At 41.0% G+C, this 288,358-nt stretch overlaps 4 protein-coding genes and 2 long non-coding RNA genes across 16 annotated transcripts; all 6 read left to right on the top strand.

Moving 5' to 3' along the window:
* The first annotated feature begins 21,530 nt into the window (after positions 1–21,530).
* On the top strand, positions 21,531–42,847 carry LOC123331216. The gene is made up of 3 exons (XR_006547750.2): positions 21,531–22,006; positions 40,581–40,832; positions 41,405–42,847. It is a non-coding gene; the product is annotated as an uncharacterized LOC123331216 (long non-coding RNA).
* Positions 42,848–54,066: 11,219 nt separating this feature from the next.
* NDUFV2 (NADH:ubiquinone oxidoreductase core subunit V2) lies at positions 54,067–71,872 on the top strand. Its single transcript, XM_006066270.4, is given in 9 exon segments — positions 54,067–54,351; positions 58,404–58,469; positions 59,865–59,927; positions 60,015–60,131; positions 62,500–62,668; positions 63,949–64,058; positions 66,076–66,152; positions 71,554–71,606; positions 71,609–71,872. Coding segments are annotated over 9 exon segments (963 nt in total). The 5' UTR covers positions 54,067–54,081; the 3' UTR covers positions 71,647–71,872.
* Positions 71,873–75,836: 3,964 nt separating this feature from the next.
* ANKRD12 (ankyrin repeat domain 12) lies at positions 75,837–177,106 on the top strand. 7 transcript variants are annotated; one of them, XM_044934644.2, is made up of 13 exons: positions 75,837–75,859; positions 110,590–110,727; positions 122,827–122,974; positions 130,950–131,018; positions 134,855–135,001; positions 138,353–138,553; positions 139,751–139,893; positions 148,619–148,766; positions 159,261–163,954; positions 168,737–168,835; positions 171,029–171,172; positions 173,543–173,638; positions 174,247–177,106. In XM_044934644.2, exons 2-13 carry the CDS (start codon positions 110,641–110,643, stop codon positions 174,430–174,432), a joined length of 6,162 nt encoding a protein of 2,053 aa, XP_044790579.2. In that variant the 5' UTR covers positions 75,837–75,859; positions 110,590–110,640; the 3' UTR covers positions 174,433–177,106. The 7 variants fall into 7 exon arrangements, with proteins under 7 accessions (XP_044790579.2, XP_025129407.3, XP_044790580.2 ...); XM_025273622.3 differs by lacking the exon at positions 75,837–75,859 and adding an exon at positions 76,049–76,337; XM_044934643.2 differs by lacking the exon at positions 75,837–75,859 and adding an exon at positions 76,594–76,787.
* Positions 177,107–185,511: 8,405 nt separating this feature from the next.
* On the top strand, positions 185,512–205,894 carry TWSG1 (twisted gastrulation BMP signaling modulator 1). Of its 2 annotated transcripts, none has more exons than XM_025273659.3 (5): positions 185,512–185,763; positions 187,228–187,384; positions 197,641–197,740; positions 201,036–201,302; positions 202,783–205,894. In XM_025273659.3, exons 2-5 carry the CDS (start codon positions 187,262–187,264, stop codon positions 202,962–202,964), a joined length of 672 nt encoding a protein of 223 aa, XP_025129444.1. In that variant the 5' UTR covers positions 185,512–185,763; positions 187,228–187,261; the 3' UTR covers positions 202,965–205,894. The 2 variants fall into 2 exon arrangements, with proteins under 2 accessions (XP_025129444.1, XP_025129445.1); XM_025273660.3 differs by lacking the exon at positions 185,512–185,763 and adding an exon at positions 186,570–186,588.
* A 9,538-nt stretch (positions 205,895–215,432) lies between these two features.
* On the top strand, positions 215,433–221,951 carry LOC102390029. The gene is made up of 3 exons (XR_328233.4): positions 215,433–216,079; positions 216,390–216,442; positions 221,422–221,951. It is a non-coding gene; the product is annotated as an uncharacterized LOC102390029 (long non-coding RNA).
* Positions 221,952–236,318: 14,367 nt separating this feature from the next.
* Positions 236,319–277,471, top strand: RALBP1 (ralA binding protein 1). 4 transcript variants are annotated; one of them, XM_006066265.3, is made up of 10 exons: positions 236,319–236,451; positions 258,310–258,606; positions 259,930–260,388; positions 263,583–263,932; positions 265,330–265,491; positions 266,486–266,617; positions 271,426–271,533; positions 275,172–275,293; positions 275,528–275,651; positions 276,047–277,471. In XM_006066265.3, the coding sequence occupies exons 2-10, from the start codon at positions 258,363–258,365 to the stop codon at positions 276,251–276,253; spliced, it is 1,908 nt and encodes a 635-aa protein (XP_006066327.1). In that variant the 5' UTR covers positions 236,319–236,451; positions 258,310–258,362; the 3' UTR covers positions 276,254–277,471. The 4 variants fall into 4 exon arrangements, with proteins under 4 accessions (XP_006066327.1, XP_025129140.1, XP_044790577.1 ...); XM_025273355.3 differs by lacking the exon at positions 236,319–236,451 and adding an exon at positions 236,814–236,952; XM_044934642.1 differs by lacking the exon at positions 236,319–236,451 and adding an exon at positions 237,205–237,337.
* The last annotated feature ends 10,887 nt before the right edge of the window (positions 277,472–288,358 follow it).

Below are 288,358 nucleotides of genomic sequence, written 5' to 3'. Positions count from 1 at the left end.
TGAAAATGTTCCAGATGGTGGTGATGATTCCACAACAGTGTGAATGTACTTAATATCACAGAACTGTATGCTTAAAAATGGTGAACTTTATGCCTTGTATATTTTACCTCAGTAAAAAATCAATGAAATAGAATAAGGTACAGGTTACTTGGATGGATTCACTGTGTGAAAAGTTAACAATTTGGAGTGTGTGTGTGTATGTGTGTATGTGCATGTGTGTAACACATTTCTGATTGTGGTTTTTTAAAAATTGAGAAAAAATGCTAGAGGCAAGTCTCTATTTCCCATTGTTGTGGTTCTTTACGTTTTGAATTTGATATACTTTTCCCAATGGAAGTGATTTAATTTTGACATTTAGTTATTGAAGCAGAAAAATCCTTTCCCTTGGGCCTTCTCTTCATCATAATCATTTTTCTCCATCTGACTGCTCATGGTAACTAGATTTCACATGCTAGATTAGCCAGGAAATTCACGTACAGACATTCTGTCATCTTGCTCTGTGGACTGGTCATGAAAGCATTGGCATACATTGTGCCGAGTGATTATGACATGGGATTTATGCTTCAGTGCAGAAAAACTAGAATTTCCCTAAATCTTAGAGTATAAGTTTTAATTTAAAAATTCCTTGGTGGTTATGGTCTATAAACCTCTCTTACTTGTAGGCATCTTCTCAGTAACATCCAAAACAGTGGGTTGTTCATCTCATGCATGAATGCTTCAGAGACAGTGAAGGACCCCAGTTCATTGCTAAGTAGCTTCAATTGTAGAAAGAGTATAAGAACAGTTACATCATGCACTCAGGGAGATAAACCCTTGTCAAAAAGAAGGCATGATAGAGAAAGATTTGTAATCATGTAAAAAAATTGCATGATTATTGTGTAATCATAATACAGAAAAAGAAACTTAGAGTCAAAATATTGACCTTTAATGTATGAAGACGTGGATTTTTCAGTGATTTCCTACAATATACTTGAACTGGAATATTATGCACAGCACCCTAGACACTGCCCTTGGCCAGTACTCCACTGGAGCCTTAGATGTCTCCAAATTCCAAGAAATTAAAACACTTTAAAGGGTTATGTTAAATGAAATAAACCAGATAAAGACAAAGTATGTTATCACATATGTGGAATCTAAAATATACAGCAAATGAATATAACAAAACAAAAATAGACTCACAGAGAACAAATAAGAGGTTACCAGAGGGGAGAGGGAAGCAGTGAGAGGCAAGTTAGAGGTGGGTAGGTAAGAGGTACAGGCTACTATGTACAAAATAAATAAGCTACAAGGATATATTGTACCGCACAGAGAATAGCCAATATATTATGATAACTATAAATGGAGTATAACCTTTAATAATTGAATCATTTTTAAGAAAAACAGGATATTGATTTACACCAAGTCTTGGAGTATGATTTACAATATGCAGCTTTGGAAATACATACTAAATCATATGCTAAATATATTCAAATTTATGGTTACCACTATAATATTTAAATGTGATAAAAATAAGCTAACTCAAATTCTTTGTGGAATTAAGTGGGATTATTAAATTACAGATATATTTAAGTTCTGGAAGAATAAAACTTACCTGGAACCACATACATACAAATCTCCCTAATATATCTCAAAACTCTTAACAAACTAATTCATCTACTTTTTGCTGGGGAAAGGTCTGGGAAATACCATTCTACCATTATTAGGAGTAAGACTATGTATTTCAGAGAGTTCTATTTTTCCCATCTTTGTAACCTAACAGAGATATAAACTCTGGAATTATGCCTTTGTTTCTCTGACTTCCTCTTCCCAGTCTCAAGAAAGGATCCTTAGGTTGAGATACAGGCTTTATTTTACTAAACAAATTTATAGAAATTTATTAGGAAAATTGTCTTTGATAAAGCAGCTATGATTCTGCTTTGAGGGATAAGCTGTTATGCCTCAGAAATGTGAGGAATAATGATAAAAACTGAAAGCTTTTCCCCAAAGATTAGGAACAAGGTAAGGATACTTGGTTTTGCTACTTCTATTCAATAATACATTGGAAATTTTATCCAGAAGAAATTAAAGAAGACTTAAGCAATATAAAGACATCCCATGTTTATGCATAAGAAGACTTCATATTATTAAGGTGGCTATTGGACTGCAAGGAGATCCAATTAGTCCATCCTAAAGGAGATCAGTCCTGGGTGTTCATTGGAAGGACTCATGCTAAAGCTGAAACTCCAATACTTGGGCCACCTTATGCAGAGTTGACTCATTGGAAAAGACCCTGATGCTGGGAGGGATTGGGGGCAGGAGGCGAAGGGGATGACAGAGGATAAGATGGCTGGATGGCATCACCAACTCGATGGACATGAGTTTGGGTAAGCTCTGGGAGTTGGGGATGGACAGGGAGGCCTGGCGCGCTGCGATTCATGGGGTCACAAAGAGTTGGACACGACTGACCGACTGAATTGAACTGATACTCTATAAAGCAATCTACAGATTCCATGCAATTTATGTCAAAATTCCTGCTACCTTTCTTTGCAGAAATGGAAAAGCTGGTTCTAAATTCATACATAATTGCAAGAGACACAGAATAGGCAAAACGTCTTAAAAAGTTGAAGGACTCACACATCTCAATTTCAGAACTTACTACAAATCTACCGCAATCAAGACCATGTGGTACCGACAAGGATAGACATAAGGATCAATAAACTATAATCAAGAGTCCAGAAATAAACCTATATCTCTGTGACCAATCTGTTTTCAACAAGAGTGTCAAGATCATTCAATATGGAAATAATAGTTTGTCAGCAAATGGTCCTAGAACAACTGGATAAACTACATACAAAAGAATGAAGTTTGACACTTCTCACACCATCCACAAAAATTAATTCAAAATGGGTCAAAGACATGAATACAGAAGCTAAGACTATAAAACTCTTAGAATAAAACATAGTAAATTTTCATATTCTTGAATTTGACAATAGATTGTTAGATGCGACACCAAAATCACAAACAACAAAAGAAAAAATACATTTAAGTTCATCAAGATTAATAACTTGTGTGCATCAGAAGACAGTATCAATAAAGTGAAAGTGTGACCCACAAAATGGGAGAAAAATTTGCCGTTTATATACATGATAAGGACCTAGTGTCTAGAAGTAAAGAACTGCTATTACTTGAGGACAAAAAGACAATCAATCTAGAAACAACAAAAAACAAGGGGTGAATAGATGTTTTATCAAAGAAGACATAAAATGATGAATAAGTACATGAAAAATGTCATCCAGGAAATCAAAATCACAAGATGCCATTTCACACACTATGGGATGACTAAAATCAAATAATATCAAGTGTTGGTGAAGATATGGAAAAATTTAAACCCTTGGACATTGCTGGTGAGAATGTGAAATGAAACAGTCACTATGGAAAACAATTTGGCAGTTCCTCAAGAAATTAAATGTAGCATTACCATATGATGCAGCAATTCCAGTCCTAGGTATATTCCCCAAAGAATTGAAAGAGAAGTGGACATAAAAACTTGAACACAAAATGTTCATAGCAGCAGTCTTCATTATAGCCAATAAATGGAAACAGCCCAAACATCCTTCGATAAGCAGTTTGGTACATCGACACAATGAAATGAAGCTATAAAAAGAAATGAAGCACTGTACATGGTATAGCACTGAACCTGGAAAACAGTGCTAAGTAAAAGAAACCAATCACAAAAGATTACACATTGTATGATTCTACGCATGTGAAGTATACAAAAGAGGGCAATCTTCAGAGACAGAAAGCAGGTTAGTGGTTGCCAGAGGCTGGAGGAAGGGGACTGCTTAATGGATATGGGGTTTCTTTTAGTGAGGTGAGAAAAATGTTCTGGAGCCAGTTAGTGTTGATGGTCACACAACATTGTGAGTGTACTAAAATCCACTATTTGTTACACTTTAATGGTTAAGTGATGAATTTTATTCTATGTGAATCTCACCTTAATTTTTTTAAGTGTGATTAAACCTGGAAAACTGTAATTTGGGGGTATGCTAATTTTGATATCTAATAGTCATAAATAATAATTCTGAGTGTTTGGTTTTGTTTCAAAATTATTCACTATTTTTATATCTTTTAAATATCCCAGCACTGTTAGAACATATTACATTTTGTACCAAATGGTAAACCCTGAAGTTGGCTATCTATATTTGTGTCAAAAAATTAAAAACATGAACAGCAAAGAGGATTTCTTCAGTTTAAGACAGGACTAGGCTAACTACAGTCTGCTGCCTATTTTCATACAGCCCACCCTCCAAAAATTTTTTTACATGTCTTAATACGGATAAAAGCAACAAAACAAATATTTCTTGACATAAATAAATTACAAAAAATTAAGATTTCAATTTTATTAAAACATAGTCATGTTCATTTGGTTATGGATTGTCAGTAACTTTTCCTGCTGCATCAGCAGATTTCAATAGTTAAAGATATGAAACAGCACATAAAACACTGACCTGCTTAAACTAGCTTTCCTTCCTTAAGTAGGTTGTTGATTTGGTCTGGAGCCAAACATGTATGTCTCTAAGGTAGGCCTGTTTGTTGTCCAGTCATCAGGTTGTGTCTGACCCTTTGTGACTCCATGGACTGCAGCACACCAGGCCTTCCTGTCCCTTGCCATCTCCCAGAATTTTCCCAAGTTCATGCCCATTGAACTGAGGATGCCATCCAACCATCTCATCCTCTGTTGCCCTCTTCTCCTGCCTTCAATCTTTCCCAGCATCAGGGTCTTTTCAAATGAGTTGGATATTTGCATCAGGTGGCCAGAGTATTGGAGCTTCAGCTTCAGCATCAGTCCTCCCAATGAATATTCAGGGTTGATTTCCTTTAGGGTTGAGTAGTTTGAGCTCCTTGCTGTTCAGGGAACTCTCAAGTGTCTTTTCCAGCATTACAGTTCAAAACAATCAGTTCTTTGGCACTCAGCCTTCCTTATGGTCCAGCTCTGACATGCAAGACTCATGTGGAACTTACCTTACTTGATTTCAAGACTGTAACTCTAATAATGAAGACAGTGTGGTACTATTGTCATAGGATAGAAATAGGAATCGACAGACCTGGAGATCTGTGGAGAAGAATATATGGTCCAGAAACAGATGCACATTTATTTGGCAAGTTGATTTTTTTTTTTTTTTTTACTTTACAATATTGTATTGGTTTTGCCATACATCCACATGCATCTGCCATGGGTGTACATGTGTTCCCAATCCTGAACCCACCCCCCCACACTTGCCTCCCCATACCATCCCTCTGGGTCATCCCAGAACACCACCCCCAAGTTGATTTTCTTAAGATACTAAGGTAGTTCAGTGGGGAAAGAATAAAGTTTTCAACAATTGTTGACTATCCACTTGGATAAAAATTAACCTTCACCCTTACCTCATACTATGTATTAAACTTAAAATGAGTGATAGATCTAAAAGTCAACACTGTAAGATTTCTAGAAAAAAATGTAAGAAAATTTTTGCAACCTTGTGGTAGGCAGAGATTTATTAAAACACCAAAAACTGGTTATTAAAGAAGAAAGTGACAAATTAGACTTCAACAAAAATTAAAATCTTCTGCTCTTCAAAATAAAAAAGAAAATGCAAAGATATGTTAGCAGAAGGAAATTTTTACAGAAAATAATTCTTAACAACTCAGTAATAAGACACATAGTCCAGTTTAACATGGGTAAGATATTTAAATGAAAACTTCACCAAAGAACATACACAAATGCCAAGTGAGCCCGGGAAGTGCTGCTCCATGTCAACAGTCCTCTGAAAGCACAGGAGATGCCTCTGCATACCAGTGGGGATGTCTAATTAAAAGCTTAAAAATATCAAGGGTTGGGGTGGTTATGAGGCAACCAAAACTCCCGTTAATTGTTGGTGAATAAATAAAATAGTATAACCATGTAGGAAGACAGCTTGGCAGTTTCTTACAAAGTCAGATATACCCTTACCATGTGACCCAGTTATTCTACTTCCAGTATTTTCTCCAAGGGAAAAATAACCTGTGTTCAAAGACGTATACGGTAATGTTCACAGCAATTTCACCCATCACAGCCCAAAACAGAAAACAACTAAAGTGTCATTGGAAAACAATCCGGTAATCTCTTACCAAACTAAATTTATTCTTACCATGTGATCCAGTGCTATGCTCCTTGGTATTTACCCAAAGGAGTTGAAAACTTATGTCCACATAGAAACCTGCATATGGATGTTTATAGTACCTTTATTCTAACTCTAGCTCCAATACTTTGGCTACCTGTTGCAAAGAACTGACTCATTTGAAAAGACCCTGATGCTGGGAAAGATTGAAGGTGGGAGGAAAAGGGGACAACAGAGGATGAGATGGTTGGATGACATCACCGACTCAATGGACATGAGTTTGGGTAAACTCCAGGAGTTGGTGATGGACAGGGAGGCCTGGCGTGATTCAATCCATAGGGTCACAAAGAGTCAGACATGACTAAGCAACTGAAATGAACTGAATTCATAATTGCCAAATCTAGGGAGTAATAAGATGTCCATCCTGGATGGATTAATGCACTGTGGCCCATCCAGACACTGGAATATGATTCAGCACCAAAAAGAAATGAGCTATGAAACCACAAAGAGATGTGGAGGAATCTTAAGGGTATATTACTAACTGAAAGATGACAGTCTGAAAAGGTTACATACTATATGCTTCCAATTATATGATGATCAAGAAAAGGCAAAACTGTGGAGACACTGGAAAGGAGATGAGTGGAAGGAGCACAGAGGATTTTTAGGGCAGTGAAAGTGCTCTGTAGGATGTTATAATGGGTACAGGTCATGTTTGTTCAAATCCATAGAATATACAATACCAGGAGTACATCCTAATGTAAACAGCGAACTTTGGATAATTATGATGTGTCGATGAAAAGGACATCTTTTTTGGGTGTTAGTTCTAAAAGGTCTTGTAGGTCTTCATAGAACCGTTCAGCTTCTTCAGTGTTACCGGTTGGGGCATAGGCTTGGATTACCGTGATATTGAATGGTTTGCCTTGGAAACGAACAGAGATCATTCTGTCGTTTTTGGAATTGCATCCAAGTACTGCATTTTGGACTCTTTTGTTGACCATGATGGCTACTCCATTTCTTCTGAGGGATTCCTGCCCGCAGTAGTAGATATAATGGTCATCTGAGTTAAATTCACCCATTCCCGTCCATTTTAGTTCGCTGATTGCTAAAATATCCATGTTCACTCTTGCCATCTCCTGTTTGACCACTTCCAATTTGCCTTGATTCATGGACCTGACATTCCAGGTTCCTATGTAGTATTGCTCTTTTACAGCATCAGACCTTGCTTCTATCACCAGTCACATCCACAACTGGGTATTGTTTTTGCTTTGGCTCCATCCCTTCATTCTTTCTGGAGTTATTTCTCCACTGATCTCCAGTAGCATATTGGGCACTTACTGACCTGGGGAGTTCCTCTTTCAGTATCCTATCATTTTGCGTTTTCATACTGTTCATGGGGTTCTCAAGGCAAGAATACTGAAGTGGTTTGCCATCCCCTTTTCCAGTGGACCACATTCTATCAGACCTCTCAAGTATAGAAGAACTATACAAAAAAGAGCTTCACGACCCAGATAATCACGATGGTGTGATCACTGACCTAGAGCCAGACATCTTGGAATGTGAAGTCAAGTGGGCCTTAAAAAGCATCACTACACACAAAGGTCGTGGAGATGATGGAATTCCAGTTGAGCTATTTCAAACCCTAAAAGATGATGCTGTGAAAGTGCTGCACTCAATATGCCAGCAAATTTGGAAAACTCAGCAGTGGCCACAGGACTTTAAAAGGTCAGTTTTCATTCCAATCCCAAAGAAAGGCAATGCCAAAGAATGCTCAAACTACTACACAGTTGCACTCATCTCACACACTAGTAAAGTAATGCTCAAAATTCTCCAAGCCCAGCTTCAGCAATACATGAACTGTGAACTTCCAGATGTTCAAGCTGGATTTAGAAAAGGTAGAGGAACCAGAGATCAAATTGGAAACATCCGCTGGATCATGGAAAAAGCAAGAGCGTTCCAGAAAAACATCTATTTCTCCTTTATTGACTATGCCAAAGCCTTTGACTGTGTGGATCACAATAAACTGCGGGAAATTCTGAAAGAGATGGGAATACCAGACCACCTGACCTGCCTCTTGAGAAACCTGTATGCAGGTCAGGAAGCAATAGTTAGAACTGGACATGGGACAACAGACTGGTTCCAAATAGGAAAATGAGTACGTCAAGGCTGTATATTGTCACCCTGCTTATTTAACTTCTGTGCAGAGTACATCATGAGAAATGCTGGACTGGAAGAAGCACAAGCTGGAATCAAGATTGCCGGGAGAAATATCAGTAACCTCAGATATGCAGATGACACCACCCTTATGGCAGAAAGTGAAGAGGAATTAAAGAGTCTCTTGATGAAAGTGAAAGAGGAGAGTGAAAAGTTGGCATAAAGCTCAACATTCAGAAAACGAAGATCATGGCATCTGGTCCCATCACTTCATGGGAAATATATGGGGAAACAGTGTCAGACTTTATTTTGGGGGGCTCCAAAATCACTGCAGATGGTTGATTGCAGCCATGAAATTAAAAGATACTTATTCCTTGGAAGGAAAGTTATGACCAACCTAGATAGCATATTCAAAAGCAGAGACATTACTTTGCCAACAAAGGTCCATCTAGTCAAGGCTATGGTTTTTCCAGTGGTCATGTATGGATGTGAGAGTTGTACTGTGAAGAAAGCTGAGCACTGAAGAACTGATGGTTTTGAACTGTGGTGTTGGAGAAGACTCTTGAGAGTCCCTTGGACTACAAGGAGATCCAACCAGTCCATTCTAAAGGAGATCAGTCCTGGGTGTTCACTGGAAGGGCTCATGCTAAAGCTGAAACTCCAATACTTTGGCCACCCCATGCAAAGATCTGACTCATTGGAAAAGACCCTGATGCTGGGAGGGATTGGGGTCAGGAGGAGAAGGGGACGACAGAGGATGAGATGGCTGGATGGCATCACTGACTCGATGGACATGAGTTTGAGTGAACTCTGGGAGTTGGTGATGGACAGGGAGGCCTGGCGTGCTGCGATTCATGGGGTCACAAAGAGTCGGACACGACTGAGCGACTGAACTGAACTGAATTGAACTCATGTGTCAATGCAATCAATTGTCACACATGTACCATCTGGTGGGGGGTGTTGGAAGTGGGAGTGGTGTGAATTGGTAGTGGGGGTAGAAAGTATATTGGGAAACCTGTGTACCTTAATTTTGCTGTAAACCTAAAACTTCTCTTAATAAAGCTGCACCGTGTTCTTGTAGAGCAGACCAAGAATTATACTGGTTATGTTTTCTTGTAGTGGCTGTATTGGTCTGCACCACAGAATACCACAAACTGGGGGACTTGAGCCATGGAAATTCATTTTCTTACAGATTTAGAGGCATAATGTCCAAGATCAGGTGTTCTCAGGGTTGGTTTCTGGCATGGGTCTCTCCTCTGCTTACAGAAGGCCCCTTCTCTGTGTCCTTATGCGGCCTTCCCATTGAGAACACACATAAAGAAAGATGCTACAGCTGCCAAATTTGCATCTGCAAAACGTGGACTTAACATCCATCTCACAAAGTTAAGAGAATTAAATGAAATTATGTATGAAAGGGATTGGCAAAGTACCTTGAACAGAGTAAGTCCTCAATAAATGGGCATTACAAATATTGTCCCCTACAAGGAAACTCTTCAAGACATCTTTGTTTATGAATCCGAGATCTTAACAAGAACTAGGTATAAAATTGTATTGATTTATAGTCACTTCAATTTTTTCTGCTTTCTGATTAGAAATGATTTATTTAAACACAGTAGTTAACACAGTTCATTTATTTTAAATTTGCTAATGGAGAAATAAGACATGTAACACTTCAGTAAACAAATTAATTTCTTTTGATTGAAGTACAAAAATGAATCTAATTCTGCATTATCTAGACAGCTAAGGAGCTGTTCAATACATGTCACTTAGTCTTGCTCACCTAACTGCGTGGTCACAGCTGCATAAAACCTTTTTAAAATTCTATGCAAATCACAAGTTTAAAAGCATCGGTTATATGTATGCAGAAAGGCTACAAGAGAAAAAGGACTTTGCTTTACTGTACCCCAAAGAAGACTACCAGCTCTGAATATTTTACTTCAAAAGCTTCTTTCAAAATACTAAAGAAAAAAGAGTGAAAGTCAGAGGAGTGTTTTTTACTTGGAGTCTGCAGTCAAGGGCTACTCCTGCTGCCATAGCAACCGGACTGCTAGGTGGCTTTGCAAAGGAAGCATCTCACCAGACCAGCTGCCTGTGGCAGCTGCCCTCATTTGCATCTTTCTCAGTCAAGTTGCTTCCAAAATGTTTCTAGAACATCGATCTCAATTTCATGAAACCTCAGTTATAACCCCCTCTCTGTTCCTCTCTAGCACACAGCCAGTTCCGCTCAACAAAATTCAAACCTTGCTCAGCTCTCCCCCTCCCTTCCTGCCCTGGTAGAAGATAGTGATTTATCATGTGATGAACCAAAGATTGCCAGTGACCTAGGAGATGGCCCTCTTGCATCTTAAAATGGAATGATGGGCAGAGACCTGTTCAGAGTTTTCATTTTGAGGCACTGCTCCCAATTATTTTAACTAAGACTGGTACTTGGAGAATGGAAGTAGGAAGGAATAGTGGTTGGGGCCTTGCGCTGTGGTTATATACACCTGTTTCCAAAGGTGCTCCCTGTCCCCTCCTCTCACCCCCGACCCCACCATGGAAAAAAAACTCTGAGGCAGAGATTTCTATACAGGAGTTTATCAGGGAGCACCACCTGTGCAGGACAGGGAAGCAGGTTGGGGCAGAAGGAGAAGTTCAGCTGCAGTTCACTTGCATTAGGGGCTCAGCTGACCCTGCCAGGTGCTACGGAGCTGCTATGGCCCTTCAGGGTCAGCCTCCCTCTGTCAGGAATTTAAGTGGGCAAAATCAGTGTGTCACTGAGACCTACAGCTCAAGGTCATTAGGATTGTAGGAACTCAGAGGTCCCACAGTTTTGCTGGCACCTGGAGAACAAACCACCTGGTGGTGCAGACGGTGCTGGGCTGTGAGGGTGCAGGCAAACAGAGAACGGCGCACTCAGACGGGGCTAGGTGTGCAGTACAGTGAGGACTCCTGTTCTTGCAGGTTGCTCCAGAAGCAACTCCAGACTTCTGTCCAGCACTTTGGAGCTTGATGCTGAAGTTGTAAAGAATTACTCAAAGGTGTTCTTCCAGACAGGAAAGCCCTAGGGCCTGGGTGTTTCTATACCTACTTCCTGATCGGGAATTCCAGTTATTAATGGATAAAGCTCTGGTTTTTGTGTGCCATTCACAGTGGTCTTTTTAACATTGCTTTGAGCTTACTGTTGAATTTATTATACTGGGGATTTTTTTTTTTTCCAAAAATGAGTGCAGTTTTCCCTAAATTCATGTATACAAAAACAAGGGAAGTTGCTTGAGGGCTGACTCAAATGGTTCTACTTAAAAACACTCTTAAAAATATATAGCAAAGTTATGCTAGTACCATAGTTTTATTTTTCTTTTTTGTTTTTGAAAGTTCAAGACAAGTCCTTTATAAAGACCATAACAGTGAAGACTGGTGCACTTCAAAAAAATCACTATAAATTCAATTTTTTAATTGTATTTCACATATACAGACATAAAGTTTGGAGAAATACAACAATGAGAACTAAATTCTGTGGGTATTCACTACACTTCACACTGTTTCACTGCCACTGTGCATTGTACAAAAGAAAATGTTTTCATAACTTAGTTGATTCAAAAGTAGATGCCAATGTTTCATGTTTTTGTTTAAAAAAGTAATTTTATATAATTAAAATTTTTATACAAAAAACAAAGGTTGCTGGGTAACTTTTGATGCATCAAGTTGGTTCAGGCCCCACTTGAAGGCTGCTAATTACTGGGATAGTTTTCCATTGCAGCCAAACAAATTCTCACAAACTCAGGACCAGGTCCTCTTCTTGAATTCACTTCTGAACTCTTTTCTGGCTTGTTCAGTTGTAGGATTGAGGTTCCTTGCTGACTGGTGGCCAGGTGTTACTCAGTCCCAGAGGTCAGTCTAATCCCTGTACATTGTCCTCTTCATCTTCAAGGCCAGCAAATGGTGTTGAATCTTCTCCTGCTTCTCTTTCTAACATCCTCTTCTGCTACCAGATGATGAAAACTCACTGAGGGCTCTTGTTAGGTTAAGTCTACCCAGATAATGTGAAATGCCGGGCTGGATGAAACACAAGCTGGAATCAAGATTGCCAGGAAAAATATTAATAACCTCAGATATGCAGATAACACCACCCTTATAGCAGAAAGTGAAGAACTGAAGAGCTGCTTCATGAAAGTGAAAGAGGAGAGTGAAAAAATTGGCTTAAAACTCAACATTCAGAAAACTAAGATCATGACATCCAGTCCCATCACTTCATGGCAATTAGATGGGAAAACAATGGAAACAGTGACAGGCTTTATTTTCCTCCTCTCTAAAATCACTGCAGGTGGTGACTGCAGCCATGAAATTAAAAGACACTTGCTCCTTGGAAGAAAAGCTATGACCAACCTAGACAGCATATTAAAAAGCAGAGACATTACTTTGCCAACAAAGGTCCGTCTAGTCAAAGGTCCGTCTAGTCAAAGCCATGGTTTTCCCATTAGTCATGTAAGGATGTGAGAGTTGGGCCATAAAGAAGATTTGATGCTTTCAAATTGTGGTGCTGGAGAAGACTCTTCAGAGTCCCTTGGACTTGCAAGGAGATCAAACCAGTCAATCCTAAAGGAAATCAACCCTGAATATTCATTGGAAGGGCTGATGCTGAAGCTGAAACTCCAATATTTTGGTCACCTGATGCAAAGAACTGACTCATTGGAATTGAGACTGATGCTGAGAAAGATTGAAGGTGGGAGGAGAAGGGGTAGAGGATAAGATGGTTGGATGGTATCACCAACTCGATGGACATGAGTTTGAGCAAGCTCTGGGAGTTGGTGATGGACAGGGAAGCCTGGCATGCTGCAGTCCATGGGGTTACAAAGAGTCGGACACAACTGAGCAACTGAACTGAACTGAACCCAGATAATCTCCCTTCATTAAGTACAGTTATCAACCTTAATTACATCCACAAGATCGTGTCTACCATGAAACGTAAGGTAGTCATGACAGTAAAACCAGGAATGGAAGGTCCTGGGGCCATCCTGGGACTCTGCCCTTCAGGCCCATGTAAAGGACTGAGCAGAATGTTGGAGTGACATGTGCTGTCTCCCACCCACTGGCTTCCTTTTTGAGGCTTGGAGACCAACTAAAAGCAATTTTCCTTGATTCCTGGAGGGACTGATCATGAATCTATCTACATAGGCCCAAGAAACTTTGCTTAGTGAGCAGACCCTGCATTTGTGGGGGGTTATCAGATCCTCCTGCAGACAAATTTGAGGATATGGCAGTCAGGGCCTTTGAAATGAAGACCCCCACCCCCACCTGTCAACCTGCAGGACATCATCTGCTGAGTGAACACTTTGAACACCAGTGGGTAGAGGCACTTGTACCAAACCTTGACCGGTTGTTGGTGCCAAATGGAAGGGAAATCTGCCTCTGCAGCACTTCCTCCCCAGTGCTCTTCCTGATAGGGAGTCCCTATGACCTTGTGGGATGGGGAAGTACAAGCATATAACACATTGGTTCCTCCCAGATACTCAAGTGCAGATGCAGCAGCAGCACAGCGACTTGGCCCGGACGCCATGCAGCCGAGTTTGTGTTAGCTTCCCCTTCCCTGCGAGGTCCCTGCCCAAACCCCGTCAGTTGAATTCAAGTGCCCTTCTCCCTCCAGGGCCAGGTATGATGGTCATGTGGGTGCCTGTATGCAACACAGCCAGGACAGTCTGAGGCACTCCCCAGCCTCCCACTGAAGTTCCCCAGCATGTTAGACGATTGTACTTGATGACACCCATCCCATCTCTAATCATTGCTTTCCTTAAAGCAGCTGAGGGCTGGGGGGATCAGAGGAGAGAGCTGCTGTGGGCCGGTAAGCAACCACATTTATTTTCAGTTTCAAGTGGCTCCTGTTCAGACTCAAGCAAGCTTCCTTTGATTTCAGCTCACCCCAAATTCTATGTCCTCATTGCTGGCACCATTTATGTTTGCTCTGGGAACCCTTTGACTCGGCAGCCAAGCCCCATTGCCTTCTGGCTGGGTTTATAGGGCCTGATAATCCTCCCTTCCTTTCCTGCCTGGGGGAGAGTGGGCAGTGGCCAGTGCACCAGTTGGAAGGCTTCTTCAGTTCTTGCCTCTCAGCCTCTAAACAATCATTAAGAGCTAACACAGTGAGAGGCGCTTACGCCCCACCAGCCACTACCTTGCAAGAACATTCATGTCCTAATCCCAGAAAGTCTTCATATCCCAACCCTCAGAACTTTGTTCCTCTTCCAGAAAGCCATGAGAATCCTGTCTTCTCTCCAAAACTGTCAAGATCTGTGGAGGGTCTGAGATTTTACCCTGCTGACAAGCCAATAAGTTAGCGTGTAACGGTACAACATTGTACTTACAGGTGACAATACTGTGTCGTACACTTAAAAACTCCTGAGTGTAGATCTCATGTTGTGTTCCTACCACAATAAAATAAAAACTGTAAAGAACCCAAAGAAAAGAAGGAAGAGGAGAAGGATGAGACAAAAAAAAAATCCTTCCCAAGGTGTCTATCCTCTTCATTTTTTTAATCAGGGAAATAGAGGCATAATGGTTATGAAGGTGGGCTCTAGAGACACACCTCCTGGGTTTGGATCCTAGGTTTTTTCATCTTGCCTAGCTGTGTGACCTTGGTTACTTAACCAAGTTAAGTAACCAAGTTACTTAACAGCTCTGACTCCATTTCCCCAGCTATAAAGTGGGGGTAATAGTATTTTATAGGGCTGCTATGAAGATTAAAGATGCCAACCCATGTAAAGACACTTAGACCCTGGCACTCAATAAATTATTACTGCATGAGATGCTGAATAAATTGTTAAAACAATGACCCATACAGAACATGTAAACTAATTAATCTTTGTTCCTAAAGGAACAGAATATCTGTACAAGATTTTTTCTCTCATTTATTTTCATCTACTGACCAAACGGCAGTAATGGTGGATGTCCATGTTCTTTTTGACAAGAAGGAATGGGCTTGGATTGATTGATGCCTGCTGTCTGCTCGGCACAGTGTCAACAGTTTTACATAAATTGATTGTTTTATCCTGCTCTCACAACAAGGCGGCAAATTGGGCATTTTGCCCCCGTTTTTCCTAAGAATGAAATTTGGCCCAAGGTTGAGTACTTTGTTCCAAATCACAGCGCCCAGCAGGTCTGGCTATGAATTCAGGTCTGTCTGATGGCAGCACACAGTGTATTGATGCAGGTGTCCACAGCTGCTCTGGAGGCAGCCACCTCATTTCCTGGAGCCACCGGAGAGAACAGAGATCATTATATATAGTTGAAGGGGTGCAGTGCTAGGAAGGGGTGCAGTGCCAGTTGAAGGAGTTACTCATCAACTGTCCCAGACTTTGTGGGTGTTTGTCTAGGTGTAATACTCCAGGTGGCCAAATCTTTGCTTTGATCGTTAACTGACCTGTCCTACAAGAAAGTAAATTAGAAAAAAATAAATGTGTTGGGACTTGAAGGATAAATTAATATAGATGCCTCGGAAAAGATGGGATAGGGCAATTAAGTTTGTAACTTGGGGACACATAATGACCAAAAAAGGCACTATCGCTAGTGCTGAACTTTATTCACATGTTGAATAAACTACCATTTAGTGAAACCCACCTGTTCTCAAAAAGATAGGTCACTGAAAGATGAACTCCCCAGGTTGGTAAGTGCCCAATATGAATCTGGAGATCAGTGGAGCACGAACTCCAGAAAGAATGAAGAGATGGAGTCAAAGCAAAAAGAACACCCAGTTATGGATGTGACTGGTGATGGAAGTAAAATCTAATGCTGTAAAGACCAAACTGCATAGGAACCTGGAATGTTAGGTCCATGAATCAAGGCAAATTGGAAGTGGTCAAACAGGAGATGGCAACAGTGAGCATCGACATTCTAGGAATCCGTGAACTAAAATGGACTGGAATGGGTGAATTTAACTCAGACCATTATATCTACTACTGTGGGCAGGAATCCCGTAGAAGAAATGGAATAGCCATCACGGTCCACAAGAGTTTGAAATGTAGTACTTTGGTGCAATCTCAGAAACGACAGAATGCTCTCTGTTTCCAAGGCAAATCGTTCTGTGTCACAGTAATCCAAGTCTATGCCCCAACCAGTAATGCTCAAGAAGCTGAAGTTGACCAGTTCTATGAAGACCTAGAAGGCCTTCTAGAACTAACACCAAAAAAAAAGATGTCCTTTTCATTATAGGGAACTGGAATGCAAAAGTAGGAAGTCAAGAAAAACCTGAAGTAACCGGCAAATTTGGCCTTGAAGTACAGAATGAAGCACGGCAAAGGCTAACAGAGTTTTCCCAAGAGAACGCACTGGTCATAGCAAACACCCTCTTCCAACAACACAAGAGAAGACTCTACACATGGACATCACTAAATGGTCAATACCAAAATCAGATTGATTATATTCTTTGCAGCCAAAGATAGAGAAGCTCTATACAGTCAACAAAAACAAGACCAGGAGCTGACTGTGACTCAGATCATGAACTCCTTATTGCCAAATTTTGACTTAAATTGAAAAAAGTAGGGAAAACCACTAAACCATTCAGGTATGACCTAAATCAAATCCCTTACGACTATACAGTGAAAGAGACAAGTCGATTCAAGGGATTAGATCTGATAGGCAGAGTGCCTGAAGAACTATGGACAGAGATTCACGACATTGTACAGGAGGCAGGGATCAAGACCATCCCCAAGAAAAAGAAATGTAAAAAGGCAAAATGGTTTTCTGATGAGGCCTTACAAACAGCTATGAACTGGGATAACCCAGAGGGATGGTATGGGGAGGGAGGTGGGAGAGGGGTTCAGGATGGGGAACATGTGTATACCCATGGTGGATTCATGCTGATGTATGGAAAAACCAATACAGTGTTGCAAAGTAACCAGCCTCCAATTAAATAAATTCATATTTTAAAAAAACAGCTATGAAAAGAGAAGTGAAAGGCAAAAGAGAAAAGGAAAGATATACCTATTTGAATGCAGAGTTCCAAAGAATAGCAAGGAGAGATAAGAAAGCCTTCTTCAGTGATCAATGCAAAGAAATAGAGGAAAACAATAGAATCAGAAAGACCTAGAGATCTCTGCAAGAAAATTAGAGATACCAAGGGAACATTTCATGCAAAGATGGGCTCGATAAAGGACAGAAATGGTATGCACCTAACAGAAGCAGAAGATGTTAAGAAGAGATGGCAAGAATACACAGAAGAACTATACAAAAAAGAGCTTCACAACCCAGATAATCACGATGGTGTGATCACTGACCTAGAGCCAGACATCCTGGAATGTGAAGTCAAGTGGGCCTTAGGAAGCATCACTACGAACAAAGCTAGTGGAGATGATGGAATTCCAGTTGAGCTATTTCAAACCCTAAAAGATGATGCTATGAAAGTGCTGCACTCAATATGCCAGCAAATTTGGAAAGCTCAGCAGTGGCCACAGGACTGGAAAAGGTCAGTTTTCATTCCAATCCCAAAGAAAGGCAATACCAAAGAATGCTCAAACTATCGCACAATTGCATTCATCTCACATGCTAGCAAAGTAATGCTCAAAATTCTCCAAGTCAGGCTTTAGCAATGCATGAACCGTGAACTTCCAGATGTTCAAGCTGGATTTAGAAAAGGCAGAGGAACCAGAGATGAAATGGCCAATATCCGCTGGATCATGGAAAAAGCAAGAGAGTTCCAAAAAAACATCTACTTCTGCTTTATTGACTATGCCAAAGCCTTTGACTGTGTGGTTCACAACAAACAGTGGAAAATTCTTCAAGAGATGGGAATACCAGACCACCTGACCTGCATCCTGAGAAATCTGTATGCAGGTCAAGAAGCAACGGTTAGAACTGGACATGGATGAATAGACTGGTTCCAAATCGGGAAAGGACTATGTCAAGGCTGTATATTGTCACCCTGCTTATTTAACTTCTATGCAGAGTACATCATGAGAAATGCTGGACTGGATGAAGCACAAGCTGGAATCAAGATTGCTGGGAGAAATATCAATATTTCTCAGATATGCAGATGACACCACTCTTATGGCAGAAAGTGAAGAACTAAAGAGCCTCTTGATGAAAGGGAAAAAGGAGAGTGAAAAAGTTGACTTAAAACTCAACATTCAGAAAACGAAGATCATGGCATCTGGTCCATCACTTCATGGCAAATAGATGGGAAAACAGTGGAAACAGTGACAGACTTTATTTTGGGGGGCTTCCAAATCACTGCAGATGGTGACTGCATCATGAAATTAAAAGACACTTGCTCCTTGGAGAAAAAGTTATGACCAATCTAGACAGCTTAATAAAAAGCAGAGAGATTACTTTACCAACAGAGGTCCGTCTAGTCAAAGCTATGGCTTTTCCAGTAGTCATGTATGGATGCGAGAGTTGGACCATAAAGAAAGCTGAGCGCCGAAGAATTGATGCTTTTGAACTGTGGTGTAGGAGAAGACTCTTGAGAGTCCCTTGGACAGCAAGGAGATCCAACCAGTCCATCCTAAAGGAAATCAGTCCTGAAGGACTGATGCTGAAGCTGAAACTCCAATACTTCGGCCACCTGATGTGAAGAACTGACTCACCGGAAAAGATCCTGATGCTGGGAAAGACTGAAGGTGAGAGGAGAAGGGGACGACAGAGGATGAGATGGTTGGATGGCATTACCAACTCAAATGGACATGAGTTTGATTAAATTCCATGAGTTGGTAATGGACAGGGAGACCTGGTGTGCTGCAGTCCATGGGGTCGCAAAGAGTCGGAGACGACTTAGGGACTGAACTGAACTGAACTGAACCTATACTCTGCCATTTGGGACATATAATGGAGGTTTTATGGAGACACTGTTTTAAATGTTCAGTAATAAAAGCAACCATCCACAGTTAGAAAAGTAAATCAAAAGAAAAAGTCTTCTTTTGCTGTAGAACTATCTGTTATACTAAGGGATTCAGGATATATTTCATTTATTAGCTTCTGTAACCTTTACACGCTATTTTCACTTTGTGGTAAGGGAAAAATGGGACAAGAACAAGATGATCTTTCCATTTTGTCCTAAAAGAGAAAACAGGGAGAATGAGCACTGCCTTCTTTTGGTTACACAATACAGTAATCTTACATTGTTAACAGTGAACATCTGGCAGAATGTGTTGTCATCACCAGATGAGCAGAGACAACATACCTGGCCTGAGTCAAGTTCTAGACTTCTTCCTCATAATATCTTTCTCCTGCAAAGTAATCACAGGGGTTCCAAACTCAGATCTGTCTTTTAATCATAGAGATACAGTGCTGGTGGGTTGTTCAGGTTCTTTTGCAGACAGCTGACAGCGCTGATCATATTTAATCATTCTAAAGCATTCAGAGCGGATGAAAATGAAAGAGACTCAAGAGAATTTTGTGTTTAGTCATTAGAGCCAATTTCACAATTGCCCCAGGGCCGAGAACTTGAGAGAGAGGCTGGGCTTCCTTAGATGAAGAATGCTGTGGCCGGAGGAGGCGAGGCGGGATGGGGCCCATGTCCACCTGCATGGCTTCATCTACACCAAGCAAAGGAGGAAGAATAGGAGGTCTGGGCTCAAAATTGGCACATTCTGGGAGTGTCCTGTGTTCTAGGGAAATTGTGCTACATTAGAAGGAAGCCTTGAGACGTTTACCAGTAAGTCCTGCCTGGGCCGGCCTCTCTGCATTAGCTGCAGGAACACCATGGTCACCAGTTGGGTATGATGTGTGTTGCATTAACAATGGTCCTGAAGAAAAGACTCAGTGAGTAGGTGGAGGGTATATATATATATATATATATTTTTTTTTTTAATTGAAGTATAGTTGATTTACATGTTGTGAACATTGTAAGCAAAGTACAAACAAAGAACAAAGAACAGCAAAGTGATTCAGTTATATATATGTTGCTGTTTAGTTACTAAGTCTTGTCTGACCCTGTGGACTGTAGCCTGCTAGGCTTCTGTGTCCATGGGATTTCCCAGGTAAGAATACTGGAATGGGTTGCCATTTCCTTCTCCAGGGGATCTTCCCAACCCAAGGATTGAACCTGGGTCTCCTGCTTGGCAGACAGATTCTTTGCCACTGAGCCACCTGGGAAGTCCTATATATATATATAAATTCAGGTTATGTATATATTCAGGTTTATGTATATATTCTTTTTCAGATTCTTTTCCAGTATGGTTTGTTGCAAGATATTGAGACTAGTTCCGTTTGCTATATAGTAGGCCCTGTTCATCTTATTTTATATTTAGTAGTATATATCTGTTATTTCCAAACTCCTGGTTCATCCCTCCCACCTTCCCCTTTGTAATCATAAGTTTGTTTTCTATGTCTGTGCGTCTTGTTTCTGTTTTGTAAATAAGTTCATTTGTATAATTTTTTAGATTCCATATATAAGTGGTATCATATGATATTTATCTCTATCTTACTGTTTAAGTAATCTTAAACGTAAGATTTGGAGAAGGCAATGGCACCCTACTCCAGTACTCTTGCCTGGAAAATCCCATGGACGGAGGAGCCTGGTAGGCTGCAGTCCATGGGGTCGCTAGGAGTCAGACACGACTGAGCGATTTCACTTTGAATTTTCACTTTCATGCATTGGAGGAGGAAATGGCAACCCACTCCAGTGTTCTTGCCTGGAGAATCCCATGGACAGAGGAGCCTGGTGGGCTGCCGTCTATAGGGTCGCACAGAGTCAGACATGACTGAAGTGACTTAGCAGCAGCAGCAGCAGCAAACATAAGATTACTGGTAATCTCTAGGTCCATCCATGTTGCTGCAAATGGATGACATTATTCCATTCTTTCTATGACTGAGTAATATTCCTTTGTATGAATACACCACATCTTATCATCCATTCATATGTTATTGGGCGCTTAAGTTGTTTCCATGTCTTGGCAATTGTAAATAATGCTGCTGTGAACATTGGGGTGCATGGATCTTTCCAAATTAGAGTTTTCATCTTTTCCATATATGTGTCCAGGAGTGGGATTGCTGGATCATATGGCAACTCTATTTTAAATTTTTAAAGGAAATCCCATACTGTTCTCCATAGTGGCTGCACCAGTTAACATTCCCACCAAGAGCATAGGAGCGTTCCCTCTTCTCCATACCCTCTCTAGCATTTGTTAGTTTTAGACTTTTTGGTAAACTTTTTAATGATGGCTATTCTGATTGGTGTGAGATGAGTCAGTCAGTCAGTCCAGTTTAGTTGCTCAGTCGTGTCCGACTCTGCAACCCCACGGACTGCAGCATACCAGGCTTCTCTGACCATCACCAACTCCCAGACCTTGCTCATACTCATGTCCATTGAGTCGGGGATGCCATCCAACCATCTGATCCTCTGTCATCCCCTTCTGCTCCCACCTTCAGTCTTTTCCAAGGAGATGAGTAGAAAGTACATATCTTTAAGAAGAGACTTGGATTTGAAGAAGAAAGATGTTTGGAAAGGAAATATCCCCTTAGATTGTGTGTGGATCCAGACAGGAAAAGTTCATCTGGGAAGCAGGAAACAGAATGTAAAACCCAGATGAGAATTTTAGGGATATTTGGAATAAAAAGGTATTTGGCAGCTTCCATGGTTTAACCACCTCTTTTGCAGGAGATCTGATTCAACGGCTGTTTGCAATTACTGTGTTTTTTTGTTGTATGACATGATAGCAAGAGAAGATGGAAATAATTAGAACTTAATTTGGATGCCAGAGTTCCAGATTTCAGATTGGAACGTCATGCCTGTCCTTCAGTATGAACACCTGGAAGAGTGCATAAGAGGGGTAAGTAAGAAATGTTGAAAGCCGTGTGTGGGAGGAGACATTTTTCTAACTAGGCTGATGCCAAATGAGCAACGGAAGCACCCACGTTGTAGAAGTCAGAGCTCCCTACTTCGTGTCAAAGTGGCTGCTGAGATCTCCACATTTCATCATGTGTCCATTTTCTTATCTTTGGGATGGCAGCATGTTCAGAGGGATAAAGATAAGCACTGGATTTAATATTTCCTTCTTTCTTGGGGGAAATAACACGAGACCAGATAACCCAGATCACCATTGGCCTACTTCCATATCATTTGTCATGGCGCCATTCCGACCCACCCCTTCATTCCTCTAAGAACAGATTTTGACCAGCAGGAGACCCAGGACAGACACCTGAGGAAATCCCTGGGGGGAAAGGACTTTTCCCCTCCTTCCCTCCCACAAGTTGTTATGATGTTGATTCATCCGTGAGCTCTTTGTGTTGATGGTTCTAGAAGCACTGGCATGCTTGCCCTCCCTTTTCAACGTTGAAATCAACTTAAAAGGATGCACTCCAATAGGGGACAAAAGATTGCACTGCACAGAGTATAAAGGTTAGAGTTGCAGTTCCACAGGAATTTGGTGTGTTTCTAAATTAATGCTCTGCATCTTTGAGAGACTGACCTGTGTTCCCTTAGCTGCTCAGCGGCTTTCCAGGGCCCTGTGCTCCCTAGCGCCTGCTGTGGGTGTCTTCTGGCCAGGGCCTCTGAGCCAGATCCACAGAGGGAGGGGGGCTCCCCAGTAATGATGCGAGTGTGGAGGCTCAGCACTCCAGCAGCCTCACCAGTCTTCAATTTCTTAAAAATAAGTGCAAATGGATTTTGTTTGTAAAAGTAAAGGTCTCGCGTTTTTCATGGCCTGGTGACTCATCCCTCCCTAGACAAAAGGGAACAAGGATTCCCTTGGTTTTCAGCAGCCATTATCTGCCACCTTTATTCTGAAAATGATATTTCCGCCTGTCCTTTCATTTACTCAGTCCTGAGAACTGTAGAGTGGGCTCCCGTTTACAACATGAGGGAGGAAAGGAACACCGTGTAGATGAACTAAACACTCGCCCAAGCCCTTCCACTCCTCGGGATCAGTTTTGTTCACTTGCCCCATCAAGTGTTCCATTCAGGAGCAGGTCTCCACAAGGAGACTGGTCCCTCCCTGCCAGCCGGTCCACCTACCCTGACAGCTTTCCTGCTTCACCCCGTGCTACCCCTCCACCTGAGTGGGGCTCCCATAGCCCCTCTGAGAGGCACAGTCTGCCCACAGGTGTGAAAGACTGAGACTTCACCCAGCTCAGACTCTGACTGGCTGCCCTGCTCCTGTTTCCTAGAGGCTGGCAAAAGACAAGACTCTGGGGTCAGAGACCATGGACTTTGGTGCTGACAGCCCAGCACACAACATCCCCCCTTTGCATGAGTTCCATTTGCCCCCATGTAGCACAGAGATGACACCAGCACGTGCAGGAGAGGGATGGAGTCGAGTGCCCTGCACGTGACCAGGCAGCAAGCAGTTCCTGCCCCCTCGCAGTGACCTGCTTCATTCAGGGGACAGATCTGCCTGTCAGGCGCCCTCAGCACAAGCTTGCCGGGTGTCCAGGGCCCACAACGGGCTGCCTGTCCCAGCAGGGCCTGAGGACATGTCATGCCGGCTTCCCTCCAGAATGACGTCATGCTAAAGCCTGCAGCACCAAGTGCTGGAAGCCCGGCTGGCTCATGAAGGCCCATGGCATGTTGAGTTCTTACTGAAGGAAGATGGGACGGTGGGACGTCCATCTGTCTCCCTATGTTTAAACAGAAGCACTCCAAACTCCACCCCGTCAACCCTGCCCTGGTTTCAGTTCCCACCAGACTGTTACATAAACCCTCAGTTCCTGTTCAATGGTAATACTAAAAGAGAAACAGCACCTCCTCTCCAACTTGGATGGAGAATTCAGCATGAGAAAAGGAAGATATGTACAGTATAAAACTCGACCCCAGTATGCCTGAAACCAGACTTCTTGGTTGTGTTCACAGCCAGGGTTGCTCTCCATCCTACCCCCTCTTCCCTTCTGGCCTTACCGCCCCAAGGGACAGGTGGAAGCCTGCCCACATGCCTTCCCCTGGAGCCCTGGTGCTTCTTGCTGGGTGATTAAGTGGCCTACTCCATGTTCTGTGGCTACAGCCTTTACCTTCTCACACTGATTCTCAATCCAGCAGCTGGAGGGGTCCTTGCTGAAAAAGGATGAAAAGTCAGATCCTATCACTTTTCTGCTCAAAACCTCCCACTAACTCTGAACGCAGACAGACTAAAAGGACCAGCCTGGTTCCACACAGCCTGCCTCTCTGATCTGACCCTGACCCCCTCCTCACTGCCTCCACTCCCACTTCCATCACTCTGGCTTCCTGCCCACCTGCCCCTGGACCCACCGCCCAGGGCCCTCGAGCTACTGCTGCTCTGCCTGGTACTCCCTGACCCCAGATGCCAAAGGGTTCCCCTCTGCTTCCTTTCAGGCCACCCTGACCCCAGCCCCCTGCTGCATGTTCATCTGTGGCACTTGTCACCATTAGACACGCAACAGCCATTTCCTTCCCTCCTTCCTCTGTTCCAGGAGCCCAGGAACTGCAGCCACACAGTGACTCCCAGTGAATATTGATAGAGTCATTAACTCAGCAGTGCTTTGTGTACTTAATTGAAGTTAAGCATCTTTTAAACTTTATTGAATATCTTCTCATTATGCCAAACTCTCCTCTAATTATTACCATTGGGAATATATTTCACAGAATTGTATGTACCTACACACCTTTTAAAAATTGCTACCTTTTCATGGACTTTTCATCGTTTCATCTGCGCGTACCTCTCTGGTGCCCAGTCTATATATGACTTTCTCACCCTCCTTTGTTCACCCTGTTTCTCTGCTTTTTCTGGTGATTTGTCTTCCTTCATACAGCAGAGGTTCAAATAAGCCATCAAATATGGAGGCTTTCCCTGCAGACCTGGGGTCAGAGTCAGTTTTTCTCATCATTTTCCCTCGGTATCTCTCAAGGCTCCCTCTGCCTCCTCTTGTCTTCCGTTCCCAGAGGTTGCGTGTTTCTGTTAGTTTTGAGTTGGCAGGACGGGGAACATAGGTGATGTGGGCAGCTTACGATTTCTTTTCCCAAAGGTCACAGAACTCCGCCCACGTGCCTCTTCCACTGTTACCATCACTTTCGTCGACCTTCCTTCTCCCTCCTCTCCCCACAGATCATGGGAGGCAGGACTCTTAAAAGAAAAACCTGCTTCAGGTTTACAAAAAACAAGAGCTAATAACTACTACGCGTTGAGTCCTGACCATGTGGCAAGCTTTCTGCACACACGCATCTTGTCTCCGCCACACACCATGGGCTTGGTCCCAAGGCCACCTCTGGCTGGGCAGGCTGAGCGCCTTGTCTGAGGGACCTGAGTACTGGGTGGAGGAACAATTTTTTTTCTTCCTTTCAAGAGTAAAAATTTTGCTTTTGAAGAACTTCATATGGACATTTTAAAGAGAGTCCCATACGAAAGCAAAAACATCACCCTCTTCTCATCCCAGGAATAAATTTAAAAGGCAAGATATTTCTTTTTAAAACAGCATTTGAATGTTTGGCACTAGCATTAAAAATCTAAGAAGGGGAAAAAAGCATTTTTATATTTTAGGTTTCTTTGGTTGTGGTTCTCCCCATGGGGTCGTGATAATAATATTTCATCTTTCAACTCGTATTACCAAAACAGTCAAAATCAGGGGAAAAGTACCACCTAGCAGTTTTTGGAACCAAAGAAGTCCCTAACGTCTTCCTTCCAGGCATCCCAGGATCTCAGCTTGTGAGAAAACTAGCTGACATGTTCCTTCTGTAGTTGACTATTCATAAGGAATAATCATAAATGCTGTAAAGTCAATGATGTGGACAGTTATTCTTCCACTTTACTGTTTGGATGTTTCTTTGGCATTGCTAAGCTCATGGTCTGCTCTGTGCCTTGTTTTAGTTTTTGGAACCATCCTAACATTCTTTAGGGCTCCTGCTGATGGTGGAGATGCCTGGGGGCCTGGTGTTACTGAACCCTGGTCCAACCACCCTGTGACTCTGGACAGGGAAGCTGATGGCAGCTGCCTGAGAAACCCTGTGTTGAGACTGGCCGTGTTTGGTCCTTGTCCTCAAAGGAAGGTGCCTTTCCTAGTCCCCAGGGTTTTGCTCTCAGGGGACCCCACTGTATCTGGTTCGGGTTGAACGTTGGGAAAGCTCCTCAGACATGGTCCCAGGAAGGTCAGATGGGCTCACCCATGAGCCCAGTGGTGAGACAGGCCATGTAGGACCTGCCTCCCTCTACCCTCCACTCAGCCCGGGAGTTAGCTTTCTAGCATCCCAGCAGGCCCCTGAGGACAGCAGGTGTACCGGCTCCTGCTCTGGTGCCTGGGCTGTCCACCAGAGCAAGGCCTCAAGGCTCCTCTCCTGGGAATCAAGCCGGCTGGAGCCTGAACTGACTGCGACACATCCTCCTCCCTTAACCAACCCTTCCCAGATGTGGCTGCACCTCTGGCTCTTGGAAAGCATAGGCTGCCCTGTCTTCTCCCTCTGCCCTTCCAGTTTGTCCAGAACATTCATCCCAGGCCTCTGAATCTCGGCTCCTCTTTGCCACATTGTCTGCTGGCATCTGGGGCCATGAGGGCCTAGTGACCACGGTGGCAGGTGCTGCTATTGGGGAACCCGCCTGCCTTGCACGTGAGCACCAGCAGCAGCTGCTACTTCCTGTGTGAAAGCTCAGCCCTGAGGAGACTCTCCACCAAGTCAGAGAATCCAGCCAGGGGACTTTTCTAGCTGTGAGCTCATCTGCACAACAAAGATGACTAGACCAGGGGCGCCCGGACCCCTCCCAGCCCAGTGATGGGTTCTGCCCCGGCTCTCTCTGAGAATTCATCTGTGGGCCCCACAGAAGAGACTCCACCAGAACCAACAGAGTTTCACACTCAAGTCTTTCATATCCTGTGCTCACAATTTTGTCAATGTTGAGTACACCCTATATTACTGTGTTTTTTCTTTGAATCAGCTCAGCTTTTCACTTTTAATATTTCTCTGTTGTCTCAAACACTGTCATTTCCATGATTAATGATCTGAGGTGCTAGTTATATCTTTTCAAATACACTCTTAACTAAACACCTAATTCTGAGAACTGGAGTCCATCTGTGTCAATATAATGTTGTTCAGCTGCTCAGTTGTGTACAACTCTGCGACCCCGTGGACTACAGCACACCAGGCTTCCCTGTCCTTCACAATCTCTCAGAGTTTGCTCAAACTCATGTTCATTGAGTCAGTGATACCATCTAACCATCTCATCCCCTGTCGTCCCATTTCCCTTCTGCCTTCAATCTTTCCCAGCATCAAGGTCTTCCAATGAGTCAGCCCTTTGCATCAGGTGGCCAGAGTATTGGCGCTTCAGCTTCAGCATCAGTCCTTCCAATGAATATTAAGGGTTGATTTCCTTTAGGATTGACTGGTTTGATCTCCTTGCAGTCCAAGGGTCTCTCAAGAGTCTTCTCCAGCACCACAATTTGAAAGCATCAGTTCTTTGGTGTCCAGCCTTCTTTATGGCCCAACTCTCACATCCTTACGTGACTACTGGGAAAACCATAGCATTGACTATAGAGACCTTTGTTTAGACTGGGGGCTTAAACAACAAGCATTTATTCTCACAATTCTGGAGACTAGAGTCCACAAGCAGGTTGCTGGCAGATCTGTATCTGCTGAGGGTCCTCTTCCTGGTTTGCAGATGGCAATCTTCTCGTAGTGCCCCGAACATGGTGCGGGGAGATCTTTGTCTTTTCTAATAAGAGCACCAGTCCCATTCGTGGGGACTCCACCCTCATGACAAAAATCAAAGTCCCCACCTCCAAATACCATCACTCCAGGGTGTAGGCTCCCATTTGTGAATGTGGGGGGATAGAAACATTCAGTCGGTAGTCAGCACTTAGAGTGGCTGGGATCTATTTCAGCACATCTACCCTCATTACTCGCTTAATTCTCAAATCTACTGTGAATGGGAAGTACTGCTTTCTGCGATTTAGAGCCAAGGAAACTGAGGCTCCACAAGGTCTGCTAACTTGCCAAGGCTGCACCACCGGTGAGCGGCAGGCCCCGGTGCCCTCGCCGCCCGCCTGTGTTGCTAACGTTCCCGAGTTGGATTCATGACATGAAAACATGACACTGGTGCAACCCCACTGTCCTCACAGCTTCTTTGCTCATTTTCTCATCAGGACACTCTCAGCTCCCCACAACCAAGAGGCAAGACAGGTGCTATTTTTAGCAACACTCTGTCCATTCAGGTTCTCCTGGGGTTGGAGGAGCAAAGAGGAGGGAGCAGAGGGATGAGGAGAGACTGAAGGGAAGGGCGTGAGTGCCACTGGACTCACAGATTCAGAGAGTGGCCCGGTGCTGCCAAGAGTCGGAGCGGGTGGGTGAGGGTGAGGGGGTCGAAGGTCAGACTTCTAGTTATCGATGAGTCCTGAGGATGGAAAGGCGGCGTGTGATTACAGCTAACAATAGTGTGCTATATGTTTGGAAGTTACTAAGAGAATGGATCTTTCAGAGTCCTCATCACAAGAAGAAAGATGTGTGATTTCGTGTGGTGGATGTTAACGACTCACTAGACTCACCGTGGTGATGGTCTCACATATTTACAACTGCGAGTCACCGTGGTGCACACCAGACACTGATGCAAAGTTCCGTGTCAGTTCCCCCTCAGTTTAAAGCAAATAAAGAAGATGGGTCCTCATCTTCTCCCCGGGCCTGCTCTGCTCACAGGAGACACCGTGGTTCCATTTGGGTGGTCACTCCCTCCAGGATGGTATCCCACTTTGAGAAGAAAAACCATGAGAGACCCATGTTCTCTGGTAAAATAAAGAAGGCCCTGCAGAAACAAGGAAAACACTCCCACTGAGACTTATAATAAACACAATCATAAACAGAGAATGCAGAGTTCAGGCTCTCACTGGACTGCTCTGGAGAAGCAATCCTGACTGGGAGTCAGGTTTTTAATTCTTACAGGGATATTTGCAGTTCTAAGCTGTAGAAATCTGGAGCCATAAGAAAGACAAGAACTGTTTGAAAAGATGCCAGCACAACAACACTGGCTGTTTCTACCAAAGATCTGCTGGAGAAGGGATAGGCTACCCACTCCAGTATTCCTGGGTTTCCCTTGTGGCTCAGCTGGTAAAAAATCCGCCTGCAATGCGGGAGACCTGAATTTGATCCCTGGGTTGTGAAGATCCCCTGGAGAAGGGAAAGACTACCCACTTCAGTATTCTGGCCTAGAGAATTCCACAGACTGTGTAGTCCATTGGGTCAAAAAGAGTCAAACACGACTGACTTTCAGTTGCATGTGCTGGGCACACTGGTCTGCATCAGCCATGTGCTTCTCACGACAGCTCCACGCAGTAAGCATGTACAGTTTCACGTTCAGATTAGGACACTGAGACCGCAGAGGCTGACATACAGTGAGAATCATCTGCTTCGGAATTCAAAACCATGGTTGCCCGGCTCCAGAGGCTGGGCCCCATCACCAAGGCTCCCAGACCACCTGGCACGTCCTCACATCAAAGACAAAGGGTAGACGGCTGGCAGAGTTCCACTTCTGTGCTCTGGGTGCCGGTGGTTACCTGCCTCAGGGCATCTTAAACCGCCTATTTCAGAAACAGTGAAGCTGTTTACATACAAGGAACCCTAATCAATTTGCAATATAACAGAGATTTTTATCTGAAATTTGGGTGTTTTTTAAGAACAATAGAGCAGAGCCTTTTGAACTTTCTTGAACTTGTCCCACAGGATGAAAAGCCCTTTACTTCACGCCGGAAGACGTATAACACATATGCGTGTAACAGGTTTCAAAGAATTACATTCACCATACATGTGGGAGGCTGGTTGACATTTTAGATTCCAAGCTAGTCTGCTTTTCTTTCTTTTTTTTTTTTTTTGTTGTTCATAGTCCTCCTGAATGATCCCTTTTTTATTGTGATAACACTTAACATGACATCTATCCTCTTAAAATGCTCAGTGCACAATATGGTGTGGTTAACTACAAACACAGTGTTGGTCAGCAGATCTCTGGAACTTCTTCATCTCCTGTAACTGAAACTTGACCTCCACCTCACCCCTCCTGCTTCTGGGAGTCCAACTGTCTTGGATTGTTTCTCATAGAAGTGTGGTCGTGTCATGGAAAACAGTGTGGAGACTCCTCAAAAATGAATATTTTATTTTTTAATGCTGAACAAGACCCCCTGTATTGATGTCAGGATCCACTCATGTGTTGCTCCCACAGTTTGAAATACTTTGCAAGGGAACCTGAATTGTTTTTGCTATAAAACAAACGGTTGAGTTGTTGCAGCTGGTATCAAAGACTTATGAAATAGGTAGCAAGGGCTGGAGAAGGAGGACAAAAAGAGATTTTTAAAAGTTAATGGCAACTCAGTGGAGATATCAATACCTTTATGCATTTTTTAATTGCTTGAAAAGAGGAAAAGATGCAGCTTATAAATGCTGCTTATTCTTTCCTATTGGCTGGTCAAAGATGATGAAATACCACATTTGCTTCACTAACCAGACATTTTGAAATTTGAAGTCCAAACCGAAACTAAAACTCAGGGCAATTCGTCTTCTTTGTCCCTTTGTAAGGAACAGCATTCATCAGTTCCTTACCTAACCCGGGCGAGCAATGCGCCGGAGCGTGGGTGTCGTTGTCCACTAGGTGGAGGTACAGAACAGGAGTAGCCCTTTCTTATTCTTCCTGACACGTAGGCTGCAAAAGAATTTAGAAACCCGGGGTTGTCCAGTGATTCACATGAATTCAGCCTGAAAGTTTACTCAGTGCTCCAGGCATGTTTCTGCCTTTTCTTGGAACATCGCTGGATTTCAGCTTCATTCTTGCTGACAGCCTGGCATTTAAAATTAGTAATATCTTAGTTGTTTCCTTGTGGCAATACAGATGCGGCATAATGTCTGTATTTGTTAACAATTTGCAAAGTTAGCATGTGCTGGGAAACTTTATTTCTGCCCCTTCAATGTAGCACTTAAGAAATACTGTGGATCCTTGTGCCATTTCCCTTTGCTAACAATATCTATATCTTAGTTGTGCTATATATTATAAAGTTACTAAGATATCTAATGGACATTTTAGTTCTAATTTTTCAGCCAAAAAGAATGATCTTCTCTATATTTGGCAAAACTAATACAATTATGTAAAGTTTAAAAATAAAATTAAAAAAAAAAAAGAATGATCTTCTCAAATACACATCAGCAAAAAGAATTAACAGCTGATAAGTTAAATGTCTCTTAAACAAAAATGTATGCTTTTGCAATGTGAAAAGTCTTTTGAAGTAATCCCATGTATGGGAGATTTTAAAATTCTCAAGTGATGCCTGTTATGAGACATATTTATAATTATTTGCAAATCTTGCCTATTTTTACAATATTTTTTGATGTAGGTAAAGAAAAGATATTGAATAATTTTCTCTTGCTTACTATATTTGTATATCGTTTGAATTTTTATGAATGCATATTACTTTTACAAATGGGAAAATAAAGCTGGTTTGTCATAAAAGTAGCATGAGAAAAAAATATAGATTTTAGTGTGACATAACCTGGAAAGTTATTCGTTGCAGGTCAGTTGAATGCTTACACAATTTAAGTGCTGTGTAGGGTAATGGTGATCATAAATTGCTGACATAGGAAGTAATATTTCTAAATTTAAGTCATTTCTATCATGTTTCTATCTATGTTTAATATCTTCCTTAAAGTGGAAAGAATATCAAGTTCTTCATTATTCTCACAGTAATATAATATTAAGAAAGCTGGTATTAACACCGTTCGTTGTTAAACAGCAAAATCCGTATATCTAAAATTTTACTATTCTTCAGTCTGCAGGTATCCCACCTCTATATGGTGATCGTAGGTTTATGGCGTAAGAAGCACTTTCGCTTACTTTAGCTCATTTTGTCTCCTAATAGGGGTGCAGCTTATGCAGGGCCCATGAAGGTTCTAAGACACAAAACCGTCCGTGTCAGGTCCTAATCTAGTGGGCTATGAGCCGGGGGCACTGACCGTGTGATTCTGAGTTCAGGCCCTTTTCTTTTCATTCCTGTGGGCTTGTAGGCTGCCCAAAGTGCCCTGTGAGTCCATGAGGAAGAAGTCCTTTTAGCAGGCACTTAAAATATTGGATGCTCTTTCTCCCTTTCCCTTTTCCTGCAAGTGGGGAGTGTGCAGGCTTGAGGGGTGAGGGGAAGGACAGGAATGATTCTGCAAATGCCTGTCATGCTCACACTCGAGGTGGGGTAGCTACACAGGTCTTCACGGTGCCATGTTGATTTGGACTCTGTCCATCACCTTTCAAACTGCCTCTCCCTGAGGCATAGTTGAATTTTCACTCAACAGATACGTGTGTCAGTTGACCCCTCCTGGGTGCTGGGGACTTGTGTCAGGGCTGTGTCCCCAGACACAGGGTTGAGCACAGCACACGGGCTCCCTGCCCACAGGGAGTTTGAATTCTAGCAGGAGAAACAGACAAACTATATCACTAATTCTACTGTAGGAGAAAGTAAAGGGAGAAAGTAACAGTGAGACATAGCTTAGATGGCGGAGGGTATGTCAGGAAGTTCCTCTCAAAATGCCTTATTTAAGCTCAGACCTAAACAATGAGTCGGAGAAGGCAATGGCACCCCACTCCAGTACTCTTGCCTAGAAAATCCCATGGACAGAGGAGCCTGGTGGGCTGCCATCCATGGGGTCGCTAAAGAGTCAGACATGACTGAAGCGACTTAGCAGCAGTAGCAGCAGCAAACAATGAGTAGGGGTTTAGCAGGAAGGATGGTTGGGAATGTTCCAAGATACACAGGCCCTGGGGTAGGAAGATGCTTCTCTTGTTGGCAGAACAGAGGCTCATGTGGCCCCAGCAGAGGCTGCAAAGGGAGGTCCATGTGGCCCACACTAAGAATGTTGTATTTTGTCCCAACCACAGAGATGGGATTCCTTGGTGGTTCAGACAGTAAAGAGTATGCCTGCAACGCAGGAGACTTGGGTTCGATCCTTGGGTCAGGAAGATCCCCTGGAGAAGGAAATGGCAACCCGATCCAGTAGTCTCACCTGGAAAATCCCATGGATGGAGGAGCCTGGCGGGCTACAGTCCATGGAGTCGCAGAGTTGGACACGACTGAACAACTTCACTTTCACTGAGATAAGCCATTGATGAGTTTTAAGCACAGAAGAGATATAATCAGATGCATGTTTTTTAAAGATGAGTTGGCATTTAAAGCTTTGATTCGATTAGAGTGAAGTGAGTCTCCGTGGGAGACGCCCTGGGAGGCGCCTGTTGGTCCAGGACAGTGGATGGTCACGGGCAGGTGGCGGCAGGAGGTATAGGAGAGAGAAACCTGGGCAGTGGTTTCTCTCAGCATGTGAGGGGGTGTGCCCAGAGTTCAGACTGGCACTTACAGGGATGGAACTCAGGAAGACAGTCCACTGGAGTGTTTAAGAGTCTTCTGTATGCGAGTGGTATTACAGTAAGTGAAATAAGTCAGAAAAAGATAAATACTGTATGATATCACTTACACGTGGAATCTAAAAATTACAAAAAACTAGTGAATATAACAAAAAAGAAGATAGATTCATGGATGTAGAGAACAAACGAGTGGTTACCAGTGAGAAGATGAAAGGGGGAGAGGCAGTATAGGGGTAGAGAATTAAGAGGTACAAACGATTATGTATAAAATAAGTTACAAGAATATATTGTACAACACAGTTAATATAGCCAATATTCTATAATAACTATGGATGGAGTATAACTTTTAAAACTGTGACTCACTCTATCATACACCTGTAACATATAATGTTGTACAGCAACTACGCATCAATTTTTTTAATGAAAAAAAAAAACAAGCTTTGGGCATAAGAACATTCCACAACTAAATACTCCAACATCTATATCACTGACCAGAGTTTGGTATTTGTTTATGTTCTATTTCTTTTGAGGTAAACTTCTGAAAGAATGAAGAGCCGAAATCTTAAGTGGACCAGAGGATGCCTTTAGATAAACCCCTACCCTGGGTGCCCATCTTGTCACGTTGTAGGAAGCTGGTCACTGCCGCCGTCTCTCTCAGAAAGCACAGGTGACATCGGGGAAGAGCCTGGTCTTGGGCTCCGCTAGGAACACAGCGAGTGTAAACTCCCCTCTCCCTCTGCCGGGGGGCTCTGCTATCCGTTGTGGAGATTCACCCACATTCTTACCAAGATAGAGATAGACATTGAACTCTTCCTAAAAGTGCTGTTGTGAACATTTCACAATACACCCTTTGTGGAGAAGGACAATGGTATCCAGTGAACCAAGCACAACACGGGAAACCGTAATTCCTTCCCCAGAATCCTGTTCTGCTGGCGCTGAGCAAGCTGAAGCCTCGGTGCTCTGGTTTGTCACAGAGGAGCAGTGCCCATCTCTGTCTGCAAGTATAGAATTACCTCGCAGGTTTACTGTATGCACCAACAGAGCCCTGAGGGAAGGTAACAAGACTCTACCACCAGGCCGTGACCATTCTAACTAAGCTGCCATACTTCCCCAGGTTGCCCCTTAAGCCCCATCCCCACCTCACTGCTCAGGTGAGGTCTGTGGGTACAGGTGTGCGTCAGGGACATTCCGTGTGGAGGTCTGTACCTGCTCAGGTTTGGCACCAGCTCAGGGCTGGAGCCAGTAAGTAGGTCTTACCAATTCAAAATCTATTGTTAACCCCTGGAGAGGCTGTGGGCTTAGTGTGTTTGTCTGTCTTTATACTTTTGTCTTCTTTTGTCACTCTGGGCCTCAGGAAGGTCCCGCACGAGCTGACTTGTTGGAATGAAGCTAGGGTTTCCCAAGTCTCAAGAACCCAGAGACTTAAGTTGACATGCCAGCAACTTCTAAGATTTAATGAAAATTTGCTTGACCTTCTTCCCAAGTCAGTGAGAGTTCTCTCATGATTGCCCGGATTCACTTATTAATTCTTAAGATTTTATAGACTGGTGTTCATGTTCACCCTCAGTTACAAAAGCCTGCTCTAGCTGTGCTCACATCTCTTGTGGGGGCCAGTTCCACTATCTGATCTTTTCTCTGCTTGGACCAACCCAGACATGAAATTAGCCACTTTTCTTTGCGTTCCCCCAAGACAACCGTCCCAAGAAAGCCCTGGTGGAATCCACCTCTCTTTAATCTGCTTCCCGTCTGCTCTCTTGACTCCCAAATTCCTCTGGATGTTTAGATTCACATTGGTTTAGCTATGACTTCACTTCCTTCCAGCCCACAAGTGTATAATCAAGGTATTTTTCTAAACAAAGATGGTTGTCAAGAGGGACTCGGAGGAATTCCCTGGCAGTCCAGTCCAGTGGTTGGGTCTCCGTGCTTCCAGTGCAGGCAGCCCAGGGTCTGTCCCTGGTTGGGGGACTAAGATCCTGCCTGGTGTAGGCAAAAAATTAAAAATGAGGAACTCTTGTGCAAATTTTCTGTACTCTATGTTTGTGTGTGTGTGTGTGTGCGTGCGCGTGCGCACACGCTTAGCTGCTCAGTTGTGTCCTACTCTTTGTAACCCCATAGACTGTACCTTGCCAGGCTCCTCTGTCCATGGGATTCTCCAGGCAAGAATACTGGAGTGGGTTGCCATGCCCTCCTCTGGGGATCTTCCCCACCCAGGGATCAAACCCAGATCTCCTGCATTGCAGGTGGATTCTTTACTGTCTGAGGCACCAGGGAAGCTCAAGAATACTGGAGAGGGTAACCTATCCCTTCTCCAGGGGATCTTCCCAACCCAAGAATCAAACTGGGGTCTCTTGAATTGCAGGTGGATTCTTTACCAGCTGAGCAACCAGGGAAGCCGTAAATATGCATATATATATATATATATTCATATACATCTATACACATATAAACATATACCCATAATACATATACACTTATCCATATGTTCTATATGTATACATAATATACAGCACTTAGAAATGTAGAAATAATACATGGCTGTGTGTATAATTGCACAGATAACACATACTATCTGTGCATACACACACATGTATACCCTATGGCCTATGTCTACATAGATCTAAACCACCATCACTAAGGAACTGGTGGACACCAGCTCCTGCCTCCTCTTGTTGGAGTCCTGTGCTCATCTTTTCATTTCTGTACCACACAGATCCTGCTCTGTAATTGACCCGGATCCCACCTACTTTACACTGTTTTATGTAGAAAGCAGTGACCTGTGCAGTCACTTATTTATGCAATCACATGTTCACTTAGAAGACGATAATTGAGCACCCATGACAGCCCTGGGTTGGACCCTATAGTGAGAAGAGACGAGGAGGGAGGGGCCCACGTCTTTAGATACTTGAAATCCAGCTGCATGCAACTCTTAGCACGCAAGAAATAAAACATCCTCACACGCACAGTTCTCATCAGAGGAACAGCAGAGCCGAGCAGAAAGCCCATGCCTGGCCATGCACAGCAGCGCTGCTGTTTCAGCAGAACGCGCAGGAGGAAAAAACCGCTGTGGTCAAAAGAAACTGCTGGCTGCTGGATTTTTGTTTAATTACAATTTGCGTGCTCTTCTAACAGCGTGCGTTCTGCTTAGACGGCACAGTGGCTTTCATGAACGTATGAGCTCAGCCTTGCGTTACGCCTGCTGAAAAAAAGAGGTCAGGTAAAATGACTGTAGTGACCGCCAAGCTGGTGGAAAACCACACTGTCTTTCAGATGAAATGTAAAAAGGAAAGAAAGAAAGCAGACTGGACATTTTTTGCCTGCTAAAAAAAACCCCCTTGAAGTCATCTCAGAAACACACATAGAGGCGATTTCTTCTTTTTTCTTCTTAGCAGTGTCCTCAAGGAAAGAGCTTTCCAGATCTGAGGGACTGGACCAGTGATGCACTCATGTAGCCTGGCTTCATTCTGAATTCTGCTCCATGGCTGTATTCATTGAAGGACTTAAATCCTTAGGCAGCTCTTCCAAATCTCATACAGTTCTGCGATTTTTATCTGAACTCTACCCTGAATATTCTAATCATGTAAAATGTTTTCAAACCATCGTAGCACAGAAATTAGTAATGACCAGATACGTTTGCAGAAATCCATGCTTTGTGTATTGTAAAAGGTCTGCATGAATGCTTGCTCTCCTCCCACATACTAATAAACATGATCTGTGTACGGTTTTGATCATTTTTAAATTCAAAAATCAAATGTAATTTTAATGTACCCACGGAGGAATTTACATATGAGTTTCATAAAGAACAGCAAGTGTGAACACACTGAAGGGTGATATTCGTGTATGTAGAGGACAGATATGATGGCCTGTTTCTTGGTGGTGATGAAATTTGATAAATGACTTCTTTCCATAGAATCTCCAAAATAGAGTGATTGTAGGTCCTCACATTCCATCAAATTAGTTAGAGCTTTTCTAGGACTTGACTCTGTTTCTCTTTATGTACTTCTGTGGCAAAATTAAGATAAATTATTTGTTAGAGGCAATATCAACAGTCTTAATTTGAAAACATTCAGCAAGATGAACCTAGTGTGCTGGAGGTGACACTGGGAAAATGCATGCCTGGGTTTCGAAAGCTGGCAGTTCTTCCCAAGCCGTGGAGGACTGTCTGTTCCTGGGGAGGCCTAGCTCCTCACAGGCTTCTCCTTTCTCATTCTTCTTACTCATTTATACTGCTTAAGGAAATGAGACAATCACGTGATGTTCTCTAACATGAAGATCCTGTAGCTTGATACTTCAAATTCTATAAATTGTGTCCAGATCTAGTATTAATTCTTTTAAAAATATTTGTATATAGTTTTAAAGGGGACTCTTCCATTTACAGTAATTACGAAATTTTGAGCCCGTGTTACATCTGATACTTTTTGTCTCCCACTCCCCCAGCGCAATATTCCCTCTCCCTGTCATACCCACTGGTAACCACTAGTTTGCTCTCTATCTGTAGGCCTGCTTCTGTTTTGTTATATTCGCTAGTTTATTATATTTTTCAGATTCTACATATAAGTGGTATCATACAGCATATGTCTTTGAGCGGTTGTAGCTCAGTGGTAGAGCACGTGCTTAGCATGCACGAGGCATCTGCTTTATCCATTCCTCTGTTGATGGACACATGGGTTTTTTCCATATCATAGCAACTGTAAATAATGCTGTTATGAACATTGGGGTCTATGTATCTTTTTGAATTAGCGTTTGGTTTTTTCAGCTTTATACCCAGATGTGGAATTGCTGGGTCATATGGTACTTCTATTTTTAGTTTTTTGAGAAACCTCCACACTCTTTTCCACAGTAGCTATTCTGGTTTACATTTCCATCAACAATGTGAAAGGATTATCTTTTCTCTACATTCTTACCAACATTTGTTATTTGTGGTCTTTTTGATGGCCATTCTGACCGGTGTGAGGCGACACCTCCTTATGGCTTTGATGTGCATTTTCCTGATGAGGAATGATATTCTAGTATTAATTATTTAAGCTTGCCTGAATGCTAGTCCCCTCCTTGTGTGATAGCTGCAGGATCAAAATGGGGGTGGGGGAGAGGGGACTGCGGACAAGCGATGTTGAGAACATCAGTGGTGACTCTTGGGGCAGTAGGCTTTCGAGGAAGTTATTTGTATAGATTTCCCTGGTGGTCCAGTGGCTAACAACTTCAAGTTCCCAGTACAGGAGGCCTGCATTCCATCCTTGGTCAGGGAACTAGATCTTTATGCTGCAACTAAGACCTGGCAGAGCCAAACGAGTAAATAAAAAAATTTTTTTAAGTAAGTTATTTGTAAATATTAATATATTCAATTAGAACCTTACTGAACGCTATATGTGAAGCACAACTTATATACTATTAGAAGGAAATGTGCAGATTATCTTCATGACTTCGAGTTAAGCAGAATTTCTTAGGCTCCAAGGAGCATGAATCATAAAGGAAAAAACTTAGAAGTTTGCTTGTAATTTTTAAATGATGCCAAAATTAAAGTTGAGCTTGAAAATTTCGTTAAAAAGAAAAAACAAACCATGAACTCAGAGAAGATATTTGTTAACATGTATTGCAAAGTATCTAAGAACCACAAGGAAATAAAAAGCAACAAAACGAAACCCCCATTTTTTTTAATGGACAAAAAATTATGAACAGGAAAGAGAAAAGGCAAACAAAATCACCAAAATTCACAAAATGTTCTCCTCTTCACTGTACTTAGACAAACATGAATTGAATTAGATGTCACATGATATTCCTCTGATTGTTTACAAGATGTTGAACTGGACAAGATGAGATGTTGGAAACGACATCAAAATAGGAACTTGGATTTCTACAAATGGGAGTGAAAATGAATACAATTGTTTTGGTATCAAATTACCAGTATCCAGTAAAGCTGAAAATTTACATTCCTTGTGATCTAGATCTCCTCTAGAGAAACTTGCAAATCTGTGTGAGACAAAGTTTGTAGGTCCAAGAACGTTAAAATAGCAGTTTAAAAACAAATTAGGTCTCTATATGTTAATCTTATTAACATAGGTCACTAAAACATAGCACTCAGAAGAAAAAAAAAAAAACACAGGTTGCAGAGAATTTAAACAGTACGATACAAATGATTTAAAAATTTTAAAAAACACTATATATGATGATGTGTACGTATACGCACAATAAACAGAGCTGTGTTCTGGAGGGTATTCCTGGGGGTTGTCTCTGTGGAGAAAAGTGGAAGAAGGCAAAGGAGGAGGGGAACAAAGTGGACTTGAATTTTATTTGAATATTATGTTGCTTTTATTAAAAATGCTTATAAAGTATATTGCGAAAGATGAAAGTAATGAGCTCAGACTCTCATTCCTGCTTGTTACAGAGCTGACCACCAGACCAGAGGTTTCATAAACAGGATCTGTGGGGCCCTCGGGTCAGGGGGCGGGGGGAGTGTACCTCAGCAATGGGAATGGAGCACAGCTGCATCCTCAATTTCTTTTTTTTTTTTAATTTTAATTAAAATGTTTTTGTATTGAAGTATAGCTGATTTACAATGTTTCAGATATACAGCAAAGTGATTCAGTTATACATACATACATGTATATATTCTTTTTTCATATTCTTTTCTATTATAGGTTATTATAGTTCCCTGTGCTCTACAGTAGGTCCTTATTGTTTATCTGTTTTATGTATAGTACTGTGTATCTGTTAATCCAAAACTCCTAATTTATCCCTCTCCCCACCTTCGCCACTTGGTAACCATAAATTTGTATTCTATGTCTTTGAGTCTGTTTCTGTTTTGTAGATAAGTTCATTTGTATCTTTTTTTAGATTTCACATATATTTGTTTTTCTCTGTCTGACTTTCTTCATTTGTTATGATAATCTCTCGGTCCATCCATATTGCTGCAAATGGCATTATTTCATTCTTTTTCTATAGCTGAGTAATATTGCACTGCATATATGTACCACATCTTTTTTATCTATTCCTCTGTTGATGGACATTTAGGGTGCTGGCATGTCTTGGCTGTTGTAAATAGTGCTGCTGTGAACACTGAGGTGCATATAGCTTTTCGAATTAGAGTTTTTGTCTTTCCTAGATATGCGCCCAGGCAGGCTAAATTTCTACTTGCAGTCATGATGTGAATCAAACGCTACTGCAGGCCCAGCATGGACCCAGATTATGTCACCCCCAGAGTGCCCACTGTGTGATCCAGAAGACACTAGTAGTTTCTGGACTAGACACCACACCATTGGAGGAAAAACAGCCTTCGGCCCAAAGAAAATTATATTGAGAGAAGAAATCGAAAGCCTTTTGAAGAAAAACTCAGATTGCACATGGGATTGGTCAGGTTGGTTTGACAATGTCTCCCTGCCCCCGCAAAAGACTGCCTTTAAACATTTTTTAAACATAATCCAAAGCACATAGCCTCTCCCGGCAGGAGGAACAGGTGTGTTAGGATGAAAGGGTGCATTTTCTCAGCAGAATTTCCAAGGGGTTTCCTCCCATCTCTGCTGCCAGTGGCTTGGGGGTCATGTTGGGAAGCGCCTGGCCACCAGCACCTTTGGGTGAAGACTTGGCCTCTGGCTGTGGAACACAGGGGAGATTGTCTACTGAAGGCTGCACTGAACTCTGCTATTTATTCTTTGTGAAGCTGGAACTAGAAAACCAAGGTGCAAACCAAACTCACAGTGGAGTTTAGACGTCAAAATGTGTTAGCTTTCACAGCAAAATGGCTTAAACTTCCAGCGGTTAGGCGACAGGGACATGTCAGCTTTCTATCAGAGATATCTGCTCAGTCTGTCTCAGGGTCCCCACCAGTGTGTGTGAGCATGGCATGCTCAGTCGCTCAGTTGTGTCTGACTCTTTGTGCCCCTAAGGAAGGACTGTCACCCACCACCCTCTGTCCATTGGATTTTTCAGGCAAGAATGCTGGCGTGGCTTGTCATTTCCCCCTCCAGGGGATCTTCCTGAAGAGTGAGAGACGGAACCTGCATCTCCTGCACTGGCAGGCAGTTTCTTTACCATTGCGCCACCTGGGAGCCTTCACCAGTGTCACTTGCTGTATCTAACATTGTCCTTTGTGCTGAACTTGGGGGCTCTGAGAATCAGTGTTAATCTAAGCAAATCTGCACCTACATTTTTAAAAAAACCATAAATTGAAAACATAAATCTTTGCCAAATCCTCTAGAGATTAATGTATTACATGTGGTCTAAACTTTATAAAAGCTTTTTGATTAAACCAGCAAAAAGTAATTTATTTAAAAATAAATATCTGTACTCCCACTGTGTCACTGGGGACCTTTCAGTCCTGGTTTGGGTGATTACAGCTGGAGCCAGTTGCAGCAGTGGAAGGGACCCTTGTTTTCAGCTTTTGCTCTTCAAGACCTGGGAGGATTCGGGAGGTCAAGAAGTCAGAGCGAGACCATAACCACCTCTCCTGGGACCTTGCTTGAGGCAGAAGTGGGGCTTCTCCGGGTGACCGAAATCTCCCAGCTTTGCTGAAGGAAACCAGGCTCTGTGTTGACTTACAGGTGTTAGCAACTTATTTTTCAATATTCTAAAAATTTATTGGGACATCCAAATCATTTTGGAAAATCATCTGTCAACTCTAAGATAAGGCAAAGATGTACTGTAGATTGAACTTTTCCTCTCTAGATTTCTAGGTCAGTTTAAGGGTATTTGAAACAAGCGTCCTAAGTGTTGTGATTAAGCAGCTACATTTCTTAGAAGATTCCTCTGGTTTTTGAAATCTCCTCTCCTGTCTGAGAGGCTTAATACAAATTTAGCTTGATAAATATGTCTTGAAAATGGACCATTTCACCAGTCCTATATATTAATGGTTACTTGGGGCACAAACATGTGCTCACTGGAGCCCTTTGACAGACAGACAGATAGACACAGGGCTGACAACTAGCAGGTACCAACATCCACTCTGGGCACCACTGCAGTCTGCCTTGATCAGCTGGTACCTGGGCCTCATCCAGAGTTCAGCACTCTGTTTGTGGCCCCCCATCATGGGTCTTGGCAGATGTACTGTCTCAGCGCTGAAATCTGGTTGAGCTCTTCTTCTCCCCATTGCTGATCAACCCAGTCCTTGTTGCCAGCCTTGACCTCAGCCAGTCTCCAGGGTCAATCAGAGATGCCAGTGATGGAAGGAGAACCCAGTTTATTTTTTTTCCTCAGGCGACCTCGCTCTCATCACCCTGCCTTTGCACGAGGCCTCCATTAGGGACCCACAAGCCGGCGCCCTGACACTCTGCAGGTCTCCTTCCCCACGGCCGCTCCCCCTCGGCCTGCCTGGCGCATGCACACACAGGCACACCTGGGACGAGTTGTGACTTCAGCCCCGCTGCGTCCTCCCTGGTCTGCCTGGGAGGTATCACTTCGGCAGAAACGGTAGGCTGGTACAGGAAGCAGCGTGATCAAGAATGGACGGGATGAGTTCCTTGACCATGGGTGTTTCTGAGATCACCCTTACCTTCCTTCTCTGTTCAGAGCAAGTTCTGTCTCCAGGGGCAGCGTGGCCGCTCCCGGCTGCCCCTAGTTACTCAAGCAAAGAAGGGACACACTCACCTCCTGCCCCCACTTTACATTTCGTTGCTAAAACCTTTCCACAGCCTTCATGCTGCCAATGAGGAAACTGAGCTCAGAAAGGCCAAACAAGCCACCTTCTGGGAAGGTGGAACCTGGATCCAAACCAGAGAGCTGTGGCCCCAGGGCCCCAGGGACCCGGGCATAGATTGGCTTCTGCTTGTTCTGTAGCCTGAGTTCAGTGTTAGATCCTGGTCAGCTCCAGAGGCCCCCTAGGACCCGGTTCCTTTGTTCCAGCAGCTCCTACTCAGAGAGGGAAGCCCCTGGCCCTCACCCTGACTCAGTGCCGGAGTCCAGTCCCCCTGACCACATCCCCACCACAGCGGCTGCCTGAAGGTCCAGAGACCACCCAGACTCACACCATGGAGCTTTCCCACTGGGGTGCTGCCCTCCTGCAGGCAGGTCTCTGTAGCCCGCTGCTTACATAACTGCTGTCTCATGGCCACGGCCTTTGGCGACAGCCCTGGAGCCCAATTTTCTCTCCATTCCAGCAGCTGGATCTGAGCCCCCACGTTCATCCCACCCCAGGGAGCAAGTCAGCTTAGAAGTCCTACACCCACCCACCGCCCCAGCATTCTTCACCAGATCCCTCTTCACCAGGTTATGTCTAGTCCTTAAGGTGCTTGAGCAAGACAGCTTCAGCGGGACCAATGCATCCAGACTCTGACTTTAGTCTCCGGTCTTTGTTTATTCACTAGGGTCTTCAGTTGGGTTTCCACAGAAGTCAACTTTGAGATGAAAATTTGAGTCCAAGTAGTTGATTTGAGGGGAAGTGACTCAAGGAGTGTGGTTGGGTGGATTACCTATGGTGTGTCTGGAGCTCAGTGCTGCTGAGGAGCTGTGGATGAGAGCACAGAACACAGCTCGGAGTCCTCTCACCAAGGGACAGTGCAGAGCTTCAGGGTCCTTCCTTCTGGTCAGGTGGCCCAGGGCTGAGGGCAGCCCTGCACTTCTGGCTGAAGCCCTCACAGGGAGAGCTGTGGGTGCTTGCAGTAAGATTATTCTAAAATATACCGTGATTGTGAGTACCCTGGGGATGTGAGCAGAACACAGGCAGCATCCGCTATGGCCAGTGATTCTGGAAAGCCTCTGGAGGAAGCATGCAGCGTCACACTCAGTATGACCTGTGGAAGACTTCCAAGGTGGCTTTGTTTTACGAGTTGTCATGAGAGCCCTGTATGAGCCTGCACTGGCAGCCCCTTGTCCCTCCATCTCCATTCCAGGCCCCCAGGTCTTTCAAAAAACTCAGAGGCTTTCCGTGTCCTTTTAGCTCTTTTACTGTGAGGCTGTAGTTCATCATTCACATTTTGTGAGCCCTCTCCTCATACAAAATGGCAGGAACTAGGAGATCAGCCCTGGGATTTCTTTGGAAGGAATGATGCTAAAGCTGAAACTCCAGTACTTTGGCCACCTCATGCGAAGAGTTGACTCACTGGAAAAGACTCTGATGCTGGGAGGGATTGGGGGCTGGAGGAGAAGGGGACGACAGAGGATGAGATGGCTGGATGGCATCACTGACTCAATGGACGTGAGTCTGAGTGAACTCTGGGAGTTGGTGATGGACAGGGAGGCCTGGCGTGCTGCGATTCATGGGGTCGCGAAGAGTCGGACACGACTGAGTGATTGAACTGAAGTATAAAATACTCCCCCTACCCCCAAGTAACACATCATGAAGCAGGGCAATTCCAATATGTACTATTATTCTTCGTTTCAGGTGAGGTACAGGGCAAGCACTAAAGTGATGGGGTTGCTCAAAAGCTTTGCCAGCTGGAAAATCTATGACAGAAATCAAGTGAGCTTGAGACAAGAATTACAATACCAGACCCAGGGAATTGAGTCCTTCATTTAAACCCCTACCAAGTCATTGAAGGTGGCACTTCTTTTCACGTTGTGCTGTAGTCTGTGTTCTGTCTGACTCTGTCTGTCCTTGCAACCTCTTGAGAACAGGGGTAGTTTCCACATTACACATTATTCTACTAAAACTTACCTGCTTGTAACAAGTTACATACATTATGTCACAGTTTCTGTGAGTCAGGAATCTGGGCACAGTCGGCCAGGGCCCTCTTTCTCAGTCTCTTACAAGCTGAAGTCAAGATGCTGGCCAAGTTGGAACCTCACCTGAGGGCTTGACTGGGGAAGGATCTGCTTCCAGGTTCACAGCGTTGTTGGCAGCGTCAAGTTCCTCGGGGACTGGGAAACGGAGGGCCTCAGTTCCAAGATGGCAGTTGGCTGGAAGCCACCCTCAGGGTCTTGCCAAGTGGGCCTCTACAGTATGGTATCACCATACAGTTTGCATCACCAAAGCATGGAAGCCAAGAATACAACAGGGGAAGAAGTCATAGTCTTTCCTAACCTAGCTATAGATGTGACATCCATCACTGTTGTCATAGTCTATTGGTTAGGGCAAGTCTACACTTAGAGGAGGCGATTACTTAAGGCCATGAATACAAGGAAGGTGGATACTTGAGTCTCCTCCTATAAGTCTTCATGTCCATCATGGTGGACCCTTACCATCTGGTTATAACAGGTGCTCAATAATGTTTGTTATTTTGCATGTGTTTTATCCCCAAAACAGCAGGATAAGTTGCAAAATTACATCACAGCAAAAGAACACTAGATTTCAAAGAGAATTGACCATGTATTAATAATAGGAGAGTCTGAGATTGTACATTCCATTCCCTTCTGTGGACATATACACCTAAGAACCCAGGTGTGTGCTAGTAGCTGGAATGTGAGCTCCCTGAAGGCAGGACTGTGTCCTTAGTCTGATATTGTCAGCACCTGTGGTCCCTTCCCTGATTCATGAAAGGAACTTGGCAAACACTGAATGGATTGAGGACTGGTTCAGTGAATAAAAAAGTCTGTTCCTCTTAGAACTTTTTTCACCTGGGTTACACGTTTAACAAAATATTATGCCAATTTTGAAAGTAGTCACGAAAAGAGGAAGTTTACTATTGTTGCAATCTGAACAAATACTTGGTTGAAAGAATGTCAACCGGGCAATCCCCACATTAGCTCTGGTGACTTCATTTTTCAATACCTTTCAAAATGCTATTCTGAGAAAACCTACAATGTGTACTGGAGAAGGAAATGGCAATCCACTCCAGTATTCTTGCCTGGGAAATCCCATGGACAGAGGAGCCTAGTAGGCTACAGTCCATGGGGTCACAAAAGAGTCAGACTTAGCGACTAAACAATGTGGACTAACAGAGATGGTATCTGGTGAAATCTGCACTTGTTATTACCATCAGGTTGATCTTTGTAGCACAGTCATTGAGCAAGTACAATTTAGAACTCAGGTTCTAGAATCTAACGAGGTTCACTAGCAAGGACTGAGGTCCTGTATATGCTGTAAGGTCTGGCATCTCACAGACCTAAACTCCTGAATTGGAGTTTAGCAGAAGAGTGAATCCATGTGAAAATTATTGTAAGCCCTTTTCTGCACAATGCCAGCTGGGCATTTTGGTAAGCCCTTGGAAGTCCAGGATTGCTGTAGGTTTTCAGAATGTGCCTTTGTTTGCCTCAGATGAAACGCTGGCTAGAAAAGAAAGTTCTTTTATTCAGGGGAAATTAATCCTTGGTGTGATAGACTCTCTCCTATTTCTCTTTCTTTCTCCCCACCTCCTTCTCTCTTATCGCCATCTCTATCGTTCCCTCTGTCTCAGGGAAGAGTGGTTTCCTGATTCTATACATATCAGATATTTGTGGAAAGTCACAAACCTTACAGGACAGCTCAGCTGTCTTATTCTGTCGTGGGTGGCACACATCATGCAGAGTGATCCTCACATTCCTTAAATGCTGGTAGGTCAGTTAGAATCAGATTGTGTACTTCGTGAGAATGACACAGGGGTTCCCAAGAGCTACAAATTCTGCCAAACAAATCCCTTTAGTAAATAATGGAAAATGGTAGTTTATTTTAAGTTCTTTGAAAAGTTGAAAAGTGATGCAAAAGGAAAGGGCTCTCTGTTGTTAGTCAGCTTTTGACCTTTGACTATATAAACACAAGAAGTACATGGGGCTGCAGCTAGGAAACCGAGCATTACCATGCTACTCCCCAGATGAACAGAATGGGTCTTTTCATTAAGCTTTACAGAGTGTGCTAGAGCACCATTTCACAGAATGTGACATTTAATAACTTATTCTTAAAGGAGAGGGCAGTTGTTAACAGCTTGGCCATCTCAGTAATTTAAAAAAAAAAATATTTTTGTTAAGTGAAGAGATTGGACCAGATCTTGTCTAGTCTCTTCTGCTCTGAAATGCTGATACCAAGACTTATGAGATCAGGCTGTCTCCAAGTTCACACAGCCACTCCTGTCCTTCCACCTCCTGGAACCACAGCTCCTTCTTCTCTTAACGTTAATGCACACAGTTGGCACACAATTTGCAAATCCTGCCAAAAGCACCCCTCTTCCACGAAGGACCATGAAGGCCTAGCACTGGGATCAAGCGCCCTTGTTCAGTCAGTTCAGTTGCTCAGTCAGTTCAGTCGCTCAGTTGTGTCTGACTCTTTGCGACCCCGTGAACTGCAGCACACCAGGCTTCCCTGTCCATCACCAACTCCTGGAGTTTACTCAAACTCATGTCCATTGAGTCAGTGATGCCATCCAACCATCTCATCCTCTGTTATTACCTTCTCCTCCCACCTTTAATCTTTCCCAGCATGAGGGTCTTTTCAAATGAGTCAGGTGGCCAAAGTATTGGAGTCTCAGCTTCAGCATCAATCCTTCCAATGAATATTCAAGACTGATTTCCTTTAGGTTGGACTAGTTGGATCTCCTTGCTGTCCAAGGGACTCTCCAGAATCTTCTCCAGCATTACAGTTCAAAACAATCAGTTCTTTGGAGCTCAGCCTTCTTTATAGTCCAACTCTTATATCCATACATGACTATTGGAAAAACCATAGCTTTGACTAGAAGGAGCAGTGGGAGGGATTCCAGAGCTAATTCTTTCACCTAGAATTGTAACTCCCCAAAGAGCCTAAGAAACAGCCCATTTCCCTCTTCCCAGCCCTAAACAAAGACCTGAACAAAAATCAGTAGTAGTTAAAGGAAGCAACTCTGAAGGTTTTCATCCAGTAAAAAGAAGTGAGTATAAAAGAAAATTATTAACAAAGTTATTCATTAAAACATTTTTTTCTTATTGCTCTTTTATTTTGGGTCATGCGGAATCTTAGTACCCTGACCAAAGATGGAACCCATGCCTCCTACAGTGGAAGCACAGAGGCGTAACCTCTGGAACACTAGGAAGTCTCCCTAAAGTACTCATTTTTAACTTTTATTTTTTTCTTAGACTGTTTCTCAAAATGAACATAGTTTTCTTTTTCGTGTGATGAAAATAATACATATCAATTGAAATAAATTCAGTACAAAGGGTGTAAAGTTTTCTAACCCAGAGAGAACTCTTTTTAACATTTTGATGTGTACCTTTCTGCATTTTCTCCTATACACATACAAAAAATGTGCTCATGTTATACATAATATTCTGTAAATTTTTTAAAATTAAACTCTATTGTGGGTGTTTTTCTTTTATGATAAATACTGATCTTTATTAATTTTTAATCTGTAGCTGTTGTATGGCTGTACTGTAATTTGTTTAATCAGTTCTCTATTGATCATGATCATTTACACGGCAATCAGGATTTCAATATTATAAATAATACTGTGTGTCTGTGCTAAGTTGCCTCAGTCCTGTCCAACTCTTGTGACCCTATGGACCATATCCCACTGGACTCCCTTGTCCATGGGATTCTTCAGGCAAGAATACTGGAGTGGGTTGCCATGCCCTTCTCCAGGGGATCTTCCTGACCCAGGGATCAAACCTGCATCTCTTATGTCTCCTGCATTGGCAGGCAGGTTCTTTACCACTAGTGCCACCTCGGGAAGCCCAATAATACTGTGGGGTACATACAACTTTGTAGACTTTTCTAGTCATTTCCTTAGAATAAATTCACAGGCGTAAACTTGCGGGGTAAAGGATCTGCATATTAAGAAACAGTGCACATTGCTGATCTTATTTGCATTGCTGCCGTGATGGATGATAGGTTGCTCCACATTCTGATACCAGTGATGAGCAGTCTTAAAATTTCTCCAATCTGTTAGGCAGACATTATATTCATTGTTGTTTAAGTACTTTGATTACTTGATCAAATTGATCAAATTCTGAGTAGAAAATTTCACTTGAGCCATGGAAGCCACTAGGTTCAGTCTCACATTAGGGAAGTCACCTGAATATGTTAATGGCTTAAGTGACGTTTTGCTTATTATTATTATTTTTTTAACAGTCTACTCTGGGAGTGCGTGTAGCTAAGTTATTGACTGTTCTGATTTTCATTCCTGTTTGGTCCCACTTATCCCTGGTTAATTTGAGGAGAATCTGGAAGGACTGTGAAGAGATGATTCACTGTCCTTATCCCTACTCACCCAGGTGTGAAACAGCACAAAACAGCTGAGCGCTTCAGTGGACCACTGTGACTGGTGACTCTTCTTTGCCCTCTCAAATCTTCTGCTTGAAGAACTCCCCCACCCCCGCCCACCTCCTACATCTCGCTCTTACTCACCAGCAGTAACCTTATCCCTTTTTTTCCCTTCCTTTGAATTTTGATTTTATAACAACTGGCTCTCAGCCACATTTCTTCCCTTTAAGCAGGACTGGGCCTGCATTTCCCATTACACATTAGAAAGCCAGGCAAGGCAGGCCAGTCGGCAATGTTCGAGGCAAGGTACACAGTGATCTGCCCAAGGCTGCCTTAATAAGTAGGCCGTGACCTAGGAGATGGTCACAATTTAGAACTCCCGACTAAAGCGTCTCACAGATGGAGCAGACCCCCTCTTAGGTACTGAAAGGAACTCTGTGCCAGGAGTCACCTTTATCATTTTCCATAAACTGAACAGTTTAATGTTCCCATTATACTTTCAGAAACTGAGGACCATAGCTTCACAGAATCTAGTATGTGATGAGGTCAGAATGCAAACCCAGGTCCCTCTGATGACAAAGCTCATGATTTCCATTATTCCACATCCTTAATGTTTCCTGTTTGTGATGCTTCAGTTGGAGAAGAAAGCATAGGACTGGCAGAGCCAAAGTTCTCACAGTTGGTCATTTCCTCTCAACTGTATTCTAGCTCTCCTGACTCCCAGTGCCCCATCTCCCACCCCAAAACACATGTATTCTTAACGGGTTGACCACTATTGTTAGGGCCAACTTCTCTCGGCTTATGGCAATAGCACTAACTTAGAATAGTGGAATATATGCTATCCAGGCAGCCATAATGTCCATTACATGTATGTTGTTGTTCAGTTGTTCAGACTCTCAAGAGTCGTCTCCCAACACCACAGTTCAACAGCATAAATAATTTGGTGCTCAGCTTTCTTTACGGTCCTACTCTCACATCCATACATGACTGCTGCAAAAACCATAGCTTTGACTATATGGACCTTTGCTGGTAAAGTAATGTCTCTGCTTTTTAATATGCTATCTAGGTTTGTCATAGCTTTTCTTCCAAGGAGCGAGTGTCTTTTAATTTCATGGCTGCAGTCACCGTTCACAGTGATTTTGGAGCCTAAGAAAATAAAATATGTCACTGTTTCCGCTTTTTCCCCATGTATTTGCCATGAAGTGATGGGACCAGACGCCATGATCATAGTTTTTTGAATGTTGAGTTTTAAGCTAGCTTTTTCACTTTCCTCTTTCACCTTCATCAAGAGGATCTTTGGTTCCTCTTCGTTTTCTGCCATAAGGGTGGTATCATCTGCATATCTGAGGTTGCTGATTCTGATTCCAGCTTGTGATTCATCTAGTCTAGTGTTTTGCATGATGTACTCTGCATATAAATTAGATGAGCAGGGTGACAATATATAGCCTTGATGTACTCCTTTCCCAATTTTGAACCAGTCCATGGTTCCATGTCTAGTTCTAACTGCTGCTTCTTGATCTGCGTATAGGTTTCTTAGGAGACAGGTAAGGTGGTCTAGTATTCCCATCTCTTTCAGAATTTTGCACAGTTTGTTGTCATCTACATAGTCAAAGGCTTTAGCATAGCTGATGAAGCAGAAGTAGATGTTTTTCTGGAATTCTCTTGCTTTTTCTATGATCCAACTGAATGTTGGCAATTTGATCTCTGGTTCCCCTGCCTTTTTTAAATCCAACTTGTACATTTGGAAGTTCTCAGTTCACCTACTGCCGAATCCTAGCTTGAAGGATTTTGAGCATTACCTTGCTAGCATTTGAAATGAGCACAGTTGTATGGTAGTTCGAATATTCTTTGATATTGCCTTTCTTTGGGATTGGAATGAAATCCAAATGTATGTAATCAACCCAGCTTTAATCATGCCTACATGGTTAGGTCACTAACATTTGAAATCACTGATGTCCATGTGGATCTGTGTTCAGAAACCATGACTTTGAAAGTAGAAGGAAGGATAGGGATTTTTCAAACAGCCCCCACAATTCTAGCCTAAGGGCTCAGGGAAGAATAGTTGATTGTGCAGTGGGGTAGCTTTAGAAATAAACTCACGTTACTGGGTGTGAGAGATATCAATCCTGACATTTGCACTTGAGAATTATTTGGGTTAAGGATAAGCCAAAATCACCCTGGCCATTAACAAATCCTTTGGACTGCTGAACAAAGTGGTGTCACACTTACCAGCAGTTCAATGTTGAACTAAAAGCATTTTACTTTGGATATCATTGTTGGAAAAGTGTTAACAGGCTAGACATTCTCTTAACACTGAACTTTCATATTTTAAGCATTACTCTTTTCACTCTTTGGTTTCGCTCCTAAGTAACAGAAATTTGGGACACCTATTTTGCTAAGTCTTTGCTCACTGCTGGACGCCAATGAAATATACACTGTATCTATGGATTATCACCTCCAAAGATGCTGCTCTACCATGGAAGACCCCCTGCTGATGCTTACTTTAAACTAAGTACTTTTAAAAACATTTCACAGGTGTTTCATTTTTATAGGTGGTTTGTAACCCATCTCATTTCCAGGGTAAAGCTTTGAGGAGGGTACCATTTAAATGCAAGCTCACAGAGATAATTTGCCCAGAGTCACACCGCTACAAAGCCCTCAACCAGCTCTGATGCCAGAGCCTGTCCATTAACTACCGTAGCAGGAATGCCCATGAGACAAAGACATCTGCTGGAGGAACATCTGGGGCTCTTCCTTAAAAGGTAAGAGTTCTTCTTCTCCCTCGGAATGTTATCATTTCTATCCGGTCCTTGGAACTGCTGCAGCCATCTTGTGACCATTATAGGAGACCCAGCTGAAAATGGAAGAGGAAAAGACGGAAGGCACTCAAGTTTCTAAGGACTCCTTGAGTAACTGAATTATCTAATCTTGGAACTGCTCTACCTCTGGAATTCTTTTCGTGTGAGATCATGAACCCAGTACTGTTCAATCAACTTTACTTAGGTTTCCTGTTCCTTGTATTAGAAAAGCGTTCTCACCAGTACCTGTGCGTGTAAGCCTGGATCCAACCAGACATACAGCCCCTTTAGAGAGGCCAAATATCTGCACCATGTATGAGATTTTCATTGTCAACAAATACTGAATTCCTCTCATGACAGGTAGAGTGTAGGTTGTTGAACCGAATGAGTTGAGAAGGGCAGGAGTCTCCACCTATGTTGGTTATAACCTGGTGGTAAATGTGGTGATGAAATTGGAGGTAGGTGTATTTAGGGAAAGCAATTCAGACCAGAAGGTCAGAGAAGGCCCTCATAGAATCCAGTAAAACAGCATGCATTCCAGGTGTAAGGAACCCATGCCTTATCAATCAATATCATCCACGTATAAGTTTCTATGTATTTGTGATATGTTTTGGTCTTAGTTATGAAAGAACTATAAAAGAATTATGTGTATAATAGTGTTAATGTATTAATATTTAGGTAATGTTATAATATTATTATAAGGTGGCTCAGATGATAAGGAACCTGCTGGCAATTTGGGAGACCCGAGTTCAATCCCTGGTGAGGAAGATCCCCTGGAGAAGGGAATGGCTATCTAGTCCAGTATTCTTGCCTGGAGAATCCCATGGACAGAGGAGCCTGGTGGGCTACAGTCCACGTGGTCACAAAGAGTTGGACATGACTGAGAGACTAACACTATAATAAAACAGCTTGAATCAACACTGAGGCCCAGAATATTTTTCCCTTTTAAAGGGAAATACTTAAGCCAATTTAGAAGACGCAAACCAATATAAAAGATAAGGCAAAGGAATGGGAACCAAGGCATTTGGTGTCTATTCCTAGCTACTGGCTGGCAGCCCTCTGTGACTCGAATTCCCTCATTTGTGAAACATGACTCATAGAGTTGCAAAGGGATATTTTGGAGTTTTAAAATTAATGAAGGATATGTTTTTAAAAAGTCCCGTTTCTGATGTGAAAGTTCAGAAATCATTCACAAGTTTATTACAGCGAAGAAAATGGGCAGAAGGAAGGGAGTGGGTGCGAGACACAGGAGCAAAGCAGGCGGCGGGGTAAACCCTCCACTGCAGGAAACGAGCTCGGCACAGAACAGCTGTTACCAAGCACATATTTGCTGGAATTTCCAGAGATGACCAGACAAACAGCAAGGAGGAAGTGGCTTTTTTTCTTTATGGAAAGTTTTATTATGGAAAATTTCTAACACGTACAAAAAACCGAGAATAGCAGGGAGCACTACCACGCAGCCCGGCAGTCGTCACTCAGGGCCGTCCAGCTTGCCTTCCACCTCCCACTCTCCGCGACTCCGGAGCCAAGTCTAGACTATATTATTATTGTATTATTTCCCCCTAAACACGAAGGCTCGCACCTCAAAGCAGAAGAACGGGAGCCGAGAGCAGGCAGCCCAGTTGCCTTCAATTGTGCAATGTGTAACACACGACTGATAGGGGTTACCACGGAGCTTTTTCTAGAGAAGTACAATCAAAAGAGAGACAGCTAAATCCTCTTAAGGCTCCAGGAGAGAAACTCGCCCCATAAGCCCGGATCGGCGGAGCGCCAGATTTCTGGATACTACTTTCAAAATGTGGAGCCCAAGCTCCGCCCGCCGGATCGCTTTCCGGGCGCCAGCGGGCCCCGCCCCGCCCCGGCCCGGAAGTCCCCGCCCACTGGCCCTAGCGGCCCCCGCGCGCCCCCGCTGCCCTGGGCGCGCGGGCTGGACACGGGGGCGCGCACGCCATACGTGCCGACCTCTCGGGACCGTGCCCGGCGAGGCCCGGAGGCCCGCAGTTTGGCCAGCCATGTTCCTCTCCGTGGCGCTACGGGCCCGCGCGGCCGGCCTCGCCGCCCACTGGGTAAGGAGCCTCGAATGAACGCGGACACCGCCCTCCCCGCCTCTCTCCGCGCCTCCTGTAGCGGCGGGCACGCGGGAGCCCGGGCCCGTGACTGGTCCCGGGCGGCGGCAAGGACACCGCGGCCTTCACCGTCTTCGGGGAGGCCGGGGGGCGGCGGAGCGAGGCCTCCCCGGGACGTGAGGCTGGGGGGCGGCGCCAGGATATCCTTGCGTGGCCGGCCGCGGGTGTCCCGCCCCGCGGAGGGACGTCCCGTGGTCCCCCGGTGGCTGTGGGGAGGTTGGCCGAGTGGGTTGTCTCCGCGCCCGAGTCCGTCGGGCCGGACGCCCGTGACCTCCGAGCACGTCTCACTCGGGGAAGGACACTTGAGTCCCCGGGCGAAACGCTCGTTCGTGCTCACTGAACAGTATGCGCCCAGAGATGAGGAGGGGGACGGCCGGGCGTCCCCGGCTGGGCCTTGGGACGGTGGGGCCGGTTCCCGGGGGAAGGGGCCGGCGGGGCTCTGGGCGTGGGGGGAGCCCAGCAGCTCGCAAGTGAGTTCTGGTTTCGCCTGGTGGCCACACCGCACCTTCTCCGGACTTTGGGCCTCTACGCTTGTCCCTGGTGTCCTCGGATATTCCAGTGTGCAGACTTGGTCTCTCAATAAACGCTTGAGGATGCACTCTTACCTGCTGGGCTCCAGGTGACAAAATGGGATAATAATGGTGACAGGGAACAACGTTCTGCTACTGCTTTCCGTGTTCCAAGCATTGTTAACTCTTCACACTCGAAATCTCATTTATGAGGTTGATACTGTTATTTCCCCCATATTACAGTTAAGCTATGGATTTAGACATCCCCTATTCTTGTGGAGTTGATAGTCTTACGCAGTAGGAACTTGAGGTAGTAAATACCGTACACGTAAAGGTTCAGTTGATCCTCCAACAGATTTGTATTAAGCGGGTCCACTTTATAAACGTATTTTTTTTTCTCAACAGTAGATACTAGACTACTGCAGGATCCAGAGTATGTGGTGGTTTAGTCGTTCAGTCGAGTCCGACTCATTGCAACCCCAGGGACTGTAGCCAGCCAGGCTCCTGTCCATGGGATTCTCCAGGCAAGAATACTGGAGTCGGTTGCCATTTCCTTCTCCAGGGGATCTCAATCCTAGGGATCGAACCCTGGTCTCCCACTCTGCGTGCAGATTGTTTACCGACTGGACTGAGCCACCAGGGTATATGGAGGAACCTCATTTGGAATCTGACTGTTACGTTCGTATATTCTACTACTTAGAAGTTCCACAGAAAGTTCCCTGGTGGTCTAGTGATTAGGATTCCAGGCTTTCGCTGCCTGTGGCCCACGTTCAATCCCTGGCCAGGGAACTGAGACCCCAGCAAGCACTGACCGCCCCCATTCCCACCCCTGCCCCCAGCTCCACCAAAAAAAAAGAACCTCACAAAACCAGTTAGCATACTCCCCTAAACCCCAGTATCCTTCAGGGATCAACTGTGCAGTGTTAGAGATACTCATGAATAGAGCACCCAGTTTGGTTTGAAGGTGGTATAATTTTTCCTAGAAGCAATAGGAATAGATTAGGGGAGGGATCAGATGGACTAGGGAGAGGGTATTCTAGGTGGAAAGGACAAAATAAGAAAAGCATAATATTAGGAACAGCAAATAGATTTAAGTTCAAAAAATAAAAATCACCTGTAGTTTTATCAAACAGGAGATTACCAAAACGTGAACATTTTGACGTCTGCAGTGAAAAGACCTTACAGAATTTTAAAAAATTAGATCATACTGTTCATACTGTTTTTGTAGGCTGTTTTTTCTCATTATACATTTTGAGCAACTTTCCTGGTCAGTAAACATTCTGTCATTTTTAATGCTGCATGATACGCTATTGTGAAGATGTTCTATAATTTATATAATCAGGCCCTTCTAATCTTTTACAAATATTGGGATATCAGATGACCTAGCAAAAGTCCAGCAATATATGAGTAAAGAGGTTTCAACTAATGAAGTTCCTTTCCTAGAAGAGAAACTTTTAAAGGAATCATTTACATTTTCAAAGAAATTGCTTATTTTGTTTAATTGCAGCTTTATTAGCTAGCTGCCAATTTCTTCAGCCACAGGCTTTTTTCAGCTTGTCATTGATTTAAAAATATCCAGAATTTAGTACTGTGTCTAGTGGAGGACACCTGTGTGACTTTGAGCCATAATTTTTAATCTCCTTGAACTTTATTTTTCATTTCTGTGCAGTAATAACTTACTGAACGATTGTCAAGAATTGCCTAAAAATTATGAAATATGGAGCCCAAAGCTACTCAGAATAGACTTATTTCCATCTTTCCTTAAGTAAATTGCCCAGCGTTTTCTTTATTGTTGACATCACTTTACAACTGATGCTGCCTCACTGCCAAGCCACTAATTACTTTCATAGAGGTGAAAGGGTTGTGGCATTTTCATGGATTATGTTTTCAGTTTTAGAATTTTCATTTGGTTATTTTTTTATGGTTTCTAGTTCTGTCTTTTCATTCATTGAAGATATTTTTATGTCCTTAAGCGCTGTTGTAGTCATTTTGAAATTATTGTTTGGTAATCTCCACTGGTTGTCTTTTTTTCTTGAAAATGAGTTGTTTCCTTTTTTGTTGTGTGTTGAATAATTTTGGATTGTGTCCTGGATATTGTGAATGATGGTCATAGAGGTTATGAATTTTTAAAATTCCTCCAAAGAGTATTTTGTTGTAGTTATTGTTGCAGATAGGCTATTAACTAGACTCAGACTGCAGTCTGGCTCCCTTGTGGGCAGCAGCTCACATATCCGTTCAGCTCTTGTAGCTAGACTGGAGTCAGTCACAGAACTGGAGGCTTCTTTCTGGCTTTTTCTTTTCCTGGATTTCCCACTTGCCTATCCCCCTCCTGTGGTGGTGGTGGTTGTTCAGTCGCTAAGTTGTGTCCAACTCAGTGACCCCATGGACTACAGCATGTCAGGCTTCCCTGTCCATCACCATCTCCCGGAGCTTGCTCTAACTCATGTCTCTTGAGTTGGTGATGCCATTCAGCCATCTCATCCTGTCACCTCCTCCTCCTCCTGCCCTCAATCTTTCCTAGCATCAGGGGCTTTTCCAGTGAGTTGGCTCTGCCTCAGGTGGCTGAAGTATTGGAACTTAAGCTTCAGGATCAGTCCTTCCAGTGAATATTCAGGGTTGATTTTCTTTAGGATTGACTGGTTTGATCTCCTTGCTATCCAAGGGACTCTCAAGCGTCTTCTCCAACACTGCAGTTTAAAAACATCAATTCTTTGGTGCTCAGCCTACACTGTGGTCCAACTTTCATATCTGTACATGACTACTGGAAAAACCATAGCTTTGACTATATAGACCTTTGTTGGCAGTGATGTCTCTGCTTTTTATTATGTTGTCTAGGTTTGTTGTACCTTTTCTTCAAGCATCAGGCGTCTTTTAACTTCATGGCTGCAGTCACTGTCCACAGTGATTTTGAAGCCTAAGACATTAAGGCTGTAGTTTTTCTCTTGGAGTTTTAGCTGCCCATCATGGGATAGACTGGGACTTGCCTTCATGTTGAAAGGAAAAAAAAAAAGAGTAATCAAATGGATTCCTTCCAAAGTAATTGAGTATGGTCAATTATGAGCAGCTTTCTGAACGAATACTTTTATGGCTGGATTTTCTAAAGTAGTGAAGAATTGAAAAGAGGGTAACGTTCAATACATTTTTACAGAATGAAACATGTTTATGAAGATCCATAGCGAATAAAAATTGGCATCCAGTTTGATTCAGACATAAGTGAAAAGCAGTAAGTTAATGGTACATTAGCTCTGCAATTGCCTGCAAAAGAACGTAGGAGATATAGCTTGTGGTTCTGGCTCTTCGATTGACTATTGTGTGTTACTGTAGGCAAGCAAGGTAGAAACCTTACCTTTGAATCTGCATTTCCTTTACCACTCAGCCATGAGGGAAGTCCAACTTACTTTGTAAGTTGATTCTATTATTTTAAATTACTGATCTTAAAATTTCATAAGGCATTTGATTTACTGAACTTGCTTAAAATTTTAGGGAAAACATATAAGAAATCTGCATAAGACAGCTGTTCAGAATGGAGCTGGAGGAGCCTTATTTGTGGTAAGTAATTACTAAGATTTCTTCAGAATGAAAGGACTTGGAAGTGTGGTTAAATACAGCTATCTTAAAGAGCAACATCTTTGGTGTTTGCTGGAGTGGGAGTTTGTGGGAGTTTAAATATAGTTAATTGAATTCACTGCATTTCAAGTTAAATTGGTACCAGGGCCACCCTGGGATTAAGAATTTAGATTATTCCTTGGTGAAATAACCGTGAGCCTTAACCTGATTTCTTGTCATACTGTGGATTTTTCAAGATCATTTATGTTGGCTGACTGAAGATTCTGAGGCTGCAAATTGGGGAATCCCAAAATGGCACCAACTTGAAACTCATGTATTTCAGTAATACAGCCAATACACTGGCAGTTGTCCTTTATGTTTTTGGTTTCCAGGGTTTCACTACAGGTAGATGTTGATTGGTTGCACAATTCAGAAAGACTAAGTATGCCCTTTCTGTGACAAGGTACATTTTTCAGAAATCAATCTAGTGTTTAAGGGCAGTTTAGTGGAGTTGTGTGATGATTCAGTTGATGGTATAGTTTTGGAAAATGAATTATTTTAAGGCTGAATCTTAATAAATGAGTTAGCCATACTGTTAATAAGTAGAGTCCTGCTCTCCATTTTGTTGTCTTCCTCTGAAAATATTTGAGATAATTGTCCAAAGAAACTTTGTTTCCTTTTCCATGTCCTTGAAAAAGCAGAACTTTGAGAGTTGACAAGGGATTCAGTTCTGTTTCACCATATATACAAAACATTAATCGATGTAAGTTTTAATCTCAGTGTGACTCATTTGATTTCCTGTTGACATGCCATTTCTTGTCAGTGTTTGAAAAGGGCCTGCTCTTACTAGAGAAGAAATAAAGCTCGCTGTTGGCTAGTTTCTGTTATGGAAAACTATCTGTGGGCTAGTTTCTGTTGGTTGGGAAGAGATGGTGCTTTTGTAGTAGACAGTGGGTCCCTTTGATAATCTGGTACATTCTTTTGGAAAAATGTACATATTGTCATGCTCAAAATTTTGTGTCTTAATTTCATAAGGCTTTCCAATAATCGGTAATTTTTTGTAATTATACTACGTTAGAAGATCATATTCTCTCGTCAAGTTGCATTACACTTTTTTTGGTTTTTGATCCTAAAGCTACTTCTTATAACTTACAAAGGGTGATTTTGAAAATGTCTAAATTTTTTAATTCTGCTAATATTATTTTGGTAATCATACTTATCAGATGTGTAGTTAATAATTAGTTTAGCCATTGCTTTTGAAGCAAGGATAGATTGACATATATCATGTTTGAATCAAAGTGAAGAAATTAAATGATCAGTAGTAGTAAGGTACAAAGTTGTTCATACTTTTCAGGGAACTTTGATAATTTTGAGAAATGTTTTTTTTCTTTTGTGTAGCACAGAGATACTCCTGAGAATAACCCAGATACTCCATTTGATTTCACACCAGAAAACTATAAGGTATGACTGAATTAACATTATAATTAACTTACAGAATATTTAGTATCTTCCAGAGATATAAAAACAAGTGCTTCTTCTCTGATACAGAGGATAGAGGCCATTGTGAAAAACTACCCAGAAGGGCATAAGGCAGCAGCTGTGCTTCCAGTTCTGGATTTAGCCCAGAGACAGAATGGATGGCTGCCCATCTCTGCTATGAACAAGGTACTTCATTTTTGTGTTAGTTCAAAAAGAGGAGAGGTTGTGTATAGTAACTTCCTTATGTGGAAATTTCTCTGACGGTCATTAATGTCATAATCCAGGAATTTGAAGTTCTCCCGGATTGGGCAAACTCGGGGAGATAGTAAGGGACAAAGAGGCCTGGTGTGCTGTAGTTCATGGGGTTGCAAAGAGTTGGATACAACTTAGCAACTGAACAATAACAAATCATTTCTATATCTCATACCCTAAATTATATTTATGTTTCTGTTGGTTCCTTTAATAATGCATAAAACTGAAAGGGTGGAGCTTTTTATCCTTGCAAGAAATAGTAAGGGCATTAGAGTGAAAGAGGCTTTTTTTCTGTCTTTGAGAGGAAAAAAAGATCCCAAATATGTATAATTTGCTGTCAAGATATTCTGAAAAGGAATGTACTGTTTAAATACTAGAATTGCAGAGAAAAAGATCTGCTCACAGCTAATGTGAATCTTTTTAATACTTTGCATTTTTGGCCTCAGGCTTTAATTAAAATCCTTATTAAAAAAATCCTTATAATACATGGTATTTGTGCCATTTGATTATGGCAGCTTGGAATCAACAACCTAGGGAAATCTTTTGAGTGACCCATTTAAATACAGTTAGTATATTCACGCATATTTTAGGATTCATTTTTTCCTAATAGTGTTTTCAGCAGTAATCCAGATTTCAAGTTTATTCATATCCTTTTAATGTACTACATTTGTATGGTAGTATGTTATAGTGTATCATTTATGAATATAATATAAAGCCATATATATTATTTGATTCTTATGAGAATCACATGGCTAATAAGCCAGTGTGATTATTATTCCATTGATATAATGGAAAATATATTTTACTTTGAGCTCAGAGATCTGATTTTTCTCTGGACTTGCTCATCTGTGGTGATGATTCTAGACTAGATAGAGCTCTTCCAATTAATATGTTATTATTTCTAAGTGGTAGAGCTGGGGCTGACTCATCTCTAATTCTGTGCAGTTTGTACTTGACTGACTTCTGCAGAGATTCTGCTGTGCTTCATTCCCCTTGTCACTTTCTCATTGTGACAAGGGGAATGTCTTAAGAGTCTTTCTAAGAGTCTAGGAATATCCTCAGTTTATCTAATGGAATCCTGGATGCAAATTTTAGATAAGAGTTCATTGATCTCTTATTTACTTGGCACGGTACTCTTAACAGTGTTATGGACCCTTGTTGATTTGTTTTGATTATGAAAAATGTTATAAAGCAAGTTTGGTTAGTAATATACTTAGTAAACATAAGTGCTTTTTTATTTCAATAAATAAATGTTTGGGGGCATTTCTAAATTCCTCATTATTTTTATAACAGCCAACTTCCTTAGTGATGATTTAGGTGTGTTTCTAATCATAAATAACTTTTTTTTGAAAAATTTATGTTTTTGATAATGGTAAGCTTGTTGAAAGTCTTGCTGAGTGTCAAGCTTAGCAGAGCAAAATAAATGAGAAACCAATGTGAAAATGTTTTAAAAATATTGTCCTATTCTATGTAGAACTGGATGTGTATGTACACGAGAGGAAGAAATAGCATACAGAGAATAGAATCAAAATTCTTTCCACTTGGAGAGTTTTAATGTTACTGCCCTTTCCCCTCCAAGAAAAGCCCAACCTTACAACAAAAACAATATCCAGAGGCCCATGCATTGTTACTTAACCATCACCAAGGTATAGGGAGGTGCACAACAGCAGCTCAGGAGAACTATTTTAGTTAGACCCCAGGACCTTACAATTATCCCATTGAGTGGATGCCAGCTTGTATATTTTGAGAGAGTTCCCCAGGTTCAGAGGTGTAAGCCTGATTTAGTACCACAGAATTAGATTCAATATAGCTACTTTAATACTGCAGGAGTGAGCCCAGGGTTAGATGTCTTTTGAGAATACATTTCCTTTAGAATCCCTGATAAGAAAAAGTTTAATATATTTGTCATTATTTGAAATGCCATTTAACGAATTCTTTTTTCATGTCAAGACCTGGATATATGTGTGATTTTTAAGTGTCAGACTTGAAGGACTTAAGCCTCGCAGATATCAAATACAGATGTAGTTTCTGCTTCTAAAGAACTTTTTTAGGGAGGAGGGAGGAGGGTTCAGGATGGGGAGCACAGGTATACCTGTGGCAGATTCATTTCGATGTTTGGCAAAACTAATACAATATTGTAAAGTTTAAAAAAAAAATAAATTAACACCTTGCCATCACCAAAAAAAAAAAAAAAAAAAAGAACTTTTTTGGTTTTTACCAAATTGAAGCAATATTGAAATTGTTTTTTATGACATATCTAAAACTCAATAAACATTGTAACCGTATTATTAAAATATTTTAGGTTGCAGAAATTTTACAAGTACCTCCAATGAGAGTGTATGAAGTAGCAACTTTTTATACAATGTATAATCGAAAGCCTGTTGGAAAGTATCACATTCAAGTCTGCACTACCACACCTTGCATGCTCCGAAACTCCGACAGCATACTGGAAGCCATTCAGAAAAAACTTGGTATGGGGCACAGTATATTTATAATGTTTATAAAAAATAGATTTGTCTTTTGAAATGTGACCTCTTTCTACCTAAATTTTCCAACTTTCACTATCATACTGGATCTGTACTTAATGAGTAAATTTTTGTCTTACTATGTTTGCCCACCATTATTTCTTCCTATTCTGTATCCTTTAGTTCTCATTCTCAAAGCTGAGTTTTCACGTTTTCTTTCGTAATCATTGAGTATGTTTTAAAAGCTTCTTAAAATTTTAAAGTGTTTGTTGCTTAGAAAAGTAAGTTTCACTCATTGTGTGATAGCATGTGGCACATGAAGTGACTGTATTATCCTCATTCTTCCAAACAAGACTTGGAACAAATAAGATTTGGAACAGGAAGAATGCTTCAGGAAGGGAAGTGTGGAAGAAGATGTTACTACAGGGGCAAACTGCCATTGTCGCATTTATCACTATACTTATCAAATGAAGTAAAAGGAGGTGTTTCTTAATCTTATTGTTACTGAATATGAAGTACTTGCATGTTGTAAAAATAGCTGGACAGTATTAAAGTATATAAAACAGAGGCTGAAGTCTGCTTAAAATTCCATCCCCCGACCTCTGAGGTACAGTTTTGTGACGACAGTACCTCTGAGGTAAATTTGTGATGACAGTTGGCTATGTCAGATTTAGAGTTAATGTTGTTTTAATTATTTTCATTGTTGAATGTAATATGTCTGCTTTTTTGCACTTGATTTTGACTATGATAATATGTGTGTCTGCCTCATTTTCTATGTAAGTTAAACTAAGCTGCACTTACTTTCACGTATGCAGCTCTGTGCATACTTGTGCAAGTGCACAAAGGTGTTTCCAAAATGTAGACGTGCCAGGTCAGATTTTATCAAAATGCCTTCCCTAAAGATTTGAGAGTACTTACTATCCTCCCATTCTTAATGATCTTTGACATTAACTGTTTTCTGAGTCTTCCCCAGTCTGATTGTATAGCTACAATACAATAGTAGGTTAATTATCAATGATCAAAATTTATATGGTCTGATACACTGTTATGTAACAACAAACACTGGAGATAAGGCCCTTGAAATTTGACTGTTTGAAAAAGGAACAGGTCCACTTAAGAAATCCTTGAATGTTCTATAATAATTATACAGTTTGTTTAGTTTAAGAAATTCAGTGCTCTTAAATACTTTTTACATGCCTCTGTAATGGGTTGATTTTGTTTTTTCCTTAAACTATGTTGCAATTAAAATATTATCTGATCCTTACAGTGCTTATTTACACTTTTAGGAATAAAGGTTGGAGAGACTACACCTGACAAACTTTTCACTCTTATAGAAGTCGAATGTTTAGGGGCCTGTGTAAATGCACCAATGGTTCAAATAAATGACAACTACTATGTGAGTATTTACTTAATGTAAATTAAACTTGTATGACATTATATTTAAAATACTTGATTTCCTGTTGATATAAATATTGAAGTTTTTTTTGTGGTTTCAAAGTTTATTAAAAATCAAATAATTATTAATAAAAATATGTCAGTTTTAGCTTCCTCATTATTGTCCACCAGAACATTTTTCAAAAATTGTCATCCAAAAAAAAGTTATCATCATTAAACATTTTTGCATTTAACTCCAGGATACATTTTAAAAACTTTTAAATAACAAAAACTTAAATACAAAAAATAAACACCACAGCTTAACAGATAACATTTTGCCACATGTGCTTCAGGTATTATAATTTTTATCATTGTTATTATACATGTACTGTGCTTGACCCCATGGACTATAGCCCTCCAGGCTCCTCTGTCCATGGGATTCTCCAGGCAAGAATACTGGAGTGGGTTGCTATTACATAGAAATAGCTATACCTGAGGGTAAACCTCCCTTACCCCCATTCAAAATCCTGTTCCTTTCCTTTCATTCCCAGAGATAATCACTATCATAAATTTAGTATGTATTCTTCCTGTATGTGTTTTTTAAACTTTCAAAATCTATGTATCCAGGCATGGTAATCATACTGTGTTGTGTGTTTTAAAAATTTTACAGAGATGGTATCATACCTTTCTCTAAAAATTGCTTTAGCTGGATCTCACAAGTTTTGATAAGTAATATTTTTATCATTTAGTTCTAAATATTTTAAAATTTTGCAATTTTATTTCTTTGACCTCTTCTTTTTTTTAGAAGTGTTAATATCCAGGTGTGTGGCATTTTCTAGTTACCTTTTTTAATTGTTTGCTACCCTAATTATATCATGGTTTTCATTCATAATATTTTGTTAGCTCATAACTCTTAGAAGTTTCTTTATGGAAATTCTTTTAGGCCCATGTTGAAGGTAGATTCTTCCAGAAGTTGATGTTGCTTCTCTCTTGCTCTTGGAAATACTACTGGCCCAAAAGAAATCTCCTCTCCTTATATCCTCCCTCTTCTTCCCCTGAAGTGTAAGGTTCCAGACTAGCAGGGTGTTTTGAGGGGCAGTTTTAATTTCTGGTTTCCTTTATATTGAGAATATACCCTTTGGGTGTCTCCACTCTGTGTGGTTTGGATGCCCTCCTGTGCCCGTGACTTTGTACCTTGCCCCTGTAGGCTGTGACACCCTGAAGCCAAGTTTGTTTGGTGTTCCACTTGTCTCCCTAAAGTTTTCATTGAGTTTTGGACCTCTGAGTACTTTTTCCTTGTCCATGTCTTAATAAAATTTTAAAGTTTTTGTTTTTTATTTTATTCAGCATTTATAGTTGTTAACAGCAGGACATTCAGTCAGGATAGCTAGCCTGCCGTGCCTGAAATGGAAATCTATGATTTTATTTTAAATGAAGATGAAATTGGACTTCTTTGGCATTTTACCTTTCTAGGATACTTCTATTACCTATAGGGATTTTCTTCATTTTAATGATGGTGATTCAAATTTCTTACCCCCTCTTTCTCATATGTAAAAAAAAAATACCTTTTAAAAATATGGCAATAACTTTCCCTTTCCTACATTTCTGCCATTTACTCATAATCAGGACGATCTTAATTTAAGCAGGAATTAGACAGTCAAGGCTTTGTATGAAGCACTGTTCTATTTTATGTATTTTCACTTTTAAACCTCAAAACACTCTGAAGTCAGTTGAGAAATGAAGAAACAAATTTGGGGAAGCTGAGTAATTTCTCTAAGATTGGCTAGTAAGTGCTGGAACTTGAGCTCAAATGCAGAACTGTCCCCCTCAGAGCACTGCTCTGTGCTGCCCCTTCAGCTGCAGCTCCTACTGCGATTGCATCTGGCAGGACAGGCTATATCTAGGAGTTACTCAGGTGTGCTGCCTTGGTAAGTAACTCGTGAGCTGGGACAGACAATAATAAACTGATACTAGGGATTCACACTGATTTTAGTAGTAGGATGTAGTTTTAATATGACTGCTTTATGTTTTTTTCCTAGGAGGATCTGACACCTAAAGATATTGAAGAAATTATTGATGAACTGAAGGCTGGCAAAAGCCCAAAACCTGGGCCGAGGTATTTTTTTTTATGTCTTTTTAATAAATTTTAATGGCTTAACCTAAGTTAGTCTTTCATGTAAACTTAAAAAATTTTATACCATAAGTCTTTGGGAGTTTTCAGGAGCCTTGAATGCTGTCTAAACCAACTTGTCATTTAAAGAAATGATTTTTTTACCCTCTCTAAAACCCTGTCAGATAATCATTTGGTATATACCTGGATATTTATAAAGAAGGCAGATTTACTACAAATAGAAACCTATTTTGTTGTTTAAAAGTTCATGCTGTCAGAATTTGACTTAATGTCTGTCTTCCTCTTTTCCACATAGAGGTCCCAAGATTCTCTCCTTTGAACAATTTTTGGATAATTTTTAGACCTCTTCCAAATGACAGATCTTTAGTTACTCAAAATAGCTATATCATCTTCCTCATCTCTTTTCTCATATCTTAATATCCACAGTTGTTTTGTTGTTTTTCCTTACATGGCATAGTTTTGGTCTCCCTCCTTTGTATGTCTTCTAGTTGGCTGATGACTTTCTTAATGTGATACTTGGCCTAATCACAGTATTTGAGATACATACTCAGCATGTAGAACACTGTGGGACTGTCATCTTTATTCCAGATATCATGCTTATAATAATGCAATCTAATTACATCAATTCTTACCTCACATCATTATACCATTACATTGTGCTTACAATCAGTTAGAATATCTACATCTTTTTCAACTTAAACATTGTTTATCCAGGTTATGTTATTCTAATTATTCCTTTCTGTTTTCACCCTGAACTTTTGCTTCCAAACAAACTCCTATTCCTTATCTAAGTGTTCACATTACTTAAAATTCTCTTAATACTAGCAATGTTTGCATAGTTTAATAGTCATATTCCCTTTGTATTTTTTTTCTGCTTATGTCATAAAATTTTCCTTGTCTCAACATAGTTGTAGGTTTTAAAGGCCATATAGTATTCTGATATATTGAGACAACTATGATGTGACCTTTATGACACTGTATTAAAATATATTTTCCTACTTTTTGTTGTAAACAACAATTCTCTGAGGTTGAATTACTAGGTCAAGAGGCTATACATGGTTTTGTGGTCTGCTGGAAGTACTCCTTCAGTGTTCTGGCTCACTACTGACCCTACCTAGTAAGAAAAAGGGACTTCCCTTGTGGCTCAGATGGTAAAGAATCTGCCTGCAATGCAGAAGAACCGGGTTTGATCCCTAGGTGGGAGGATCCCCTGGAGAAGGGAATGGCAACTTACTCCAGTATTCTTGCCTGGAGAATCCCATGACAGAGGATCCTGGTGGGCTATAGTCATAGGGTCACATAGAGTTGGACATGACTAAACAACTAACATACAATGAGAAAAAGAGGTCAGTTCAGGATAACTTAAGTTTAGCAAAGGCAAGCTGGCCCCTAAAAAACACACCCTTCTTTCAACACTTGAAATGAATTTACTTAAAAGAGGCCTGGCATTCTCTTCCTGGTTCCTCACTTTCTTGGGCTACACTGAAAATATTTTGAGGAATAAAACATTTCCACTTTGAAGAATCAGTCTCCATTATGGAAGCTGCTGAAGTGCAACCTCTTGTCATTTCACATTACAGTATTTCTCTTGCTTTGTCTACTTTATTGCATTCCCTCAGCATTCGTTTCACAAATATTTCTGGATACATGCTGTGTGCCAGTCACTATCTTAGGTTGTGCGTACAAATTATGAACAAGGTAAAGTCTTCATATATTTTATATTCTAGTGATGAAGACAACTGGTGTAAAGTGAAAATTTAGTTGCTCAGTCGTGTCTGACTGTTTGCGACCCCATGGACTGTACCCCACCAGGCTCCTCTGTCCATGAGATTCTCCAGGCAAAAATACTGGAGTGGGTTGCCATTCCCTTCTCCAGGGGATCTCCCCGACCCAGGGATTGAATCCGGGAGTCCCACATTGTAGGCAGACGCCTTACCGTCTGAGCCACCAGGGAAGTCCTTTAATTGGTGTAATATCTGAGTAATAAATGCTGGGAGAATGATTGGAGGTAAATTTAGTCAGGGGAGGGCTTTCTGAGGTGGTAAGTTAATGACCTGAATAAGCCCAAAGGAATCATGTAAAAATCTGGAGGAACAATGTTTTAGAGGGGAAAGATGTGTTAAGGTCCTGGAGGAAAGGTAAGACGACATTATGGTTGAAGTGAGGTGATGAGGGAGGAAAAGGGTGGAAGAGGTCAGAGGTAGAGACCCAGGTAAGCAATTTGGGTTGAATCCTCAGTATAAAAAACTTTGAGTGTTTTCAGCAGGGAATGATAGGCATGATCTTGTTAAAAGTATCGTCCTAGTTGCTGTGTAAAAAATAGTTTAAAATTTAATGGATGTTGTGGGACAGAGGAATTATGAATGCTTCCTGACTTTTTAGTATGAGTACCTCTGATTCCTTTAACTAAAGAAGATTTGAGGTAGGGCAAATTTGGGAAAGAAAAGTCACTTTGTTTTGGATGTGCTACTTAGCATGTTTGAGATGCCTACTTAGACATTCATGGTAGAGTGACTAAAAGGTAGATACAAGCTTGGAATTTAGGGAATACATTAGGGCTGGAAATACACATTGGGGATTTGTTAGTTATTGTATTGCCGCTGCTGCTGCTAAGTCACTTCAGTCGTGTCCGACTCTGTGCGACCCCATCGACGGCGGCCCACCAGGCTCACCCGTCCCTGGGATTCTCCAGGCAAGAACACTGGAGTGGGTTGCCATTTCCTTCTCCAATGCATGAAAGGGAAAAGTGAAAGTGAAGTCACTCAGTCGTCTGCGACTCTTCGTGACCCCATGGTCTGCAGCCTACCAGGCTCCTCTGTCCATGGGATTTTCCAGGCAAGAGTACTGGAGTGGGGTGCCATTGCCTTCTCCAAGTTATTGTATTAATACATGGCATTTAAAGTTTAAGTCTGGATGAGATTGTGTGTGTTAGTTGCTCAGTTGTGTCCAACTCTGCGACCCCAGGGACTGTAGCCCACCAGACTCCTCTGTCCAGGATTGAACCTGGGTCTCCTGGACTGTAGGCAGATTCTTTATAGTCTGAGCCACCAGGGAAGCCCCTGGATGAGATTACCAGGGGTAAAATTAGAGTTTGTTTTTAATCCAGGGGGTACTGTAACATTGTATTTGAACATTAATAAACAGGAACTAAGTAGCACAGTTAAGCATTTTTGACATCTAATAATAGGGATGTTGCTTATCAGTAATTTTAAATAGTTCTTCAGTGGGAGTTTTTGACATTGTTCCAGATTTGAGCCAAAGGCTTTAGAATTACTGGTTTCTCAATCTATTTTTACTTCCTTCTTATTACCTCTTATTTAAAAAGTTGAGATAGGGAATTCCCCGGCTGTTCAGTGGTTAGGACTCTGTGCTCCCACTGCAGGGACATAGTGGGTGGGAACTAAGATCGCACATGCCACGTGGTGCAGCCCCAAATTTTTTAAGTGAATAAAATGGCAGTAATCAAAATACAGCTATAGTTATTTAAATTACCCAAATCTGGCTACTTATTAGTATTTTTATAATAAAGTGCTCTGCCTTAATATTTGACAGAGGTGCGAAACTGGTTCTGTGGTAACTGACTTTTGAGCCCTGCTATCATGTATACTCTGGCCAGAACTGGTAAAGATGACTGTCTCTCTGGTTCAGAACTGCTTTTATTTTGGTAAATGATGGCTAGAAAGAAAATGCTAAACTGATGGTAATACAATAGTCCTTCTTTTGACATTTATAAATATTTGTGTGCTAGGGATTGTTTTTAAAGTATTGAACATAACATCTAACCCTGCTTTCAAATTATTGATGAATAGAGGTTGTTTTTTAGTATGGATTATCTGAAACTGATTTTAAATCCAACTTGAATTCTTCATATTTAGTTTTAAAAAGATATTTTAAATTTTACAGAATTCTTTGGGGTACAGAAAACATCTTCCACAAGAAGGAACATAGTAAGGAGAAGAAAGAGAGGTCCCTCAAAGTGAATTAATTTATCGTTTTACTGGTAGTCAAGAGCAGCAAGTGTGCCTGCTCAGTTGTGGCTGACTCTTTGCGACTCCATAGACTGTAGCCCACCAGATTCCTCTTCTGTCGATGGAACTCTCCAGGCAAGAATACTAGAGGGGGTTGCTACCAGTTAACATTAAAAAAAAATTACAAAGCAAAATACTGTTTTTATAGCATTTTGCCACTTACCCTACAACTTGAATTTTAGGCTCTAACAGATAGTGTAGTGACTGCTTTGGTATTTGGTTTTCATAGTAAACCTATAATGCAGATATATTAACTGATTTCTGACTTTGTAGGTATTCTTTATTATACTACACTAGTTACTTGCATTATGTAATATAATATCTTGAAAGAGCTTATAAATGATTATGTGGTGTCATTTTCCTGTCCCCTCAACAAATGATTTTCTAGGGCTCTAAAAATAGACTTGTAAGATTGATGACAGAATGTGAAGGGCAAAGCCAGAGGGAATAAAAATATTTAATTGAGTAAGTTCTTCAGCTGAAATCTGTGGCAGGAACAAGGTAAATGAACAAAGCCAGGGAATAGGAGGGTGAAACAGGAGTAGGTGCTGAGCAAGGCTCTAGCAGCAGAGGTCAGACAGGACAGAGGTTGAGCCTGAAAGATCACCTGGGAAAGTATGTGTGGGGGTGAAAAGAGGACAGGTTCATCTACCTCTTGCTGCCTCTCTTCATAGAACTGTAGGAGGACCTGTTCATGTTTTCTTTGTGGCTGTGGTAGCCACCCTGATCTGGAGCCTACTGTTGAAAAATACTAATAATTTAGCCTTTAAAAACATCAATACAAATTAATTTCATCTTCACTGCTTCTAAGGGACATCCTCCCAAACCCTCAAATCTCTCAAAGAATTCAGTTTCTGTTTCCAAGTATAGTATATTAAGTATGTGTTCCCTGTGACAATGGATCTCAAGTCAAAATAAAATTCAAATATAAAAAGAATAAATGTAGTGCTCTAGTTTATTAAAACATGATTTTTGAAAACGTCTTCTGGGGTTGAGTTCTTAGCTCTCATCTCGGGGTAGACGCTGACTCACCCCAGCCTTGGTTTCTGTGTCTGTAAAACACTCTGGCCAGTGTCCCTTGTCTCTTGGCATTGTTGTAAAGATTTAATGAGCCACTGATATATGTCCACTGCTGAGTGAGAACTAGTTTTAGGATTATTTTTATATTTTTCATATTTCATATTTTATACATCAGTTTTCATATTTAGGAAGTGAAAATCTTGCAGCAGTAGTGATGTTTGGATTAAATAGTCCATGCTAGTTCTTGGGAGAGAAATAGTTTCTTATCTGGGCTGTTGTGAGGTAACAATTATAAATGGTAATCATTAGCAGTCAGCTTAATGTTACTTTTCTTTCAGGAGTGGACGCTTCTCCTGTGAGCCAGCTGGAGGTCTTACCTCTTTGACTGAACCAAAAAAGGACCTGGGTTTGGTGTGCAAGCAGGCCTTTAATTTATATTCGCTGTAAATATGTCAGTGGAGAAATAAAATATGAATCTCCTATCTACCTAAACCTTTTATATTACTTGTTCATTTCCATCTGTGTACACCTTGCTTGTAACCTAGCAACTTACAGCTATTAAGTATCATGTCAGAACTTCAGAGCACCATTTTCAACTGCCTCTTCACTTTTATCAATATTAGGGTACTGTGAAATAAAAATTCTGTCAAATTTCAAGTATATTTTGCTCTCCCATCTTTAGCCGTAGCCAAATCTTAATATGATCTCTCTATAAACCTTATTTGTTAGTATTTTCTTTAAACATTTTTATATTTGTGGCACAAAGTTACTGTAATTTCAACTGGTAAATGATACTTCAAGCAGACTGTAGGTGTAACAACGATAAGGTAGTTGTCTTTAGATGTACTGTTTATTATTTTTAAAGAAGGAAGGTACAAAACACTTTGACATTATTCTTCACTATTCTGACACTGCTGCTGCTGCTGCTAAGTCACTTCAGTCGTGTCCGACCCTGTGCGACCCCATAGATGGCAGCCCACCAGGCTCCCCTGTCCCTGGGATTCTCCAGGCAAGAACACTTGAGTGTGTTGCCATTTCCTTCTCCAATGCAGGAAAGTGAAAAGTGAAAGTGAAGTCACTCAGTCCGACTCCTAGCGACCCCATGGACTGCAGCCTACCAGGCTCCTCCGTCCATGGGATTTTCCAGGCAAGAGTACAGGAGTGGGATGCCATTACCTTCTCTGACACTGCAGGTACACAAAAACTAACTAGGGGAAGGAACTGGAAGTATAACTTAAGTTTGAAAGTTCAGTGGGAATGGGAAATATGCTCCTCAGCTGAATGCATATTACAAGCTTAGAAACCGAATGCATACTACAACTTAGAATAGAACCCTTTGTGTATAACATCCAGTTCAGGAAACTAGCTATGAGTTTTGCAAGCTGGAATAAAAAATTAATAGCCAGCTTTAATTCAGGAGTAGATCTAAATAATCCAACTGTTTCAGGATTTCTCCAAGTCACTGGTTGGCCTTAGTCATATGACAGATGAGTATATGATGCTTAAAAACATGAACATTTTACTTTTTGAGACTGCCTTTACGAATTTTCATTTTTCACCTAAGCTAACAGCAAAAGTAATTTTTCAAGAGGCACAAAAAAATAACAGTGAAAATGCTCCTTTCTGCCCCAGAGCCCTCAGACCTTCTTCCCATAGGCAATGGAATGCTTTTATTATTATTTTTATCTTTAAAAAAAAAAATAGTCTATCTTCTCTTTGTTAGCTGTTAGGCTTTTATTTGAAATTATGAAAAAATACATAAGAAAAAATTAAAAATTATGAAAAATTTAAATAAATTCCTTTAAAGTTACTATTGTAAAAATTGTCTAACATTCTTGACTTTTTTTTCCCCAAGTAGGGAAAGGTTTCAGATACTGGTTGAGAAAACAAGTTATGTATTAAGAATATTGGTTATTATGTTCTATTTTAGAAACAGAAAATTTGTTTTAGGTCTTTATAGGAGTACTGTTACACCATTATCAAAACATACTTTTAGATCATCACTTACATTGCACTACAGTAGTACGTATTAGGATTTTGAGTTGAATCTTGCTTAAATTTTTTTTGCCCATTCTTCTTGAAAATTGTACTAATTTTTTACACAAGAGCACTGGTTTTTAATAATTACACATAGGCTTTTAAAAACATCTGGCAGGTAAAATTTCATTACAGTAATCCACGATGGTTCCAAAGATATATGAACACACTGATTCAAAACTCCTTGCCAGTTTTTGGTTGCTAGAGATGACAGCTATAGCCTAGCCTGCTTCTCAAACCAATAAAGAGAAGCTGGCGTTGTTGATGTATCTAACACGACTTGCTCCCTCATTTCCTCTTCTCAGTTCCTAGCTCTATGCTGTTTTTTTCAAAAAGAGATATTTAGGGAGGAAATGTTCATATTACAAAAATAAAGCAACAAATAATTCAACTTGTCATTCTTCCTATTGGGCAAAAATTCTCATACCTGGCTTTTCTGGTGGTTTTTGGAGTGGCTGCTGAATGTTGCTAGGGAAGGCTACCAGTTCCTCAGAAGTACTTGCTGTAAGTGGACAGAGCCACTGTCCCAGTAAATCCTACAGCAAGTGACAATCATATGGGTATTCACTGCCCAAGCATTACATCTGTATAGACTGTCAATATGGTAAGCGATGACTGGGATTGTATTTTTATTAATTCACCTTCCTTAAATATGGCAGGATTTTTTGAATGATCTAACTGGACTTCATGTAGAAAACATAACAGTAATTGATTCTAACGGTAAGAAGTAAGTTGGAAAGAAAGTAAATTTTGCAGATGGCTTCTATTTCACATACCACATATGCACATTTTAAGTGTTTGGTAGTAATAATCCTAAATAAGTGTGATAAAACTTAACCTTGGCTAAGAGTGATGTTTATTGCTTGGGATCCTTGACCTGGTGCTATTAAAAAAACATTTTGCCCACTTGCTGAAGAGATTTGAGCTAATCAAAGGGCTCTACAATGAAGAGCCTTAGCAACATAGTCAACTAGCTCCAGCTTCTTTTCAGGCCTCTATCCTATTATATCCATAAGAATTACCTTCTTGATTTGTACTTCTAGTTTCACATTAAAAAGGAAAATTAGCTCCTCTTCCCTTAATAAGTTTCATTTGAACCTTTCCAATAACAAATTGTGGCTGATTTATAATGTGTCACATATAATCTTAATAGTTTAGATTAAAAATTTTTTGCAAGTTGTAGAAATTTTACAAACTTCTACAATGAACTTTGTACAGATAGTGTCCTTAGTCATAGTCAGTACAATGCCTTGGATCACAATCACCCACGTAATCTGATTTTTAAGTAACAAGGCTGTGCATGTAGTTATTGCCATAAATTATGGTTAACTGATTTCAGCAAATTCAAGATTTGCTTTCAGTTTTTAACAGGCTTGTACTGCTGTAGAAAGTTATTGCTTTTGTCATTACAGCGAGTTAAATGAGAACCAACTCAACCACTTGAGAAGTCAGACGAGTTGGTTTATAAATTTTTAGTGGATTTGTTACTTCATGCCATAAATACGCAAATTAAATGTAAGTTTTCCACTTCTAGCCACAAGGTGCACTCTTACTACTCATTGAACCTGATGTATTTAAAGATCGGAGAAATGTAGGAAAGGAAAAAATAGTGATCTTTAATGCAAGTTTATGCTTTATATAGTTAAATACTGGGATGTAGCTTTCTCTGTCTGAAATATCTCATCTGCTGATTAATGACAAACTCGTAACTTCACTAAGTCACAAACCCGTGCTGTAGTTTAGAGGCCACAACGATGAGGGCCCTCTGATGGTTAGATAAAGGCATGCACAAATTGTTGCGGATTAACCTCCTTGTAAAGAAAAAGCCACCAGAAGCAACTCAGAATAAAATGGTTTCCCTCCGATTATGTAATCCCTTCGGTGGTTAAATAAGGGCAAGTACAAACTGTCGCGGATTAACCTCCAGAGGAAGTCAGACTGCCAGCAGCGGGGCTGCCGAGGCGGTGACTTTTCCTTTGCGCAGTCCTCCAGCTGGCAGTGCCCCGAGCGGTTAGGGGAAAATGCACCGAAATTTGTCTAAAAAGGTTATCCGAACGTGTGACTGGGGGAGGGCGAACTGCACAGTGCGTGCGGGCCTGGGGGCAGGTGCACGTGGATGTGCTTTCGGGACGGGCCCGGGCCCACCTGGCGCAGGTGAGGGCGCGTCGCGGCCCCGCGGGTCCCCGGGCTCCCGCAGGTGCGGCCGGACGGCGCGCAGGCGCAGTGCGCGGAAGCGGGTGCCCGCCTCTCCGGACGCCCCGGGCCCACCGCGCGCCGCCGGCCGGGCGGACACCCGCCTCCGCCTCCAGCCGGGGGCGCAGCGTCGGTCTCCCGGGTCCCAGCTGGCAAACTCGTCCGCCCGCCCCCGCAAAAAATAACGTGTGAATACCCTACGTAGACAGAGCCTCTTCTTCCTCGTCGCCGCCGCCATTTCCAGAAGTTTCCAGTCAAGCCACGGTGGTGGCCACTGCACAAGGAGAGGCGGCGCCTGCGCTACTCCCTCGCTCTTTCAGCCCCTGCCTTCTGGGGTCGGAGCTGGCGGAGGGGAGACGGCGACGCAGGGCTCCGCCCGGTCCCCCGCCGACCCCACTGCCCCGCGTCTACTTGGTACGCCCCGACCCCCGCCCCCGGCTCGGGAAGCTTCTCCCGGCGCCTCTAGAGCGGCGGGCCGCGGGCGGGGCGGGCGGACGGAAGGGGCGGCGGGCCGGGGGCGGGGCGCTCACGCTGCCCGTCCCGTGCCCGCGCGTCACGTGCCCGCGCCGCGGCCAATCGCCGGGCGGCGCCGTCCTGGGAGCGAGCAGGCTGTGGTGAGGGACGGCGGAGACCGGAGATGTTTTCGAGCCCGGCCTCGGCGGCGTTCGCGGCGGTTGCGGCGGCGGTGGCGGAGAGCACGACAGCGACGGCGGCGCCGAGGCCTTCGTCCCGGGGGTAGACCCTCCCGCACCGGCCGTGCCTGGGGTCCGTGCGGGCGAGGGGGGCGTGGCGACAGGCGAGGAGGAAGGAGGGGCGCGGTTTCGAGCCCCGGCCCCGGCGCCCGGGAGGAGCCCCTCAGTCGCGCCCGCTCCCGTCCCCTCCCCAGAACGAGGTAAGGACGCGCCCCGCCCCGCCGCGCTGACAGGACGGGCCGCCAGCCGGGAGCGCCGGGGCCGGGGCGCGGCGGGAGCCGCCGGGCGGGGACCGAGGGGGGGCGGGGGCCGGGCGGGCGGCCGCGCCGCTCCCGGAACATGGCGGGGCCGCGGCGCGTGTGCGAGCGGGCGGGCGGGGAGCGGGTGTGCGCGGCCGGGGGCGCCGCCGGAGCGGGGCGGGGCGGGGCGGAGCGGGGGCGCGCCTAGTCTGAGCCGCGGGGACTGAGTGAGGCCGGGACGGCGGCGCGGGTGAGCGGGGCCGGCGCTCGCGGACCCGCGGGCCGCCGGGCTCTTGGAGCTCGTTCGAGGGTAACCCGCCGTGACGCATCCTCGAGGATCCCAAAGCGTTGAATAAACGGTTGTACAAAGAGGTCACCGGAGCCCGGCTGACAGCTGTTTTAATAATAACAGTAAGAAACAGTTTGGGACGGGAAGTTGACACTTGTAAACCCGTTGAAGCCGTAGAGAACGCTTCAAGCGGCGTAGTGGTCGAGTGTGTGGTGTCCCCTGGACGCCCGCGGCCAACCCGATGCCGGGGATTCAGACCCCGGCATCCGCAACGCTTCGGAAAGGCCTCTGATCCTGAAGCTGACCTGAACCTGTGTTCCCAGTCGTGTGTCCTTTTTTATTTTAAAACGGTTTATGTGAATTATGGAAGAAGGCAAACTGGTGAAATAGCTATTTTAAAATAAATTGACTGCTGATTAAAAACATATGCTCGTGTAGGCTCTTAAAAATCTTGGGCACTGATCTGTTTCAGTTTCTTCAATCGTTATACAAAGGCTTTCCTGGAGATTAGCTCAGAACTGGCAGAACATACGCTATATTGATGCCAAGAGGCTTAAAAAACAAAATGAGATAGTGTCGACTGTGTAAGATCAAGTCGTTATATTAACTAAGCTTGTTGGGGAAAGTCTTTAATTTGGGCTAAACGCAAAAACCTGTAAACATTCGAAATGTTTCCTAGGCAAGAGGGGGAAGGTTTACTAAAAAATATTTTATAGTTGACACAAGCACTAACAATTTCTAAAGGTCTGCGAACGGTTGAGTAAGTAAGGTCAAGATTAACTATTCAAGATATGTATTCTATTTTAAGGACAGACAAGGTGTTAAAATGAAGTAAAACCTAACTAAGTAGTAGTCATGAGAGGAAAAGAGAAAGAGGCCTATAATGGTCTTAAGCGCTCTGGTTTCCATAGTTGTTGTTAAGATGGTTTTATGAACAGGCAGAGCTGGGAAAGTGGAAATCCCATGGGTGTGTATTCCATGAAGACTGAGGAAGAGTAAGAAAAAAATACTTAGATGAGGAAAGAAATAGGTGGAAGTATGTTATGCAGTCTTTGACTTTAGTTTTCTGATACTGTGAAGGGGAGAAAAGCTTGAATTTTGTTTGGCGATAAGTACCTAACTGGTGGAATGAATTTAAATGGAAGATGTTTTTATCAAAATGCTTGTATGTTACTTTTTTTTTTTTCCGTATAGAAGTTGCTGAAACATAAACCTGATACTCTTTGAGGTATCAAAGAAACAGTAGGGATATTTGGAAAACTCTTCATTGGAAAAGAGGTTTTTATTCTGGGGAATAAAAATAATATTAAAAATTTTCAATTTCTTGGTACTAGTTGACTAGTGGTTAAATTTTCTTTAAACCATTCTTATGTTTTAAGAGCATCAGATCAGATCAGATCAGTCGCTCAGTCGTGTCCGACTCTGCGACCCCATGAATCGCAGCACGAGCATGGTTTCAGTCTAAAGAGAGAATGATTAGAGATATTTAATTTCCATTGTAGTCTGGAAAAGGTTTAGACAGCTTTCTGTATATAAACTTGATGCTACTGAAGCAGCATCTATCAGATGGGTGTGAAGAATTTATCCAGTAATTGCCATACGTTGCCTAATAGCTAATGACACCACTTTCTGACTTGGAACTCATTGCTGAAGCTGACATCAACATGTATTTGTAAAATGCTGGTACTCTTAAAGGGTACGGTTTAGAGATTTATCCTTAGAACTGGAAGGGACTTCAAATTTTCTAATCCTTTTGCCTCACTTTACAGATGAAAAAATAAAGGCCTGATAAGGGGAAATGACTTCCCCAACTCAGCACAGCTAATTAAATGTCTGTGGTTTGGCCTAGAGATTTCTTTTTGTGAAGGTGCTAATTTGCTTCTTTCTTTTAAGAAGTAGCTTTATGGAATAGTGGAAAGAACAGGGGAAACATAAGTGAGAGGACTGGGGTTTAAATTCTTGATTTGTCACTTCCTAACTATGGTTTTTGACAAATCATATTAATTTTCAGAGCCTTGCATTTGTAATCTGCAACAAAACAAAACCTTTTGTTACATAATTTACAGCATTTTTGATGGCCCAATATGATTATATATGGAAAGCACATTATATTGTATAAGCTTTTATGCATATAAAAAGTGATATTTTTAGAATAACAGTTTTCTACTCTATTATCTAAGGTGTCTAGATCCCTAGGTTTTTGCTTAGTCTTACCTTCATTGTTTTGAGCACCTGCTGTTTTACAGATTATAACTCCCTGTAGATACATTTTCTGATCCCTGCTTAGTTCTAATCTTAGTAAAGCCTCTTATGAACATTTTAAATATTGTGGTTGTTAGAGTCTGACTTCCTCTGGAGAATATGAAGTTTCTTCATATAGCATTTGAAAACATTCTCATATACACTCATGCATGCACAGTCTGTTTCTTTAACAGACAGTGACTTTTAAAAAGTAATAAAGTATCTTAGTAACAATGTTAATTTGTTGCTAGTTTCGAGATATACAACAACAGGAGATGTAATTTCCTTTGTAAACTCAGCTTTTGAGTAGTTCATGTTAAGGTTATCTTGTAGATCTAAAATAAAATATACCCTGTAGGAATGTTAGGACTAAGTGTTGACTTTTGCTGTTAGGTTTAGAGACCTTTACTTTTAGTGCTTTACATTGATAATACTGGGAGTCAGAACATCAGTACTGTAGTGTAGTGGCGTTACATGGATTATTTGTAACTTTGAATCTAAAGGTTATGATAAACATTGTTGAGCACTTAGAATCTTCAGTTTTTAAGTGAACTATTTTAGATAATTTTCATAACAAACCCGTAAAACAGATACTACGGCTGAGAAAAATGAGGCTTTGAACTGTTATGTGGTGTGCAGATATTCACAGACCCAAAAAAGTGACAGACTGTGCTGTCCTCATTCTTAACCATTTCTCCTTTCTACCTCTAATTAAGAGTGCTTAGCTGATTTTGAGAAGTTTTAAGGCAGTGTTTCTTAAGTTTCTGACTTTGTGAAAAATTTGTGGAGCCAGCATTCTACCTTCACAAAGAATCGTGGAAGGTAGGCCAGCAAGCCTTTTCACGAGATGTTGATATAGTTGTCGTTTTTTTTTTTTTTTTTTTTTTAACGTTAGTTGTCAGAAGCAAATTAGTCTCACCAGCTACCGAAGGACTACAGTTGTTAACAGCTTTTTAAGAACTGTTGTAACAGGCTCCACCTTGATATTAATGTTCATTGTTAAAAGGGAGTATACTTTATTTTTTTTAAGCTTTTTATTTTGTACTGGGGGTATAGCTGATTAACAATGTTGTGATGGTTTCAGGTGAACCAGGACTCAGCCATTCATATACATGTACCCATTCTCCCTCAAACTCCCCTCCCATCCAGGCTGTCACATAGCATTGAGCAGCAGTAGGTTCTTGTTGGTTATCCATTTTAAATATAGCAGTATATACATGTCCATCCCAAACTCCCTAACTGTCCCTTCCGCCCAGCAGCCATAAGTTCATGCTCTGTCTCTGTTTCGTAAGTTCGTTTGCATCATTTCTTTTTAGATTCCACGTATAAGTGCTGTCATATGGTACTCCTCCTCCTTTGACTTGCTTCAATATGACACTCTCTAGGTCCATCAGTGTTCCTGTAAATGGCATTATTTTACTCTTTTTACTCATTATTAATGAGTAATATTTCATTAAGTATATGTATCATGGCTTCTTCATCCATTCCTCTGTCAATGGGCATTTAGGTTGCTTCCATGTCTTGACTTTGTAAACAGTGTTGCAAATGAATATTGAGGTGCATGTATCCTTTCAGATCATAAAGAAACATACTTAAAACAAAAGAGTGAAGGAGAAAGATAACTAACCAGACTCATTTAGGACTTTTATAAAGGAATAGAGTCAGAAAGAGTAAATAGGAGTTCATCTAGGTTAGAAGTGGAACCCTCCACAGAAATACTTCCAAGTTGAGGTTAAAAAAAAAGATAAATTATGAAGCTAAGTTACAAAATCATTTCTTTGGCATTTAAAAATTGTGTCTCTTTGGCTGATCGCTTAATATTTGTTTATTGTACTAAAATTGTTTCGAAATATGTAGTTGCTTACACTTCTGCATATCAGTTTGTATTTGGGCCACAATTGGGGAAAATACCACAAATATTAGTGATTAAATACCATATTCTTAAATTCCCTTATTGCTTAAAAGTGTTGTGAGAGTCCTTTAGCTTCTTACATTTCAGACTGTTGTTCTTCCTAAATAGGAGTTTTGTTGGCATTCTGACTTAGAAAACTAAAACCATGTGTACGTGGGTCTTTCTTCCTAGAAATAGATATATAAATTCACGGTAAAAGATAATAGTATGTAAAAAATTATATCCTCAGTAGTTCATGAAGTATTTTTACATCAGATCTCTTGAATTTCACAACTCTTCTTGAGATCAGCAAAATGTCCGCTAATCTGATGATATTGAACCATGGATAGGATCCAGGTTAAAATTCTCTGGAGTAATGCTAGACTGCTTTATGAAAGAGAAGTATTAGCAAATCTAAAGGAAGAGGAAAGAGGCACCTACTTTTATTTTCTCTTCCACCAAAGCCACATTGTACACAGCTTTCTTTCCTTTCTGTTCTACCACTTCTGAAGCTTTAACAAACAGGGTAGAAGTAAATACTAAAAACATTCTTTATAGCAATTTACTAATCAGTGATGGTGGTTAATGATGTCAGGTAGTTGAGAATATTTTTAGTTTATAAAATATTTCCTACCATAATTTGCCCAAAAATATTGTAACGAGGAATAAAGCCTTGGTTTATATTCTTATATTGTGTACTAAACTCTTGCAACCTCTGAGTTAAAATAAGTCCTTTTTACCAGAGTTTAATTTTGACTATTTGGAAGTTACTTGTTGATCAAAGAAAAGAACTTTTATTGTGCTTTTGTACTGTTAGATACTTTCACATATGTTATTTTAATATATGATGAGAGTAATTTTATATATCTAGTTATGAAAATGGAGAAGGCAATGGCAACCCACTCCAGTACTCTTGCCTGGAAAATCCCATGGATGGAGGAGCTTGGTAGGCTGCAGTCCACGGGGTCGCTAGGAGTCGCAGAGGACTGAGTGACTTCACTTTCACTTTTCACTTTCATGCATTGGAGAAGGAAATGGCAACCCACTCCAGTGTTCTTGCCTGGAGAATCCCAGGGACGGGGGAGCCTGGTGGGCTGCCGTCTATGGTGTCGCACAGAGTCAGACACGACTGAAGCGACTTAGCAGCAGCAGTTATGAAAAAGACTTCAGAAAGTTGTCACTGGAATGTTTCCAACTCCAGACACTATTACTCAAGAACTAACTTGAAATTTATGTTATATAAATGTTCATCTATTATTTTGAGAATTATTTTTCCTTAAAGTTTGTGAAAGTGTTAGTTGCTCAGTCGTGTCCGACTCTGCAATCCCATGGACTGTAGCCTGCCAGGCTCCCCTGTCCTTGGGATTCTCCAGCAAGAATACTGCAGTGAGTTGCCATTTGCTTCTCCAGGGGATCTTCTCGACCCAGGGATCGAACCTGGGTCTCCCACATTGCAGGCAGATTCTTTACTGTCTGAGCCACTAGGGAAGCCCAATTTTTTTCTTAAAATCAATCCAATTTGTTTGTAGATTTTTATTTATTTATTTTTTAATTTTTATTATTTTTTAAAAAATAAATTTATTTATTTTAATTGGAGGCTAATTACTTTACAATATTGTATAGGTTTTGCCATACATCAGCATGAATCCGCCATGGGTGTACACGTGTTCCCCATCCTGAACCCTTCCACCTCCCTCCCCATACCATCCATCTGGGTCATCCCAGTGCACCAGCCCCGAGCATCCTGTATCATGCATCAAACCTGAACTGGTGATTCGTTTCACATACGATATTATACATGTTTCAATGCCATTCTCCCAAATCATCCCACCCTCGCCCTCTCCCACAGAGTCCGAAAGACTGTTCTATACATCTGTCTCTTTTGCTGTCTCGCATACAGGGTTATCGTTACCATCTTTCTAAATTCCATATATGCGTTAGTATACTGTATTGGTATTTTTCTTTCTGGCTTACTTCACTCTGTATAATAGGCTCCGATTTCATCCACCTCATTAGAACTGATTCAAATGTATTCTTTTTAATGACTGAGTAATACTCCATTGTGTATATTTACCACAGCTTTCTTATCCATTCATCTGCTGAAGGACATCTAGGTTGCTTCCATGTCCTGGCTATTATAAACAGTGCTGCAATGAACATTGGGGTACACGTGTCTCTTTCCCTTCTGCTTTTCTCAGTGTGTATGCCCAGCAGTGGGATTGCTGGGTCATATGGCAGTTCTATTTCCAGTTTTTTAAGGAATCTCCACACTCATCTCCATAGTGGTTATACTAGTTTGCATTCCCACCAACAGTGTAATAGGGTTCTCTTTTCTCCACACCCTCTCCAGCATTTATTGCTTGTAGACTTTTGGATAACAGCCATTCTGACTGGCGTGAAATGGTACCTCATTGTGGTTTTGATTTGCATTTCTCTGATAATGAGTGATGTTGAGCATCTTTTCATGTGTTTGTTAGCCATCTGTATGTCTTCTTTGGAGAAATGTCTATTTAGTTCTTTGGCCCATTTTTTGATTGGGTCATTTATTTTTCTGGAATTGAGCTGCAGGAGTTGCTTGTATATTTTTGAGATTAATTGTTTGTCAGTTGCTTCATTTGCTATTATTTTCTCCCATTCTGAAGGCTGTCTTTTCACCTTGCTTATAGTTTCCTTTGTTGTGCAGAAGCTTTTAATTTTAATTAGGTCCCATTTGTTTATTTTTGCTTTTATTTCCATTATTCTGGGAGGTGGGTCATAGAGGATCCTGCTGTGATGTATGTCAGAGAGTGTTTTGCCTACATTCTCCTCTAGGAGTTTTATAGTTTCTGGTCTTAACGTTTAGATCTTTAATCCATTTTGAGTTTATTTTTGTGTATGGTGTTAGAAAGTGTCCTAGTTTCATTCTTTTACAAGTGGTTGACCAGTTTTCCCAGCACCACTTGTTAAAGAGATTGTCTTTTCTCCATTGTACAGTCTTGCCTCCTTTGTCAAAGATAAGGTGTCCATAGGTGCGTGGATTTATCTCTGGGCTTTCTATTTTGTTCCATTGATCTATATTTCTGTCTTTGTGCCGGTACCATACTGTCTTGATAACTGTGGCTTTGTTGTAGAGCCTGAAGTCAGGCAGGTTGATTCCTCCAGTTCCATTCTTCTTTCTCAAGATTGTTTTGGCTATTCAGGGTTTTTGTATTTCCATACAAATTGTGAAATTATTTGTTCTAGCTCTGTGAAAAATACTGTTGGTAGCTTGATAGGGATTGCATTGAATCTATAGATTGCTTTGGGTAGTATACTCATTTTCACTATATTGATTCTTCCAATCCATGAATATGGTATATTTCTCCATCTATTAGTGTCCTCTTTGATTTCTTTCACCAATGTTTTATAGTTTTCTATATATAGGTCTTTAGTTTCTTTAGGTAGATATAGTCCTAAGTATTTTAGTCTTTTCGTGGCAATGGTGAATGAAATTGTTTCCTTAATTTTTCTCTTTTCTCATTATTAGTGTATAGGAGTGCAAGGGATTTCTGTGTGTTGATTTTATATCCTGCAGCTTTACTATATTCATTGATTAGCTCTACTAATTTTCTGGTGGAGTCTTTAGGGTTTTCTGTGTAGAGGATCATGTCATCTGTTTGCAGATTTTTAGTTGAGGTGATCACCCAGCAGTGGTTATTCACCCTTCAGAAATTATCCCTGTCTTCCAGGGTTCATAAAAACATCTCAAGAATGAACATGAGTGTTCTCTTTAGGCTGCAGTCAAACAGGACCAAAAAATACTTCTTTACCTTCTATTAGTCCTCACACTATTGAAAGTAAACAGGAATGTGTAACAGCAAAGGGGCTCACTCACTGTTCTTTTCCAGTACACTTTCCCCCTCCTTAACTCCTCCTCCCCCCTTCAGGTGCTATTGTTCAGTAGCTTTGCAATATCCAGTGAAAATAAATCTGTCCCTATCTGTTGTTGGTTAACATTAATATTTGTGTCCTTCCATTTAAATTATATAACCACTTTCTTGTTATCCAAGACTTTCATCTTTAAATGTGGTGTGAATGGATTTGGTTTTAGCTACAGAAATTTGATCATTAGCTAATAACGTGGAGAAATAATCATTTGCCCTTTCTCTTCTGTGAATTGATACTTCATATCCTTTGGTCAGAGGTATAGTTATAAACATCCTGTGACTGATAATGGGCTGTCCTCATAAATTCTCATTCACTCTATTGTTATTGAAAGTTGGTAGGTCGTGTCCAACTCTTTGTGACCCTATGGACTGCTGCACTCCATGTTCCTCTGTCCTTCACTGTTTACTAGAATTTGGTCAGAGTCATGTCCACTGAGTCTGTCTAACCATCTGACCATCTCATTCTCTGTCTCTGCCTTCTCCTTCTGCCCTCAATCTTTCCCAGCATCAGGGTCTTTCCCTATGCGTCAGTTCTTTGCATCAGGTGGCCAAAGATGCTTCAGCATCAGTCCTTCCAATGGATATTTAGTGTTGATTTCCTTTAGGATTGACTGGTGGGATCTTCTTGGAGTCCAAGGAACTCGCAAGAGTCTTCTCCAGCACCACAATTCAAAAGCATCAATTCTTCGGTGCTCAGCCCTCTTTATGGTCCGACTCTCACATCCATTCGTGACTACTGGAAAAAACATAGCTTTGAGTCTAGACCTTTGTTGGCAGAGTGATGTATTTACTTCTTAATACACTGTCTTGCTCCTTCCAAAGAGGAAGCGTCTTTTAATTTCATGGCTGCACTCACTGTCTGCAGTGATTTTGGAGCCCAAGAAAATATGTTACTGCTTCTACTTTTTTCCCTTCTATTCACTCTTTACCATGCCCTTTTGAAGTTTGTTTTCATTGTACAGATGAGTTTAAATCAGTGATTGTCTTGCTCCTTTAAAAAATTATACCTTCAAAGAAGTTGATATTAAGAGAAAAAAGAGATGAAATGATATATAAAATTTGAGCCTTTGTGGGGAAAATAATTATTTTGTATTATGAATTTTTACAAGGAAAGTTCTTGAATGATTCAGTCTGGCAGTGTAACAGACTATCTGTGGATATTGAATATGATCATAACCAGAATTTATTTTTCTGTATTTTCAAGCTTTGCCACGATGAGCAAGTATTATGGATATAATCAAGGTTTTAAACAGTGCATGCTTAATTAACACCTTTTATTTTTTATATTTGTTTGTTTTGGCTGTGTCGGGTCTTAGTTGTGGCACATGGGCTTAGTGCCCTGCCTCATGTGGGATCTTAGTTCCCCAACCAGGGATGGAACCTGCATCCCCTGCATTGGAAGGCAGATTCTAAAGCACTGGACCACCAAGGAAGACCCAGCAAATTTTAAATAAATGTTTTTATGAACAGTATTGCATTTAGCGTTGTTGAGGCAGGAATTTAATATGATCTTCGCTGATATTTTTCTGTAGTGTTTTTTTTTTAAGAATTTACACTGAATATTTTAATATGATCTTCGCTGTAGTGTTTTGTTTTGTTTTGTTTTTTAGAATTTACACTGAATATGTGAAATAGGGGACAGTGTTCTTAAATCATGCAAATGCTTTCTAGTTGGTGTAGAATGGAACACAGTGAGCCCTCAAGGACATGGATTATGTCTGTCTTGTTCACTGTTGTACCCCAGATTCCATCATATTCTAAGGGATCACCCCAGTGCTAATGTCAGGTGAATGGTCTGACTGGCGTAAGAGGATGAATTGGGACTAAGGAGAGGAAAATGGGTAGCAGATGAAAAAGCTTGTGATTGCGAGGAAGAGGGGCTTGATAAAAACAAATTTCCAATATGGGGAATAATATAACACAGGTTTTCTTGGAAAATAATTCAAGAGGTTGTATAGAATTCATATAGAAGACAAGAAGATCATTGAAAAAGTGCTTAGATATTAAGGTTTTAGGTACCATTGCTAAGCATATATCTGAAGAAGACAGTTTCTGCTTGTATGGAGCTTAAAATCTAGCTGGAAGAGATAATTACTTAAAACATGGATCCATAATTACAGAGAGGCTCTGTAAACATCTGGAAGTTACATTGCAGATTTTTTAGTGGAAGGTCTTATGGCTTTCAGGCTTTGAGATGGGTCTGTCCAAAAAAGACGAAGAATCACTGAGTTGGAAATTTAAGTTCAGTTTTTGATGTAGAACTGTTACATTCTTAAATAGTCCTAAATTTATGTTTTTAGACTTACAGGATATTTCTTCTTATAGATAAAGCTATTTAATATTGGCATCATCAGTGAGATTAGCTTTTTTACCCCTAGTTCATAATATTTACATTGTTATATTTCAGGAAATGCTTTATTTTTAAAATGAAACCAAATAGACACATACTCTTTGCCATTGAGGTTGGAGTTTCCACCATACTACCCTTTTCATGTCACATACTTAATGCTGTTAGACTGCAGGGAATTCACTATGCTTTGTTCCCTCTGTACCACATTCCTCGTTACTCTTCCTCAGCATCCTTTGACAGGAAAGCAGTGTGCGTCCTAAATTGACCTGACTAAAAAGAGCTACCAATCATGCATACTATTATCCTAAGTCAACTTAGAGCACCTTTTAAATGACTCATATGCAGTTACCCTGAATTGTTTTTTTTATTGCTGTCTAGTTGATATATAGTATCAGTCATATTAGTTTCAGGTGTATAATACAGCCATTTGGTATTTGGTATTTTTATAGGTTATACTTCCTTTAAAGTTGGCAGTTGTCCTGAATTCTTGTGGGTAGTATTGTAAGTGGATTTATGTCGGACAGTGTGCAGGACACAGAGGTGGTAGATCAGGACTAAAAGAAGGCCCAGACAATTCAGCCCTGGTGTGAAGTTGTGTGGAAGCTACAACTTTGGCTATAATTGAAGTAGTGTTAATCACCCACATTATTGTTGGGTCAGGGTGGGAATGGTGTGGTATGTAGATGAGAAATAACTTAATACTTTCATAAGTGTTGCTCTCTTGAGAGGGGTACTGACTTCAACTACCTCTAACACATAGAGAGTTTGGGCGTAGATAAAGATGATTTTCAGGATTTCAGGCTTATATTGCAGAAGCTGTGATTATCATAAAAACTATTCTGGGTTTTTATGCCATGCCTTTTATTTCAAATCTCTTTATTTTTTTATGTGCCACTATTCAAACTATATGCAATTATCTAAACAGTTAAAAGTCCTTTCCTTTCATTTAAGGCTAAAATATGTACCTATCATTTTTAAAGAAAGCTGTAAAAATGAGTTAGCGTGTATTCAGAATTAAAGGGTGAATAGTACTGAGAATGGACCAAAGGCCTGATCTCTTGAGCAGATCAAGAGTTACTTGTCTTTTGAGGGGTAAAGTTAAAATACCAAAAATGTTTTTTATTTTCACATATTTCAGATAATTTTAAAGGTACAGAAAATAGCATAGTGTGCATATGGCACCTGTCTGCAGCCTTAGGAATTAAACATTTACAAGTTTAGTTGAAGGCCCCTGTATATCTTTGCCTGAGCCATATCCTTTCTTCCCCCAGCGAAGTCCTATCTCCCTCTTTGTGCAAACTTTTTCCAGCAGTAGCTCTACCCTTTCCCTGCTGCTGCTGCTAAGTCGCTTCAGTCGTGTCCAACTCTGTGCGACCCCAGAAACGGGAGCCCACCAGGCTCCCCCGTCCCTGGGATTCTCCAGGCAAGAACACTGGAGTGGGTTGCCATTTCCTTCTCCAATGCATGAAAGTGAAAAGTGAAAGTGAAGTCACTCAGTCGTCTGCGACTCCTAGCGACCCCATGGACTACAGCCTACCAGGCTCCTCCGTCCATGGGATTTTCCAGGCAAGAGTACTGGAGTGGGGTGCCATTGCCTTCTCCGACCCTTTCCCTAGACCTGTGTAAATTTCTTTCTTTGTCCAGGGTTCACCACGGTGACATTTTCCATTTCAGCTCTGTTGTGTATTGTATATAACAGTACGGGTGGGCTGACTAGTGGAGCTGAAAATGATTACCTGTATACACGAAGTAGAAATCTACCTTTAAATGTAGGCAGAGTAAAGATTTCAACATTGTACTATATGCAGAACAGATTGGCAAAGTAGATGTGAGAGTAATCTCATGAAATCATTTTAGGAAGGTTAGTCTTGTAGCAGTAGTGTGGAGCAGTGGTCTGGAAGGAGGTGTAAATTGCTAACTCATTTTGACTGGCTTTTTTCCCTTCTAATTACCCTACATTAGTGAGATTTTGTTCTGCTTCCAAATACTTTACTATTTTGCAATAAGTGAAAGGAGCTGGTGGCAGAATGCTTAATGGTGAGTGTTGCTAGTTTTCAGGATCTGGGGGATTGGTCTTTGCCCCCTTTTAGAGTCTGTTGATAGTGGAATGAGTACATCATGGTTATTAGATCTCTACTTTCAGTATTGTAACATTTCCACCACTCAGTGCCAGAGATGCAAGCAAAGCTGCCTGACCGTTTTCTCTGGGCTGTTGCAGCCCTCTGCTGGCCTATGGAAGTCACACATTTAGAGCCCTGTCGGGCCAGAAAGAGGTCAGTAACCCCAGCAACTCACTTTTAGAATCTTAGAAGTCATTTATGTCAACTCTCCATTTGCAGATGAGTATTTTGTATATTGACCTTTACAGTTCTGGAAATAAATTTATATGTAAATATGCTTAGATATTGAGGGCAAGTAGATCATTCTAAATCCAACTGCCTGTATTACTTTTTTTAAAAAATTCTAACTGTATTGTTAGAATGTGATCCTTTATGGTCCACTGTTGACAATGCCAAAAAATATTTTTACATTCTCTTTTGTAAATATTATCTAATGCAGTAATGGGAACTTTATGTTTTAAAAAAATTGAGATATTGTTCGGTCATTTCTATTGGGAGACAAATACAATGGATAATTGTGTTTTTTTTAAGTATTTTCAAAGCATTTCTGCTGCTTGTTGCTGGTGTCATTCTAGCCTCCTTGCTCTTGTGGACTGTTATTCCCATCTCACAATCTGGTTGTCATACTTGAAGTGGTCTCCATGTCTTTCCTGTTATTCCTCCTTAGTCTTTCTTCCAGAGTTTCACCAGTGGCCCCTTTTTTCCCCTCAACAGCCCTTTTAAACACGCTACTCAAATTGTGTCACTGACTTTTTTAAAGCCTTAAGTTGCTTTTGTCATCATAAAGATCAAACGACACAGTGACGAGGTACTTCATGTCGATCCCTTCCTCCTCTGTTTAGCCTCTTTGTCTCCCCTGCTGTGCTTCAGTTCTTGCTGTCCTTCCCTGTGGCCTGCTCTCTGTGGGCGGGTGTAATTTCTTGGTCTAGAATACAATCATCATTTTCTTGTGGGAAAATGTTATGGAATAGCTGCCAGAAAACATTGTGCTAAAAATCAACCATGGCTTACTTTGGGAAGATACGATAAAGCAAGCATGAACCCTTGCTTGGTTGTTTATATTTCAAGCAATTTGCCTGTCTAAGTGCTGCTCTCTTTTATACCTCTGGTTTACCTTTGTGGAATTTTGAAGGTAATACACAGAGCTAAACTAAATTGACTATTTACAATGCATTTACTTGATACAGTCTTCTAAATTAATGTTGTGCTTTAGGGCTTCCCTGATAGCTCAGTTGGTAAAGAATCTGCCTGCAATGCAGGAGACCTGGGTTCAATCCCTGGGTTGGAAAGATCCCCTGGAGAAGGGACAGGCTACCTACTCCAGTGTTCTTGGGCTTCCCTTGTGGCTCAGCTGGTAAAGAATCCACCTGCAATTCAGGAGTCCTGGGTTCAATCCCTGGATTGGGAAGATCCCCTGGAGAAGGGAAAGGCTACCCACTCCAGTATTCTGGCCTGGAGAATTACATACACAGTCCATGGAGTCACTAAGAGTTGGACACGACTGAGCAACTTTTACTTTCACTTTTAGATTTTTGAAGGAGATAATATACAGCAGCACCAACACAAAGTGCAACCTATTTTACTGGATTGAGCTTCTGTCCCTAATCTTTTATTTGCTTTCATATTTTAATGGCTGGATTAGAAAACATAAAACGCAGAAAGTACCTCTTACTTCTTCCTCTAGCTCTGTCTGAGGTACTTCTCTCACCTGCCATCTCATCAGTCTTTCCCCTTGGGTTCTAACCAGAACACTGTAGTTCTCCAAAGCAAACCAAGTGGAAGTTGACTTATTTAAAAATTTTTCATTTGTATATTATGCAAGTAATACCTGTTTATTATAAAAATTAATATAGATAGACCATAGACATCTCTTAAGAACTGTAGAAAATATAGTCTTAAGGACAATGCTGAAGACAGTTTATTTTAAAGGATGTGGTTGTTTTGGTCTTTTTCATGCTGTTGGTTAAATTTGTGATTTTTATGATACTAATTTCTTGGTCTGAAATACAACCATCATATTCTTGTGGGGGAAATGTTATGAAATAGCTGCCAGAAACATTGTGGTGAAAATCACCCACAGCTTACTTTGGGAAGGTATGATAAAGCAGGCATGAACCCATTTCAGAGACTGAATTCTTAACTGTTTAAGTAGTTGAGATGATAGAGAGGTCCAGTTCTTATTCCAGAAATACAGCCATATTTAATATTTATCTTAAAGATTTTCTGTTAGTTTGGGAGTTAAGCTTTTGGTCTTTGTGCAAATAGGAAGTGTTTAATATTTATGTCTGATGGTTTACTTTTTTTGCATGGGTAATGGTGGTTTAGTCACTAAGTCGTGTCCGACCCTTGCAATACCATGGACTGTAGCCTGCTAGGCTCTTCTGTCCATGGGATTTTCCAGGCAGGAATACTGGAATGGATTGCCATGTCTTTTTTCCAGGGGATCTTCTAGCCCAGGGATGGAACCGAGGTCTCCTGTGCTGCAGATGGTCTACTGTATTGCAGGCAGATTCTTTATTGACTCAGCTACCAGAGAAGCCCTTTTGCATGGGGGAGCACAGCAATAAGGATGTCAAAATTGTTTAGTAGTTTAAGCTGTCATTTTTGTATTCATAGAAACGTAGAATGGAGTGAAATTGTTCTAAACCTCTGGAATCAGGATTTTGGAAGAATAGGCGTTCTTTAATGTAATCTAGCCTAACTTTACTTTCAAGAAGAAACAGAAGTACTGAGAAGTAATGAAGGTCAACCAAAAAGTCAGTGGTAGATCTCAGAATAGAATCTTGGACTAAAGTCTCCCAGATCAAATCACAGAGAAAATAATAGTCACTTTCCTAACTGAATGACTCTGTCTCTCTCTTTTAAAGGATGAGCTCCATAACTTTTATTTATTATTATTTTTTAAAGTAACCGTTTTATTTTGGCACTGCCTCACGGCATCTTAGTTCCTCAACCAGGGATGGAACCACTGCCACCTGCAGTGGAAGCATGGAGTGTTAACCACTGGACCACAGGGGTAGTCCCTACTCTTAAGGGTCATTTGAATTCTGTTGATTTCACCTTTTACTAGTTACATTTTTTTCTCAAAACAATTTTGGAGGAAGCATTTTTACTTTCAGCATAGCTGTAGCCCAGTGGAAGCTGGATCAGGAAAAAAGTTAGGAATTTCCATTCCATTCATATGGTTCCATCTTTATTTTCTTTAGTTAGAATTTAAAATTGCTGGTAAATTTAGAGGGCAGTATTTGAATATTTTATATGCACCAAAGACTGTATATGTGAAAATAACATTTTCTCATAGCTTTATTATTTGAGCGTTACCATTCCATGATGTAGATGAAGACATTAAGTGTGTGCTCTGTGGATTTCTGGACTGTGAGGCAGACTGGGGACACTCCCTTCTTTTTCAGTAATGTATATGGAAAGCTAGATAAAAATAAAATATTTAAAAAACACATCTGAGCTTGAAAGCAAAAAAGCAGAATCAGCAGGTGCTTGAAATGGGAAAAAAAACTCAAAGGCATATTGGGAAGCAGGAATTGAAGCCCTGTCCTAAAAGGAAAACTGGAACTCGAAGGCCCAGGAATGACAGGGAGCTGTCCGCAGATCAGTAAGGCTCTGAATGGTTGATGAATGACGCTGAAAGAAGAGTCTGCCAACCTGGGGTTGCATCTCCTAGTGCGTCTTCTTCCTGTCCTTTTATTGTTACCTGTTTTTGTATCCTTTTTGGGTCTCTTTTACAAAGTATATTGCTGAGTCTTATTTTTACCCAACCTCAGAGACTCTATCTTTTAATTAATGAGTTTAATCCATTTTCATTTATTGTAATTTTCCTAATATCTATTGGAAATTATTTACATTCTATTTACTATATTTTTGTTCATTTCCCACAGTTTCTTAATCTTATATTTTAAAATATATTTAAATATGTATATTTTCAAATATGTATATTTTCTTTCTTCCAAACAAGAGAAGTACTTTACCCACTTTCTCAGTTTCCTTTCGTCTCTGCCACTACACCTCCTACCCCCACAGGGTCCCAGCAGCCATGTTGATGTTTTGTAGAATTTTAGTTCTGTAGAGGTATTCTTCAGGCATCCATCCATCTGTCATTTTTCTTTTTGTGTGATATACTAGATCTGCTAGGTTATTCCTAACAAATAACCTAAGTCCCTAACAAATAATTAATTCCCATAAAAGGGCTTCCCAGGTGGCTCACTGGTACAGAATGTGCCTGCTGATGCAGGAGACATGGGTTCGATCCCTGGGTCGGGAAGATTTCTTGGAGTAGAAAATGACTACCCATTTCGGTATTCTTAACTGGAAAACTCCATGGACAAAGGAGCCTGGTGAACTACAGTCCCTGGGATCACAAAGAGTCAGACATGACTTAGTGACTGAAAAGTGAAAGTGAAGTCGCTCAGTCGTGTCCGACTCTTTGCGACCCCGTGAACTGTAGCCCACCAAGCTCCTCCGTCCATGGGCTTCTCCAGGCAAGAATACTGGAGTGGGTTGCCATTTCCTTCTCCAGGGGATCTTCCCAACCCAGGGATCGAACCCAGGTCTCCCACATTGCAGGCAGACGCTTTAACCTCTGAGCCACCAGGGAAGCCCTTAGTGACTGAACATGAACGCAATTACCATATATCACATAGTGTTCTCATAGATTTATTTCAGTTAAGAGCCTACTTAAAAAAAAACAATTTTCAAACAGGGTTTTGTATATATACATTCTAAGACCTTTTTATGCCTGAAAGTATGATTTGTTAACCCTCACTTTTAAATGATAGCTTAGTTTGATTAAAGATTTTTGGTTTGAAATTCTTTTCCCTGTACGTTTTGAAATATTTCTACATTATTTTCTCGTCTCTGCTGTTGCTTTTTGCAGGTTCTGATGTCAGCTTTATTTCTTTTCCTGTGTGTGTGACCTGCAGTTCCTCTCTAGATTTTGAAATTTTTGTTTATCTTTTTCAGTCTATAGTGTGTCTGGGTATAGTTTCTTTTCTGTCTTGTTTGCACTTGGATTCGTATTCATTCCGTCCTTCTCTCATTCAACAGTTAGCTACTTATTGGGAGTCTATGCCAGGTTGTATTCCAGACATTTTCATCCAACATCTTTGATCTTTCCTCAGTTCTGGAAAATGATTGTCATTTTCTCAAGTAGTTTGTCTTCAGTTTTTTTCTTTCTGGGAATTCTGTTAATATGGATTCTGTTGCTTCTTGTCTCTTCTCCATCTCTTAACTTTAATGTTTTTCTTAAAAAAAATTCTCTCTTGATATCTTCTGCAACTGTCCTCTACCTGATCTTCTAGCTCGCTAGCTCATTCTTTTGCTTATCCATTTACCTAATCTGTGGAGTTCTTTATTTCAATCATTGTACTTTCATACTCTGCATTTCTTATTGGTTCTGTTTAGTCCTGCTGCGTATTGGAATTTTCTCTTATTTCTTTGAGAATTTTAAATGCGTTAAAAATTTCTTCACATGTCTGTTCCATTAATTCTGTTCCATATGGTTTAGTTTGAGTTGCGATTTTTTTTCCAGTGGGAAACCAATACAAAAAAGCAACTCAGTGGTAGCATCTAATTTTTAGTTTTAAGAGGTCTGACCACTGATGGCTGCTTGTAGAAGGAATATGTGTGTGTGTGAGAGAAGGGGGGGGGTAGGTAAAGAATAGAAACAGGGAGATAATTTGCTGAGTTTTGCCCTAGCCTAAGTGGAGAAGGCAATGGCACCCCACTCCAGTACTCTTGCCTGGAAAATCCCATGGACGAAGGAGCCTGGTAGTCTGCCGTCCATGGGGTCGCTAAGAGTCGGACACAACTGAGCGACTTCACTTTCACTTTTCACTCTCATGCATTGGAGAAAGAAATGGCAACCCGCTCCAGTGTTCTTGCCCAGGGACGGTGGAGGCTGATGGGCTGCCGTCTATGGGATCACGCAGAGTCGGACACGACTGAAGCGACTTAGCAGCAGTAGCAGCAGCAAGTGGTGATACCAATTGATACGGAAAAACATGGATTTAATTTAAAATGTGCCTTAGAGATGGAGTCAATATTTCTGAGTTTTTGGCTTAAGTGATGGATGGATGGATGGTGGTGCCATTTATTAAAATGGAGAAGAAGGGTGGGGAATGTGGAGAAAGTTTGACAGAGAAAATTAAGAATTTTCTGTAGTAATTTTTTGGTTTGATAATGCCTGTTAAATACCCATGTGAAGATGACAGGTAGGCAGTTGGGTAGACAGATTTGGAATTTTAGAGGAGGACTAGAGATACAGACTTGGGATCAGGTTGTTTAGGAAGTGTGTTACGCCTACAATCCCTGAAGCAATTTTCAAGGAGAAGCGTCTGGGCTGCGTGGTGTGTGTGAGCATGCATGTCTCTGTGTGTGTGTGCAGGAGACTCAGAAGACACAGGAGAAGGCAATGGCAACCCACTCCAGTACTCTTGCCTGGAAAATCCCATGGATGGAGGAGCCTGGTAGGCTGCAGTCCATGGGGTTACTAAGAGTCAGACACGACTGAGCGTCTTCACTTTCACTTTTCACTTTTATGCATTCGAGAAGGAAATGGCAACCCATTCTGGTGTTCTTGCCTGGAGAATCCCAGGGACGGGGGAGCCTGGTGGGCTACCATCTATGGGGTCGCCCAGAGTCAGACACGACTGAAGCGACTTAGCAGCAGTAGGGATTAAAAGGGGATCCAGGATCAGGTCCTGAGTTACTCCTGACACTTCGAGTTTCTGCAGAAGAGGAGCGGTCAGGGAAATAGGAATTTTGCAAAACTTTTAGCATAAAAATATACTGTACTTCATTTAGCTAGATTTTATAAAATGAGTAGACTATTTCTCCAGCGTTTTGGATACAAGTAACATTTTAGCGAGTGCCTTTGTATATTATCTTTGCATATTTGTATAGTATACCTGTAGGGTAAATACTAAAATTGGATTATTGAGACAAAAGGCTGTGCATCTGTATTTTAATAGTTTTGCCAAATTCCTCTCCAAAGAGGTAATCCCAATTTCTTCGTCATCAGTAGTGTATGAATATTCATATGTATGATTTTCCTTAATCCTTGCCAACACAGCCTTAATTCTGTCAGTCTTAAATGAAAAGTTATCCTTTATTTTCTAGTTTTAAAATTATGAATGAATCTGAATATTTCTCTGTGTTTACTCCGTGTTTGTATTTCTTGTCATCTCAAGTCGTCTTCTGTTTTTTTTTTAATTGATTTGTTACAGCTCTTTGATCACTAGTTCTTTTTCATATGTGTTGCAAATGTTTTCACTTGTCATCTGATTCCTATTAATGATATTTGCATTTCTAGTTTAACGTTATTTGCATGCATGCTCAGTTCTTTGCAGTCCCATGGACTGTAGCCTGCCAGGCTCTTCTGTCCATGGGATTTCCCAGGCAAAAATACTGAAGTGGGTGGCCATTTCCTTTTCCAGGGGATCTTCCTGATCCAGGGATTGAACCCGTGTCTCCTGTGTTGCAGGTGGAATCTTTACCACTGAGCCACCTGTGAAGCCCCATGTAAAGGAATAAGGTTGTTATTAAAGACTGGTGTTACAGATAGATGGGAAGAGTTAAATGTGAAAAGAAATAACAGGGAATAAAAGAAAATATATTTTCAGATCTTGGAATAGAGATAGTTTGAGCCTAAAACAGAAGAAAGGATCCATAAAGAAAATAGAGGCATAAAATGTATGTTTGATTATATAGTCCATTGTGCACTCATATTCTTAGCAGAGTCTCTGTCAGTGGATAAACAAAATGTGGTTTTTACATACAATAAATGGAATGTTTTTCCACCTGTAAAAGGAGGGACACATGTTACAACGTGGATGAACCTTGAAGACATGGCCAAGTGAAATAAGCCAGTCAAGAAAGGATAAATGTTACATCATTCCATTTTTATGACGTACTTAGAGTAGTCAACTTCATAGAGACAGAGAATGACATGGTGGCTGCCAGGGACCAGGAGGAGTGGGGAATTATTGTTTAATGGGTAGAGTTTCAGTTGGGGTAGATGAAAAGGTTCTGAAGTTGGATGCTGGTAGTGGTTACACAATAGTGTGGATGAATTGAATGCCACAGACCTACACATTAAAAAAAAATAAGTGTTGGCAAGGATATGGAGAAAAGAGAACCCTTTAGCACTAGTGGTAGGAGTGTAAATTGATATAACCACTGTAGGAAGCTGTATGGAGGTTCCTCAAAATACTAAAAATATAATTCCTTATGATTTAGCAATTCCACTTCTGGGTATTTATCTGAAGAAAATGAAAGCGCTAATAGCCAAGATGTGAAAACAACTGCAGCACCCATCTATGGATAAATGGATTTAAAAAATGTGATTAAATATACAATGGTAAATTATTCAGCCATAGAAAAGAATGAAGTCTTGCCATTTGATAACATGGTGACTTTGAGGGTATTATGCTAAGTGAAATAAGTCAAACAGGAAGACAAATACCATAGGATCTCTCTTAGATAGAGGACCTTTTAAAAAAAAAGTTCATAGATACAAAGAACAGATTGGTGGTTGCTGGAAGAAGGCGAGGACAGAAATGAATGAAAGAGGTCAAAAGATTAAAAAAAAAAGTTACGGGAAAAAGGGAATGTATGGTGACTGTAGTTAACAACATTGTATTACATATTTCCAAGTTGCTAAGAGACTAAATCTCATAAAAAATTTTCAACTATGCATGGTGATGGGTGTTACTAACTTACTGTGATTGCTTTGCAATATATACAAATAAAATTATTATTGTGTTGTACACCTGAAACTAATATGTGTCATGTCAGTTATACATTAAAGAATGATTAAAAGTGGTAAATTCTATATTAAGTATATTTAACCACAGTTCATTTGTGTAGTCAAAAAAACAGCATGGTTTTTCATTTAGAAATCATAGGAAAATGATGATTGCTGAAGTAGAAATGTCAAAGGAACTCAAACCCAGATCTCCCGCATTGCAGGCAGATGCTTTACTGTCTGAGCCACCAGGGAAGCCCAAAGGAACCCTAACAAAATTCAAAAGAGGAAAAATAAGTGGCTAAAGTGGAGTGACGCTTACTCCTTGGATGGAAAGTTATGACCAATGGCAATGGCACCCCACTCCAGTACTTTTGCCTAGAAAATCCCATGGACGGAGGAGCCTGGTAGGCTGCAGTCCATGGGGTCGCTAGAGTTGGACATGACTGAGCGACTTCACTTTCACTTTTTCACTTTCATGCATTGGAGAAGGAAATGGCAACCCACTCCAGTGTTCTTGCCTGGAGAATCCCAGGGACGGGAAGCCTGGTGGGCTGCTGTCAATGGGGTCGCACAGAGTTGGACTCTACTAAAGCGACGTAGCAGCAGCAGCAGATAGCGTGTTCAAAAGCAGAGACATTACTTTGCCAACAAAGGTTCGTCTAGAAAGGCTATGGTTTTTCCAGTGGTCATGTATGGATGTGAGAGTTGGACTGTGAAGAAAGCAGAGCACTGAAAAATTGATGCTTTTGAACTGTGGTGTTGGAGAAGACTCTTGAGAGTCCCTTGGACTGCAAGGAGAGCCAACCCCTCCATCCTAAAGGAGATCAGTCCTGGGTGTTCGTTGGAAGGACTGATGCTAAAGCTGAAACTCCAGTACTTTGGCCACCTCATGCGAAGAGTTGACTCATTGGAAAAGACTCAGATGCTGGGAGGGATTGGGGGCAGGAGGAGAAGGGGACGACAGAGGATGAGATGGCTGGATGGTATCACTGACTCGATGGACGTGAGTCTGAGTGAACTCCGGGAGTTGGTGATGGACAGGGAGGCCTGGCGTGCTGCGATTCATGGGGTCGCAAAGAGTTGGACACGACTGAGCGACTGAACTGAACTGAAAGTGGAGTGAAAAGGTTTTAATATTAAGAAGTCAGATAACCTAAGGGATTGGAGCATGGGATAGAGATGAGAGAGAGACAAGAAAACCAAAATGGGCAGGATTTTGAGGCAGAGATAAAGGCTATCAATGAAGAAAAGTCAGTATGGAGTGGAGTGACTGGGGGGTAGGTATGCAGGTGCTTTCTGTGAAAAGGATCAAGGCAAATGTTGCTTTAACAGTTCTCAAACCATTAAAACTACCTGGGAAACTTATTTGTAAAATAACCTGTTTGCTTTAGAATAGGTTTAGATACACAGAAGAATTGCAGAGATAGTACAGAGTTCCTGTGTACCTCACCCCAGTGTCCTCTGTGATCAGTGTTCTCTGTATACATTTATATAATTGATACATTCTTATTAACGACAATCCATCCTGTATTCTGGTCTCTATAGTTTTTACCTACTTTCATTTCTTTGTTCCAGGATCCTGTTCATGATACCCAATTACATTTAGCCATCATGTCTCCTTAAGTGCTCATGGCTGTGATAGTTTCTCAGATTGTCATTGTTTTTGATGACCTTGAGAGTTTTATAGAGTACTGGTCAGGTGTTTTTGTAAGATGTCCCACTATTGAAATTCACCTTTTATTTTTCCTATGAAAAGCATGGGGTTATGCATTTTGAGAAGGAAGATTACAGAGGTAAAATGCCCTTTTAACCACATGTTATCAAAAAGGTACATACTGTCAACATGATTTATCACTACTGATGCTAACTTTGATCACCTTGCTGAGTTAGAATTTGTAGGGTTTTTCAACTTATCCTTCCTCCCCTTTCCATGTTGTGTTCTGTGGAAGGAAGTTACTGTGTGGCCCACACTTTCACAGAGTAGGGTGTTTTGTCCTACCACCTTGAGAGCAGAAAATCCCCATGAACTACCTGGAATTCTTCATGGAAAATTTGTTCTCTCCTGTTCTTTGTCTTAATCATTTATTTGTGTCAGTATGGACACAGATATTTATACCTTGGATTATAACCCAGTACTGTTTTACTTACTCTGTTGCTCAGATTATCGTGAATTTGCCAACGGGGACCTCCTTCAGTTGATATCTATATCCCTTTGACATATTCCCATTGTTAACTTTATATGTTTACATATTTTTTGAGCACCTCCTTACTCTGGCAGTATGAGAGTCTCCAGACTTTGTGTCCTGCCTCAGTCTTAGGATCAGCCATTTCTCTAAGGAGCCCAGAATCTTTTCATTGGAGAAAAGTAACAATAACCAAGATCTTAGGTGTGCTCCTTGTTAGTGAGGTGGTGTTGCTTCTGGGCTCACTTAGCTGACAGGAAGGAATATATGTATGTGTACTAATTCTGTATATGTATATCTATGAATACTTCTGTGTGTAACTGTAGCCATTGGGTTGGCCAATAAAGATCCTTCAGGTTTTTCTGTACCGTCTTTCATCAAACTAGACATGAATTCATACTGATGTCTCAGGCAGTAATCTGCCGCATTCCAGCCTTCTCCTGACCTGCCTGTCTGGAGCGTCCTGCTCCTGTGGGGAGAAGACCATCTCCTACCATCCACTGTCCGTTTTCTCAAATGTTTGTTTCCAGAGGACATGTGTAGTGATTTCAGAATTGTTAACGTGTACTTCCAGGGAGATTTTTTTATTGAAATAAAATTCCTATAATATAATTGTACAATTCAGTGGGTTTAAGTATATTTATATTTATATATAATTATATATAATATATAATTACATTTATAATACATATTTATAATATATATATACTATATAATATATTTATAATATGTATAATATATATAAATTATATATTTATATTATAAATTTATTATATTTATATACTTTACAACAGTCACCACTAATTCCAGAACATTTTCATCATCCAGAAAGAAACCCTGTACGCATCGAGCACCCAGTCCCTGTTTTCCCTCTTCCTCTGGCAGTGACAAAGGAGCTTTTCAAAAAGTGGTGTTTGTCTTGCCTCCCCAGGTATCGTTTCAGTGGATCTAAAGATGAAGTTAGAGTCTGTATCTTTAAAAAAAAATTCTGCTTTGCTTCTGATAAGCAAGCAAGTTTGAATGACCAGGTGGCATGAGCCTAAAAGAACAGCATATTTTGAGTAAATTGAAATGTCATAAAAGTAGTAATGTCAATCAAGGAGCACCTCATCAAACCTAAAAATACTGCCAGCACAGTTTGATCATCTTTAAATTAATATCAGCCTAGGGTTGAAATGAGGGAAAGCATTATTTTAAACTGTCACTTTGTTGCATCTGTGTTTATGTTTCAGTTGTTTTAATCTGTATAGTCTGTATTTTTCCATTACTGTGTCTTGGTGTCAGTAACTTTGTTCTACTTGTTTTCTCTTGGGGGTATTGTTTTGCTTTGTTTTTGACCTTTTTTAAACTTCTACTTACCTTAGTCCAATCATAGGAAAATTCTCTCTTCCTGTCCCCACTACTTTGGTAAAAATGCATTCTTAAAAAAGTACTCAATGCCAAGTAACTCTGGAGCTGTGCTAAAGCCAAGTATATCTGATAACTTAGTTGGGAAGACTAGCTGGCACACTTTGAGTTAGATCTCTTCTGGTTTTTTAGATGGAAGCTAAAGACAAAAGCCTAGTGGTTTGTGATTTCCCAATGAAGAATTTTTAAGTCAGACTTACAGTTGAAAGAGTGACTAAAGACAACAGAATAAAATGGTGTTTAAAGCACTGGTTCTGAGGGTCCAGTACTCAGTAAACCTGAAAGACTAGGAAGTGTCTCAAAGAGACTTTTCTTTAATTCTTAAAGGGACACTTCTGTCGATTTTTACCATAGCATACAGCTTCACAGGTTCTGTTATCTATTTCTGTTCTCCAAAATTCTCCATCTGTACTGCCAACCAAAGGTGTTTTTTCTCTCCTTCTTATCTTGCCTATAGCCCACCAGCGTCTTCTCTCTCTCCTTGGTCTTTTAACTTGCCCTCCTTTTGACATGTTGGATAGTTTTTCCCCCACAGACATGGTGCCAAAGTTTATTTGGAGTAGCTTTTCAGAGTATTGTCTCAACAAAGTTTGGACTCTTCCTGTTGGCAATTTTATACTCTCTGCTAAAAAGATAAACTTCTCCCCAAATAGTTAGCTTTAAGCTTTAGTATAACAGGCAGTTCATAAATAAAAAAGAGAAACTTAAAAATGTTTATTGAAGAGCCAGGGTAGTTATTCTGTCTGACCTGCACGCAAGACTTAGCATCATTGCAGTTACCTTGTTTCAAAAAGGATGCTTATCTGTGTGTACCATTGTTCTTGAGTTAGTTGTATTTGCTTCTGCTGTTCTTGTTACACCTGTTTGGTTAAACTTTGTGAGTAATGATATACATTTATATCAACAATAATATTTGGCAGATTTCCAATAAACTGAACTTCTGGGGGGCATGCATGCATTGTGTCCCCCGAGCATCAAGTGTGCATTGTGTCTCAGAAATGAATTGATAAGACTCCATTTGCTAAAGCAAATGTGTGTATAATCCAAGAGAATTTGTGGAATGATTTTTCCTACTAAAAAGAATTTGATAAGGTAGATAGACGATGAGATCTTTTTCACCACCTTACACAGGTCAAGAGATTTGAGATATGTAACTTTCTTCCAGTTGTGATTTTACACCTGCCCTCTCAAAAGCAGTTTCTAGAGATCTCAATGAAGGAGGCTTTGAAAAATCAGTTTAGAAAATACTGCTTAAAGTTACATTTAAATGTAAAGCACAAGCTGGAATCAGGATTGCTGGGAGAAATATCAATATCTTCAGCTATGCAGATGACCCCACCCTTACGGCAGAAAGTGAAGAGAAACTGAAGAGCCTCTTGATGAAAGTGGAGAGTGAAAGAGCTGGCTTAAAACTCAACATTCAAGAAACTAAGATCATGGCATCTGGTCCCATCATTTCATGGCAAATAGATGGGGAAACAATGGAATCAGTGACAGACTTTATCTTTTGGGGCTCTAAAATCACTGCAGATGGTGACTACAGCCATGAAATTAAAAGATGCTTGCTCCTTGGAAGAAAAGTTATGACCAGCATAGACAGCATATTAAAAAGCAGAGACATTACTTTGCTAACAAAGGTCCGTCTAGTCAAAGCTATGGTTTTTCCAGTAGTCATGTATGGATGTTAAGAGTTGGACCATAAAGAAAGCTGAGCACCGAAGAATTGATGCTTTTGAACTGTGGTGTTGGAGAAGACTCCAGAGAATCCCCTGGACTGCAAGGAAATCCAACCAGTCCATCCTAAAGGAAATCAGTCCTGAATATTCATTGGAAGGACTGATGCTGAAGCTTCACTACTTTGGCCACCTGATGCGAAGAACTGACTCATTGGAAAAGACCCGGATGCTGGGAGGACTGAAGTCAAGAGGAGAAGGGGACAACAGAGGATGAGATGGTTGGATGGCATCATCAGCTCGATGGACATGAATCTGAGCAAGCTCTGGGAGATGGTGATGGACAGGGAGGCCTGGTGTGCTGCAGTCCATGGGGTCCCAAAGAGTTGGACATGACTGAGCCGCTGAACTAAGCTGAAAGAATTGGATAGAACTTAAATCATTTTCTACTTGTAATCTAAAAGAAAGAAATGTTAACTGTGGTTTATAGGCTTCTGTTGAGACTATTTCAAACTTAAAAATACAAAAAAACAATAACTAAAACAATTTTTCTGTCTAGAGTAGAGGAAAAAATCGACTTCCAGGAAAGCCAGTATTAAATGTTATAATTAATAAGCAGTGACAAGAAACTAATGGTTGCTCTAAAATCTTCGTGTAAAAAATAGAAACAGATAAACGTAGAAGAAAGCTGTGGAGTGTTTATGGCGTAACTAACAGTCTGTAGAGGAACAAACTAAATATGATACCAGTGCTTGAATGCTCTTCAGAATCCATTTCATTGTAAGTTAAAATACTCTTCCAAAGAGTTATCATTCTGTGAAAAAAGGAAATGATAGTAAAATGATTTGTTTTTAAAGAGACTATCAGGCTGCCTAATGTGGTTATTTTTAAATTAGATAGTAACCCACACACCCACATACATACACATTGTGTTTAGTATGGTAGGGAAATCCCCTATTTTTAATTTTTCTAAGTGAATTCTTTTCTGAGATCTTTTATATGATTAAAAATAATCCATCATTTAATTTGTTTTTCAAACTTCCCTTATGATAAGAACCACTGGGATATTTATTGAAAGGACAAATTCCTGAGTCTATTTCAGACATACTAAATGTGTAGCACTTATCATCGAGGACTTCTGGGGCCACTATTGTTTATTTGCTTGATAAATTTAAGTTGTTAATGGATTCAGTTTTTTTGACTAGTAATCAAATGATGTAATGTACTAAGTACAGAGTCTGTGACTATTTAGAGAGCTGTGACATTTCTAAGTGTGTTTTTGAGAGTAGCATGCATGTAGGAAGGGGGAACAGTGGAATGTGACACCGAATATATAGATGGTTCAAGACAATGATATTAACCAACCAGAAATATTCACCCAACCATTACTCACCACTGTGTAAGAAATTTAATAAATTTTTGGTATAATTTTGACTCAGCTTAAAAAAAAAAAACCTTTGTTCTTAAAGTGCTTACAGTAAAAGAATAAATGGCATATATGCAGTTTCTTCATCCAAAGGATGTTTAGTTTATACTCAAGTTTTTGATGTATCCATATTTACTATCTTGGTACTTCTGAATAGCAACTGGAATAGTTTATTAGAAACAAAGTTAATCAGATAGCAATACTATTAAGGATAATTTTTTTTAGTGTCCCTTGAATGATCACAAACAGGAACATCATTAAAAAAACTTAAAATGCTGAATCACTTTTAGAAAAAGATATGTTTTACTACTGTGACTGAGAAGAAAAACTCTTGAATATAATAGCATACATTTATGGATTGTCAGCCCTAGAATTAAGTTGCTGTCAGATGAATACGTGGTCTCCTTGGTCTATAAGAAGCAAGAATGTATTTATTGTAAAGGAAGAAGCACCTTTGAAAAGGTAGAATCAAACCTTTTTGACTGTTTCTTTTAGCTGTTAGAGAGCAAAGGAAGTCTGTCATAGAGCTTGCAGACAGCTGGCCCTTAACAGGTATTGCTGTCTCTCTGCAGTCTTAGGGCAAGAAGGTTGAACAATAAGCAGTGTTGTAATAGTCACCAAAACTACCATACAAAGGATGGAAGTAAAGAATAACTCTTCTTAGCCTTGGGGAGATACCACCAACTATTTTCACTTGTAAAGCGCTGTACTAGTTTGCCTTTCCATCTAACCCTTGGCTGTATATATAAGAGTTCTGGTTCCCCTACATCTTCACCAATACTTGGTCTTCCTTACTGTTTAATATTAGCCGTTCTCATGGATGTATAATGGTATCTCCTTATTATGTTCCTGATGACCAATGAGGTTGAACATCTTTTTCTGTATATTCTTTGGCCTGTTTAAATCTTTTGTTCTTTTAAGGTTGGATTATCCTAATTAATCTGTTAGTTATTTATTTATATATTCTGGATATAAGTATTTTATAACGACATAGTTTGTAAGTATTTTCTCCCTGCGTGTCTTGCTCTTCATTTGCTTAACAGTGTCATTTAAAGTGCGAGAGTATCCTCTGTGAAGTCCCACTTAATCCATATATTTTCTTTTGTAATAAATTTCTGCTTTTCATAGCCTATTTAAGAAATATTGGCTAACCCAAGGTCACTAAAATATTCTCCTGTGTTTTCTGCTAGATGTTACAGATGGATGGATGCTTTTTCTGCATCTGTTGAAATGGTTATTTCTCTTAGTCTGTTAATACAGTGAATTACCTAGATCGATTGCCAATCATTAAGCTGACCTCAAATTCCTCGTGTAAATCCCACGAAGTCATGATGTATTATCTTTTTTTATATAGTTGGGTTTTTTTTTTTTTTTTTTTTTACTAATTTACCAATTTTTACAAGTTTACTAAAATTTGGTTGACAGTTTTGTTATACGATTATAAAGTATATTGCTCTGGAATTTGCTTGTAAAAGACTGATTTTGCTATCAGAGTATTGATGGACTCATAAAATATATTCTCTTTCCTTTCCAGGAGAGTTTTGTAGAATTTTGTAGAGTTTACCAGTGATGCTAGCAGTTTTTTTTTTCTAAATATGAAATTGAGTCATGTAAAAAGTATTGACCTATTGAGATTGTCTTATTCATTGAGCTTTGGTAGTGTGTGCCTTTCAAGGAATTTGTCTATTTCATTTAATTTGAATTTATTAGTATAAAGTTTGTGATGTTCCCCTATTGTCCTTTACCTATTGGTATTTTTAGTATCTGTAGTAATGCTCCCCCTTTCATTGATTATTTTGATTATATAGGTTTTCTCTCTTTTATTTCAAATCAGTTCAGTTGCTCAGTTGTGTCCAACTCTTTGCGACCCAATGGACTGCAGCACGCCAGGCTTCCCTGTCCATCACCAGCTCCCAGAGCTTACTCAAATTCATGTCCATCGAGTTGGTGATGCCATCCAACCCATCTCATCCTCTATTGTCCCCTTCTCCTCCTGCCTTCAATCTTTCCTAGCATCAGGATCTTTTGCAATGAGTCAGTTCTTCGCATCAGGTGGCCAGTATTGGAGTTTCAGCTTCAGCATCATTCCTTCCAATGAATGTTCAGGACTGTTTTCCTTTAGGATGGACTGATTGGATCTCTTTGCTGTCCAGGGGACTCTCAAGAGTCGTCTCAAACACCACAGTTTCAAAAGCATCAATTCTTCGGCGCTCAGCTTTCTTTATAGTCCAACTGTCACATCTGTACACACCTACTGGAAAAACCATAGCTTTGACTAGATGGACTTTTGTTAGCAAAGTAATGTCTCTGCTTTTTAATATGCTGTCTAGGTTGGTCATAATTTTTCTTCCAAGGAGCAAGCATCTTTTACTTTCATGACTGCAGTCACCATCTGCAGTGATTTTGGAGCACAAAAAGATGATCTGTCACTGAGTCCATTGTTTCCCCATCCATTTGCCACGAAGTGATGGGACCAGATGCCATGATCTTAGTTTTCTGAATGTTGGGTTTTAAGCCAGCTTTTTCACTCTCCTCTTTCACTTTCATCAAGAGGCTCTTTAGTTCTTCTTCACTTTCTGCCATAAAAATGGTGTCATCTGCATATCTGAGGTTATGGATATTTCTCCCAGCAGTCTTGATTGCAGCTTGTGCTTCATCCATTCCAGCATTTCTCATGATGTACTCTGCCTATAAGTTAAATAAATGGAGTGACAATATACAGCCTTGACATACCCCTTTCCCAATTTGGAACCAGTCTGTTGTTCCTTGTCCAGTTCTAAATGCCTCTTGACGTGCATACAGATTTCTCAGGAGGCAGGTCAGGTGGTCTGGTATTCCCATCTCTAAGAATTTTCCACAGTTTGTTGTGATCCACACAGTCAAAGGCTTTGGTGTAGTCAATAAAGCAGAAGCAGATGTTTTTCTGGAACTCTCTTGCTTTTCGATGATCCAGCGGATTTTGGCAATTTGATCTCTAGTTCCTCTGCCTTTTCTAAATCCAGCTTGAACATCTGGAAGTTCGCAGTTCATGTATTGTGGAAGCCTGGCTTGGAGAATTTTGAGCTTTACTTTGCTAGCGTGTGAAATGAGTGCAGTTGTTCAGTAGTTTGAACATTCTTTGACATTGCCTTTCTTTGGGATTGGAATGAAAACTGACCTTTTCCAGTCCTGTGGCCACTGCTGAGTTTTCCAAATTTGCTGGCATATTGAGTGCAGCACTTTAATAGCATCACCTTTTAGGGTTTGAAATAGCTCAACAGGAATTCCCTCACCTCCGCTAGTTTTGTTTGCAGTGATGCTTCCTAAGGCCCACTTGACTTTGCATTCCAGGATGTCTGGCTCTAGGTTGGTGATCACACCATCGTGATTATCTGGGTCATGAAGATCTTTTTTGTATAGTTCTTCTGTGTGTTCTTGCCACCTCTTCTTAATATCTTCTGCTTCTGTTAGGTCCATACCATTTCTGTCCTTTTATTGTGCCCATCTTTGCATGAAATGTTCCCTTGGTATCTAATTTTCTTACAGAAATTTTTCTATAAAATTTTCTTGAATTTTCTATAAATGTCAATTAAATCCAGTCCACATTGATGGCATTTTTTCAGTCCTTTTCTATCTTTGTTGATATTCTGTCTTACTTAGTAGTGAGCCTCTAACTATAACTATCAATTTGGTTATTTCTTCTGTCAGTTTTGTTGGTTTTTATTTCCTGCACTTTGAAGCTCTGTTGCTATTTAGATATATGTTCCGTGAACTGGTCCTTTTATCGGTATGTAATATGTAATGTCCCTCTTTGCTTTGAGATCTGTTTTGTCTGATATTAATATAGTTACTCCAGCTTTCCTTTGAGTATGCTTGCATGGCATATCTTTTTCCATTCTTTTACTTTTAATCTACTCATACCATTATATTTGAAGTGAATTTATTAGTAGTACATAGTTTGATCATTGTTTCCTTCTCTGACAATCTGTCTTTTAATTGGTGTTTTTAGTATTTGCATTTTATATAATTATTGCTATGTTTCAATTAGGTCTATCATTTTATTACTGTTTTGTGTGTTCCTTTTGTTTTTCATTCCTCAGTATTCTGTTTTTGCCTTCTGTTGGGTTATTTGTACATCTTTAAAGATTCAAGTTTTACTTACCCAATGTGATTTTGATCACCTCTTTGTGCATCAATCATTCTAATGATTACATTATATATCTGAGGCCCAGAACCTAATTATATATCAAATACTTGACTGACTAATATTTTAAAAATCCAGTTGTCAGTTTTCTTGCTGCTGAGATTTTCCAAATGCAGTTATTGAATAATCATAGCTTTTTCTAACAGTCTATTAATATAATATTTTTGCCATGTTTAATTTTAATTAAAAAAATATTCATGACATTTCTTCATTCACCAGTGACTTGTTTCACTTAATCTACAAAAGAGATACTGCTTTATCTTCATAGTCTCGCCTGGGTTAGTGCATATTGATACTATGCAGCTCAGTTTTGCTTTTGAGTCAGAATTTTTCTGTTTAGATATGACTTGTAACTCTAACTCTGTAAGCTTTGCATAGAGCTGGCTTTGAGGACAGTGCTATGTTTAAATGACTCTGTTTATATAGTAACAGTAGAAACAGTTAAATGACCCCAAGGGAAACTTTACCTCTTTGGTGTAGTATCAGTATTTTCCCTTGATTTCTTCAAGTTTGTTTCTTGCTCTATAAAATGAAAGATTTGAACTATTTAAACTCTGGAAGTTTAATGTGTTGCAGTATACTCTAATTTGGCTACATTCAGGTTAATTTAAACTAGTTTTGATAATTTACCAATTAACTCAGTTCAGTTAAGGATATTTTGGTTATGTTTCTATTGAAACCACAAATTTTAAAGCACCAGTTTGAAGAATATAGATTTTTACTAATTTTCTATTCTGAATGTCTGGATTTCAATAATTTGTATAGATCCTAGAATGTATCATACTTAGATCCAAACCCCCTTATAGGAAATTTACAGCATGAAGGAGTTAAAATTAGGGTTGTCAGTTGTTAGGCTTGTTGCTGTGGCCCAAGTTCTTCTCCCGTTGGCCGACAGCCTCAGTGTAGCCGGAGGCTGTGCAGGAGAGCTTTCTGTGGTCAAGAACAGATAACGGTGCCAACAATACAGATGTACTGTGTAGTGTGGGAGCAATTTTTAATTAATTTAACTTTCAACAACCCTATGTGGCTAACAGCAACACAGGTCTAGCCTCATGGCTACCTGTTTTGTATTGTAAAACCCACATTTTGGAATTTTTTCTGGATCTCTCAAGCAACAGCTTCCAAGAGGCTCTTTGATCTATTAAATCAGTTTGTAGAGCAGGAGACAGAAGACTGAACAAGTTGGAAAGAAAACAATACGTAGAGTGACAATTACAGTATGATAAGGATTAAATCAATGTATAGGCTATAGAGTGACTAAATACCTGGGGGTGTCTGGGAGTTCAGTGAATGAAAAGAAACCACTCTAGGGGTTTTAAGTAGTGAGGACTTTATTGAAAATAGCATTAGATGTTGTAAAATTACTCATCATACCTAGAAATAATTAGAAATAATTTCCAGACCAATGCAGAACTACCAGAGAATCTGTTAAGAGCTACAACTGCTGGAGCCATGCTGGGCGGGGTGACAGACACTTAACTTCCACTTTGACATGGCTGGTTACCCCAAAAACTAAGGTTAGATACTAGTCTAGAGAAGATGGAAAGTGATATAATAGTAGTTTTCTTCTTTTCAATGGCAAGCTGAATGGACTTAAATAGGAGATCTGTGATTAAAAGCTTAGATCGTTAAATGAAAGCTTACTTTAGGCTAAGATAACCTACCTAAGAAATGACCTTATAGAGACATAGAGGAAACCAAATTGCACTAATTGTGGTGCATAAACTTGAAGTAGGTTTTATTGCTGCCTTTACAAATAACCCTTATATATCCATTCTTTACAGATCCAGGATGAGAAGACTGACAGAAGAAGCAGCTAGCTGAACAGCTATAAGATGCCCAAATCTGGGTTCACAAAACCAGTTCAGAGTGAAAATTCTGACAGTGACAGCAATATGGTAGAAAAACCATATGGAAGAAAGGTATATGATTATGCTGAAGATTTTGTCGACTCTTTGGAAATTGTGAAAAAAACCTCCTGATTTAGTACTTTTATATACTTTTTAAAAAACTTCTCTAATTGTAGGTTTTATTTATTTAATTTTGGGCATACCTAGAAGCTTGCCGGATCTTAGTTCCCCTTCCAGGGATTGAACCTGGCCCTCCGCAGTGAAGTAGTTAGATGTCCTAAACACTGAATTAGGGTGCCAGGGAATTCCCATGATTTAGTACTTTTAATATTAATAATTATCCATCAAATAAAAAGTAGTATGGAAGGCTAATCCTGGGGGTGGGATTTTCATTCCCTAAGGTAACAAAATTACTAAGATTGCACAGTTAACTTGAGAAATAATCATGGGGTGGGGGATCCAAGACTTCACAGTCATTTTTTATTTCTTCCCCCTGACTCCTGGTAGCAGAACACACAAATACAATAGCTATTCAGTTTTCCATGTCTGTAACTTTGGATAAATCTTATGTAATTTTTCCAACTTCAGTGTAATAGAGGACAGTGGTACTTTCTAGAATTGTTGTGATAGTGAAATGACTAAAGTGTTGTATCTAATACAGTGCTTGTTACACAGTAACAAGTACTCAATAAATGTTAACTGTTTTTGTTCTTCGTTATTAGTCCTTGCCAGTGATTCTGCCCTTTTACAACTATCCTTCGCCATTCCTATTGAATTTAGGCCCTCTAAACCTCTAAACCTTTATGATTATACAGTGGAAGTGAGAAATAGATTTAAGGGACTAGATCTGATAGATAGAGTGCCTGATGAACTATGGATGGAGGTTCGTGACATTGTACAGGAGACAGGGATCAAAACCATCCCCATGGAAAAGAAATGCAAAAAAGCAAAATGGCTGTCTGGGGAGGCCTTACAAATAGCTGTGAAAAGAAGAGAAGTGAAAAGCAAAAGAGAAAAGGAAAGATATAAGCATCTGAATGCAGAGTTCCAAAGAAGAGCAAGAAGAGATAAGAAAACCTTCCTCAGCGATCAATGCAAAGAAATAGAGGAAAACAACAGAATGGGAAAGACTAGCGATCTCTTCATGAAAATTAGAGATCAAGGGAACATTTCATGCAAAGATGGGCTCGATAAAGGACAGAAATGGTATGGACCTAACAGAAGCAGAAGATATCAAGAAGAGGTGGCAAGAATACACAGAAGAACTGTACAAAAAAGATCTTCACGACCCAGATAATCACGATGGTGTGATCACCAACCTAGAGCCAGACCTTCTGGAATGTGAAGTCAAGTGAGCCTTAGAAAGCATCACTATGAACAAAGTTAGTGGAGGTGATGGAATTCCAGTTGAGGTATTTCAAATCACTCAGTATGCCAGCAAATTTGGAAAACTCAGCAATGGCCACAGGACTGGAAAAGGTCAGTTTTCATTCCAATCCCAAAGAGGCAATGCCAAAAAGAATGCTCAAACTACCGCACAATTGCACTCATCTCACACGCTAGTAAAGTAATGCTCAAAATTCTCCAAGCCAGGCTTCAGCAATACATGAACCATGAACTTCCAGATGTTCAAGCTGGTTTTAGAAAAGGCAGAGGAATCAGAGATCAAATTGGCAACATCTGCTGGATCATGGAAAAAGCAAGAGTTCCAGAAAAACATCTATTTCTGCTTTATTGACTATGCCAAAGCCTTTGACTGTGTGGATCACAATAAACTGTGGACAATTCTGAAAGAGATGGGAATACCAGACCACCTGACCTGCCTCTTGAGAAACCTATATGCAGGTCAGGAAGCAACGGTTAGAACTGGACATGAAACAACAGACTGGTTCCAAATAGGAAAAGGAGTACATCAAGGCTGTATATTGTCACCCTGCTTATTTAACTTCTATGCAGAGTACATCATGAGAAACGCTGGACTGGAAGAAACACAAGCTGGCATCAAGATTGCCGGGAGAAATATCAATAACCTCAGATATGCAGATGACACCACTCTTGTGGCAGAAAGTGAAGAGGAACTCAAAAGCCTCTTGATGAAAGTAAAAGTGGAGAGTGAAAAAGTTGGCTTAAAGCTCAACATTCAGAAAACGAAGATCATGGCATCTGGTCCCATCACTTCATGGGAAATAGATGGGAAAACAGTGGAAACAGTGTCAGACTTTATTGTTTTGGGCTCCCGAATCACTGCAGATGGTGATTGCAGCCATGAAATTAAAAGATGCTTTCTCCTTGGAAGGAAAGTTATGACCAACGTAGATAGCATATTCAAAAGCAGAGACATTACTTTGCCAACAAAGGTCCGTCTAGTCAAGGCTATGGTTTTTCCTGTGGTCATGTATGGATGTAAGAGTTGGACTGTGAAGAAAGCTGAGTGCTGAAGAATTGATGTTTTTGAACTGTGGTGTTGGAAAAGACTCTTGAGAGTCCCTTGGACTGCAGGGAGATCCAACCAGTCCATTCTAAAGGAGATCAGCCCTGGGATTTCTTTGGAAGGAATGATGATAAAGCTGAAACTCCAGTACTTTGGCCACCTCATGCAAAGAGTTGAGTCATTGGAAAAGATCTGATGCTGGGAGGGATTGGGGGCAGGAGGAGAAGGGGACGACAGAGGATGAGATGGCTGGATGGCATCACTGACTCGATGGACGTGCGTTTGAGTGAATTCTGGGAGTTGGTGATGGACAGGGAGGCCTGGTGTGCTGCAATTCATGGGGTCACAAAGAGTTGGACACGACTGAGCGACTGAACTTAACTGAAACCTTTAAACTGACTTCTGCAGTTGTCTAGTAATTGGTCTCACTGTCCCTAGTTTCTCCTTCATCTAGTTTTATACATTACCTTTGAAGTTTTTGTTTTGTTTTGTTTTGTTTTTTTCTTTCTTTTAAGTTCTTTTCTTCCCCTCAGCCATTTTATTGTTGAAGAACATCTGAAATATATCCAGTTTTTGGCTAAAATGAATAAAGATTCTCTGAACATATGTGTATAAGTCTTTTTTTAAATAGGTTTTTTGAGGTATAATTAAATGCCATAAAATTTACCCATGTCATGTGCAATTCAGTGATTTTTAGTAAGTTTATAAAATTGTGCAACTATCATCATAATGCAATTTAGACCGTTTCCATCATTGTTAAAAGATCCTTATGCCCATTTGCAGTGTGTCCCTGTTCCCACCCCAAACCCCGAGCAACCTCAAATCTGCTTTCAAAATCAAACCTGTAAGATTTCAACTTTGTTCTTCTAAAAAATTCTTTTGGCTATTTAGGTCCTTTGCAGTTCCATGTGAATTTTGGGATTAGCTTATCAGCTTCCACAAAGAAACCCTGACATTTTTATAGGTATTTTATTGAAACTGTAGATTATAGACTGCAGTAGTACTGTCATCTTAACAATATGTCTTCCAGTCCATCGCCACAGAATGTCTCTCCATTTATTTAGATTTCCAGTTTCCCTGACTAATGCTTTGTAGTTTTCAGTGTACAGATCTTGTAAATGTATTATTAAATTATTAATATTTCATTCTTTCAGATGCCACTGTAGATAATTTCATTTTGGATTTTTTTATTGTTTAGTATATAGAAATGCAGAATATTTTTGTATGCTGATCTTGTATCCTTTGACCTTAGTGAACTCATATATTGAATTGATTCTAAAAGTTTGTGAATTCCTTAGAATTTTCTGCATTTGGGATTATGTCATCTGCTTACAGAAATAATTTAACTTCTTTTCCAGTATGAATGTTTTTATTTCCTTTCTTGCTTGATTGCGCTGGCATTCTCTGGTTTTGATTGTAGTGTTTAACCCACTCACATTTAATTAATTATTGATAAGGTTGGATTTATAGTTGACACTTTGCTCTCTGTTCTTACGTTTCAGATCTTTTTCTTCTCCCCTCTCTGCCTTTTTAAAATACATATTTTTCAGTGCATTATTTAAATTTCTGTGTTTGTGACCATGTTTCTTAAATTATATTTTTAAGTGTTGATCTAGGGATTATAATGTGCATGCCAATTACTACATGTTATTACTGAGTTAAATGCAGTAAAATAAAGCAACTTTGCTCCAGTATAGCTGTATTACTGTATTAGCTGTATTCCCTTCATTTGTGTTATCTGTGTAATATAGATTATATCTACATTTGTTATTAGCCCAACAACAGAATGTTATAATTATTATTTTATACAGTTTTGTTTTTAAAGAAGAGAATTACAGAGAACTGTATATATTTATATAGTTCTTTGTTTTTACCAGAAATGTACCAGTTCTGGCACTCTTAACTTCTTCTTATGAATTCAGGGGACTGGTGTCATTTCCTTACCATCTATAAGAATTTTCCTTAGGATTTACTATAAGACAGGTTCTCAACTGTGATTTCTCTGTCTTTGTTGACCTAGGAATATCTTGATTCTGCCATTCTTAAAAAATGAATATTTTGAGATATAATTCACATACCATACAATTTACTCATTTAAAATGTAGAATTCAGTTGTGCAATCATTACCTTTATCAATTTTAATATATTTTCACCTGAAAAAAAAACCCTGTGTACCTATTAGCAGTAACTCCCCATTCTGTCCCCAAATCCCACAGCCCTAGATAGTGTGAATAAGCCTACATTGAGTCTCTATATAGACTTTCCTATTCTGGATATTTCACCTAAGTAGAGTTACACAGTTTGTGGTCATTCGTGACTATTTGCCTTTATTTTATTGGATATAGAATTCTTACTTGACTTTTTTCCCTTTTAGTATTAATAGATTGTCATCCTTTCTCGCTTCAAGTGTTTCTAATGAGAAGTCAGTTGTTAATTGTCGTGAATTTTTTTCATTGATGTTCTTTTTTTTTTCTTTAAATAGTTTGACTGTAGTGTGTTTAGGATCCCTTTGTGATTATTCTACCTGGAGTTTGTTGAGTTTCTGGGATCTGTAGATTAATATTTCATGAATTGGTGTGTTAAATTTACTGATTTTTTTTTTTTTTTTTTTTTTTTTTGCCATCTCACATCTGTTATTGAAGATACCTAGTATATTTTCAGTCACTCTAACTTTTCAAATCCGTTATTTCCATTTGGCTTTCTTTGTAATTTTCCTTCCTTCCAAATCTCTATTTGGTAAGTTGTGGTACTTTGATTCTTTAAACAATGTTTTCTTTCATTCGGATAGTTACTTTACAGTCTTTGCCAAAGCTAGTATCTTGACCCACTCAGAGAAGTTTCTGTTGAATACTTTTTCCTCGCTTTCCTATCTGTCTTCATTTTTGTTGAAAACTAAACAGTTTGGGTCATATATTACAACTCTGGTTTCTCTTTATTTTCCACCTGAAAGTTACAACTGTTGCTAGTTTTTTGTTTGCTTTTAGTAAGATGTCAGGTGTTTTGGATATTTGTTACTTTGTCACAACCAATGGGGTCTAGTTTGGGGGGTGGTGTTTGGTCTTGCTTTTTGGGGGTTGCCCCATACTTAACATGGGTTAGTCAGCAGCCATTGATTCAGACACTTTGCTGAAACGCCACGAGCCAGTAAGGCTCCTTCCACTGGTAGATTTGCATGTGTGTTGGGGAGTGTGTTCAGTGTTCAGGCATTTTCAGATCTACCTTAGCATTTACTTTCCATTGGGCTCAGCCAGGTCTTCCTTCATGCGTGCAGGGTCCTTGTCGACTCAGGGTGTTGTGGAGAGCTTGGACCCTCACACACCTCCACCACATGCGCACATAGTCTTGGTGTCATTGGGGGTATGTGCAGAGGTTAGTCATTCTCTGATCTTTCCCACTTGCTTTCCCAGCTACCCTGTCAGCCAGAGGTGAATGGCTATCTTATCTAGTGCTCCCCTGGCTCTTTGATTTCTTCAATCTCCCTGTTAAATTTCTGGCTTGTCTATCAGCTGCTGCTCCCCAACAGTGGGACCACACAGCCTTAGCAATAGAACTGTGTTTTTTGTTCCCTGCTTCCATTTGTTTCCTACCCTGTTGGCTTTTTTAACAACTATGTGACTGAGGGGTGAGGTTTGACTCTCTGGCAGCAGAGATGCTGGTTTTCACTGCCAGCTCCACCCTGGAACCTTGTCATGCAAACTAAGCATTGGCTGGGAATGAGAACAGCCCCAGGCTATCTTCTTATCCTTGGTTCAGCAGTTCTTACTGAAAATGCTTCTCAATTTGTTTGTTTTTGTTCCGTTTCTGGAGCCTTGAAATTTCTTTTTTTTTACAATTTTGTCTAGGCTTGTAGTTGTTTCTTACAGAGATGAGTTGCCAGTATCTTCATTCTACTACAGACAGAAGTTTTCTCAAATGTATTTTAATGTGCCAAATCTCAAGGAGAATGAGTTCACTGATTTACTTATTTTATCCAACAAACCTCATGTGGGATGCTTGTTTGTGTTGTGTGCCTCTCCTGTGAACCTTTGAAACAAACCAAGTGGTTAATGTTGGTCTAAATCTTTATGAAGACTCTTAAGTAACTGCCTTGTCTCTGTTTCTGAAATGTTTTGCTCTCAGGACCCCTTAATATTTTTCAGCATAACTGAGGAGGCTGAAGGGCTTTTTTATAAATGAGTATGTCTATTGACATTTATATAATCAGAAATGAAAACTGAGAAGAAATTTATGTGTATAATAATTGGTCTAAAAACTGTTACATATTAATAATATATTTTTATGAAACTGTATATTCCAAGACAGTATCAAGGAGGAGTGTCATTAGTTTTGCAAAATGTCTTTAATATGTGGCTTAACAGAAAGATATTGAAATTATTTGCTTTTGCAGTCCATGAGTTCAGCTATCTCTTGTCACATAGTCTCAAGAGTCAAATACACACTTTTTAGAGAATGGGAGACAAAGATACACTGACATCTTATGTGCTATTGTGAGCTTATTTCTGACCTTGCAGGTCCCCTGAAATAATCTAAGGGACCACACTTTGTGAACTTGTGTACCATTGTAGGAAGCATACTAATGAAAGTGTTCAAGTGTACAGTGATGGGACAGAGGAGAAAAGCAGTCAGTTTATGGGCCTTCAGGGGGTCTCACAGTGGCAAAGATATGTAATCTGGATTCTCATGGATAAGTACATATGTGACCAGCAGAAAAATGAGAGTAAATAGTAGTCTTAAGCAGGAGATGTAAAAAGACAAGAGTCTGTTAAAGTAGTGCACACAAAGTTAGTATGTAGCCTATGAAGGATGGAGGATAGGAAATAAGTTTTAGACAGGGACCAGTTCATTATGGCCTTGTGTTCCTTGCTAAAGATCTTGACATTTATCCTGTAGCCAGTGAGCCAAAGGGAAGGGCCATAGCAGAAATCAGTAGTAGTATTTAAAAATCCAAGGAGGAGGCAGTATGGGCAGTGACTTTGAGGATAAAGAAAATTGTCAGGTCTGAAAGACACTGAATTACTGAGATTTACCTGTGTATGTAGAAAAGTGGTCTGGGTCCACGCTGAGGTTGATTGGACTGTTCCCTGAGAGGGCACTCAGGAAAAGCAAGAGGTTGTTTCAGGAAGCATATTTGGTTTGTACTTGTTAAATGAAGTCGGAACATCCAATAGAAGTATCAGTAAACAAAACGAGACTAGAGCTGAGAACAGCTAAAAGAAAATTAAAAGTATGAGAATTTGTGGAAAAGTGACCTATAGGTATGATAATGTCACCCAGATAGAGTGGGGCAGGAGTGAAGGATAGTATACCCTGAGGAATTCACACATTTTAGGAGGGATCAGGAGAGGACATGGAGAAGGCAATGGCACCCCATTCCAGTACTCTTGCCTGGAAAATCCCATGAACGGAGGAGCCTGGTAGGCTGCAGTCCATGGGGTCGCTAAGGGTCGGATATGACTGAGCGACTTCACTTTCACTTTTCACTTTCATGCATTGGAGAAGGAAATGGCAACCCACTCCAGTGTTCTTGCCTGGAGAATCCCAGGGACGGGGGAGCCTGGTGGGCTGCCATCTATGGGGTCACACAGAGTCGGACACGACTGAGTGACTTAGCAGCAGCAGGAGAGGACAAGAGAGAAGCAGAGGTTGCACAGCTGAGAGTGGCCAGATGCCACAGCAGTGAATGGTAAAGATGAAGTTGTTGGGTTTTGTCAGTGGACATACCTTACCGTGATCTGGGTAGAGGAAATCTCAGAGTTGTGGGGACAGGATGCAATGTTAGGTTTGAGGAGAGAATTAGAACTTTGACTTTTAAATGCTTAAGTAGAGTGAAGGTTGCATTTGTTAAATTATATGTGAGGCTACTTGATGTCAGTTTTTTAATTGATAAGGCCAAAATTGTTGAAGCTTTTAGTCTTCTAGGTGCTTGTTTTATTTTTTGATGATTGCCACTAAATACATAGTAGTCGTGAGCATTGCCTTCATAAAAGTGTGATTTCTTAAAACTGTAGAGGCAAGCAAAAAAGCAAAAACTTTTGCTAATATCTTTTTGTTAAAAACATTCCTTAGGTAAGTTAAGAATGCTTACTAATCATTAGGTTTATAAAATAAATAGGAAGAATAAATACAAACTATTAAATTCTTTAGTTATTAACAGTTGGCTTACCCAAAGGGATATATTTAACCGTTCTCAGCCTCAGTTTAATCATTCAGTGTTTTTTCAAGAGCATACATGTGTTTGTGTAAGGGTCAGAGCCCTTCTGAAGCAGTGTGCATGGTGCTTAGTACTGCCGTGCTCCGGATCTCCGAGCAGCTTGACATGCAAAGCTGCTGTTAGAAGTAATTTTCTTTCATTTTAAATAAATATTTGACAGCTTAAGAGAGGAAGGGCTGTAATATCCATTCCCAGTTTTTTGCTTATACTATATGTTACTACTGTTTCTTATGACAGAATTAGAGGGAAGGAGAGAAGGTGACATGATTACCTTTTTTCACTTACTTATTTGCAAAGCATATTCTTAGGATTGTCTTTTCTTAGTGAGTTATTGGCCTTGAAGCCAATTTCTAACTTCTGCTGAGTTTTTCCTTCCATAAAATTTTTAGAAATGATCTGTAGTTGTTCTCTTATGTAAATAGAGACCATATTTATAGCATAATATAACACAAGACATTGCTGTTAAGAGATTTCTAAATTTAAAAATAACCTGAACCAAAACTTAATTTCTTAAATGCATTCAAATAGACCATATTTTAAATAATAATTCTGTAGCAATATACTTTTTATATAAAATGATTTTATTACCTTATTAAGTATCACAATAGTTAGGGGTTCATACCTACTCAAAATTCTTCAAATATTTTATCCTTTTACTGACAATCTGTGGGATTTTTCCACTGAAACATTTCTAGCTATAAGTTGGTGTTCATAATTTGCAAAGCAATATCTTTTATCGAATATTTTCTGATAGTCTAAATCTCAAGTTATATTCATGAAGTGTGAAAGAGTGGATGTTAATCATCTACCTTTTCATCATCAGAGAAGGTTCAGTCTTCATTATCTCCTGTCCTCTCCCCATGATAATTGAGAACTTTTTTGTTCAAATAATGTAATACATGTTCACTGTAGAAAAATTAAACATATAAGCATAATGAAAATAGAAATTGCTTTGTTTGAGATGAAGGATCTTGAGGTTTTACTCTACCCTATTTGCAGGCTAATTAGTTTCATGGGCTCTAGCAGAAGACATGAGACTCCTGGGTCAGATAGAAAGGAAAGTTTTTTTCATATAGCCATAGCAGTAGCCATATATCAGTGTTTGTGTCTGTTGTCAGAGCCCTATTTCTCACAAAGGGATGTAGTGAAGGCCAGTGACAACTACATATACAGTAGATTGTGTAACGGGAGAGGAACCCCAAATCTTTTTAATGGGAGGTAAATCGACCTGACCTTAGCCCTAAAGAGAGAAGTTATATATTGAACAGTGAACAGATCTAATCTACCCTTTGCTGCAGAGGAAGACGCTGTCTCTGTCTTCCAAGGCTGTTCTGTATACAGATAACTTTGAAAAGATAGAACAAAGGGATTTATTTAGTGCTTCTGTTTGCTAGATGTACAGAAATGCAAGAAAGCCATGGTGGATTGTCTCCCAGCACACCTGCAATGCCATTACCCACAGATAGCCATTAACATTTTGATTTGTATCCTTCAAGGGTTTATATATGTATATATATTTTAAATTATCTCCAGGTATTTTTTATACTTCTTTTTTCTATCTTCTTGAGTTGGTAAAGACTACCAGCACCTTGTTTAGTATCAGCAGTGATAGAAGGTTATTCTCGGCTAACTGTTAATACTTTCATGTTGTGTGTGATGGCTGTTGTAGGTTATTTTAAGAAAAACATTAGTGTAAATGAAAAGCATTTAACATTTTAAAATGAAAAAAATCTGTCAAGTTTATTATGTCATCGTATGGAAGAAGAATGTGCCAGTGACCCTCTCCTGAATAGACCCTCTCCTGAATACTTGATAATACAGAAATTTCAGGACAATCAGAAGTAACTATTTCTTTTGAAAGTTACTTTTCCCAGATCTGAAAATAATTTTTAGTGTTAAGATTCTCACAAAAACACTTTGGCTAACAGTTTTAAGGACAGTTTTACTTGAGAACAGAGTAAGTTTGTAGCAGGTAAGAATATTCACGCTTAAAGTGAAAGTCGCTCAGTTGTGTCCACCTGTTTGGGATACCATGGACTATAGCCTACCAGGCTCTCCAGGCAACAATACTGGAGTGGGTACCCGCTCCCTTCTCCAGGGGATCTTCCCAACCCAGGGATTGAACCTAGGTCTCCTGCATTGTGGGTGGATTCTTTACTGTCTGAGCCACCAGGGAAGCCCAAGAATACTGGAATGGGTAACCTGTCCCTTCTCTGGGGGATCTTCCTGACCTAGGAATTGAACTGGGGCCACCTGCATCGCAGGTGGATTCTTTACCAGCTGGGGTATCTTAGAAGCCCTGTATGAATATTCACACTAGTCACCAAATTATCGCATAGGAGAACATGATTGATACAGTCTTGCGAACACTTTTCATGTAACATATTAACACGTTGGTTTCTTTTAACTTGTTTATGTCACAGAACAGTATCATAATGTATATGCAAGGTAGAAGGGACTTCTTAATGTTTTTCTTAGATTCTTTTGTTAATAACAAAATATTTGTATTTTCCAAGGCAGATCTCTTGAACTTTGTTGGCTAACCTTTTTATTAATCATGCCTTTTTACTTCTGATACTTGGACATCTGGGACCTCACTGACCTTGGGCAGACTGTCCTTCCCAGGGCCACTCAGTTCCCAGAGAAAATAAATAGCTCATTTGTGACCACACCTTTCATTTGCAAACCAGCAATCCAGGGTTCATCCCTAACCACCAGCTCTAGCAACTCTCATACTCTGGACCACTGTCCCCCTGCCCTGACGGTTAGCCCAGAATAACTGTCAGGTACCAGACAACTAGAGAAGTGACATGTATACCCCAGACCCTGCACAAGTTATGCGGACTAGCCAACCCTAAACCTGCTTGCTCTCCTAGCCTTTTCCTGTGGAAGCCACACTAAAGCATCCGCTTGCCTGCCTTTCCCTCCCTCTGCCTCCCTGAACTGGCTAGGTGCTTCCCCAGGAGAAACTGCGTTGCACATGTGATATGCCCTCTTTTCTTGGGAGCTGTGAGTGACAAACTGTCTTTCCACTGGCAGTGGTCTCCTGACCTGTTGGCCTCACTGTGCCAGAATAATAATAAAATCGACCATTTAAAACAGCATTGTAAGCAAAAGGCATGCCTGTGAAGCTCCATTTCATTAGAAGTGAAAAGACAAGAGGATTTTCCTTTACACCTGGGAAATAATTTGATGGTTTTATTTTTCAGTAATCTTCACTACTCAATTCAATCTAGAATTCTTTTTCTGATTTATATATTTGTTTATTGGATAATGTCTTAGACATAGAGTTCTATTATATTCAAGATATTTTGTTTTACAGTTATTTAAAATTATATTACTAAATGATAGGGAATATGAAACAATTAAGAAAACATGTTGAAAGTGGGCCTTGAGGACATTGAATGATGGTAGTTTGTAATACCCTTTCAACTTTTGTGTATGAAAATTTCCTTCATAAAGTATTTTTTAATACTGTACTGCTTAGCTAGTATCATTATAACTTTATTCATGTTTTATTTTTTAATAGAGTAAAGACAAGATTGCATCCTATAGCAAAACTCCAAAAATTGATCGAAATGATGTGGGCAAGGAGATGAAAGAGAAATCATCCATGAAACGTAAACTTCCTTTTACCATCAGCCCATCAAGAAATGAAGAACGAGATTCAGACACAGGTGGGAAAATTTGTTGTTTTCTAGTAAAATCATTATCCTTCTTTTACTGTGATTTTATCATTCCTCTTGCACTACATTTTATAGAGAAATATTTGTATTTTGGAATTTCAGGTTTATCATTGGGGCAGAAATTCATATATTCCTTGCCCAAATATAATTTCTATCATATGTAAAAGCAGTTTTTTTCTTAGTCTCAGTGTTCATTACAGACCTCTTATCATTTTAAGAACTTGATTTCTTGGGGAGCATTTCATTGTTGAAAATTTACTCAGTTGCATGGATCTTTGATGTGGTAAATTTGAGAAAGAGTTGTTCAGTTTTTGTGGACAAAGTATTGAACCCACCAAAGGAAAAAAAGCTTAGACATTTTAGATTCAGAAACGAATCAGAAATATGTCCCTTCTAAAAAAAGAAGAAAAATATTGAGGCTGCCTCAGTCCAATTCATAGTACTTTTTTCCTCAAAACTCTCACTATATCAGGAATGATACTTGACGTCAGTCAATCCCAGTTATTCATAATAGATTAGAACCTTATGACCACTATCTATAAATACTAGGTTGTATTTTAGCCCTGAGATAGTCATTTCCTAAAACTCATATAAACTTGAATGTTTGTTGTATGTTTATCATGATCATTTTATCCCCTGAATGAAGTATTATTAACTGTTCTTAAGAATGTTTTAGTTTTTAGTTTCACTCACAGAAAAAAATCAGTATTACATTCTAAATATATGTACAGAGATTGTATCCTACTTTTATCTTTCTAGCTACCTTAGTCATCAATATCGAAATAATCTTGACTCCAGTATCTTTGAAAATACCCTAAGGACTTTTGAAATGCGTTATGCTAATATAGCTTTAGAAAATAACCTAATTTTAGTGTACACTTTTGGTAGCAGCTAGGTTTCCTTTTGTGTATTTGGCTATTTCTCTTAGCTTGAATTAGAAGTTTTTCTTAAACACTTATGACATTTTTAAACCTTAAAAATTGCTTTTTTTGTGAGTAATTAAGAAATTTTGTGCTTTGTTCATTTTAAGTTACACTGCCTTCTAAAGATTCGGATTTTTTTTTTTTTTTTTTTGAAGCCTGGCCCTCCTAATTTTTCAGCATTGTTTTCAAGGTTATGAGGTCATTTAGCTGAGAAGAAGGTACTTACGTGAATTCAGATATACAGGCTTTAATTTCTCTCAGACTTTCTCCTTGGAAGTCTTTCTGCTAGTCATTTTTAAAGTACTTACATTAACTAGGTTGTTTTCCAGTGACAGTGTTCTCCTACTAGTAGTTTGAAGAAGGGACTTAGAAAAATTCAAAGGTTGTAAACATGTTTTTCAAAATATATTAAGATTTCAAAATAACACACTTCCGAGGAGAACCTTTGTTATTAGATCAGTTGGGTTATTTGTCTTTCCTTTGGTGTGAAATAAAGGAGAAAGACTTAGAAAGACATGAACTTTAGGCACTGAATGAACATGGTCTAATTTTATTGTATTGATGGGATTAATTTTCTCTCCTACAGTCTTTCCACTATTTGAATTTAATAGGGGGCATTGTAGCTCTCTCTCAGGCTTGCATAGTATGAACATATTTTTTTTAAAGGTCACATGCTAACATTAAATAAGATTTTGATGTATTTAAATGTATATCTATAGTTTTGGTAGTCTGAGTTTATAAATTTTAGTAAGTAACAGATGAACGCCTTAGTTTTGCATGAACACACATAAACACACATCCAAAGCATTGAGAAGAATTTCCCCAGGCCCAAGGAAAAATGTCTTATTTACAGTTAAGCTGTCTTATTTTCATAATTTTAAAAAAGAGTCCAGAGTACCATTAATGGCTGTTTTAAATGTGAATGATAATTATAGCACCAAAACTCATATCTGACATTGATCTTTTTAATATTCTAAACTATACAGAATAAAGTATAGAGGGGAAAAATACAACATATATGACAGTACTTAATCTAATTAAGTTCTCTAACATGTGAAGGAAAAAACACAGAAATCGGAGAATGGACAAAAGATACAAGCAGGTAGTTCAGAACACCAGAATTTCAGTTGACAAAGAAATGTATGAAATAATAGTAGTTAAGGAAATAGAGTTTATAATGACTGAGAAAATTATCATTGGTTAAATCATACAAGGGCTTTGTTGGTGGCTCAGCTGGTAAAGAATCCACCTGCAGTGCGGGAGACCTAGGTTCTATTCCTAGATTGGGAAGATCCCCTGGAGAAGGGAAAGGCTACCCACTCCAGTATTCTGGCCTGGAGAATTCCATGGACTGTATAGTCCATGGGGTTGCAAAGAGTCACACACAACTGAGCGACTTACACTTTCATTAAATCATACAAACTGGTCACTGATTTAGAATAGGAACTTGCTTTAGTTTGTCTAAGTTACAGAACTACCTTGATATAACAACATATGTTAAAAACTAAATTTGTAAACATTTGACTTATTCTTTCTTTTGGCATTTATTCAATATAGATAATTATTGATGAGAATGAAAATTATCTTCAAGTATATTTCTCTCAACTTTTAATAGAAAAAAACGGGAAAGGAGTGTCAGGTAATAAAGGGTTTAATTGTGGTAAACACTGAGGAAATATCTTTTACTGTTAAAAATAATATTGTAGAAGAATAAGCAGTATTGAAAGATGTTCATAGTATACAAATTGAAAAAACAGGTTATGAAATAATATGTACTGTTTGATTGCATTATGTCATATTCTTTATATTTGTCTATATGCCTATGCACATAGAACAGATATTAACACACATACAGAAAGAGAAAATTGTTTAAATATAAAGACTGTTTCATTGTAGAACTAAACCTAAACCTAGTAAGTTATTAAGGGTCCTGAATAAAAATGTAAATATTATGAACCCTGAGTTAGTGAAAAGTAAAAGAACAGGGAATGGGGAAAAAGGAGAAAAAGCTGAGTGCTACTCAGCTCATCATCTTTCATGACAAAGGATTAACTGAAATTGTCTAAAACTGAAATTTTTTTTCAAAATTATTGCTTAAAACTTTTAATCTTTCCTTATTTAAAATTGTATCTGTATGTTTATAAATATGCCTGTGTTTATATTTTAGCATATGAATCTCTTGTAGAAAAGAATTGATTCCTTTAGTTCCTTTTCTTTTTATGTTGGATTAAACTAAAGTTAATCTTACAGATTTTTATTTAAAGATCGCACATGTGTATGGTATTTTCTTCCTCTTACATAAATTGATTTCTCTCTGTCTCCCCCCTGATCCCTCTGTCTTTACGTACATTTAGAAAGGTACTTTGCATGATACTCAGAAGATGTTAACATGTTGTTTCCAGGATTGAGGATGACTTGTTACTTTCTTCTTTGTATTCTTTTATATGCTTTGAATGTTTAACATGACAGACATACATTATTTTTATAAAACAACCATTATTATTTTTTTTAAAGACATTCGTATTGTCCAAGAAAGATTCCGTGGTTCTCATAATCCGCAATAATGCCATCAACCAGATGAGTCATTCCTAGTCTTCATTTTGAGATAGCCTAGTATTGCCGGGAGAAATATCAATAACCTCAGATATGCAGATGACACCACCCTTATGGCAGAAAGTGAAGAGGAACTAAAAAGCCTCTTGATGAAAGTGAAAGTGGAGAGTGAAAAAGTTGGCTTAAAGCTCAACATTCAGAAAATGAAGATCATGGCATCCGGTCCCATCACTTCATGGGAAATAGATGGGGAAACAGTGAAAACAGTATTAGACTTTATTTTTCTGGGCTCCAAAATCACTGCAGATGGTGACTGCAGCCATGAAATTAAAAGATGCTTACTCCTTGGAAGGAAAGTTATGACCAACCTAGATAGCATATTCAAAAGCAGAGGCATTACTTTGCCAACAAAGGTTCGTCTAGTCAAGGCTATGGTTTTTCCTGTGGTCATGTATGGATGTGAGAGTTGGACCGTGAAGAAGGCTGAGCGCCAAAGAATTGATGCTTTTGAACTGTGGTGTTGGAAAAGACTCTTGAGAGTCCCTTGGACTGCAAGGAGATCCAACCAGTCCATTCTGAAGAAGATCAGCCTTGGGATTTCTTTGGAAGGAATGATGCTAAAGCTGAAACTCCAGTACTTTGGCCACCTCATGCGAAGAGTTGAGTCATTGGAAAAGATCTGATGCTGGGAGGGATTGGGGGCAAGAGGAGAAGGGGACGACAGAGGATGAGATGGCTGGATGGCATCACTGACTCGATGGATGTGAGTCTGAGTGAACTCCAGGAGTTGGTGATGGACAGGGAGGCCTGGCGTGCTGCGATTCATGGGGTCGCAAAGAGTTGGACACGACTGAGCGACTGAACTGAACTGAACTGAGTGTGTCTTAAACTCTTTAAATCCTCAATTATTTCATGTTTATTAATTTTTTAAAAGATAGCACTTTCTAAAAAAGTAGTTGCTTAACTAGACAGATAAAATTTGGGGGGAAATTACAGCATAATTTGAAGTGTTAGCCATGAGTTTTTATAGCTGTATCATAATTGTCTTCATTGCAACAAATCTCCAGCATAACTACTTATATCATTCCAGTATCTATCCCACATTGTCCTATCCTATTAGAGAATTTCTATAAATTTTGTCCCATGAAATGTTAAGAGGCTTGTTTGTACAGTAACTCACTGAGCCTATGGAAGTAACTACTTCTGATCTAGAAAACAAATTGTTTCTTTACAGCTACATCATCAGCTTGCTTTATCACCATTTTTTAGCTTTTACTTTCAGTCTTTCCCAGACATCCAGAATCCAGACAAGATAAGTTATTATAGTTATAACAGAGAGAAGTCAGAGCCTAGTGTTTCTTATCAGGGGCTGTTGTGTCTGACAGACCAGTGTTGAGTTCTTGCTCTGGCCAGATTAGCTGAGTTCCTTGTAAGTCCCAGTTGTCTCATCTGTAAAAGTGCATATATAATACCAACTTCAGAAATTGTGATCTCTGAGTGATATAACATATAAAATCAGTTTGCAGTATATTAATTAAAATAGAAAACTGACTTAGAGATTTTTCATCTACTGCAGTAAGAGCAGGCATAGGCAGTGTAGCAGTTCAGTAATACCGACAAGGACTAGGTTCCTTTTGTATTTCTGCTCTGCCACCCTTAGCTTGTATATAGGCTTTGTCCTTCAGCATTTTGCCTTACACATCCTTCGTGGGCAGGAAAGACCAGTGATGCTTTTTACTTGTGAAACAACCTCCCTAGAGACTTTTGCCTGCACCTCAACTGGTTAGGCTCTGCTAGTTAGGAAAGTCTGAAAAGTTGAATATTTTTGAGCTGGATATATTATCACTCTGAGCAAAGTTGGGGTATTCCTATTAATAGGAAGAGGATAATGAATATTTAAAGTAGGCACCTTATAATACTGATATGGCTTCCCTGGTGGCTCACTGTTAGAGAATCTGCCTGCCAATGCAGGAGACATGAGTTTGATTCTTGGGTTGGGAAGACCCCTTGGAGAAGGAAATAGCAACCCACTCCAGTATTCTTGCCCGGGAAATCCCATGGACAGAGGATCCTGCCAGGCTACAGTCAGTGGGGCCACAAAAGAGTTGAACACGACTTAGCAACTAAACAACAACAAAATATTAATAACTGATAACTGCTGTTATCTTTAATAGTTGCTAATGTTTCTACTGAGTGAACTTTATTCCTACTCTATCCACCATAAAATCATACTAATTTTCTTTTCTAACCTAATGGCATTCATTGGATGCCATAACAGTTCTTTAACATAAAAGTACTGAACTTCACTGCTTGAGGCTACACATGAGTGTCTCTTCTTGGCCTCCAGCCTACATTTGAATTATTTTGTTATGAGTAATGCCGTAAGAGTGTCTTTCCAGACTGTGTTTTTGTTATACCCTGAATGTTTTCTTATTCATTCCAAAAGTAGGGTTATAGGTTAAAAGGATACAACGTTTCTGTGACATTTCTCTAAAATAATTATATGTAGTTACAAAGTCTTCCAGCAGTACATTTGTGTTCTTTAATCTCAAATAACATCAGGGGACTTGCTTTTTCTTTTTTTTTAGGTTTGCTAGATCTAATTATCTATAGTGATAAACCAGTAGTATTCATTTTAGTTTGCATGTGTAAGTAAAAAAAAAAAAAAAATACAACATTCTTTTTTAAAAAATGTTTATTTCTTCTTAATAAGCATTATCTGTTTGCTTATTGCATTTTTTCTAGTGGCATATGTAAGTAATGTGTGAATAAATGTGGAAGGAGAAGATGCAGAGAGGCACAGTATGCCCCATTCACCAAGGCCATGGTCGCAGTTGTAGAATGTGTTCACATGCTCTGAACTCAGTCTCTGCGAGCCAGCCATTAAGGCCTGCTTTCCTGAGGCTTTGATCCCACTGAAGGATCTACCCTATTTAATGACTCAACACAACTTTGAAGAGGACAGCTTTTTTAAAAAGAAAACAAATGTTGTTTTTCTGATAACTGTTAAAAGTAACAGATAAAATTAGTGTTTTGCTTAATAAGGATACTCATCTTTTAGTGATTTTCATGGAGATTGTCTATTATAGATTTATTTTTGTTCCTTCCCCCTGATAATTTTCTAGCTCCTTAATTAAATCTTTATAGAATACATATACAGATGCCCCAAATATGAGCATACTTATTTGAGTAAAAGCCGAAGGATATGTGGGGTCAGGATAGTACTTCCAAAGGAAGGTTTGGATAAACTATTAAACTGCTTCCTTATATTAATATAATTGAAAGCAAGTTTATTTTATCCACTGTTCTTTAATTGATCACAATAATATGATCTGCTTTCACTTATCCATTTAATTCAGTTTGTTGGTGCAACGTATTAGTTGCCACTTTGCTTTGCAACCTGTGGAGGCCTTTTTAAATTTTTGTTTATCTTGAAATGAAATGTCAAATATTCTTCATAGAATTCTAGTTGTTAACTTAATGGTTTTGTTAACAATTACAAAAAGCAAATGTAATTGTTTATTGAAAGGCTTGTGATTCAATCTGTTTACCCATTGGCTCTAGAATTGGTCTAAATGTTATTTTATTAATGATTTCCCTTTCAGTTGAGTGAGCTTTCTCATCACTAAACTTATAGGCTTATCTTTTTTTGCAAATATTATGTTTAGGAGTTATTTGTTCTCTAAATTCTTTTCCCCCAATATTTTTATTTTTTACTTATACCTAACTGAACTCATGAATAATGTCTATAGTAATCAGTCTGGAAAGAAAACTATGAGCCAATAAATTGATATTGTAAAGATTAGAATAATAATATTTTAAGTTATAGTAGCATTTGTTTGTAAGTAAAAATATTTGCTCTGGCCATACTGTCAAAAATCAGTTCTCCATATTCTTGTCTAATTTATTGAGGTGTTAGGCAGCATTCCATTTCTTAGCCAATAAATTTTGTTTTGCTTGAGCCTGCTTTCTTTCTAAGAGGTGGTCAGTGTAATAATTCATAGTATTTGAAATGTTTACAGTTTATAGAAATACTTGGTCTGGAATGATACTGTAGTCCAAAATGTTCTATTGTCTTCTGAGTAGTTTTGGCATTCATAGAACAAAAAGGATGATTGAAGTCTTTATTCAAGTTCTGTAAAGGCAAATTCTAAACAGAAAAGCAGTTACAGAGTACTGTCTCTTTTATCAATATTCAGAGATTGAAAAAATATTCTCAAGAAAGATTATATGTTTTAATAAGCAGCCTCAGTAATAATTGTTATTGCAACCTACTTAGTTGACTTTCTTAGCTTTAAGACCAAAGAAACTGAAATCTTAGGTATTAGCCAAACCTCTGTTTTAAATGTACTTTTGGCTTTACCTTAAAAATAATCTTTTGGAAAAACAGTGGTACATCATTGTGGTCTTTTGAAAAATGTTGGTTTGTTGAATTCTGCATTTCCCTTCGTATGCTTTTTTCTCTTCTCCTGTCTCTTCTCATTCTGTAGATTCAGACCCAGGACATACAAGTGAGAATTGGGGGGAGAGACTTATATCTTCTTACAGGACATGCTCAGGTAACTAGATTATCAGGGGTTCCTGTTAGCCAGTGGTTTCTGTCACATTTATAATTAATTCTTGTACTATAAATAACTTATTTTCAAACCAGCACATAGATGTCTGTGGTTGAATAAGTGACTATATGAGTGACATAAAATTTTCCAGCCTCATTTGAGAGCACCCATGTACCATGTCCAAGACATGTTCTGTGTGGATGCTGCAAGCAGGATCCTGCACAGCCACTCAGGCATGCAGCACAGCTGGGGGCCCATTCACGTAGAAGAGTATGAGAGGTGTACACCTTGGAGCTGTGCTGAGCAGTGACCCCTGTAGGAAGGTGCCCTGGTCCTCCATCTCTTAGCTGGACGCCCTTCACACGTTATACCACACACAGTGATTTTCATAGACAGTGTCATCTTACTCTTCAAGCATGCAGTGTTTTTTAAAACATATTAAAAATTTTTTCAGTTGACCTCTTTAGTCTGTTGACTTTTCTGCTGCCCCTGTTGAATTTAAAAATGGATTAAAACACCAAGTTTCCTGGAGAAATGCCATCAAAGAGTAAATGTATCCCCAGTATGTGAAAACTAAATTAGCTAGGTGTTTTGATTCTTTCTTTTTTTTTAACTTTTTAATTAGCTTATGTTCTTATCTCTTATTTTTAAATGTAAAATATTGTTTAGTCCCTCAGTGTCCAGTTTTTAGCATATGGCCTTTAACTGTAAAAACTAAAAATTTCTGTTGCCAGTATACTTTCTATTTATTTGATAAATTTGTTGAGTTGGTATACAGCAAAGTAATTTATTCTTAAAATTATCCTGAAAACTGTTAGTTGACCTGATAAGTCAGTAATACGTAGTTATCAAAATTTGGCAATGGCTTGTCTACAGTTAGCATTAAATTGAACAGATCTACACTTACTGTGGAGTTAGTGGTACTTTCCTAAAATGGGGCCCCTGAGTACCAAGGCACACCTAAAAGAGTGGTATGTGATGAAATTGCCTGTGGTCTGAGGGTCATGGCTGGAAATCAGAAGATATAAGCCCTCACCTGTCAGAAACTAGATATTGCAGAACCATCTGTATTTGAATTGTAGCTCCCACAGTTTCATTCCTTATACTGTGGCTGCTTTGTGGGAAAATGTCGTATTTCTGAGACACTGGTAGGCTTATGAACTAGTTCCCCAAGAAAAACATGTTTGTCTCTTCTCAGTATACTTAATTGAGATGTGACAATGTTGAGCTTTCTGTTTATTCTGATAAGACATGGGAAGAAAGCACTAATTTTCAGGATTATAAGACTGAGATATCTCTGTAATTCTAAAGGTCCTCTGAATCTTGAGGTAAATAATACTGGATTGTTGAAAAGGCTGTATCTGTTTTTCTTTAGTCTTAAGTGAACCACCTGGATTTTTCTTTAACAATCTCTTAAGGTGGTCTTCCCTGGTGGTCCAGTTGTTAAGAATCCATGCTTTCACAGAGTTTTATTGAATGGTTTCAACATGAAAAAGCACACTTAGGGACATACTAATCTAAGATTTATGATTTTTAAAAATGGTATAAAGTTATTGCTAATCTATCTTACAACAGCTACTGTTCACCTACCTTATTTTCCTATCTCATGTAAAGCATGAACTCAAGACAGATGGCTAAGGTAACTCAGAAAAAAAATAGTGTTCATATGAATGTTAGTAATGAGTTTTTGATTGAACATTTGGAATACATCCAATTTGTTTATTCTTTTCTTCTATAAACTGAGTATCACTTTAGAGTATATTCTTTTTTTAGGAGGTCATTGCAAGTATAGAGGAACATAATTGATTTTTTCTTTTTGATCTTAATCTTATTGAATTTACTTTTTAAAAATTTTTTGGAAAAAAAAAAAAAAAAATTTTTTTTTTTTGGCCCCTCCTTCATGGCACATGGGATCCTAGTCCCCTAACAGGGATCTAGCCTCCATCCCCTGCATTGGAAGTGCAGAGTCTTAACTACCGGACTGCCAGGGAAGTCCTCAAGCATATTCTTCTTAAAACATTGTGTTACTAAAATGCAGTTAAAACCAGAAATCAAGAGTTTGCAAATGAGAAAATAAAAGAAAATTTTTTTTCCAAAACTTTAAAAGTGTTTTAAGGATAGAGATGTATTTTTTATTTTGCTTCTTCTAATTACTAAACTGTACTTTTTTTTCTTAAAACAACATCTTTCTTTAAACTGTTATAAGTATTTTAAGTGAGAAGTACATTTATTATATTTAAAAATTTGGTATGCAGATCAACAACTATTAAAACAACAGTTGTGGTTCCTCATTAATTCTGAGAACCAAAGCATATAGAACATTATTAGGAAAAAGAATGTGTTTCAGGAAAAAATAGATTTCTCCAAAAGACCTATTTAGGGGTTTATAATAAATTTAGTAAGTTAGGTGTAACACTGCTAAAATGGGCTTTATACTAATTGGATCATTAATGAAATGAAAAGTAAGAAAATAATATATTAGAACTATTAATAAAGGCTGACTATAAAAATTTTGGAATTTTTTATTTCTGTTATGTAAAATTCTGCAAATATCAACAGAATGGACATTTTTGGAGCTATTGAGTTTTGGGTGATTTGTGGGCAGCAGAGAGTAATGCAGGCCCTTTGATTTTTCCAGGCCTTTAGGATTCCAGTTTGTCCTGATTAACTTAAAGTGGCATACTACAGGATTGTATGCCTCAAATAATAATACAGTAATATATAAATAGTATCAAACTTTTATTCGTTTCTTGAAAGTTACTAGATCAATAAATGCTTATCTCCTGGAGTAGTCTAACTGCTGGCCACATCTACCTGAGAAAAACGACAGTATTGACTACTAAGCCTTGTCTTCTTGCACTCATTTTGCTATTTTACATTTGTTTACAATTTTTATTAATTTATTTATAGTTTTGTAGCTCTTCTCTACACTGCAAACCTGGATCAGTAAATCCCAGATATTGATACAGGATTTTCCAGGAAATAGATGCCTAGACAGTTAACAGGCAGCTCATCTCACAGGGCCACTTGAATTAATTCCCAGAAATGTCCTTAAGGAAGGAGTAACAGGCATCTATGTTTCTTTGACCTATGGAATCCAGTTCCATCTGAATTTTCTGGCTCATAACCAGGAATATTGGCTCCATTGCCAGAGATTTGCCAAATAGCTAAATCTGAGAACTGGCTTTATGGTGGATCAAATCTCTTTGAAAAATTTTTAGACATTTTTGAATCTTTGCAGGATCTCTATTAATTCCCCTGGCCCCTTGCCACACACATATAGAATCTTTAATTTTGCTCAGTTTCAGCTTTGATTAATAGTCTTCCATGTTCAACTATCCTGTAACTACAATAGAGTGATTTGGTGTTATTTTTCAGTAATTACTCTGTGTGATGTGCTTTGTCTTAAACAGCTCCTTAGAAGATGTATAAATTATTAGTGGAATTAGGGAGATAATGTGAAGGAATATTACTATACAGGCTTAGGAATAATTGAATAAGATTAGAGTGAATGAAGGAGTTTCAGAGATGTAAAACTAAGGAATGTTTGAAGTGTTATTTAATAGAATCGATCATTAAAATACAGATCTTACTAGGACTAAATTTCCAAATGTTAATTTTCTGAAAATTATACAATTAAGATGTTTTTTCAAAGCATTCAGGGAGAAAATTGCTTATATAATAAAACTGTAGTGCTCTTTTGTCTGCCTATTGCAAGTTTCTCTGTTACTCTTGTTTCTCATAAACATGTATCATCTATTTTTAAAAAGTCTCCTTATGCTTTACTTTTGTGTGCTTAAATTTGTTTCAGATTCTTACATATTTATTAATAATTCCAGAGAAAGAAGGTCCAGAAAAGAAGAAAACAAAAAAGGAAGCTGGAAATAAGAAGTCCACTCCAGTTAGCATTCTCTTTGGTTACCCACTCTCAGAGCGAAAGCAGATGGCACTTCTTATGCAGATGACAGCACGGGACAACAGTCCAGGTGACACTCACCATCATTGAGTACCTGTGTGTTTGTGGTTTTCTTCACATTGTAGCTTTGTCTTGACAGTTATATTTAACTACTTTAAATGTTTGTCCTTTCTTGGATTTAATCAGTTTCTTATAAATTTATAATCTTAACATGTGTTTGTGTGACAGTTGTTTATTGTCTGTCTCATCTGCTAGATGAAAAGCTATACAGGAGCAGGGATCTTGGCTCTTGGCAGACATTCAGTAATGTTTGTCAACTAAAATGAGTACAGTTGACCTTTGAACAACACAGGTTTGAATTGAGTGGGTCCACATACACATGGATTTTTTTTAGTGGTAAATACTATACTGCTGCATAATCCATGGTTGATTGAATTTGAAGATACAGAATTCTGGATTTGGAGGGCCAACTGTAAGTTGCACAGGATTTTCAAATGTGAGGAGGGTGGGTACCCCTGATCCCTGAGTTGTTCAAGGGTCAACTGTAGTTTAGAATTGGATCAGTCCACATGAGAAATCTGTTGCAGAACTGTGTGTGCTTTTACCTTACTGCAGAAATTTTTACTTCAGTTTCTGTAAAGCTGCTTCTAGGTTTATAGTTTACTTTTATAGTTATACTTTACTTTTATAGTTAGCACTCTATTGTAAGCTGGTAATCTTATCACATGCTTTTAGAAGAACGAGTATAATTCATGTTTTATTGTTTAAGATCTGCTAAAATTTATTTTGGGCTTCCGTGTTGGCTCAACAATAAAGAATCTGCCTGCAATGCAGGAGACACAGGTTCGATCCCTGGTCTGGGAATATCTCCTGAAGAACGGGATGGCTACCCACTCCATTTTTCTTACCTGGGAAATCCCATGGGTAGAGGAGCCTGGCATGCTGCACTTCACAGGGTTGCAAAGAGTCGGACACAACTTGATGACTGAACAACAGCAACAACAAAATTTATTTTCAAAAGAAAAAATATCTGCAGTGTATTATGTAAATTTATTTCATGTTTCATTTCACGTTTCCATTTAAGATATTGTGCTTCTTGTGTGTGTGTGTGTGTGTGTGTTTATTCAAGTATCAATAGTTTGCCCTCCAGAAATGATTAAAGATGGTTTACCGGCAGGATAAAGACAAAGAAGGAACAAACAACCAACTTGCTCATTTATTAAAAGAGTTTGTTTAAAAGGTAGATAAGGTCCAGACCGCTGGGCTGGGATAGTTACTACATTGAGCAGTGAACTTGGTTATACATTCTGGTAGCTAAAAACAAGAGTTTTAAGTTGTATAAAGTTCTCATTGAGCAATGCAAGAAGAAAGTAAATCTCTTTGGAGAAATCTTTTTCTTTTGGAAAGAAAAGTTCCAAAAATTTGGAAGAAAAATTCTTTTCTTTAGGGCACCTTTGTATAACACTTGGGATAACATGACAGACAGACCCTGTTGAAATGCATTGACAAGAACACAATTTTTCTAGTGAACTTTTCCAGTGTTGGCTCTTTGTTATTAAAAAATGGGACAACTTGGTAAAATTCTTGGAGTTTCTATAGATCATAGTTTCCATTAAAACGTAAGTGTATCTATATCTTTCACTAACAAGAGTGTGTTAGAACTTTCTGTTTAAAGTGGGGCATGTTGTTTTGGTTATTCTTCCACCTGTCCACCCACAACTTGGGGAGACTGGCCAAATCAAAGTTATTTACAGTGTTAAACTTCAAATGTTTCTGAACATTTGAAAAGTGTTAATAACTTTGACTCAGATTTAATAGCTAGATGAGAAAAAAAAGTGTTATTTAATACTATGAACCTCTATCGTTAGAGTAAACTAAAGAATTAATGCAGTAAGGCAAGAAGCTAAAAATCTTTCCTCATTTCCAATAACCTCTCCCGTTGAGCTGCAAGCCCTATTCATAATTTCTTCTCAGTTTTTTAGATATAAACATGTAAATATATCTTTTATTGCTGTTTGTTTTTAAATATAAATAAGATTAATACTGTAATACTGTTCTGCACTTTGTTCTTTTCATTTAAGGGTATATTGGTCCTCCTTATTAATACATGTATAGAGGGGAAAGCTTTTGAAGTATCAACCTGTTTGCCAGCTGATAGATGCGGTTGTTAAGGTTCATAGTCTTATTAATTATATAACTTACTTCCCATGTTTATTCTGATTGCCATTATGGGTAGTACTACTGTTATTTTGTCTGTGTTATATTATTTTGGTATGGCTGAGAAAATTTTGTATGAGTTAATTCCTTGCAAGTTGTTTGAATTTAAAAATGCCTTTTTAAGTTCAATCACTAATTTCCTAAATAAATAATTTGACTATAAATATTATAATAATCATGTATTCACTCAACAAATGTTGTGTAAGTACACTGTGTAACAGGAAGTCTTCTAAGCAGTCGAGATACAGTGATGAGTTAGACAAGATTCATGTACTTCTGGAGTGTACGTTATAGAAATTCATAGATAAGAAACTGTTACTAACTCAATGTACTTTAAAAATCAAAAGGTAAACTTTAAACTGTTTTCTTACTGAGAGAAGAGGGATAATACTTAAACATTCCCATCGTGGCAATTTGCAAGGAAGTCATTATATGATGCTGGAAAATTATTTTCTGTAGACTTTTTTTCCCCTTAGAGCTGTTGTTTCTTTTAAATAGTTGTAAATTTTCAGAATTATTAACACTGTACATATGTCTCGAATCCTTAATTGATTAAGAAACTATTTTTCGTTTTGTTTTTTTCTTAGTTCTGAAGTGGGGAGGAGAGGACTTTAAATGTCATGCAGTTTAACTTTCTTGTTTTTGAGAGAGAAACTGGAACAAATACCAAAAGATAGAAATCAAAGCAAAGCACTTTTTTTCCCTCCTTCATCAGCCCATTTTTAAAGGCCTTTTTCTAGACTGTTCTTACTTCTTATGGATCATAAGCTTCATTTCATGCTAAAATCATCTATGACTTTAATTTGTACCTAATGTTGAAATACATACTTTGAGTCCAGTACTTTGAGTAAGAGGTGTAAACTCTAGCCTTCGATGTCATTTCATCTAGGTCTTGAAATAATATCATAACATGCCATGAAAAATGGTTTTTTTGCAGTTTATCAAATTATTCATTGAGCAAGTACTTTCAGGGTAGAGTTGACAGAGTGAAACATTTTTTTCTTAGTTGGCACATGCAGTATTTGATAACCCTAAAGGAAGATCTACTCTGAGTCATTATCAGATTATCCAAGTCAAGTGTCAGATTGTTTGGGTAAGAAGGTACTCCCTCAATCCAAGAAATTAGCACATTACCTGTAAAAACCTTTACATGAATATTACAAAATATTTAGTCTAGAACTTTAAATTTTTCTCTTTCTTACAGATTCCACACCAAATCATCCATCGCAAACACCACCAGCCCAAAAGAAAACTCCCAGTTCCTCATCTCGACAAAAAGATAAAGTTAATAAAAGAAATGAACGTGGTGAAACTCCTTTACACATGGCAGCTATTCGAGGAGATGTAAAACAAGTCAAAGAACTAATAAGTTTAGGGGCAAATGTGAATGTGAAAGATTTTGCAGGTAAGACTTGTAATTAAAGACATACTCAGGAACTAAAATTTTGAAATTATCACCTAAACAGACTCTGATTACAATTTAATCGACATTCTTTGTTCCTCTTTCTGAAATAAAAGTGTTCTAAAAGTATACTTTAATGTAAAACTATTTTGGAGTTTGTACATGAAACCCTGATCTCTACCACAATTCCACGTCAGTAATCACTCAAATTCTTAAATATTAAGCTTCTGTATTATCTGGCATATTACCATATAATTTTTTATCTAATTTAGGATAAAATTTTTATCTGTTTTTTTGAAAATCAGGCAAATAACCCTCCAAAAGAAAGATCCTTGATCCATTTACACTCCCATCAAGAGTATATGGAAGAAAGAAAAAAAAAAAGTATATGAGAGAGCCCTGGGTAGGGGAAAGAGATAAATTAGTAGGAATTTGGGATTATCAGTACTCTTGCCTGGAGAAGCCCACTGATGCAGGAGCCTGGTGGGCCACAGTCGATGGGGTTGCAAAGAGTCGGACACGACTGAGCAACTTCACTTTCACTTTTGGGATTAACATATACACACTACTGTATATAAAATATTAATAGATAAGCAAGAATCTGCTGTATACAGGGAACTCTGTTTACTATCTTGTATTATTGCAAGACCCTAACAAGCTTATTTTGCCCTTTTATACTCATATATAATCAGTTGATTATTATAAATTATAGCAAGTTTATATTCATTGGGTAAGCTTAAATGTTAGTTTAATACTTTTGTCAAATAATTTAGCTCCATGGGAAATAATGGGGCTTCCCTGGTGGCTCAGAGAGTAAAGCGTCTGCCTGCAATGTGGGAGACCTGGTTTTGATCCCTGGGTCAGGAAGCTCCCCTGGAGAAGGAAATGGCAACCCACTCCAGTATTCTTGCCTGGAGAACCCCACGGAAGGAGGAGCCTGATAGGCTACAGTCCACGAGGTCGCAAAGAGTTGGACACGACTGAATGACTTCACTTTCATGGGAAATAATATTATTGTGGATGAACCTTCTGTAAAATTAGTGGTTTTCCTAGGTACTTATTTTCAGTAGCTTGTTCATCATTCCTTTTTCCTTGTATTGTGTACATTTAGAATTACTGTATCGCACATGGGTATATTAAAAGCATATGTGTTGAATTAGTAGAAGTGAACCATATGTTCAATTAATATTGTAACTTTAGGTTGGACACCACTGCATGAAGCTTGCAACGTGGGATATTATGATGTTGCTAAGATACTGATAGCAGCTGGAGCAGATGTTAACACACAAGGATTAGATGATGACACTCCACTCCATGATTCCGCTAGTAGTGGGCACAGAGATGTGAGTATGACAGGAGGAGCAGTAATACACATCTTCAAAAGATACATTTAACCCAGAGTAATTTAACTCACTTCTTAGTTGTATAATCTGGTGTCATATTTCATTCGTTGCCTGACCAGCTCATTTGTGTTTTATTTTCCCATTTTCTACCTTCTAATTGCTAATTCCTATTATGAGTTTAGCATTATCTTTTCATAAAATCTATTTAATTTGATAACTAAGCAACTTGGCAAAATTTTTATTTGAAGGGCCGTTCTACTGTCGGATAATTAGATGTAGAGATTAAAGCATATTTTACTTATAAAAATTTTACACTGTCATACCTTTTTTAAGACATTAATATTTAATGATTCCTTTGTATATAACAACTATTCTTGAATTTTAGCTGACATTATTTACTTAAAGATATTCAGATGCTTATGTATATAACAAGACGATTTAATCAAACACGATTATATATGCTTGAAAATTTAATAGCATCTTTAAATACCATGTTTGATTTGTTTTGATGCAATATTATGACCCATGCTGGGTTTTAAATTCCATTTGCATTTTCAATCTCTGGCAAAGTCTCTACCCCATCTTTGTTGTAATGAAGCTTCTGTTTTAAGCATGTTTAATGCTTAGTTCCCGGAGAAGGCAATGGCACCCCACTCCAGTACTCTTGCCTGGAGAATCCCAGGGACGGGGGAGCCTGGTGGGCTGCTGTCTGTGGGGTTGCACAGAGTCGGACGCAACTGAAGTGACTTAGCAGCAGCAGCAGCAGCAATGCTTAGTTCCATTACTGTAACCTGCTTAAAGCTGAAGCAGATCAACCTAGGCCACTGTTAGCCGTGTCTAAAGCAAAGGATTCTGTTCATCAAAGAGGTAGTTTCTGTTTTTCACTTAATTTTGACTTTTATTGACATACTTGTGCATAGTTTAGAAAGTTGAAAAGTATTGCTTAGCTCAGAAAAATACCTAAATTCTCCCTTGTGTCCCTCCACCCTTCCCAGTACCATTAGCCAAAAGCAGCTGTTGTGTTTCTTCTCTTCATTTCTAACAAGGTGTAAGCTATTTTGCCTTATTAAATTTTAGTCTCTAGTTACTGACTCCTGCAAAGGATTTTAATATATATTGCTGCTCTGAGACTCACAGAGTGTACTCTAATTTTATTTTGCCTTGGATTTTATTTATTACCTTGGTTACTACTCAGCCTTGTTCTAATTTTTCTTATTTAGTTCTCTGTGTAAATGTATATTTTGTATTTCCTTACTCTGTCTTTCATAACTCTAAAATGCCCTGAATAAGGTCAGACACATCCATCAGTTCATTGTTTTTGAGAGTATCTTTGTATACAAAATATCTTGTATCCTGCTTCAGTAGCTGCCCTAGATCTGTGGCACAGATGCTGTCCAAGGATTTCTCTTTGCCGTGAATTTCATGTGGGATTCTCAGTCTCTGTGAGATTTCCAGTCTCTGGCTGGAGTGGTTGTGAATTTGTGAACTACATTGCATTAACTTCTCACTGCAATATTTGTGTGTTTTCACTTGGAGATAAATGTTGTAAATGATTCATATGTATTAATCACTTTAATCATCACAGTAAATGAACATCCTTTGGTGTCTGTTGTGGAAACTGTATGACCCACTACATTCCAGTACCCTTAGCTTCTCCCGGAGTTTGGCGAAACAAAGACACATGAGGTCACATTGGTCTGAGACACTCCTAAGTTTATTAAACTGATAAGAGTCCAAGTTAAGGGACTAAATAAGATAAATACCAATGTCGTCTTAAGAGAAAGTGAGGTAATGATATATTAAGCTGGAAGAGCTGTTCAATACACTGTCTCTACTCTCTGATGAAGAACACAGGACATGCTTTCTAACACCCTAGCTCAAATTTTGGTGTCATCTCATACCTTTCTGCTAGAAAAATCCCCCTTAGTTTTTTCATTAGCAGCAAACATTCTCAGCCTTATTTTCTTTTTTGACACAATAAAAATGTCAGGGTCATGCTGCCTGCCTTTTAAAAGCCGCTTTAGTTGAGAAAAAAATGAAATTTGTGAAGATAGATACAAATTCAGTTCTGGTCTGGCCGGTTTGCCAAATGTGTGGTCTCAAGTTACTTTTTTCCTCTCAACTTCCTTTTTCTCATCCATAATAAATAATATCTATTTAAAGGGGATATTTTGAAGGAAAAAAAGACACTGAGCATATAAACCTACCTTGAAATCTAAAATGTTACAGAAATTTCAGAGGTCAGAAATTAAAAGGCTACTATTGCTATTTTTCAAATACACTCAAATATTTTAGAAACTAAAATTCAGAAACTAAAAGTGCCATTTTCTCATTTAAATCTTTCTAAAAGACTTTTTCATAATTCTCAAGTTCAAATTTTGAAGAAAAATAATAATGTTATTTTTCCTAAACTGATCCTTACTGTTGTTCCAGTCTCATACATACCTATGGGATAGCACTTAACTATATTATTTTTCACTTGTGTGCTTGTCTGTTTTCTGCATTGAATATTGAGTCTCATACATATATAATTTATATTCTGGGTGTGCTGTGTTAAATACTGTATTCCCTTTTTTAAAAAAAGGATTATTGATAGTTTTTCAAACATGAATAGTTTTTCTTCAAATGTTGCATAAAAAGATCTCTTGATTGCTAAATGTAATGTTAAAGAATTATGCCTAAAAAAAAAAAAAAAAGAATTATGCCTTATGAGTAAGACATGTTTCTATGAATACAAGTTTCTAAATATGCACATTGCTGCAAAATATTTCCAGAAGCTGACCTTTGAGCTGATGTACTTACAAGGATTCAAACACTATTTCCAGTCTCCTTCCAGAGGGAGACTGGCATGCTGTTTTCAAGAGACCTTTGCTTTTCCTCCTACCAACATGCCTAGGATAGTAGGAGTCATAATTCAGAGCTGTTGAGGGCTATTTTCTCCTTATTCTTTACTTGTCCCCAAAGAGGAGGAGGGAAATGAGAGCCACCAAAAGCTCATTTGTGTTTATCTGTACCATATGATTCTCCAGCAAAGAATTAGATTTCTTCCAGTGATACTCATGATGACTACAACCATCCATAAGACATTTCTAAGGTGAAAAAAAAAACAGAAAGATAGCAGTTCTGTCCTAAATTATTTAGATTAAGAGAAGATTACTTTTCTTAACATAGCTTCAGTTCAGTCGCTCAGTCGTGTCCGACTCTTTGCGACCCCATGAATTGCAGCACACCAGGCTTCCCTATCCATCACCAACTCCCCAAGTTCACTCAGACTCACATCCATCGAGTCAGTGATGCCGTCCAGCCATCTCATCCTCTGTCGTCCCCTTCTCCTCTTGCCCCCAATCCCTCCCAGCATCAGATCTTTTCCAATGAGTCAACTCTTTGCATGAGGTGGCCAAAGTACTGGAGTTTCAGCTTTAGCATCATTCCTTCCAAAGAAATCCCAGGGCTGATCTCCTTCAGAATGGACTGGTTGGATCTCCTTGCAGTCCAAGGGACTCTCAAGAGTCTTTTCCAGCACCACAGTTCAAAAGCATCAATTCTTTGGCGCTCAGCCTTCTTCACGGTCCAACTCTCACATCCATACATGACCACAGGAAAAACCATAGCCTTGACTAGACGAACCTTTGTTGGCAAAGTAATGTCTCTGCTTTTGAATATGCTATCTAGGTTGGTCATAACTTTCCTTCCAAAGAGTAAGCGTCTTTTAATTTCATGGCTGCAGTCACCATCTGCAGTGATTTTGGAGCCCCCAAAAATAAAGTCTGCCACTGTTTCCCCATCTATTTCCCATGAAGTGATGGGTAAGAATCTAATCTTTGGCCTACCTTTTTCAAGTGTATAGTACTTCATAATATATGTTATAATAGCCCTATTCCTGGTTCTGTTTTAGATACTACCTACCATTATTTTCTTCTTGTCTCAACATTTTTACCTACTTCTAATATGCTGCCTGCTATTTTAAGCAACTTTGTTACTTTAAATTCTTTTTAGAATAAGTAATTTTTTGCATGTGAGGATGATCTGTAAAGTATTGATTATTTAGATTAGGGTTTTTGTAGTGTGCTTGATGAACTAATTTTCCCATCATAGGAATAAATATTTTAAAAATTATTTCCTAATAGGTATAGAAAGCATTCAGCAATATCAAGATCTTCTGTTTTCTCAAACTAGGACTCTAGCCTAAGGAAATAAGGCTAGAAATGTGCTGGGGAAATATTTCAATTTGTGAAGATGTTCACTATACCAATATTTATAATAACTAAAGGTTTTTGCCTTCAGTTACCTTCTCAAACCTCTCAAATGATAGTAAGGTGAGATTTTAAAGAACATGGACCCACAAGGACAAAGAACAGACAAAACAGGAAACCAGTATTTAAGGAGATAGAAATTTGAGGACTGAGTGGTGACTACATAAAACAGGGTTTGGCAATCTTTCTGTAGAGAGCCAGATAGTAAATACCTCCTCCCTTCTTCCTCTTGCTCTTTTTCCTGTGTCTTCCTCTATATTCCTTTATCAATTTTTTAAAGTATTTTATAAGAATATAATTATTCTTAATCAGCAGGCCAGATTGGGCCTACAGACCAAATTTACCAGCTCCTCCTGATTTAAAAAAAAATCCAAAAAAATTGAAGCCAAAGCCATTTCAGCACAAAATCCCAGAAAAACTAAAGCTCAGCAATTGATGGCTGGGTTCACCTGGAAATGCCTGTTGAATAAGAAAACAAGAGGATTGAATCAAACTGTTTTTGACCCTCATAGCCCTTCTTAACTGTTCACAGCCAGATGACTACACATCTCCCGGCAGATTTGATTGAAGGTTTATTTTCTAACAAGTATAAACTGTACTGTCTGGACTGACATACCACAAGAATAGTTGGAAGTAAGGATTAAATGTCAGCTTATTAACGTTAAGACCTCAGTCAGGCAGAATGATGACAGTAAGGCATGAATTGAGAGATTTCCCCATAGAAAAGTGAGCTAGCCAAGAGGGGCTCTGATGAAGTGGCCCAGTCATATCACATTAGCACAAAGTCCATCTATCAGCAAGTCCTACCTAGGCCTAGAAAACTTAGAGTAAGCCTTTTAGTTTCTTAGCCACTGATCACCTGACCTTTGAGAAAGGACTCTGATATGGACGGTAAAGACCAGAACAGGCAAATAGAAAAGTAGGAACTTGGAGGACATAGACCAAGAGAAACTTCAAAAAAAAAAAAAAATCTCATTACCTTCCCCAAAGAGAAGAGTTTCTTGTAGCCATGAAACAAAAACTGAAGGCTTGCTAAATAAGGAAAATTAGCAAATTACAAAAAAATTTTAAAAAGCTCTTAGAAGTTAATAAAATCATAACAGGATGAAAAATACAGTATTGAAGGTTAAAGATAAAGTTGAGAAAACCTCCCAGAAACCAGGAAACAGACAAAGATGGAGGAGGGGAAATGAGAAAAAAGATTAATTCAGGAGATCCAGTGTCTTAAAGGGTTCTTAGAAGACAGAACAGTGAAAACACAGGACTTTATCAGATATAAAAGCAGGAATTTTCTCAGAACTGAAAGAACAGGTGTCTTCAGATTGAAAGGGTAATTGAATGCTCAGCATGAATGTTAAAAAGACCGAGATCAAAATTCATTATCCTGGGATTTCAGAACCATAGGGGCAAAGGACGTCTTCCAGCTTACAGAGAGAAAAAGCAAGTTCCATGTAAAGTAAAAAATCAGAATGGTGTCAGACTTTTCAGTAACAGCACTAGAAGCTAAAAGGTGATGCTCATGCCTTTGAAATTGGAGGGAAAACTATTCTATGTCCAAAGTAAGTATTACTCAAGTGAGGATAGAGTAAAGGTATTTTCTGACATGTACAAAAAAACTCTCAAATTATTTAACCATTTCTCAAGAATCTCCTGGAGGTAGTGTTTCAACAAAATGAGGGCATAAACCAACAAAGAAGATACGATCTAAAGAATTCAACACAAAACTGAGGAAAGGGTGTTTCTAGGATGATAGGATGAAGGAAGATGACAGATGAGAAGCAAATTTAGACAGCAGCCAGTCCATTTTAAAATAAGTGAGAAAGCTTGGAGAAGGACTTTAACAGAAATAGTGGTTGTGTGTGAAACTGAAGGGATCTGTGCTTGTAGCTGAATGGGGGATGAGTTAAAGATAAGTATGTAGAACACTGAGCAAATGAAGAATGAAGATAGTTAACTCTGGGATAAAATGACTTGTGTAAGAATGAAAATTTAGTCATGGTATGCTACTTGGTTCAATATTTATATTAGTCATAATACACACACACAAAATAATATGACTGTTTTGGAAAGTTAGGAGGAGGGGGAATGGTTATGTATAGGAGTACAGGGGTGCAGTTGGTAAACGAGAGCTGAGTCCCTGTCTTCCATTGTAAGACAGTAGACAACACCTAAAACTGAAAAATACGGAAGCAGCGTGCTAGGTGTGATATTTAAGCATTCGAAGATAAATATCAGGGACAATTGTTTTTCACTAGCACCCTTGAAAAGCTATTTGATCTTACTAAAAAATGCAATTTGATGAAAATTAATAAATAGGAAAATTGAACATTAACAGTTGATCATGGAGAAGGAAGTGGCAACCCACTTCAGTGTTCTTGCCTGGAGAATCCCAGGGACGGGGGAGCCTGGTGGGCTGCCGTCTCTGGGGTCGCACAGAGTCGGACACGACTGAAGCGACTTAGCAGCAGCAGCAGCAATTGATCATGAGTTATTTGTTTTCTTTTTGTGTTCTTACATTTCAAATGTTCTGTTTTGATGCTTTATTCTTCCATAGCCTAGAAACAATTTTTCATTTTTATTTCACTGTGAATCATTGTTACTCTTAAATACTTTCATTTGTTAGAAATTCCTGATTTGTAGCATCTTGTTTAATGTTGTTTTTTTGAAAAAGATGTGCTATACCAGAAAACATCATAGTTGTGTATTGAGAATACAAAAACGAACAAAGATTTCACATAAAGTTTATGGTCTAGGATAAGGGCAGAAATGTGTTAATAAATTATAGTACAGATTTACCTATGACAGAACACACTCATGTCACTGGAAATAAAAGCTCAAAGCAAGAGATGTCATGGAAGCAGAATTAATAATACTTCCCACCTGTCTGATGAGGAATATGAGTGAAAAGGACTTCGCTGGTGGCGCTAGTGGTAAAGAATCCTCCTACCAATGCAGGAGATGCAGGTTCGATCCCTTGGTCAGAAAGATCCCCTGGAGAAGGGACTAGCAACCCACTCCAGGATTCTTGCCTGAATAATCCTGTGGACAGAGGAACCTGGTGGGCTACAGTCTATGGGATCACAAAAGTGAAGGACACAAATTAGTGACTAAACAGCAACAATGAATGAAAAACAAAAATCAGTGATGGCTCCCATTGTTCTGGCTTCAGTGACTGGGTATATTTTGGTGCTAGTCACTAAGAATAGAAAAGATAAAGGATAAGGGTGCAAGTTTAATGAACTCTGGGACCAATTGGTTTCAATGTTTGTATTAACATATATCGAAAGAACACTTGGATATTTGGTTCTGAAGCTGAAGAAGAGGGCTAAGAAAGAATGAGCATGAGAATGAAAATGGATGGATGGATTGCATAATTGTCATCTCATTCAGAGTGGGTGGTGAGCCCTCCAGGGAGATGATGTAGAACAGAGCGTGAATCAAGGACAGAGCCCTGGGGAAATCACCTGTGGCTTAGATATTCACAGATACTAGAAGACTCATTTCACTGGACTGATGGCAACATAATTGTAGGTGGAAGGGTGAAGGGCCAGTAAGAAAGAAGTAGTCTAAGGCTGCAAGGGTAAACACTGTCCAGGAGCTTGACTGTTAAGGAAAGAAGAGAGGTTTAGGTGGAGGAGAAGAGTATAGGCTTAAACAGTTTCTTTTTCTTTAAGTCTGTTTCTTTATTCCCATTATTGTTTTAAGGCAAAAGAGAAATGAACTAGAAAGATTGGTTTCTAGAAATAAGTCAATCAAAAAAGAGGTTTTAATATAGAAAAGAAGTGGAATAGGAAGAAAGAAAGAAACCAAAAAAATGAAATGACTAGCCAGGCACATCTTGGTTTGTGGAGCCCAAAGCTTACGTAATTTGTGGGGACGAGGTTCTTTAAGAAATGAATAAAAAGATACAGGGCCATGTAAGGGGATCATGAAAATCAGAGACATTGCATTTTAAGCTTCATTAATTTTAAGTAATCTCATATCAGTTAGTGATAGTTTACATCCCAGGGAGATGGAGAAAAGAAGATTATTAAAGAGCCTTGGTGTAGGGCTAGTTGCCTTAAACAGGGGAAATACTTCTTTTGAGATTTCCTGTAGCCTGTACATTGCAAGAGGCCAGGGAGCTTGTTACTCTTGTTCATTGATTTATCTGGAGAACTTGATGTAGTCCTTGTTAAAGGTACTCAGTAAATATTTGTCAAATGTTTGATGAAACAGGAAGAAAAATCATGAGATTCAGTGCTAAGATAGCCCAACCTCAATCTTAAGGAGCAACTTTTCTTGGTAGTAGATGCAGTCAGAAGGGGGATGGCAGTGAAAATGGAACTTGAGAGTAATTATGATTTAGAATAGATCCTGGGGAAGGAGGCGGAGTAGACGGAGCAGGAGGAGACTGTGCGTATAATCGGGAGAGTGGTTGAAATAATGCAGTCAACAAAAGGACTGAGTCTTCCTACTGTTCAATGTTGCAGATTGTGAAACTGCTGCTTCGTCATGGTGGAAACCCTTTTCAAGCTAATAAACATGGGGAGCGTCCAGTAGATGTGGCAGAAACAGAGGAGCTGGAGTTGTTGCTGAAAAGAGAGGTGCCTTTGTCTGATGATGATGAGAGTTACACAGGTTTGTTCCACATGGTCTCTGTTCACCTGTTTACATGATATTTTAGTAGAATGTCATACTTCTGCTTTGTAACACCTAGCACTCTAGCTGTTCAGAATGGTGAGTTCGGTAACCTCAGTTGAGGTCCTGTCTCCACATCCTCCGTGTAAATGGGGTCCTGATGCTCTTGCCCTATTTCTGTGATTTCTTTTCCCCACAAATTGCTGATGTCAGATTCAAGCCTGCTGCAGACTCTCTCCCCGTTAATAGTTACCAGCACTGCTGCACACTGCCACTATTAGCTGTACCTCGTCTGAATTCTTTTAATCCTTTTATCAGTTAGAGCACTACTCACCAGACCCTTCCCTGGCATTGATGAGTCACCTTTGCATTTTTATTTTTGTGTTTAGGTGGTTGAATTCTGGTCATTGTTGTAAAATTGCGGCACAATTTTACAATCACAGTTTTAAAAAAGGGAAGATCCAAGAAGAGTATTTCAGAAAACTTTTGGCATACTCAGAGTTTTTTTAAAAACCGATAAGTAAAAAACATACCTGCTCCAGGACTGGTTTCTGTCGTGGAGGGGGGAAATAGTTATAAAAGATATTATTAGATCATTTAGCAAGGAATATGGACAGTAGATTAGTGTTGTTTCAGTGTAAATTCACGAAGTTGGCAATTATGCTGTAACAAATAATATCTTTATGTCTTGCAAAAATGCCCTCTGAAGTATACAGGGTAAAGAGCCATTATATATGTAATTTACCCTCATATAGTTAAGGAAGAAAATGTATTTATACACGTATGTTATATATAGAAAGAAAGTATAATGCAAGAAGAGTAAAGTTAACAATAGGAAAACCTAGGTAAAGGATTTATAGTATTTATTATTTTTTATTTTCTAACTTTTTGTGAGTTGAAATTATTTCCAAATTAAAACTAAAATACAAATTTAGATCTGTTGAAAAGATCTAAAGCTGACAAAGACAGTAGCAGTAGTCATTCCTGGTACCCAGATTATAATTGGGAAATATTTTCTCCTAAAAGAAAGCCAAACTTTGTTGGAAAACAATGGATGATGCTAAACTAAGTCTAGGGCAGGAAATATAGAACATCTCCTTATTTCAGATTTCAGGTTTTGTCAGAAGGCCTTAGACAGCTTGGAACTGTTCCCCTCTAGCCAAAAATTGGAAAGTTTGAGCTTCAATAAGGGTGTTAATTGCAAAGATTTGAAACCCATCAAACATGTTTAAATTCATGAATTTTTCATGGTGAATTTTTAAATTAATTCATGGTCACCAAAGAACCAGTTTGTTATCTTAAAAAATAGGCAAAAAAGGGGGAAAAGTCAATCATTTATTTTGCTTCCATATTCCTGTATGAACTCTTACCACTGGGTAACCTCATTATGATGAGAAGAAATGTTTTCTTATAAGATTAATACAGCTAAAAGAATGACAAGAGAGACTGACCACTTTGCAGCCCCCTGTTAGTTGATGTCTGGGAGCATCGAGGATCAGTAGTTGCCAACATTAAATTAGAAAGAGGATGAAACCCTTGCCTGCCCTCCTGCTGAAGGAACACTCTGCTCCCCTCCTCAGTCCTCTAGGTCGGATCCTGCTGCCGTTGGCAGGAGGGGCCCAGACAGAGGAGTGTGCTGAGCTGCACCCAGCGTCTTCTCCCAGCTGGATTGTACAAAAAGAGGGAGGACCTGTAGAAAAAAAATAAAAATAACTTAAAACACCATATCAGGCTTTAAAAAATGGACAAGACTAAGATTTTAAGTGTGTACTTAATAGGTACTTCTCCAGGGGAATTTTTATAAAACTCATTTAAGGTGAATAGCACATAAAAGGTTCAGGATATTGGGTTTTTTAAATACTAAGAAATTCTCAAGAATTGTTATGTTAGGGGAAACGCCTGGTATGTTTTCAGTAGTTCTGAAAGGAGCCGGCAATAGTGATTGTTTTCGTATTCCACTAAGGAAAGGGTCAAGGCTTCTGCTTGACTATCACCCATCCAAAAGGGGGGCTGATTATAAGGAGAAGAGACATGGGGGAGGGAGGAATAGAGAGAGACAAACATGTTTTTTAAAGGGTTGACAGCAGTGTTTAGTAGCGGGAATTGTAATGATGGGAGCTAAAACTATAGGAGGAATTATAAAGGTGGCAACATTCCTTTTTGTGTATATTTTCTCTCCTTCACCCTCCAATAAATGTAGACTGAAGTGTTTGGTACAGACATTAACATTAACAAATATTTGTTTAATTGGAGGAAGGGGTAATTGGGCCTTAGGGATTATGCCAGAAGTTTCCATTACCCACAAATCCAGAGTCGCTGAACCTGTAGCCGGAGTTTGTCCATTAAGGAGACTGGGTGAGTCTGGGAACACCTGGTCCGGCAACAGCAAGGTCTCCTCTGGTGCTTCAGCACGGAGGGGCCATCTGTGAGCTCGGAGGACATAGCTGGTGAAGGAAATGGAGATACTAACATGATTATCTCCTAACCCCTGTCACTTCTTTAATTTCAAAGTATTTGTAAATCCATCTGCCAGGTGCAGGTGCAAACTGAAAGTCAGTTGAACATCTTTGTGCTGTATGAAATAAGGATTATAATAACTGAATTACATAGCTTCCATAGGAAAGTAAGAAAATAAGATTTGAAGAAGAGAAACATTTTATATGATATGTTAATTCTCCCATTTATTATGCCTATGGACTTTGTAATCCTGGTCTCTTCAGAAAACAATAGCAGTGAAAAGCAGCTTTGGTTAAAAATCTTTCTGTGAGAAAGAAGTGCTGCAATAAATTTTTCCCATGGAAGAAGTTAGGTATTTTATTTGAACTTACATGTTTCATTAGAGTAAAGCACATCTTTTAGAACCGTTTTTGATTTTCACTGATACTGTTTCATGTGTTCATCAGCTATGTATTGATTTTTCAGCATACTTATTTTCCACATGGTGAATGTGCCTGAATTATTGCTTGATCAAAATCCCTCAAGGAATGATTTAAAAATCATCAGTAAAAATCATCCGTAAGTATCATACAAAGATTTTGAAGTTGCTGAAAAAGACTGATGAAAATACCCAAATTTATTGTTTAATTTACATGAGGTCCTTGGCAGACTAAACATCATCTAATCTAAATTCAGAATGTATTAATATTTAATCGAGTATTAATTTGACTGCCCATAGACATTTGTACATGTAAAGCCTGACAGCATTGTTACCCATTTTGTATGTTACGTCATCCATGTGACAGATACACTTTAAGTGTTGCAAAGTTAGAGAGTATAACTGGCTGTGGATTTCAGAACTTAAATTTGGAGTAGATAAAAAGGCATTCTGTAGGAAGCATTTTAGAGTTTGGCTTATGCCATTAGGTGTTGTGCTTTGTGACAGTGCTGCTCAGAGGCACTGTTCTGCAGAGTGTCAGGTCCTCAGGGCACAGAGCTTATGCCAGAACATACGCCAGTGCACGGCTTCTTTCATCAGAGAGGAGGATGCTCTGACAAGAGATGTCTGTCCGGTGAGCTCAAGAGTGTGCTTGTGACGTCGCTGATTTCCTCTGAGACAAGCCTGTTACTTCATCATTTCATCACAGATTAGTAATAAACAATGTGCAGGGTGGCCCAAGTTTGTGAACCTCCTTGAGTAGTCATTTTATGTCATGCACATCAGATATTTATGATATTGTTGGAGGAATTCATGTCCTGGTCAGTACAACTGATTTGCATACAAGTATACGACACTTAAATCTGCATAATTCTGTGGTTTTTTTCCCCCTAATCTCTGCCCTTTTTCCACAGTCTTATTCCATATTACCTTCCTGACAGAAATTCTATCTGATAATAGGATTTGCTACAGATATTTACTTCTTGCTAACCTGCTGAAAGCTGAGTCATATTCAGAGAACCAGACCACGCTCCTGAACCAGAATTACGGTAACGGAGAAGTGGGTGACTCGGTGTTTCACTGCACCCCTCCCCATGCTTTCTGACACTCATTAATTGCCAAAGATTCTGCTGCAGGTTTGCAGACCCTGTTTTATTATGTAAACAAAGTGCCCAGCGGGTAAAGTTGAAAATGCCAGGCATTGTTAAAAATAATTGTTCACCCTTTCCTTACATTGCTTTGACTGCCAGTAATCCAGCCATGTTTATTACGCCACTGCTATAAACTTTGCTCACTTGCATGCTTCAGATTAAGCAAGGAAATACTCCATCATAAGTAGGCAGTCTGTGTTTAGAGTCTACCATGAGACAGATTAAGAAACTTCCAAAAAGACAGTGATACGTTGTTTCCCTCTGGTGTTTGCTGAGTGCATTTCTGTGTTATAAAATACACAAAATGACCAGTAATTCAAAGCTTTATTTTCTTAATGTTAAAAGATTGTAACTATTCTAAATATATTGTCACATTTGTTAAACTCATATCCTCAGTTTTATATTTCAGGAACTATGAAAATATGACCATTCATGCAGATATGGAATTATAACAGTTAATAAATCAAGAGATACAAAAAACAATTACATAAGTCAAAATAGACCAGAAATTTTTATTAAATGGATTATGTGATGTTAACAATTTAACTGTAAGTAGGAAGAAGACACACCTGAGGAAGTTTTAAAACAAGCTTCTTTTAAACCTTGGAAGCATAAAGACTACAGGTAGAGGTCACATAGAGTAAGCACTGTACTTGGTGTTCAGCAACTTTCATTCTTCATCCATCACTGTGGTATAGGTGCTTACAAAAAATGAAAAGGCATGTGATGTGCAGAGGGCTGAGCATACAGCATAATAGGCAATATATATTCTTTAGTGATCAGTTAAAAGAAATTCCGTCACCATGTTTTGCATACTCTGCTTTTTCTCCTCTGTTTTGTGATACATATGGTACACTTTATACACAGAGTTCTGGTTTTAATTCTTCACACATTTCTCTAAATATCACCAACTACTTCTACCTGAATCTTAAACAATCAAAACCTCTATAGTTCTCTTATTTGAAAGCCAATACTTTAAAATCAATACAGGTTTTATCATGTGTTTTATGTAGATTCATTGTATCAACCTAACTCTAAAGCTTAAGAGTTTTAAATTCAAGATTGAGTGTCTTCTTAAAATTTTATTTGTCAAATTTTGTTAAGTGGAGAAAAAGGGAAAGAAATTATTATACCTAAATTACCATTTATTATAAGCATTTGTTCTTTAGTAGTGTCTATAAAAATTGAATAGTTCTATATTTTTTACTTATATATCAAAAAAATAAATGGGAAATTGTGACTGCAGCTGGTATGTTGTTTGGATGTCTGCAAATGAATATGTCTTTAAATTTTTATGTTACATAAAATAATAATCTCAATATCTCTCTTTGAAGTTTATCTAAATATAATCAAGAAATTTTAAGTGTATTTGCCCAACATATATAAAATGGCTTATTGCAAATTCAGAATGAATCGATTTTTTGTTAAAAATATATTAGCTTGATGGTTTGTCTTATAAACTGCATTTCTACCAGTGCCTAGCAACTTAAAGTGAGTCTGTCACATTATTTTAGTCCTTGAGATATTGCTGAATATTTAAGACTAAAACTCTTTGAAGGGTACATTTGGGCAGAACTCTTAAAAAAGACCTTTGACTTAAAATATTGTATGTATACAAATAAATGAGTTTAGCCTTAGCTATATCATCCTGTTTTACCTACTCATGGTTTAAAGGACCTCCATGTAATATATATAAAAATATATATATGCATAAATATATATATATACACACACGTATTGATGGAATAGCCGAGACTGGGTGATTTTTGTCAGTTTCCTTTAGTGACATCAAATTTTTTGTAGTGATACCAGTCATATTTTCAGAGGGGGACAATCTTGATTAATTTATACTTTATAGACTTCATTTTTTTTGTGACTGATATGTTGGTAGAAAGGCCATGTATAACTAAGGGAGTGTACAGAGTGGTGTGGTACTTGGTTTTACTTTTTATGTCAATTTCGCTTTTAGACATAGTGTTTTCACCTATTGATTATACTCTCTTCTCTCCCCAGCTCACCCCTAAACTCTTTGCTGTAACTCCTTTACCTGTACCTGTTACTGTAGAAATACAGTGAAAATATATTCCCATATAGCATACTTACTTCCAAATAAATGTACTAAACATGACTACTTTTTTCCTATACAGTAAAATTAAAATAACTAACCTTTACTTAGGAAAATTGAGGTTTATTTTATTTTATTTTAAATTGAGTTTTAGAAATGGAGATTTAGAATAAGCTGTATAAAATTACCCTATATTTTATTTTCCTGTCTCTAGACTGCATTTTACAATCAATTTACGGATATGGAAGCCATAAAGATAGGTTTCCTAAAATGCAGGTGTTTTTTTCCTAATGTTACTTCCTTGACTAGAATTAGAATGTAAGTTATACTTACATAATCAGGTTCAGTATACTGGTTGTGGTTAGGAGAGTATTGCAGAGCAAAGCAACAACTCAAATATCCCTCCCAGTGGAGCCCCGGGGGCTCTGAAGTACAGAGCCAGCTTGTTGCAGGCGCGTTCTCAGCAACAGACTGCGGTTAGAGGGACCAAGGAGCACACATGCAGGGGATGCCTGCTGTAGAGGTCCTCCATTAAACTGCTGCAGAAACCAGTTTTTCCCTTTATCAGTATGAAAAGAAATCCAGAGAGTTGAGGAAAATCAACTGAAAGACAAACAAGAAGGGCCAAAATGAACAAGCACAGCAGTTGATCTGGAGAATGAAAATTACGTAGGAAGCAGAAGGGTAAGTTCTCAGTGCACTTGGAGTCGCTGGGATGATGGTGGGGGCTGTCGATCCAATAACCTTAACAGAAGGCCACCTTGAAAAAGTTGGCCAGGAAAGTCCTTGAAATTCAAAATGTTTTTCATTACTGAAAGTAAGCATTCCATATAGAGTTAAAGAATAAACTGGACATCGCTGAAGATCTAATTTAAGATCTAAGAGAAGGGCGACACATAAAACATTGAAAAATGCATTGGGAATATGAGAAAAATGGTTTAAAAAAAAAACCGTACCCAGCATATCCAATATTATTTTTACAAAGAATAATAATTGTTGGGAAGAAAATAATTTTTTTAGTTGAAGAAGATGTCTCTTAACTGAAGAAAGATATTTATAGATCAAAAGGGAATGTACAAAGCAAAAACAAGCATGGAAAGGGAAAACCCCACATCAAGTTACATCACGACTTCAAGGATAAAGATTGTTTAAAATTTACAAACTTCCAGAATCAGAGGCACAGAATCAGAGTCAGAGTGACTGATTTCTTGTTCTTAAAAGCTGTTGTGAGAAGATGGGTGCAGCTTCAGGCTCAACGTTGTATGAAAACTGTTTTGAACCTAGAATTTCATTTGCAACTAAAGTGCAAGGTTAAAAAAGTCTAAGAGGAAAATACAGACATTCAGATTTTGATGAAAAATTCCCAAGTGACAGCAACAAGCAATTGTCATATTTTAGAACAAGGTGTCAGAGATATTTGTGAAGAATTTATCAAGAAAGGAGTAGATTATAGTACACATAGTGTGTGAATTAGATTTTGAGAATTCACTGTGTCATGTAAATATCCCCTTCCGTTCTTTTGTTCTTGTAATTTTTTGTTGTTAAAAAAATCATTTGCCTGGTAATTTTTCTCAAAATCTGGATTTTGCTTATTGCATCTCCATGATTTCAGTTTCAGGAAAACTATTTTCCAAATAAGGCCTTGAGATGTACAAGAGCAACTTTCAAATGTATTGCATTTTTAATCAATTAAGTTTTGTTATTTAGCACTTTTTCACAGATAACAAAATGCTTTAATGAAAAATTTAATGCTTTAATGATTGCTTATTTCTCACTTGTCTCCCTAATTTCCCAAAGAAAATTGTTGAGATGATAAACATAATATATTTTTAAGGAGCTTTTTTATCAGAAATAATTCAGTAAACTGTTTTAAATACAAATTCAAATCTTGTAACTAAATAGATAGTAAAGACGAAAAAGTTGGAAACAAATTGAAAACGGTGTCGTATCACAATGACCATGGCCATTTTCAGTACAGGGGCTTGAGGATTCGGATTCTTAGGTGAATTTCTCAGTATCCTAAAAGAGGTGGAGCAAACATGTTTGTTTTTACTACTGCGCCAGAATTCCAAGACCAGCTTTATCCATAGTCCTGGGTAAAGTAAATCAAAAAGGTTTAAGACTCCTTAGGGAAGAAAAGAGATTAGAACCTGGTCTGCCAGCAGAATGGCATCACAGAGAAGTAGAGTCATCGCTGGGGTCCCAGACTGGCCAGCTTTAGGAGAGCTATGCAGGGTCCTGATTGGCAATACTGAGAGCCCGCATGCAGAGGAGCAAGCCTGGTGGGCGGGTGCAACTCAGTGACCAGAGCCAGGCTGCCATCCTCCTGGGGTAACTCCACACTGTCATTATGGTATATCGTGATTACATATTAACTCTGTGTAACATGCAGCCCTTAAAAACCGTAATAAATGCAACTTTAAAAGAAAATGTCTGCAACTATTGAATGAAAAAAAGCTGTATGTGAAATGGGGCATGGTGTGTTTGAGCTGCCTTTTGTTACATTAGTTGTTTTCACACCCTGAAGTCTGCCTGAAGTTCCTAATATCCTTCCCACCCCATTCGGTGCTGTTGCTGTGAGAAGCGTGCTCCCCTTTCCCAGGTACTGACTGGAGAAGGGTACCTGCACCCTTTAAACCGGGTGCCAACAGCCATCTGAGCCATCATCAGGCTGAGTCACTGTTACTCTGCAGAGCTGTGTTCTTTTCATCACATCACACCTCCCGCTGAGCACTTTGTGCCTAGAGAAGCATACTAAATGTTTACTTAAGATTGATTCTAGTGTTGACTTGAGGTGTTAAGGAATATACAAGGAAAAAAATCATTCCCAGTTTCCAGTTAAACTTACCTAATGGGAAAAATATAAATAGAATAGTTGTATACAAACCATAAAACATCAACTCCTTAAAAACTGCAAGGGGAGAAAAGTCCTCAAGAACAAATTATAAATAAGGTGCCAACAAGGAAAATAACACCTGTCATATAAGTACATATTCTTGTATTTATTTAATTGAGCAGAACAACTACTACTTCCAAAACAGCTGTTCCCTTTTTTGCATCATAAAGTTCTACAGTTTGATGCTTTGTATTGCAGTATTAAGAACTGGGAATGGAGTTACGCCTACAAGCAATTGTCATTCCAAAAATGTTCTTTTTTTTAAATTCCACATGTCAATATAACTGTCACACAGATGTCACTTAATAGTATTCGAATATTACCACATCTTCTCCACATCTCTCCAGAGCTCTTGTCCAGTGCTCAGAACCTTACAGACACTCTAAAATGCGTCTGCAATTTGAATTTCCATGTAAAGAATATTTGAGAGCTAGATCACTTTTAGGGGAAATTTGATGTATTCAAATAAATTGATTACCTTTATATTGTTATATATTTAGCCAAAAAAGTGAAGTTTGATGTTATCCTCTTTTGGTTAGAGTCTTCAGTTTTCTTTTAATTTTACAGGCCTGGGTTTTCTTTTCAGTTATAGGCTCCATGCATACAACATACATTTCAGCTAAGAAAAGATGCCCAACTAGGAAAGAAAAAAACCTATAAAAGAACTAAAGAATAAAGTAGCTTTTTTCAAATTATATATCAGTCTGTTACAATCTTGATTTTGTAATTGGGGGATATATTTCTTTTTTTCTGTGTTTGGTTTTTTTTTTTTTTTTTTTTTTTTTTTTACAGGTGGTATAGCTGACAATCATGTTTCTTGTATAGTACAACCGTTCACCTTTATTCAAGTTCTGTCCTTTTGGGAATCATTTGATCATTTATGCTTTTAGTAGTAAAAAAATTCTGAAGCATACAAACTAATTTTTATTAAACTTTTTAAGTTAGTGATTGTTAATCTTTTCTGCATCAAAGAATTTTACTTAAATATCTCTCTCCAGGAAAAATGAAAATGTACATATATATAAAATTTTATAGGGGACTTCCCTGGTGGTTCAGTGATTAAGTCTCTATCCTTCCATCTCAGGGCACCAGTTTGATCCCTGGTTGGGGAACTAAAATCCCACATGCCACATAGCGTGGCCACAAAATGATTTTTTTTAATTTTTTACATTAGTAGCCAATGTTTCCCTGAATCCAGTCCTTTTGGAGTTTTAATTATATTGTTCATACATTTTAATATTAGTTTTTATATATATATATATAGTATATCCAGTGTATTGTGTGCTTTACAGGTGTCATGAGGTATCATACTGAAGCAGAGTCTCTGAAGCTTTTCCACAAAACTGTAGCAAAGCTCTTACATATTTTTCCATTGTATTATTTACATATAAATATGAAAATTTTTCAGAATTGAAGTATTTGCTGTATATGCTGTGTTTTTCTCTCAGTATTATTTTCCTGACAGTTATCTCTTGACTAACAGGAGATTTTCTTTTTCATATTCTAGATTCTGAAGAGGCTCAATCTGTAAATCCTTCCAGTGTTGATGAAAATATTGACTCTGAGACAGAGAAAGACTCTCTCATCTGTGAAAGTAAACAGATAGTTCCCAGTAAAGCACCTCTTCCATCTGCCCTTGATGAGTATGAGTTCAAAGATGATGATGAAGAGGAAATAAATAAAATGATTGATGACAGGCATATTCTTAGGAAAGAACTGCGAAAAGAGAATGAATCTGAAGTAGAAAAGAGTAGTTTATTTGCAAAACAGGAAAAAACCTTCTATCCTAAATCATTTAAAAGTAAAAAACAAAAGCCATCTAGGGTTTTGTATTCAAGTTCTGAAAGTTCAGATGAAGAAATTCTTCAAAACAAAAAGTGTTCTGCTCCATGTTCTGTCCCTGAAACATCAAATTCTGATATTCAAGCCAAAAAGGAATATGGAGTTTCAAATGAACACAAACAGAAAGGCAAAGTTAAAAGAAAATTAAAGAACCAGAACAAAAATAAAGAGAACCAAGAGCTGAAGCAAGAAAAAGAGGGGAAAGAAAATACCAGAGTAACAAACTTGACAGTTAATACTGCACTAGATTGTTCAGATAAGACCAGAGATGAGGGGAATTTTAGGAAATCTTTTAGCCCGAAAGATGATACTTCATTACATTTATTTCATATTTCCAGTGGTAAATCTCCCAAACATTCTTGTGGACTCAGTGAAAAGCAGTCAACACCACTGAAACAAGAACATTCTAAAACCTGTTTATCACCAGGAAGTTCTGAAATGTCATTACAGCCTGATCTTGTTCGGTATGATAATATAGAATCTGAATTCTTGCCAGAAAGTTCAAGTGTAAAATCTTGTAAGCATAAGGAAAAAAACAAACATCATAAAGATTTCCACTTAGAATTTGGTGAAAAGTCAAATGCCAAAATAAAAGATGATGATCACAGTCCAACATTTGAAAATTCAGATTGCACACTGAAAAAAATGGATAAAGAGGGTAAAACATTAAAAAAACATAAGTTAAAACATAAAGAAAGGGAAAAAGAAAAGCATAAAAAAGAAATTGAAGGTGAAAAGGAAAAATACAAAAGTAGGGATGGTACTAAAGAGCTGCAACGGAGTGTGGAATTTGATAGAGAGTTTTGGAAAGAGAATTTTTTTAAAAGTGATGAAACCGAAGATCTATTTTTAAGTATGGAACATGAGTCCCTAACGTTAGAAAAAAAGTCAAAGTTGGAGAAAAACATAAGAGATGATAAATCAACCAAGGAAAAGCATATCTCCAAAGAGAGAAACTTTAAAGAAGAACGGGAAAAGATTAAAAAGGAAAGTGAGAAATCTTTTAGGGAGGAAAAAATAAAAGATTTAAAAGATGAGAGAGAGAATGTACTTATAGATAAAGAAACAGAAATCAGCTCTTTAGGTGTAAGTGCCACTGAAGAGACTATAGGGTTACAATCAGTGGAAAAGGAAATAGAAATTGAAAAGCATATGAAAGAAAGTAAGGAAAAATCTGAGAAACGATTTCAAACTAAAGATAAGGACATTGAGAGGGCTGACAGAAAAAATTCTGAAAAAGAGAAGAAGATAAAACATGAGCATAAGTCAGAGAAAGACAGATTAGATCCTAGTGAATGTGTCGACAGAATAAAAGAAAAGGACAAGCTATATTCACATCACACAGAAAAATGCCACAGAGAAGGTGAGAAGCTAAAAAACATTACTACCATTAAAAAAAACGATGACAGAGATAAAAGTAGAGAAAAGATGGATAGGAAACATGACAAAGAAAAACCTGAGAAGGAGAGACATCCAGCAGAGAGCAAAGAGAAGCACTTGATGGAAAAAAAAAACAAGCCATCAGATAGTATTGACTATACTAAATCAGAAAAAAGCAAAAATAAAGAAAAAGATAGGGAGGTAGATAAAAAGGACAAATCTAGAGACAGTGTAAATATAAGTAATTCCAAACACTTCCAGGAAGAGAGAAAGTCAAGTATAACAGACAGTAATAAAGCACAACATGAAAAAACTTTCTCTCTCAAAGAAAAAACAAAAGATGAACCTTTGAGAACTCCTGATGGAAAAGAAAAAGATAAAAAAGATAAAGATATAGATAGATATAAAGAACGAGACAAACATAAGGATAAAATTCAACTGAGTAGTTCACTCAAACTAAAATCTGAAGCAGATAAGCCTAAACCTAAGTCATCACCAGCATCAAAAGATACTCGGCCCAAAGAAAAGAGGCTTGTGAATGACGACTTAATGCAGACCAGCTTTGAACGGATGCTGAGCCTTAAAGACCTGGAAATAGAGCAGTGGCACAGAAAACACAAGGAAAAGATTAAGCAAAAAGAAAAGGAACGGTTGAGAAATCGCAATTGTTTAGAACTTAAAGTAAAAGATAAAGAAAAAACAAAGCATGCACTAGCTGAGTCCAAAAATAAAGAACTTACTAGATCAAAGAGTTCTGAGTTGACTGATACTTACACTAAGGAGAAACACTGTAAAGATGCTGTAAGTAATAGATCCCAATCTGTGGACACCAAAAATATGATGAGTTTAGGCAAGTCATCCTTTGTTTCAGATAATAGCTTGAACAGGTCTCCTAGATCGGAAAGTGAAAAGCCAGGTCTCAGCTCCAGGTCTGTCTCCTTGATTTCAGTGGCTAGCTCAGAAGATTCCTGCCTTACTACAATGACAACCCCAAGGCCTCCAGTTGAGTATGACTCAGACTTTATGTTAGAGGGTTCGGATTCCCAAATGTCCTTTTCCCAGTCACCGTTTTTGCCAGTTGCCAAATCTCCTGCCCTTCATGACAGGGAGCTGGATAGCCTGACTGACCTATCAGAGCGGATTAAAGCATCGTATGCTAGCAGGCTTCTGACCTCCCATCTCCGGGCATCTTCTGTCGAAGATGCTAAACTAGTTACAAATGAAGGGAGATCAGCTGCAGAAGCCCGAAGATGTAGCATGCCGTCTGTCATTTGTGAGCATACAAAGCAATTCCAAACAATATCAGAAGAGATCAGTCAAGATGGCTCAGCTGTGCCAAGAGAGATTTGTCCTTCTCCCAAATCTGAGATATCCTCCAACGTGCCTGAAAGAGAACTTTTGAGCGTGTCTAACATACATTCCAGTTTTGCAGCCTCTCCAACTAGATCTATAAACAGCAAATATAATTCTACTGATACAAATGTCATCAAGGGCACTGCTTCCTTGGGCGTGCTGATGGGCAGTCCTGTGCACTTAGAGTCCTCTAATCAGGTTGGTGTGATCCAGAGTAAGTCATGGGAGATGGAGTCGTTAAACACCGGAGACTTTAGCTGCCCAAATTCTGCTGCACCTGATCAAGATTCTTCTGTTCAGGGTTTTTGTAATCCTGAAAACAAAGTATTGAGAGAACAGAATATTGATTTTGTGTCCGTGCACCAGACTGAATTGCCAGCAAACACTTGTGCTCAGGATCCAGCGTCCTTTCTTCCTTCCCAGCAACCTTGCTCTTCTCATAGCCAATCACTTTCAGATGCTGAATCTATTCCCAGACATTCTTCTTTGTCCTATGTCACCACTCAAGAACCAGGTATTCTACAGCAGAAAAATGCAATTCAAATGATCAGTTCTGTTTTGGATACTGATACTGAACCTACAAAAGATATGGAAAATACTTTTGTCCTAACAAACGTTCAGAAGACAGATGCCTTTGTCCCAGTGTACTCTGAAAGCACTGTTGAAGAAGCAGCACCAAATTTTGAGAAAGCTAGTACTTTGCCAGTATTGCCATCAGAAAAGGACTTGAATGGAAGTGACGGGTCTTCCCAGCCAAATCCTCATTATGCATTTAGCAAGCTAATGTTTAAGTCTTCCAGTGGCCATGAGGCTGAAAAAAGCACTTCTGATACTCAGGATACTTCACATGAAAAAGAAAACAAACTGGAGAGTTTGGTTTTGACTCATTTAAATGATAAGTGTGATTCTGATTTATGTGAAATGAATGCAGGGGTGCCAAAAGGAAACCTGAGTGAACCAGATAATCCAAAACATTGTCCTGAAAGTGAGAAGTGTTTGCTTTCCATCGAGGATGAGGAGTCACAACAGAGTACTTTATCGAGTCTGGAGAACCATCCACAGCCATCGGCTCCACCAGAAATGCATAAATATGGACACTTAGTTAAAGTAGAACTAGAGGAAAGTGCTGAAGATGATAAACCTGAAAACCAGATCCCTCAAAGGATGACCAGAAACAAAGGAAACACAGGAGCCAGTCAAAGCAAGCAGCTTCTGGCCAGCTGTGCACTGTTGCCAGACAAAGACAGTGAGTCTGCGTCCCCTCGAGGAAGAATAAGATTAACTGAGGAGGACGACCCTCAGATTCACCACCCGAGGAAAAGGAAAGTGTCCCGGGTGCCTCAGCCGGTGCAAGTGAGTCCTTCTCTGCTGCAAGCAAAAGAGAAAACCCAGCAGTCCCTGGCTGCCATTGTAGACTCGCTGAAGCTCGATGAGATCCAGCCATACAGCTCAGAGCGCGCAAATCCCTATTTTGAATACTTGCACATAAGAAAAAAGATTGAAGAAAAGCGCAAGTTGTTATGTAGTGTGATCCCTCAGGCACCTCAGTATTATGATGAATATGTGACGTTTAATGGGTCATATCTCCTGGACGGAAACCCCTTAAGCAAGATCTGCATACCCACAGTAAGTAGCCTCGCTTGGTATACACTGAGAGCCCCATTGGTAGGAATGTGATGGAGGTCACATGTGTAGTCTTCAGTTTTCTAGTAACCGCATTTTAATGGGGACTTCCCTGATAGCTCAGTTGGTAAAGAATCCACCTGCAATGCAGGAGACCCCAGTTTGATTCCTGGGTCAGGAAGATCCGCTGGAGAAGGGCTAGGTCACCCTCTCCAGTATTCTTGGGCTTCCCTGGTGGCTCAGCTGGTAAAGAATCTGCCCGCAATGCGGGAGACGGGCGTTCATTCCCTGGGTTGGGAAGATCCCCTGGAGAAGGGAAAGGCTATCCACTCCAGTATTCTGGCCTGGAGAATTCCATGGACTGTATAGTCCATGGGGTTGCAAAGAGTCAGAGATGACCAAGTGATTTGACTTTTGACGTTTTAAAGAGTAAAAGGACATGGGTGAAATTAATATTTCACCCAATATACCCACAATTCTATGTGAAAATATAATCAGTATAGAAGAGCTTTTGAGATAGTCTACATAAGTGTTTTTTTTGGTGCTGAGTATTTGAAACCAGGCTGGCTTGCAGTACATCTCAGTTCAGACCAGCCATGCATCAGTCAGTGCTCAGGAGTCATGTGTGGTCTGTGCTGCCTTATTGAACAGCACTGGTCCTCGGTATTTTGTTCCTTTCCTGCTGCTGCTTTCAACCATAAGGAGTTAATGCTTTTATTTCTCTGAAGGGTAACTCCTTTCCTTGTCCTTTTGATTCCATTCCCTCCAGCCTTCTTTGGAACCTTCCTCTATGAGAACACTTGTTGCTACTATATTTTTACAGTTTCTCTTTTCACTGGCCATTACCCATCAACTGAACATATTTGGGTCTCCTTCATCCTAGGGAGAAAAAAGTTATCCCTTGCTTATGGCACTTGGTCATGCCTAGTGAGTGATCTCACACCGCACCTTAGAGAGTGATCTGTGCCCATTGTCCCCTCTGTGTCACTTCCTGTTCATACTCTTACTGTGTGTGCACTGGCAGAGATCCCCCATGAGCTCCAAATTGACTCATTGTTTGACCTCTCCCTTTTTCTTTCTGCTTGCCTTCTGTCATGTTCGACTTCATGACCATCTGGTTCTTTATAAACTCCTCCCCTCCCTGGTTTTTCATGATGGTGTGCTCTTACCTCACTAATTTTTTTCTGTCTTCTTATGGCTCTTGTACCAACCCCTTAAACATCAAGGTTCTCCAGGAGTTAATTCTTCAGTCAGCGAAGTCCTGTCTCTTTCAGTGGTTTCAGCAGCCTTCTATGCACAGTTAGTCCCAAAATGTCCTGTCGAGCCATGTCATCTCTAGAATCAGATGGCAGGCGCCTCCTGGGCACAGTCAGTTAAATGACCTCAGGCACATGTCCCAGGCTTGGTTTCCCAGTATGCTGACCCTGAGGGTTTTCCAAGAGAGTCGTAGGTGGGAGTTGTCAGGAGCTGTGCCTGCGTGTGTGCGGGAGGTAGAATTGAGGAGAGCAGGCAGGTGCCCTGAGGTGAGTGCAGTGATTGCCTGCACCTGTGGGAGCCTCAGGTGGGGAACCTGGGCGGGGGGGGGGGGGGGGGTGGGCGCCGGGTGGGGATGGTTATCTTGAGCTGCTGCAGAGCCTTGGCCTCCAACTCTCTGTTTCCAGAAGGCAGGTCTAATGGCACCCACTCTGACCTCAGACCTCAGAACAGGACCCCCGACCCACTCCCAGAGAAACACGTTATTTATTGGTGATAACACCACAGTAGAAACCCATCAGTTAACCTGGTTCTATCCCTTAGATCTGAGGACTCATTCCAGAATCGACGTTCTCTGCTGCCTGTCCCAGGGCCCTTGTCAGTATCTCTCACTTCAGCATTGCACCAACTTTTCCACTGCTGCTCTCTCCTAGTTTCTTTCTTTTGGCACTTTCCTTTTGTTATTATATTTATGTCTCTTTAAAAACAATAAAAAGCTGTTTCCTTGTTGAAGTATTTCAGTTGTAATTTGCTGGCTCCCCATTGGCCACACATAAAAAACCCACATCTGAGCACAGCAGCCTGACCTGTCTCCCCACTCATGCTTCATCATCTCACCACTTGTCCGAGTCACTCAGCCTTTCAGCCACACTGAGCTCCCTCTTCTGTGGAGTCTCTGCTCGCTGCCTGGGTCCTTTGGCTGTGCTCTTCGCTCTACGTGGAATGCTTCGCCAGGGCCATTTTTCTCTCCTCTTCTGTCATCGAGTGAGCTGTGTTGTCACTCTGGGCAGGATCTTGTCGGAACAGAATTGCTTATATCTTCCTTAAACCTACCCAGGATGTTATAGTTAACTGTTTACAGGCCTGCCTCTCCCTTTGAGCTGTAATCTTATGAAGGGCTTGGACACTGCAGGTCTCTTGGAGAATGATGCCTGCCTCTGTCTTCAAGCCTGAATACACTACTGACTTCCGTAACTGTGTTCTACCTGCTTCTGGATGTCTTCTGAATGTCCCACAACATAGGACAAGATGAGGAGAAAGCAGAGGGAAAGTGTCCTCAAAAAGCCTCCACATACTCCTTCTCTACAGATGGATGTATTTTGAGAATTCCCAGATTTGTATATTCTGCACAAACCTCTCTCCTTGGCTTCTTTTATACTAGCTGGTCTACTCAACATTTCAGCACTTAACTTGCCCCTAACCTGGTTCTCTCTCCTCAGGTCCCCTCTTGTGGTCTCTGTTAGCAGCCATCCAGTCCTAGTGCTGAAGGACCTGTGAGTCCTCAGCTGCTCCCTCTTTTTTATCCTCAGTCACCCACAGTTTTAGACCCCATCCCTTTCTCTGCCTCCCCCTCTCACACCAGTGCAGCAGTGACCTGCTTCCTTCATTCCTTGCTTATAGTCGCGTCCCCCAATAGCTGTTCTCCAGTACAGCTGTGAGCTTATTAAGACCTTTCCCTGGTTCCCTATTACATATAAAATTTACCCCAATGTGTTACACATAATGTGATCCACAGCGTGTTAATTAAATACCTTCTTCAGTGGGGAAAGAGGGATATCTTTCATGACCAAATAAGTTTGGGAAACATCATTAATCAAAAAATAGATTTCTTCACTGTAGGATTCCTAAAACTATTAAAATTTAATTTGTTAATTATGAGATATGTAAATAAGTATCTGTGTGTGTGTGTATATATATGTGTGTGTGTGTGTGTATCCATACACAGTGTTTCCCATCCTCACTTGTTCTCGGACCATTTCCTGTAAACCATGTTTGTGGACCCAGCGTTCTGTGAGTCACGCCTGGAGAAGCACTGTGTGCAGGGTAGACTACAACCTGTAGTACTGGGCCCTGCTGCTCTCTCCATACTGCCCTCTCTGCTCTCACACTTGACGCTCCAGGAACTCAGGCCTGCCTGTAGGTGCCTCCTGACTCCAGACTGCTTGTCTCAGGCAGGTGATTGTATTGTTCTCTCCTGTGTGAATTAGCTCCCTCCCTCCTTTCTCTTTTCCCCCACAACTAACTTTTCTGAACTCTTTACTCTGGCTCTTCCTTTAAGGTGGAGCTCAGGCATGACCCTCTCAGAAAAGCCTTCTCTGACACTCCAGTCTCAAAGGAGGAGGTGTTTTCCCTGTGCCACTTGAAGGATCACCTGTGTGACTTTTCAAAACTGAAATAATAGCACCAAACTGTACTCTTGCCTCTTACTAAATTTAAAGAAGTTTTAAGACACAAATCAAATGTATAATTAGAGACCTGAAAAATGATCAGTCCCAATAAGCTGTTTTATAGAATAGTCTGCATTGACTCAACTGATTGAATCCTAGTGGTGTTAAACTGTTTACTGTTTATAGAGTCTTGATTAGGTCCAGTTTTTTGTCTCTGGTAAGTGTTTCAGGTATAGTACTACACTGTCCCTGCAGCCACACGTCAGTATCTCCTTGTGCCCCTGCCAGAAGAGTCCCCCAAAGTTATTGCTTTGTGCCAGGATGTTCTGAGAAACCTTTGTTTCTTCACTTGAGTATGTTGACAGTTATTAAAAGCTGGGGGCAAAGGGAGAATATGCAGGGGTCACAGACAGTTGCTGCCCTCCTTGGTGTCTCTGTATTAACGCTCAAGAGTGTGCTAGAGACTGAGTCAGCTTTCTTAAGCTCCAGCATCTGTCAAAAAGCACAGTTCATGATAATAATCAAATCAGAGGTGGACTACCATAAGCTCTTTGGAGAATGGATAGACAAAGTGAGATATCACATTTGTAATGAAGTTTGAAAACCACAGCTCTGTTAGAAGACAGTTTCATCTATTTTTATAAAAGTTAATTCACTAAATATAAGACTCTGCAGTTTTGTGTTTGGATTTTATCATGTCTACAGAGAGACTTTACTTACTGTACACTCAGACTGCCATCATCTTTAGGACTGTTGTGTGGTGTTTTCGTGTGTGTGTTATTCCTTCCTCCCTTTCTGTGAACGGTCACATACTGACGCTCTAAAACGTGTCTCTGCGGCAAACAACTCCCTCCATCCTCATTTGTTCTTTGGGATTTGCTGTGGCCTCAGAAGTAAAATGTGTACGTTTTGCTTTCTTTCAGAGCATTTCAAATGTGTCATGTTTTGCTTTCTTTCAAAGAGTTGAAATTGAAAAGTAACAACCAGTTGTGAAATTGTTACTTACTGTATTATTTAATTCAAAGAACGTAAGAATTTATGTTTTCATTACGTTCTGCACTACAAAGTTTTAATTTTATAGAAATAGCTGATTATTGTAAATGAAATCTAATATTTTCAACTCTTTTTTTTTTTTTTTAATTAGATTACACCCCCACCTTCACTGTCAGATCCACTTAAAGAGCTTTTTCGACAACAGGAAGTTGTCAGGATGAAACTACGTTTGCAGCACAGTATTGAAAGGGTAAGAAATGTTTAAATTCACTTATGCAAAAAATAACTTAACAGTAGATTATGATGGCCTACAGTTTTTTATTAGTGAATCTTCCTTATTTAGAACCATTTTGGGAAATGGCTTGATTTTATCTTTGTTCTTCTGCAGTAAGATAGAGAATTTTTAAGCCTGTTTTTGGATAGCCATTCCTGTGTTACAATTTATGTTCAGTATTTATTTGATATACAGAAGCCTCTTAAAATTTCTCAGTGTCATTTGCCGGATCTGCAGGCTGGTAGCAGTGAATTCCTGTTTAGATATACGGGTTTCCAGGTTCTGAAATTGTTGCTTGGTACCAGCTGCCATGGTGCAGAATCATACTGAGGCTGCACTCCTTGGTCCTTTTGGTCTGCTTTAGTATTCCAGTTTCTGGTGGTTAGTTTTGGCATGAAATGACAAGAGAACAAACCTGTCTATTTATAGAAATCATCAAAGTAACTTGGATTGATAAAAATAATAAATTACCTTCTATATCTCTTCTGGGATGATCAGGGACTTTCTGAAAATATGATATAAGTTATGACCCTTCTTTTACAGACACATAGATTCTTATACAAGTAAAACCTTGTATGTGATTTCTTCATTCATGATTGATTCTCTAGGGTAGAGGTTCTTAACTTTTTTTGTGCCATGGATTCCTATATAAAACCTTTGCTCAGGATAATACTTGTAAATGAATGAAATAAATTTATAGTATTACAAAGAGAAAAGCAAATAAAGACGCACTCAAACAGCTTACAACTGTTCACATCAGTGAACAGTTTGTTAGCAGAAAGAAGGTAGGTCGTATAACGCACATCAGTAGCCATTTCAGCCACAAGCTTGTGGTATATTTCATCTGTGCATGTAGCCATGTTACAAATGCCTTGCTGTTACAGAAGAGAAGCAGCCACCACACCACCACAATGGAGTTACCACTTCAGAACACTTAGAATGCATATAATAAAAAGACAGATAATAACAAATGTTGGCAAGGGTTGAAAAACTGGAATCTTCTACTTTGTTGGCAAGAACATAAAATGACACAACTGCTGTTGAATCAATTCAGTTCAGTCACTCAGTCGTGTCCAACTCTTTGTGACCCCATGGACTGCAGCACACCAGGCCTCCCTGTCCATCACCAGCTCCCGGAGTTTGCTGTTGAATACATTTTGGCAATTTGTCAACAAATTAAACATAAACCTACCATATGACCCAGCAATCCCACTCATAGTTATTTACCCAAGAGAAATAAAAATACACATTCAAACAAAGAACTGAGCATGAATGTTCATAGCAGCCTTATTCTCTGTGTCCCAAAGGAGCCATCAACTGATGAACAGATAAATAAAATGTAAAAATGAATGAAAGTGTTGTGTGCTACAACACAGATGAACCTTGAAAACGTGACATGAAAGAAGCCAGTCACAAAGACCACACACTGTTTGATTCCACCTATATGAAATGTTCATAACAAGTAAATTCATAGAAACCAGAAGTAGAGTTGAGGTTGTCAGGGGCAGAAGGGAAATGCAGAGTGACTACTGGTGGGCCCAGGGTATTTCTTCCTGGGGTGACAAAAATGTCCTGGAGTTAAGTGGTGACAATTGAATATCTTGGTAAATACAGTGAGCCCGCCATATCCACAGGTTCCATATTCATGGAGTCAATCAACTGTGGATCAAAATACTCAAGAAAAAAAATTCCAGAAAGTTCTAATACGCAAAACTTGATTTTGCCACATACTGGCAAATTTGCCTAGCATTTACATTGTCTTAGGTATTGTAAGTAATCTAAACATGATTTAAAGCGTATGGGAGTATGAGTTTAGGTTATATGCAAATATGGTGCCATTTTATATAAGGGACTTGCACATCCATGAATTTTGGTATCCACAAGGGTCCTGGAACCCATCCCCCACAGATACCAGCAGATGACTGTATGTTATTAATGAAAGCCATCATTGTACATTTTCAGAAGATCATTTTTTAAAAAAGACTGCCAATTTTGGAAAGAAAATTTACTTTTAGAATTCTCAAAGTTCTCAAATTTCTCAGCCTTACTATGAAGGAAAAACTGCTCTGAGATTAAAGTTCTTTTAACATTTTAAGTGATTTTTTTTTTTTTTTTTTAAACAAGTGGTTGAAGAGTTTTTGTTTTTCTTTAAATTCTTTGTTCAACTAGGAAAAACTCATTGTATCCAATGAACAGGAGGTTCTTCGGGTTCATTACAGAGCTGCAAGGACACTGGCAAATCAGACACTGCCATTCAGCGCGTGCACGGTTCTCCTGGACGCGGAAGTGTACAGCGTGCCCCTGGATGCCCAGGTAAGGTCTCCCTGCTGCCTCAGTGCCCCCAGGACAGCAGCGCCTCTGGCAGTTGGTATCCTCAGGACAAACCTGAGTTCAGCAGTCAGTAAAGCACAGAGGCGAAAATGAGTGAAGCACTTCGAGATCACCTGGCCCTCTGAACGTCAGGTTTATATCATTAAATCAAGACAATTACAGAACAGATACGTGTGTGTTTACGATAGCCTCATTTTATAGATAACTTGTAAGTTGTTTCTGTCATGGATTTTATACCCCGATCTTGACCTTCGAGCAACTGGGAAGCTTAAAGCTGGAAGCTAAAAAAAATTGGCAGGTGGAACCCGGGTTGAGTCAGTGCTGAGAGAGGGCTAGGCTTTATTTGGATCTTGGGTGTTGTTGGGATAAATTAAAAGAACTATGGGAAACTGTAGCTGTAGTTTGAAAACATGTACTGCCACATATAAATTTCAGGAATCCAGAACCAGACATCAGTCATCAGAATTTTTTTGTGGTTCATAAACCAGAATGAAATTCACCCATCATAAGAGAATATAATAGTATAAACAAGACAATGAAGGATTATCACCAAAAAAGACTAGGAAATGCTGGGTTTTTTTTAAAAAGTTATTTATTTGGCTGCGCTGGGTCTTCATTTCTATGTACAGGCTTTCTCTAGTGTGGAGAGTGGGGGCTACTCTCTAGTTGCAGTGCACAGGCTTCTCACAGGCGGGAGCTTCTCATGTTGAAGGGCATGGGCTCTAGGCAAATAGGCTTAAATAGTTGTGGCTCGAGGGCCAAGTTACTCTGCAGCCTGTGGGATCTTCCTGGACCAGGGATCAAACCCATGTACCTTGAACTGGCAGGCAGATTCTTATCCACTGTACCACCAGGGAAGTCCCAGGAAATGCTGTTTTAAATCAGGCCAACCATAGAAACACAAAGTATACACGGTATATTACAGAGAAAATTACTTGGTTCTTTCTGGGCTTTATTTTTCTCATCTGTTTAAAAAGAAAAAAAGGAGTCCCAGACGGGTCATAAAGAGAATTTCTGAAAAGAAGTGAATTTTCCTAGTAAACCCAGAATGATCAGAGACTAAAAAGGATCATGCCACAGTCAACAGAAGAACGTAGTCATCATCTTGAGAACGACTGTGGGCCCGTTGCCTGTCCTTGTACAGCTGGCCTTACAGTTGGTAGACAGTCTCTCTCGACTGAAGAGCAGGCTTGTCCAGGTGAACAGAGCTGCAGAGGGTCTAAGGAACAAGTCCACTTGCTTAGGTAGGCTATTCTCTTATCAGACCTCTTCATTTTCCAGATAAACTTGTCATATTAAAAAGGATTGAATGATAAAATTTAAAATAGTCAACACATCTTTCCTGAAGACCAGGGCAAAAGTGGTCACAGCTCAGAATGCGGGCAGTGTGGTAGTGGGGCTGCCTGAGGCCTGGATACCCCTGTGGCGGTGCTGGTGGTCAGGTTGGGTGGGGCAGTCATGGAGGCAGCTGCCTGGTGGGCCTGGTGCTGCCTGTTGCCCGGGCATTAGAACGAGGCCTTCACAAGTCAATTCTCAAACAAGATGTAAAGAGATGCTCTTAACCCCATTTACAGAATAGAAAATTGAAGGAGTATGTAATCAATTTGAAATTACACAATATGACATTTGAATATTGCCTATCTTAAAGAAATACCAAAACTGGTATTACTAAGAGTCAGTGTAGTATTTCCTTATAAACTCTTCAAAGAATAGGTCCTAAAAAAAGGAATCAGTCCTGGGAGAAACACCAGCCCCAGAGCCCTGTCTGCCACCATGTTGTTGTTTCCTCCCAATATGTGATAAGCGAGAGTTGTTAGTAGCTCAGTTGCGTCCAACTGTTTGCGACCCCACGGACTGCAGCACTCCGGACTCCTCTGGCCATTCTTCCCAAGCAAGAATACTGGAGTGGGTTGATATTACCTTCTCCAGCGATCTTCCCCACTCAGGGATCAAACCCGAGTCTCCTGAGTTGCAGGCAGATTCTTTACCAGGTCTGAGCCAACTGTCACATTAAAATGAGTTTCATGATCAGTTATATGTTAATAAGGTCACAGGCATTTAATACATCATATGACATGCCTTTTTGAGACATTTTTGACTCACAGAGCAGTAGGGTTCTCTTTAATTACTAAACCCAACATCCTAATAATTCTAATAACTAATCAGCTCAGTATGGAAATATTTTATCAGCAGCCTGTTTAAGTACTCAGATTAGACGTTATCTTTCTTTGAAATATACTTTCATCATTCCTTTAAAAGTAGAATATACAATAAAAAGATACAATGGCATATAGATTTTTTTAAGTAGGTAATTTTATTTTGTAATATCCAACTATTTTTATACTGTTTCAGTCTGATGACAGTAAAACTTCTGTGAGGGATCGCTTTAATGCAAGACAGTTCATGTCATGGTTACAAGATGTGGATGATAAATTCGACAAATTAAAGGTATGTATGTTTAGAAGTTCACTCTAACTGGATGCTTCCCCTTCATCAATAGAAACTGTTGCTGTGTGATAGAGGAGTGGTTAGGAAACGAAAGATGGTAGGCTGTGAATCCTCATGCTGGTTGCACTTTGGAAGATAAATGAAGAAAAGGACCTCCCACCCCCCATTTTTTGAGTCCAATTTAGTATCAAAGGTGCAGCTGCCACAGAAAAAGCCTTTTCTAAAGGGGGTCTTCGTGCTTGTTAGGAGGGGGAGAACAGGGAGAGAAGAAATGTTATTTTGCCAGTAGTCTGTAAAGAAAATTATTTGGCTTGAATTATTTTTAAAAATCACTCTTCCTTAGATTTTCATAATTCTTCTGATAATTTGAAATGTTATTGCTTGAAAGAACAGTTTCAAATTGAAGTCTGTTAGATGAGTATGAAGTCACAGGCCCAGAAGGATTTGGTATATGGATACAGATATAAGACAGGGTAAACCAGAAATGGACGTAACTCAGAAACTTCACATACCCTAGTATATCCATCTTGCTCCCTAAAGAAACAATGCATGAGATTAATTTTTAAACAAAGCAGTTAAATAATCAATTCTTCTCTTCTCTTAAATAGACCTGTCTTTTAATGAGGCAACAGCATGAAGCTGCAGCTTTAAATGCCGTCCAGAGGTTAGAATGGCAGCTCAAACTCCAGGAACTTGATCCTGCCACCTATAAATCTATCAGCATCTATGAAATTCAGGAGTTTTACGTTCCGCTGGTTGATGTTAACGATGACTTTGAATTGACTCCTATATAGCAGCCGTTACTTCCTGATGGTGTCTTAAACAAATGAGGCTCAAGAGTGTTATGCTGTGGAATGCTGCCTTTTGACAAAAATACGATATTATGCCTTCACAGTTGTTGGTAAAGTTCAACTAAAGTTGGTGATGTAGTAAACACTGTCATTTTATTAAAAATGAAAAGAATTATTTTGGATCTTAGATCCAAGCAGTTTCTAACTGAAACCTACTATTTATATTGGTGGAAGGTGACTCACATTGGAGCCTGTTGGCAGATGTCATAGTTGAGTAGGGAGCAAAGGGGCTGCTAATGGCGCTGGAAGCTGTTAGCGCTCTGGGTACGAGATGACTGCGGGTGTTCAGGTTCTGTCACAGTCTGCTAAAATAGATCAACAAACTAAAAGGCGCAGTTCCTACCAAATAGTTTCTAATGTGGAAGGAAAACTTGGCACAAAATTTCTTCAGTTTATTTTATTTGTAAGTTAATTGTATAGCTTTCTTTTCGAAAGTTTTAATATTGTCTTCCTTTTTAATAACTTATTTTATACATATTGTGCAGATGTAAATCTTGTAATTAATGGTCAAAATGTATACAAAGGGATTGGTAGTCAAAACATATACAAAGAGATAATTGTAAAACTGTTTTGTCTAATGTTTTATTGGACCAAAGTTGTAGTTTGTATGGTATGGAGTGTAGTGATAGTGTGTTGAGGTAGCAGGACCTTTAAATAAGGCATGCGTGTCTGCGTTAGCTTGTTGCCATCACAGAATTGTAGAGACTGTGACTTAGCTGCATGCTCCCTGTAACTTAACCCTCTCCACAGTGATGCCTGGCGGTGGTGTAAGGTGTTCCACACCAGTCTCCCAGGGTAGGGCCTTTGGCTTACTATGTTGGACATTTTATTTAGAATTAGTCATGCAAAGAAACAGCTCTTTCTTCATCTCACGATAGAGCCTATTCTCCCTCCCCCAAAAAAATGCCTTTGAATGAAAATTCTGAAATTGTAAATGTCTATTTTAATACTCAAGTATGAAAGAATCTGTGAATATATGTAAATATGTTTAATAAATTTTATTGGTCATGTTAAATCATTGTAAAACTTTTTTACATTGCTCAAATATAATGTTTTAAGCTTAATAACCTTTGCACTTTTAAATAAAAACTGAGTACTCAAGAAAGAAATACTTGGTAGTCACAATAAGTAAAAACAATGGGCATATTCCTATTGACCTCTGCAGTGTTTATGAAAAATTAATATGTTGTATTTTTTCCTTGTATCAAGATACAAAACATATACTTTTCAGAATTTTATAATTAAAGTAAGATTTGGTATGCTGTTTTTTAGTAAAATAATTAGCAATATACGTAGAAAAAGTCCAGTTTCTCCTATAACATGATGTCAATTAAATGTTCATGAATATTTCAGATTTGAAACCTGCTGCTAAACTTATTAAACATTTTTGGAAAGAAAATTAGGTTATATGTAAAATTGATCATAAGTATATGAAATAAAATTTACAGAACTTTCCATAATACCTTCTTGAATTATAAAATAATACTGGATGTTTTTTATTCCAGTAAAAGTAAAGAGAATATATAAGGAATAAAGTGATTTAAATTCAGCTAGCAAGTTGGAAGTCCCAGCTAATGGGAAAGAATGTAAAATTGAAGTTTTTGAGTGCAAAGGTATATATTAAGCTTAGGGGTTTTGAATTTTTACTTCAGTTTATATTTTAATTCATACTGTACTTGGCATGCGCAATAAAGCAGCACATGTGAAAAATACACAGTGCAAGGACTCTATTATAAAGATTGGATGTAGTAGTCTTTAGAAATTTAGATGAAAGATTTTGGCCTTTTTTATTGGATAAATGAGGCCAAGAAAGGCAGGGTAGATTTTAAAGCACTGGTTTTGTTGAAGTTAAGTTTATTAAGGCTGGGAACATTAAAAGCTAATTTATAAAAGCAATACTTTTTAATATGAAAAAATTAATGCAAATTTTGTTTATACTTTTGCCTAAAAGTAAAAAAACCAGATTACTGAGCATTGAAGTCACAGAAAATACGAGAAGGGGAAGTTCATACAGCATTTTGTTCTGATGGTTCAACCAGAGATGGGGGACGGGGAAAAAAATAAAATCACTGTTTGGCCAAACAGAACAAGCTGCAGAAGAGAAAAACCAAGCAAGCAGAAATCTGGCATTTTTTAGTCACCCCAGCGTCTTAGTAAACTAACCACAGTTCTCTCCCTCTTCAATGGTACCTCAAGTTGCTGGAGCCTGTCTGCCATGATTCTGCCTCTGCAGATTTCCTCTGTAAAGTGACTCAAAGCTAATTGGAATAGCTTAGGAAAAAAAAAAAGTGAATGCCTTGTCCGGAGGAATTTATACTTAAGTAGTTAAGGGCTCTTGATATTAAAGATATTCTGAAGCTCTGAAATGCTAGAAAAAAACTTGGAATGAAGTCTATGCCTAAAATGATACAGGATTCTGAAAGAAATAAAAGGATGGTTAGTTTAATCAGTGATTTTTTTTTAACTATTCAAATATCATGAACAAGATAAAGATACTAAATTGTACCTAAGGATTTGTATTTCTTTAAATCTTGTTCTAAATCATATCTGTTTAATAAATGACTAGTTGATATTTGTGCATGTTATTTAATAAAGAGTTATATTTTTATAGAAAAAATAAGAGTGAAATGTGTGATAAATAATTTATTTTTAATTTTTTATTTTCCACTCCCACGTGACTCCAACACCAGTGTTTACTTGAGCAGGTGGCAAAATGGTAAATTACTCATTTGGGGGAAACAACCTTTTTCTAAGACAAAAATTAGCCTTGTCTACTCAGTAATGAGGTCTCAAAAAGTTAACAATATTTTTTATTCTATCTCTGACGCATAAAAGCCCAAAATTTTATGTAGGGGAAATTGACTTTTTAAAATTCATGAGGTAGTCTTGTCTTCTTGTATTTTTGAAAAAAAAAAAAAAAAAAAATACATTTTCACAACTTCTTAAAAAATCCTTTTCAAACCTTAAAATTTAAATAATTCCCAATTAATCAGATGGCTAAAAAGGTTAGTTTAAGCATTAGCATTTAAACAGTCAAAAAGTACATTTGGAAAGACTGACTTGTCAGTCTTCAATTTTAGCAGTTTTGACGGATATGTAGTGGTATCTTCCTGTGCCTTTAATTTGCATTTCTCTGATGACTGGGGAGTTTGAACATTGCTAATATGTTTAGTGACCATTTGTACATTTTATTGTGTGAAAAGTCCTCAAGTGTTCATTGTGTTGTCTTTTTATTACTGATTGATTTGTAGGAAGTCTTTATTCTGCACACAAATCCTTTGTCAGGTCTTTATTAATGTCCATAAGAGTTTAAGGAATGTGTGACTATCCATGCATTTAGGTTTTAGTGATAGGGATTTAAGGCAAAATATTGTATCATTGCGAACATTCTTATGTAAGCAGTTTTGCTAAAATAAATTATAGTAGTATATTTTTAACTATAACAAAATGCTTTAATTAAACTACTGTGTAACCATCCCAACTGGAATATTTGGAGAATACAAAAATTCTGTTTTCCTAAAAGGGAAAGAGAATCACAGCAACATGCTTTGTGAGAAGGGAATGATATTTTAAAATGAAAGAGATTAATGTGACGTCTGTATTTTATTTTATTTATTTTTTTTAACGTCTGTATTTTAAAGAGCTTGAAGGAAAGAAAGAAAAACCTCAGAACTTGTAAGTCTGACGGGCTTGAAGGCAAAAAGCTGAAGCCATCGTTGAAGGGCAGAGAGCAGAAAACCTTGAACGTACAGTCTAATCGGAGATACTTCAGATGGAAGCCCTGTTAAAGCCATCTGGTTCCCTGAACTAGTGACACTGCAGGCTGGATATGGTGGAGGGAGCAGTTTGTCCTCCAGAAAGCATCAAGAAGCTCTGGCTCTTAGAAGTAAGTTAGCACTGTGGTGGAAGTTTAATGAAGAAACATCTTAATTAAAAGTGTACTCTCAAAAAAAAAAAAAAGTGTACTCGCAACATGTAACCAGAAGTGGGGCCCAGCTGCTCCCTGCTCAGAAGGCAATAAAGAGGCACAAGTTTGCTTTATTTTGGATGCTGACAACTTGAGGGGAGGATAGACTTCTGTCCAAAGGCCCACTCTTTCCTGACCATTAGTGGGCTAGAGCTTGTATAGGCTGAGGGTGGGGGGCTATGTGCAGAAACAGCACAGCTCTGATAGTCACCTTGAAATTGGTCATCAGTGTGACAGCTAGTTTTCAATTCCGTGGTTAGTTTGTTCCCATTTCCTTGAGGCCAGTTCTAGGAATTGTGACAGCTGTGTCATGGTTACAGTCGGGTCATCATACAGTTTAACTTCTACCTGGTGGGGGTTTCAGTATCTATAAGACAGCTCACAGGATATAGCTCAGAATATTATCTGTAGCCCTGGAGGAGGAACCAAAGGTCCTTGACTATGCTTAATGACTAAACTATTATTATTTGGTGTCTCTTAACTGTTTTCCCTGTTTCTGCATATTCTCATTTCTCTGATTAACTTATTTTTTGGCTAGTTTTTCTACAGACAGAAGGCAGGCAGAGGACATGGGGGACAAGGACCATAGGGTCCTGCTCCATTTCAGACAAAGAAGTAGACAAAAGTCCAAAAACATCAGTAATTACAAGGGCGTGAACAAGCAGATGCTGGCAAGCAGGTAAAAGTAGGAAACCAACTGCCTTCCTGTGGGTTTTTTGGCGTGGGTTGGTTTTATTGTTGTTTTAATTATTTTGTTGTGTTTAGCCCTCCCCAGCTCAAGTCTCAAAAGAACTCTTGTCTCAGAATTGCTCTGTCTCCCCGTGGGATAAAACATCATCACAGCTGTGATACCGTCTTATGTCCCCTCTTACCTGCCTGGAACCATTCACCTCTCAGTTCATACCCATGAGTTTCAGAGTGGAAGCAAGGTTTCCAGACAATGAAGACTGCTCATACTAAGTGAAGTAAGTCAGAAAGAGAAAGACAAATACCATATCATTTATATGTGGAATCTAACATACAACACAAGTGAACTTACCTACAAAACAAAACAGACTCACAGGCTAGAGAACACACTTGTGGTTGCCAAGGCGAGGAGGGTTCGGGAGGGGTGGACTAAGTTTGGGATTAGCAGATGCAAACTATTATATATAGAATGAATAAACAACAGAGACCTACTGTAGAACACAGGGAACTAGAGTCAATATCCTGTAATAGCCTATAATAGAAAAGTCTGAAAAATATGGATATTAATAATATGTATAACTGAATCACTTTGTTGTACACCTGAAACTTACACAACATTGTAAATCAACTATACGCCAATAAAATAAACTTAGAAAAAAAAGTGGATAGGGTTTATGCAACAAGGGAAAAAGAATCCTGTGCGAAACCAAAGGAAAAATGTGCAGAATACAGGAGTGGAAAAGAATGAAGCATGCAAATAGAACACCTTGGCTTTATGGAGAGTATTTGTATAACCTCTAAAAAAGATCTACATTTAGTAGCATGAAAAGATGTTCTAGATATGCCAGGTGGGAAAAAGCATGTTGCAGTGAAGTATTCTTAGCATCATTTCATTTTTCACAAGCATGTCACTACATGTAACTTAAAAAAGAAGGAATACACATAAAATGAGGTGCAATCTCCAGAGGCTAAAATGGCCAGGGGTGAGCAAGAGGTTCCATAATTTTTAAATTTTCTGTAATCAGAAAAAAAGGAAACAGTTGAAAAAAGTATTTTAAAGAAGCTACAGAGTTTGGACCTAATCTGGTAGGCAAGAGTGAGCCATGAGTAGTGTTTACTCATGATTTGAGAGGCCTTAGGAGCTTTCCAGAATGATTTGTAAATCTCTCAATAGCCCTTGATAGTGCTGTGCAAACATCTTCTGCCAAGACAGCATTTTCTCCCAGCAGGTGGGCCGGCAGCTTCCCCAGAGGTTTGCTGGGCCCTGAGCCTTTGAAGAGCTTCCTTGGGTGTCCTGCCTGGTGGATTCACAGCCGTTCATCACAGAGGGAATTAGGATCTTAAGAACTTGAAACAAAACAGAAATAGCCTCAAGATTTTCTACATTTCTTTATGTTTAAAACAGGAAGAGTTGAGAGGCCTTTGGAACTCAGTGTTTTCTTTTGAGAGCTTTCTGGTAATTCCCATCACAAAGCAGGGAGGGAAGAACAGGGCCAGGATGGGGGAAGGAGGCTTCTCCCCAAAGGGCCTTCCCATCCCTAGATCTTACCCCCACAGGGCAACTGAGAGGCTTGTAGACTGGCTGCCTTCAGTTTAGATCCATAAATCAAATCCGCAAATTCAGCTGAGTCTCTTGGGTGCAAAGCATGAAGAGGGGAGCGGTGGATTCCAGACCGGAGTACCCAGCCTGGGGCAGTTGGCCGATTCCAGGACACAGTGGTTTTTGTGTCTCCACTGGGCTGTGTGGTGCACAGGCTGGATGCCTCCTCCAGGCAAGCCCAGCTCCTCCTCCCATGGGCTGGACTGGGCGATCTGCCCACACTCCTGTAAGGAAGCTCCAAAGTGGAGACTCCAGACCAACTGGAGTGCTTAACGGGGGCACCCAGCACTGTGCCTTGGTGACCCTTTTGCTCTCTGTCTCCTGGGGTGGATTGGTTGGAGTGAGGAGAGACCCAGAGGTAAGAAGCTACAACTGTCCTTGTTATCCCTCTATACTGGGCAGGACAACTTTCCCCTCCCCTAGCTTCACTGCCTCCACCCACCCCACCCCTTCCCCAGCCCACAAAGATGTCCACATCCTAATCCTAAGAGCTGTGCATGTAAATTTACATGGGAAGAGGAACTTTGGGAACATGATAAAGTTACAGATCTTGCAATGGGAGAGTGTCTGAGAAGGAGATGTGTAGAGGAGCTGAGAAACAGGAAGAGAGAAGCAGGGGATTGAGGGAGAGCGAGCGTGGAAGAGAAGTGGGTTTATTCACCTGAAGATGCTGTGCTGCTGGCCTTGCAGATGGAGAAAGGGACACAAGACAGGGAATGCAGGTAGCTTCTAGAAGCTAGGTCACGGGAGTCTCCCCGAGAGCCTGCAGAAGGAATACAGCTCTTCTGATCCAGCCTGAGTTTAGGACTTTCAGCACTGTAAGAAAATAGATGGGTGTTGCTTTCAGCCAGTGATTTGTTAACAGCAATAGGAAACCTCTTCACTGTGGTTGTTTGACAGTCAATTGATGCATCTACATCAGATGATTGAATGAGTCACCTTAGGTGAAGTGGTGACATTTGACCCTATCATCAAACCCTGTGCTGTACCAAGTCGCTTCAGTTGTGTCCTGCTCTTTGCGACCACAAGGACTGTAGCCTGCCAGGCTCCTCTGTCCATGGGATTCTCCAAGCAAGAATACTGCATTGGTTTGCCACACCCTCCTCCAGGGCATCTTCCCAACACAGGGATCAAACCTGAGTCTCTTAATGTCTTCTACGTTGGCAGGTGGGTTATTTACCACTAGCACCAACTGGGAAGCCTATCAACCCCTACTAAGAGGCTATTGCATTGGTCATTGGTGAAATAAAATAGCCAGTATAATACCCCTTGCAGCTCTCAATTCCGAAACAGGTCCAGAACCACCTGATAGCCACCTAGAAGCTCAACCGACGTTTGATCTTCTAGAGCATATCAAAGAGGATCTTCAAATTAAAAATAACTATCTTTTTCTTATTACCCAAGTGATGCAAGCAAAGATATGAGAAAATGCAGACAAGCACAAAGGAAAAAAAAAAAACACAAATTGCTCATAATCTCACCAAGAGACAACCACTCCTTACACCACAGTTCTCTTTCCAGGCCTTTTAAAATAATTGTATGCAGTTTTAAATATTAGTAATTTTAAATACATGCACTGCTGTAAAATGTTAACATGTTGTGAATATCTTTCCGGGCCAATGGTATTCATCTGCAGTGCTAGTTCTCCAAGTGTGAGCTAGAGATCCTGGGAATTCCAAGACTTGGAGTCCCACGACAGGTAGTTCCTGAGGTCAAAACTATCCTTAGTTTAATTCTAATACCTTATTTGCCTTTACATTCTCCTCTCACATTGTATTTTTTTTAGAGAGTACATAATATGTGAAATAAGGAAATTTCTGAAGTTTCTTGGTTTTAATTTTGAAAGTTTTGAAAGATGTAGCATACATAAGCAAAATAACTTTGGAGAACTCAATAATTTTCAAGAGTGTAAAAGGGTCCTGAGAATACAGAATTTGTAAACCTCTGATCTGTAATACTATTTTTCACAGCTGGTTTAGCCCTTTGCACTGGAGTATCATAATCATTTAACCAGTAAGTAATGCCAAGAATAAGATCCTTAAATTTGTGTACACTTAATTATTGCTTTCAGATAGTTTTCAGGAATGGTTTTTGAAATGTATACTTATTTACTTACTGCATAAAAATGGACTAATATCAATAATGTAATCCACCCCTTTAGCCAGTCTGATAGGGACAGAGTAGGTGATTAAATAGTTAATCCTACTGTGCTTAGTTGTTCAGTCGTGTCTGACTTTTTGTGACCCCATGGACTGTACCCCACCAGGCTCCTCTGCCCATGGGGATTCTCCAGGTAAGAATACTGGAGTTGGTTGCCACGCCCTCCTCCGGCTGATCTTCCCAACCCATGGATTGAACCCAGATCTCCCTCATTGCAGGCACATTCTTTACCATCTGAGCACCAGGAAGCCCAGTTAATCCCACTCAGTTCAGTTGCTCAATCGTGTCTGACTCCTTCAAATCAGGTGGCCAGAGTATTGGAGTTTCAGCTTCAGCATCAGTCCTTCCAATGAATATTCAGGACTGATTTTCTTTAGGATGGACTGGTTGGATCTCCTTGCAGTCCAAGGGACTCTCAAGAGTTCTCCAACACCACAGCTCAAAAGCATCAATTCTTCAGCACTTAGCTTTCTTTATAGTCCAACTCTCACATCCATACATGACTACTGCAAAAACCATAGCTTTGACTAGACGGACCTTTGTTGGCAAAGTAATGTCTCTGGTTTTAATATGCTAAGTGGGTCATAACTTTTCTTCCCAGGAGCAAGTGTCTTTTAATTTCATGGCTACAGTCACCATTTGCAGTGATTTTGGAGCCCAAGAAAATAAAGTCTGTCACTGTTTCCACTGTTTCCCCATCTATTAGCTGTGAAGTGGTGGGACCGGATGCCATGATCTTGGTTTTCTGAATGTTGTGTTTTAAGCCAACATTTTCACTCTCCTCTTACACTTTCATCAAGAGGCTCTTTAGTTGTTCTTCGCTTTCTGCCATAAGGGTGGTGTTATCTGCATATCTGAGGTTATTAATATTTCTCCCAGAAATCTTGATTCCAGCTTGTGCTTCATCCAGCCCTGCTTTTTGCATGATGTACTCTGCATATGAGTTAAATAAGCAGGGTGACAATATACAACCTTGATGTACTCCTTTCCCAATTTGGAACCAGTCTGTTGTTCTATGTCCAGTTCTAACTGTTGCTTCTTGACCCACATACAGATTTCTTAGGAGGCAAGTAAGGTGGTCTGGTTTTCCCATTTGTTGAAGAATTTTCCACAATTTGTTGTGATCCACACAGTCAAAAGCTTTGGTGTAGTCTCTCCCACTGATGCTGCTGCTGCTGCTGCTACTGCTGCTAAGTCGCTTCAGTCATGTCTGACTCTGTGCGACCCCATAGACAGCAGCCTACCAGGCTCCCCGTCCCTGGGATTCTCCAGGCAAGAACACTGGAGTGGGTTGCCATTTCCTTCTCCAGTGCATGAAAGTGAAAAGTGAAAGTGAAGTCACTCAGTCGTGTCCGACTCCTAGCGACCCCATGGACTGCAGCCTACCAGGCTCCTCCGTCCATGGGATTTTCCAGGCAAGAGCACTGGAGTGGGTTGCCATTGCTGTCTCCAGTCTATCCCACTAGGGGATTGTAAATAGAAAAATATGGGAGACCCCTGTAATTTAATGGTTACTCAAGAAAGCAGGTTTGCTTAACCACAAAACCAAGCAGGCGTGCTTAGCAACAAAACCATGCAACAAAAGCATGGGACATGACCCCCAAGCAATAAAACACTGGTGGAATGAGCCCCACATCCTCCCCAATGAGCTCAGTAAGTTAATGACCCCTCAGACATGCTCTCTGCACACACAAAAAAGTAATTTGTGGACCTAGCTTGACAAAACTCCCAAGTCCAATCCGAAGGAGAAACTGATGGAAGCATGATGTCTACTCAAGAAAGATAAAGAAGTTCTTCTCCCTCTCCCCACTTTTCCTTTGATTATAAAACTATGGCCTAGGGATGTGACACCCCTTTGCCCACTCTTTTGTAAGCCTTACAAGCATCCTAGTCTAATAAAACACTTCTTATTTATCACTTTGCCTCTTCGCTGAATGCTTCTGTGAAGAGAGGTAAATGATTGTGTACTGGAGCCCTTTAGAGCCCCGGAACGACGCCAAACGGTTTCACTCTTCTCTGGCCAAGCACCCTCTGGACCAACATCACGGGGCCCCCTGCCCTCTTCCAGGGCTGAGCACAGGGCCAGGGGCCCTCCAAGGGTGCAGCATCCAGTGCTCTGAAGGCTCTACTCTTGGAGACCCTTATTCAGTAGGTGAGGGCAGACCCCAGAAGCCTGCGGTTTTTATAAATCCTCCCTCTGACGTCAACCTTGGGCTCAGGTGTCAGCTGCACTGGGTACCGGCGAGTTGCCTCGATGAGTTGGGCATCCCCAAAACCAGGCGGAGACCAGCTCCCTCCCAGGATGGCCGTGAGGACTCGAGGAGCTCGTGCACATCACGTCCCAGCTCTGGGACCAGGACAAGTCGAGCCTGGAGCAAGAAGAGCCGGACAGCAGTGTCTGTGGGAAGAAGCAGCTGCCGGGCAGGGGCCGGAGATGCTAACAGGGAAGAGGGAGAAAGGACAGAGCGCGTGGGCCGGGCCGGTGTACCCGGTCGGGGGTGTGGCCTATGGTGGGCGGAGCCCTAGCGGGGCGGGACCCCAGGCGCGCTGGGGCCGCGGGCGGGGGCGGGGCCTAGTCGGGGGGCGGAGTCGGGCCGCGCACTGACAGGAGCGCGGGGGTAGTGAGAGACGCCTCCTGGCGGGAGCTGGCGGCTGCCCAGGCGGGAGCCGAGGGGGCGGAGGGAAGCGGGGTGCGGGGGTGAGGCGGCGACTCGCGGGTCTCTGCCTCTTTCGGTGCAGAGGTTTGCGGGCGCCGCGCGGAGGACGGCGTGGAGGCGCGGCCTGCCTCCCTCCACAGCCCGCGGCGCGCCCGCTCGGCCAACCCGTGGGGAACTGGGGCCCGGCGAGCTCGCTGCGCACGGTGAGCGGCGGGGGGCGGGCGGGGGCGCTGCTCAGGGTCTGGAGGCCGCGGCTGGGCCGGCGCGGCGGGAGGAGACGGGGCCCGCGCGGCCTGGGCGGCCTGCGGGGGACAAGACGGGCCGGGCGCGGGGCGTCGCTCCAATCGCGGGCCTCCAGGGCCGCTGTCAGCGCCGCCAGCGGGGCCGCGGCGCTTTGTTCCCGGGGCCCCGGAGGCAGCCGCCCCCGGCTAAGGAGCCGGCTACCTGCCTCTTGACGCCTCGTTCACCTGGACGCCCGCTAGAGGCGGCTCGGGGAGGGGCGCGGGGACAGCCGTGAGGTGGGGAAATACCCACTGTTCAGTGGTTGGGGCTGATAACTAGTTCAGGAAGCTTCCATTTTCCTACGCCTTCTTGGGCCGCCACGAGTACGGGCCGGCGGCTCCGGGTTCAGTGCGGCGGGCGGTGGGTCCGACGGTCCTGGAGGGGCCCCGCCTTGGCCCCGTCCCCGGGCTTTCTCGTCCAAAACCGAGCCGCCCGGGCACAGAGCCCCGGTTCTCTTTCTACCTTCTGTGGTTTTGCTTTATTGTTCTTCCTCACACTAAGGATAAAGGTTTACAGTGATCTGAAAGGCCCATAAATGTACCTTTTATCCGTCTCACCTCACCTATTTATTTCATTGATTCCATTTTGAGTGTGTGTTTTAAACCCTAGGAAGTTTTATTTTCTCCTTTTTGAAAATTTAATGACCGTGTTGGTTGTTTTTACCACCGTCAGAATTTGTGCTGGTCTTTCTCGTTTTGGACTGTAACATCTTTTTCAGTAACTTTGAAGAATCTCTGATAGCTAAGGTAAAGAAGTAAAAGAATATCGTCACATTTTGATAAATCAGAGTTCTTAATGCAGTCAATAATTTACTCTTCCCTTTGTTAATCGCTAAAGTATGTCAGGAACTGCCCACTCCTTCCGTTGAGCTGCTTCATTCTAGCTAATTATGTTAGACAAAATGAGGTAGTAATAAGTAACGACTAGAATAATTTGCATTTTAAAATTTTATTTTAATTGTGGAAATTAAAATATCATTAAATGTTTTTAAAAATTTATAGTGCAATATTAATAGTTTTTTGGGTTTTTTGGCTGGCTTTAAGTTGAATAGTAGGCCTGAAACTAAAGCTGAATAGTAACGGTGTAGTATTGAAACTACTTATTTGCTTTAACTTTCACAGTCACCATTTCTGGGTACTCTGAGGAATTTCAGAATTCTATACATTTGAAGATGGCTAACAAGATGTTACTATATAAAGTTGTAACTTTTTTTTTAGTGTATAAGTAATCTTTTGTTGAGAATAATCTTTATAAATGATCACTCAGAAGTCCTAACACAAACAACAAGTCTTGGTTTACTTACTTGTTTTGCATTTTTGTATTTGTTTTTACCTTAGTACTTGCCTTTGAATTAAAGTTTTTTGTTTGTTTTTTTGTTTGTTTAGCTTCCTGGGAGTTACTGATTGTCTTTGAAGAATCATGAAGTCACCCTCTGTTGTTATGCTTACTCTCACCATTCTGGTGTTCCTAACATGGGTCCCTATGTCACTGAGTTGTAACAAAGCACTCTGTGCCAGTGATGTGAGCAAATGCCTCATTCAGGTAGGACTAAGAATACTCTTTTTACTACTATTAAAATTTATTGTATAGCAGATACAGAATGCAAATACACAGAGAGTGTCTATGTAATACAGTGTAAGAACCGTAACACTAGTCTGGGGTTTTGCCCCCATACTTCACAAGCAAACTCAGACTCAAGGAGTTCAGTACAGGAAATAATATCCAGCTTTGTAAACAGGCCGTTACAAGGTGATGAGCTATCTATTCAGGTGAATTAAAGGGTTCTGTTGTACAATCTAGTTTACATAGCAAAGAGGCTCACTTACTATATTTAGAAAAAAAAATTTAGCTAGTCAAATCATAGACAGACTGTTCTCTAAATATAATGTACTAATTGTCTGTTCTGTGTAACAAGTTACCCCAAACAGAGTAGCTTAATGCAGTAAACATTTATTATTTACACAGTTCCTGAGGGTTGGGAACCTAGGAGCAGCTGAGCTGGGTGGTTTGGGGTCAGGGTTTCTCAAGGTCGCAAGTGTGGGGAGAATCTGCTTTCAAAATACTTGACAGTGATCTCTCTCTGCCGTCAAGGCAAGCTTTTCTGAAGAGAAAAGTGGGGTTAAGCGATTGGCTTAGTTCATAGAGCTAATAAGTGACTGTGGAACGTGGCCTATGTCTGAACACGAAGGCTATGGCCTTTCCATATGCATACTGATTATTACTGTCCATAAAGTTGGGTTAATTAGTGGTGAACTTCACGTCTTATATAGCTGTTCTCCCTTTTCCCATCCTGTTAGACCGTCAGCAGTCTTGTGTCTGTATTAATTAGCCTCTGTTCTAGCTGTTGGCTAAGAAATTCAGTGCACTGCTGAAACTATGTATATTTGAATTCTGTATGAAGTATGGCTGAGACAACTCTTGCCTGTACTCCTGATATGAGAGCGCTTGTGCATATGTACTAGAAGTGATCATGAGTTTTGTAGATGAGAGGTATTCTGTGCTGATTTGTGACATTTTGGTGCTCATTAATAGTTAACATTCTGGGAAGCCTGGCCTTTCTGTGAGTGTGGTTACCACCATCTCATACTCCACGTACCCTCACTTTGCATTTTAAACCAAAACTTTTAACTAGAGAGGCTGGTTGGTTGGTTGTTAATTTTTTTTTTTTTTTAACTCTGGATGTTTTTAAATAGAAGAGAGAAGAGTATAATGAACAACAGTAACCGTCAGCAGTTACAGCAGTCACTAACCCAGGGCTTCGCTTGCCTCATCTCTGTTCCCCTGCACTGTTAGGGTTCCCATCTCTGTTAGTGTCAAGCAGACCCCTGACATTATTTTATCAAATTCTAATGTCTGTCTCTGAAAGATAAGAACTCTTGAACACAGCTATCAGCAATTTAAAAATTAACAATAATTATTTAATATCATATAGTTTTATACCTGGAAGTTTTGATTTGACACACTGGCTTAATGGTGGCTGAAAATTTTGTAGTCTTCTCGTGAAGTCCAGCTTTATGCTGTGGTCATAGGGGAATCCGTGCCACTTCCCATATTGTTTCAATGTAGCTTCATTATTCTATTCACATACTATTAGAAATAGTCTCATAATAATTGCTATATTCATGTTTAGGTGGAAATCTACTTAAATCTCAAATTATTTTTTGACTCTCCAAGACTATGATTTCCATTATTCAGCTAATTAAAAATTGGATTTTATTTAAAGACCTTGCTTGGTAAGGCAGTATTTAAAGAAGAAAGCTTTTGGTTACTGTCAATAAACACTCTTAAAAGTTTTTGTTTTGTGATTTAATTTAAAAAATCTGTAATACAAAATGCTTCCAAACGTAGGTTAAAAAAAAATGTGTAAAAACTGGAAAATCAGGTGCAGCTTCTCCTATTAAATGGTGATTCTGGTAAACTCATTGGAAGAACGTAGGACTCTTTAAAAAAAAAAACAAACAAACATGGTTTCACTCATGTGAGCATTTCTGATTCCTGTTCCTTCAGAGCCAGGAATCATCTACTCCTTTTCTGGAACAGTGGAGATCGCCCTTGGTAGTACGTAGTGGCAGAGTGTGTAAGGTTAAAATGATAGAGGCCTTGAGTATTGAGGATTTTCTTAAAACCCTTTCAATTGAATTTTAAAATTTTAGCAATAACTTATTTTCTGCTTGGTAATTTTTCATATTAACACTTTTACTTGTATCGAATATGCCATTTTCTCAGATATCTCTGAGAATTACTAGAAGTTTTATTGATGGAGATGGAGATATGTCTCTCCCCTTCCCCCAGCCCATTCTGTTACCTAGGTTTCTTTTTCTTCCAAGATAATTTTTTTCTTTCAATATATATTTATTTCATGCAGGAGGCTTTCCTCAAATGTACAATATTCCTTTGATGTCTTTTATAGTTAAGAATGAAGCATAAAAGCCTGATTGGCCAGACTGTTTGTGGCAGAGCTGGCATACGTAGACTGGAGGGTATCGCTTGAGGGTCAGAGAAGTTCTCGATGCTGGATCTGCTCAGAGGCTGATCATTTTCCTGAAGTGAAGTTTTTGGTTTGTTTGTTTTGAATGGCTGATGTTTGTGCTGTGTTTGGGGTGGTAGTTGATTGGTAGATACCTGGCTCTTGTCTTTTTTGCCCTTGTGTGGAGGGTAGTCTGACTGGTCAGGTAGAAACTTGAACTTTAATGGCCTCTTCTGTTCCTCTTCTCTTCACTTGAAGAATAGATTGGCTATTGACCTTTCACGTGTTAAGAATTGTCAGCTTGGGGTCTTTGGGCCTCGTAAATGCTTCTCTTAAAGGGGATCCCCAGAATTATATTCAAATTTGCATATGTACAGCTTTCTAAGAAAAGAGTCCCTAGCATTCAGGAGGTTCTTAGAGTGGTTGATGGCCCTGAGAAGGTGAGGAAATCCTGGGGCTTTGTTTGTCATCACACATACTGAGTTATTAAAATTCCACATTTCCACTCAACATAGATCAAGGCATGTTGACATTTTAGATGGCAATGATAGCTTTTCTCCTTAAACTTGCAGAAAAACATGCACAGAAACAGAGATGGGAGATAAGAACTTTAAGGAAGGCCATGCTGTAGAAGAAACTTCCCTCCTAAGAGGGCATTTAGCTTTGCTTTTTGTTCTTTTGGTTTGGTTTGAACAACATCTGTAGTGTTGAAATGATGTACTGTGAGGATAAGTTAGAACATTTGTTTATGTTTGAGCCCTCGGCAACTCATGAAATAACTAAATATAAAACATTTTCCCTGGAAGCTCAGAGTTGTGTAAATGTGTTTTACCAACACAGTCATTCCTACCCCTCCTACAAGTTGCTGCGTAGAAGGGTGGTCCCTGTATAAGTATTTATTTTGTGCTGACAGGAAAGAAATCTAATTTTAACATCAGGAAAGCAATATTGTCATCTTGGTGTATTCCTTTGCTCATATAACGGGTGGTTGAGCTGTCCTCTTTTAGGGGAAAAATGGTAATACAAGATTTTGCTTTTAACAAAATCTTTCCTGTTTTTTTCTTCTGCCTCTTTGAAAAGAATACTTAAAATTTGGATCAATATTATACTTCTACCGCAGAAATCTCCAGACCCTGTTTGTATTAAGAACTGAAAAACCCCTTATTGACTTGTATTTTTAGCTAATATTTATGGTCATATTTAGGATGAGATAAACATTATATTTCATGAAGCTATTCAAACTTGGGTTCAGAGATCACTGATGCATTCTTTTAGCACTTTGCCAGTTGTCTGAATATTTATTTTGCACTTTTATGAACTAAATCAACAGTCTGGTTTTTTTTAATTCTAAAAAGTGATTTAACTACTCAATAAATCTTAGATTATCTGAAATAAGTTGAAATTTCAAAGTAGTTTCTCACTAATAATTCTAGCTTTTTTAAATGTATTTCAAGTTAAAATTGTAAATAGTTCAGGTATCTTCAGGGTTTTCTTAATCACAGTAAACTAGAAAATTAACTTTCTCTCCCTTGTGCCTTAACCAGTGCTAATTAAATTCCATGTTAGTTTTTTGCTACAGTTATTTTGCTTTATTACTAGATTAGTAATATTTGGTGTATAATATGCAGTGTTTTTTCTTTCCTTTTATGAACATTACTATGTTTTCCCTCTTTTTTTCCTACTTCTCTGTCTTTAAAGGTTGTGACTCTGACTTATTTTTGTCCTGTTTTGCTTCAGGGAACGCCTCCTGAAAATCTTTGAAATTAATATCCAGAAATAATAAGTCAGACCTAATGTAATTTAAGGGAAGAATAAGTCATTGTTTCCCTTCAAAGCAAAGTTGCAGGGACTTCCCTGGCAGTCCAGTGGTTAAGACTTCGTGCTTTCCTACATGCTGCATGGTGGGGCGAAAAAAAAACACCCCAAAGATGAGGATTTTATCAGGACACTTGGAAGTTTTTAAATGTAATGTTCATAGGGAGAATAGTAAAATAACTCCCCATTTACCCATCACTCAACTTCAGCAGTGGTCAGCACTGCTCCACCTCCTCCCACTTCACCTCATCTGGATGATTTTAAAGAAATGCTTTGGGGTACTTCTGAAGTAGGATTAAAGTTTTGTTATGAGATTTATATAAGAAATGGGTGTAATTTAATGTATTTTGGTAGTTCATGTATATACATGAACTTGTATGTTGATCTGTTTAACCAAAAGGATAAATTCTGTTTTCGTAATGTTAGTAGTATTTCACTTAAGTTTATATTATTTTCAAGGCAAAAGTTTGCCAGTTAGAATTTAAACATGTTGATAAGATTTGGGTTAGCTATTTCTGTCCCAAGTTTGAAAGTCTGTCTGATGTCCTCCTTAAAGAGTATTCGTATGTCAAAACAGATTTGTTGTAACTAACATAATTATAATTATGTTTATTCTTTCGAATAAAGGTTAGTTATTTGAAGGTGTGTTGTTTATATTTGGTTTTTAAACACGCGTTTGACCTAAGTCAGGGTGAAAACTGTGTCACCACAGGTACAGGCTGCCGCCGTGTCGGTTACTGGTGTTCTCACAGCGTTCATTCTCATAATTACCTTTGTTCTTACATTCCTGGGGGTTTTAAGTCATGATATTACAAATAGTTACGGTTTGTTCAGTTTAATATTTCAGGACCTCAGCTTATGTTTTTGAGTGTCTTTTTTTTTTGTACTATATGCAATTAAACTGTATCTTAAGAAGTCCTACTACCTAAATTTAAATTTATTTGCCTTGATAAAAATATTGTGTTCTCAAAGGGACGCCACAAAACACATAGAAGAAGAAAAAGGAAAGGAAGCAATTTATAGTCCTGTTTAGAATCTAAATACTGACTACTCTTAATATTTGATACAGTCCTTTTTATTCTATGTTTAGGTGATTTTTAACCCTTAAATATAGAATAAAGGTTGTTGTATATCAATACAACTTTCATATTCTGCATTTTTCACCAGCATTGTTTTATGTTTCTTTGTTTTTTAAAAAATATATGTTAGAGGAATTTAGTTTGAAATTAAAATAGAGAAATGTATTTTTAGAACTATCTTCTGCATTACTTTTTTTAATACCAGTTTATGTTTATATAATGCTTTATACTTTTCAGGTCAGATTTGTTTAATAAATTTATGGGCCTCAGTGTACTGTACTGGTCCTTCAAAGATGAGATGAGATATTCCTTAGTCTCCCAAAGCTTTTGGGGGCTAAGATTGGTCACATATGCTCATGTAACCACTATAGCAGTTGAGATAGGAAATGTTTTCATCACCCTTAAAAGTCCCTTCGTGCCCAGGGAGTCAAGACTAACCTCCTCCCCATCCTCAGTACCTTCCCAGCACTGGATGATTTTTGTTCCTGTAATTTCACCTTTTCCAGAATGTCTGCTAACAGGATCGTACAGTGTGTTCCCTTTTGTGCCTATTGGCTTCTTTCAGTTAGCAGAATGCTTCTGAGATTGACCGCGCAGCTGTGTGTGTGTCAGGGAGTCCTTTCGTGGTCTTGCTGAGTGATGTTCTGTTGTGTGAATTTCTTCATCCGTTCACTCGCTGATTGACATGGATTGTTTCTAGTTTGGGGTGGTGATGAATGAAGTTATTTACTTTCATGGATAGGTCTTTGTGTGGATGTATGTTTTCATTTCTCTCGTGTAAATACCTAGGAGTGGGACTGCTGGATCACAAAGCATCTGAGAAACTGAGACTTGGTGTGACATGCTGCCTTTTGCGGGCTAGGACTTGAATCCAGACCCTGTAAATGCAAGTCGTTTGCTGTCCACTAGACTCTAATGCTGTTTCCAGTGATGATATTTCCCTGTTTTAACAATGGTGCTAACAAATCTCAGATTTTGGCAACAGTTAAAGAGTGGAGATATCTACCAGCGAATTTACATCAGAATATAAATAAAAATTTCCCTCAAGTGACCAGTTTCTATCTCTGACCTGGAAGTATGGAAGTTTATAAAACGAACTCTTTCATAAAGAGTTTATAAAATGAAACTGTAAGTCTTGGCTTAGTCTTAGATGAATAATGCCCCCCATTTTATTTTGCATAGAGGATTAAGATCTCACCAGCACCTTAGTCATACAGAGAATAAGATTTTCCACTAAAGATTAAATAATCATATGAAATCTGTCTTTTGGCATGAAAAAATTGAAATTCTTTGTAATATTCAAGATTTTCACTGATATTAACATAGTAAAAATACATTTTAAATTAGACTTGTCCCACTACTTTTCATCCTGCCATGTTTTCATTTCATAGAGGCTTTTGAAGCAGATTTCCAAATTATCTCTAAATATTCGTGCTGGTCAATGTAGGATAGCTGAAACGTATAAATTTCTGTTTTCTATTTAGTATAAGGTTTCAGTTTTTTCCACTGTAAATGTATTGAACCGTGTGATGACCATGCATCAAGAACCCCTAACGTGGTACTTTGCACAGAGGTGGAGATGCATGTCCCCTGGCTCTGGCTCGCAGAGGCCTTGAGGCTGGAGCAGCCCTGAGGCAGAAGGACACTGGAGGCTTGGTTGGGTTGCTGACCCGCCCCCTCCAGCCTTTCATCTGGACCAGGAGCAGCACCCACACTTTCCCTGAGACTTGCAGACCAGGGAGGCAGTGATGTGATCATTAACTGGCTGAAGCAAAAACAGAATTAGGTATTAAATCCCAACTCACTGGTTTTGCAGCTCATGCCAATGATACTTATTTTACCTTTACAAACAATGATTAAACTTGGGCAGTAGCACTTGTTGTATTCAAGTACTGAGAGTGAAAGATATAATAGTGCCTTTGATTAAGCAACCTGAAGGGTTAGCTAAGTTTAATTATGGGCTTGTTCTAAGAAAGTAATAACTATAATTACTGAAATGCTAAATTAATGAGAAGCTTTATATTATTATTTATATTAATAAGCTTTATGTTTTAAAAGCAGGAATAGCGATCCAGAACCGGGGTCAGATCTCAGCCACTTACTAATTGAATGATGTACAAATTCATAACATTATATAAAAATAGAGATAATAACTTGATAAGGGCTTTATGAGCTTTAACATAATGCATACAAAACTCTTAGCACAGTGCCTATTTATGTTACATAAAACCCACTTAGGAATTCTGGGGGAGGCAGTGGCGGGATAAAAGTGGAGGCAATAGGTCAGGCTTTCTTTCCAGCTCTGTGGACGTCCAGTTTGGTTGGGATCCTACATTCAGCCTACAGAGTGGTGCCCAGGGTTGGTCACGGGGAGTTTAGTGAACTAGTAAACAACCAGTCCACACAGAAATCCCACATCTCAGCACAACTGGCTCTCTGGTTAAGATAGTGACTTTGAAGTAAAAGTGATGTAGAAGATAATAATCTTTCTGAAGCTGGTACTGGAACATGGACAGGCTGTGAAAGGGGTGAAGAATTTCAGAAGAAAAGGGAACTTTGTGCACTGTTGATGGGAATGTAAATTGGTGTAGCCACTGTTGAGAACATTTTGAAGGTTCCTCAAAAAATTAAAAGTAGAACCATCGCACATCACATGATCTACCAGTTCCACATCTGGGGATATATTTGAAGGAAGCAAAAACCCAACTCCAAGAGGTATCTGCACCCCCATGTTCATAGCAGCATTACATACAACTGCCAAGATAGGGAAACAACCTCAGTTTCCACTGATGAATAAATGGATAAACAAGTTGTGGTGTGTGTGTGTATTTGCATATATTTGTATACATATATATGAATACACACACACACACACACACATATGTGGAATATTATGCAGCCATAAAAAATGAGGAAATCCTACCATTTGCAACAACATGGATGGACCTTAAAGGCATTGTGCTAAGTGAAATAAGTGCAAAAAAAAAACCCCAACAAACTCATAGAAAAGGAGGTCGTATTTGTGGTTACCAGAAGTGGGTTCACTGGGAGGGGAAATTGGAGGAAGATCAAAAGGTACCAACTTGCAGTTGTAAGTAAGTCTTAGGGCTGTAATGTCCCACGTGGCGACTGTAGTTACTGCTGCTATATGACGTACAGGAAAGCTGTTAAGAGAGTAGATCCTGAGAGTTTTCATCGTAAAGAGAAATCTTTTTTTTTTTTTTCATTTTATCTATATGAGATGATGGATGTTAGCTAAACCTACTGCAGGGATCATTTCACAATAAATGTAAATCAAACCATCATGCTGTACACCTTAAATGTGAAAGTTTAATGTGTGTCAGTGTTAATTACAGTGAGTGATGTATGTCAGTTACCTCTCACCAAAACTGGAAATATCATCTTGCAAAAAAGTATGTCATATAAGAATGATGGATTGACTCTAATGGTCTAGAAACATAGTAAGATTAATAGGGATGAATATTGTGCTATGTTTATATATGTATATTATATATATATATAAAATGTCACCAACTGGAGAAAGCCAAGTAAGCCATGTGTTCACGGAGTTTCCCTTAGGTTGGGTTTGTTTAGCAGTGGCTCTGGTGGCCAGAGGAGGGGTAGCTGCTGCTGCTGCTAAGTCTCTTCAGTTGTGTCCAACTCTGTGTGACCCCATAGATGGCAGCCCACCAGGCTCCGCCGTCCCTGGGATTCTCCAGGCAAGAGCACTGGAGTGGGTTGCCATTTCCTTCTCTAATGCATGAAAGTGAAAAGTGAAAGTGAAGTTGCTCAGTCGTATCCAACTTTTAGTGAGCCCATGGACTGCAGCCTACCAGGCTCCTCCATCCATGGGATTTTCCAGGCAAGAGTACTGGAGTGAGGTGCCATTGCCTTCTCCAGAGGAGGGGTAGAGGAGAGGCTAAAGGAATTACCTTGAAGCTTCATGTACAAAGCAAGCTGCGTTAATTAGTTTCCTGCAGTAGCAAACCATCCCAAAGCTTTGTGACTTGAAACAATAACCATTTATTTTGCTTTTCTTTCTATGGATCAGCAGCTTGGGCCTTTATCAGCTGAGTAGGTTTTCTGGGCTTATTCTTGTGGCTCTTGTCAGCTGCTGGTTGATTGGAGGATGGCTGAGCAGGGGTGGCTTTGGATGGACTGACTTGTCCATGTGGCCCTCTCTGGGGCTTCACATGGCAGCTGGGCAAAATTCTAAGAGAAGGAGAGGAAACATCCCAGGTCTATTCAGGCCCACACTCAGAACTGACACTAAATCACTTCCACCAAATTCTGTTGATCAGAGCAAGTTTCAAGATGACTTCCATTCAAGAGGTCTGGAAATAGACCCTTGTCTCTTGATCAGAGGAGCTGCAAAGAGGGTGACATGGGGAGGGGAAGGATTGCTGCCCATTTTGTAAACAGTCAGCCACGCCAGGCATGCTTAGATCAATGAAAATAGCTGTTAAAAGATGCTGTTATTTACACTTTACGTATTGAGGAGCCACAGCTCCCACTACAAGTCAACTGGCCATGCATTTGACAGTGAATCTAATAGCTGGAAAGTGGATTCTGTTCTTGTACTGAGTGTGTTGCATTCATATGGGAGATGAAGTTATAGGTTATGAAGTAAAATCTCTTTATTTTGTTTCAAAATAAGATAAAAGGATCCAAAATGCATTCATTGAATGTGTCCAAAAGAAAATCTAAATCTCCTGAGATCTAAGTAGTACTTGAATCTAATTCCAAGTCTGAATATCTACTTTGTAGATATTTATTTCCTACAAATAGTTAATGATGTTAAATTAAAAAAAAATAATGTGCCAAGAGTAAATTACTATAAATGCAGTTATTATGGAGTGCTTTTTTGCTGCAAACAAGTAGCAGTTTTAAATGTAGTTATTTGGAATTTTAAGTCTGAAAGTCTGCTTCATTTCTAGGAGCTCTGCCAGTGCCGCCCTGGAGAAGGAAACTGCTCCTGCTGTAAGGAGTGCATGCTGTGTCTTGGGACCCTCTGGGATGAGTGCTGTGACTGTGTTGGTAAGTTGATGTTATGTTTCTTAATATTTCCTATCACAGAATCCTTGACTTTAAGAGACTTTAAATAGTATAAATGTATTTTATGTGCATAGACTAGGGTGTGTATAAGATATTGTAGGTGTATAGAACATCATTGCATTTGCTTGTATCGAATAGTATTTACATATATATGTGTTTGTATTTTTATAGAAAAGGTGTGGGAAGAATGTGAAATAAGAGTGGAGGAACAAGTGGAAGTTTTTTTTTTACCCTTTATTTTTAATTTTTGTACTGTTTATACATATATATATATTTTTAAGTCATGCAAATTTTATTTTACTTTTAAAATTTATTTATTATTTTAAATGAGATAGGTCAGGAATAGGTGCCTGGGGGCCAGGGGTGGGGGTGGGTCAGTCTTGGCAGAGAGCAGAGTTGTTTGTTGGTTCTTCTTTTGGCTACACTGTGCGGCATGCAGGATCTTACTTGCCCGATCAGGGATCAAACCTGTGGCCCCTGCAGTAGAAGTGGAGAGTCCTAACCACTGAATTGCCAGGGAATTCCACTGGCTTTCATTTTTAATTTCCAAGTGCCCTCTTCTGATTGTCCTTGTAAGGGGGCATGCAGTTCTTGTTTTATAGATAAAATAGGTCTTCTGCTCCTGAATCTTCCCAGAGTTCCATGGTGACATGGGCCTGAGGGAGACTGTAGCGGAGACATTCAGCTCTTGGACTCCCAAATAGGAGTTCATGTTTCAGTGTCTTGTTCTCTTTTGCGCTGTACTGAGTTGAGACAGCCGCAGCCAATGTGCCTTCTCCTGCCCCTATATCTCAGAATCTAAGATAGTACCTGGTACAGTATCTGGCACACAGAAGGCATGCCAGTGTTTTGTGACTGTCAAATAAATGAGTTCTTACTGCATTGTCCTCCCAAAATGGACAGTTTATTCTCTGCCCTTGATGGGTGTAGTTTTGTGAGTGAGTGTTTGATGTTAACTGAAATAAAAGAAGTTTGAATTGTTTTCGAGCATTAAATATAAGTTAATTTAGTATGTGTAATGAAAGCAAAAAAGAGACAGTGGTATTAACCCCTGATAAACATGGAGAAGGCAATGGCACCCCACTCCAGTACTCTCGCCTAGAAAATCCCACGGACGGAGGAGCCTGGTAGGCTGCAGTTCATGGGGTCGCTAAGAGTCAGACACGACTGAGCAACTTCACTTTCACTTTTCACTTTCATGCATTGGAGAAGGACATGGCAACCCACTCCAGTGTTTCTTACCTGGAGAATCCCAGGGACAGGTGAGCCTGGTGGGCTGCCGTCTATGGGGTCGCACAGAGTCAGACATGACTGAAGCGACTTAGCAGCAGCAGCAGCAAACACATAAAAGCATTTATCATAAACATGGAGGCCATATACACGAATGTACTTTTATCATTACCTAAAATACTGTGTGAGTGAGAGTGTGTGTGTATGTGAGAGTGTGTGTGTGAGAGAAAGAGGTTGTGTGTGTGTGAGAGAGGGAGTGTGTGTCTTTTAACCATCACACAATAGTGCCATTAGGCTTTTTCTAGGAAGAGTTCTTCCACTGAGAAAGATTAATTATACATGTTCATATCTCTACAATTTTAGAAGTAACTGGTGTGCTTCTTAGCTAGTTGCCCCGTCCAAAATATTATTTACCTTTAAGGATTTAATGACTGGTTTTCAACTTTGAGTTAATTCATTACATAACTTCATCTCTCATTTTAACTTCAGCTGCTGTTTCTAGCATAAGGTTTAGATATTCCAGTTCTTTTTGTGCAGCAGTGCTCTCCTCCTTGTAGGCAGCTCTCCTCCAAGTTGGGCTCCCTTGGTGTCCTTTGGAGACCTATGGCTGCACCTCCCTTCTAAGTGGAAACACGTCCCATACTTTCTGTGGGTGGGGTCCAGACTTCTGAGGGGACCCAGATTAGAGGGCAGGCAGGCTTCCTGTCCCGTCTCCTACTGTGGACTTGAACCATGCACTTTGTCCGGCAAGCTTTCTCCTCCAACTCCTTGTGTAAGAGCATCTGTTCCTCTTTTCTTATTTTCTCTTAAGAGGAACTGCCATAGCTTATTTCATCTTTGCTGTTCAACGTGCTCCTCAGATGCTGTGGTGTTTAATCCTGGATCTCTACCCACAGGCTTTGTTTTGGGTATGTGTATGTTTGTTTTGTTTTTACTTTTCCAAATATACACAGAAATAGAGAGCACGGTGAACTGCTGTTTAATGGTCCCCAGTGCCATCAGCCACACCTGCTCCCCCATCGTCTGTCTGTGTGTCTGTCCCCGCCTTGTTTGTTTGGACTGTTAGAAAGTAAATACTTAGTTTTACTGTACCTCCAAACTGCTTTAGTTATCCATCTGAAGAAAGACTGAGCTTCCTGACATAACATGGTATCGGTGCCACAGCAGCGTGTTTCTCGGCACTTCTCCATGTGGGACCCCCAGCCCTGCTCAGGCTGCCCTAGTTGCCTAAGGGCTGTTTACTGTTGTTTAGTCAAAGCAAGATCCATCAGAGTCCACTTAGTATATTCCATTGTTATGTTTCTTCAGTTTCTTTTGTTCTAAAAAAGTTCCACGTCCCCTCATCACCTTTTAAAATTCCATTGACTTGATGAAGGCACTAGAGAGTTCTGGTGGAAAATATGCCACCTTCTGGGTCTGACTGAGAGCTTCTTGTGGTTATTTAACTTGTTGCTCTGTCCTCTATATTTCCTATAGACTGGAAGACTAAAAGAAATAACTTTCCCTTCTCCTCCATTTTTAAATTCATTTATTTATAATATAAAGACCCATAGATCCCTATTTTATTCATAGAGTGGTAATCCATTATTGTCAGTATTTATTTTAATGTTAAAATTGTCAGTTTGGCCAATGGGAGCCTTTTCAGGTTGCTTCCCGTGTCTTTTGGCATGTCCATCATTCATTAATCACTTCCTTACTTTCTGGCACAGAAAGGTGTCCCAGGGTCATTTTGGACATTCCCTAACCCACCCCTGGAGTCACTCTTTTCCCCAAGGAGCTTTGTTCCTCTTAGCCAAGTATAGGTATTTAGAACACAAGATCTGGGCCCTTGGTGTACTCAATGTTACTAGGGTGTCATTGCCTCTAGCCGTCTTAGCCAAAAAGCTAGGAAAGTGTCTGTGTACAATGTTAGAAGGCACCTGACTACAATTTTGCAGCTTGGGTTTCAAGTTACTACCTAATAATATCTCAACGACATTTCAATCGGTGAGAAAAAGAAATTTTATTCTCTTTGCCTTCCTTCCCATCTCCCTACCCCCACTGCCAGGTATGTGTAATCCTCGAAACTATAGTGACACGCCACCAACTTCGAAGAGCACAGTGGAGGAGCTTCACGAGCCCATCCCTTCCCTCTTCCGAGCGCTCACAGAAGGAGACACCCAGCTGAACTGGAACATTGTCTCCTTCCCTGTTGCAGAAGAGCTCTCACATCACGAGAACCTGGTTTCATTTTTAGAAACCGTGAACCAACCCCACCACCAGAACGTGTCTGTTCCCAGTAACAACGTTCACGCTCCATATTCTAGTGACAAAGGTAACTGCCAAGGTCGACTTTTTCTCTCTTGCCCCCCTTGCTTTCTGTGTGGTCTGTGAAGCCTGTTTTAACCTTTTAGAGCAGCTTTTTGGTTTTGAGTATGTATAGTGTTAAGTGAGTTATGGATTTTAATAACCCCATCCCTGAGTAAACAAGGAGTTGTTCTCACAACTCCTTCAGACTCTCAGTGATAAAGGCTACACTGAAAAATAGATAACCTGGTTCTAATTTTATTTGCATTAGGCTTTCATTGTTATTTTCATGAGACAGCAACAGGGTTGCTTACCTTATGCAGAGCTGTTCATCATCAGGTAACATCCAGAGCGTCCTAGGAGCCCAGGTTTCTGTAATAACATTGATGTCATGAATGATGCCAGGCCATCAGCTCAGTTTCATAATGAGCCAGCTGGTATTACAGACACCTGATTTCCAGGTGTAGCCTGAGCCCAGCCACTGCTCTGCAAGTGAGTGTTGTTGGTCAGCAGGGAAACTGAATGAGAGAGTGACGTGTAAGATTCAGAGAAGCGTGTTTAGGAACATGTCTTAGTGAGCAAAGTCACACCTGAACTTTGGAATGTAAGAGGGATGTAACTTTCATAAAGTCTGTGATGTTTCCAAATATAACTCTCCACACAGGTCCACTGTGGAAGGATAAGACAGGTTTGAGTATTACAGTTGTTTCTTAAAATTTGAGATGCGTTATGCACAAGCAGTATAATTTGTGCTTTTTTGTTTGCCTTTCTTGTTGTGCTCGCCATTACAAGCCTACCTGTCTGAAGTAGTATGAACTTCAGCCCTCAATAGTAAAAGCAGATCAGGTTTTGTTAATAAAGAGTAAGAATCCGCAATTCCTCTCAGGTTAAAGTGCTTTATAAGACAAATTCTGGGTCTTGGGAAACTTCAGAAATGTACGAATGTCTTACTACCACTTTCCCATTATTGGAATACAGATAATCAACATGCTAGATGTTAAATAATTCATAAGTTTTTCTCAAAGATTATTCGAATTCATGAACTAATAATAAGCACGAAGCTAATTACTAGAGACACCAACCAGGGTAATTTCTAATAACCAATGCTGAGTTGTGCCACACTGCTAACCACACTGCATCCTTTGAATTTCTTAAGTTTATTTTATTGTAAATTTTCAGTATAAATTTAGAACAGTATTTCCCAAACTTGTTTTAGCTGGAGGATCCTCTCCTTATTGGAGGTGCCCGGTGATCTCCTTCCAGGTCAAAGTGAAATTTGAGGAAGCGGTAAAGGAAGCCCTCTGTGTCTGAGCTGGAGCAGGAGACTCCCTTCTCGATGTGATTAACAGATGTGTTCTTTTCCCCACACCTCACCCACCGTCCTGGGCAGGCTCACAGCAAGAGAGCTTAGATAAATAACTTGTTAGTAGTGTTCAGCTAGGTGTTAAAGCATTTCCTGCTTTTCCTGCTCATTGCTCTGAAACCTTACTTAATCTTTGGTTTTTCAGAACACATGTGTACTGTGGTTTACTTTGATGACTGCATGTCCATACATCAGTGTAAAATATCCTGTGAGTCCATGGGTGCTTCCAAGTATCGCTGGTTCCACAATGCCTGCTGCGAGTGCATTGGTCCAGAGTGTATCGACTATGGTAGCAAAACTGTCAAATGTATGAACTGCATGTTTTAAGGAAGGAGAAGATGTACAGACAGAAGCAGTTTCGTCAGAGGGATGATATGGAAAGCTATTCAGTGATGTCTACTGGTTGCATCCAAATGCAGCAGGTTGAGAAAATGTAGAGTTTGGACCGAGTTACTTTTAAAGTCTGACAAATCGAGGATTATGCTGACTTCCAATTCTGACTGCTCTTCCTGCCTGCTGCTGGCGGGAGCCCTTTCTTCTAAACACCTACAGCCTTGGTCATGTGAGGAGCAAGTGCACAGAGAATGCCTGCAGAGAGGAGAGGCTTCTAACACAAAGCCTCTTGTCATTTTCTGCCACATTCCAGAAGCCTCTTGTGTCAAAGGTTTAGAGCATGTTAATGAGTTATGATTTCTTCATTGTACCACTCCTAGGACACTGAGTTTTTAGAGTTGTTTGCCATTTTCCACTGTGCCTGGTATTATTTACCCGTTCTGTGCATAGGGTAGATATTCATATAGATCATTCTGAGATCTCACCAAAAGATCACCATAAAATTGTATTTTACAATGTAGAACTCTCTGGTTCTGGCTCAGTCCTGCACTCCACATATGACAAAGCTGTAGGGAGAGTCTTTCCTCCTCCAACCCAGGCCCAGAGTGCTGGTGTGGGTCATATGAAGCATCTTTACAAGAATTGCCTGTCATACCTGAGGCTTTGTGAAGAGAACGGCTCGGTACACAGGAAGAGAGAGCTTTCTCTGACTTAAGGTACCAGCGTAAAGAGCTCCAGGAATGGGAAACTACTGCCACCTGGACTCCAGGAACACAGCGCCCCTTGTATGGAGATGGCAGTGCTGTGCTTGCTGGATGGGGGAATGAGCCCGCTCAGGCTTAGTGCCACGTCCTCCAGTGGACGGGTGGTCAGAGGGGACAGATCAGAGAATCCAGGTATGAATGGGGAGGGTTGAAAATGCCTGGATTCTAATAGAAACAAACTTAAAACTATTTACATTCATTATTTTGTTATTTTGTAACCTTTCCTTTAGGTTTGTATCTGAATCAAGTGTTCTCCTTAAACATAGGAAATCACACACTAGGAGGTTAAGATTATGAATTGCTGCCTGCCCCCCCCCCAACCCCCAGATATTTCTGTTCAAGATGACATTAACTCTAAATACACTACAGAACATTGTGTCAATGAAGATAAGCTTAAATAGTATGTGCCCTTCTTGGTAATAAAATCTTGATCTTCAAGGGTGAAACTGAAATGTACATGTTTATGTTCAGAGACTCGTAGCTTTACAAAATTATTAATTTCTCAAATAGTATATATTTGAATTATAAATAACTTTCTAGGAATACCTCTTTGTATATCTAAATATTTTAGTATATAAAAATAGATAATGCTTTTTGTATTCATTATCTGAACAGTAGTTACAAGATCATATGTGATATTATGATTAATTTTCATAAAATATAAAGACTTGATACCTTTTCTCTCTTTCAGATAACTCTAATGAACACTCAAGGTACTTTAGCCTTTTAAAAAATTGAAATTTAGGGGCCTCCCTGGTGGTCCGGGGGTTAAGACTTCGCCTTCCAGTGCTGGGGGCGCAGGTTCTATCCACAGGGAGCTAAGATCCCACATGTCTCAAGACCAAAACATAAAGCAGCAGCATCTGGTAACAGATTCAATAAAGAGTTTAAAAATGGTCTACATCAAAAAAAAAAATTAAAAAAAAAAAGTTGAAATTTAGCTCATAGATGTATTTTTCAGATGAGAAAACATTTGGATGTCTTCTTTTACCTAGAATGCCTCTGTTTACAAGTGCCTTGAAAACAAACATTAGCTCCCTTTCTTCACTAATAACTATAAAACCGAAGTTTTTCTTGAACTTAAGAGAGAAAATTTTAAAGAAATCTGCAGCCAGCTGCTTCATTTCCACTTTACTGTTTTTCAGAGTCACTTATACTAAGGAATAGAGGAATGCTTTTGTGTTTATTGACAACATGCTTAATTTTCCATAAATATGTCAGCAAGCTTTTTTTAAACTGCATTTATCTTCCTTTTTTGGTTTTCATTATTAAACTCTAAAATATAATATCACTTATTGGAAGAATAATTTCTTGAACCATGTTGTGTTTTAACTGATTTTTCTTATCACTATTTCTCCCAATAGAAATTATCCCTAAATATAATGGTAAGTTTTACATTCAAATTTACTTAACTTTTTGACTTATGAAGGAGTTAAAAGAAAGCATTCACCTAAACAATTCCGTTTCCAGTTCTGTAATGTATTTCAGGTTTTGAACAATAGTTTTCCAAATTAAAAGTATAGCGTTTGGGAAACTGATAGCTCTATACCATCTATTATCATTCTAAGCACAATTCACTTCTATATTGAAGCTCTGGTTTAAAAAAAAATCAAAAGTCATTTTGTTACCTTTTTTATAACTTGATCCAAAAAAATTAAATCTTAAACCAGTAGGTGTTCTAAAAGTCATATATAAAAGTTTCTGTCCTTTAGTAAGACATGTCTGTGCTTTTCTGCCCCTCCATAACATCTAATTACTACTAAGACTGTGCTCACAGCAGTAGTACCAAATCCAATGATAATCCAAGTGCAGGGAGATACATAGATGCTGTAAAAGAGTCATTCATTTAGAAATATGATTTCTAAAGTTTCAGAAAGCAAAATTGATAAAATGTTAGGATATTTGAATAACTTTATTAATAGAATAGCATCACAATAGAGAAAAGAAACCAAGGCTTCTGGAAAATGAGGTAAATGTAAAAAGCCACATATTAAAGTTTTGTTTTTAATGAAATCTTCATTGAAGATGTTTAAAATCTATTCTTTCCCAAGAGTTTATGTTTTTTGGATTTTACGTGATCTATGACATATAAAATTATGTATTTTTTCCTTTGGTTGTCCCTATGAACAAAAAAGTATTTTAATAAAAAATTGAAATGAGTGTGCAGTGTTCTTTGTTAATGTCGACGTGGCAAAGCAGAATAAGTTTGCTATTTCTGGCTGGTGCAGTTATTGTTTAAGGGGTCAGCTGAGACATGTCGCCCTCTCTCTGGATGTCCCCACAGATCTGTTGAAACAAAGGCTTTTTCACAAGTTTGCTGTCTGCTTTTTCATGGGCTTTACTCCAACATGGGAAAACCTTGGAAATGAAATACATACATTCTCCTTGCCCTGCGGGCCTTGTGAAGCCACACAGCCTCACGTGAACTTCCAAGGGTTGGTCAGTTGGTCAGCAGGAGCACTGGGAACGCCGAGGGTAGAGGCCTACCTATCAGCCCCACCCTGACTCAACAGGCAGGGCTGCTGGAGCTGAGTGCCCTAGGCTTCTCGTGCAGTGAGGTCAGGGCTGTTCCCAGACTCTGCGTTGTGACAGCCCGCTGGAGAGGAAAGGTCCAGGGGACAGGCTGTCCTTGCCCGCCTGCTTGACGTCAGGGGTGACGGACCTGAGGGGTAGAATCAATTTCAGGAAAGGTTATTCATTTGATCCAGAAAGCTGTTCTTTTGCTGATGGTGTCCAAGGCCAGCAGTCGTGAGGAGCTGACGTAGCGGGGGTTGGAGTCAGGAGGGGGACCTCTGAATTTGAGAAGTTGATGGGGCGGACCCCAGGCAGCAGGCTTCTATCGAAGACCCATCAGCTCCAGGCCACAGTGCCCACAGACAAGTCTGCAGCTGCTGGTTAGGAGTTGCGGCTCTTGAGTTCTTCGAGGTTTTTCCTAACCTCCAAAAAATAAATTCACGTCTTTTTATTTTGAAGTCATGCTGGCAGGATGGAGGCAGCTACAGCTCTGCCATCTGGCTTCTGAAATGAGAGCTCGAAGAGCAGAGATGAGGAGAGAAGGGCCCCCAGTCCTCTTGGTGCTGCTGGGACTGATGGAGGAAGCTGGAGAGTGCAGAGACTCTACCTGAAGGTAGCCTCCCTCCCCCACCCCACCCCCATTCAGACATGGTCACCCCTGCAGTGTCTTGATGGTTCCTGCCCCTGGAGCTCACTGCTTCACACTGAAGCCAGGGCAAGCCTCCGAAACTGTCTGTGTGGTCATCAGCACCTAATCCTAGCCTCAGTTCCAGGCGGAGAGCCAGGCCTCAGTGCTCCTGTGCCCCAGAGGGTTGAGGTGCCCAGGAGGAATCAGGCAGGCAGACTTCCTGCTTTTGTTTCCCAGAAGCCTCACCTGCCCCTGGGGATGCTGCTGAGGGGAGGGGAGAGAGCGCAGAGCAGGCTGCAGAAGGGGTCTGGGCCTCGCCAACCTTGGGGCCTCTGCAGGCCCTGGACAAGGCTGGAGCTCTAAGAGGGCTGCCAGCTCATGCAGAGGGCCGGGCTCCTGAGCCTGCAGATGCCTCTTTCTGGAGATTTCAGCCCTCATTGTTCAGGGCTCCCCACACTGGCCCCAGGGCTCTGTGAGACACAGGGCAGGTGACAGCCTCTCGGGCTGACGTTGGTTGCCACGGAACTCAGGGTCAGACTTGATTTAAAGAAGTAAGGAAAGGAGACATGAGGTGCCCCTGGGTCTATGGCCGTAACTCCCTAGCCCCACAGCCTGTAGCCTCAGCAACCTCGTCGCTCAAACCACCTCTCTCTGTCCACCCCTGCTGGCTCTGCCCCCAGCCCAGCAGCTTCACTCCACCCTTGGGTTTTGCAGGAGTTGTTTCCTCAGCCACTTGTGCTGTTTGTGCAGATTTTGGTTCCTTGTTCTGACTCAGACCTCAGCTGAGGCCTCTCCACCTCTGTTTCTAAAGCAGCAACCCCTCCCCGTGACCCCCCTCCAGTTCCATTGTTTTAATAGGCAGTGACAGTGCCGCCCACCCCCCCGCCAAAGTATCTACCAGTCAGTCTCTTGTTACTCATCTCTTCTCACCCGGCATTCAGAGCCCATGAAGAAGGGGCCTTGTTTTTCTGTTCTGTGGTTGCCTTAAACACAGTACCCTGCGCCCTGGTGGTTGGCCCTGACTGGGTTATGGATGAATGAACTCAGCAGATCCTATCAGATGTCCGCTTAAAACAGTGGCTCTGCAACAGCCTCAGATAAAGACCCAGCTCCTCAGCAGGCCTCTCAGGCCCCCAGTCTGATCCCACTCACCCCGCCAGGCTCGCCTCATGCCTCTTCATCTCACCATCAAACAACAGAAAATCTGCATTAAAATGTTTTCACACCTCCAGTTTTTCATTTGAGGTCTGGCAATTAATATTTTTTATTTGCCTGCTAAGTCGCTTCAGTCGTGTCTGACTCTGTGAGACCCCATAGACAGCAGCCCACCAGGCTCCCCCGTCCCCAGGATTCTCCAGGCAAGAATACTGGAGTGGGTTGCCATTTCCTTCCCCAATGCACGCGTGCAGGCTAAGTCACTTCAGTCGACTCTGTGCGACCCTATGGACAGCAGCCAACCAGGCTCCTCTGTCCATGGGACTCTCCGGGCAAGAATACTGGAATGGGTTGCCATTTCCTTCTCCTTTATTTGCTTAACATAGTAAAAATTCTTACTAATATAATTTAGTAAATCAGTCAAGAAATAGTACTTTAGCCAAAGTACGAAAAGAACTTGTCTGAAAGCCAGTTTGACTCTCAAGCACGAGACATTTTCTGAGGATTAAAAAAAAAAATGTGCTTTGAGTTTCAATAAAGGACATTCTAAACATTAATCAACAAGGATTTACTCCTCCACTGCTACATCTGTTATTTTAAGCTCATTCATAATTCACAAGAGGATAATGCAGTAATAATTTGTTATAATCTTTAATTTTATACTTTAGTAGGTGCTAACTCTGGGGCTTTCCTGGTGGCTTAGATGGTAAAAAACCTGCCTGCAATGCAGGAGACCTGGGTTCAATCCCTAGGTCAAGAAGATCCCCTGGAGAAGGAAATGGCAACCCAGTCTAGTATTCCTGCCTGAGAAATCCCATGGACAGAGAAACCTGGCGAGCTATAGTCCATGAAGTCACAAAGAGCTGGACATGACTTAGCAACTAAACACCCACCACAACCAGGTGGCTGACTCTTGGCAGCCAAAACATTCAAGAACTTACTTAGAGCCTATACTTGGGCCACAGGGAACTCAGGAAATACTTACTAATATTTCTACACTCTCCATGTTGAGTACAAACACCTGTGTTGAGTATTCCTTCCATCTGCCAAGTCAGATCCTGTATTCCCTGCCTTTGGACAGAGTTTGGGGTCATGTTCTATAGTTTTTGTAACGCTTTTGGCTTTGCACTTGTTTAAGTGGCTTTTCCCCCTGGATTGTTGCTGAGATTTTCTTCCAGGTACTGCTAGTAGGTTCCTCAAGTTTGGGGGGTTTTTTAAGAAAATAAATTGGAGTATTGATAATTAAACTTTTGAAACATGCCTATGGGCATTTGGGGAATAAAGCAAGTACTGGTGGAATTGATGTCTGTACTGATCTGGGCTACAGATCTCACTGACAGGAAGTGGTGGCATTTCTGAGTGTCTTTACTCTTAGGGCCCCTCAGCATACGTATGAGTTGGACAGACAAGGGGGCGGCCAGTCAGTGAGGCGCAGGCATACCACAGGTGTTTGTAGTAGGTTTTGCCTAAAGGAGCATTCCGATGCGTTTGATTCCAGTGGTTACATCTAGTCCCATTTCCACTCACATTATCCTTTTGGATCAGGAGAGCTGGGTTGCTGGGAATATTTTCAGGGGGCTGCCAACTGAGGAACCCTAAAACGTATGGTATTCTACAATGTTCACATTCGCTTGTACACGTGAAATACCTGGAAGGATTCACAGGATGAAAACCTTGGCTGCCTCCGAGCAGGCGAACGTGAGGCTGAAGGGCAGGATGGAAAGGGACCGACCCTTTTACTCCCTGAACTCTGAGCCACGAGCATGTGTTGCCTCTTCAGAAATGCATACCTAAAACTAAAATTTTCAAAAAGACACTAGCAGAATTTTTCCATAAAATATTTTTCCTTAAAAAAATCTATTCTGTCGCCCAGCAAAAACTGAGTCCCTCTCAATGACTAGCTACCTGATTTCTAATAAAGATGCCAACAACATATGACAAGGACAAAATTTTCTTTGTCAGCAGGAGTCTTGATAGTAACTGAAAACCCCCCAAACTGTTGATCTAGTCACCTTTTTGACAGACCAATGACATATATTCATTTCTCAAATTCTAATAAATAGTTTCCAAACGGGATCTAAGATTCGAGCAATAAAATTTTAGGACAGATAGTCCTATGGTCTGTGTTTTTTCTTACCTGGGATTTACTTCATTATCCTTATAAAGGACTTTAAGAATATAAAGTCAGTATTCATTTAAACAGCCACATCTCAACTTCCTTAAACTAATCAGAATAAACAAAAACCTCGTCAAGAAACTCCAAACCTTGATTTTTAAAATCCCATGAGAATGATCTTTAAGAAGAATGTACTTTGATCAAGTAAAGCATGCTGACCTAGGGCTCGCCTCTGCTGCTACGTCGACCGACCGGCTGTGGAACTGCCGCCTTCATGGCTGTACTACATCCCCTTCCCTCCCGCCCAGCAGCGGGGCCTCCGTGACATTCTTGAGCCGGAGTGTCCTTGTCCATGCCTGTTTTCTAAAGAGCCCAGCAACTTTGGCAGCTCCAGTACTCTTGCCTGGAAAATCCCATGGACGAAGGAGCCTGGTAGGCTGCAGTCCATGGGGTCGCTAAGAGTCGGATATGACTGAGTGACTTCACTTTCACTTTTCACTTTTCATGCATTGGAGAAGGAAATGGCACCCCACTCCAGTGTTCTTGCCTGGAGAATCCCAGGGACGGGGGAGCCTGGTGGGCTGCCGTCTATAGGGTCACACAGAGTCGGACACAACTGAAGTGACTTAGCAGCAGCAGCAGCAGCAGTGCCCTGGGGGGAGGAGGAAGCAGAGCCGTGTCATTGTTCCAAGGTGATTGCTAGTTTATTAAAACAAACCTTTGTCTCCCAGAGTGTTTAAAACCCTCCTTTTATGCATCCTCTGAGCCAGGGACCTTCTGACCTGAGTACAGACACAAAGAGCTCCTTCCACAAGGGCCCAGAGCACAGACTCAAGGAATCCCTGGGCTGTGGCAGGGCGCCAGGCAGGCTCCTCTCCAAGCTCCAGAAGTGGACCTGACCCCTTTAAAGAACACATACTCACTGATCAGGAATCTTGAGTGATGTTCAGGAGGTGCAGGTGTTCGGCGACTCTGGAGACGGTATTTAAACAGCAAGGCCCCGGCCTTCCCACAGCCCAGAGGTGTGGGCTTTTGCGGCCCGTCCTCCAGCACTCAGGTCTCCTAACAGCCACGGCTTTGTGAACAAGACTCTCCCATTCTTTTTCTCTCTTTGATTTCTAGATAAAAAGAAAAGCAAACATCCACTGAACATAGGGCAAAGGAGAAAACTATTTACTGCTTGGTTCTCCTGATAGTAATGGATTCACAGAATGGATTTGGGATGGGGGAGGGAATGATTAAATTATTTTTTGAATTCAGATGTTTCTCCTGGGAAATGGGGACAGACGGGTCTGGGGCTCTTCCGGATGCTTCCAATCCACACTGAGCACAGAGCAAGACAGCAGCGGGAAGCTAGCCTCGCTCCACACCCTGCAGGACAAGGCGTGCGTGAGGGGCGTCCACCTGCTGGTCTGGAGCCTGCGGGTGACGACCGCCCTCTAGGGGGCGCCACGGCACCATGCGGAACTGCGTCTTCTCCCATCATCCATGGTTAGGTCAACGTGTGTGCATGATCTGAGCGCACCTGGGGTTGCCCCGCCGGTCAGGTGACCCTGGGACCCGGGTCCCATGCCGGCTGGACCAGGGAGCAGAGGTGTCCCACCTAAAGCAGCCTGCCTTCCAGCCGCAGTCTGACAGTGAGGCGAACCCCACGATGTGGAGCCCAGCTGTTCTCTCCCTGTGTGAGGTCCAGGAGCTGCTTGCAGTGGGGCCTAGCTGAAAGAGTGACGCCAGGAGGACCAGTGCAGCCTGGCAAGTCCTGTGCACGCCAGAATCAAGGAGGAACAGAAAGGGGTGTCACAGGCTGCCCAGTCACAAGACAGAACGAAGCCCCCATGGCACGGGCTCAGGCCTGCCCAAACCCAGAATGATCTCAGCCTCATGTTTTCTGCTTTTCCTGTATCCTTGTGTGGGTGTTTTCTTGCAACAAGCCATTTTTCTTGAGAAATTTCAGTGAGTCTGTTCTTCAAAGCCCCAAAACCCAAGTAACCCAATGTTCTAGTGTTTTTCTCTACCCACATGTAACTGTGTACTTTTTCTTACAGAACCGGGCCAGTGAAATGCAGTCTTTTTTTTTTTTTAAACTTGACAATATATTGTGAGAATTCTCATAAAAATGGCTAAGGCTTTATAGAATTTCCTTGACAGGCACCCAGACTTCTGAACAGCCATTATCATAGCCCAGTCCAGTTTGCTGCCCACCTACTGGAAACCATCTGCCACAGAAACCCACCTCCCAGTTGTGTGAAGTTGTCCCCCCCAGAGTCTGTCCAGCCCCAGTCCTGGCCACCACCTTCACCCTCCCCTGGCCCTCCCAAGACATCTAGCTACAGTTCTCACTGTCTCGGACCAAAACCAGTTTTTCAAGAGCAGAAACATATTGGAACTATCAAAAGAATATGAAATGAGCCACAGAGAGGCATAAGCCTAACTTCCAGTTCTACTTGTTTTGTGACATTTTTAAAAGAACAAATCTGTCATCAAGACAAGCTGCAACAGAAGCCGTGTCTTTTGGTATCAAGTGCTGTCTGTGGTGAGGACGGGCTTGGCGGTGACCTGGGCCGAGTGCCGTCCTGACCCCTGCGTTTGTGGGACTGCCAGCATCACTAAACCCCAGGCTCCGGTGCACATCCACGTTTGTTCCTGCCCTCCAACCCTCTGCAGTCTCTCTAGGGTCATCCAGATTGGAGGAAAAAAACTGCAAGGCTGTGGTGCTGGCTTTGTCCTCTCCCGCGTGTCTTCGGGACACGGCAGGAGAAAGGGAAGGAAAAAGGTGCTCACTCCCCCACGTGTTTGCACCTGAAGTCACTAGCCAGCCACCCTCCTTCTGCCCACATGGCTCTCACAGTTGTCTGAACTGACCTGGCTGAACACTGAATACCTGTCGTTTGGCTGTGTGTTCATTATATCTTAAATTTTTTCCAATAAAAAAGTGAAACCAGGGAATAGTGCCACATATTATTCTGCCTAATAACAATAGCGTGTGTGCGTGCTAAGTCACTTCAGTTGTGTCCGAGTCTTTGTGACCCCATGGACTGTAGCCCATCAGGCTCCTCTGTCCATGGGATTCTCCAAGCAAGAATACTGGAGTGGGTTGCCATTTCCTCCTCCAGGGGATCTTCTCAAGCCAGGGATCAAACCCACGTCTCTTAGTCTCCTGCATTGGCAGGCGTGTTCTTTACCACTAGTGCCACCTGAGAAGCCCAATATCATTAGGATGCAAATAAGTCAGCATTTCCCATGGGCTCCCCTGGTTGGCCATGGGGTCTCATGTCCCGTCCTGCCCCCCGAGCCCCCCGCCCCCCGCAGCTCTCACTTGGCCCAGGAGCAGCCACAGGCTGCTCTTTCTGCCTCTGGTCCTGGCACCTTCAACCCGTCCTCCTCATAGTCACCACATGACCTTTGTAAAGGGCAAAATCTCCAAACTTGTGGCTTTAAATCCACAGTTACTTTTGCCTACTCCCTAGAGGATTAAGAGCCAAGCTCCTAATGGTGTATAGTCCACCTCCGAGAGTGACTCCTGCCCACCGCCCTAGTCTCTGCTGTCGCCCCTGCTTGGCTCCCATCCTGTGCCCCAGAAGCTCAACGACTTGTAATCCTGCACATGTCCTGCTTGCCTCCTGCTGGAAATGCCCTTTCCTGAATCAGCAAATTAGAACTGGTGCCAGAATAAACACATACTGTACTCACGGGCTTCCAAAACCATGGACAAGTTTTATATTTTCACCTTAAATCGGGACACGTGCCCAGCTTCATCTGTGAGCCAGACAAGATGTGAAGATGGTGCGCTGGGCGGGGCCTCAGGCCGTGGTTTAAGCCCCAGCATTGCCTGGATGTCCTGGGCAGGTCACAAAGAGAGTCTGAATCTCATTCTCTTTTATGTAAAACCAGGGTTACAAGCACCCGCCCAAAAAGAGGAGGAATCTGTGAACTGTTGGATGTAGAGAAACCTACAATCTTTTCAGTGCTACACAAAAGTGTTGTGAGCTTAAGGTGACCTACCTGCTGTGAGCCCAGGGACAGAAGCAGAACCCACGGGGTGCGGGGTTGGGGGGGCCTTGGTGATGTTTCGTCAGATGGGTTCTGTCGGAGAAAGTCTTGAGTCCTGGGAAGAGTTGTCTGTGGCCGATTCTGTGCATGAAACACACCATTGGCCGTTCCATCAAACGTTCAATGGCAGATGCTTAGGATTCCTCTCCAATGGCAAATTTCAGAGCCTGCAGCATCTGCCCTCAATTACAGGTCATGGCGATGCCTGTCACATGGACCGAGTGTGCTCCAGCATGGACAGGCCTGTGGGAAGAGTGTAGGACACTCGGTGGACAGAGAGCTGGACGTGGGAGAACCGGATTCTGAGCCCTCCTTTGCCATCAGCTGTACCTCAGTTTCCTCACTCGCTGGGGCTCCAGGAAACTAGTGCTGAGGCCCTTCTTGTTACAGTTATCGTGCTGCTGAGGCAGAGGTGCACAGCGTGTGCTTTAAAACTCAGTTTTCATTAGCGTCTGTCTTCAGGTGACTCCAGGATCAGTGGAGTCACAAATACTGACTGATCTGTAAGTATAGTCCAACCTGACATTCTCACCATGGGCGCCGTCATGAAATATACCAAGTTCAGTCTACTGATTCATATGTTGGTTTCTTAGGTGAAATCTCCTTTTCATGGAACGGAGAGGTCCTCCGTTTAAAAGAATTTAAAATTAGCTAGAAACGAGTTATAATCGTTGCCTCTGGGGGTGGGGCTTGACTGCAGGGAGGCAAGCGTTGTGTCGAATCTTCCTGACTTTGCTTTCTACCTTCTGAATCGAGTGCTTTCTGTTATATAAGCTGTTCCTTAAAACAATCACATGAGCAGTTACTGATGAACCGGTCCTGTATCTGAGACTTGCCAGGTGGGGGATGAAAGCGAAATGGGATTGGCCATGTATGGAGAACTCTTGGCTGGGTGATAGTTACATTGAAAGTGAGAGTGTTGGTCACTCAGTCTTGTTCGAGCCTTTATGACCCCAGGGTGCCCACCAGGCTCCTCTGTCCTTAGGATTTCCCTGGCAAGAATACTGGAGTGGGTTACCATTTCCTTCTCCAGGGGATCTTCCTGACCCAAGGATCGAACTTGAGTCTCTTGCATTGCAGGCAGATTCTTTACTGTCTGAGCCAATGGTTTTTAAAAATATTTTCAATATTTGTTTATTTTAAGTATTTGGCTGTGTGGGGTCTTCAGTCTTCGTTCTGGCATGCGGGATCTAGTTCCCTGACCAGGGATCAAACCCAGGCCCCCTGCATTGGGAGTATGGAGTCCCAGCCACTGGACCACCAGCAAAGTCCCTGGAATACGTTTGAAACGTCCTCTTTTATTCACAAGGAGGTATTGTGTAGTCTGCATTTATTTCACAAAGTTATAAAGTGCAAGCTCAGTATTTACTAAGTTCATACTTCTTATGTAATATGTTTTATTTTTTTATTCAAACGTTGCCGTGTTGTTACAGAGCAAGGACTCACTGCCCGGCTGCACAGGAGTTACTACTGCGACACCAGCCTTGAGAAGAGAAAGGTTTCCTGCCAGGTGGACTGGCGCGGAGACAGAAGGCTCTCGAATCTGTCTCCTTGCCGGCTGACCCCACAATAAAGTTCTTTCTTTTCTCAAAGGCTGGTGCCATTACGTCGGCTTCAGTGCGTCCCAGGCAGCAAGCTGTTGCCCAGGAACAATTTTGGCAGCCACAAAGGGAGTAAAGTCTTGTGACCACCTGCCCGAGGCACTGTAGCCCCCGGTGGGCATGGGCCCTCACCACTGATCCTGACCAGCCAACTCAGATCGAATTTGCCTGGACGGTGGGTGGTTGGGTTCCTGCTTCCCCATCGTGGTGCTCCAGGTTTCTCAGAGCTACTTTGCTTTTGAAAAGAACAGCTCCTGGTTCAGCCTCAGGTGTCTGTGGGGGTGAGTAACCGTGTTAAAATGTACCTCTGCCTAAATTGTCTAATAACCTCATCGGGCTTGCAGATTAGAGTCCCACCCTGGAGAGACATGGTAAGTTCCAGGCGCTGAGGTTCTCAGCGGGTCTGGTTAGGGTCCCGCGTCCCAGGTCACGGTCCCAGCCTTTAGGTTTGTGCACTTCTCTGTGTTTGCCTATGTCTGATTGTATTTGTTATGATTGGCCAATAGGCATTGCTTCTTGAATGACTTTAGCAAAACTTTTAGCAAACCTGATATTAATGAGGGTCCGCTGAGTAGAAACCTTGCTTTACAGAGGTGTCGGGCTTTCACCTAACCTAACACGATCACCTCGCGGGATTGATACAGGTGAGTATTCTTTTTTTTAATAGCTTACTTTAAATTTTTATTGTATATTATTTAGTTAGTTAGTTTGTTATGCAGCTTGCAGGATCTTAGTTCCCCCACCAGGGATTGAACCCAGGCTCTGACAGTGAAAGCATGGGGTCCTAACCACTGGACTGTCAGGGGATTCCCAGTACAGGTGTGTGTTCTTAGTGGAACCAGACCTGACTATCTTCTTGGGATGAGAGGGCAGAGGAGCAAAGAGAGCTAGGAGAAATCATCTCTCTCCGAATGGGCGGTCACTATGGATTAAAAAGCACAGCTGTGCATCTTTAGTGACTTAATGAAAGGCAGAGATTAAAGAGAAATGAAACAGGCGGGGCCATGTTATTAGATGAATAGGTATTTAAGGAAGATTAAGATTGTTAAGGCAGTAACAGAACAAACAGGGATTTTATATAATTACTTTCAGTTGAAATTAAAAATACAGTTGTCAAACTTGGCCTACATTTAGCCAAGGGTGAAACAAAAAAAATCTTCCAAACACAAACAAAATTTGTTAAGAAAAATTTTAGTGGGGTTGTTGAAAATAGCTTCTAGGAGAAGGAAATGGCAACCCACCCCAGTATTCTTGCCTGGAGGATCTCATAGACAGAAGAGCCTGGCAGGCTACAGTCTGTGGGGTTGCAAGAGTCGGACAGGACTTAGCGACTGAACCACCACCACCTGTGTACATATGCACCTGTATGGATGGATGGGTACAGGCTAAGTTGCTTTGGTCATGACTCTGTGCGGTGCTATGGACTGTAGCCCACCAGGTTCCTCTGTCCGTGGGATTCTCTAGGCAAGAAGACTGGAATGGGCTGCCATGCCTTCCTCCAAGGGATCTTCCCAACCCAGGAATCAAACCAGCGTCTTTTAAGACTCCTGCATTGGCAGGCAGGTTCTTTACCAATAGTGCCACCTGGGAAGCCACACACACACATACGCACACATTAAAAAAGAAAGCTTGCTAGGAGGAAGAAACATGACCACATGGTGCCAACAGCCACTGGCTCTATGGAGACCTTGGGCTGAGTGTACTGTACCTGGAAATTGCCCAGATGTCTAGGCCACCTTGTCTGTGACTCTGCTGAGGAGGTGAAATGTTTTGTCATCTCCCAGGAAGAGTATACCCATACAACCTCAGAAAGTAGGGGAGGGTTGAGTATCTCACCCCGTGTCCTCATGAATTCCTCTCTTGGATTAGGCTCCAAATCTAAGGCAGCCCCTCATCTGACTTTCTCTCAGGTCACACAGTCCCCTCTTTCACCCTCCTCACCCTCTGAGGTGCTGAGTGAGACCGAGCCTGGACTCCCTGACTGTGACAGGCCACCCCGCCCTCAGCACACAGGGACTGTCAGGAGAGGTGACCCACTGGCTGCAGTCTCGGAGCTGCCAGGACAGACTGGCAGCCAGGTTGCATGCATGACCTTCAAGGCACAGCTGTCGACAGTCTCCTGTGGGGAAGCTCTCCAGGGTCCCCTCTGCGAGCCCACAGCCATGCTGCTCCTCGTCCAGATCCTCTGTTCTCCTCACAGCCAAGCTGTGGACAGTCACCCCCACGTCTGCTTGCTTCTTTGCAGAAACCACACTAGCAGACGGAATTGGTTGCTAAACCCTAAGGTTCTAGTTTTGCCTCTGCTTCTGGTGGGGAGAGAGAGAAGGCCATTTTCCAGAGATCTGCAGTCCACAGAGTGTTTGGAACCTGGGCTACTGACTCAGCCTTGACTTGAGGGCTGCTTGCTTGCACACTGTCTCTCTAGTTGGCCATTTTTGGAGGGGCGGCTCAGCCCTCAGAAACAGCGCTCGAGGCGGGGGGTGTGCTAGAGGGGCAGACCCACTGTGCCCCGGTGCTCCAAGATGCCCCCTGAGCCGCGGATGAGTGCAGCTGGCGCTTCCCTCCACCGCCATCCTGAACGCTTCCCAGGTGTAGCCAACACCATGGCTCCAGGCAGGCCTCGAGTTTCTGATGAGATGCTGGCTGACTTTGGCCCGATCCACAGAGGCGGGCAGAAGGACACTGGAGCTCAGTTGTTCCAGGCTGTTCTGTGCTTTTTGCCGCCAAGAAGTGAACCGTCTGAGCACCACGGTGGGGGAACCCCGGTCGGCCTTCAGAGGATGGACTCCGGCTGGAGAAGGCAGGGCTGCCCTACTGTTGGCCAACCTTCCGGGACCAAGTGTCACAGGAACAAGTTCTGGGCTCACAAGGCTTGACCTTGGCTGGTTTTTCCAGGTGGTTTTGTACATTTTTCAGCAGCAAGTGGGGGGGAAGACCCTCAGAAAGCGCCCTTCCTGCCTGAGCCAGGGCCTAATGACCTTGACTTATGACATCTGCTCCTCCTTCAGGCCTCCCGATATCCCCCATCCCCACCATGTGAAGGGGGTACCCTGCCCCTAGAGCCCCAGGGTCCCAAGTCCTGCCCCAGACCCATACTTCCTTACCAGACAGTCAGGGGGAATTCTCCCCTCTATGAACCCACCAGGGCGCACAGGTCAGTCTAGGGGTCCTCTGCCCCAGGCGGGCCAATATCCCTGGAGACAAGCCAAAGTCACCCCTCCTCCTTTTAAAAATGAACTTCTGAGTCAAAGCCCATATTGACTTTCTCTGTGACTTGCTTTTTTTTTTTTAGTTCTACCAGTTTATTGCTACCAACCCATCTCCCTCCACCTCATGCAGGCATGCTCAGTCATGTAATCCCATGGACTGTAGCCCGCCAGGCTTCTCTGTCCATGAACTTTTCCAGGCAAGAATACTGGAGTGGGTTGCCATTTCCTTCTCCTGTGACTTGCTTTTTGCACTGAGAGTATTCCGTGTCAGCATATATGGAGCCATCTCACTCTTTTTAACAACCATGCTTTCAAAATTAGGAGGTGGCTGTTGTGTCCTTTCTGCTATTGTTTTTGCTGCTGTTGACCTTCTTTAAATGCTTTTTAAAAATGTATTAGTTTATTTATGGTTGCACTGGGTCTTCATTGCTGTGTGGGCTTTTCTCTCGTTTTGGTGAGCCTGGGCTACTCTGTCGTTGTGGCTTACAAGCTTCTCATTGCAGCTGCTTCTCTTGTTGCGGAGCACAAGCCCAGGCTTCAGCAGTGGGGGCCGGCGGGCTCAGCAGTTACAGCTCCCAGGCTCTAGAGCACAGGGTTAGGAGTTGCAGCGGCACACAGGCTTTGTTGTTCTGTGGCGTGTGGGATCCTCCCAGATCAGAGATAGAAGCCATGTCTCCTGCGCTGGCAGGCGGATTCTGAACCACTGAGCCACCAGGGAAGCTCTAGTGACGATTTAGAATTAGGAGGCAGGTGATGTGACCGGGAGACAGACTGGCGGGGCCTCCTACCTGGACTGGATGTGTGCCGACCTGTCCAGCAGGAGCATTCCTATAACCAGGCTGTGTCTTGGAGGTACAGGGGTCCCCTAATATAGAGTTGGCTTCTACGTCTCTGGAGAGCAGGGTGAGGAAAGTTGTGGTCCTCCATTTCATTCTAGGTTTTCATGGCACTAGCCTATCACCCCTTCAAAGACGTTTTTAATGATGTTAAATGGCCCTCCTTTCCCTTCCATTTCTCTTTCTCTTTTCTGAATCAAAGACGAACCTCAAATGTTTAGAGTGGCAGTTTCACCCAGTTCAATGCTTTTATAAGTTTTGGCGAGAAAGAAATTCCCAAAGCAAAACATGTCAAAGTGATCTTTGTGAAACAGGCATGGTGGAGAGTGTTTTTCAAATGCTGGTAATCAGCAGAATTCTTGAAATAGAATTACAGCCTTTGAAATCATGTCTTATAATTAATTGTCCCAAGATCACAGCTGGGCTTTTCTCTCACAGAACTTTCAAACAGCCACAAGTATAATGCTACCTGGTGCTTTGTTTTTCGTAAGAACAGCACAGACTCTCCTTCCTAGTTAGCTCGTGTACGGTTATTAACCAGACACACAGTGGTCGACTGTGGGGCTCAGGGCAGGGCCAATGTTCATCTGAGGTCCTGGCTCCCGCCTGGAACTTCTCCAGGGCCGTGCTGCTCCCCAGCCTCAGATTCCACTTGTTCTAACAACTGCTGAGCTGTCAGGGAGACCCCTGAGCCAGAGACCAAGACTCAAGGTCTGAATCTTCCTCAGGTTAGAAAGGGGTTTCACAGAGTGTAATTTTTTGGCAAATATGCCGGTATCATTTTTAAAATGATTTTATTTTTTTATTTCTGGCTGTGTTGGGTCTTTGTGGCTGCACGGGCTTTTCTCTAATTGTGGGCACCGTCCTCTCATTTCAGTGGCTTCTCTTGTGCTGGAGCACAGGCTCAATAGTTGTGACACATGCGCTTAGTTGCTCTGTGGCATTTGGGATCTTCCCGGACCAGGGATCGAACCCATGTCTCCCACATTGGAAGTTGGGTTCTTTACCTCTGAGCCACCAGAGAAGCCCTGGTGTCATCTTTAAATTCTAAAATTGTTTTTCCAAGTTCTCACCCATGTGGAGGTGACAGAGGACTCCTGTGAATGGCTTAGCTCACAGAGTCTGAGAGGGAGGAACTGATGAGGGAACAAGGAACAAGGGAAGCCTGAAAATTCTAGAGCCTCTCCCACTCTGAGGAGGCCACCCTGTGAGTCCTGGATGATGTCAAAGCAAAGACATCAAAAATCAGATTCCTTGTAGCAGGCAGTGCTTCCCAACTGAGAGTTCAAAAGATTTACTCTGTTAGAAGATAGAATGGCCACTGTTTCTATTTCAATTTTAAAAAACAGCACAGTATCTGCTTTTTTAAAATTTCAGCCTTAAAACAAGTTTGAGAGCCACCAAATGCTTAGGGGGTGCACAGACTAGCTGAGCTGGCTCTGTACCAGCTTCTAAGACGGCTCTTCGAGAGGCCTGTTAAGTCCTTCTCAGGCTTTTATCCTTACTTCTGTGTCATTTACCTTCTGGAAATGAATCCCTTATCAGATGTGTGATTTGCAAATATTCTCTCCCATTCAGGGGGTTTGCTGTTTTGTACAGGGCGACAGAAGATGAGATGGTTGGATGGCATCACTAACGCAATGGACATGAACTTAGGCAAACTCCAGATGGTGATGGACAGGAAAGCCTGGCGTGCTGCAGTCCATGGGGTCACAAAGACTCAGACACTACTTGGCGACTGAATAACAACAAAACAGGAAACCCACTGAATGGAAGCCGCCCAGAACCTATAGAGAACTCCTAAAACTTAATAACAAAAATGAAAAGCCTGGTTAAAAATGGGCAAAGGCCTTAAATGTACATTTCTCTGAAGAAAATACATGAACATTTTCCCCTAGATCTATGATGTATTTATCTGACCACAATTCTTATGCAGCAAATCAAATTATCTCTAATTCTTAAAAAATCAGTGTTAAAAGAGAGAACACAGTTTTAAAAAATCCAACTTGGCTTTTCATTTATGGAGGGAAAAAGTCTTCTATTTACAATATATGATTTCTGAAAGAATAATAACAAATAATTTGAAACTAAACAGAAAAATCATAAAAATAAACCAACTGATGTTTTCTAACCAAAAACTGAAAAAATTTAAGACAGCTGCTTTGGCCTATTTTTTAAAATTTTATCTTATGGAAGTATAGTTGGTCTTGATTTGAACTGTGGTGTTGGAGAAGACTCTTGAGAGTCCCTTGCACTGCAAGGAGATCAAATCAGTCAAAAGGAAATCAGTCCTGAATACTCATTGGAAGGACTGATGCTGAAGCTGAAGCTCCAATACTTTGAGGCCATGGGAGACAAGCAATGAAATTGCTGTTGCTATATAGCAGTCCCTATGTCAAAGTCCTCTCCATCCAGTACAATTTAATGCTCCCTACGGCTAAATGCCAACAAAGATCTATGTTGGCAAAGGTATGGTTTTCCTAGTAGTCATGTATGGATGTGAGAGCTGGACCACAAAAAAAGGCCAAAGAATTGATGCTTTTGAACTGTGGTGCTGGAGAAGACTTCTTGAGTGTCCTTTGGACAGCACAGAGATCAAACCAGTCCATCCTAAAGGAAGTCAACCCTGAATAATCATTGTAAGGACTGATGCTGAAGCTGAAGCTCCAATACTTTGGCCACCTGATGTGAAGAGCTGACTCATTGGAAAAGACCTTGATGCTGGGAAAGATTGAGGGCAAAAGGAGAAGGGGATGACAGAGGATGAGATGGTTGGATGGCATCACCCACTCAATGAACATGAGTTTGAGCAAGCTCCAGGAGATGGTGAAGGGCAGGGAGGTCTGGTGTGCTACAGTTCATGGGGTCACAAAGAGTCGGACATGACTTAGTGACTGAACAACAACAATTAACAGTTGATCTACAATGTTGTTGGTTTCAGGTATACAGCAAAGTAATTCAGTTGTACATACATATACATTGTTTTTCATATTTCTTTCCTTTATGGTTTATCACAGGATATTGAATATAGTTCCTTGTGCAATACAATAGGCCCTTGTTGTTTATCCATCCTATATATAATATATAATAGTTTGCATCTGCTAATGCCAAATTCCCAAAACTTCCCTCCCCTCCCCTCTTCCCCCTTGGCAACCACAAGTTTGTTCTCTGTGTTTTTGTTTTGTAGGTATGTCGATTTGTGTCGTATTTTAGAATCCACGTATAGTGATATCATATGGTATTTGACATTCTCTTTCTGATTTACTTCACTTAGTATGATCATCTCTAGGTCCATCCATGTTGCTGCAAATGGCATTATTTCTCTCTTTTCTATGGCTGAGTAATAGTCCATTGTGTATATGTGTGTCTATATGTATATATATAATATATATAGAGAGAGCACATCTTTATCCATTCATCTGTCGAGTGACACTTAGGTTGTCTCCATGTCTCGGCTATTGTGAATAGCGCTGCTATGAACAGAGTGGTGCATGTATCATTGAATTATGGTTTTTTCCAGGTATATGCCTAGGAGTGGGATTGCTGGATCATATGGTAATTCTATTTTTAGTTTTCTAAGGAACCTCCATGCTGTTCTTCACAGTGTCTGCACTGATTTACATTCCCACCAACAGTGTAAGAGGGTTCCCTTTTCTCTACACTCTCTCCGGTATTTGTCATTTGTAGACTTTTGAAGGATTCTGACTGGTGTGAGGTAGTACCTCATTGTAGTTTTGATTTGCATTTCTCTAATAATTAGCAATGATGATCATCTTTTCATGTACCTGTTGGTCATTTTTATGTCTTTTAGTCTATGTAGGTCTTCTGCCCATTTTTCAATTGGGTTGTTTGTTTTTTTTGTTGTTGAATTTGTATATTTTGGAAATTAAGCCCTTTTCAGTTGCATTATTTGCAAATATTTTTCCCAGTCCATACATTGTCTTTTCATTTTGTTTTCTTTGCTGTACAAAAGCTTGTAAGTTTGATTAGGTCCTATTTGTTTATCTAAGTGCTTTTCTATTCTCTTGTAAAAAAAAGAAACATACCAAAAAAAAAAAAAAAGAAACTATCTTCTTAATAGACTTCTGAGCTAGCTTCTGTTTCCTGTATCTTACATCTTCTAACTTTTTGCGGGGAGGGGAATATATGTTTAATTTTTTATTGCTTTTGTTTTTTTCCTCAAACTTTAAGCTTTTTATCTTGTATTGGGGCATAGCCGATTCTCACAACTTTTTTCTTGGCTTCCACTCATCTCTCTGAAATGTATCCTCCAGAACCTCCTAAAAAGTAATATGTGGAAGGTACATTTTAAAAAATTCTTCTATGTGTGCAAATATCTTTATTTTGCTTTCTTATTCAATGGGTAGTTTGTATATGGCATTTTTAATCGAAAATAATTTAAAATTAATGTCAAGATAGCTTGACTTACCACTGTTGCTCCAAAATACATTTTTCTGTTTATTTTGGCACTTTCTTTTTTGCTGTTTATTTTCTGACATTTCTGGGGATCCTTAAATGTTCATATTTACTCTCTGAATAACTATTATTCATGAAACTACCCCTTGTGAAGAGTTGTCATTTATTACAGGATGGCAGCAGAAACTTTCTGATAGTCAATTTTCCATTGATAAGTTTCTCTGACAGAATAGATGATTCTAAACCCAATGTACTGGAAGCTCTGCGGTCAACAGGCCATGGCTTCTTACCTCTGTAGGTCACAACGTTTTACTGAATAATAAGATAAATATAGTAACTGCTGCTGCTGCTGCTGCTAAGTCGCCTCAGTCGTGTCCGACTCTGTGTGACCCCATAGACGGCAGCCCACCAGGCTCCTCCATCCATGGGATTTTCCAAGCAAGAGTACTGGAGTGGGGTGCCAATGCCTTCTCCGTATAGTAACTGAGAATTCTGCTATTTCAAAACATTTTTAGACAAGTGAAATATTGTTTTCATGATACATTTTTCCCCCCAAGGGACAAGGAAGAAAATATATGTTAAGCAGCTTTAGGAAAATAATAAATATTAAAACAGCATAAAATGAATTTTTAAAATTTATATTGACATTGTATATCCTGATTTTTTGTATCTAGATTTGCTTCTTGAGAGCCACCTTAATTGTTAGTATGCTTGATATTAGAGATTTTAAACATTAGTTTATTAAACCATGATTTCCAGGTATTTTCCTGCTAGGCTTTCAAAAGTACATGTTTTTAACATCTAATATTTTCAAAAGTTTTTCATAATTTTACTTTATTTCTGTTTACCAATAAACAAATTCTTTAGAAATTATGCTTTAGGTTGGAGAGTCAAATATGTGTTATAATTAGGTAAGTGTCAATAGTGTGATGACTACTTGTTCCTTAATTTTTTTCATTCATACTCTTTCTAGAGCTTGACTAATCAGGCCACTTTAATCAGTCTAATCAGACTAATCAGAATATCCTATTCTAGAGAATCATACCTAACAGACATCACATTGACAGGTTGTTGTCATACATATTTCGTCCAGATAACTAAGTTTGCTGTTTGTTGAATGTTATGGACATCTTTCATGCCAAAACATAAAGATACATAGACTTTAAAAAAATACATAATATTCTACTGAAATGAATATGTCATAATTGAATTAATCAATCCATTGTTGATGGGTCTTTAGTTTTTCCAGTGTTTCATTATTAAAAACAGTAATATGTATGCATGCCACACTTGTCATCTTACAACCTTGGAATAAGTTTCCGGATCACATTTTATACACACTTTACATTTTGTTAGATGTTCTCAATTTGTCTCTCAAAAGACTGCTCCATTTACAGTTCCACCAAGAGGATGCAAGCTTTTTAGCTACTGCTTCAGCTTCTAGAAACCTGCAAAGTAGAATATTTAACAAAGGAACTCTTAAATATTCACTAGAGGGACATTTCTCATTCTTTATTTAGCAGAAAGACTCCCTGCCATTTCATTCAGACTCTATAGAGATTGTTTCAACTAATGCTTCTTTGTCGTAATTAGACCCACACATTAACTTCCCAGGGAAATGGTAACCCACCTTACTTTTTAAAAGTCTATGTAGCTCTAAAAGCTTTTCAACAGCCTTAAGAAGAAAGTCCTTTTGATGGCAAACTTCAAAGCTTTGTTTTGGTTAAGGCTCTTTTCTTTTCTGTTGCAACCTCAGTGAAAAAATGGAACTCCTTTACTTGAAAACTCGATTTTCTGTCCTTAAAGGCACGCTTCCATCAGCATCCCTGAATCAAACAGGATTGAGATGCTGCATTTATGATTAAGCCTGAGCCCTCTCCTCCTGTTTGGGAAGGTCTGCTGGCCACTGAAGGAAGGAGGAGGGGGAAGAATAGAAAGAGGCGTGTGAGGAAGAGGAGAAAGGGGGTACCGCAACCTAAAAAGTAAGCTACTAAGAGCTTCCAAAGAACTAGGAGCTAAAGTGAAGGTGTTTGGTTGAGTCACAAATGGCATATCTGTGTGGCTGGAACAAGAGCCAGAACCCCAGATGGATCAGTGAACCGGAAAGTCTAATGCACCATGAAACTACCTCGTGCAGTCCCAGCTATTCCAGGCTCTGTCCAGTCCGCCAGAGCACAGAGCAAGGAGAGGTTCAGCAACTTGCCCAAGGTCACCTGTAAGTAGGTGGTGACCGATCCCTGCTCCGGCCAGAGTCTCTCTGACTTTTGGGCCCACTGCACTGCGTGGTGCCTACTATTTTATACAAGTGCCAAAACAACCTTGTAAAGTAGTTAGCATCATGAGCATTTATGCAAATGATCTAACTGTGATAAACTAGTTCACAGAGCAGAGGTCAGCAAAGCATGGCCCAGGGGCCAAATCTAGTCCTTCATTTGTTTTTCTAAATAAAGGTTTTGGGGGGAAGAGAAGTAGCCACACTCCTTTGCTGAGATGGTGTCTCTGCACGACAGAAGGGCAGCAGGGTTGGGTAGCTCGGAGAGAGACATGTGGCACCGCCGCCCTGCACCCCCCGCCCCGGAGACCTGACAACATTCAAACTCAGTTTTATTAAATTATAAAGAACCTGTGCCCCATTAAATCATCTCATTATGCCTGCTCCTTGTGTAACAGAATTCTGCAGTTTGAGATAGTATTTCGAGTATCCTTATGGACGAGTTAGAGTCATGGACGACAGTACAATTAGTCACTAATTCAGAGTCTGTGGGGAAAGGTCATCCCAGTCAGTTACATGGAGGTCATACATATGCCATGGTCTTGGAACTAGAGGGGGTTGCTTAGGTGACTGCAGAAAACTTGATGGGAGTTCTTTTTTTAAAATATATATATATATATATTTTAATTTTATCAAAGTATAGTTGATTTATAATGTTGTATAATTTCTTCTACGCAGAAAATGATTCAGTTTTATATATTATAGTCTTTTGTATCTTCTTTTCCATTGTGGTTTGTCACAGCATAATGAATACAGTTCCCTGTGCCACACAGTACGACCGTGTTGTTTATCTATCCTGTATATACTAGTGTGCATCTGCTAATCCAAAACTCCCAAACCTCCCCCCACTTACCCTCTTCCTCCTTGGCAACCACAAATCTGTTCTCTGTCTGTGAGTCTTGTTTTTGTTTTGTAGGTAAGTTGATTGGTGTCGTAGTTTAGATTCCACAGGTAATACCATATTGTGTTTGAATTTTTCTTTGTGATTTACTTCACTTAGTAGGATAATCTTGAATTGCATGCACGTTGCTGCAAGTGGCATTACTTTCTGCTTTTTATGGCTGAATCATATTCCATTGTATATGTGCCACATCTTTTTATCCATTCCTCTGTTGATGGGCATTTAGATTGTTTTCATGTCTGGGCTATTGTGAATAATGCTTCTGTGAACATAAGGGAGCATGTATCTTTTTTAATTATAGTTTTGTCCAGATATATGTCCAGGAGTGGGATTTCTGGGTCTCTGGCAACTCTATTTTTAGTTTTTTTAGGAACCTCCATGCTGTTCTCCATAGTAGTTGTATCAATTTAATTCCCACCAACAGTATAAGAGGGTTCTCTTCTACACACCACCTCCAGCAGTGTTTATAGATTTTTTGATGATGGCCATTCTGACTGGTGTGAGGTGGTATCTCATTGTAGCTTACTTCTACACTTTGAAATGTACTTGGACAGCCAAGAATCACCAAACATTTGAGAAAAATCTCTCATATGAAAGTCAGAGACCAAAACAAACACAAACAACAGCCACAAAACTAAAAAATCACAACCTGAAGAATAGCCATAGATTATGCAAGGAATATACATACTTTCACTAGTCTCTGGAAGATCAGACAGGTTATTACATAAGAATAGAATAGATACCATATAAATAATTAAGAGAAAAACAATAACAAAAAAGGCAAAACAAAAAAGAGCCCTCGGAAATTGAAAGTATGAAACCAGAAATGAAAAGTTCAATAAACAGGTTGAAAACATAGTTGGAGAGGTTTCCCAGCATTTAAGTATAAAGACAAAGAGAAAACAAATAGGAAGTAAGACCCTAAAAGCAGAGGAGAAGTATGAAGACTCGATAGAAATGACAGGAGTTACAAAAATAAAGAATAGAACAGTGCGGGAGGAAAATCATGAAATAAATATAGAAAATGCCACACAACTGAAGTGCACAAGTCTTCAGGTTGAAAGGGCCCATTAGGCACCTCACCCACACAAAGAATAAAGCTAATCCCAGCTCAATTTATAAAAACAGGGACAAAATAGAGAATTTTAAAATATTTTTTCCTTAAAGATGGGGGAAGTTGAAGTTTTATTTTTTTTTAACAAGGCTCAGAAATCAAAAAAGCATTGGCTTTTTTCATAGTAACACTAGATGGTGGGAAGACAGCAGCTGACTTGTCAATATCTGAGGTAGACCTGGTCCAACCAAGTCAATTAATTGTCAGCACAGAAAAAAAAAGGTACTTTAAGATATGCAAGGTCTCCAAAAAGTGTATCTCCACACATCCATTCTCTAAAGTCTACTGGAAGATGTTCTCTGTGGAAAGGAAAGAGTAAACTAAGAAAGAGTAAGACCAGGAAAGAAGGGTTTGTTATGGGCTTGATTCACATGTTGACCGCCTAACCCCCAGAAGCTCAGAATATGTTTGTATCTGGAAGTAGGGCCTTTACGGAGGTAATCAAAGGAAAATGAGGTCACTTGGGTGGGACCTAATCCAGCATGATTGGTGTCCTGATTAGAAGAGGGGACAGACACATACAGAGGGACAATCACGTGAGGACACAGGGAGGAGATGGCTGTCTACACGCCTCAGGAGAACCACCCTGCCCACACCCTGATCTCCAACTTCTAGCCTTCACGACTTTGCAAAACTAATGTGCTGCTGTTCACGCCACCCCGTCTGTGGTGCTTTGTCATAGCAGCCCCAGAAACTAATGAAGGATCCAACATAGCAAGACAAAGGGAAAGCCCGGGATGCTGGTGAAGGAATGCTTGAAGAGGACGGCAGAGGCCTACAGAGAGCAAGTCACGGAGACGAGCAGCTCACAAGTTCCTGGAGAGACATCTCAGGAAGTAACAGACATCTGGGTGTTTACATACACAGAACACACAACTTGGAGGAAATTACTTGTAAGTACATTGAAAACTAAATAATCAATCAAAAGTCAAAAAGCAATCACCAATTTTCCAGAAAATAGAAGGTACAGTAAAGGCAAGGCAGTCCTGGCTCATTACATGGCACACCTGTGATTAGCCCTGAGCTAGACTCAGTCATTGGAGAAGGCAATGGCAACCCACTCCAGTACTCTTGCCTGGAAAATCCCATGGACGGAGGAGCCTGGTAGGCTGCAGTCCATGGGGTCGCTAAGAGTCGAGCACGACTGAGCGACTTCACATTCACTTTTCACTTTCATGCATTGGAGAAGGAAATGGCAACCCACTCCAGTGTTCTTGCCTGGAGAATCCCAGGGACGGGGGAGCCTGGTGGGCTGCCGTCTATGGGATCGCACAGAGTCAGACACTACTGAAGCGACTTAGCAGCAGCAGCAGACTCAGTCATATAAATACTGGATCAGACCCACATGATTGCATTAACTCTTAGAGAAATCTCAGCATCTAAAAGTATGTGAATACCTTCTGTGACATTTTCTAAAATTTCATTTTCACTTTTATAAATTATTCATACACAGAAGATATATACAGTTACAGGGTAGACACTATCCAAGAATATAAACTTAGTGGTGTGTCTGCTATCACATGGGGAGAGCCTGTCAGAAAATGAATCCAACACAAAGGAGAACCAAAAGATGGTAAGGGACAGTCCTCAAGATGCAGTTAAAGCCTAAAGCCAGCTGTGTGGAGAGTCAGTATCTTGGACTTCTTGCTTATGTGTGTGAATAAATTCTCCTTTTTTGTTTAAGCAAATCTGAATTGTATTTCTATCACTTGCTACCAAAAAGAGTTTAACAGCCTCATTGCAGAAAAATTTATTAAGCATCTATTATGTGCCAGGCACTCTACCAGTCATCAGAAGTAGAATGGTGAACATGCTTAATTTTTGCTCCTGTACTTACTTCCACAGTGTTAGCCAAACCTGAGAGGCTGGTTTAGCAAAGGTGTCAATCACAGTGACTTATCACAGATTCTTGGAAGATATAAAATCATTCCATAGGAGCCAAGGAGGTTCAAGAGTTCTTGTCATAGTTTACAAATAAATGGCACAAATTCTTCCCATTGCCTCCCATCTGGAGGTGGAGTCTATTCTCCATCCCTTGAGTCTGGGACTTGGTATGTGACTTGGTTTGGCCAGTATCCCATCAGTAGACAACATGCAAACATTTGAAAAGTGCTCGTGCACTGAGAATGCAGCCTCAGTGGGAAGCCAAGAGCCCGTAAGACAGGCTCACCATTGCAGCTGCTCCAAGCGAGCCCACCTCCACTTAACACTTACTACAGTCACAAGAAGAGCAGAAAACTTTAAAACCATTAAGCTGTGGGGCAGATTGCTGCAAAGAGCAAAAATGAACTCATACAGTTCTGACGCTTATTTTATTCAGTTCAGTTCAGTTGCTCAGTTGTGTCCAACTCTTTGCGACCCCACGGACTGCAGCACGCCAGGCTTCCCTGTCCATCACCAGCTCCCGGAGTTTACTCAGACTCATGTCCATTGAGTTGGTGATGCCATCCAGCCATCTCATCCTCTGTTGTGCCCTTCTCCTCCCACCTTCAATCTTTCCCAGCATCAGGGTCTTTTCCAATCAGTAAGTTCTTCGCATCAGGTGGCCAAAGTATTGGAGTTTCAGCTTCAACATCAGTCCTTCCAATGAACACCCAGGACTGATCTCCTTTAGGATGGACTGGTTGGATCTCCTTGCAGTCCAAGGGACTCTCAAGAGTCTTCTCCAACACCACAGTTCAAAAGCATCAATTCTACGGCGCTCAGCTTTCTTTATAGTCCACCTCTCACATCCATACATGACTACTGGAAAAACCATAGCTTTGACTAGATGGACCTTTGTTGGCAAAGTAATGTATCTGCTTTACCACACATTTTAAATATATACAAGTAGAACATTTCAATCATGTAACAGTGATATGACCCAGTGAACCATTTAGGAATCAAGACCCTAGTGCCACTCCTGAGGACACAGGCAACAGGCGCTGGATTCTTCCACTCTGTTCATTGAAAGGTATAGTTTTTCTTTAGGATATTTCATTGAACACTCATATCTTAAAAAAATATAATGGCATTATTAAGATGCAGTTCACATACCATAAAATCAATCCCTTTAAGATGTATAATTTATGAAGGATTTCCGTCTGTACTTCTGTATTTTCTTATGATGTTCTTGGTTTTGGTACCAGGGTGATTTGGCCTCCTAAAATAAACTGGGAAATGTTCCTTATTTCTCTGTTTTCTAGAAAGTTATTATTAGGATGAGATGGTTGAATGGCATCACCAACTCAATGGACATGAGTTTGGGTAGGCTCTGAGAGTTGGTGTTGGACAGGGAGGCCTGGCATGCTGCAGCTCATGGGGTCGCAGAGAGTCAGACACAGCTGAGCGACTGAACTGAACTGAACTAATTATTAGGTTGAGGGTTCCTCCCCCCTTAAAATATTGATAGAATTCATCTGTAAAGACATTTGGACCTGGGCTTTTCTTTGTGGTAGGCTTCCCTGGTGGCTCAGCAGTAAAGAACCCACCTGGGATGTAGGAGATGTGGGTTAGAACATCCCTGGGTTGGGAAGATCCCCAGGAGAAGGCCATGGCAACCCACTCCGTTATTCTTGTCTGGGAAATTCCATGGACAGAGGAGCCTGGAAGGCTACAGTCCATGGGGTCACAAAGAGGCAGACATGGCTGAGTGACTAACACTTTTGCTTTTTTTTCTTTGTGGCAATATTTGTATTTAGTGATTCAATTTTTTTACCTCAATATATAGTTGTTCAGATTTTCAATTTATTTTTTTTAAGTTTGGTAATTAGTTCTCTGTAGGAATGCCTTCATTTTCATCTACTTTAAAAATTATTGGAATTATGATGCTCATAATACTTCTTTATAATCCTTATTTTTCATTTCCATAATTTGTGTTTGTATTATCTTTTTTTTCCATCAGTGTAGCTAATGTTTAATCAGTTTGATCTTTCAAAGAATCAGCATTTGGGTCCTTTTCTCTATTTTCTTATTTTTTAAATTAATTGATTTCTATTCTGATCTTCACTATTTCCTTGCTTCTCTATAATTTAGGCTTGATTCATTCCTTTTTTGCTATTTTCTTGAGGGGGAGCTTAGTGGGAATATAAACTGGTAATTAAAGTTTTTAAAAGACTATTAATTTCCTTCTAAGCACACTTCAGCGTGCCATGTCACTTCAGTTGTATCCAACTCTTTGTGACCCTATGGACTGTAGCCCTCCAAACTCTCTGTCCATGGGATTCTCCAAAAAAGAATACTGGAGTGGGATTGCCATGCCCTCCTCCAGAGGATCTTCCCGACCCAGGGATTGAACCCCATGTCTCCTGTGACTCCTGCATTGTAGGTGGAGTCTTTACTGCTAAGCCACCAGGGAAGCCCAAACACACTTATAGAGGCAATTAAATCTGACTCCCTTAGATTTGATGTTTTTCTTTTAATTCAATTAATTAGATATTTTCTAACTAAATTAAAATTAGATGTTTTCTAATTTTCCCTGTGATTTCTTCTTTGGCCTGTATCTTATTTAGAAATATATTAATTTCTAACTATTTGGAGATTTCTCAGATTACTTTTCTGTGGCTTTCTAATTTAATTTCTCTTTGTAGATGGAGAACATATTCTGTATGTTCTTAATCTTTTTCAATTTGTTGACATGTGTTTTGTGACCAGAATATGGTCTATTCTGGAGTGTCATTTGCACTTGAAAAGAATGTGTATTCTGAGGCTGTTGGATGGTTTTCTATAGTTGTCAAGTATTACAAGTTGGTTGATGTTTGATGTTGTAAGTCAGATTTTCTATACCCTTGTTGATTTTATCTTGTCCAATCAATGGCTAAGATTAAATCTTCAACTGCAAATGAACAGTCAGTTTCTCCTTTCAGCTCTTATGATTTTTGTTTTACATTTGTTAAGCATTTCCTTCCTTTTAAAGGCTATATAGTGTTTCGCTTTATGTATGTAGCACATTTTGTTTACCCATTCATCCATTAATGGACACCTGAGTTGCTTCCACCTTTGAGTGAAGTCGCTCAGTTGTGTCCGATTCTTTGCAATCCCATGGACTGTTGCCTACCAGGCTTCTCCGTCCATGGGATCTTCCAAGAGTACTGCAAGAGTACTACAGTACTTTCCAAGAGTATTGGAGTGGGTTGCCACTTCCTTCTCCAGGGGATCTTCCTGACCCAGGGATTGAACCCAGGTCTCCCGCATTGCAGGCAGACACTTTACCCTCTGAGCCACCAGGGAAGCCCTCTACCTTTCGGCTATTGCAAATAATACCTCTAATATGGATTTACAAATCTCTCTCTCTCTGGTTTCATTTCTTTGGGGTATGTACTCAGAAGTGGAATTGCTGGATCAAGTGGTAGTTCTATGTTTAGTATTTTGAGGAACCACTGTGCTGTCTTCCATAGCAGATGCACTATTATATATTCCCTTCAGCCATCAAAGCCATGGGTTTTGACTTCCCACAGCAAATCGAGTCCATCCCCTCTGGGAGCAAAGCTGCTAGTTTTCTTGGCTAGCCCCACCTACACAGAATTTCAGTTCTGGGGCAACAGGGCAGCCTTGGGCAAGGTTACAGGTATCTACTCTTCCTACTAGAATCTTTAGCAGTTTTTTAATAGCTGATTCTCAAATTGTCTGTGTTTGATTTCCAATGCTCTGAAATGGTTGGGTTTGACAATTTTGTCCAAGTTATACTTGCTTTGTGTGCAGAGGAATTGTTGACCGTAACATATAACCATAGCTGAAAGTCTATTCCACAGTTTCTCTTCAAGTAGGAACCTGTATTAGTCAGGGCCTGTTAACATCATGTAAAAGAAATCCAACAGAATCAGTTAGGACTTTTAGAATTTTGAGTTACAGAAAACTCCCCAATGTAAACGTGTTGAATCAACACAGGACATTCTTAACAGTCTATAGGACTGTCTATAAGACAGGTCAAAGAGATGAGGTTTGACAGTGCAGCTCTAATGATGCAACAGGGCACATTTGACAGTACTGACCTCATTTTCAGGCCCGACTGTTGCCTTTTCACCTAAACCTTTTCCCTCCAGACTTTCTTTTTGTAGAAGCTAAATAGCTGCCAGCTGTCCAGACTTCACAAATGTATACCCTGCCGGAAGAGCAAGGATGCTGCAGTTTACTAGAAGCCCCAGCCCACATCCCATTGGGTCTCATCAGGATCTGATTGGGTTACCACCTCTGAAAGGCTCAGCCACCAAAGGGAATGATTACGCTGCATGGCTTAAATGGGAGGAATGACTCTCAAGAGGCAACCAACAAATATGTTCCATAACCACAGAGTAATTGCACCTAGCTAGGTTCACATACTCAAAGCACTTCAAAAGAGCTATACAAACCATGGCTTCTGAAGCTGAAGCCAGTCTGCCTAGTGCCAGATCCTGGTTCCTCTCCCCCTGTTTCCCCAACTGCCCACTGTTTTTAGCCTCTTTCATTGCTGCTGCAAAAATGCCTTTTTTTTTTAAATGTATTTACTTATGGCTGTGCTGGGTCTTCGTTGCTATGTGTGTGCTTCCTCTAGTTGCAGCAAGTGGAGACTAGTCTTCCCTGAGGTCCACAGGCTTCTCATTTCATTGGCTTCTCTTATTGCTGCGAAGCACAGGCTCTAGGCATACAGGGTGTAGTTCTGGTGCATGGGGTTGCCCCGAGGCATGTGGGATCTTTCCCAACCAGGGATTGAAACTGTGTCCCCTGCATTACCAGGCAGGTTCTTAACCACTGGACTACCAGTGAAGTTGAGAAAGACCTCTTTGTGAATAACATGACCATTAATAAGATGCTATCTTTCCTCCCTTTTGTGTGTCCATATAGCAACTTCCAACAAGGGTTCAATAGCCAACATGGTCAGTGCCCATCCCTTGGCCCAATCAATGTTGCCAGAGGCAGAGTACTGTAATTGGAAAGATAACATGCCCATCCCAGTGGACAGAGGACACCGTTCTGTTGCCAGAAGGGCAGTAAGAAAGCTTTTCTAAAAGTCAGAATACAATGGCTACCGCAGACTATCTTGGTCTGTTGTGCGCCCTTCCTGGGCGTCAAGCCAAGGGGGCGGAACTTTTGAGTTGCGAGATGCAGGGTACAAGGGAGGGATCTATCGTCAGACTTGAGGCGGGCTGATTTGTAACAGGGTAGGGTGGATCACAGAGGTCAGTCTAAACATGTAATGAAGTTGTAGGAAGAGGCGCACAGGCAGGAATCGAGGTGATAGGGAAGGGCTATCTATCCCCAATCTTGGGGCTTCCCCGGTGGCTCAGATGGTAAAGAATCTGCCTGCAATGCGGGAGACCGGGGTTGCATCCCCGGGTCGGGAAGATCCCCTGGAAAAAGGAATGACAACCCACGCCAGCATTCTTCCCTGGGGAATTCGATGGACAGGAGACATCCCCCAAGTCAACTGCCAAACTTTGTAAGACAAGAACATTTGCAGGACAATTCCTGAAGCCTTTGTGAAGGGTTTCTGGAGAAAATGCCGTTATTTCCGTCTTCGTTCAGATCTAGTTCTGTGCGCACGCCTGCCGTGCGAAGGGCAGCTAACTCAAGAGCTCCTCGGTACAAGGTGCAAGGATCGAGGGAGGCTCTAGTCGACCCCTGTTTAAGGAACGCTGAGGCCAAGGCCGACACGAAATTCTAGCAGGTTCCTCATTAGAAGCGCGGGGCGCTTCCTTTGTCCAAATCCCCAGCAAGTCCCCACCCCAAGCCAGACTCCCCACCCAGCCCGGGATGAGCCCCACCCCGCGGCTGCTGGGCCGGCCTCCGGGCCGGTTTAACTGGTTGGGACTGAAACCCGCGGTGAAGATGGTCTGAGCCTCGGGAGCTAGGGAACAGGCTGTGCCGAGCGCGGACCGGACAACTCCTGCCCTTCTCCGGAGTTCGGCCGACACTGCCCGCAGCAGTCCTCCCAGAGCCCGCGCTGGAGAGGTACGCGACCATCCGGCACCCCCACCACCGGGAACTGCGCAGGCGCCGGCAGCGCTCTGGCGCGACGCGTTTTCTGGCGCGCTCCCGGGTCTCGCCCGCGGGCCCCTGGGCCGGGCAGGCGTGATGCTTCCTGGATGTTGTAGTGCGCCTCCCGCGGAGGGCCGCCTGAGGACTGGGCATTAGGTTTCCGAAGACTACTATTCCCAGCATGCCCCGCGCGGGGGTCACGGGGCGCTTGCCCTCACGGCCCCGGCCGTCAGCGCTGGGAGGAGGAGCCGGGAAGCTGGCTGCGGCGGGCGGAGGGAGTGCGCGTGCGCGGTGGGCCGGCTCGCCCGGTTCTGTCCCAATCATTGTAAACAGGCGGAGGCTGGGGCGGGGTGGGAATGGGGCGCCCGAGGCCGGCCGGGGGCGCAGCGCAGGAGGCGGCCGCGGCGGCAGCGGCGTGAGAGCAAGGAGGCGGCGGCTGCGGCGGCTGGCGGTCGCGCGGCGGCGGCGGCGCAGGTCAGTGGCGGGCGGCGGGGCCCGGTGCCTGCAGCCGTCCGCGCGCCTCCCCGTGGCGTCTGTCAGGCAGCGGGCCGGGCCATCGCGGCCGGGCGGCGAGGCGGGGGCGTGGCTGCCGGGGCGGCTGTGCAGGGCGCTGGTCGGCGGCTCCGGCCCGCGCAGCCCGTTCCTCCGCTCGCCGGCCTTGGGTCCGGACGAGGAGGGTGGAAGCCGGGCCCTTCCCCGGGGCGCGGGCCTCGGATGGCAGAGAGGGACTCGGGCTTTTACGTAACCGCGGCCGGGATGCTGGACGGTCTCCGGCGCGGAGGGAGGCTGGTGGACGCGGGCGTGTTCCAGGGGCGCCGGCAAGTTCGAGCTGGGAATTCTTCTCAGAACTCCTCGTCAGGTGGGCTTGTGCCCACAGGCTCTTGTGGAGGTCAACTGTGGGGTGGCTTTCAGTTTTTTTGTTTGTTTCTTGTTTTAAACGTTGTGAGAGTGAAACAGGTTTCCTCTCATACCCCACACCCGAGCCTCCCTCAAGTCCTCACGCCCCTCGGGTTTGGGAGTCGTGACTCCAGAGCCTCCCCCCGAGCAAGCAGAGAATCTTATCCTAAGGCCTGGTTGAGTGCTCGAAGGTGATCGAGTGTTAACTCGAGCGGTTTTGACGGTGCGGGTGAAAGTGCTGTGGTTTGGACGCCGCGTTCACGTGGACGCGCCGGGTCTGGAGCGGGTCACCGCGGGTCTCCGCCCTGCGGCCCGGGTGGTGGTGCAGGTGCTCGGCGGAGAGGCGCTCACGTTCTCCGGAAGGCGCCGGCCACGGGCGGTTCGCTGGTCACGGAGTCTTGTCTGGAAATGAGAAAGGTAATCCATTTTCCGCCTTCCGAATTAGCTTGGCCACTTGGTAACTCCTTTCTGAGTGTCTTCCTGAGGACGAGTTAATTGCTGTCAGCTGTTTCGGCAGATGGTGCCGGCAGGAAGGAAGTTAGTTAGCAGAGGGGCTTCCACTTTTCAGAGTGACCCATAAAAGGAAGCGAGGTGGGCTAGCTGGGAAGTAATTTTTTAACAGAGTATCTCGAAGCTGCGAGAGATAATTTATTATCTCTTTAAAATAGTATTCCTCCTTTTAGGTCTTCTAGGGACCATTTCTCCCTAGATTTAGAAAAATAGAAGTGGTATCAGAAAGTGCATAATAACTGTAATTACGGTGTTTCCTTTACAAAGAGAGATTGGGCCCAAAATGTAATCCAAAAGTATGTTCTTTCGTTTTTAGAAGAAAATCTCCAATAGAAGCTTTTGTTAGTATATGTAGAGGAAATAAGTAAAAGTGCAGGTCATTTAGTTTAATTTCTGTGTAGCAGGTACTGTGAAGACTTACAGATGGATAAGGTAGTGCCCCCGCCTTCAGGATGCTAAGACTTTATCTCTTACTTGAACTTCCATGAAGACAGTGTGTTTTTTAGATTGCTTTGACTGGAGGAAGGCCAGGGGCACAGTGGGTATACAAGGGAGGTAGTGGTCAGTTTTAATGGGGCAGGGAGGAGAGTGTGGAAGGGGGCAGTGGTAGGGAAAAGTGTATGGGAAGGGCTGGGAACAGTGAGGAGACAGGCTCAGACAGGATGGGCTTTTCGGTAGGAGGATCTGTTTGAGAAAAGCCAGGAGTCCAAACTTACAGAGTGAGTGTGGGATCTGCAGGTATGGCCCACAAGGGTGGAGGGTGGTGGCAAGCTGTGAAACCCAGGAGGTAGGCATAGGTCACATTAGGAAGAGTCTTGTAGACAGGTCAAGTAATTTCAGCTTTAGCTTGAAGCAGAGGGGAGTCACTGAGACAGGATGAAGAGGCCTAAGCCTCTCTCATAGGGAATAGAGTTACAGACTTACGTTGTAACTCTCCCCTATGTGTCAGGCATTGTATTAGGTGTTTTAGACTTGATGTCCTTAAACTTGAAGGCTTTGGCATGAGGGAGGCAGAAATTGCAGAAGAGGTTAAGGCCAAGGGAAAGTTGAACCAGAGGACTGTGAGGATGGAAAGTCGTTCTCTGCAGCTGTAGCATTGGGCTTATGGGGTCAGTAGCAGAAGGTGAGGCTGCACAGATTGGTCCCCATGCCATTCTAAGGGTTCTCGAGGGCTTTTTCTCTTGGTAATAATAGAGCGTATGGATTTTAACCAGGCAAGAGTCATGATAAGGTTTTCATCTTAGGAAAATCACTCTGGTCTCATATAGATGTCAGAAGGGATGGAGGGAAGACAAGGCAGGATGTAGGAGGACAGTGAGCAGTGTTTGTAATATTTGAGGTGACACATAAGGGCCTAAAATAAGGTAGGGTCAGGGGAGATGCAGCTGCTGCTAAGTCGCTTCAGTCGTGTCCAACTCTGTGCGACCCCATAGACGGCAGCCCACCAGGCTCCCCCGTCCCTGGGATTCTCCAGGCAAGAACACTGGAGTGGGTTGCCATTTCCTTCTCCAATGCATGAAAGTGAAAAGGGAAAGTGAAGTCGCTCAGTCATGTCCGACTCTTCGCGACCCCATGGACTGCAGCCTATCAGGCTCCTCCGTCCATGGGATTTTCCAGGCAAGAGTACTGGAGTGGGGTGCCATCGCCTTCTCCAGTGGAGAGGAGTAAGTTAATAGCACAAATATTAAAAAGGTAGAATTAACAGGATTCAGTGAGAATTGGATTTGGGAAGTGAGAGAGAAATAGTAGGACGAGATAACTGGATTTTAATTTGGGTGATTGAATAGACAACATGAAAGTACACTGAGACAGGGAATTCAGGGAAATCAGCAGGTCTGGGGAGGAACAGTATTTTGGCTTTTGGATACATTGAGTAGGAGTTACCTATAGAACATGCAGGTGGAAATGCTACAGGGTCAGGTGTGTGGGTTTGGAGCACACGGGAGAGGTCTTGATGGGAGAGTCATCAGGATCTATCATAGGTGGTACCTGAAGCTTTTCATTAGGTAACACAGCATAGGAAGAGTTTCTGGATGGAGAATAGTCGCATTTGAAGCCAAATTGAAGAAGAACTGAAACAGGAAATTCCTGTGTGTTTAGAAATGTCGAGAAATTGTGAGAAAATGGTGTAGAAGCCCAGATGGGATCATTTCAGAAGGAAGCTGTACTTCACAACTGCCTCTCCAGGAAAAAAAAATAATAATAAAGGAAGCTATATGCTTCCTTTGAGAACTTGAGGAAAACTGGGTTGTTAGGAGTTGGTTGAGTTTGATAACTGAGAGCACTTTCATAGCATCCTACTTAGTGCTGTCATCTGGGGAGGGCGCTGTTCGATTGAATTGAGGTGTAAATGGAAAGTCAGAGTGGAGAAAGCCAATGTAGGTTATTTCAAGAATAAACAAATCTTCAGCTGTGAAGAGAAGACTAGGAAGAAGTGTTACCAGAGGTTAATAAAGGGATAGGAAGGAACTTTTAATTTGGCAAAGACCTGAGCCTGCTTTTTCTTTGTTGTTCAGTCGCTAAGTCATGTCTAACTCTTTGTGACCTCATGGACTGCAACACGCCATGCTTCCCTGTCCTTCACTATTTCCCAGAATTTGCTCAGATTCATGTGTGTTGAGTCAGTGACACTAACTATCTGTTCCTCTGCTGCCCTCTTCTTTTGCCTTCAATCTTTCTGAGCATCAGGGTCTTTTTGAATGAATTGGCTCTTCTCTTCAGGTGGCTAAAGTATTGGAGCTTTAGCATCAGTTCTTCCAATGAATATTCAGGATTGATTTCCTTTAGGATTGACTAGTTTGATCTCCTTGCTGTCCAGCGGACTCTCAAGAGTCTTCTCCAGCATCACAGTTCGAAAGCATCACTTCTTCAGCACTCAGCCTTCTTTGTGGTTTAACACTCACATTCGTACATGACTAATGGAAAAACTGTGGCTTTGTCTATATATGTGGACATTTGTCGGCAAAGTGTGTACGTGCTTTTTAATACTCTGTCTAGGTTTGCCACAGCTGTTCTTCCAAGGAGCAAATGTCTTTTAATTTCATGGCTGCAGTCACCATCTGCAGTGGTTTGGGAGCCCAGGAAAATAAAGTCTGCCACTGCTTCCACTTTTTCCCTTTCTATTTGCTATGAAATGATGGGACCAGATGCCATGATCTTAACTTTTCATTCCAGTCCCAAAGAAGGGCAGTGCCAAAGAGTGTTCAAACTACTATAAAAGTGTGCTCATTTCTCATGCTAGTAAGGTTGTGCTCAAAATCCTTCAAGCTAGGTAGACTTCAGCAGTACATGAATGGAGAACTTGCAGATACACAAGCTAGGTTTAGAAAAGGCAGAGGATCACATTGCCAACATTTGCTGGATATAGAGAAAGCAAGGGAATTCCAGAAAAACATCTGCTTCGACTACATGAAAGCCTTTGGTTGTGTAGATCATAAGAAACTGGAAAATTCTTAAAGAGAGATGGAAATGCCAGACCACCTTACCTGTCTCCTAAGAAACCTGTATGCAGGTCAAGAAGCAATAATTAGAACTTTACATGGAACAACTGACTGGTTTAAAATTGGGAAAGGAGTACACAAGACCGTATATTGTCATCCTGCTTATTTAACTTACATGTAGAGTACATCATGCGAAATGTCAGGCTGGATGAATCACAAGCTGGAATCAAGATTGCCGGGAGAAATATCAACAACCTCAGATATGCAGATGATTCTACTTTAATGGCAGAAAGCAAAGAGGAACTAAAGAGCCTCTTGATGAGGGTGAAAGAAGAGCGTGAAATTGTAGGCTTTTTCCTTATGCTACTTTTTTTGAGATATTCATATAACATAAAATTAATCCTTTTAAAGTGTACAATTCAAAGTGTTTTTAGTATGTGTAGGGTTGCAGTCACCCCTACAATCAATTTTAGAGTCTTTCATTTCTGCACTTCTTTGTTATCAGCCACTCACCATCCTCCCTGCTTCCACTCACTAGCAACCACTAATCTACTTCTACTCTGTGGGTTTGCCTTTTCCGGGCATTTCATGTACATGGAATCATCTATGTGATCATCTGTGACCAACTTTTACTCAGCATCATGTTTTCAAAACCTGTCCATTTTGTAGTAGGTGTCAGGACTCCATTCCTCTTCATTGCTGAGAATATTACACTGGCTGGAATATTCCACATTTTGTTTATTCATAAGTTGTTTAACATTTAAGTTGTTTCTTTGTTACAGCTATTTTGAATAGTGCTGGTGTGAATAATCATGTGCAGCGTTTTTTGTAGATACATGTTTTCATTGTTCCTGGGTACATACCTAAGAGTAGAATTGGCCAGATCATGTCCTGAGTTTTATGTTGGAACAGTTTGAGGAACTTCTAAATTGTTCCCCAAAGCAGCTGCATCACTTCCCTCTCCAATGTAAAGATTCTCATTTCTCCATATCCTCACCAACACTTGTTATTTTCTGGTTTTTGAAAATTTAAGCTATCCTGGTAGATGTAAATTGGTAACTTATTGTGGGTTTGATTTGCATTTATTTCCCTGGTGGCTGATGATGTTGAACTTCTTTTCATGTGCTTGTTGGCAATTTGTATATCTTCTTTGGAGAAATATTTATTCAGGTTCTTTTCCTAGCTTCGCATTGGGTTGTTTGTCTTTTTGTTGTTGAGTTGTGAGAGTTCCTTTGTATATTCTGGATGGTAGACCGTTATCAGTATATGCTCAGTTGTTTACTACTGTTTTGAGACCCCATGGACTGTAGCCCACCAAACTCCTGTCTATGGAGTTTTCCAGGCAAGAATATAGGAGTGGGTTGCCATTTTCTCTTACGGGGATCTTCCTAACCTAGTGATCGAACCCACATCTCCTGTGGTTCCTGCATTCCAGGAGCTGAGCCATCTGGGAAGCCCCTTATCAGTATATGTGATCTGCAAATCCTTTCTTCCATTCTCTGGGTAGTCTTTTTTACTTTCTTGATAATGCCTTCTCATCTACAGAAGTTTTAAATTTTGATGAAGTAGAATTTATCAGTTTTTTCTTTTGTTACTTGTGATTTTGGCGTCATACCTGTGAATCCATTGCCAAATCCACAGGCGTGAAATTTACACTGTGTTTTCCTCTGGGAGTTTTATAGTTTTAGTTCTTATATGTAGGTGTTGGTTCATTTTGAGTGAATTTTTGTATATGGTCTGAGATAGGGCCTGTTTTTTGTATGTGGAAATCTAATTATCCCGTTCCTATCTGTTGAAGAGACCATTTCTCCCCCATGGAGTAAAAATGGACACATTCGTTGAAAATCAGTTGACAATAGATGTTTGGGTTTATTCTGGACTCTTCAAATCGATTCTGTAGGTCTGGATGCTTATCCTGATGCCAGTGCCACATTGATTTGGTTACTCTAGTTCTGTAATTGCTTTTGATATTACGAAGTGTTGAGTCTTCCCCCTCTGTTTCTTCATTATTTTTGTGTGGGTATTCGAGGCCCATTGCGATTCCATACTGAGGATCAGATTTCCATTTCTGCAATAAAGGCTTGTTGAAATTTTGCCTGAGTCTATAGATCATTTTGAATTACAGCAATACTTTGTCATCTTAACAGTACTGAATTGTCCCATTAAAAAGGAGTTTATTTAGGTCTACTCTAACTTCTCTCAGCAGTGTTTTGTAGTTATCAGTGTATAAGTCTTTCACCTCCTTGGTTACATTTATTCCTGTTTTATTCTCTTGGCTGCTAATGTCCAGTCATTAGCAGACCAGTAAGCTACCAGGACAGCTGTGTATCTCTTGGGTGTAGCTTCAGCACTCAGCCACTTGACAGCTTTGGTCTTAGCCTTTGTTTCTGTCTGCAGATGTCAAGATCATCCAGAGGTGAGTGGGGAGGGCTTTCTTGGGTGGGATGAGCTCCATGAGATCCACCTAAGACAATTCTTAATCGACTGGTTTAAAGACAAAGACAAGGAGAGAATCTTGAAAGTAGTGAGAGAAGTGGCTTGTCACATAAACGGGATCCTCAGTGTCATCATCAGCTGACTTCTCATCAGAAACCACAGGAGCCAGAAGGCAGTGGGATGACACAGTCACACTACTGCAAGGAAAAATGATGAGCCAGGAATTCTGTGTCCTGAGCATGTGTGTGGTGCTGGGCATCCACATTTATCCTGATTTCCAGGAATTTGTTGCAGCAGTTCAAGGTCTTTGTTCCCCAGAACATCTCCCTGCTCAGCCTTTCTTCTCATGGTTTGGAGGGAGTGTTCACTTCAGCTCTTGCCTGTTGCTTCAGCGGGCAGCGCGGCTAACACCTCTCTGGCTGCCCCCTAGCGGCGTAGCCCTGGGCATGGGGGGAGTTCTGAGGTAACTACGTTTAGGTGAGATAAGGCGGGCTGCTTCTACAGGTAGGTCTTCCAGAGAGACTGGAATAATTCAGTTTGTTTGCGAATGAGGTTTGTTCTGCTGTGCCAGTGCTGGGAATGTGGGCTATTATTTTCAAGGCTGCCACTGATTTGGGAAGCCCAGGATAGGATCAGAGTGAATTAAATATCATAGAATCCTACGTTCTCACTAAGATTCAGGTGTTTTTCTTGAATAAATGCTCCCTGAATTGTTGCTACAGGCTTCTGGTTAGTTTCCAGGGTTAAAGTGGATTCTGACTGATTTTAGTTGGCTCTTCTGAGGGTAAACTTTTGGAGTTCCTTAAGCTATCATTTTTTGAGAAGGAGATGGCAACCCGCTTCAGTATTCTTGCCTGGGAAATCCCATGGACAGAGGAGCCTGGAGAGCTACAGTCCATGGAGTTGCAAAGAGTTGGACACAATTTAGCAACTGAGCACTCAGGCTATCATTTTAACCTCACTCCATCTGTTTATTTAGCACTCCATTCATTATTAGGCTGCCTCTGTTACTATAGTTTACGTGAATCTTTTGTAGACAGCATATAGTTGGGTTAGTATTTTTCTCTGTTCTTTGCTTTTTTCCTAAAGAATTTGAGGTGCTTGTAGAGATGCAGCATAATAAAGGGTTTTTGGCCATCAAAAACAGTGCTTTGCTTACTTTTGTCTATTTGGGGACAAGGTTTAACAGTGAATTTGCTAGGTCGGAGTGTTAATTTTTGGTAGATGCTGCTGAATTGCCTTCTGAATGAATCAGTTTGCACTTCTACCAGTAGCATGCGACTGGCTCATCACACCCTCCAGTGTTGGGCATCAGACTTGTTCCTCTTTAGAAAATTGGTGGGTGAAAAACAGAATCTTTTAAATTCCCTGTTTTTTCATTTTAAAAGTATTTGCTTCAGATTCAAATCCTCAATCGCTTTTTGTTTTTATTTATTAGTTTGCAAAGTAATTGTCATGTCTAGTGCCAGTACTTTTTCTCCAGGTTTCTTCTTGGCTTCTTACATTTGTTTATGACTTTTTTTTTTTAACAGTGCACTTATGATTTTCCGAACGTTATTTAAAATGGGAGTCAAGGAAAGAAAAAGCAGTAAAACTCTTCCTTTTTCACACTTTTATAGGCAGAGGATATAGTTTATAAAATCTCAAGTTTTGTCCAGGAATTTTATATTGTTGCTTTTGTGTAGATATTATTGTTGCTGCTTACTGAGTACCTGCTGTAGACCATGAATACTATTTTGTTTAATCTTGGCAGTGCTGTGGCAGGTCTGTGTCAATATTGACAGATAAGGAAACCCCATCTATGAAGAGTGATGGTACTTAGACCTGCAGCTGTGCCACATTCTCTTTCCCCATCAGGGTCTCTCCCAATTTCTTTACTGAGGACTGGGGGCCTGGGTGAGCCATTAAGGATAACACTGAAAAGATCACAACTTAATCTTTTCTGGTATATTCCTCCAGAGGTGTTTTATACACATACGAGCAAAGAATGTATAAACATGTATACCTTCTGTTCTAAACAATCATAGTGTAAATCGTGGAATGAGGCTTTTATTTATTGAGTGCTTACTCTACACCAGGTGCTAGGTCTCTTTCTTTGCAGTTGATCAGTTTGAATGAAGTCCATCAAACTGATCACCTGGAAAGATTGTATAGATATTTAAATGTAAAGCTTTTGCCTTAAAAGTAATTAAAAACAAAAATCTAGCTGAACAACAAAAATGCTAGCAGAACTTGTTTGGAGTTGCTTTCAGAGTGATACTTGATAAAATGAAGCATGATCATAATCATTTGGAGGCTAAATTAAATCAGAAGCACTGCAAATTGAGAGCCAGATTTGAAATTTGTATATATTATGAAATGATCACCACAGTAAATCTAGTTAGCATTCATCACCACACACAGTTATGAAAAAATTTTTTTAAATCTAGATTTACTTTTGTCATGTTTATTGCTGTTTTAATTTGTAATTCCCCAATGATATATGATATGGAACATCTTTTCATATGCTCATTTGTCATTTGTATCTTTTTTGGTGATGTTTCTGTTCTGGGCTTTTGCCCATTTTTAAATTGTTTTGTTTTCGTATTGTTGAGTTTTAAGAGTTCTTTGTGTATTTTGGATAGTGGTCCTATATCAGGTATGTCTTCTACAAATATTTTCTCCTAGTCTGTGGCTTGTCTTCTCATACTCAGTCTTCAGTTCAGTTCAGTCACTCAGTCGTGTCCGACTCTTTGCTACCCCTTGAACCTCAGCATGCCAGGCCTCCCTGTCCATCACCAACTCCCGGAGTCCGCCCAAACTCATGTCCATCGAGTCGGTGATGCCATCCAGCCATCTCACCCTCTGTTGTCCCCTTCTCCTCTCGGTCTTAAGTCTCTTAATTTTTATGTTCATTCTCCCACTCTTCTTCCTTCCCCTCTTTTTCTTTAGTATTAGCTAAATAAACTAAATTGTATGTCCCTATATTTTGAGACTTAATCAGAATCAGGTTTTATCAGTTTAATTTTTCCAGGCCAGTGTCTCTTTTTTTGTCTGTGATATTAACAGCCGTTGTTGCCAATATCTATTTTTAAATTGCTTATTAAGTGGTGATAGTCTTTTATTTCTTTGTTTATTACATGGAAGATTTTGATAAAAGGAAACTTGGCTGAACTATACTTGGTATAGGAGGTTCAGAATAAATGCTCCCCCCCTTATTTGCCAGTTATTCCAAACAACTACTTGGTTCTCTAGTTCTCATATCCTCCAAAGTGATCAGTGAATTTTATTTTTAAATATTTTTATGAACTCGTGGATTTAAATATACTTGATACTTCAGTTCGTGGCAGTTATTAATTTTATTGGTTCTCTTTGGCATCTTTGGCCAGTGGGAGCATCTTCTAGATGACTTCTGAGTCCTTTTGTCTTGATTCCAAGCATCTTTCATTTCTTTTATGACTTGATATTTCAGCCTCATAACATATCTCATGTATTTGACCTGGTGTCAGCCTAATGGAAATGTTTAATAGTATGTTAAATTATATTGTTAGGCTCACACAACTAAATATGTATTTATTAGCAACTTTCAGTTCAGTTCAGTCGCTCAGTTGCGTCCAACTCTTTGAGACCCCATGGACTGCAGCACACCAGGCTTCCCTGTCCATTACCAACTCCCGGAGCTTGCTCGAACTCATGTTCATCAAGTCGGTGATGCCATCCAACCATCTCATCCTCTGTCATCCCCTTCTCCTCCTGCCTTCCAACTTTCCCAGCATCAGCATCTTTTCCAATGAGTTAGTTCTTCACATCAAGTGGCCAAAGTATTGGAGCTTCAACTTCAGCAGCAGTCCTTTCAGTAAATATTCAGGGTTGATTTCCTTTAGGATTGACTGGTTTGATCTCCTTGCAGTTCAAGGGACTCTCAAAAGTCTTCTCCAATACCACAGTTTAAAAAGCATCAATTCTTTGACACTCAGCTTTCTTTGTAATTCAACTCTCACATCCATATATAACTACTGGAAAACCATAGCTTTGACTAGACAGACCTTTGCCTTTTCTAAATTCAGGTTGAACATCTGGAAGATCATGGTCCATGTACTGTTGAAGCCTGGCTTGGAGAATTTTGAGCATTACTTTGGTAGTGTGTGAGATGAATGCAATTGTGTGGTAATTTGAACATTTCTTGGCATTGCCTTTCTTTGGGATTGGAATGAAAACTGACCTTTTCCAGTCCTGTGGCCACTGCTGAGTTTTCCAAATTTCCTGGCATATTGAAAGCAGCACTTTAACAGCATTGCCTTTTAGGATTTGAAATAGCTCAAGTGGGATTGCATCACCTCCACTAGCTTTGTTCCTAGTGATGCTTACTAAGGCCCACTTGACAGGCAACTTAGTAGCCATTTGAAAAAAATAATACACATAAGCTAAAAAAGAAAATCATTTTTATCTTAATCTTAACTAAAATTAGTGGTTTCTGTGTGTCCATTAAACACTGTGCAGCTTATGATACTTTGCAATCAGATTGAACATCACCACCCTTATTTCTTGTTCCATGTTGATTTTTTAAAAACCGCTATAAAGCCCTGCTCTATGAAGGTATGCTGTTGAAGGGGATGTGCACAGTTGAGTGTTGAAGCCACCTTCTTTTCTGGTAGCTGTGCAGTGACTGACAGGTGTCGAGTAGCACTGTGCTTCCCTCAGTTTGAGCTACCTCAGACCCGTGGAGTTTGCTCACAGTGCCCTGGGTCCGTCTGCGCACTGTTGGGGAACATGGACTAGATGTTTTTACCCACTTTCTATTGTAACCAATGGTGTGCATTTTAAAAATTATTAAATGAGGTTTATTGGGCTCCCCTGTTTCCAAGCCAAGTTCTGATTTAAGATTTGCTTGAGACTGGATCATGTGATTATATGAGATGTGGCAGGAAAGATACCACCTGTCTCCCACCTGTTACTTTAAAAATGTGCTGTTTTATTGTTACATTCCAAATGATATTTATTGTTTTTTAAATTTTAATTTTTAATGCAGTATAGTTCCTTTACAGTGTTGTGTTTCTGCTGTACAGCAAAGTGAATTGGATATATGTATACACATACCCCCTCTTTTTTGGATTTCCTTCCCACTTAGGTCACAAGGTTTTTTTAATAAGAAAACTTTTTTTTGGTCCTTGGTGTTTGTGACTGCTTATGATATAGCACTTTCAGTGCTATCCTATAGCACTTATAGGATTTCATGTAAAGGCAGTGGACTTTTCTCTCCATACTTACTATACATACATGCCCTTTGATTTGGACAGCTGTGTGCAGAACTGAACTGTGTCCTCCCCAGCCTTTCAGCCCAGGCAGAGGTGGAATTATTTCTGGCTGCTAGATACTGTATGTTCTGGCTGCTCATTTCCTGACACCTGGAGTTCTGAACCTCAGAGTTTTTATGTTCACCTAAATAATGGCAATAGTCTGTGCTTTGCAGATTTCTGTTTCATCCAGAGGTTTATTTTATATTGCATTATATCAGTTTCCTAAAATGTGAATTTTTCTGTTTTCTTGTTAATAGTCATGTAATAGTTATTGTCAGCCTTAAAAAGACATTCATACGTTCGTGTTCATTATCATGAACTTTGGAATTTCACATCTTTTAAACTGATTTTGGTAACATATATCTTAGAGATGTCTTATTATTTATCTGTTTGCTTTTGGCTGTGCTGGTCTTCATCGCTGTTCACGGACTTCCTGTAGTTGCAGCAAATGGGGGCTGCCTGCCAGTGGTGCCTGGGCTTTTTGTTGCGGTGGCTTCTCCTCTTGTGGAGCACAGGTCGCGGCTCCCGGGCTCTGAGCGCAGGCTCAGGAGTTACGGCACACGGGCTTAGTTGCTCTGCAGCATGTTGAGTCTTCTGGGTCAGGGATCGAACCCGTGTCCCCTGCATTGGACCCTGGACTACCAGGGAAGCCCTCTTAGGCATATTTTAATCAACGACACTGAGAATGTTGAGAAGCTGAGTGGAAAACATAAATCACTGTGTCATTCAGTGAATTTCTCTATGGCATATGGGGCACTAATTAAAAGTTTTTTGGCTAAGTGCCTGGGGGTTGGGGAGAAATTAAAATAAAGATTAAATTTGATGATGTATAAGATGACTGCAGAAAAGAAACAGTAACTCGAGTAAAATGTCTATTAAAGTACTTGTTGTTTAGTCACTCAGTCGTGCCCGATTGTTTGCGACCCCGCCAGGCTCATCTGTCCTCACAGACCTGAACAAAAGTTGGGAGTTTTGAAAGGACCAATCAGGTAACAACCCAGAGGGCTGACAGTTGGTCTGTGGGGGTGTGCGTGGTTCTGCACCTGTGGATACTGCTGTGCGTCACGGGCATAGGCTGTGAACCTCGCGCGTGTTAGCGTGGCAGGGACTTCGCTGTGGACGATAGGAAACTCCCTAAGCCTTATCTGCTTCATCTGAAGGATTATTTGCCTCATCTCAGCTCGTAAACTTGGTTTTGTTTTTTTTTCTTGAATAGTAATGTTCATGTCTGAAGAGAAATCCTTTGATGAGTCAAGTTCCTTATGGCCTATAAAATTTTGTGTAAGTGAAAAGTGTGGTTACTGGGTCTCAGCGGTTTGTAGAATAGCCTGATTGACGCCGAGTGCCTGCCTTCTTTCTGGGAGTCTGGGACTTCAGTACCCGCTCCGCAGAGAATGCCGCTGTGACTGGGCTCCTCGGGGACCTTGGGCTGATGGAGGAGCAGGCAGAAACCCCTGGCGCTTCCTATGTGTCCCTATGTCTCCCCTGCTAGCGGGCCCTTGGGAGCATACGCCTGGTTCCTCTGGACTCGGCCCCTTGTCCTTGGCTTTTTTTGCTCTGTATCCTTTCTCTGTAATAAGTCTCAGCCTGAGCGTGACTGTGTGCTTACTGATGTGAGTCCTCCTAGCGAATCGCCGACCCCGGGGTGGCCTTGGGGACCCCAGCCCAGTGTCAAGACTCAGGCAAAATGCTGGTCCCCACCTTGCCCCAGCACCCCGCCTCCCGAGTTTTATAGCTGAAGCTTTCCTTTCAGCTATTTCTTTTGGTGTTTATTTCCTTTACCTAAGTAATACCCTTAAATTGCTGTTTTTGAAGATGGCAGTTTTGAATGTCCTCTGTTACCTGGGTGTTAGGTGGATAAGGATTTGGGTCTCTGAGATCCTCCCCGGGTTCGCTGCCCCCAGCCCTCCAGCATAGTCATGGCTTGCACAGTGCTTGGTTCCATCAGTCAGCATCCATCGTTTGCATCGTGGTTATTACAGAGGCACTGTGTAATCCTGAGCCAGGCAGAGGACTACGGTTTCATTCTCCTGTCTACCTTTTTTCTTAAAGTTAACGGTCGTCTCTTACTGTTATTTGCTTTTTACTCTGTTCTTATGACAGATTTGTCCCCAAAGCTACAGTCTTGTTCTTCTTTTCCGCACAGGCAGATGTGTTGGAACCCTTCTTCCCCGGGGTCACAGGGACTGTGTCACTAGCTGGCCACAGGCCTGCTTTTCCTGGGTTCCTTGCTGCCCGTCAGGTCGCATCTCAGGTCGTCAAGTCTCTTGGGCAAGTGTACAGGGAATACAGTCCTTGCCGCCGTGTGTCTGAAGTATCTTTATTCTACCTGTACACTTGGGTGGTTGTTGAAACTGGTTTTCTTATCAGAATTTTGAGTATGTTTGTTTATTGTCTGTAAATTTCCATGGTCCTATTGGCAAATCGATTGTGATCTTCTGTAATTTGCTTGTCCTGTTCTGCCCGCTAGGAGTCTTTCTGGATCATCTCTCTGTCCCTTGTACCCTGAGACCTCATGGTGTGCTCTGATGGGTCTCTGCATGTATGGTGTTGGGTGCTTAGTGGCCCTTTGTGAGCTGGATGCTCTTTAATTCTGAGAAAATTTGAAGAACAAGAATGTATTTTGCATGGACATATGCTTATGAAGTTGGCCATCCCTGGACAGTAGGTTATGGGGGGGGGTCAGTGCTCAGTATGTTCTAACGAGCCAGTAACTGGAGTCCCTTGTAGAGATTTAGGTTAGAGACTTTTAACTTACAGACTATTTTTTAAAACCATAAAAATAAGGAAAAGCTGCTTCCAATGACTTTTAGGCTGTATTTAATAAAAATCCATTTATAAATACTGGATGTGTTTAACTTGTGAACTAGTTAAGCAAGCTGTTGGTTTTTTGGAAGAGGCCCTTGTCTGTGTAGATATTATCAAGTTTAATGAATCATTGGAGTTATTTTCAAAACCTCATTTCAGGAGACTTCAGTTTAGCAGTCGGTCTTTCCTGCTGATACTGCTTTGTCCTTTGGCATAGTTGAGTGGCTCCTCTTCCATGTGCTGATTAACACTGGTACATGAGCAGAAGAGACTGTTGGAAACAGTGTATATCCTGGTTCTTTAGAGGAGTGAAGTTTTTTAAGTCTTTATTAAGTTTGAGTCTGATTTTGTGAAACTTATTTTTGGCTTTACCCCAGTTAAAACTGTCATAACTGTTCTTTTTACATGAAATATTTAATTTCAAAGGTATAATTTGGGGGATTCTAAAGTAAAATTCTAGATGTATGGAAATACTTTTAATAGTTTTTGTTAGTTATTACAGAAGTCACATTTTTTTCCTTAAATTCTCTCTGGAGAGAGATTTTTCCCAGGTAGCCATAGGCTTTCATTTGGGAAAAACTGGAAATAGACATTCCTCTTGCAGTGATTTTGGGTGTGGGGGGCTGGGAGGGGATGTCAACCATTAGGGTGAGAGTAGCAACATTTGAGGAGAGTTCATATTTTTAATGGCTCATGATCATCTTTGCATAACATCCATGGTTTTTTCCCTATCTGTGAGATTTTATTGAGGTGTAATGTATATTCAGTGATAGGCACAGTTTAATTTTTTTTTTTTGGTGACCCCATGGGTAGATCTAGAGGCATTTTGCTAAGTGAGATAATCTGTCAGACAGAGAAAAACAGATACCATATGATCTCACTTATGTGTAGAATCTGAAAAATAAGACAAAATGTAAATAGACTCATAGATACAGAGAACAAATACGTGGTTGCCAGAAGGGAAGGAGGTGGAGGGTTGAATAGATGAAGGGGATCAGGAGGTGCAAACCCCCAGTTATTAAAAGGAAAGCCTCGGAATGTGACGTGCAGCGTAAGGAATGTGGAATAATGTTGAAATAACTTTGTGTGGGGACAGGTGGTTACTAGGCTCACAACTGGTCATCATTTCAAAATGGACCTAAGTGTCAAACCACCAGTACCCTGAGACTAACACAATGGTGTGTGTCTGCGGTGTTTCATGAAGATGTGTTTCAGCAAATGTGTGTGTGTGTGTGTAGCCCATGTGCCTGTCAGGACATAGAACACAGCCATCAACCTGGAGAGTTCTCTCTAGCTGCTCTGTACTCTGGCCCTGCCTCTTCCCCAAACCCCAGGACCCCAGTTCTAGATTCTCCCGACGGAGATGAGCTTGCCTCTTCCAGAACTTCGTATAAATAGTCATACACTTTGTAATCTCGGGTGTCTGCAGTGCTATCTTGAAGTTCATCTGTTTTGTTGTATGGCTGACTAGTTTGTTCATTTCAAAAAATGCTAGTATTCTATTGTGTGAATATATTTCCGCTTGTTTATCCAGGCTTGTTAATGGCAATGTGTTTCTGTTTTTTATCTGTGATAAATACAGTTACTCTGATCATGTGAATATGTGTGATTATGTTTCCATTTCTCTGGGGTAGATACTCAGGAGTGGAATTGCTGGGTCATATGGTAAGAGTTTAAGTAGACACTGCCAAATAGTAATACTTTTTCAAAGTGGTTAAATGTTACATTCCCACCAGCAGTGTATTAAATTTCTAGTGCCACACATCCTCACCAGCGTTAGGAATTATAGTTCTGTTTGCACGTCAGCCATTCTGGATGGTGTCTGTTGATAGCTCATCATGGTTTTAATTTCCATTTCTTTGATGTTTGGTGATGTGGAGGTTTTTTCATGGGCTTATTGACCAGTCATAGATTTTCTTTTGTAAATTGTTTGCTTGATTTTGCCCATTTTTGTTTTGGATTGTCTATTGTTGAACTGTAGAAGTTCTGTATATATCCTGGGTTTAAGTCTTTTGTGAGACACACGTACATACACACACACTGTAAGTGTGTTCTCCACGTCTTGGCCTTGACTCTTAATTTTCTTCTTACTATCTTTTGATGAGTGAAAATTTTTGCTTTTGATAAAAAGTCTAGTTTGTGGACTTTTAATTCAGTAGTTAATTGCTTTCTGTTCCTGTCTGGGAAATTCTTCCTTCAAGGGCTCACAAATGTGTTTTGTGTAGAAGTTTTAAGTTATTAGCAGTGAAGTTTTGTGTCTGTAGTTTGTCATGCACACTCTGTGGTGATGCAATGGAGGGCTGACCTTCTCTCTTCCCCACATGGTTACTCTGCGCCACTTGCTGAAGACTTTCCTTGCCCCATGAATTCCTTTGGAACTTTTGTTGACAGACAGTTGACTGCGTATATGCGAGCCTCTGCGAAGTTTCTGTTTTGTTCACTAACCTGTCCACCCTTGCTCCAGTACCATACTGTCATGGTTACGTCTCTGGTGGAGTAGACCACGGAGTAGACTCTGTTGTCTGTCTACTGGATGGAGTAGACTGCGTTTTCTGTCTGGAAGGACCGCCCCCTTCTGGTCCTTCAGCTGAGAGGGCTGGCTTTTGTCATCGCTGGTGTTTCTGGCATGTTTTGCTGCAAGTCTGCGATGCAGAGGCAGAAAGCACCCTCTGGGATCAGTGTTGGTCCTCGTATCTCGAGGCCCCGTCCTGTCTGCCTTCTTTGCCTGTCAGTATGCGATCTTTTTCTTAGCTGTGCTGACATCTTTCTTAAATGTTGACAAGTTTACATTACTTCTCCTCTTGCCTCAGAAGTAGGAATTTCTTTTTTTCCCCCCCTCACCTTTGGCTGTTTATGCTGAAATTCACCGTGGACCCTTCAAGGCCTGTCTCTCTGCCCACTTACTCAGGACGCTGAGGTGTGTGTGTGGCTCCCTGAGCTCAGGACCGTTCCTGCACCTCTGTTCCGGCCTCGCTCCATCCTGTGCGCCGGCGGCCGCTCCTCCCAGCCATGCGAGGCTGAGTCAGGGCAGCAGCTGTTCCTCTGGAGTGGTTTTCGCAAGATCATCTCTTCAGGGTGTCAGGAACAGGACTCTTCCTTGTCAGTCCAGTGTGCAGATTGCAGAGTGGGGGGCGGTCCAGACCCACCTGCGTTCTGTGATTCGTGGTCCTGCCCTCATGCCTTGCAGCCCCAGCGTTTTGTCGCTTCTGGACTTGAACTTGGTGATGACCTCCTCAGCTCGGCACCAGCTGGCTTTCAGTTCAGAACCATCTTGTCTTTCCATGTCTTTTCTGTTGCTTCTTCATGCATCTGCTCCCATCAGACCCGTCTTCTTGCTATTCTCATAACAAGCCCCACGTTTCTGCTTGTGTCATTAATATGCTGCTCCTCCTGGCGTAAGTGTGCTCTCGTGTGTGTGTGTGTGTGTGTGTGTGTGTGTGTGTGTGTACATGTGTACACAGAGGGCACTTTAGTAGAAAGAATGTGTGTTTCCGTCAAGCACATCCTAGTTTTACCTCTTGCTGCGTGGTGTAGGATACATTACTTCACTTCTCTGAGCCTTAGTTGTACAGTTTGTAAACCTGGAAAAACACTTTTCTTACAGGACATGTCAGGTTGATGTGAAAGTTCCTGAAGCCACAGAACTCAAATGAAATGTGGGTTTCCTTTCTTTGTTTCTGTAATTAAAAGTTGAGGCTGAGGGCCAAGTCATTTCTCCTCATCTTTGTGTCATCAGCGGGACACAGCGTGTTGAGAATATGGAGAGACTTGTTAGTGGGTTTAGTTGGTTAAGGAAACGTCTGACTACTTCCCGTGCAGCCTGTGCTGTGTTAAATGTTGGGCTTGCGAATTACTGGCAAGATGGCCCCATGCACAGGTCCTTAAGGCCCAGTGCGGCGTCCAGGTGTGCTCCGTGATTCTGTAGCTCCGGAGGGGGGCACGGCTTAGCCTGGGCCACGTGAGGCATGAGCGGGGATTCCTGGAGAAAGGGGTGCTGGTACTTGATCCTTTTTTTAGCAGCTTTATTTAGGTGTAATTTGCATACCATAGGATTTCACCCACTTAAAATGTCAATTTACAGTTCGTAACCATCACCACAATCCAAATCTAGACTGTTCGCATCACTCCAGAAAGATTCCTTGTGCCCATCTGCGGGCCTGATGTGGAAAGATGAGTATGGCTGAGCAGGACTCCTGGGAGGAAGGCGGGTCCCAGCGCGGAGGAGACAGAGAGCAGGGAGGCGTGTGGCCCAGGCCGGGGCGAGCTGTGCTCCTTCCCGCACCCGTGTTTTTGTTCTCCGCTCTTCACACTTCAGTTTCCCCACCTGTGATGTATAACCGATAGGCTGGTGGCATCTTAGCTCCCTTTAAACTCTCATCCCTTAAGAAAAGAATGTATTTAAAAAAAACACCAGCCGTCAGAACCCATGAAGTAAAACCAGAGAATCAGAGTGACAGCGATGCTTACAGTCCCTTTGATGAAATTTCTCGCTTAATGTTTTTCCTGCTTAGGCAAGTAGTGAGGCATACTGTACTGGTAGGAAACTGATGAAACGTAAAAAAGTGAAAAGATCACTTATAACCTTATAATTCAGAGATAATTGTTACTAAGGTTCCCTTGTTCTTACATTTTTTTGTGTGCTTGTATATTTAAAACTTGATACTGTGCTGTAAATTGCTTTCCTCAGAATATTAAATATTGTCAAAAACAATTTTTATGAGACTAAAAAAACATGGCCTGTTCATTTGAAAAACATGATAATAGCAGTACAAGTGATAGATGGGCATGGTAAGGCTCAAAATAAAAAAAAAACAACTTTCTCTCCCTCCTCTTTTACAACTTCAGAGACTTAACAATGGTTTACTATGTCAGAGATGGCTTGTGTGTGACTTTACATTCCATTATTTGGATCAAGCCTAATTTAACGTGTCTTTTATTGATAGCCATTTAGATTTTGCTGTCTTTGCTTTCCCAGTGCTAAAATGATTATTTTCATGTGCACATCTTTGAATGCTTGTAAAAGGATGTCTGAAGGATAAGTTCCTAAAAAGAGGAATTCTTAGATCAAAGAGAGCACATTTAAAATTTTGATAGATTTTGCCAGTTGCTTTTCAGAAAAGACTGTGCTGGTTTATACTTCAGCTGTTGGTGGATATTCTCCCTTAGTGAATATTCACACCCTTACCAGCACTTAGTATGCTGGTATATTATAGACCCTTTTTTGTTCTTTGCCAGTCTGATGTTATAAAAATTCTAACTTACCGTCTTATGTTCTTAAAATTGCAATTGCACTTGAATGATATTTTCATGTGGATATTAGTCATTTTCCTGTGAACTGCTTCACATTCTTGCTATGTTGAAATTTTCATTGATTTGTGAGAACTCTGCTTTTTAGAAAAGTTCGCTATCATAATTTACACATTTTTTTTCACATTTGGTTGTCTTTTGACTTTGTTTATGGTCAGATTTATCAGTTACACTTGTGTTTGTGTGTTTTTAAAATTTCAGAATCACCTTAAGTCAGTGCAAAGAGAAGTGATTCTGGTAGTTTTTCAGATGAATATTATAAAAACATTAAAGAGGAGTAAGAACTAACACAGTTCACTTTTGAACATGGTACTTAAACTGTGTACCGTTGTCTTATGAAGAAGAAAAATGTGAACAGATCTTGAACTTTTCTTACATTTGTACTTTATTATTTCTTTAAAAAATTTTATTATTGAAATATAGCTGGATTACAAAGTTGTGTTAATTATTGCTGTCCAGCACCGTGACTCAGTTATACACATATGTACACATATATATATTCTTTTTCCTATTTTCCGTTCTGGTTTCTCACATGATATTGAGTACGGTTCCCTGAGCTGCACAGTAGAAACTTGTTGTTTATCCACATTTGTCCTTTGTAGTGTCCATTGTAGCAAAACCGTTTTGTGTATAGTTTAGGAATGAGCAAATGAGGTTCTTCCTTTGTTAGCTGTATCAGCACATGGCTTGTCTAATGCGGTATGTAACTGCAGCTAATGGCCTGTACCTGTGTGAATCGCTGCATCTGTCACTGTTCTGTAAATTTCGCTAATGATACTGAACTATTCATGTGTTAGTTATACCAAGAGTCTTCTTGTTATTCATGGTTGTTTGGTCATAACTTAAGAAAAATTAAAGTTTTCTGTTGGATAACAATCAAAATGAAACCCCTTACAGAGCGGCTGGCTCTTTTTAGGAGAAACCCTGTGTCCTGCCTTGATGTCCTATGTCCTTCCATTTGGTTAATTTTCCCCACATTTGAAGATCCAGTGCTTTCAGCTTTTTGAGAACTGATGTGCATGTGTGAGGCACGAATCAACTCAAGATGACAAAACCAGCGACGGTTCTTGAGGGGGGAGTTTGCCGAGCTGTGCGTCTATCTGCTGCCCCTGGGCGTTGGTGGCCACCAGGTGACCGTGATGCTGTGTCTCCCGCAGGTGTGATGGGTAGGTGACCAAGAAGCCCTCCTCGCTGTCATCAGGGAGGCAGCATGACCGAGTGCTTCCTGCCCCCCACCAGCAGCCCCAGTGAGCACCGCAGGGTGGAGCATGGCAGCGGGCTCACCCGCACCCCCAGCTCTGAGGAGATCAGCCCCACCAAGTTTCCCGGGCTGTACCGCACGGGCGAGCCCTCACCCCCCCACGACAGCCTCCACGAGCCTCCCGACGTAGTGTCTGACGATGAGAAGGACCATGGGAAGAAGAAAGGAAAGTTCAAGAAAAAGGAAAAAAGGAGTAAGTGCCGTTTCCTCTGTGCTGTGGTTTTATTCTAGGTAAATTTCTGCTCTAGTCACGTGTACCTGCCATCCTAGATCCAGGGACTCCTGTTTTATATTTTCTTTTCAGGGTCTCAGTTTTTGTATTTTAGGGTCTTACTATCACAAGTAAAAATACTGAATTTCCAGAAGTGGTAAAGTTTTCTGGTGGAGGTTTCTTAAGTTGGTTTTTTAAAATAATGTATGAAAAATAAATGTTGAAATTTTGTGCTTATGGAGTCTTGCTGTCTTGATGAGGTTGTAGGCTAGTTGGGGCACATGGTAAAAGATAGTGTATTTGTTTTCTTAAGCAGATGCCACGACACACCCATATGGGATTCCTGTTCTGTAGGGAGGATGATAGCTTTTTTTATTGGGTTGGCTGAAAGGTTCGGGTTTTCCTGTAAGACGTTACAGGAAAACTCAAATGAACTTTTTGGCCACCCAATGTCATGCTCTTCTTTTGCCATTCTGGTTGGTGTGGAGTTCGTGGTATTTTAACCAGAGGGAAATTTATGCAGTACCTTTAATCTCTATTTTAAAATCTCTATTATTAATTTCTATTTTAGCTTGTAAGATATTTGGCTAAAGAAAAGAACAGGAGAGTTTTAGATGTTTAAAAAAAAACCCCAAAACAAGGAAGCCAAACTAGGACAGCTCTGATATTGAGTAGCTGTTAGTGTGAAACCCAGGCTTTCTGACTCAGGGGCGTGGCCAACGCTCAAGGTTAGGGGTTTCCTGGTCGGTCCTCCCCAGAGGAGGCTCCGTCCCTGCTGCTGGCCCCAGAGAGAACTTACCAGCCAGAGACCCTGGAGCCAGGTGCGGTGGAGAGGAAAAGAGCACCTACATAGTCCTGCATCTCCAATTGTGACTGGAGCCGGCTTCAGATTCCAGGAACCAAATAGGAAAACCTAAGCTAAGAGAAGTGTAGGTTAGAGGATGTTCTTCCGACTGTGAAGGAATGTTGTGTGTGATGGTGGGATTCTTTCCAAGTAAGTTGAAATAATAAATGATTGTTTTCAGTAATTTGGTTTGTAAAAGTTCCTCTTGCACACATGTGTAAAATAAAACCAGTTGCAAGGGTAACGAGCTCTGGGCATGTTGCCCTCTTGTGGTTGAGAGATGTCACAGCAACACCTTTCAGCCGAGATGAGTGGCTGGGAGAACAGGAGGGCTGGGCCACAGGTGGAAAGCTAGGTCGCCAAGGCCAGGTGACTCTTCTTTGGACCTGTTTTAAACATAGAAAATGGACAGTGTGACATTCAGCAGACTGTGACTCACGCTTCCTGCGTTTTTTTGGCAGCTGAGGGCTATGCTGCCTTTCAGGAAGATAGTTCGGGGGATGAAGCCGAAAGTCCTTCCAAAATGAAGAGGTCCAAGGGGATCCATGTCTTCAAGAAGCCCAGCTTTTCTAAAAAGAAAGAGAAAGATTTTAAAATAAAAGAGAAACCCAAAGAGGAAAAACATAAAGAAGAAAAGCACAAAGAGGAGAAGCATAAAGAGAAGAAGTCAAAAGACTTGACAGCAGCTGACGTGGTTAAACAGTGGAAGGAGAAGAAGAAGAAGAAGAAGCCGATTCAGGAGCCAGAGGTGCCTCAGCTGGACGTCCCGAGCCTCAGGCCCATCTTCGGGATCCCGCTGGCCGACGCGGTGGAGAGGACCATGATGTACGACGGCGTGCGGCTGCCCGCGGTCTTCCGGGAGTGCGTGGACTACGTGGAGAAGCATGGCATGAAGTGCGAGGGCATCTACAGGGTGTCAGGTGAGGGCCGCGCTGCTTGCTACCGGTCGGCTTGCCTCTGTGTTTCAAAGGAAGGAGCAGAGTGCTTGTGAGCAAGGTTGTGACACGGGTCCTAAGCCTCATTCATGTCCTTGGTCCTTCCCGGTGAATGAAGGCCCCCACACTGTGTCTGTGTGTGCGCGCGCGCACGCTGCCTTTTTTACTCGATCCCCACACCCCCATTAGGCGGGCTCACCGTGGGTTCATTGTGCAGTGCCTGGCCCGTGTGGGCAGCACCCCTCACCTGGGCACCCCCGAGAGGCTGGGTGCCGGGAGGAGGTCAGCAGGGAGGGAAGGCGTCTGGCCTCTGCATCCAGAATGTGTCTTGGCCACGAGACACAGTGCTAACGCTGTCATGTGAGTTTTTCCTCAGTCCAGCTGAGGGATGGGCTGTTCTTGCTAAGTGTTTAGACCGCAGGGTGGATTCCTCTAGGTTAGATGTGGCTCTGACATAATGCTAGTGAAGTCTAGGTTCCATTTTCCTACATTCTGTGTGTGTGAAAACTAACATCTCATACTTGGCAGGAGTGTGATTCCTATTGGGTGTCTAAAGTCAAACAAGACATGTGTGGTCCAAAACTGAGACTCTCTTCTTACAAAGTGGTGTGGCTTTGGTGTTGGTGCAGGATGCAAGTCCTACCTGTGCGACATCCGTGCTGTCGCCCATCACCTTCCTATGACTAAGGCTGTACATGCGTCGTTGCTCATGCGTGTTCATGATGAGTTAGAAACATTTAGAATAAAGAGACTAGATTTAGTTTTTCTATCTAATTGGTTCATGCGCATTTCTTGAAGGTAGATTTGATATGCCCTTTCTTTGTTAAGAAAGGCAGGCATGTTTGATAACTGGGGAGACCTTTACATAGCCCACAGATAACATTTATTTAAGAGTATTTTGGCTAATATGCTGCTATTTTATAGAAAATAAGAAAATGAATTAGGCACTGAATTTTAACTTACAATTTCTTAGTTACATAAACATATTTAACTGCATGTAAAACTTGCCTTTTAAGAAAAATTAGATGGATTTTTAAAGATCTACACAGTACTAACATAGCTGCTTCTCGCTCATGATTTTGATAGGCATGAGGAAATTTCATTTTAGGTGAAAGCTTCTCTGAAGGTTCCTACAGCATTGTTCAGAGGATTCTTTGGACTTGGTCCTGATTTTTTATGTTTGTATTCTTTTGGAGCTGGAGGTGTGGAATGTCTTGTCTATTTGACACTGAGCTGCTCCCCTGGTCCTTGGCTCCTGGAGAACGAGCACCTGCTTTGATCAGTTCTGTATTTATTTGTGAGGCCCTGGCAGAACACTGCATTCAGCATTCTGGACTGCAGAACCGTGCCTGTGACTTTTCTTTTCGAATGCCAGTAGTAGCGCTTTTTCATGGAGAACTTTGATTCACACTTATTCATGTCCAAGTTCTAGTTTTAAAACTAATCTATTGTCATCTGCTCTTTCTGTACCTGGGACTTTGAAGTGTTCAGTTTTTAAAAGGAAAGCATTTTGGTAACAATTTCAGAGTAACAGACTAAACACATATTCTAATTGTTCACTTGTGCCATTTTCTAAGCAGGCACTGCTGGGGCAAAATTATGTATCTGCAAGGTGTTGATGAGAGAGAGAGGAGGGCGTCAGGAATTTTAATCAAAGTTATCACTCACCATATTTTATTCAGAAAAGTAAGAAAATAGGATTTATTTTCTAACTTTTCCACCTCAAAATGAAGATTATAGCAAAATAAAATCTATATTATTATTTTCCTATTTGGAATTGCTGGTTTTATTTTGTCAGTGCTGGATTAAGTTATTGATTTATTGTGATGCCATTAAAAAGTTTTGTAATGTTTACCATTACAATGTCAGCCTCAGTTCATGGCTTGTTTTTAATAACTGGCCTAAAGTTTTTTTTTTTTAAATTGAAGTATGGTTGATGTACAGTGTTCTTTACGTTTCAGAGATACAGCACAGTGATTCAGTATTTTTAAAGATTATACTCCATTTATAGTTGTGAAATACTGGCCATATTCCCTGTGCTGCACTGTGGAGTGTATTTATTTTGCACATTTAGTTTGTGCCTCTTAGTTCCCTACCTCTAACTTAGCCCTCACACTTCCTCTCTCCTCTGGTGACCACTAACTTGTTCTCTACCTCTGAGTCTGTTTCTTTTTTGTTACATTCACTGCTTTATTTGTTTAGATTCCATAAAGGAAGTCCTTGTCTTTCTCTGACTTATTTCATGTAGCTTAACACCCTCAGATTGAGCCATGCTGTTGCCAGCCACAGGATTTCTTTCTTGTTTACAGCCGAGTGGTATTCTGTGTGTGTGGCGTCACACCTTGGCCTGAAGTTTCTAGTATTGAAGACAGCGGAAGCTACTTTGTGCTCTCACCAGCGAGCAGTCAGTGTCACTGAATTCTGTCTTAAATGCAGATTGGTGTCAAGACTTACATACTTAGTGTCTTAAAAACATTTATGTGTGTTTCTTTCTGACCAGTAAGAAAAGCAAAACAATTTGATTTTAGTAACCCAGGTTTCACTTTTTTTTTGGTTCTAGCCCTGTTTCAGATTAAGAAAACATGTAAAGAATTTAAATGTAGAAATTAGATATTAGGTATTATTAGAAATTAGGTATTTATTGGGGAATAATTTTCAGACAGTTTATTTAGATGGTGAGCTCACCTTTTCCATTTGATACAATTTTTATTTATAAAAAAAGTACTCACCCACACCTTTTTGCAGCATGCTTGTGTGTACTGAGTTGTATTTTATATTGTCAGTCTTGTGACAGGTTAGAAAAAGCAGTTGGCCACTCATGTAGAGGAAGGCTTATTCTCGAATTGTAGTTTAACTTTTGCCTACGTAATCTTTAAAAACATATTTTCCCTGAATCGATTGGCATATTTGCTTAATGTTTCTGTGTTTGCTGTGATATTTGTTCTGAATATTGTTTTTCCATTATCATTTAGTGTTTGGCTAAATTTGTCCTCAGAGTGTAGCCTTCTCTCTTATTTATGGAGGAATTGTGTGAATGATATGCAGATAAACAATTAACATGCCAGGTTGGCTCTTTTCCCATCTCCCCCAGGGGTGATGATGGGCATGCTGGGGAAGAAAGCTGTGTGTTTGATTTTTTTCTTAACACTTCTTTTTGTTCTGAATTTGAATGTTCTCAGGAATTAAATCCAAGGTGGATGAGCTGAAAGCAGCCTACGACAGAGAGGAATCTCCAAACTTGGAAGAGTATGAACCGAACACGGTGGCCAGTTTGCTGAAGCAGTACCTGCGGGACCTGCCTGAGAACCTGCTGACCAAGGAGCTCCTGCCTCGCTTCGAGGAGGCGTGTGGCCGGAGCTCGGAGGCCGAGAAGGTGCAGGAGTTCCAGCGCCTGCTGGAAGAGCTGCCTGAGTGCAGCCGCCTTCTCATCTCCTGGCTCATCGTGCACATGGACCATGTTATTGCCAAGGAACTGGAAACGAAAATGAACATCCAGAACATTTCCATAGTGCTCAGCCCCACTGTGCAGGTACACAGCCTTCCTGGCACACATGTGGGCCCTTAGGGTTGGGGCGAGGGCGCTTCCTATTGCCGAGTCATACCAAGCGGTGGGCCAGGGACAGTGGGCAAGGGCTTGGCCTGAGTGTTGTTGTTTTCTTTCATAGTATGGATGGTGTTGACGTGAAAGCTGGTGATCAGGTTGGCCTTTGAGCTGTGCCTGTGAAATACGAGTATTGTCCAGGTTTGAGTGTAGGTCTGTAAGCAGCTCCTGATGATAGTGACCTGTCCTTAGTGGAGGAGGAGCCAGGGTACCTGCAGTCCCAGTTCATCCGCAGAATTTTAAAGATTTCAGTTACTCCATCAAATAGCATTACTGCTCAATCATGTCACACAGACATACAGATTCAGGCCCAAGGGGGCCTAACATTATTCATTTGGTCAGGGACTTAACCTGAAGATTTCAGTCATGAAGATTATATAAAGTATTTTATAGAATCTTAACCTGGGGAGGCATTTCAAGGAGGTGGGTGGTGATTCTTTATAACGTAAATTCCTGGTCTTCGCTTCCTGCTACTCACTTGGTGCTGGCATAGAATGTGTGAGTTCCTTTATTGGAGTTACTGATATTTCACTCTGGCCAGAAACAGAGGGCAGAACAATGAGAGGGATTATAGTTTTCGTTTTAAGCCCTCTTGGTGAATACACCAGGTCACTTGTTGGTCACTGTTATAGCACACTGCTATGTATAACAGTGTATTTTCTTTCACTGAAGATTCCTTCATTGCTCATTGCTTATAGCTTGGAAAGAAGATGTTCCTTAAATTTCCTGTTAGTTAAGTTTTCAGAATTTGGTAAATATTACATTGTTACTTAGTATTTCTATAATAGGGATGATGGTGTCACAGAAAATGCAGGTGTGTTGTCAGAGTAAGTTTTAGGTAGGAAACAGTTTCTTTTACCAGCTATTTAGCCACCTAACATCCTGATGTCTTAGCCTCTCCATCCTGAGCTTTGGAGTTTCCTGGAAGGTGTTTGTCCCTGGAGTGGGGGTGCCCATGCTCAGCCCACCTCTGTAGCCACAGGCTCCCCTGTTTCTTAGTTGATCCAGTTGCGTGTGTTAGAATGCCTCATAGTAACTGGAAAATAAAGAACATAGGATTTAAAAAATCAGTTAATGCTCTAGTGCTAAAACAGAATAAATCAATGATAACCAGCCTCTGCGTCCCTTTCTTGGCTTTTCCCCCAATCCCTCATAGTGCTGAGTCTACCACTTAACCTGTACTTTCTCATTCTCTTCTTTAAATTGGCCATTAAGTAGCAAAGCATGTCTTGTGACTCCTGAAGATTAAAGAAGGTACTTAGGCAATAGACACAAATGAAATGATGATTTTAATATTTTTCTTGCAAATCCTTTTTTTTTTTTAGATTAGCAATCGTGTTCTGTATGTATTTTTCACACATGTGCAAGAGCTCTTTGGAAATGTGACACTGAAGCAAGTGACGAAGCCCCTGCGATGGTCTAACATGGCCACGATGCCCACACTGCCCGAGACCCAGGAGAGCATCAAGGAGGAAATACGGAGACAGGTGTGTGCGCACCCGCCCTCCGGCCCCCGAGCTGCCCTCGCGCTGACCCTGTGGGAGACTGGGGTGCTGACGGCCCATGAGTCCCTGGTCCTTGAGCACTTCCTGTGTGTATGTAGCTTTCAGGCACTCTCTTCATGGCACACCAAGGCCAGAACTTCCCTTGTGGTGCTGATTCATGCTCATTAAGTCAGGATATCATGGTACACAGAGCACAGGTTTGGAAATCAAAAGACCTGGCTTGAAATTCTTGCTCTGCTCATGACTGACTGAATTAGGCACGTTGCTTAACCTCCTTAAGACTTGGGGATTGCCTTTAAAAGTGAGTCCTCTCCTAGGTTTGATCTGAAGATGACTTTAAATGAAATAATGTGTTAAAAAATGTTCAGCAAGGTGCCAGGTATGTTGTAAGCAGTCCAAAAATGTTGCCTTATCTGAACAAGGCTGCTTTTATTGGCCTTATTTTACAGGTGAGAATAATGAAAGTTGGCAGAGGTAAATCTGTGTCACCTGGTTTATTACCAAGTTTTACAACCAGGATTTAACCCCAGATCCTGTGCTTTCCCACAGTCCTTCTGAAATAGAGCTGGTCAGTTGTGTGTGCTTGGCAAGCCTAGTAAGAAACTCAAGACTAAGATATTTACTTACATTTGATTATTATTGCATCTTTTCTTTGCATGTAACACATCAGATCCCTACTTGCTTTTCTTCCCTGTCATTTCCAAGTTCCTGTTTCTTAGTAGTTGATATTCTTGGGGGAAGGGATGTGAATTGACTGCTGGGAACCAATGTGTGCTGATGGATTAGAACCTGGTGCTCAGGCAGAAAAACTAAGGAGGATTTTTCAGTCATAGCCTTGAAAACACAATCTGTGCCATTATGTCATTTCTTTAATGATAACTGAAAAGTGGTTGATTTTGCATCTTTAGAAATGGCATGTGGCTTTAAGATGATAAGACGTGAAATCCTATTCAGTGTGTGGTGTATTACTTTCTAGGAGTTTCTTTTGAATTGTTTACATCGAGATCTACAGGGCGGGATAAAGGATTTATCGAAAGAGGAGAGATTATGGGAAGTACAAAGAATTCTGACAGCCCTCAAGAGAAAACTGAGAGAAGCTAAAAGACAAGTGAGTAAATTTATTATTTTGGTATATCATGTTTATGATGAAATGTAAAAAGAATGCACTAAAATCTTTTATATACCATTTTATTTTTTTTAAGTATGACAACAAATCCCTTTTGAAGGGAAGTTCCCTGATGGGAGATTTGTTCACATGTTTCCAGTTCTTGATTATTGATCCTTCAGCTTGGTATCAGGGAAGTGTTGCCTTTAATTTAGGAAGTTGAGTTTTTGAATTACACTGTTTGACTAAAAGATGTCAGTTTTGTTGTTTCTGGCTTGGTTGGACTTGTAAACAGGTTTCCAGGGTGAGAAGCAGTGCAGTGGTGATACATTTCACAGGCTGCAGGGGAACTGGAGGCCTTACACATGGAGGTACCGAAGGTCAGGAGGGGTTTTCTTTTCCTGGAAGCAGGCAGGTGACACGTTCTGCCGGATGAGCTCAGGGTTTGCAAGCCCGACTGTCGGTCTCCCTCTGGCTCAGTGTGTTGCTTGGCGCTGGGACTCTGTGAGTGTCCCAGCCAGTCTGAGGTTGAGGTCCCACATCTCTGGCCCCTCTTACACCTACGTGCGCATTCAATATCAGGGTCCAAGAGCACTTCCAAGGGACACAAGTTGGCATTCGTCTGACTGGGACCACGTGGTCCGTGGTGGTCACAGTTGTGGTTCTGCTGAGAGTCCAGACAGTGCAGTACTCTGGCTCGAGGGCTGGTGGTGTGCATGGACGTGGCGGTGGCTTTGTCAGAGAGGACGCAGCGACGAGATGTCTGCCCTGTGCTCTAGGACCTGCAGATGCCCTCTGTGCATTTTTCTTTCTCCTCTGCTTACCAGGTTATCTTTTGCTTACAATGCCTGTTTTTAATTATTCCCTTCATGATTTGGCCTGGAATCAGGTTTTAGTGACAGACCAGCCAGGCCTCGTGTGGTCATTGTCCACCGTGTGGTGTCACCCATCAGCCTTTAACACAGGGTCTTGACCCCTGAGGGTGCGGCTTCCTTTCTTGCTTCTGCATCCCTCTTGGATAAAGGAACTGTGACATAACAAACCAGAGCCAACACAGAATGGGATGGCTTACCTCTGCTTTACTAGTTTCTTGAAGCTGTCTTCATGTCTGCTTATTAATTCACAGAATGCTCCAAAGGTTCTATCAAGTTGATTTCAACTTTGAGGAATAAATGACTTTTAAAGATTCATTATATTAACAGAGTAAAAATAAGAAAAATGATAAGATCATATCAGTAGATGCAGAAAAAGTGTGTAGCAGAATTTGACATTTATTTCTTCATAAAAACTCTTTATCTTTTCAGCCTGATAAAGAGCATTTACAGAAAAAAAGTCTTGTGATTTACATTGTACTTCATGGTAAAAGTCTGAATGTTTTCTTCTGGGATTGATTGGGTATACAAGCAAGGATTTCTGCTTTTACTGCTTCTGTTCAACACTGTACTGGAGGTGTTTTAGCCAGTGCAGCAAAACAAGAAAAAGAAGGCATATGGATTGGAGAGAAATTAGTCTTTATATACAAATCATGTGATTGTCTCTGTATAAAATCTTAAGAAATCTATACAAAATTGAATATGTGAGTTTACCAGTGCTGTAACATACAAGATCAGATATACACATCTGTTGTATTCCGTATGTTTGCAATATTGGATATTGCAAAAATCCAATATTGGATATTGGATAGCGCACCTAAAAAAATACATAAATAAATTAGAAATATGTTTTTATCACAATATTGTTAAAATGTTAGGTTTTCCCAAGTTCATCTGTGGATTCCATTCCAATCAAAATTTAAGCAGGTGATTTTGGGTAGAAATTAGTAAGCTTTTCTAAAATCTCTGTGAAAAAAAAAAAATTTATGTGGAAATATAAATGACCTAGAATAGTCTAAACCATTTTGAAAAAGGACTACATTGGAAGACTCTCATCACCTGATGATTTTCTGTAAAGCTACAGTGATCAATACGATCAGTATTCGATAAGAATGGGCATACAGAATAGAAAGTCCAGATACAGGCCAACACATGTGTAGGCAGGTAATTTTCAACAAAGATGCTAAGACAATTGACTAGGGAAGTTTTTTCTTTTCAACAAATGGTGCTGTAACAATTGGATATCTATCATTGGAAAAGACCCTGATGCTGGGAGGGATTGGGGGCAGGAGGAGAAGGGGACGACAGAGGATGAGATGGCTGGATGGCATCACTGACTTGATGGACGTGAGTCTGGATGAACTCCGGGAGTTGGTGATGGACAGGGAGGCCTGGCGTGCTGCGATTCATGGGGTCGCAAAGAGTCGGACACGACTGAGCAACTGAACTGAACTGATGCCAAAAAAGAGAGCTTTTTTTCCCGCTTTCCACACAATATATATAGAAATAAGTGCCTAATGAATCGTAGACTAAGACTTAATAACACAGAGAAGATCTTACTGACTTTGGCTTAGGCAGTAATTTTTTTTTAATTGAAGTATAGTTGATTTACAGTGTTGTTTTAATTACAGCAAAGTGAATCAGCCATGCACACAGATACACATTCTTTTTCACATTCTTCTACATTATGGTTTTTCACAGGATAAATAGAGTTCCCTGTGCTGTACAGTAGGACCTTGTTGTTCATCCATCCTGTGTGTAATAGTTGGCATCTGCTAACCCCAGCCTCCCAGTCTATTCCTCCCCCATGCTCCCATTCGCTTGGCAACCACAGGTCTGTTCTCTGTATCTGAGTCTTTTGCTGTTTCATAAATAAGTTCGAGTCATTTTAGATTCCACATATAAGGGGACTGACTTTGCTTAGTATGATCATTTCTAGTTGCATCTGTGTTGGTGCAAATGGCGTTATTGCTTTTAAATGGCTGAATAGTGTTCCATTGTATGTGTTTATATATAGATATATGTATATATATTTTCTTTATTCATCTGTTGATGGACATTTAGGTTGTTTGCATGTCTTGGCTATTGTGAATAGTGTTGCTGTGAACATTAGGGGTGCACGTATCTTTTTGAATTATAGTTTTATCTGGATATAGGCCCGGGAATGGGCTTACTGGATTGTATGACAACTCTATTTTTTGGTATTTTGAGGAACCTCCATACTGTTTTCCATAGTGGCTGTACCAACTTAAATTCCCACCAACAGTATAAGAAGTTTCCCTTTTCTCCACACCCTCTCCAGCATTTATTATTTGTAGACTTTTTAATGATGGCCATGCTAACCAGTGTGAGGTGATACCTCATTGTAGTTTTGACTTGGATTTCTCTAATAATTAGCAATGAGGATTTCATCTTTTCATTTGCTTGTTGGCCATCTGTATGTCTTCTTTGGAGAAATGTCTGTTTGGGTCTTTTGCCCATTTTTTGATTCGTTTTTTTTTTTTTTTTTTTTTTTTTTTTAATTTTTGTTATTGAGTTGTATGAGCTGTTTGAGTGATTTCTTAAATAGGATACAAAAATTCATGAATTGTAAAAGAAAAATTTGATAAACTATATTTTATCAAAATATACTCTTCAAAAGACACTGTTAGAAAGATGAACATGCAGACCAGAGGCTGTGACATATTTGCAAAAAACAGACACTTGAAAAAGTTCTTGAACTAGAATATATTAAAAATTCTTTAGACTTAATAAGACAAACCAATTTTTTAAGTTGTTTTTTTTTTAGGGCCGTTTTAGGTTGACAGCCAAACTGAGGGAAAGGTACAGAGAATTCATACTCCTTTACTCCATATGCTCAGCCTCCGTCATTGTTAATATCCCCCACCAGAATGTACGATTATTACAGTAAAAATTCAATTTTAAAAAGACTGAAGTTCTTTACCAAAGAATACATGTGGATGATAAAGAAGCACATGTGCAGATCGTTCATCAGTGAGGAAGTGCAGAGCACAGGCACAGTGAGAAGCCGCTGCACACCAGCCAGAATGACTGGTTATCAGAAATACCAAGTGTTGACAGGAATGTAGAGCAGCTGGAGCTCTGCTTTACTGATCTTGACGGTTTCAGTCATTTTGGAAAACAGTTTGGCAGTTTCTTTCAGAGTTAAGCATCAGGTTATCATCTGGCCCAGCAATCCCACTCCTAAGTGTTTATCTAGCAGAAGAAGGCATGTTCCCTCCCAGAGCAGATACTTAGTGGTTTTTACAGGTCTTATTAGTAGCTCAAAAGTAGAAAGGACTGAAATGCCCACCAGCTGGTGAATGGATAAACAAACTGGGGTACATTCATATCCTTGCATGTTACTCAGCAAACTACTGATATAGATGAGTTGTGAAATTTAACGTGCCAGGAAGAAGACTGCTTACTGATTAATTCAGTTTATATGAAACATAAAAGGTGAGACCAGAGCAATGGAAAGCAGGTTAGTGGTTTCCAGCGGCAACAGGTGGCGGAGGAGCCCAAGGGGACTTTGTGGTGTTGGAGACGTTTGGTGTTGTGATAGACAGTGGCTATTTGACTTGACAATGGCTACTTGCCGTTGGTACCATCGGCAAAACCAGCTAACAGTAGGCTTAAAGTAGACCCTCTCCAAACAGGAAGGATCACGGAAGGCAGTTTATATGGGAAGGTTCCAGAAATGCTGAGCACGTTAGCTAGAACCGAACATTTTCCTCCAGTGCATCCACAGCGTGAGATCCACACGTTACTGTCAAAGCCCAGTTAGCAGATGCCCCGTCTGGAGGGTCTGCTGGCTGTGCCACTCTTAGGTTTTCAGTTCCAGAAGCTGAGGAGGAAATTTCAGGAATGGGGGCAGTGTAAGTTTATTGACTGTGTTACAGTGGGCTGAGCAGTGCTTCCATTTCTCTTGTTGAACAGGAATGTGAAACTAAGATTGCCCAAGAAATAGCCAGTCTTTCAAAAGAGGATGTTTCCAAAGAAGAAATGAATGAAAACGAGGAAGTCATAAATATTCTTCTTGCCCAGGTAAGTGTACCTCTTCTATTTTGCAAGATCTTTAAAAAAAAAACAAAGAAAAATACATATTTAAGGTATAAACATCTGATGCACCTCCACCCAGTGAAATGATTGCTGCAGTTACCCTCTCACAGTTACCTTCTGTGATGCGAGCACCTGAAAGACACTCTCTCGTGGCATAATCCACCATTGAGTACAGCGTCGTCATCAGCATTACCTCTCTAGACAGTCCTTCAACACAAGTGCAGCTGTATTTTTTTTACCAGTACCTCCCTATTTTACTCCCTCTCCAAGGCCTGGTAACCACTGTTGTACTCTCTGCTTCTATGAGTTCAACTTTTTCTTTGATTCCACAAATAAGCAGTGAAATCATATGGTATTTGTCTTTTTCTGTCTGGCTTGTTACACTTATCATGTCCTCCAGGTTCATCTGTGCTATTAAATGCCAGGATTTCCTTCTTATGTCAGAATATATTTGTTACATATGTATCTATGTTTATGTTGTCTATGTTGTATATTTATGTGGGCATGTGTATACTTAGGTTTTATGAATATGTGCATGTCACATTGTTATCCATTCATCCATCAGCCATTGGGCTGTTTTCATATATTGACTGATGTGAATAATGCTGCAGTGAACAGCTCCCTTGAGTGTTCTGTTTACATTTATACATTCAGAAGCTGGATTGCTAGAACTGTGATAGCTCTGCTTTGTGTTTTTGAGGAACCTCCATGTTGTCTCCCACAGTCGCTGTACCAATTTATATTCCTACTAACAATGCACAAGGGTTCCTTTTCTCCACATCCTCACCAACACTTGTTGCCTCTCGTGTTTTTGGTAAAAGCCATTCTGACAGGTATGAGGTGATAGCTCATTGTGGTTTTCATTTGCGTTTGTTTCCCTGATGATGAGTGACAGTGATCTGTTGGCCATTTCAATGTCTTCTTTTGAGAAATGTCAATTTAAGTCCTTTGCCCATGTTTTAATTGGGTTGTTTCCTTGCTATAGAGTTGTTTGACTTCTTCCTATATATACTAACCCCTCATCTGATGTAAGGTTTGCAGTATTTTCTCTCATTCTGTAGTCTGTCTCTTCACTCCACTTTCTTTGCTGTGTGGAAACCTTTTAGTTTGATGCAATCCCATTTGTCTGTTGTATATTTGTGCTTTTCAGGTCATACCTAAAAAAATTCTTGCTCAGACCAATGTTACGAAACTCTCTCTGTGTTTTCTTCTAATAATTTTATGATTTCAGGTCTTATATTTAAGTCTCTAGTCCATTTTGAGGTGATTGATGTGTGTGTAGTGAGAGAAGGTAAGGGTTCAGTTTCACTTTTTTGCCTGTGGAAAACCAGTTTCTCAACACCATTTATTAAAGAGACTGTTCTTTCTCCATTGTTTATTAGCATCCTTGTCAAAGATCAGTTGACCGTGAATGTGTGGATTTATTTCTGGACTCTGTTCTGCTCCATTGGTCTATATGTATGTTTTTATGCCAGTACTGGACTGTTTTGGTTGTGGGGTGATGCCTCTAACTTTGTTCTTTTGTTTAAGATTGCTTTGGCTTAAAAAAAAAGTTTGCTGTGGTTCTTACAGTCTTGTGGTTCTGAATGAATTTTAGGATTATTTTTTCTGTTTCTGGGGGAAACCTCAAAACCCCATTGGAATTTTGATAGAGATTCCAGTGAATGTGTAGATCACTTTGGTAGTATGGAAATTTTAACAATATTATTTCTTCTAATCTATGAACATGAGGTACCTTTCATTTTATCTTTAGTGTCTTCAATTTCTTTCATCAGTATTTTATTGTTTTCAGTATATAGATATTTCACCTCTTTGTTTAATGGATTTGTTTTCTTAATTTCTTTTTTGGATAGTAGTTAGTGTGTAGAAATGCAACTGATTTTTGTATGTTGATTTTGTATCCTGCAACTTTCCTAAATTTATTACTTCTAACAGTTATTTGATGGACTCTGTGGTTTTCTGTGTATAAGATCATGTTGTCTGTAAACAGACAATTTTACTTCTTTACAATTTGGACACCTTTGTTCCTGCTCAGTTACTCTGGCTGGTACTTCAGTACTGCATAACCAGAAGTGGTGAGACTGGGCCTCTTGTCCTGTCTCTGATCTCAGAAGAAATACTTTGAGCCTTTCACTGGGATACCATGTTATCTGTAGTAGGCCTGTCATATCAGCTATATCATGGCAACGTATTCCTTCTATACTCACTTTGTTTTTTATTGTGAAAGGATGTTGAATTTTTTCAAGTGCTTCTTTGACTCTTTTGAGATACAACACAGTAACAAAATGAAGGATAAAAATCGTATCATAGTTACTGATTTGTGTTGAACCATCCTTGTATCCCAGAGATAACTAAAGTCCTACAAGTTTCAGTCCTTTTCTGTCACGCCTACCAGGGTCGTGTAACTCTCCTCCCCTGAAGAGAGAGTGAGGTCCCAGATGCATCTTTATTTCAGAGTTTTCATCCTGGTGTTTCTTGGAACATTAGCTTTCATAAAAAGGATAAGCATCTGTGTTTAGAAACGCTGGGGACTGTGAGGAGCACAGCTCCAAGAGAGGTTTCTTATACACACTGGAGACTTCTGTGGGTTTCTTATGCACACGGGAGACTTGGGGCCACTGACTTTGAAGTGAACTTGACCGCAGCGCCTTTCACATTTGATCACAGGTTCTTATCCTCCCGCCACCTGTTAGTTTGGAAAGAAATGTAGGCCTTGGCTGCTTCCAGCTCATTTCTATAGCTTTCCATCTCTGTTCTCTCCTAAGTTTTGTCTGCTGTGGTTCTTTTCTCTGGGTTGGAGGGGCTAGCTAGATCCTGGACAGATGTCAGTTTTAGAAACGCATATTCTGTTAAATGCATATTTACTGTTTAAATATTATCCTTGGGGACATGGGTTGAGGAGGACAGTAGCTTGTGTTGAGGAGGAAAGATTTCTTCTGTGAACACTTTTCCATCACCAGCTCTGCTTTCAGGTGATACTGACAACAGCTGCAGGCCGCCGGGGCCTTTCTTCCCTGTGACTGGCGAAGGCCCCTGTGGCCCTCAGACTCTCTGTGAGAAGGTGTTCAGAAAGGCTGGGGGTAGAAACAGTCCCTAGTACTCTGCTGTGTGCCTGCTAGCTGGCCTCTTGTGGATCCTTTACATAACAAGGATTCCTAAGTAGCGTTTTATGTCTTGAGGAAAATCTAGTCATTCCTTCCAAACAATTTAGTCTATCTTTGCTCAAAGCTTTTCTTGAAATTAGGGAAACTGGGTATTTTAGGGTTGTGCATTACAAGCTTTCCTGTAACGTGTGTGTTAACGTGCGTGTATGAAGTGTTAGTCGCTTAGTCCTGTCCAACTCCCAACTCTTTGTGACTCCACGGGCTGTAGCCTGCCAGGCTCCTTTGTCCGTGGGATTTCCCAGGCAAGAATACTGGAGTGGGTTGCCATTTCCTTCTCCAGGGGATCTTCCCCACCCAGGGATGGAACCCGGGTCTCCTGCATTGCAGGCAGATTCTTTACTACCTGAGAAGCCCCAGTGTTGTGTGTATGGGCGTAAACAGTTCAGGGTGATAGAGGAGACCCCAGAAGAGCAACGTTTCCTAGACTCTCAGAGGTGCTCACCAGTGTCACTGCTTTAGGAGAATGAGATCCTGACTGAGCAGGAGGAGCTCCTAGCCATGGAGCAGTTCCTGCGCCGACAGATTGCCTCGGAGAAGGAAGAGATCGAGCGCCTCAGGGCGGAGATCGCGGAGATCCAGAGGTGAGGGCAGGGGTCAGGGCTCCACTTGGACTCTGGGGAGAGCAGGGCGGTCCAGCCTCAGCCCTTCCTGTGATGGGGCCAGGCAGAGCGCCCCCTTCCATACCTTCTGTATTACCTCTGAGGTGGGCCTTATCCCGAGTGGACCCGCTAGAAAGCTGGCAGTCCAGAAGCAGACCACCAGCCTGTCTGTGCGGGTGGGTCACGCGCTCCCTGCACTGTCCTGTCCCCGCACAGCCGCCAGCAGCACGGCCGCAGCGAGACCGAGGAGTACTCGTCAGACAGTGAGAGCGAGAGCGAGGACGAGGACGAGCTGCAGCTTATCCTGCAAGACCTGCAGCGGCAGAACGAGGAGCTGGAGGTGCGCATGCGCGGGGCTGATGCCCTCGGGAGCGCTGGGGTCCGCATCGCTCCTCACATGGGGCCTATGGGCCTGGGCTGCTGTCTCTCCTTCCGGCAGGGGCTCGGACACAACAGAATCCCACCCGGGACCCCCCACTCGGGGTTGCTGGCCCCAGAGCCATTTGGGGGGGCCGGGAGACAGGCCCGGTGCAGCAGCTCGCTCTGCCCCACAGTTGACAGATCGTGTTAGTGCTGAGCAGGAAAACACCCCCGGGAAGGAGGGAGCCCTCCAGGTCCACAGAGGGGGAGGGGCCCTGCCCAGAGGGAGGCAGGCCTGCTGACCGTGGGCAGTGGCTCAGCCTGTTTTCTGGGTCGCAACCCCTCACTGACCGGCCGCTGCATCTGTCCCTGCAGATCAAGAACAACCACCTGAACCAGGCCATTCACGAGGAACGCGAGGCCATCATCGAGCTGCGGGTGCAGCTTCGCCTGCTCCAACTGCAGCGCGCGCGCTCCGAACCCCTGGCTGAGCCCGAGCCCGGCGCCCGGGAGCCGCCCCCGCCCGCCAAGGAGCAGGCGCGGCCGTCGCCAGGCAGGGAGCGGAAGGAGACGCCCATCTGAGAGCCGGCCGGGGCGCGCGGACCTCCAGAGACGGCTGGTCGGCACACCGGTGTCCCAGACGTGTCCCAGACTGTCGGCTTCTTGGAAGAGTCATTTCCTTTGTTAACTTAAATAACTATTTTAACCCTTGAGTGGCTTCTTTTTAAACCAAAAATCGTCTTTCTTTGCTTTTTTATTACGGCAGAATCAGGATTTTTCTCTCGTTCGTGGGGGAGCCACACGGGGCCGCCCCGCCCGCCACGTCCCCAGGATCTCGCTGCCGCCACTCGCCCGTGCCTTCACACCTCCGCGGTGCGGGTCCTGGGGGCCTCCTTCCTGACCGGCCGGCCCCCCCACCCTCCCCTCAGCCCCGCCCGAGTCACCCCGGTGGCCTGGGTCATGGGAGGACCGGGGCGTCCACACAGCATGTTTCTTCGACCTTCCATTAGGACAGAGCGCCGTGGGTGGCTTGCTCGGGCCCGAATGTAAGCGTGTCTTTGCCTGCATAAGCCATATCGATGGGTAGCCACGCGCTCACACAGGATTGGAGTCGGTGTCCACACAGGCTCGGTGAACTGCTGCTGGACGCCCGGTGGGCCAGGCTGAGTACTAGGAATCGGACTTCCTCGGGAGTCAGCCGTGGTCCTGACCCCCCTCCCCCCACGACCTTGGTTACCTGAGGCCTCCGGCTCACAGGCACCGGGGTCCAGTGCCGCTGGGTCCAAGTAAGTGGCTCCAAGAGGCTCTGGGCTGTGAAGACAAACCCACACGTCCCGGTGATGGAAACACCCCATGAGGGCACATCCTCTTCTCCTGGTTAGTATTTATTTCAGCACCTGGTTAATGCGGTTTTTTATTCTCTACCTATTGCACTGTTGTGACTTGTTGGCCATTATTTGATTTTTGTACGAAAAAAAAGCTTTGTTATAGAAATCAGCATACTATTTTTTTAAACCTGGAGAGAAGATATTATGGTGACTGAAAATATGGTCAGGTGTCAAATATAAATGTATAAAAGCCTTCTTACTGTCCTGTCAGTCATGTTACATTTATTTTATATTTGCTGGCAATACTGAAGGTTTCTTTTTTGTTTGTGTAAACTCTAATTTCTATCATGGTGTCATGAATTTTTAAAATCAGTATTTCATTACAGTTGTCTCAGCGTTGGTAAACTAATTTTTGCCAGGACCATTATTGATCAAGCAAATAAATTCAACAGCCATTTGAGGGAGAAAAAAAGGCTTCTTGTTTTCTGTACCCGTTCTTTCTTTGAAATACCTGAGTGCACTGAAGCTGGTCTGACGTGCTTCAGTGCCCTTCAAGGTCCGCTTGTGAGCAGGATGTTTTGTGCTAACTCACTTTGTGTCCTCTTCCCACCCCGGCTGGTGCTGAGCGGCTGTCTGGACTGGATCTGCAGTGGCTTCTGTGAATGATGCCCGGTCAGCCAGCCCAACTGGGCAGGAAGGTGGGTTGTGGCCAGGTTACTTTCTTGTAGGTGATGGCAGGGGTCTGTCTGTCCAGTGGGTCACCTCTTTGGTGCAGGTCACGTGATTCCAGACTGATGGTTTCAGGCTCGGGTTCTGGGGGAGCCGACGCTGATGGTCTCAAGTTTGGTGAGGGCGGGGCTTCCTTTAGGCGACTCTGTTTTGGGCCTGCTAACTTACCTTATAATCAGACTCAGCCTGAGAATCCTGATTGAGATTTAAGGCACTGGAGCTCCTCTCAGCTGCCACATTGGAACTCGTGCAGGTTTTGCTGCATTTGTGGCATTCACTGGTGCTGACCTTGGTTCACAGTCTAAGTTGGTGGTTCTTTCTGCTCCTTTTCTGTTGTTGCTCCAGTCTTAGGGAGATCTTGGTCTGCTTGCTGGTGAGTGCTACACACACACATTAAGGCTTTCCCAGCAGGATCAGCACCAGTGAGTGTCTGGGGCCCTGAGACCTACACCAAAGTCATGTAAGTCAGGAAAGAGCCTGCTGAAGGCAGTACTTTCTGCAGCCCAGCGGCTTGTTCAGTGACTTCAGGGAACCGAGTTTCCACTTCCCCAGGGCTGTTAATCCAGACACAGCAAGCAGTGTTGGCCAGAGCGGACACCTCAGTGCTCAGCTGAAGGTAACCGTGCAGTTTTCTGGAGTCAAGAACAACTCCGGCCAGTTGGGGTTTTGTTGGGCAGCTCTTGCTTTAGCAGCAGCATCTGCAGTGTCTTGAGTTTAGGAGCGGTCCCTGACCACAGACTCGTGCACCTTCTCCTAGCCAGGGCAGTGGAGAGCTGCCAAGGGAAGGGATTTTTGAATCATGAATGCCTTCTGCTAACTGTGGCTGAGTCTGAGGCTCAGGAGGGGAAATGCCAGGATCTGCACGGGTGGTTTTGTGCTGGTGTCCCTTTCTCCACCCAGCACCTAGATGCAGTATTCCCTCGGCTTGGGGGTTGCCAACCAGAGGTGGAGAAATAGACCCAGGGTCTTGATATGATAGAGAGAAGGTTGAGTTTGCTCCAGAGAAACTGTCGCTCTGGGCATCAGGGCAGAGTTTGTGATGGACAAACTACGGGATCTTCCGATGCGTGTCAGACCCTGTTGTGTGATAACAATAGCATTCTCTTTCCAGGCTGGAGGAAGGTTCACAGAACGTGAGTAGGAAGACCAGAGAGGCCTTCCTGGGGCAGCAGTTGGGAAAAGGTGTGGAGAGAAATGTTCTCAGTCCTCTTGGGAGGGAGCGTCCTACCATGATGTCAGCCACTTCTCTTCCTGGTTGGTTTGATTCATGGTCTCCAGCATTTGCACAGGACCAGATGTCTGGTGGGGCCCTCTTCAGCTGTGAAATACACAGCCAAGGTTCCACACCTTGTAACTTGGCAGTGGTGTTAGTGGTCAAGAGTCTTTTGTAGGGTGCTTTCCATAAATCTACTCTTTCCAAAAGCATACGTGTAAAACAGTAACTGTCTGTAAAGGACAAAAGACTTAAAAATGCCTGTGATTAAAGAGCTGATGAGGTTTCATCTGATAAGGAAATGCAGTTATTTCTGTGGCATACAATACTCTGACTGTCCAATGATTATCCTAAAGTATTGATACATTTCTAGAAACTTCAGACAATTTCTGGAATATATATTAGGAACATATGTCCATACAAATATAACCTAAGAAGGTTTATCATTATCATTTCTTTTTTTTTTTTTTTTTAAATTTTATTTTTAAACTTAACATAACTGTATTAGATTTGCCAAATATCAAAATGAATCCGCCACAGGTACACATGTGCTCCCCATCCTGAACCCTCCTCCCTCCTCCCTCCCCACTCCATCCCTCTGGGTCGTCCCAGTGCACCAGCCCCAAGCATCCAGTATCGTGCATCGAACCTGGACTGGCAACTCATTTCATACATGATATTTTACATGTTTCAATGCCATTCTCCCAAATCTTCCCACCCTCTCCCTCTCCCACAGAGTCCATAAGACTGTTCTATACATCAGTGTCTCTTTTGCTGTCTCGTACACAGGGTTATTGTTACCATCTTTCTAAATTCCATATATATGCGTTAGTATACTGTATTGGTGTTTTTCTTTCTGGCTTACTTCACTCTGTATAATAGGCTCCAGTTTCATCCACCTCATTAGAACTGATTCAAATGTATTCTTTTTAATGGCTGAATAATACTCCATTGTGTATATGTACCACAGCTTTCTTATCCATTCATCTGCTGATGGACATCTAGGTTGCTTCCATGTCCTGGCTATTATAAACAGTGCTGCGATGAACATTGGGGTACTCGTGTCTCTTTCCCTTCTGGTTTCCTCAGTGTATATGCCCAGCAGTGGGATTGCTGGATCATAAGGCATGTCTATTTCAAGTTTTTTGAGGAATCTCCACACTGTTCTCCATAGTGGCTGTACTAGTTTGCATTCCCACCAACAGTGTAAGAGGGTTCCCTTTTCTCCACACCCTCTCCAGCATTTATTACTTGTAGACTTTTGGATCGCAGCCATTCTGACTGGTGTGAAATGGTATTTTTTTTTTTTTTTTTAAATTTAACATAACTGTCCATATATATATTAGGAACATATGTCCATACAAATATAACCTAAGAAGGTTTATCATTATCATTATTTGACAATTCTTCCCACGTATTGTATCAACTAAACCCAAGTATTTAACATCTCATTTATAAGATGAGAGGCAAATCTTTTGATTTCCCAGAGGGCTCCTGGAAAACCTGAGTTTACTTTGAGGTAAAAAAAACTCTTAGTAATTTTTTTTCTTTGTTTTTAAATTTCTTGGCTGTAGCATGAGGGATCTTAGTTCCCCAACCACGGATGGTACCTGCGCCCCTTGGAGTGGAAATGGGGAGTCTTAACCACTGGATCGCCAGGGAAATCCCTCTATTTAGTAATTTGATGAGAAAATGTCAAAAGAATTGAATATTTAATTCAGTAGGATCACAGATCATTGATACAATGATACTTAATTGTCTATTAAAGCAAGGTGACAGTAGCAGATATTAAAGGGAAATACAGAAGTTTACCTTAAAAGTTAGTGCTCTTAATGTTTAGAAGGCTGGGTTTTGTTAAGTAAAGACCTGATAAAAACAACGTGAAACAGAGTCAGTTATTCTGGTAACAGAAAATTTTTGCTGTCCACACAGATTACTTAAAAGGTAAAACAAACACAAACTCTTTACAATATCTTATAAAGAGCAGAAAAATAATTGAAGAGAACTTTTTATCCTTTTAACAGAGGGAAAAATCAAATTCTTAATTTTGCACCAGTGAATTTTACTGATAAAAACTAATTTTTTTAGAAAAACTTGAGTCCATTTCAATCTTAGCCTGCTTGACCACATACACACTTCCTTTTCCACAGACATTCTGCAGCCTGTGCTGTCCATCCATGCTCTGTCCCAGATTTTCTCCTCTTTTCTCATCCTGGGACTGCCATTTTACTTCCCTTATCTACTTTCATACTGAGCAGTTACCATCACTGACGTAGTGATTAGAGTTCGTAACCCTTAGAATCCTTAATTCCTAGTGAACACTACCTTAGCACTAGCATTCTGTGGACTGGCAAGTTAATAATAATTTTATAATTTCTAGAAGCACATTTATCCTCGTTAAATTTTCCAATGTGGCATAAAACTTGTGTACAGAGAGACCCAAATATCTTTAAAACCAAAAGTGGATAAAAATTTGTTCAGTAATTAATGTGTCAGAATTTTTATCTTATTTGGAAATGATCTAGATATTCAGTGATATATAATGAATGTCCATCACTTAACTTCTCTCAGTATAACTTTAAGGTTTCAAGTTACCAAAAAGATTTTGGAAATTATTTTTAAGTAGACATACCAGTAAAGTATAAAACTATTGTTGGAAAGTTGATTTATAAACGTTTATCTTACCTCTATTTAATTCACTTGTTCTCAACAATTACGTTCAGTCATGAAAATTTCACAGGATGTTAATTAAACAGCTAATCATTTTAAGTTATCTTTCTTGCTGACAAATTCTGTAACAGAGATAACAGCTTATTTTTTAGTAAACCTAGGTAGAATAAAAATATTATATTTTATGCCAATAACTTTAATGACATGCTTGTTTTACTTAAACCAACAGACTTAAACTAGCTTTTATTTACTGAATATTATCCTAGATCATATGAACCTGAAAAACATTTAGGTTAATTTCCATATTTCTGAGAATATGATTTATGTCACACCTGTCTATATAACCTAAATAGAGCTCTTTACAAATTAACTCTGGCAATACCATTTGGAGGTAGACATAAGGAGATACCTTGTAGTGTCTGTTTTAAAATTTTAGCCATGATTTTAAAGACATTGTAAAATTTCTAGAAGAGAACGGAGAGAAAACATTCTCTGACATAAATCATACCAATGTTTTCTTAGGTCAGTCTTCCAAGGGAATAGAAATAAAAATAGACAAATGGGACTTAGTCAAATTTACAAGCTTCTGCACAGCAAAGGAAACCAATAAACAAAATGAAAAGACAACCTACAAAATGGGAGAAAATATTTGCAAATGATGTGGTCAACAAGGGCTTAACTTCCAAAAGTGTATAATCAGCTCATACAACTCAACAAAAAAATACAAATAATCCTATCCAACAATGGGCAGAAGATCTAAAACAACATTTCTCCAAAGAAGAAACAGATGGCCACCAGGCACATGAGGAGATAGCTCATCATTGTTAACTATTAGAGAAACGGAAATCAAAACTACAATGAGGTACCTCCTCACAGCAGTCAGAATGGCCATCGTTAACAAGTCTAAAAATGCTGGAGAAGGTGTGGAGAGAAGGGAACCCTCCTACACTGTTGGTAGGGATATAAACTGTCCAGGAACTGTGGAAAACAGTATGGTGGTTCCTTAAAAACTAAAAATATAATTACCATGTGATCTAGCAGTGCACTCTTGGGCATATATCCAGACAAAACTGTGATTCAAAAAAATACATACACCTCTATGTTCATAGCAGCACTATTTACAATAGCCAAGACATGACAAGCTAAATGTCCATCAAGAAGAATGGATAAAGATGTGGTACACATATACAATAGAAAATTATTCTGCCATGAAAAGTGAAAGTCGCTCAGTCGTGTCCGACTCTTTGCAACCCCATGGACTACAGAGTCCAGGAATTCTCCAGGCCAGAGTACTGGAGTGGGTAACCTTTCCCTTCTCCAGAGGATCTTCCCAACCCAGGGATCAAACCCAGGTCTCCCTCATTGCAGGTGCGTTCTTTACCACCTGAGCCACAAGGGAAGCCCAAGAATACTGGAATGGATAGACCTATCCCTTCTCCAGCATATCCTCTCGAACCGGCGTCTCCTGCACTGCAGACAGATTCTTTACCGAGCTATGAGGGAAGCCCATTAAAACACAAAATACTGCCATTTGCAGCAACATGGATGCAATTAGAGATTATTATAGTAAGTAAGAAAGACAAATATGTTACCACTTATACATATAATCTAAAATATGACACAAATGAATTTATCTATGAAACAGAGAACAGACATGTGGTTTCCAAGGGGGAGGGAACAATTGGGAGGCTGGGATTAGCAGGTGCAAATATTACATACAGGATGGATAAACAAGTCCTGTGTACAACACAGGGACCTGTATTCAATGTGATAAACCACAGTGGAAAAGAATATTTAAAAGATGAATATATAACTGAATCACTGCTATACAGTAGAGTGTAACACAGCCCTAGTCTTCAGAAGCCTCTCCTCTGATGAGAGCTGCTTAGAGAAAGCAGGGAGAGCACTTACAGCCCAGAGGCACAGAGAAAGAATGCAATTCCCACCGGGGAAGGACTTCCGCTCCCTAAGTCTCTGTCTTTTTAATGTCTGCACGCCTTCTGGGGCGAACAGGGAGGTTTGAGGGCTGGAGAAAAAGCACAGGTGGAGGTTTGGTTTGTTTCTAGAGCCGCATTACTGTTTTTGGGAAGACTCGGTTTGTAAGACAAGTGCAGTTGTTAAATTCTTCCAAGAGATGGGTAATGGTACCAAGGTGCTGCCCACCCTCCCAACTGCATCATCTTCCGTTGGCTTCTTCATATCAGCGAGAAGGTCAGGGTCTGTCAAGATGAAAATCAAAAGCTCCCATGTGCTAGGTTTAGAGCTGTGTATCTTTGCAGAAGGACTTACTAAAACATTCTAAAGGCTTCAGAATGTTTTTCTTTCCCTGTGGGTATACAGTTTCATTCCAGCTTTGGAGAGAAGGCTTACAAAAAGTTCATATTAGGCTCTGAATATGAGCTTCTAATTTGGCCAACTTCTGACCATAGAGCTACCTAGAGAAAAAAAACTTTCACATATCTTGTTCAGGTTCGGTAAGTATTCCAACAACCCCATGAATGCAAGGGGTGTCCCCAAAGAGGGTGCAACACATGCCCCCAAAATCCAGAGCCACCCCTAAAGGGCCCAAAGGAAGAGCTCTTTAGATGATTCCCCTGAGAGCTGGACAGTCAGTAGGACCCGAGCAGCAACTGGGGTGCGGCCCTCACTTCTGCCTGATCTCCGACCTGATGGCAATTAAGCCAAGTTCTCAGGACACAAAATGAGACCAGTAAGAAGGTAACATCTGTCCCTGGGAGAGAAAAGGTCACCAACCAGTGGGTGCCTGGAAGCAGTCACATAGCACAGTTAACCACTCAAGTGTCACAAGGACTGTCTGCCTGCTGGTCTGGATCTGGAAAGCAGGTGACAACAGAACACTCCCCCCCTCCCCACCAGGTGCCGCGGCGGACGCGGGCGGAGCTGGCTTTGGCAGGATTCTCACCCTGCTGGCTTCTCCAGGTTCCCCAGGGTTCCCTTTGCAGGCCCTGGGACGAGTTGTGTCCGGGGGTGTCTTCTGGTCAACGGATGCTGTGGAGGAGACAGGAACTCCTCTACATTAGAAGCTCTCCTCTACAGACGCTGATAGAGCATTAACCTGCTTATTCATCCTCAGACCTTTACTCACCTGAGGCCTCAAGGACCCAGCTGAGCCGAAGTCAGACCCGGTTTAAGCACGGATGTGGCTGGCTCACAAGTCAGACCCAGTCAAACCTGAACCCAGTCCTGTTTCCAGGTTGACCTAGTCTGACACCAGCTGATTTCCAGGACCCAGACCAGAAGAGATGTTCAGATAGTCTGATAGCTCAGGATGCCAAAGCTGTGGGGCCCAGAGAGCACCTGTGCCTGGCAGTGTGCTGCTCGCGGGGCCATCGGGGGCTCCTCTGGGCCCCACTTCTGATGCCATAACTGTTAAGAATTGGGGCCTAGAAAAACATTTTAAGTTGATTTGAATAAAAGTGACTTGAAGCAGGTGGCATGCACTCTAGCAGCTAAAAGGAGTTCCAAGGAGCAGGAACAGGAAGTGACCTTGGGCTAAAGGTGCGTGGATTATCGTGAGGTCATCAGCAGACCTGGAGACATGGTGGGTTTGGTTCCAGGCCACTCCAGTAAGGAGAGTATTGCAATGAAACATGTCACAGGAGGGCTTTGGTTTCCCAGTGCTTATAATAGTTACATTTACATTACACTGTAGTCTGTTAAGTGTGCAATAGCATTTTGCATAAAACAATTTACATGCCTTAATTTTTAAAAGTTGCTATTGGATAGACTTGCTTGACTCAAGGTTGCCACAAACCTTCAGTTTGTTAAAGAAAAAAAATTTGCTGAGCGCAATGAAATGAGGTGTGTACTTGCCTTTAGGAGATGTCGGGGGTTGTCAGGTGCTTCCTGATTGACTGGCTTGAAGATTCGTTTCTGGGAGAGCTGAAGCTGTGGTTAATTCAGGCCAGGGCTGTACATAAACCTCTCTCCATCTTGGGCCTGAGTCGAGACCGAGGCTCAGAGCCCCTGGGTGTAGCTGCCGGCACCGCACATACCCTGAGTCCGAGAGGGGATGAGCTGGCACCAGCCGACAAACTGGGCCCCAACCTCCAACGAGATCGGAACAGCTGGGCGTGGGGAGAAGGGACAAGCATGGTGCTCATCTGAGCCGAGTGTCCCAGGCCTCACAGCTGCAGGCAGCGCTGCACATTCCGGCTGCAACTGGAGAAAGCAAGGGCTGCACTCGGGGTTGCAGGGTGGAGGGGGTATTGGCAGCCTTCTGAAGGAGGGCCCACCCCAAACTCCATTGCTTCTCACGTGGGGATAAAAAAGTGTATCCTTTACTGCTGTAAGGCTTCAGACCAGGGGCAGCAGTGCGGAAGGGCCTGCATGTTCTCTGGATGAAACCTTAGCTCAGCTGGTGGCAGGGTGCCCACAACACACACGGTCCACCCCCCTGGGGACAGAGGCCCCAAGCAGAGGTGTGGCTCCCAGTTAGACAACAGTTGACATCGGTTGGCCTTACCAGGAGGCAGCCATGTACACGGATGCCCTGTTACAGTGGAATTTCAGGTCAACCGTGACTAGTATTTGAATGTAAGGTTGTTCCACTTCATTGGGTGTCCTGTTTTTTTTTTCTTTTTTCCTGAGCCTTTTTGCCTAAAGCAGTGACCTCAAAAGCTGTCTCTACTGGCTTTCCTCTTCTTTTCTGTATGTTTATTTTCAGTCTGGCATGCCCTGCCTTAAAGGCGCAGGTGGCACTGATGTGAAGAACCCGCCTGACAATGCAGGAGACATTAAGAAATGGGTTCGATCCCTGGGTTGGGAAGATGCCCTGGAGAAGGGAATGGCAACCCATCCCAGTATTCTTGCCTAGAGAATTCCATGCACAGGGAAGCCTGGCAGGATATGGTCGCAAAGAGTCGGACAAGACTAGAGTGACTTAGCTCAGTGCTGCCTTAGCATCTCAAGTAGCGACTGGGCTGATGACCCTGATACAAAAGGGTAAATAGGTCCCTAGCGGTGTGCAGGTCAGAGCTGGCAATACTTGGGGGAGATGGGTTGGGGGAGGTGGGGGGACCCAGTGTAGTGAGTGCAGGAGAGCACGCACGGCCCGCTGACAGCTCGAGCAGGTGGGCCTGGGGGAGCAGAACGGATTACAACTGATCGGGTTTGGCTCTTGGCCTAGTGTGTAAAAGCGTGGGGACACCCACTGAGCAGGTGCACCAGGGCTGATGCTGCCGCCTGGGGGCTGTATTCAGGCACCAGAGAAGCCGCTTTAATAGGAGACATCCTTCTCCTCCGCTCTCACCCCGTGCCCGCCGGGCGTGCAGGAGGGCAGCCCTGGGAACCCCGGGCTCTGGGCTCGCCCACCTGCAGCTCACCTCTGCGCTGCCATCGCAGCCGCTGTGGCTGTGACCACCTGTCGCCTGTGGGCGTGACACCCAGAGCATCTCAAAGCACTGACTTGCAACTGAGGAAATAAAATGCAAATGCTGAGTGCGGAACAGTCATTTTGATTCTGTGCTGTTGGGGGTTAAGATAAAGTTATGGAAAGAGTGTTAACCTGGGTAAGGCAAGACCCCACAGCCACGGGGTCCCCCTGCTCTGGTAGGAGTGTTGGCCTCAGGCCCCACCTGGACCTGCTGGGTCACTGGCTGTCTTTTCACGGGCTCCAGGGTGACTGAATGCACAGTGATGTTTGAGCAGCACTGTCCTAAATCACCTACTCAAGATACTTGAAAGCCAAAACACACGAAGAGTCCAGAAAAATCTCCAAATGAAGGACCATCAAAGACATATCAGGAGCCCAGAGCCGAGCCCCTGCCTCCGGAATGGTGGGGGTCCTCCAGCCCAGAGCAGGTGAGCCTGGGAGCAGACGTGGGGGAGCAGGCCTTTGAGGCTCCCCGCCTTTGCCTTTGTGAACGTGTCGAGCCCCACGGGGCGATGACCTGCTAAGGTCGGAGCTGGACGTGGGGTAGATGACTGTGGGGAGGGAGGTCCAGCTCTCGCCCTCCACCAGCAACTCCAAACTGGGGGTTTTGTGACCGCTTGATGTATACACTTATACACACACAGCCCCGCACGTGCACAGGCATGCACTCTCCACTGTCTCTTTTTCTGTTCTGTCTGAACCACAGGAAATGTCCTCCAGGCCTGGCACTGCTCGCTGTGAGGCCGTCCTCCCCTGGGCATCTGGCCTGGGGACCAGTCCCCATATCACCCTTTGCCCACCCGCTCTCGCTGGGACACCCCGGGATGAGCCCAGTGCAGGAGCGGCTGATGGCCTCCGCCATGAAGCATCTGAAGACACCAGTCCCCCCAGGAGACGTCTGCAGCCAATCAACCACCACTGCTGACTCCTGAACACGAAACACAGCTGATGAGGGTGAAAGAGTCACATGGTTAGGCTAAAACTGTGTCCGATTTTGTCAAATTTAAACCAGCAAAATGTGCCCTCAAAAAGATTCAGCAGAAATCAAGCTATAATAGTGCTGTAAAACATTCCAGGGACTAAAATCTGATCACTTAGGGTTTTTCTAGGAAAAAAATTTAAAAGAAAATAACTGTCGTAAGATCGGACTAAAACTAGCCAGTTAGTCTTCTACGTAAACATTGCAGAATAATGACTTAGTACCGTTCACAGAAGAGGCCTTCAACAAAAATGGGTCACAGTAGGATCTCTGTGTTTATAAATAGTCAAAATGTCCTCAAGGTCAAATCTCCACCGGGTCAAAACCCTCACTTTCAAGCGGTCACAAAACCCCCAGTTTGGAGTTGCTGGTG

This window comes from Bubalus bubalis, chromosome 22 (genome assembly GCF_019923935.1).
Source record: "Bubalus bubalis isolate 160015118507 breed Murrah chromosome 22, NDDB_SH_1, whole genome shotgun sequence".
In the NCBI taxonomy this organism is placed as follows: domain Eukaryota; kingdom Metazoa; phylum Chordata; class Mammalia; order Artiodactyla; family Bovidae; genus Bubalus; species Bubalus bubalis.
This window is presented reverse-complemented; position numbering and strand designations above follow the sequence as displayed.

What these genes read in the sequence shown, in the direction of transcription:
- ANKRD12 (XM_044934644.2), top strand. Translation starts at nt 110,641, where the DNA reads ATGCCCAAATCTGGGTTCACAAAACCAGTTCAGAGTGAAAATTCTGAC. An exon ending in TTCTTACAGGACATGCTCAG is followed by an intron (nt 131,019 to 134,854) that starts GTAACTAGATTA and finishes TAATAATTCCAG; the next exon opens with AGAAAGAAGGTCCAGAAAAG. An exon ending in ATAAATTCGACAAATTAAAG is followed by an intron (nt 173,639 to 174,246) that starts GTATGTATGTTT and finishes TCTCTTAAATAG; the next exon opens with ACCTGTCTTTTAATGAGGCA.
- TWSG1 (XM_025273659.3), top strand. Translation starts at nt 187,262, where the DNA reads ATGAAGTCACCCTCTGTTGTTATGCTTACTCTCACCATTCTGGTGTTC. An exon ending in TGAGTGCTGTGACTGTGTTG is followed by an intron (nt 197,741 to 201,035) that starts GTAAGTTGATGT and finishes CCCCACTGCCAG; the next exon opens with GTATGTGTAATCCTCGAAAC. An exon ending in TCCATATTCTAGTGACAAAG is followed by an intron (nt 201,303 to 202,782) that starts GTAACTGCCAAG and finishes TTGGTTTTTCAG; the next exon opens with AACACATGTGTACTGTGGTT.
- RALBP1 (XM_006066265.3), top strand. Translation starts at nt 258,363, where the DNA reads ATGACCGAGTGCTTCCTGCCCCCCACCAGCAGCCCCAGTGAGCACCGC. An exon ending in TAAATATTCTTCTTGCCCAG is followed by an intron (nt 271,534 to 275,171) that starts GTAAGTGTACCT and finishes TCACTGCTTTAG; the next exon opens with GAGAATGAGATCCTGACTGA. An exon ending in GAGATCGCGGAGATCCAGAG is followed by an intron (nt 275,294 to 275,527) that starts GTGAGGGCAGGG and finishes GTCCCCGCACAG; the next exon opens with CCGCCAGCAGCACGGCCGCA.